The 285,181-nt window shown below is 40.8% G+C and overlaps 14 protein-coding genes across 20 annotated transcripts in view; 6 read left to right on the forward strand and 8 right to left on the reverse strand.

Annotated features, from left to right (window-relative positions):
* Positions 1-12,056, forward strand: part of olfm3a (olfactomedin 3a) — a 19,542-nt gene extending 7,486 nt beyond the window's left edge. The window contains exons 1-6 of one of the 2 annotated variants that reach the window (XM_053412703.1): positions 8,116-8,126; positions 8,782-8,917; positions 9,273-9,428; positions 10,019-10,238; positions 11,057-11,163; positions 11,379-12,056. In XM_053412703.1, the coding sequence (XP_053268678.1) occupies positions 9,282-9,428; positions 10,019-10,238; positions 11,057-11,163; positions 11,379-12,056 (1,152 nt within the window). In that variant the 5' untranslated portion in view covers positions 8,116-8,126; positions 8,782-8,917; positions 9,273-9,281. Of the gene's footprint in view, positions 1-8,115; positions 8,127-8,773; positions 8,918-9,272; positions 9,429-10,018; positions 10,239-11,056; positions 11,164-11,378 lie in introns of those variants that run through there. The other variant, XM_053412702.1, reaches the window with a different exon arrangement.
* A 36,410-nt stretch (positions 12,057-48,466) lies between these two features.
* On the forward strand, positions 48,467-57,292 carry tecrl2a (trans-2,3-enoyl-CoA reductase-like 2a). Its single transcript, XM_053412114.1, is given in 13 exon segments — positions 48,467-48,490; positions 51,606-51,656; positions 51,903-51,954; positions 52,414-52,458; positions 54,366-54,499; positions 54,783-54,970; positions 55,665-55,770; positions 55,959-56,031; positions 56,118-56,161; positions 56,255-56,312; positions 56,482-56,570; positions 56,662-56,707; positions 56,879-57,292. Coding segments are annotated over 13 exon segments (1,038 nt in total). The 3' UTR covers positions 57,007-57,292.
* Positions 57,293-57,575: 283 nt separating this feature from the next.
* LOC128425502 (retinal-specific phospholipid-transporting ATPase ABCA4) lies at positions 57,576-90,275 on the reverse strand. The gene is made up of 51 exons (XM_053412115.1): positions 90,152-90,275; positions 89,607-89,718; positions 88,958-89,051; positions 88,703-88,844; positions 88,267-88,406; positions 85,354-85,481; positions 84,735-84,932; positions 82,143-82,232; positions 80,305-80,539; positions 80,011-80,150; positions 75,872-75,988; positions 75,006-75,203; positions 72,564-72,769; positions 72,302-72,478; positions 71,908-72,130; positions 70,696-70,917; positions 70,368-70,572; positions 70,141-70,218; positions 69,838-70,032; positions 69,079-69,256; positions 68,830-68,961; positions 68,557-68,696; positions 68,307-68,444; positions 67,871-68,049; positions 67,294-67,396; positions 66,621-66,826; positions 66,327-66,381; positions 66,124-66,204; positions 65,530-65,705; positions 65,229-65,353; positions 65,000-65,098; positions 64,713-64,902; positions 64,475-64,569; positions 64,279-64,311; positions 63,985-64,090; positions 63,797-63,871; positions 63,503-63,672; positions 63,098-63,275; positions 62,877-62,992; positions 62,302-62,449; positions 62,080-62,203; positions 61,388-61,517; positions 60,940-61,060; positions 60,779-60,841; positions 60,581-60,687; positions 60,258-60,399; positions 60,008-60,142; positions 59,742-59,845; positions 59,240-59,332; positions 58,880-59,129; positions 57,576-58,477 (listed from the first exon to the last, which is right to left on the reverse strand). Exons 2-51 carry the CDS (start codon positions 89,670-89,672, stop codon positions 58,358-58,360), a joined length of 6,966 nt encoding a protein of 2,321 aa, XP_053268090.1. The 5' UTR covers positions 89,673-89,718; positions 90,152-90,275; the 3' UTR covers positions 57,576-58,357.
* A 1,134-nt stretch (positions 90,276-91,409) lies between these two features.
* arhgap29a (Rho GTPase activating protein 29a) lies at positions 91,410-124,147 on the reverse strand. Of its 5 annotated transcripts, XM_053412116.1 has the most exons (23): positions 123,925-124,147; positions 122,373-122,755; positions 108,222-108,365; positions 105,360-105,456; positions 104,654-104,726; positions 104,128-104,188; positions 103,507-103,653; positions 102,154-102,218; positions 101,967-102,077; positions 101,756-101,836; positions 100,881-101,063; positions 100,079-100,216; positions 99,791-99,981; positions 98,386-98,555; positions 98,082-98,210; positions 96,673-96,771; positions 96,277-96,440; positions 95,270-95,458; positions 94,586-94,723; positions 94,053-94,288; positions 93,649-93,937; positions 93,443-93,551; positions 91,410-93,274 (listed from the first exon to the last, which is right to left on the reverse strand). In XM_053412116.1, the coding sequence occupies exons 2-23, from the start codon at positions 122,653-122,655 to the stop codon at positions 92,328-92,330; spliced, it is 4,044 nt and encodes a 1,347-aa protein (XP_053268091.1). In that variant the 5' UTR covers positions 122,656-122,755; positions 123,925-124,147; the 3' UTR covers positions 91,410-92,327. The 5 variants fall into 5 exon arrangements, with proteins under 5 accessions (XP_053268091.1, XP_053268092.1, XP_053268093.1 ...); XM_053412117.1 differs by lacking the exons at positions 122,373-122,755; positions 123,925-124,147 and adding an exon at positions 119,845-119,989; XM_053412118.1 differs by lacking the exons at positions 122,373-122,755; positions 123,925-124,147 and adding an exon at positions 119,536-119,763.
* Positions 124,148-127,788: 3,641 nt separating this feature from the next.
* Positions 127,789-162,068, forward strand: prkdc (protein kinase, DNA-activated, catalytic subunit). Its single transcript, XM_053412776.1, has 86 exons — positions 127,789-127,996; positions 128,851-128,927; positions 129,012-129,116; positions 129,245-129,319; positions 129,481-129,589; positions 129,680-129,792; positions 130,230-130,329; positions 130,574-130,629; positions 130,942-130,972; positions 131,057-131,214; positions 132,007-132,153; positions 132,380-132,544; positions 132,674-132,842; positions 133,186-133,235; positions 133,349-133,471; positions 133,661-133,810; positions 134,027-134,136; positions 134,553-134,712; positions 134,840-134,926; positions 135,038-135,157; positions 135,258-135,417; positions 135,502-135,611; positions 136,020-136,107; positions 136,241-136,404; positions 136,513-136,665; positions 136,955-137,062; positions 137,700-137,926; positions 138,117-138,211; positions 138,500-138,602; positions 138,798-138,931; positions 139,067-139,297; positions 139,746-139,972; positions 140,053-140,261; positions 140,447-140,579; positions 140,787-140,945; positions 141,363-141,566; positions 141,647-141,835; positions 141,999-142,103; positions 142,224-142,391; positions 142,566-142,693; positions 142,890-143,097; positions 143,289-143,467; positions 143,559-143,727; positions 143,878-143,943; positions 144,024-144,087; positions 144,308-144,456; positions 144,637-144,777; positions 144,943-145,062; positions 145,157-145,300; positions 145,499-145,650; positions 146,231-146,362; positions 146,612-146,723; positions 146,964-147,085; positions 147,188-147,337; positions 147,585-147,758; positions 147,982-148,080; positions 148,218-148,428; positions 148,531-148,705; positions 148,885-149,088; positions 149,712-149,827; positions 149,944-150,075; positions 150,174-150,350; positions 150,758-150,966; positions 151,399-151,537; positions 151,634-151,822; positions 152,412-152,636; positions 152,770-152,878; positions 153,028-153,130; positions 153,228-153,390; positions 153,482-153,656; positions 154,088-154,281; positions 154,472-154,655; positions 155,376-155,536; positions 155,906-156,117; positions 156,207-156,294; positions 156,375-156,518; positions 157,093-157,300; positions 157,402-157,469; positions 157,563-157,783; positions 159,087-159,179; positions 159,547-159,627; positions 159,793-159,864; positions 159,954-160,155; positions 160,550-160,738; positions 160,939-161,078; positions 161,624-162,068. The coding sequence occupies exons 1-86, from the start codon at positions 127,834-127,836 to the stop codon at positions 161,826-161,828; spliced, it is 12,333 nt and encodes a 4,110-aa protein (XP_053268751.1). The 5' UTR covers positions 127,789-127,833; the 3' UTR covers positions 161,829-162,068.
* A 393-nt stretch (positions 162,069-162,461) lies between these two features.
* Positions 162,462-171,017, reverse strand: garem (GRB2 associated, regulator of MAPK1). The gene is made up of 6 exons (XM_053412777.1): positions 170,466-171,017; positions 169,155-169,295; positions 168,768-168,898; positions 167,426-168,619; positions 166,006-166,160; positions 162,462-165,722 (listed from the first exon to the last, which is right to left on the reverse strand). Exons 1-6 carry the CDS (start codon positions 170,584-170,586, stop codon positions 164,861-164,863), a joined length of 2,604 nt encoding a protein of 867 aa, XP_053268752.1. The 5' UTR covers positions 170,587-171,017; the 3' UTR covers positions 162,462-164,860.
* Positions 171,018-171,867: 850 nt separating this feature from the next.
* On the forward strand, positions 171,868-177,202 carry ncf2 (neutrophil cytosolic factor 2). Its single transcript, XM_053412778.1, has 15 exons — positions 171,868-172,096; positions 172,317-172,399; positions 172,565-172,673; positions 173,300-173,434; positions 173,743-173,850; positions 174,044-174,103; positions 174,424-174,467; positions 174,880-175,021; positions 175,138-175,203; positions 175,612-175,666; positions 175,843-175,886; positions 176,024-176,172; positions 176,263-176,374; positions 176,616-176,739; positions 176,841-177,202. Exons 1-15 carry the CDS (start codon positions 171,923-171,925, stop codon positions 176,930-176,932), a joined length of 1,497 nt encoding a protein of 498 aa, XP_053268753.1. The 5' UTR covers positions 171,868-171,922; the 3' UTR covers positions 176,933-177,202.
* On the reverse strand, positions 177,007-182,386 carry dph2 (diphthamide biosynthesis 2). Its single transcript, XM_053412779.1, has 7 exons — positions 182,195-182,386; positions 181,354-181,530; positions 180,201-180,313; positions 179,464-179,684; positions 178,690-179,376; positions 177,845-178,027; positions 177,007-177,691 (listed from the first exon to the last, which is right to left on the reverse strand). The coding sequence occupies exons 2-7, from the start codon at positions 181,501-181,503 to the stop codon at positions 177,564-177,566; spliced, it is 1,482 nt and encodes a 493-aa protein (XP_053268754.1). The 5' UTR covers positions 181,504-181,530; positions 182,195-182,386; the 3' UTR covers positions 177,007-177,563.
* Positions 182,387-182,673: 287 nt separating this feature from the next.
* Positions 182,674-187,486, reverse strand: mcur1 (mitochondrial calcium uniporter regulator 1). Its single transcript, XM_053412362.1, has 9 exons — positions 187,150-187,486; positions 185,555-185,671; positions 185,357-185,460; positions 184,845-184,946; positions 184,432-184,473; positions 184,268-184,339; positions 184,035-184,088; positions 183,765-183,879; positions 182,674-183,459 (listed from the first exon to the last, which is right to left on the reverse strand). Exons 1-9 carry the CDS (start codon positions 187,418-187,420, stop codon positions 183,404-183,406), a joined length of 933 nt encoding a protein of 310 aa, XP_053268337.1. The 5' UTR covers positions 187,421-187,486; the 3' UTR covers positions 182,674-183,403.
* Positions 187,487-188,629: 1,143 nt separating this feature from the next.
* rgs9bp (regulator of G protein signaling 9 binding protein) lies at positions 188,630-192,027 on the reverse strand. Its single transcript, XM_053412982.1, has 3 exons — positions 191,932-192,027; positions 190,503-190,809; positions 188,630-189,006 (listed from the first exon to the last, which is right to left on the reverse strand). The coding sequence occupies exons 1-3, from the start codon at positions 192,025-192,027 to the stop codon at positions 188,630-188,632; spliced, it is 780 nt and encodes a 259-aa protein (XP_053268957.1).
* Positions 192,028-193,172: 1,145 nt separating this feature from the next.
* zgc:56231 (uncharacterized protein LOC406257 homolog) lies at positions 193,173-199,617 on the reverse strand. The gene is made up of 18 exons (XM_053412789.1): positions 199,528-199,617; positions 199,280-199,375; positions 198,420-198,539; positions 197,754-197,892; positions 197,476-197,660; positions 197,259-197,352; positions 196,941-197,096; positions 196,735-196,846; positions 196,585-196,647; positions 195,940-196,086; positions 195,535-195,700; positions 195,237-195,428; positions 194,968-195,107; positions 194,651-194,816; positions 194,341-194,446; positions 193,874-193,971; positions 193,651-193,770; positions 193,173-193,449 (listed from the first exon to the last, which is right to left on the reverse strand). Exons 1-18 carry the CDS (start codon positions 199,615-199,617, stop codon positions 193,234-193,236), a joined length of 2,406 nt encoding a protein of 801 aa, XP_053268764.1. The 3' UTR covers positions 193,173-193,233.
* A 1,537-nt stretch (positions 199,618-201,154) lies between these two features.
* On the reverse strand, positions 201,155-203,341 carry rps20 (ribosomal protein S20). Its single transcript, XM_053412292.1, has 4 exons — positions 203,182-203,341; positions 202,201-202,300; positions 201,951-202,024; positions 201,155-201,379 (listed from the first exon to the last, which is right to left on the reverse strand). Exons 1-4 carry the CDS (start codon positions 203,182-203,184, stop codon positions 201,197-201,199), a joined length of 360 nt encoding a protein of 119 aa, XP_053268267.1. The 5' UTR covers positions 203,185-203,341; the 3' UTR covers positions 201,155-201,196.
* Positions 203,342-203,790: 449 nt separating this feature from the next.
* On the forward strand, positions 203,791-214,443 carry LOC128426025 (ankyrin repeat and SAM domain-containing protein 6). Of its 2 annotated transcripts, none has more exons than XM_053412882.1 (18): positions 203,791-204,425; positions 205,059-205,277; positions 205,383-205,584; positions 205,805-205,955; positions 206,784-206,828; positions 207,393-207,597; positions 207,777-207,883; positions 208,580-208,731; positions 208,860-209,097; positions 209,252-209,301; positions 209,947-210,141; positions 210,239-210,401; positions 210,511-210,731; positions 210,839-211,031; positions 212,039-212,106; positions 212,358-212,474; positions 212,755-212,851; positions 212,979-214,443. In XM_053412882.1, exons 1-18 carry the CDS (start codon positions 204,094-204,096, stop codon positions 213,026-213,028), a joined length of 2,805 nt encoding a protein of 934 aa, XP_053268857.1. In that variant the 5' UTR covers positions 203,791-204,093; the 3' UTR covers positions 213,029-214,443. The 2 variants fall into 2 exon arrangements, with proteins under 2 accessions (XP_053268857.1, XP_053268858.1); XM_053412883.1 differs by having other exon boundaries at positions 212,755-212,839.
* Positions 214,444-221,731: 7,288 nt separating this feature from the next.
* LOC128426182 (uncharacterized) lies at positions 221,732-284,478 on the forward strand. The gene is made up of 9 exons (XM_053413052.1): positions 221,732-222,037; positions 222,361-222,453; positions 224,232-224,413; positions 267,414-267,529; positions 273,324-273,413; positions 276,211-276,352; positions 276,716-276,849; positions 278,369-278,580; positions 280,805-284,478. The coding sequence occupies exons 2-9, from the start codon at positions 222,386-222,388 to the stop codon at positions 281,949-281,951; spliced, it is 2,091 nt and encodes a 696-aa protein (XP_053269027.1). The 5' UTR covers positions 221,732-222,037; positions 222,361-222,385; the 3' UTR covers positions 281,952-284,478.
* The last annotated feature ends 703 nt before the right edge of the window (positions 284,479-285,181 follow it).

The raw sequence follows: 285,181 nt of genomic DNA on the forward strand, positions 1-285,181 counted from the left end.
TAATCAAATTTTTCTTGCTTTAGTCTCAGCAGTGGGTTCTCGTTGCTGCAGTTTTAATATCAGAGCATGCTGACAACACTGCTGAGCATAATTAAAAGGACAAAATTCAAAGGTTACTAAAGAGCAAGAAATAATCAGGAGAACTGCACCTGCTGCAGCAGTTTGTAACACGTGACCTCGTCCATGTCTGTGGATCCTGTGACGTTAATGTGGCAGCCTGTCCTTTTTAAACATTTTAGTGTCTTTTGCCGCTACTAATGATCATGCTCCAAATTTAAAAACGCATACCCTGAAAAGAGGACATGTGCACGTTGATTCACAGATTTGTGAGCATCGATTAAAAGAAGGGTGCTCATCCCAGGAGGCTGCTCAACTAATTACAATAATAGGTAAAGATTAAAAGTAAAGGGCCTCGTCTGGTTAAATGTATAAAATGAAGGTGGTTGCATTTTTTGAAAATACATTAATATGTTGTAATATTGTTTGTTATTTTTGGTTACACCGATTAACCCCACATTCTCGCAAAAGTCCTTTTTATCACAATCATGATTCATGTTCTGAATTGTGATCTCTCTTCAAATACTTTAGGTAACAAAATTTCTACCTTCAGATGCTTCCTTTTACGGTAGTTGAATAGATTTGTGGTAGTCTTGGCTGTCATCTTACAAAGCTTACAGAACTTTGCTTTGAGAAATATCTGACTGTTCAGAGCCAAACCACTGACACGCTCCTGACACCGCATCCTTCTTTGGCACCTCCTCCTGATCTGAGCTGCTGCTAGTTCCTGTTGCACAAATAGGCTTCATCATGCTTGATGTGTCCATTATTGGATGGACACATGATATAATCGATCTAATAATTCCACATATCTCTGTCTGTCTTTAGCAAGTTGTCTTCAACCTAAAAGCACAACACACATTTTGTTGTTGGAATGCTTTATATCGAGCTGAATTAGAGCTTTAATTAAAAAAAGTTGTGAAAATGGGTCTGAAAATTGGGTTGCTTGCCAAACAGGCCTTTCAAAATGTTGACACAAAAGCTGACGTGTTATATCGATGAACACAACAGTGCATTTGCGCCAACGACAACTGAACCGTGGCTTCAGATAGAAAGCTGCAACCACCTCACCACAGGCCAAACAAACAGCCCATTCCAAACAGGCAGGAGCAGAACAGACACTAGGCACTAGCTTGTCTAGCTGGACATATTGTTTTTGAATGTTCTGTGGATCCAGGTTATCAGGGTAGACAGAGAATGTCATGAAATGTCACAAATGTTTCTGCAACTTGCTTGAAACATAGATTGTTGACAAAGAGCATCAGTAGTAAATATAATCAGTGAAGCTTTAGAAATAGTTGAACCTGGCTTTATCTTCAGTATAAACACATGTCACAGCTGCTTAGTATTCTGCCTGTGTATGCATGTCCATCCACTCAGTTTGGCCTGTGGAGCCCTCCACTGATTTTACTCCACCGATAATGTTCGATGGCTGTTTCATTATCATCCTCCATGATGCCTGTGACTGACGTGTTGTGTAGTCTCGAGGCCCATCGGAGCACACCCCCCAGAGAATAAGCACAAGGGTGTGAACAAGATAATGCCGGAGCTCATTCAGAGACAGTCTGGGGCAGAATGTGCCGAGCTCCTGCGCAATTATCTATTCAATCTTTTCTTCGCCAGGGTCAAAGAAGGCAGGAAGGTGGCACGCCTCCTGGAAATTAATCTCCCTGCAATTCTTTCATCACAGTCACATCTGAGAGAAAAGATGGCCCTCTCTTTTTCTACCTCTTCTCGGGCTCAGTATTAGTGCTGCCCGGATTGCTACTGCTGAGTTAAGGGGTGTTATTTGTCATTGTTGTCCTAGACGTCTGCATCAGTCTGGTTGCAGAGCTGGCTGCACATGCAAGTTCATCTTCCTCTGCCATTACAGCTAAAATGTTAACTCATTTAAGCCGTATGATCATCAGTTACAGGACTGACATGCGCATTCCACTTCACTTGCCTCCAATACCCTGGTGGCTTTTTGTTTGGACAGGTTGATAGATTACTGGATAGATACCATCTGCTTAGGTCTTTGTCAGTGGCAGGCAGGTCAGATGTATTATTGTGATATGAGATTTAGCTTCATTGGCACTTGGATTTGCCTTCTTAAGGACTTTTTTTCACATTAAAACATGGCAAAATTCAATTTTGACCTGCAGATCCAGGATAAAGAGCAGATTAACACAGATACAAGACTAATTAACAGATTCCCAAGCATTTCTGAAATTGTTCAACGTAAACAAACAGAGCAGATTCTAAACAACAGAAACAGCATAATGAAATAGACTTTGCCAGTTCTGGTGCAGTATAATGTAATGGACAGGTAGCGAAAGAAGGTGTGACTTTTGAGAGTCACTACCATGCAGTGTTGCAATAAAGCTCAGCATTTCCTATAGATGATTTCAATCTATGGTAGTAACGGGCTGCACATGCAAAAGGTCCCTCTCACAACACACAGATTCCGAGGGAAAGGTACACAGACTAAATAGAGAAATGTAAGTTTTCCTGTGCGAAAGAACTGCAGTGATTTAACAAGTGCAGCTGAAACTATAAAGTCCGTCTTTCTGTGTGGACGGTAAAAATATTCTAAAGAACACGTGGTAGGTTGGTAGATGTTCATTTGTGGCTTTCTCGCTGCAGCTCCGGATGATGCTGTTGAGGGTGCTGACTGTCTTTCATGCTATTCATCTAGGCCTTATTTATAAAATATTGATTTTTAACACTTTTATTTTTATTCATTTCCTAAACTCTAGCTTCTCACCTGTGGTTTCCCTCCAGGGAGTTGCTTATACTGCCAGACTCATACTGCTGCAGTGTAGCTAATGGAATCAGACATTATGAGACTGGCAAAATAAATTAGATCAGAAGACCAAGGCTACACACAGCAGGGAGGAGAATGGTGAATCCTGGCAGTGCATAAAACAGATCCATTAGCACTTAAAATAATGATTTCCTATGCCAGACACCAACAAGTTTGAGAGAAGAAAAATCCTCTATCGAGTCATAAGTGCTGTGATTTCACAGACATGCTATTCAAGTTTAGTAAAAGCTACCTAGAACATCCTCAGAATGAATCTTACTGAATTATCTAAAACTGGAAACAAAAGTGAAAGAAAGACCAAACCTGTTTTTTTAACCGGAACCAAATGAATGCCTCATAATAACACCCCAACCAACAACCCCTCCATCATAGTCAACTGTTCTTGTCGATGGCAAAGAACAAGTTTTGCAGATGGACGACGCCAAACAAACATTTTCAGGTCAGATTGTGTTAATACCTCAATGACTTCCTGTCATCTTGTTGCTTCTCATTGGTCCAGTCAAAATGTACAGTACTGTAAATGTCAGGGTTAGGGTTAAGGCTGGACAGAGTAGGGAAGGCCACACATGATTTTAAACAAAATAAGTTTATTTCAAGAAATGAAAAGGACATTAAAAGGAAATCCAAAATAACTGATCTGATCCCAGACAAGGCCCCAATTGCCACAACCCATCTGGACAACGTAGGGAGGGACACAAACATATGTTTAAACCAAAAATCAGTTTATTTAATGAAATAAAACATTTCAATTAAATTACAACAGACACCAAATTTTACCCCTTTAATCTGGTTGCCTTGTATAAGTCCATTATTATAGGGACTAGAAGTCTTGTCTGTCAATTAATGACAAAGTGGGTGAGGTCACGTCATTTGTCCCTTCAGTTCAGAACCCACACGTTATAGAACTTTGCTTGTAAATCTTTCAACCACATCACCTCAGTTTACAGCTTTCAGAAACAGACAGAAGTTTGGGTTTGACATTATATTTGTCTACAGTCCACATGCATCCGAATTAAATAGTTGAGTTAATTTTAGTTACTGTTGGTTGGTTCAGTTTTGAATTAGTTATTGATCCTTTGTTACTCACCTGTCCAACCATGTGTTGCAGGATCTAATGGAGTAAATGGCTGAAAACTTCCTGTATTTATACCTTTAGTGACCTCAGCAGTGATGTCACTGGAAGCAACCATGTGTGAGGGGAGGTGTGGTAAATGTTTATAATAAATATTTGTCTTGTTTCTGTTTGTTCTGTTCCTGAAGTGGCAGGATCTAAGCTGGGGGACAACTGTTAGAACAGATATTTTCAACATTTGATTTAAATGGATAACTTTCACCAGCCTGTTTTCAGAAGAGACGTGGCCTCCGTGATTGGTTTGGTCTGGTTCTGTTCCTGTTGATAGGAGGAGCTACAAAAGCAGTTGGTGTTTGACTTTCAGAATCAACAATGTGACAGTGTAACCATGTCTGCACAATGTTAATCCTCTGTAATTTAGTATGAGTCAAGTTTTTTTTTGTTTGATATTTTGTTTGTTCATATTTTTATTTTGCACTTGTCCCTTCAAACCACTCTTGCATAATAAACTCACTTTGGTTACCTGGAAACTGTTTCTGAATCTGCCTCCTACCAGTTTTAAAGGCTGCTCTGATCCGCTCCTCACACTGACCTTGTGCTGCAATAAATGTAACAAAGTCACGATCATACATTACTGGTGGCCTCTGGACTGTTCTTAGTCTGTGACTTAGGTCATTGTGGAGTTTCTAGATTATATAATAGTATTTTCAATTAATGGCCTATTGTAGATAACTGTGTTCGATATTGGGAATATGAAAAACCATCACAGGTTTGGTCAGTGCTTATTTATTACTCCATTCTCTCAAAAGACGCTGAAGTGCACCTAGTCTAGATATATCTAGAAGCATTAATTTTTCTATGCAATTAAAAATGTCTCTAAACTACTCTCTAAACTGCTCTTTATAATGACCTCATGAATCAAAGTCTTTTTTGTTTTCCTGGACACGCAGCTGTTGCTTCTTCTGCAACAATTAACTTAAAAGGGCAATCAGCATGTGTGACGACCTGCAGTGAAGGGCTTCTCTCCTGCCTCAGTGAGTGTGTGTGTGTGCTCATCTGTTGCTCTCTGCTCAGACACTCAGATCTATTTTCTTAGTATTGGAAGGTGGCAGGATGCTGCTCTAGATTGTTGTGGCCCGCTTTAACTTCTGCTTGCATCCACGGACAGATTGGAAATGAATGAGAGGGAAGGGGGCAGAGGGTGTCAGTAGCAGAGAGACAAGAAACACTGCAATATGGATCTTTTTTATAAACTACCTCAAGTCAATATCTTCTGTGTGTGTCAACCACCTCCAGAGATAATGGGGGTCACACGCCTCTGACATCATTTATTCAGGGGTTGGATGGTGGCTGGAACATTTGAGAAACCCTATTGGAGATAGAAAGAGGACAGAGTAGAACATGTTTCATTTACAATATAAGATAGAGCCTTTGTATCCGTCTCAGTTTGTTAAAGGAGGGTAAAAGGCCCTTTTGTTTACCAGAAGAAACTTTGTAAAACTCCCCAGGAGGTGAGTTTTGATATTGCAGGGCTCACTTATTAAACTGCCCTAAACTTTATCTGGCAAGTCTTTGCTTTGTTGTGCAGCCATCTGAATCCTTCTTCCTTAAAAGAAACAGAAGTAAGAGCTGGGGGTGCAAACTAATACAGATATATTATATACGTTCCCCACTGGCCACATGTGGGTGGTCTTGTGTTTCCTCCCTCAAGCTCGGCTCTTCTATAGAGACCTCAAAGCCTGAGGGTTCTGTGAAGTAGCTGTTCTTAGGACTGAGCTCTTCTGGACATAGATCTCAGATGGTGTTTCTGGAACCTGCTCAGTTTGGGGGTTATAGCCTCAAGCGCTGCGATTACCACCAACATCACGTTTTCCTTCACTTTATCCATTTACTCTAGCTCCTCTAAAAGCCCTTGGTATTTTTCAAGCTTCTCATGTCCCTTCATATTGACGTTGCTGTCGCTTGGGATGGACATCATCATTCACAACTGCCTTCTTCTGCCGATTATCAACTACTACTATTCAAAAACAAGAATATATACAAAATAAAAACGTGACAGCAGGGCGTTTGATTGTGGTTGTAGAACATTTTTCAATGTAGTGACTGTAAAGCAAAGGGATATTTCTACTACTATCTACTATCAGCTATGGTAACACATCTCAGTGCTGATTTGGCAGTTATTTTGTTTCATTCATGTGAAGCGTGAAGAAAACGCAGCCTCAGCACCACAGGGTCCCGTTTGTGATGAAACGTTTAGCTGCTCCTTTCTGGTTTTGACTGTAAACATATTGAGCAGGGGCTCAAAAAAAAAAAAATTGTTGGCACCTTCACTCCAACGAAATATTGATGAGTGCTGTATATCAGCCCTCAAAAAGCCATGAGTCAAACCTTGGCAAAGAGAGACTGGGAGATCAAGAATGAGCATCTTGGCAACTAGTTTGTGTTTGTGTGTTTGTGCGTACTGTATGTAACCACTCGAGCGTGTTTGTGCGTGTGTGTGATGCGTGTGCAGAGAGCAGAACCCTGCTGGGTGGCTGGGGAGAGCTTTGAGCTGCTAGATGCTGTTTTGTGGGGATGATTAATGACCAGACGTTGGCGCGCAGCTCTGTGAAACCATTGTAGCCTTGGAGCCCGATCGTTCTTCTATCTAACAGAGATAGAATAAATGGAAAAAGAAGTCCTCACCTCATCAACAAACCCAGACTTACAAACAAAATACTCTGTACGAGATCAGTTAAACACTACAGTACAAGGCTATCACAGGAAAAGGTATGAACCAGTCTTTACATTAATCAGATCAGAGCATGGCTGCCAGTGCTTGTATAGAACTGGTTATGCTATTTTATGTCTGTGCTTTTGTGCATTACTAAGGCAAGGACATTTTATTTATAAAGCAATATTCAGACACAAAGCAATTCAAAGTGCTTTACAATGGCCTTGAATTGCATACAAATACTTCCAGAAGACATTAAAATTGCACTTAAAGAGAGGCCTTTACAGAAGTGCAGAATAATTAAAGTCATTTAAATATAAAAAAGTATATTAATATAACTGAGATGGACTTTACTGCTAATGCTTTTTCTCTAGTACATGCTGCTTGTGGTTATATATGCTGTCTCTGTACTTCTCTGCAGTGGTATATCTGCCTGCATGCAGACGCTCATAGCTCTGTTTCCCTTTCAGTCACATCCTCTTTCTTTGTCTTTGTCCTCTCCTAGTGTTTCTTGTTTTATCAGCTTCTGTTTACTGTATCCACATCACAACCTCTTCAACTCATCTGTCTGTTCATTAAATCCTCCCTCCTTTACATTGACCTACTATCCTTCTGATACGCCACTCGGATTATTACAGTGGATGACAAGGTTTACCAGCAGAGTGCTGCAGTGGCAAAGAACATAAATATTTATATGAATACAAAGCGTCCCAGTGCTTGTTTGTCTCTTTTTACTTGATTGAAGTGTCAGTCAAATCTCTCTATTGCTGGGAAAAGTGCGTGGCCACATGTCCTATGAATAATTGAGCAAAAGCACTTGAAGTCACTTAAAGTTACTCAAAGTTCACTTCTTTAGTTTTCAAAGTTCACAAGACTTGTTTTGAAGCACAGTCTGTGGTAAAGGAGAACATTGATTCTGACTGGACAGAACCTGAATATCGTTTAAAGAGAACCTATAATTATAAAAGTCTGTAGGGTGGTGTCTCCTTCTTTGCTTGTCCATATATGTGTTTCCATATATGTGTATTCCCATTTGTATATGTGTGTGTGTGTGTGTGTGTGTGTGTGTGTGTGTGTGTGTGTGTTTGTCTACTCTTACAGTGCAAATATTTGTATGTCCAGCTAATTGTAGTAACCTGATCCAGTTTTAGCATTAACAACAAGGCCATGCAGTGTTTCATACTTATCTTTGATAAAAGTCAGGTAGTATCTGGAGCCTTTAGGTGTTTTATTTGCAACAAATGACAAGATAGATGTTCATGGTATATGAGCCAATCCTGAGATCAAAAAATAACCTCGGCCTCTCGAGGAAGTGAGAGGGCTATTTTCAATGAGACGTGCAATAGCTTCCTGTTACAATTCAAGCAGAGGGGCAGGCGGCCTCCAGGTGTTTCAGAATGGAGGCAGCCACTTCTTTATGAATTATGCCCACAATCCAGAGCTGAGCTTGGCTTGACTCATCGTACTGTTTTCCAAAAAAAATATTCTTTCTGTATGTTACAGCAAGTTTTCCCTGCAACTTTTTGTCAAGTGTATTCCCTGTGTGCTTTGAGAGAGAACTTGCCAGAAATCCAGGTGCCTAAATGTTTGTAATAAGGGTAAAGCAATAACTAAAGTATCCATCTGAGGATAAGACTTATTAGTGTTTTTAGCCACAGTGAGAAACTCTGTTTATCTGTGTTTATCTTATCAGATAAAAAACAAAAGCAATTTAACATGGTTTTAATAACCAAATCATTATATGCATTACAGATCAATTTACTGTATGATTGATAGCTCAACTGTTACTAAAATACAATGTGGACCCAATACTGAAGCATGGGGACACACTTTTGTCTATGCAAAGGTTTCTATAGTAGTAACTCCTAACATTTTACAAACAAGCTATTATTGTTATATATATTATCAACCTTGAAATTATGATAATTTAATGCAGTGTGTGTATCTGCAAACCACTGATGGATTCAAAGGATGAACCTGAACCAGCGTGTCTGTGCTGCTGTGCTTAAAATAACTTGAGATTCACAGCCTCCAAAAGAGCACTACCATCACATTAATATGAAATCAATGAGATATAAAGTCATACATAGGTCCAACCTAATTGTGTGTTTGATTGTACTTGCAGACTATCGGCCCAAAGGAGGGCTGGCAGGTGTACAGCTCTGCCCAAGATGCTGACGGGCGCTGTATCTGCACAGTGGTGGCACCAGAACAGAGCCTGTGCTCCAGAGATGCCAAGAGCAGACAGCTCCGCCAGCTATTGGAGAAGGTAAAGTGGATTTCGCAGCACTTGCACATACTGTATAAGTACACACACTCTCCTTTTACATATGGGAATAACAGCAAAACAAAGATTCATCGTTCTTTTCAGGTGTCAGATTCACTCTAGTAACGTTTTTTTTAACATGAACATTTAACATAGGTAAGCTGCTGCAAGGCTTTGTGATGTTTGTTCTTTTTAACAATAGCCTAGTGCACATTCAAGCACACACACACACACAAACAGGTTCACCAGGGAGAAGCCATCTCAAGTGCCTTCATCATCTACTCACCTGCAGACTGAACTATTAATCATCTAATTTGTGTGTTACTATTTTTTTTTAACATGGCTTGTTTCATTCTAGGTGCAGAATATGTCTCAGTCCATTGAGGTGCTGAACCTGCGGACTCAGAGGGATTTCCAATATGTAATGAAGATGGAGAACCAGATGAAGGGCCTGAGGACCAAGTTCAGACAGATTGAGGACGACAGGAAATCCATCATAGCCAGGAACTTTCAGGTACTGTACAGCCATGGTTTATCATAGCCTGCTTTACTCAAAAGCTCAGTGGACCTTTTCTATTTAGTTTCTAAATGTTTCATCACCAGAATCTGAATGATATTTGGTATATATATTATTATTATTTCTTTTCTTGTTGAGTATTGTTGAGAAATGAAAAAAACATATATAATTGCACCATGGGAAAACGTTAAATTAATAAAGTTAGAGAACAACTCTGAAGTTAAATTCAATAATTACCATTTTATAGTTGCTTGAGTCGATGATGAAGGATTACATCATAGACTGCATATGATGGATGGCAAGTCTTGATTGCCCTATGGTGTTTTGCTGCAGTTTAGCCCTAACACTGCTTTTAACTTTCAGCATGTGCCACTTTACAATTTGTGCCCCATACTGATGTGGCAAAATGATTGACCAGGGAGACACATTAGCATGGCAGGGGCAATCAAAGCCATGGTTATACACCAACAAATCTGAATATTGCATTAACAGTATAGCATTGTATGACAGTTCACCACCACACCTCTCTGCTTTTCTTTCACCTCTCTCTGTTTTCCATCTCTGCCGCTGTCATCGCCGCTTGGCAGGAGCTTAAGGACAAGATGGACGAGCTGAAGCCTTTGATCCCCGTGCTGGAGCAGTACAAGATGGATGCTGCGCTCATCACCCAGTTCAAGGAGGAGATCAGGAACCTGTCGGCCGTGCTGACAGCCATCCAGGAGGAGCTAGGGGCCTATGACTATGACGAGCTCTATCAGCGAGTCCTGCGATTGGACAGCAGGCTCCGCAGCTGCATGGGCAAACTGAGTGAGTAAAGTGAACATCACAGGCAGCTATTAACATGAGTGACAAATGAATTTACTGTTATCTGAGTTAACTGATGTATTCTAGTAGTCTATTAATCAAGGCGCATTATGTCACACTCTTATTATTTCACTAGGCCACAATATTGGCATGATATCATGAATTGTTACAGTCATATTGTTGCCATAGTAACAGTATTTTTTATCCATATGATATACTGTTGTTTTTCAGCCACAGAGAAAGAGAACCATAGAGGAAATGTAAATATAAAGGATTGTATTGTAGAGCTTGACAGTTACTTTCTCTTAGTTTGAAGCATGAGGGCAAAAAAACGTCTCTGTGAATTCTTAGGCACCATCAAGGTGCCCCTTCAAATCCTATTGCTTTTCTTTGTTACATTGCCTTTACATCGCACTGCAAAATAAATGTTTAATAGAAGTATTTTTTCACATTTACTGAAAAGTCTCTGTTCTCGTGGAAGGCATTTGGTGCATTGACAACCTTTCGCTGTTCAAACAGGACAGCGTGCCTGAATCTTAAAGAAAAGAAAGCTGCTGAAAGTAACAGGCTTTACCTCAACACCTCAAGGAGGCTGTTTGTCAAGGCTTAAGGGATTTACATGTAGGAAAGCTGAGTTATGCCACAAGCAGCAGTGGCACTATTTTGCTTCAAGCTAAATAAAGCCGCTTGCTGCCAGAACTATGTTAGTATGCACAAAGGACAGACTCTCTGGTGGCACATGCATGAAATTGGCTTGAGAAATCTAGTTAGAGACAAAAACCAGCACAGCACATCTTATCGCTGCATTTCTTTATCAACAGCATGTGGGAAATTAATGAAAATCACTGGACCTGTAACAATGAAGACATCTGGAACCCGGTTTGGGGCATGGATGACTGATCCTCTAGCATCGACCAGAAACAACAGGGTGAGTTATTAAAAAGCAGCGGCTGTGCACTGTGCACAATGTCTCCGTTGTGTTTACAGAGGAGGCAGAATATCACCATAGCTGAAGATAGGGCAGTTATCATTTGATGGCTTATTGTAAAGAGTCATTGTCCTGTTGATCATTTTTGGTGACTGTAAGATTAGTTTTGACAAGTAGCACATCTGAGCTTTGTTCTTTTATCCTCTCTGCTGCAGATTTGGTACATGGACAGTTTCGCCAACAGCAAGATCGTGCGCGAGTTTAAGACAATGGAAGACTTTGTAGCGGGCGTCGTTTCTCGTACCTACAGTCTTCCATTTAAATGGGAGGGAACCAATCACATTGTGTACAATGGATCGCTTTACTACAACAAGTACCAGAGCAACATTATTGTCAAGTACAGCTTCGAGACGGGCAGCGTGCTGGCCCAGCGAGCTCTGGAGTTCGCCGGCTTCCACAACATGTACCCTTACACGTGGGGCGGGTACTCCGACATTGATGTCATGGCGGACGAACTGGGAATGTGGGTCGTGTACGCGACCAATCAGAACGCAGGAAATGTCGTGGTCTCTCAGATCGACCCTGACACCCTGCATGTCCTGAAGACTTGGAACACTGGGTACTCCAAAAGGAACGCGGGTGAGTCATTCATGATCTGTGGGACACTGTATATCACCAACTCCCACCTGTCAGGAGCGAAGGTTTACTACGCTTACTCTACCAAGACTTCATCGTACGAGTACATAGACATTCCCTTCCACAACCAGTACTTTCATATCTCCATGCTTGACTACAACCCAAGAGAGAGAGCACTGTACGCCTGGAATAACGGACACCAGGTTATATTTAATGTCACCCTCTTTCATGTCATAAAAACTGACGATGACTCATAGACATTGCTTTATAGCCAAAACACCACCGTGCGTGTTACAAGGATCTCCATGTTTCCTTAAATAACCACGTTTTCTTTTCTCAAACTGGACTAAGGTATCAACATTACTTGAACTTGTCTAATTTGTGGCTCTGGATTCTTGGCTGAATTGAGCATGAACACCAATGACTTGATACCTTTCTGAAAAACATACTTCTTCATTGCTGCTGTTCGGACTGGTATGCCTTATTTGCTGTGTGGGGTCTGTCAGCCAAAGACTCTTGTTGGCTTTTGCATGTTCACATTTTATCTGCAGTGATTTCCTGTAGTATAGATGTGTTTTCGTTGCAGATCTGTTTTGCATTTTTGTCTATTTAAAGCCTATTTAAAAGTATTTAAACCTCAAAGGCATTTGCTACCATGTAAAGATAGCTGATTATAAGATGTTGTATGCAGTATTTTAAAGATGGGCCTGTACAATATTTCTGTTATGTTAGTCTCTGTGGAAGAAGAACATTTGTATTTTTTATAAAACTAAACCATAGAATATCTGTGCATTTTCATTAAAATAAAAAAAAATACATTCATTAAAATGGTCTTGTCTGGTAAAGTTAATATCTGATCTTTTGCGGTGATGTAATGTTACTAACATGTTGATCATTCTTTTTTTTGGTTAAGAGTTGATGCATGGTCTAGAAAAGATATTTTGCTGCGTGGAAAGGCCCGCAGCAGAATGTGACATACATATCCATTTATTCACATTCCTATGAACTATGGGTAATTTCTTTAATTGAACTGGTGTTTGTAAGAGTGAATTGTGAACTGTGAGGGGGACATAAATGATCACGTCTTCTACTACTGAAGAATGGTAGAACAGATGTTAAAGTGGCCTCAAAAGGACGTATTTTACTGAGTTAGTTGAGAGTTTACTAGAATAACTTATACAGAGGCTGCACTCATTAATTTAATGCCTGGGTATAACTGTGTGGGACGTAAACTGAAACTGAAAAATATAAGTTATAACTGAGTCAACAATACTGTCTCTGGCCTCCACCATATCAGTGACGTCAGACTGTTACCATCAAGGCACAGATATACTGTATGGTTCTAACATGCAGCAAGCTCTTGACCATAAATCAGACCTCAAATTAACCAGAATAATAGTAGAGTGCATAACTCCGCCAATTATTTGGATCTGCCGCAAAGTGCACACATACATAGATATTTGTCTCCCAAATATAGATTTTCCATCAAGATCCATGAATTAATCTTTGACCAATCATTAAAAATGTGAAAAAAAACACACATCTTTTGGGTACTTCCCTGACTCATATTGCATCCTTCCACCAATTTTTTTGCATGATATGCAAACAAAAAACATATTCTACCAAATACACATGAAATAAGATGAATTGTTATCTTAATGTTAAGTCAGATGGTCATATCTTTGTGTCTCATCAGATGTGGCATTACAAATGGTGCTGTGTTGGAATACATCCTCATCACCATCATCATTATCATCACCACCACTGTCATTAATACATCAAAAGAAAGTAAGTCCAAAAGAACTTAGCTCTCTTGCTGCTTTTAGAAAGTCTGGTCCCAACACCTTAAACAAATTGTATTACTATGGAAATAAGCCTCAGAGCACTGGAATAAAGTAGCTACACATGCCCCCCTGTTATTCAAAGCAACTTAGTCAGGTCATACTCTCTTTGGTTGTAGAAGGCAGAGGAGATCGCATTACTCCACTTAAGGCATGACAGGTTGTGTTACCACATTAATAATTTTAGGGTAAAAAAAACAACCTCTTATGAACCAGCAGGCATTGCAAGGCAGCACCGATAATTCTCACAGGGCTAACAACAACATGGACATACATAATAAAAAGCCTCATCCTGATGATGATGGAGAAAGGAAGGCATTTGTGATGCTTGAGAGACATCCTTTGGCTTTTCAATCAGCATGAAGGGCCATATAACAGCTGGAATGATTCACTGTAATTTCCATCCTGTCTCTACCCTCAGCATCAAGGTGACATTCACCTTATGGCACCTGATGGTTGGTTCCGAACTTGTCACAGTGTGGCATCTCTCTTTCATGGGTAAACAAACAGTTACTCTCATGCGACACACAACGAACATGCCTGAGGCTAACAACATTTGTGTGTTGCCTCATAAACAAACACAGACAAACAGCAGGAGGTGGACTGTAATCTGTTAATTGAATTAGCCCCCATCAGACATCACAGGATACTACTGGAGCCTCTGTCATGACCTGCAGGGGCTTTTGGTTCAAATTAGAGTTACATGATCACTAACTAAAGCCGAAAGTAAACTAATAAGGGAAAAGAGATACTTCCAATAAAAAAAGCTTTGTAATTAACTTGATGGGATGATAATGAAACTTTTTAGCTAGTGAGACACTAAAGCATCACACCTGATCCACACAGGTGTCTGTTGTTCACACAGGGAGGGTGTGGCTGCTACATAAATACTGTAAGTATCTACTCAACTAAATGCCAGGAATCTACAAAACCTTGTTTCAAAAATAGAATGGATTCCGTCAACAAAAAAACCACAGTGCTTTTACTTTGAAGCAGGTAAAGGAGGTACTTCAAATACTTAAATATATGACATATTTGACAGATATAAACACTGAAGCTGTGGTGAAATATAATTTTCACTTGGTAAGTAAAACATTCGAAATCCCTTATAAGAGTTATTTTATATCACGGCCCAAAACTAAATCCAAGGGTAGATTTATTACCAAATACTATTAAAGGTACAAAGAAAATAAGAACCCTTCGATACAGACTATAATTCGGTCATGTTTTAAGATGAAAAAGCATTAAAACCTGTTATTTCACAAAACATGGGAAACACTCTGGGACTTGATTGATCCCAGCTGTACCTTACTCTGGTGAGGGTGTAAAATGATAATAATTTTATACTTTAACTTGAGTCATTTTTAACATAGATATATGTGTTTACATATATATACTGACTATGTGATGTATACTGACTATGTGATTTGGTTCTATATTAGCACTCAGTGCTGTCTTCCCTTATTGATTCGGCATCTAGGGATCCCCACAGTAACTCACAGGCCTCCCCACAATACCTTTACCGCTAACAACAACATTTAAAAAAAGAAAACAAACCGAAAACTTCCCGTCAGCGGATCTTAATTGAATCAAGAAATGGCTCATGAAGAGAACTCAATTAGGATTGATCAGCCCACTCCTCCTCCTCCTTCGTGTACACAGCACATAGCTGATTGGATGGTTGGCTGCTTGTTCATACAGTCAGAGCATTGGATCGAATTGTGCAGGTTTCGCCACATACATCTTCATCTGTGTTCACCCACTGGATACATGGCGAGGGCTGGGTATGCTCCAGCGGCCGCCCTATCAGACTCTATCTGAAAATGGCCGCCATGGGCTGTTGGACTCACCTGTGATGTGTTTTTAATTGCAAGCATTTGGATTCTTTTAGGGTCAGAGCTTGAAATAAAGGTGCTGTGCAAAGTGTGTCCAGGCCAAAGCTCTGGCATGTCTGCAGCCGTCTGAGCCACAAGACTTAAAATAGTGACAGGATTAGTTGATGTTGGCGCCGTTTAGGGAAAAGATTTTAGCAGAAGACAACTATAGGAAAGCAATGGGAGATAATTTATTGCTTCCTAAAAGCAAAATATGGTAGACAGTCCTTTTGTGGTGAAACAATAGACGGCAGGTATATAAAGATGGCCAAAATGGCTGCTGCTCAAAAGTGAATTTGAAGAGTCTCGATCGCCACATAATAGCTGGCTGAGGTGTTTGTTCTAAATCTCACCTCCTCCATGTTAATTTTAGTTGAAGCGTTTTTTTCTGGTAAGTTTGTTTTTAAGTAGTTATTTGATAACGTGTAAATCAAGGTTCACTGAAACCCGCGATTGGTGCATGTACCAACGTGGCCTGGTCGCTAATGTGCAGACTCCAAATTAACAAGATGGCCGTGCAAATTCCCAAGATATTTTAGCTAAATTTCTGGGTTAGGAGGACGTGGAGATATGTTGTCCCACCTATATATGCAATATATAGATGAGACTGTCAGTGTATATTATATGCCAACTGTCATGCGTTTGCGCTTATGATTTAAATGGTGGGAAACTTGTGACCTTCGTTTGAGAGGTGTTATCCATAAAACACAAGTAATAACATCATCATGTTGTAAATTTTAACGGTATGTCAAGTACTCTATTTGAGGACTGTGTTAAAATTAACTGCCTCCACATTTAAAATGACCAAGTGTAATGTCACTTGTTGTAATTTTAGCTCCTTTAGAAATTCCTATTAAATTAGAGAGGGGAGAGATGATTTTTACTGCTCATTACAACACTACATACAAACTTCATGCACAGTAGATAATGCACATTTCTTCATAAGAGGTTTGCTTTGTTCCAGAAATGCTAGATATTGACATTAATGTTATTCACATGGGTTCTCTGTCGCTCTCTCACAGTCGTTAATCCTTATCGAGCACGTTTTTTACCGTGACACTGCCTTCTTGTTTATTTTATCCCAGGGGATCAGTTGGGACTTCTCTGTGGTTCCTTTTCATTGATCCTGCGCAGCCTTGCAGGGCTGCTGCACTGTTCCATTTCAGATCATTTAATGGAAGTTCCCAAGAAAAGTCATTTTCCTCGGATACTGTAATGCCTCGGTGGTATCTGTCAATAATCCTGCTGAACTCATAATTAATTTCTCATTCACCTGATTGTGGATTAGGCCCATAAACAATCCTGGGTGCCTTGAAACTTCTCCCTCAAATCCACAGTAAAACTTTTACTCTGATGGGCTTCGACTCTCAAGCTTTGGTTTTCACTTCGCTGTGAGATCTGCCCAGATTTGAGAGCCCGGGGCCCTGTGATGTTTGCCAGTGCCCTCTGAAACTAGGAAGCTATAGCTATACTGTCTGCTGTATCTCTGTGAGACTGTAATTTCCTTATAGGAAAGAGTGCAGGAAAGAAGCTGCCAGAACCAGTTTACGTTCACGTAACAAAACACAACTTCTATCTCGGTTGACACGTCGACAGACGATACTAAACTTTCCTTGATATATTCTTATTGTATTGTGAAATCTCACCCCTCATCTCCCCAAAGCCCTAACGTAATATCCGTTTTATGAGAGACATCCACAACCACTCAGAGTTTCTGTGCCATAGTAGGAAGGCTATCAAATGAATGCTAATTTCTTTTGCCTTTTGGATAGCTCTCTCTCTCTCTCTCTCTCTCTCTCTCTCTCTCTCTCTCTCTCTCTCTCTCTCTCTCTCTCTCTCTCTCTCTGTCTGTCGTTTAAGTGTCATCGCTCTGAAATAACACTGGAAAATTAACCTCCAGACGAGAATAGGCCTCTAAGCCTCTCTGGTTGGTTGCTGCAGTATATAATCATCATATCACCCAAGTAAAGTTGCATCTCTTAACATGAGTTAGAATATGATCAGTCTTTAGGAGGGGGCTGAGAGGTTCAATAAAAAAACAAAGAAATTATCATATTAAGCTTACATTACTCTGCCTATTAATAGACTGTCAGCTTGGAAATGGTTTCCAAAGCTTTTTAAATCACAATCACTTCTTCTCAGTACACAACTGTATAAGTCCTCGGTCCATAATTATTACATGAACACACTCTTTACTTTCTTTGGCTTCTCTTTGATGCTCACATTTATTGTTACAGTTTACAGTTATATTGCCAGTAATCAAGGTGTGATTAACCTTGTAGAATTCATGTGGAGCATCAACTAATTTATGATTCAGTAAGGAGTTTGAGCTCTGGGTACAAATAAGTAAAGTGATGAACAAAAGTCTATTGAGAACCAGTTCATAAATATACACAGGTGTTAATTCAGGATCAACTTAAAGTGCAAAAACTTCCTATCAATGATTCAGTATGATGTCCACTTCTAGTAATGGTCTGCGTTCGTGTAGCACTTTTCTAGTCTTGAACACATAAAGTGTTTCAAAGTACAATTTTGCCACACACAAATTACTCACACATTCATACAGCGCATCTACGTATAGCACTTTCTTTATCATGCATTAATCACACACTTCCAGCACAGCCTTGGCCAAGGACACGAGAAGGGGAGACTGGGATTTAACTGTCGACCTTCTGGTTAGAGGACGACCAGCATCACCACAGCCGCCCAATTGTTCATATTAAGATCCGGGGATATAAAAGATCGCACTGACTCAAATTCAAACCTGAATAAATAAATGTAACTTCATTCTTTCGAAAAAAGGTATCAGCCAGTGATTCATAGTGGACATAGTCAAAGGGCCATGCCCTAACCTCATCCTGATTAATGTTTGAATTTTCTTTTTGGGGTTTTGCACGTTTATTTGTGTGTGAATCATTGTTCCATGTCCATATGTACATTATCCAAGTTATTGCATCAATCTGCAGGATGGTTGTAACATGACCTTAGCTGACTCAATATTTCATCCAGAATCCTAAAGTCCCATAAACATCCTTGCAGCAAGCATTTATTTAAATCCCTTAATGATCTAATGAGTTGAGTCTTGTGGGAACGATGCATTATGTCTGGAAGGGTTCACCATGGCCTTGAAAGTAGTACCACAAGGTTAAGATGATTCGTTTCACTCTTATTTTATTATCTTTTGCTCTGAAGATTAAATGAATGAGCTTGTTTTGAACACACCACGTCCAAGTGGAGCTGAATACCATTAATCTCTTTTTATTAAATATTTTTACAGAAAGGCAGCTTTACAATTTAGATGAAAATGAATGAAAACAGTAACGTGTGCTTGAAAAGTAATGTCTCTATTAGGGATTCTTGCAATACAAAGCAGAACAAAAAAGAAACCAAGTGAGACGTTGTTTTTACCTTTTATCATTTTCTTCTGTCTGCTCAGGGGAAGAGAGAAGGTATCCATTTGTGATTGAACCTGACTAAACTAAAACAAAAGTCATTGAAACCTCCTATTGGCACCAAGGTTCCATTTTCATTTCATGTCCACATCTTGTGCTGATTTCCATATAAATCACAACAATCTAGGTTATTTTGCTGTTGTGGGTGTCCTTTACGAAACAGTTGGCAATGGTATTTGTATTTCCCCCTGGCACACCCCGAGTGTGTTAAGAGTTGAAGCACCATGTGGAAATAACTTGGATGAAGTCTGTCCCCCAGGGGAGGAATTTGATCACTGTCATAGAAGCTGATTTTAGGAAGTCTATGGAAAACAATGCCATCTTGTTACATTACTTTACTTTTTTCAAAGCATCCTAAGTAGTAAACAGTTGCCAGTTGAAAGGAAAGGAAGAAGACAGAAAAGAACACAGTCACTGAACATAGAACTGCAGGTCAGAAAATTCAGAAAATACAACTATTGACCCTTATTTAAAATAATACTTTATTTTTAATTTGGTATTTACATAAGTCGCTAATAGAATATTCCATCCATGTGACCTAGCATAGTTTGATTAAGACCTATGTCTTTACGTCCAGTACTCCATTACTTCCATCATAATTCCATCAGTAAAGTTTAGCTGGTCACCCATTCTCTCTCTCTCAAGCACAAGCTCACACACACACATTGGTACATGTTGTTTACAATACTGTTCCGTATTCATATAATTGTCTTTATGATGTTAATTTTAAAATATATCGTTTTCCATTTCAGTTCAAGATTCATATGTTCATGGTGTGCCGATATTCTTTCTTCCTCTATGTTAGACACATTCATATTCTCCTGCCAGAGTCGCCATCAAGAAAGCCACAGAGCAGCCCAGCGAGGGGAATGAGTGTTTACCTGGCTCCTTGTCACTTCTGCCGACAGAAGACAAGAGATGATATTGAGCAAACACAACAGGTATTACATCTTCAATTACATCTCATCACAGCAAACAAAGGCTGCGCCTGAGCTGATTGGATGGTGCAGACAATAAACAGAGTCATATTAGCTTTGTTTCGCAATAGCATTTTAATGTGGCCATTAAAATGACACATATTGTGCTGCTTTGGTGAAAAACTGCTGTGGACACTGGTTCTAGCATCGCAGCCATTGATAATCAGGTATTACAGGTGACATGCATTTGTGAAGGAGAACCGGCTAATCCCTGAACTGACAAAAACACTGTGAGGTGCAGTGAATGAGACATTTAAAGATCTTAGACCTCCAGACATGAGAGGAATGAAAATAGCATGATCGCGTGGGATTATGGGAGATGCTGCTATTTTTTGCAGCCTCCTTGTTTGGATTCCTTCACTTTTCCTGTTTTGAGAGGTTTTTACCATCTGAATGATGTCTCCTCTCCTTCAAAACAATGGACCCGGACCTGAAGTTTACTGATAACTCAGTTTAAGAAATAAGATCTGAAAATGATTATATACATGTGATAAAAACTGAAGGAAGAAAGAGGGTATGAAGCCAATGAAACAATGTTATGTTAATAAAATAAATTACACACAACTCATCAACATGTGCAATGTTTGAGACATTTTAAGTTGGAAAGTAAATAACATTTGAATAACCTTGTTAAAATCACATCTAAGAATATGAAAATTGTGTATTTCTATGTCTCCTACTTGACAAAGTGCACAGAAGGGTTCGAGTCACCACATCACACTTACATTATATAGCTTGCATATGGATTAACAAACAAACCAACTCATGATGTCACACAATCTGGCTTTCCCCAGACAGCGTCAACTCAGATAAGGTGAGCGCAGAGAAAAAGCCATCTGCACAGACATTTAACAACAAAGTGAAGGTCAAACATCCGAGGCAACAATAGGATGACATTAAAAAAAGCATGTATTAAATCAAAACAACACCACAAAGAGAGGCTCTAACAGGAAGTCGCCCAATTCATCATAAATGAAAAACATGCGGTAGATTCATTTTGTTTGCTGAAATGAATCCAGGACAAAGACTCAGAATAATTCAGAAAACGGAACCAAAGACAAAATATCAAAGCCCTTGAGTAAAATTAAGCATCATTCCTGAAGCTTACACATTCTCTCAAAACACAGTAATAAATCTTTCAGGGATGCTGTCATCATTTGTGGAGCTCAGTTTGCATTTATTCTCAGAAATGTCATCATTTATTCCTCTTTGCATCACCAGAAATTTCACCTTCATTTCATCACTTTTTTGATCGCTGTTCTTCGGCTTCCCCTCTGGAATAAAGATTGACAAACACTATTTCTTACAATCCAAACCAAAAACACATTCAGAACTGCTCCGATGTTGTCTGTGGCGTTACACACAAAGCACATCGCTAATGTGCCGCTTCTTGAGCTGTCGTGACCTCACCTGTTGTTGTTGTTGTTGATCAGACGATGAAGGACTTTTAAATCAGGTTAGTGGTGTGACAGTGATACGCAGCAGGTGATAGGATGTACATCATAGCAGAGTGGAAGTTCACAGAAGAGGGCGTGTCTCTAGAGCCGATTTCCTGTTTCATCTGCTGCTCTTTCCTCTTCAAACTAAAATATTGTTACTTTCATGGCAAATCAAAGCAGTCAGTAAAAAAAAGGACTCCCTCAGAACACTTGGTGTAAGTCGCTGAACCATTTAGTGCCCGGCTTTTTGAAATTTGAAAGATGAGCGATCACCGTATGATTTCCCAACACTTCAATCCCATAACAAATGAGCAGCTGTCATTGCCAGCATTGATTTATTCCCACAGGTGTGCATTAGTTTCAAACCTTCTTCATGGACAGCTGCCAAAGATGAACTAAGACGCATCAATATGTTTCCGAACGGGGAGATCCTCATTAAATTGCTCTTACTTGGCTGTCTCGGCTACAGCTCTGCTTTATTACATTCTCTTAATTCCATTCATGGGCTTTGAGGAAGGGTAAGCCTGCAGTCAGCATCCCTGTCACTTTCTGTGGATAACTTTTCTTCAACAGAGTTCAAACTTTATCTGTAGATCTATTTCCAGTAGAAAATACAGGCCATTATGGGTAATAAAGAGCTGGATGATTTTTGTCTTGTTTTATTGTTGTTTGTGTCACTGGTATGTAGGTTTTCAATCGGCGCATGTTTTTCTATGAGCACAGGTGTGTTTAACAGGTTTGCTGTAGTGTAGTCACTGTCATGGACTAAAATTAAATAAAAAACAAAACAAATGTGTGTGTTATGAGTTTATTGGCCTTTTGAAATGGTTTTGCAGAGTCGATCTCGCAGCCCATTAGCTATTGTCTTACTATGAATTAAAGAACAGGTGATGGTCAATATTTTGGGGCTTCGCCTTCCGTTCGCTGTACACTGTTCACAGTATGACCGGTTTGTTTTATCACACAAGATAATGTCTGTTCAGAGCAGACTGGAGTTAAATTTCACTCACCGGCTAAAATGAGGAGCTGCAACAATTGACACTATGAGAACATTAGAGCATTTCAACATTTTCAAGTAATAACCAAAAGTAAAATTACCGGTATTTGAGCATAATGCTTTAAATAAAAAATAAACGACTCTATATTAGAACCTATAATTGAAATAGTAAGGGATTTGTGTGAATAAATGAATTCAGTAGATTCAATTTAAAGAGTAATGACGTGATGTTTGATAAGTTAAGCCAGAAAAGAATTATCCCTCAACAGAGACACTACTGGTGACAGTGAGTGTCTTAAAGGTAAGTCTTGCCATGTTGTCAAACCTTGTCATTATGTCCTCATCGATGCATTTTATAGAATCCTAATCTGCTGAAGGACTTTAATTCCTCCTTGACTTTATTGGGTCCTGCTTTACTTTAAGCAGCACGGTATAGAATGGTATAGAGATACTTTAATGTCAAACCCAGACCTTTCTCAAATCCAAAGTGTTCTCTGGAAATCAGGGTGATTGACACTCAAATCATGTGTAAATGAAATATAACCCAGAGGATGGACTCTTCAAGGATGCATACAAACAACAGGGATTTTAGGCTGAGATCAATACTAGTGCTGAGAGAGAAAAGGTGCCAACACCGTTGTTGTGGAAGGAATTAATTCAACAGAATGCTCAATAATAATTTCACTGACACTAATGCTGAAGAAATACATCTTTTGGAATGGGCCCCAGTCTTTTGGTGGAGGGTTTGGTGGGATGCAGGATCTAAACTCTGATGACTTGCACTAAATTGGGCTGTGTTTTCTTGATGAATTGAACTGTTCAATTATACCCAAATAACACCTACATTAATTGACAAAGAAGCTTTATTTATAACAACGATAAGAGTAACAGCCTCAGCTTTTGTGTTAAAATATTTCACTCGAAAATCGCCGCATTGCTTTTAAGGTACCAGACTACTTATAATTGTAAACCCTCTTTCCAGACTTAGCTTAATGTGTTCATCTCAAACAACATTGTAATTCTAACATTAGACTTTAACACTTTTAACTATGAGCTATCTAGGAGCTTGTCTTCTGTCCTTGTGCGCATTTTACTGCACTTACTCCAAACTTCAATAAGTATGCACTCATTGGATTGTAATTGGTGAGCTATATCTACAGCTGTAAAATTCTGTATATAGTCCTCTACCTTAATCCCCTGACTTTGTTCTGTAGTTTGGTCACTTACAGTTTAATAATTTAATAACCTCAAACCATTCAAAGAATAAAAAGGGTATAACAATTTTTTTTCAAAGGATGATAGATTGAAAAATATAGAAGCATGATTGGGACCTGGATAACACACTATATAATTTACTAATAACTGGTGGAAATGGTCGAAACCATAAGAAATTTGACAAGAAAATATTAACTGAAAGTACATAGACAAAGAAAATACACCTGCACATGGAGTTACTCAAAGAAAATAATAAGAGTGATGATTAAAGAGTCCTTTGGCTATTGTTTTACAGTGGGACAATGGTGATTGTCCATATATTGGAAAGCAGGGTAAGAGTCAGAGCAGGAAACTGTGACATGGAAAATGTTGAGATGCAAGTGTGAAATTATGACTTTACACTGCTTAGCAGATAAACCTTTGCTGGATAAAATATCAGAAGATTTATAATTTGTACAAAAGCTACAAACAGTTTAAAGAAGTCCTCATTTGCTACCGTTTGCAATGTTATTCTCAGATATATTAAACAGTGCAAATACTCTAATGTAATTTAGCCATCTGATTGCAAAGTATGGCAGAGCAGAAGAGCGGTGGATAAGTTCAGCAACCTCGCGGCTGGTCTTTATCGTACTCGTAAAAACAGAGGAGAGAGTAATTCCACTGATAATGAAATGTGACTCCACATATCCACCGGCCTACTTGTCATTCCGCACACACTCGGCTCAGCGTGTCACTTTTTGGGGTAAATGAATCATTCCAGCTGTTATTTACATCCAGTGTGTCCACAGTTGTATCAGCCAAACGACTGTCATAAATCTCACTGAGGCTGGACACGCTCTCGGGTTTGGACATGTGACGGAGCTGCAGGAGCTTGTCTGCATCAAAACTTTGAGTCTCCAGATGTTTTCTCCTCTTGTTTGCAGTGATAACAAGTCAACTGTACTGATACCAGACTTCACAAGGGCTTAATGAACCTCCTCTTTACAAAATATCCCTGATGATTAAACACAGCTAAACAAGCTCAGTGAAACACTATAAATGCAAATGTGGGTGGCTGAAATGCAAATGGGGCCCAATTTGCATGGGAAAAAGTCACATCCAGTCTCATTTATTTTCTTTATTGAAAGGTCTCGCATTGTTTCTCTGCTAACTGGGTGAAGTGGTGAACATAACAGAGCATCGCTAACAATGCCACTCTTCTCGTGGGCGTCTCATGAGGCTTTGCACATGATCGCAGACATGTTGCTGCAGATCCTGCACCAGACCAGGGCTTACAGTCCAGCGTGTCTGCTCCTGAACCGATCATAGTGTTTTACAGTTATATTATGAATATTCAGCACCAGATTAAAATGCATTCAAATTTACTCCTGCAACCTGTGTGAGTAATTAGCTCCAGATTTACTGAGGCAGCAGCCAACTTTGCAGTCTGTGTCTAGGACTGCCCTCCGGCCACACTCTGAGAGTGAAATCAAGTTTAAAAAGTGCAGATTAGCACTGGGATTTACCTGAGTTCAAGAATGTCAGACAGGTAATATTGCTTCACAGAGATACTGATTAATGAAGTAATGAGATTTCAAAAACATTCACAAAAAGCCACCTGAGAAAACTTATCTCTGTGTCGTGTTCATAGGAAAAAGGAGTCAATAAGCCACCGACTATGAGCCAGGATTGGAATACAATGGAATACAAACTAAATTACATGATAAGGCTCATAAATATGAAAACATACACAAACATTTTCAAGTGCATGCAGCAGGTTGTGAAAGGGTTGGTAAACGTTTTAAGACTGGAGAGGTTGGATGATTCCAGCTATGCCAGTGGCTAAGTTGGCTTTAACACAACTGTTCTCTTACATCCCCACTTTTCTAGAAGTATCTGAATTGTACAATGTGTGGTGTTTCAATCTAAAATTTAAGCATGTAACATGTAACAATTTATATTTTTGAAAGTTCTGACTCCTAAATTAAATCTAAATGTTTGACTGATTTAACAGCTGAACACACTCTATAACTGAAAACACGCAAAAGTTCACATTACTGTGTCGCACACTTGTTCGCTTTGTCTCTGTCTTGTGTCAAACCAGGTCCATGTCTGGAGAATCTGATCCTCTTCATCATGTGAAGCCTACATCTGGTACTATTCTAATGATGTGGCTCATTATGTTGCTGCAGGAGGATTGAACCTCTGACCAGTCTGTCTTCATCTGTTGGCGCTCTTATTCTCACCATTCTGCCAGAAAACACAGTTCGGCTTCCTGCAGTATTGTTCTTATAATGCATCAAAGTCTGTAGTAACACAGTTTGTGATCTGAAATGAATACATTTCAATAAAAATGGGGGTACTCCAAAACAGGCACTGTGTTTAGTAACAGCTGTACTAGCTGATATCTAGAACATACTTACAATGAAAATGCCACCATATTGATTTACAGCAGCTAAATGTTGATCATATTTACCATTGTAAATCTCTCTAATGAAAGTTTAACTGAGGCTGATGGTGGTTACCTTGTGATTACAATCATCCAGAGGTGAACTTGAATTTACTAAATTAAATAAAAATGCTTGGTTTTATGTTTCATGGGAATCAGTCCAACAGTTGAGACGTTTCATTGGATTAGTGAAAACTTTTAACTGCTGGAGCTGCAAAAGGAAAAGCCAGAGACTCACTAATGCCAAAAAAGTTCATCCTTTGGGGACCAAGAATATTGTAACCAAATTACAGTTCATCCAGTTACTGTCAATTCAGCTATCTAATAATTCCACAAATCTCTGTTGGAGTGTCTGTGGCTCGCAAATCTCGAGAACCATCTTAATATTTTCACATGTGACATGTGTATAGTGTGCTGGGTACAAGGAAGCACAGTGTTGTATTTGGTGACTTGCAATACATTTAATATTAACAAAATTATTAGTAATTTATTAATTTATTATTATTTGAATAAACAGTCGACCAGCGCTCTGGAGCAGCAGCGTCTGGGACTCATTTACATAGGCGACAACAACAGCCTGTTTCTGACGACTGATTCTCCACTTCCAGGTGTTGTGTTCTGAGTCGAGTATCAACACACTGTATGTAAACTGGTGAACAGCTCTTTGTGCAGCAGTGGTGGCTGCAGGTCCCCAAGGACTGAGTCCTGCAGCAGGTCTTTACTTGCTGCAGTCACATTTCATATTTTCAGAAAGAAACTGCGAAAAGCATTACCACAGGCCAAGCAGAGAGCCCAAGCCAAACAGACACTTAAGTACTGGCTTTTTACCAGTTTCACTAAAAAACAGGAATGTTAAACTCAAAGGGTCAGTGGGATTCATCCTTTCAGTAATATTGATGTATTTTCAAATTACATCAATTAGCTGTGACATTTCAGTCAGGACCAAAAGCAAGGACAAACTGACTGACTGACACTGCATGGTTGCTGAAATGATCTTTTCATGAATTGACATATTTAACATAACAAATTCATTACAGTAAAGCTCTGGTTAGCAGTAACTGGCAGTAATGTTGGAACACTGTCAGCGGTGTGTGTCCAGTCCACATCAAGCATGAGCTCATCTATTAAACTGGATGTGTGGGTATAGCTCGGGATTGAATACAGCCTGACGGCATCCTGTGCTAATTCTTTGAGGCATCTATATCCCCAGAATGTTAAGGTGCTTTGACTTCCAGGAAAAATGTGTCAATCACCTGAAAATCCTGTTGAACCCACTCCTCTCCCCCAGCTCTTTAAGCTGTCAGGAGCGCGTAAGAAAACACTTGATCTTTTTGTGTCCTCTGTCTCCCACAGAAAGCACTTGTCCACACTTTTAATTTCCATTTGAACAAGTTTAGCAAAGTGCATATTAAGGCTGTTTGAGTCGTTCTCCTATGTCTCAACCGCTATCCATGATATATATCCCTGTTTGGAATTCAGGACATGACTGAATTGCATTCCAGTGAATCCTCTTGATCAAGAACTCTATCAATTCACGCTGCCAACACTAACCATCAGCTGGAGCTGAGTGATAACAATTTGAGTGGACAGGCTCTGATGTGAAGAATCCCGCAGGTATTCCAATAACACAGAATAACACACACAAGGCACGTACAGCATGAAGTTCAAGAGACAACTCATTTCATTGGACAACAAATAGAATAAACATGATGCTGCCATCAACAACTGATGATGCTACCAGTGGAAAAAAGTTCAAAGAAGATTCTTGTCCCGGGTTTGGTGTCATAAATGAAAAGCCCTGTGGTGAGATTTCACAGTAATCTCACAGTACATTTAACCTCAGGCAAACAGAGGGCGATATAAATTTAATGATAGGACGTTGAGAAAATATTTCTATAAGCTCTAAAAAAAATTATACTTATGATCGTTTATACATGATCAACTCTTTTTTTCCTCTAAATATGTACACCGTCTTCCCAAAGCTAAAATATGTTTTAGTATATCTGCCAAATACTAATAATAAGAGATGTGGTCAAATTTTTCACAAATACATTCCATTTTCTGTGAAATTGTGAACAGTATTGATTCCTGTGAGATTAATCAGGCGATACCTATTAAACTATTTCATAATAATGGCGTGTCATAGTTGTATCATCAAGATGCCATTCATACCATACGATGATCAATTATTGGTTAGTCTAAATGAACTTCAAATTGTGTCTCTAATCATATTTGTTATGAATAATATGAATAATGTCATTATATCATATATCATAATAAGTTGTGTCTATAGTCCTTTAGGATGGAGAGATATCTAGAAAAAATGCATGTTCTAACTTCATTTTATTACTGATTTGTGACTACACATGTAAAAATTGAACCTTATCATTCTCCTTGTAAATGTAAGATGTGTGCCGTCTTCAGCCTGCTCCCCCCACACACACACATAGAGGACCCTTCAAAGAACAGTTTGTTGGGTGAATGTTGCCCAAAGCCAGCCCCCTTCCGAGAGGCCGAAATGCAGTATACAATTACTTGCCTTGAGGTGTGTAACTCATCGCAGAACCCGACACAGAGCTTGGAAACTCCTCTGGTTTCATAGAGCTGATTTGCATTCAAGTGTGCAACAGCAACACACCTTTGAGGGAGCTCACAAGGCAGAAAATAGAGAGAGGAATACAGAGCAGCGAACGGCAGCTTAACAAGGAAATAAGATGAGGATATGTTGGACTCGTTCACGGGGTCTACCCACACGCCTTGGGAGCCATGTTGTTCAGGTTGGTCTCCCCATCCATGTTACAGCATGTATGGTCAACGTTCCTAAATGTTACTGCCACAGTAACATTGCATTACGCTCTCTGGGCTTGGATACACTGAAAGATTATCATGCATATTGCATCTCACATAAAAACTATGTCACAGATTGTTAGTGTCGTTTTTTGTCATCCACTCCCTAGATGACTGGGCAAGGACAGGGTTTCATTATCACATCATTATCACTCATCACATACCTCATTTCTGAGGCTCTGCCTCTCAAGAACTCACAAGATCCAAATTAGAGAAATCCTTTTTGATAAGAAACTGTAGGATGCCTCTGTCTCCATCGTCTTTTTCGCTCTTTCTTACACTTGTAGCTTCCTTTGCAAAATATATCTTCCAATCAAATTAAATTCTTATCCATTCAACTAATCAATTACTCACAGTGCAAAGAGCAGTCAAATGCATGGCACAGGCTCCCAGGTACTCGCAACTAACTTTGTATAATGTTTTAGTCAGGGGGCTGCAGTGCCGCTGTGGTACAGGTGAAAACATGTCCTTGATTTGGAGAGATACTCAGTATTTTCAGCGGACTCAGCGATGGCATCCAACACAACCAATCAATAGCTATAAAAGTTCTGCACACCAGGCCACAGGATTCAAGGGATTTTGTAAGGAGACTGGTGACCTTGTGTAGAAGTGAGTGAATGTAGCACAGAGGGGAGAACACATTACTTTTACTGTGTTACTTTGCTACTACATGGGAAACTACAAGTAGAGCGAATACCTCCACCAAGGCCAAGCAGTCCCCTTATATTATCCCTGGGAAAACGTTGAACAACAGCCTGTCTCACTAAGATAAAAAAGTGTAAAGAAAATCCACACCAAATTGTTAAGGCTTCTTTGGTAACACATACTGCATGCTTCTACTAAGTGTTGTGGTAATCCGTTCTGTTTTTTTATCTGTTATGTTGCTGACAAACCAACAAACAAACAGACAGGGCAGAAAACATAACCTCCTTGGTGGAGATAACTTTTTCTGCAATTGGGCAGCTTCTGACCTGTGTCTCCAGAGATCCACTGTGAGCTTCATACTTTCTGACTTGTCTGTAGAACAAGTCAAGATCAAAAGGAGAAGAGATGCTGTTTAAAATTGGTTGAAATCACCCAACATTTCGATTAATTCCAAGGACTTCCTGTGTCCTAAGATGAATGCTGATGCTAAATTTCCATTGCATACCATCGGTAGCCATCACACCCATGTACCAGGGGCTTAACATCATTTCAACATATGGATACATTTCCCTCTCGCTGCCTGTCCATACAATGCTGCATCACTTCTTTAGCCCACATTCATTTCCCCTTATTTGTATACCACAAAACAACCTGCTGGGTCAGAAGAAGGAACAAACCAGAGCTGAATCCAACCCAACCAAAACTGCTCAATGAACCTCGACATTTACAAAGAACAACATATTGTGTTTATTGACATTCACAGCCAAAAGAAGAGGAGCAGAGGTGGGGGGAAAAAAGTCCAGTCAGGCCTTAATACCTCTCGGCTTAACCAAATCCAGGTTCCTGGCATTGTTCAAGATTAGTCACTGACCTGCTTTACATGGACACATAAAAAGCCACAAAATGTGTCCCTTTACTTTCTGCTAAAGCAAGTCAAAGAAATCTGCTGTGAAAAAAAAGTGTTACTTGGTTTTCAAAATAAATCCTTGACCACATCCCATCGACTTCGCGACATCTATGGAGAAAGTGCATCCTAGGTAATAGCAGAGAACAGTGGAGGCATCTACCACAGATAAATAGTGCGGGCAACATCATGACTTCTCATAGAGGAAAAAAAATCCCCCCTGTATCTGTTGTATATCTCACCAATCTGGGATCTTCAGTGGCCTCACTGACTTATTTTGTGATGAAGCGTTGTAATTTACTTTCCTGGTGCCTCATCCTCTCCTATTTCAGATCCTGATTTTCTATATTCTCTCAAAATTACCTCTTGGGTCTGTGTGATGGAGAGTGATGGCAAGTTTTTGTCTGTGCTGAGAAAAAAGTGAGGGAAAAGAGAGGAAAATTGCACAGTGTTTTTTCAAATCACATGAACGCTGTCAAAAACAATCTTGTTTCCCACATGCTACTGATAACAGATCCTCAAAGCTGCAGCTCTGGCTGCACAGTTTATTCAAAGGGTTAGGGTTATATCTTCATCCTCGTTGAAAAAACAAAAAAAGGTTCTTAAATTATTTACTTTGTGAGTGTGATGTGCAACAAACATAAAATATGAAATAATAAAGTGTATCTTTATTCCAGAACTTTTAAGAAGTTGCTCTAAAAGATAACTTTTCTTCTTTTAAATTTGTCTCTCACCAAAACCTGACCTTTTACTGTTTATGTTTAGGACCCACTGCAGGGTTGCTGCTGAAATCCAGTTGCTGTCAGACACAGAAACAAAACAAGAACACCAGTCTGCAGGCTTACTGTTTACAATGTCCTCTATCTAAGTTTTGTAAGTCATGCTGGACCATTTGCTGTTAAGACTTAATCGAAGCAGATGGGGATCACAAGTACCAAATAACTTTTTTGGCTTGATCACGGGGTAAGATAAAAAAGTAAATTTCACTCAAGATGTATACAATGATTCACTTTTGTGTGTGTGTGTGTGTGTTTCAAATGTACTACACTTTCATCATTCAGTGCCATTCCTGACTGCACATATTGTCCGCACTACACTGAATCAGAGCCCTCTCATGTTTAAGTGTCCTCCAGTGTGTCGGCATTCAACACCAATTAACCACGTTTATTTGCCCGTGTGCCCATTTAGTTCGGTGATTAAATGTGTTACAGTTGTTGAAAAATTAGCTGTATCATGAAACATCACTGTGTGAAATGACTGCTGTGACTTCTCACTCTCTGTGATGAAGGGAAATGGTTGCAGGTTGCATCCACACTATGATGTGTTTGTTTGAAAATGCATCAACTCTGCTAAAGATTAAACACTTTGATTTGATTCACCTGGTATTCACAACACTCCAGTGTTATAGAGCTGCTAAAACCGAGAAAACGTTAAAATGTTGCTGGCTTCATTTTAGTTTGAACTCCGGGGCTGCGTTTTAGTCCGGAATAGCAATAAATTGAGATGTTTGGAAATGATGATGGAGACATTCACAACTACTTGCTGATTGGGTCTTTTGGGTCACATGCCTGCCTTCTGGAAGACAACAACCACCACTAGACTCAGCTACCAGTGTAAACCACAACATAGATAATCAATTACAAGAGTTGCTAACCAAGCATTTGTGCACTACATGTGTAGGAGACAAGCTATTGTTCAACAATCTACAACAAACAACGGAATGCTTCCTGTGAACACAAGCATGTGGATGCCCAGTGTACGGGCAAATCAAATTCTAAAATATATATGCAGTTGTGTGGAGAGAGATCATTTAAATCAAAATGTATGGATGTAGTGTTGGTGTCCCTTGCTGTTACAGATTGTTATAGTATGTTTATTACATAGTAAAATTAAGTCTCTATGACGTCTGTCTTTATAATACAATAAGGAGTACACAAGGTAAATATTCAGTAACTACGAAAGTATTATGTTAGCCTCTATAGCAGCAACCTCACTGTTTTACCCCCTAGATGTGGGCTGTGTTACAATAACAATTAATTTAAAAAAAAGTGTTCCAACCAAACCCCTCTTTTCCGCAATTTGAATATGTAATCATCGGATAACTCTACTGCTACAACCTGACATTAAAATTATTTTGGTGATTTTACTAAACTGTTAATTTACTAAGATTTTCTTCATAATACTACATAATTAACAGTCAGTAAATGAATGGGTCACCAATGTTTTCATACAACAGTAAAACAGGTAATTGGTTTAACTTTTGTGGCAGAGTGAGGACAGGGCAGGGTGCTGCTGAAATGCAGCATCCCTGTCACAGTTGAGCCTTGGCTCAAGACCAAAGTTGATGAAGTCTCGTAAGTCCCAGGACTGTGAAACACCCTCTTTTATCATTTTTAGGTGAAGTAATCCTTTCTACAATAAATCATATCAAAGCCCACTTTGATAAAATGCTTCTATAATCTCCTTTTTTCCATTAACCCCTGCCACCCTATTCTCTACTGCTAGGACCACACCAGTCACCTTGTGGACACAAAGTATTTTCTGTCTCCTGAAGGGTCCAGGTTTAATGTTCCAACAATCAGGGTGCATTACAGACCTGTCCTGAGGAAAAGCAACAGACCCCCTGCCTGATCTCACATTGTGAACCACCAGAGTGCAGCCAAAGTTTAAGTTTACAGTACCTCACAAAAAAAAACAGTTCCTCTCTGCAACAGTCGAAGATGAAACAGCAACGGAGACATAATTTTATATAATGTAATTCTCTTAAACGATCAACTAGAGGGAATTTCTGCCTTTGGCACGACACAAGAGAAATGGGAGTTCTGTGCCGCCTTCCACCCAGCACATGGTATGCTCCTTGCATTAACTCGGACACCATTTTCTATTGAAAGTGCAGTAACAAACAAAAAAAGTGAGCCCAAACACCCCAGGCCATTTATGAAGGAGTAATATATGTGAACATTACATTATCTCTCCATCTCTGTATTTCTCTGCCTTTCGTCTGCTCAGTCCCGTCTCCTTTCGCTGTCCATTAGTCTCCCTTTGTAAGCTTGCATTCGGCATTAAGAGAAATACACAATGTGACGTTTGTATAGTACACTCTGAACATTAACGAGAAAGGTCACTCTGAGCAAAAAGGGTCAGGGACGATTGTGGCTGTAGGCAGGGAACAAGGTGACAGTAGCCAGTTTAAGTCAGCACATACGTTATCTGAAAGCAACACCCGCTTCCTTCAATGGAGATCCACCTTCCCTGATCGTTACGGAGCGGGATGAGGGAGTAAGACGTTTCCCCATAAGAAAAATCCATATTCTGTGGACTGAAATGACTGAGCGTTTCTTGGGCTGCAGTGACATTTTTAAGGGTTAACCATAAAAGACGAGAAACATGAGATGGAAGAAAAATCATTACTCTCCCAGTCTGCACTTTCTTATCATGCACCAACAGCCTATGCTCGGGAAAAGAGAAAGAAACATATTCTTGTGCAGATGAGGTGTCGAGGCTGCAACTCAAATTTCATCTCACTATTCCCCCTATGCAAATATAAATTAACTACTCATACCAAAAACTAAGATGCTGCCACTAGTGGAGAGATAAATATGATATGTCTGATGCATCTGGCAGGTTGGGAATAGATCACACCACTGGACTGTTACATTTTTAACTGCTCTTAATAAATCAACTCAATATAGCGCTGAAGAGATTATTCAAATGATCTGATGATAAGTGTATATCATCTACATCGAGGCCTAGCAATAGAGCGTAACAGTCACAAAACTGAAAAATAGCTTCAAGACTGTGTATGTAATTATATTTGTATATTATTGTTATTAAATAGTGAAGAAACTACGTATCCCATTAACCATTGCAAATTATCCCTTTCCAACAGTTATTTTCCTCATCTCTAAAAACAGCTGCATGTTAAAAAGGGAAATAACGGTTGCTCTGTTGTAAACATAATGTGATGCTGAATGATCTGATCGCAGCCAACACAATTGTCATGGTTGGGATGAACATTTCCATGGTAACAGCGAACACCGCTCATCACAGATATCGCTATTACACCTGAGGATTGTGGGTAATGAGATACTTCTCGGAGACATTTCGAATATCATTGTTTTTCTTAAAATACAGTTGATAGCATACATACTTATGGCTTCTAGGAGAATATAACATTATTTCACAGTCTAGTGTGACCAAAAGTTGTCAAAATCTCCTTTTTTCCTGAACCACTCTGCTGTGCTGTGTGTTGGTCACATCTCATTCAAGACACATATTTACTATAGGTTCATGCCCATCAAAGGCCTAAGGAGTCGTGGTCTTCAAAGAACCAACCAGCTTGCCTTCCGAGCTGATAAATCACCCATACCATGCTCAGCACATTCACACCATACATGCTCATGCTACCAAGCTGGAAGCATGAGAAAAATAAGGATGAGCCTTTTCCATCCCTCTTTACTGAGGCAGGCTTGGCTTTGCCTCTAGGCTACGCTTTGTCTTTGCCTCCTGCTCCCCCACATCTGATGCTCCCCTGGGGTTGGTGTGCATGAAAAAGTAAAGGACTGATTGAACTTATGGCATACTGCTATATGCTTAGTTTCACTGACAGACACTAGCATGCAACAACTGTGTGAGAACAGCAGATTACTTCTCTTTGGCGAAAACATGAAAAAGGACGCATATATAATGGTACACCGCAACGGAGTGCTGTATATTATGGATTCAGTCGACTCCTTTCCCTATCGTCAGCAGCTCTAAGAAGAATGTCAGATTGTTTGTGGCAGCTTAGGCAAAGGTTTTCTCACCGTTCTCACCGTTCTCATTAGCTATGGTAGTGCAGGGCTTTTAGCTCAAATACACCAGGGAAGAGTTTTCATCAGTTTACCTGCTGCACCTCTTAGTGGCTCGGTTTGGAAATTCGTGTGAAATATTGTTTTTTATACGTCGCACACTGACCCTGTGGGATAACAGTCCATTTGGAGAGGCACACAGATCACTTAGCCTCAGGCTAGGTCACCTCCATCCTATATACATAGAGCTTTAATCTGACTTCACTGAGAGAACAATAGCCTTCGGGTCACCTTTACTGTCAAGACTCTCCTCCTTGCTGAAAAAGTGACAAGGAGTTCGGTTTGATGAGACTTCAAAGCACACAAAGTTTAAATAATTGAGGTATTTCATAATCATATTTAAAACTTGAGAGCAGACTTAAAAGTGTGTGCTGAAGCCTGTACTGTTTTGGGCCTCCAAGGATGTTAGATGAGCAAGGCTTACATTTTTAATGACACCCTACAGGTTCGCCATTATCTAAGGCAGGAATTGCAGAGACACTTTTCTGTGGATTTCGGGAAGAAACTCAGCTCAGGCTCTGACTGGCAGTGTGCAGCAAATTAGAGGTGGTATCACAAATCACTTCCCTGATCGGAATTGGTTCAAATGAGCAAAAAAAAAAAAAATGATTTGAAATCGCTGACTGTGTGGTGCTGTGCTTCTATTGAAAAAAAAAAAGTTACGCTCCGAGACTGGGCTCTGTACTGAAAACCTCCACATAAATCCAAAAAAATAAGATATAATAGTACAGCACTGTTTTAAAGGAAGCAAAGTGCTCTACACTAAGAACCAATGGAATAAAAGAACAGCAATCAATAAAGACAGATAATCAGGTTGGATCTATTCACTGTATGATGTAGGGATCAAGAGCACTTTATATTACTGCTACTTGTTCTTTTTTGTGTTTGCATGTATGGTATACAATGTGTATGACATGTGTTATATCTTGTCTTTTTATTTATATGACGTGTTCCTATGCACAAGCGGATGGTGCTCTAGAGTCCCTTGTTTCATAATTAAATGACAATCAAGGCTTTCTATTCTATTCTGGTTAACCATAAGTTAATAAGGGGGCCTCAAAGAGACAAGAGCTCAAATCAAGCATTTTAGATGGAGGCTGAAAAGAGGATCTGCAGCAATAGACAGTATGAAGAAAGTGATGTGCTTTATGTACATAATAACATGTAAACCTTGTGAAATAATAACCAAAATTATAATTATGAATGAGCATAATACATTTCCTATAGATCATGTCGACTGTTGTAGCATGAGATCCTACAGAGGCACTGAGCCATCGCTGCAGCTGTCTGCAGGGTTTAATATTCAAATCCATATCCTGACCGGAAGACGAGTGTCAAACACCGTGAGAGTGTATCAAGTACAAGAATCTAGCGTGATGAAAACACTCATCCCACAGAGATATCATTGTCGTTTCAAGAAAGAGAAGAAAAAGAAAGAGAACAGGTTTCTTCAGCTGTGAGGTATGAGTTTAAATGTGTGGACGATTTTTGTTTAATGCCTATAAGACAAACGTTTTGATTTAATCCCTCCAAGGCATGGAATAGCCTCTGGCTATATCGAGCAGTAGCAGGAAGAGGAGTATCAATGCTGACAACAAGCAACCAGATCAGCCTTTAAACTTGCATGTGTACGGTTATCGTCAGCTAAGCTGTTCATGCAGAGAGAAGAGCTAACAATTAGCATGCTAATCAGCGCTGTCCGGCTGAGCCCCACTCTCTAAATACTCACCTTGGCAGTCTCATAGCTCAGCACAAATCAGAAAGCACCTCAAGCATTTTCCGTAGCTACAGTGCAGTTAAAACAAACCCCAAGAAAGAGACATGGATTTTCCAAATGCATAATAATGCCACAACTGCATGTTGACTTTTTAGGGAAAGTCTGATGAAATCTACAGCAAGCGTAAGAGCAGTCTTTGCATGTTCCTAAAGTGTTGTGGATACTTCATCTGCTTTTTTTTCACTGAAAAGTAATTATGAAGCATATAATGAGGGCACCAGGGAAACAATTTCAGTGCATCAATAGAGATCATGAGTGTCACTGCAGGACTCGCTGAAGAGGCTCCGTCACAGAAAGAGCAACTAACTTTTAACAGACAATTCAAGTCTTTGAACCAAATCCAACTTTCCCCATTGAAAAGACAATGGGGAAAGTTGGATAGAGACCATGAATTGTTTACTGTGATGGATTGACTAGCTTTATTTAAAGGACTCATCGTATGCCCATTTAACAACAAGTTGATATGGTTCCTTGGGGTCTTAATGAAATGTCTGTAACATACTTTTTTCAAAATACCACAAGGATAATTTAAAACAGCACCTTTTTACCCTGTCTAAAACAGACCTCCTCAGATTGACCTGTTGTGAGTGCCCCGCCCCCCTCTCCCCCTCCCCCCCCCCCCCCTCTCCCCTCCTCCCTCCTTCAAGAGATTCAAGCGCCCAGATTTTTAACTATCCGTTACCTCTGTAGAAATATGGCTACTGGAGACGAAGACACAATCTTGCAACCATATCATTTTGAACCAGAGTTAGGTGGGCCAGAGCCTGCCTGCGACAGCCCCAGCCCCCCAGTGCAGCCCCTCAGTGGCAGCAGTGGGAGCTGGAGCTGGCGCAGCAGCAAGCATCCTTCCACACTGTTGAGTCAACGTTTGGAGGTGTCCCGGGGTCTCCGCCTCGACGATCGGCATGTTTATGCGGCTACTTAGATGTGTGACGGGTAGCAGCAGCGAGCTAACGCTAGCTTGCAGCAACTTAGATCGAAATCTACGCGAGGGCAGCTCACTGGGAGCATTGGAGACTTCCCTGCGGTATAGCCGGGGAAGCGGCGGTGACACGGTGCGATGCAGGGACGTCCGAGGCAAGCGTGTTAACTCGCTGCTTACCTTGAGCCGGCGTTAAGGATATTGATGGCAGCTGAGTTTCTTAAGCAGATAAAGTCGCTGTGAAAAGCTCTTGAAAATATACTCTGTATTTTCAGAGAACATCACTTAAGATATTTAACATTTTCCAGTCTTAATGCCAATCTAAGCTAAGCGACTGCTGGCTTAGTAGAGACATTATCGATTTTTCAACTCCCTGCAAGAAACGGCATAAGCCCGATTTCCCAAAACATCTTCCCAACACATTAATGCACCCCAGCACAATATTACAAGTCATTGCACACACACAGACACACACCATCCTGCATGTTGTTACACATTATTATTGGCGATACATGAGTAAAGAAGAGGAAAACCTGAACTTACTGTTCTGCGGCCAACAGATCAGATGGACAAGGAGGTGATAGACTAAATGTTGTAAGTTGTGTCAAAGCGCTCAGCTCACCCCTGTTGAGGAGGCTACTGGGCATGTGTTGTCCTGCTAATAGAATACACAGGAAAATGTGGCCGTTACATGCTGTGAACCACATAAAATATTTATTTCATGACAGTAAAATCACGACGGCAAAGATTCAACGCAGCAGCAGAGAAGTTTAGGACTGAATAGACCACTGCGGTGAGGTCATGGGGAGCCATCTGTTCACACAGCATCAATACGTGGTCCTTTTTGTTGTATTTTTGGTCGCTTTAGGATAACAATACAAATAAGAGGAAGATCATAATAGTAACAAGCACTATTATTATTAGTAGTAGTAGTAGTGGTAGTGGATGTAGTTCTAGTAGTAGTATTAGTAATAATTTATTTCCACCATTTTTTCTAAAACAAATTTTATTTCTGGGAGGCTTACACAAAAAATTTAATTTATGATCATTATATATAAAATATATATCAAGTAATACAGATGAAAAAGACATGAGAAATTAAAAACATTTCACCTTCAACATTTTCTTATTTTTAATTCAAAAACATTATGCCCCAGTTGTCTCTTTCCAGTTTTATACCCCTCACTTTAATCTCCTCTGCACACTTAATGATTTTTATCTGTAATTTGTCTTTTTGTTCAAATACTCTGTCCTTGTTCCGTCTCGTGATTGTCTTCCTCCTCTAATAGAATTCTGAGACTATCCATTAAGGTGCTCTTGTCTCTCTGCCTCTTATCTGATGTCTCTCGCTGCAGTTTTCACTTCACATCTGCTTCGGTCTTTTTCTTTTAAATCTGCTTCCATTGGTGGCTTGTCATCTTCTCTCACTGTTTTCGGCTTCTGCTTTCTACTTGTGCCCAAACATCCTGTGTCAGTGGCTTTCACTTTTCTTTGTCTGCTGTTCCACTTTCCTGCTCTTCTGACTCTGACCTTTAACATACTCTGCTGGCTATTGCCCAGAAGGTCAATTCTATTTCATTGTTACGCGAGGCTCTTTTCCTGCAGTTTAACACCTAGATTTCTGCCTCAGGTGGATCTTAGTCAACAAGGCTGTCAGAGGAGTGCAACATCTCGTTTCCTGTAAACATTCACAATAAGCCCAAGGATTTGATGTTATCTCCAAGGCCTGCTTAGTATTCTGAGGTTTCCAGTTATTTAACTAGAGACGATATATGACATGTCATATAGACTATGTAGTGCTCTTATATAAATACAGTAATATATGGTGTTACGATTTTATTTTATTCTATTTCACTTTTTGTATGTGCGTAACGGGGTTGGGGAGTGCTCCATTAGGTTGTCTTAATAACAATATTAATAATAGCACAGTAGTAATAATAATGATCTAAAAGACCAATAATAGCCTTGCACTCCATGTAAATTCCAGAATATTCCTTCTGGAAAAAAAAAGAATGTTTTAAGAAGACACATCTGACACAACTTTTTTCCTCAGGCAATTCATTCCAGAATCTTGGTTCTAATCATGCATCCTTGCAGAATTCACTAATTCATAACATGTCAAACATTATTACGGCAAAATGTTGTTGATACTACAGAATATAATGGTAATGTGACTGCTTTATTGTTTACAATGGGAGCATCCATCCCTGCCATCTGTGTCGTCCCCTTCATGGATGAGTGTGAGTGTTGTTCTTTGGCAGTAGTCTTGGGCGTGCCTGTTTATGCATATTATGTTGTTGGCTGTGGGTACAAAACAATAGCCTTTCATTTTTAATTGAGTGTTATACATTTACAACCGCTAAATACTTTGTTGTCTTGCTTCATCAAAAAGTATCCTATTAAGTTATAAATAAACTAGTATGTCCATAGCTCATGGTCGTCAGCACATTAACCCAGAGAGAGAGCTGAGGCTCAGATCTGTACCAGAAGTGCTGCTCCACAGTTCCCTCGTCCTGCTACGGTCAGCAGTGACCTGAGAGAGGACATGTTTGTCCATGTCATGCTGAGACTCATCTCCTGGAACATGCATCATATATAATTCAATTCAAAGGTGCTTTATCTGCATTAAAGTTTTCAAAACGGTTCCCCAAGTGGTTATGGTTAAAGTTAGAGTAAGTCTACAGGAAATGAATGTGAGTCAATGTTCTGTCCTCTGGAGTCATGGAGGACAAACAGAACACAAGTGATATTAATGGATTTTGGTTAGAGGTGTAGGACAGGACGTTGTGTGTGTGTGTGTGTGTGTGTCTATGTGTGTGTGTGTGTGTGTGTTTGTCTGTGTGTCTCTGTGTGTTCCTGTGTGTGTTGTTCCTCTTACTGTACATTAGGATGAGCCCAGCACATATGGACCCTCTCTCCAGACGTTGCCTCTGGAATTCCATTATGACTGTTATTAAGGACAGACAAGCAGTGGTCCTCACCTCACAAAGATAGTGGTTGTTGTGTGTGTGTGTGTGTGTGTGTGTGTAATACATAATACAGCTTTGTCCTTTACCTTCTTTTGGGCTTGAAACGCTAAATAAAACAAATGCATTACTGCAGAACACTGTTGCACCAGATGAAAATGTTTAAAGTGGGGGTGCAAAATTCCACCTTTTTCAACCCAACTGAAGGAAGGTCACAAAGTGAGTTTTAAAAGTCAGAAAAGCCCTTGGCCAGGTAATCACTGACTCACTGGTATTGATCGACAACTCTATCAAACCTACACAGATATAATATGATCAGTTTGTACTTTGGTGCGTAGGAATCTTTACTTCACTTTTTCTGAAATGCGACTTTTGGGAATTTGAAGGATAATGTGTAGATTGTAGCTTCTGTTTGATGTGAAGTGCTTGCACTGATGCAGTCCCATTACTGGCTGTCACTCGAGATTTTAGTCTCCTGGGTACCGACTCATTTCCTCAGTATTTTTTAAAACCCTGACTATGGCCCTGCATGTAGCCATTCTGGAGGTCATGAGGCTCCATTTTTTCCGAGTTCAGAACTCCGTTAAAGAGACATCAAGGTAGGAATCAATAAACTGAGAAGTTGCTTTCGAAATTTAAAATCATGGTCGTGGGGTAAAATGAGGATAAGAGGCTGTCTGCGACTTTGTCCCAAATCTTCAGCGATGACCCAATCAACAAATACAGAGACGTTCGCTGACAACATGGGACGTCAGAAAACGTGAGGGGCCAAAAACCCTGAGAGATATTAGTCAAAAGAAATTGTCATTGGTGCTTGTATCGAACTAAACCCTTATACACAAGTTAGTTACAGTTACACTTTACTTTCTGAAAAACCAGGAATCATTCATGAAACCTGGAGAGAAGACTTAGACTTAACTTTACTATTTACTATAAAATGGTTTCGTAACTTTTTGAGAAATCTACCTACTAATTCCCCAAATATCTGTCTGTCTCTAAGTGAGACGTATATATCACAAACAGTTCAAGTAACTCACTTCACACTTGGCATGTGTATTCTTATAAATACAGGAAAGTGCAGTTTACAATTTGGTGCGATCTAGACACGTGATGCACTCTATTAATACACAGATATGTGCATATGTGAATAAAGCAAATTAAGTTTTATTTTATGAAGAATAACAACCATAAAATCAGAGAGAAGTTTAAATCATCAAAGGACAAAAACACAAAAAATGTAATGGATGAAAAGGACCCTGATGGACAGGATTCATGATGGGGGGTTTAAGCTTGTGGTTGTTTCCACTGTCTGGAGGCTGGAATAAAACTTTCCTAATTGCCTCCACTGCAACTGATTGCTTTACCATCTGTCTATACAATGACAATAGCATTACACAAGTAAAACTCATGAAAACAATGATGTGTGAGGCTGCGGTGACATTTTGTTATATGTTGACTGATTACCCGGCATCTCTACCGCAGTGGTTAATTTCTTCTCCCCATAGCACTGACGGAAAGGCGCAGCAAAGCAGGAGCGGCATCCCTCCTTATGACTGCCTCGTATCTGCAGTTAATGTGCCGAAAACTTTTACTTCATCTATGCTGTGATGCAGAACTCCGTGTTGTTAGCCACAGACATTGTTGTCATGGTCTCAATTGCTTACATGCTGCAAACTCCTTGATGGGGCCAGCTGATGATCGTGTTCATCGGAGTAAAACTTTTTACTTTGTGTACTTGTTACTTTTAAACTTGGTAATAAATAGAATGAATAAAGACGCCGCCGTAAACACGTTTTTTATTTTAATGTTGCATTGAGGGTTTGTTTATTTGTATCAGTAGAAATACTATTAGTGGCTAGAGTTGCAAAATACCAGTGGTGGCTCTAGGATTTTTGTAAATCAGGGGCCATAAAGGGGCCACAATTTACACAGAGGGGCCAATTATATGTCCAACACAATTCCTGATTCAGTAAGAAGGACATTTAAGTCATTCATTGTTTACTGTTAGCTTTATAGCTTTGAGAAAAGCCACACATCATTGAAAATATTTGAAAAAAAATTGTACGCAATGTAAAAATTCATGACAACATATCATATTTATGGTTAGTATTGTTGGTAAGTGTCTAGTTTATTTTTTTTTAAAAAAGCCTACTGACACGACACTTCAGGTGCCCCTGTGGCCCCACCACTGGAACCACCCCGGCAATACCTGTATCATCCTACAGAGTCATTATTTGATAAGGTACATTATTCATGTTCATATTTTACCAGGTTTTATTGTATACCCCATATTGACTAATTTTGAATTGATTTAGATGGTGTCAAATCACTTCAATCATGTTTGTCAGCAATTCTGAAGCCAGAGCAAAAATCAATCCATCTGACATTGAATGCTAGAGAAGGAGATACTTGAATGTCTTGAGTCTGGTACTTTTCCTCCCCGCTAATGGATTTTGATTAAGGTCATTTTAGCGATATTTTCTCAAATTTAAGTGAAAGGTTGTTCTTACCTTGAAAGCTACATTAGTGCTTTTCTTCCGTCAATTTATTGGTTCTTCACTGATAAGGAAGTATTTGAGGAAAATTCCAAGTAGGATTATTACACTATTCTGTGGAACAAATAGGGGGAAATTAACTCACCGATGTATGGCTTTGCTCAAAGATCCAGTTAGAAATTACAAAAAGGATGCTTCTTACTGAATCAGGAATTGTGTATCGATGTTGGACATTGTGACCCTGAATTTAAAGAATCCTAAATCTGCCAGTGTCATTAATTATCCTTAAGCAAAACAGCACCAGATCTAATTTACCTCCACCCGCAGCAGACAGGTAAGTATCAGTTCACTAGTCTCCTTCCTGAGCTACAGACCTGAAGACAAGCCGACTCTGTGAAAGATCAAATGGAAAACTTGAAAAAAAGCAGTTTAAGAATGTAAGAGATCCCTTGTCTTGTCTGTCCAGTAACAGATTCTGCTGGATCCCCAGTGCCAGGTCACTATCTCCCCCTACTGGAGACGTAACAATTGTACTGGTGGACCGTCCAATCAAATAATGTGCAGCAGACCATATTAGCCTGTTATATATTACTCAATAGATTGGAATTTGTAGCAGGTGGACTGCAGAGCATAAAAAGGCTGGTACAAAAGTGTAAGACTCTAATGGTAAGTTTAATGTAAAGCAGACTGTTGTACATCAGGCATAACTGCCAGGATTGTTTGTATTCCTGTCCATAACCCTTCAAGAGGCCCACAAGGGGCACCAGGTGGAAGAACTGGTGCAGGGTGACTAGCTTTCTATGTCACAGAATTTGTGGACAGCAGTTTAGATCAGAAATTAGCTTTATATTTTTATTGGTGAATGTTTTCTCAGAATTATTACAATTTATCATAGGATAATGTGAACATTCGGAAAAGACGGACCAGCACGTTAAACAAGTTAAAGATAACAACTTTAAAAACAGGTAAAGACCCAGTAGGTTAAATACCTGAAACCTTCCGTCAAGATAAGGGCTTAATATAGTACATTGGGAGGCCCTTTCGAAATAATAATAGTAGTGTGCCGATTGGATTCTGCTACAGCTTCCAGCCCCTTTTATCTAAACTTCACATGTCGACACCACACTGCAGTTTGAAGCAACAAACAGCAAATACAAGAAAAGAAAAGAAAAGCCCCCAAGCTACGGTGAGCTGGTACTCTCAGAGATTAAATGGTAATGCAGACTGATGGAGAAGTCAGTGATTGGCCTTCTAGTATATAACCAGCAGGCAACAGACTCTGACTTTTGATAATTGAAAGCAAATGCCAAGAACTGCTTGAACAGAACAACATTGTAGCTGAGTTCCTCAAACCTTTATTTTTACATATTTCAAGATGATCTTTGTTAGAAATAAAAATAGACCAAACAAATGAAAAGGCTCAATCTTGGGTACTTACGGGTCACAATGATCCAGGGCTGGGCCAGAAAAAGCCTGGGTCCTGCTCCAACCCTATGTCCAAGTTCACTGGAGTCAGAAAAGCACTTAAAGAAAAGTCACTCGAGCTGTTCAAAGAATGTTGCAGTAAAGTTTAAGAGTTTCTATAAGACAGCACCAAAAATAAACCTGAGCATGTCCTCTTTTTTTGTCGTGAGATTCTCTAACCACCTTTTTCTTAAGTTGCGTCGAACTGGTTCTTTTGTAATGGTGTAACATCACATTGAAAAAGAGAGTTTTTTTGAGGCTCTTCCAGATTAAAAGCTAAATACGCTTCCTCCCAGAGCTGAATGGATGTAAAGGATGTATTTGTCTTGAAAACAATCAAAGAGCTTGGCATTGTGGTGTAAATGCAGTACAGTATAGAAACAAATATAGAGCAGTCGACAATAATCAGCACTAATCTCACCAAAAGGTGCTGGCCACACTGACCAGTAGAGGACAGTGTTGTCCCTCATGGAGAGTGACTGAACAATTGATAACTTTAGATCCCAGCATGACTGACTCACCTCGCTCAACAACACTAAGACACCATTTAGAACTTCAATTATACATTCTAACCACAGCATTAATGGTTGAGAAATAGTTTGCTTTTGCTTTACACTTAACATTTAGAACTTTAAACTTTTGTAACTGAACCAAACAGCTTAGAAGAAAGTGTGAAACCCATGAGCTGTTATGAATGTTTATCCAACATCTATAATTGTATTAGTACCACATATAAAGGGGACACCTGGCACCAAGACATTGATCTTCTAAATGACTCATGACTGATCTATAAAACATTTAGTAAAAGATTCATTAAACATTTATTTATTAAACACTAAAAGAAAATACCTATACCTATCTCCATTACAAATACAACTGTCACTCTTCTGCATCTTTCTTTTCTGTGCATGTGTCAGACCTGTGTATCTCTTGCAGCAATGCAATGCTTCCTCATTGGCTTGATGGTGACGCAAGAGGAAAGATCATGGTTCATCTATACATGGAAGTCTTTCTAACAAATTAATTTCAGCAGCAACTTTGGTGGTAATCTGGTGGTAGGGATCCACATATCGAAACTTGACATTGAAAAAGTCGTATGTGTTCATCTTGACAGTGGTTGAGGAAATACTCAAACATTTTACTGAAGTAAAAGAAGAAATAAATGGACACCAAATGAATAATAATAATAATAATACATTTTATTTATAAGGCGCCTTTCAGGATACTCAAGGTCGCCGTACAACAGTCAACAATACATTTAATTAAAAATTTAAAAAATGCACAAAGCAGAGCAGCAGCAGAACAACAGCTTCAGCAGACAGGAACATTAAAAGTTATATGCCTGCCTAAACAGGTGGGTTTTAATGCAAGATTTAAAAAGAGTGAGTGAATTTGGGTCAATGTTCCTGATGTCAGGGGGGAGGGAGTTCCAGAGGTGAGGGGCAGAGTGGCCGAAGGCTCTAGATCCCATGGTAGACAGATGGACTCGGGGGACGGTTAGGCTGATGGAGGAAGCAGACCTGAGCGACCGGGTAGGGGCATTGATATGGAGGAGGGCCGAAAGGTATGGAGGAGCGAGGTTATGGATGGCCTTAAATGTATGGAGGAGGATTTTATAGTCAATGCGGTGTTTAATAGGAAGCCAGTGAAGTTGATGTAGAACGGGGGTGATGTGACTGATGGATGGTGTTCTAGTGACGATACGGGCAGCAGCATTCTGTACCAGTTGAAGTTTATGGAGGAGTTTGTGTGGGAGACCAAAGAGAAGGGAATTGCAGTAATCCAGGCGGGAAGTGACAAGGGAGTGAACCAGGATTGCGGCGGTGTTGGGAGTGAGTGAGGGGCGGAGGCGGTTGATATTGCGGATGTGGAAGTAGGCAGACCGGATAGTGTTGTTGACGTGGGTATGGAATGATAGGGTGCTATCGAGGACGACACCCAGGCTCTTAACCTGAGGAGAGTGGGAAACCAAGGAGTTGTCTATGGTGAATACCTCACCTTTACCTTTTGTAGTGCTTATAATGTAGCTAACATAAAAACATAAAAACCCTATTAGATTTGTCTATCCTGGGCTACTGTAGAAACATGACGGTGCAACCTGGCCAACTCCATGGAAGAGGTACCACATTGATTCTTCATGTTAGGTGATTATACACGAATGAAAACAACACTATACATATATGTTAGATTTCTGCAAATGGATCCAGATACCTCCAAGATTCTTTAAGTACAGCAATGAAGTAAATGTACTTTAGTAGATTCCATCACTGCATGATGAACAACCATCTAATGTTCAGCTGTAGACGATAGTTCTCACCTCATCTTTCATTCAGTACGAGATAAAAACTTAAGTATGGGATCAAGCAGAACCTGCCGTCCTCAAACATCATCATTATTCTGTAAAAGATGCTTAAAAAACAAGAGAGTTCAGGCACAGAAATAAAATCAATCCAGAGGACATCACTAGAAAGTATATGAGATGAGTTTTAGATGATAAGGAAACCATGGAGTAGGAGCCTTAGAAATCTATTGTTGTGCTCGAGGGAGTTGGTTCAAAGCACTAAAGCAAGGACACAAGGTATAAGGTCGACGGATGTATCTCTAAGAGAATCCCTTTAATGTTTTTTACCTTCTTCTTCATTACTACATATTGTCCCTTAAAAAGCAGGCACCATCGAATAAATTGTATGTTAAACCTTTATGCATGTGATGTACACTTTGTCCCAAAAGATATTTTGGTACTCAGCCCAGCCCTGGTGGGTTCAACTTCTGCTGACACGGCTAAGAACCACAGCTGAAGACGGAGTTGGTCAGAGTCATAAACTTTCTTGCTGGCATTTGGTGAAACACATCCCATAGAGAGGTGTTTTGTTACATCTTTAATGGGTATCCGTATTTTTGTACTTTTCAGGGGTGAATATAAGTTGGCTGCTTGTTGTCTCAGCACTTTTTCTTTATTTTTCGGTTGGTATTATTTTTGTCTTCTGCTGCTCCTATTACTTGGAGCACCTTTGCTGGGCCACTATCTCCACAGAGGGTTTCCAAGTTTTCTGTCATCTTGTATATTTTATCATCCCCCATACTCTCCTGTGTTCTTCTGTTTTTAACATGTTTCAGTCTCAGGTGGACTCCACCAAAGACACCACAGCAAACAGATGCAAGGAGATAGAAGGGAAGGGGGAAAAGAGAAACAGGAGGGTGAGCATGTGCAGGGTTTCTGGAGTGCCTCAGGAGATTCTGTGTCCCCGCACTATCTCAGTTGAAGACAGAAAGCAAGAGAGTGACAACGTGTGTGTGTGTGTGTGTGTGTGTGTGTGTGTGTGTGTGTGTGTGTGTGTGTGTGTGTGTGTGTGTGTGTGTGTATTAGAGAGACAGAGAGAGAGAGAGAGAGAGAGAGAGAGAGAGAGAGAGAGAGAGAGAGAGAGAGAGAGAGAGAGAGAAAAGAAGGCAGGGAAGATTAAGGGGTCAGTGCAGGGATTGTCCTGGAAAGGAGAGGAACTATCTGCTGGGAGGAATGATTGTGCTTCATCGTCCACACAGAGGATATAATAATAAAAATAAGCTACCCACAGCAATGAGCCGGACCACCTTCTTTGAGGTAAGTCCACTGTATATAGCCGATAGAATGAAAAGGTCAGCTGACACTTTTGAGTTCTGATAGATTGATGTAATCATATACTTTCTTTCACAAGGTCCACTTGAGCCACACACTCATTCAAGTAACATTCAGTAAAGGTCAAGCAGAAATACGGAAATCAACAATAAGTTGACATTAATAAACAAAAAATCTCCTCATTTCATTCATTCATTCATTTAAATTCTTGGAAACATCCTCAGAAACTGGTATTATTTGCCAAAACTCTTAATTGTAAAAGTCGGAGCATCTATATAAACAAAAAGCAGGATGAACTAATGGACAAGTTTATAAGAGAATATCTGTCAAGCTACCAAAACACATGGAGGGATACTCCAAGAGCTTAAGTTCAACTTTTAGAAAGTGTCAGTCTGACGTTGAGGTAACCTTTCTGCTTTGCAGCCTAATGGTGAGTTACAGAGACAAAATTATTTCTGGCTGATACAGAAGTTTTCAGGTAAACAAATTTAATTTAAGCCGCAGCTCCTTTCATGATGTGTCTCTTGCATCCAGTCTCTCAGGGCCCATTGAGCACTGAGGTAATTGTCTCTAAGTGCAGCAGGCCTGTGGGGCATGTAGGGTCAGACTGAAACAATCATTCAGTTCTGTTAACACAAACCAGCAGACCAACAACTTCTTAAACTAACTTTGTTAACGTATAACAACAATTTAATTCAGGATGGTTAAACATAACCATCCAAAAATACAGTTTTTAAAGTACAGTTTTTTAAATACTGTTGGTGAACATTCAAAAAACTTGTTGGAAAACTGCCTTTGACAGCACAAACACGTGCCAAACACACACAGATAAATGAGCCTTCACTTTATGAGGAGAATGAGAATCAAAATGATTCACACACACATAACTGAACCTGAACAGAAAGAACAGTTTAGTGTTTTTGACTGATCTGGTGAATAATTTGCCAGATTTTGCAGCATTTAGCTCCATCTGTATCAGAGGCCTTTCTCTTTTCTTAATTCTCTGGCTCCACCTTTCCTCTTCTCTGAGCACAACACATGTTCAAAAAACAAAGAAAATGTTATCGAGGGGAATTGAGAAGCAGGATGGTAGCTATGATTCTCAATGAGAGATGTGACCATGTGATTTTTGTCATGAGTGGATTCTACTTCCTGCTTGTTCCTGTTCATCGCACAAATGCTCAAAATGACATTTTGAACATTTGTGGATCTAACTATTTGGTGAATGTCCTCCAATTGACACCAGGAAATGTCCGGTGTCAATTGGAGGACATTCACCAAATAGTTAGATCCATGGTCCCTGAGAACGCCCAAGGTCTCATGGGAAACTTGCATCCTATTTATATAGATATGTCTTTTATAATGAAAACTAGTTAAGATTTTTCCATTTGTTTTGACAATCAACCCTACAATTATAGATTTACATTTTAGGAAATACCCTTTTTCATATTCTTGCTGAGATTTAGATAACATTCACACCATTCTAGTGTTTGTAAACTTAATCAAGTTACTTGGAAATGTATCTATTTATCTTTAAGGCTACACACTTGTATAGCCCGGTGAAAGTGACACTGATGGAAACCAAGGTTAAGACCATTTGTGAGCTCTACAGTCGCTGAGGGTATAATCTTTTTCTTAAGAGTGTGCTGGAACAGATGCTTGTGGAGAATTTAGGGCCAGCTGTCAATTGGCAGCGTGCAGAGAGACGGCTGAGTGCTTAGTTGATTACTTTCCTTGATTGAAAGAGAAATTCTGTCCAGTTTGAGCGAGTGTGAAGGCAAAGAGGACGATGGTAAACAGTGGCCAGTCGTATGCAGCTAATCAGCTTCGATGGTATAATGCTCAGAGTGTGAAGTAGTGAGTCTGTGGTTCAAGATCAGCCATTACACTTGTCAGTGACCGCATTAAAGAGGAGCTGCTATGGCTACCCATCTTAATTATAGGGTTAGGGTTAGGGTTAGATAAACGTGCTTAAAAAAACCTGCATACAAAGAATTTGTATGTTTGAAAAATACACTTTATTCCCTTCACTGACACACAGCCCTCACGAGCACGCTCTGTACATGCTCTGTTTGACCTGTGTTGTCAGCAGGGCTCCGTATACCCAGGAGAGGACTGGAGCGCCTGATAATCACATTTACAAGGGCACAGCACAACTGAGGGCAAAGCGCTTTACAACACACAGTCGTAATGACACCCTTGATGCTCCTCGCTAACACAACATGTGCCCCGAGAACGCAGCTGCAAAGGTTGGCAGATGGAGAGCAAAACAACCACATCTCCCTGGATGCCCTCCACTGGAAGCATGAACACACACTGCAGAGAGTGACAAGAAGAAATTGCCACATTTTAAATCTAGAACTGGGACGTTGCTGGATTCCATAATATTAACTTCAGGGGGAAAGATATATAGATATTTCTTTTAAAGAAATGCTTATTATTTGTTTAATAGTGTCGATGATCTGATGAAAATGAAAGCACTACAAACACAAATCAAGAATGAACATAGTCTGGACACAAATTAAATGACATATGTGTATTTTCTGCACTGCAAACAGCTGATGTTATGTGTGTATAGCTCTCTGTCTCTCTCTTTCTCTCTCTCAGCTGCGCACTCAGCAAATCTTTAGTTATCCATTAGCAGGTTATTACACTGTCCAGTAAGGGAGCCAATTTAGCCGGGTCAGCTCTGCTGAGCAGCACAGTGTGGAGGGCTTTCAGGGCAAATTGTGGGCCACCGCCCACCAGCCTCCATGCATACGCTGTCCATCACTATTGACACGGTCTAATTGAGATGAAAAAGATCTGTGCAAGCAGGTCTGCAGGACAACATGGTTCCTGTTTCTGTCTACAGATGAGGTGATTGTACTGGAGACAGCAGAGAACTGAAGAGAATGTCAGCTGTTCTTTATCACATCTGTAGATTTTTATTGTTTTATTTATATGGATGACATCATTCTGAAAATGGGTTTAATGTGTGTGTGTTTGTGTGTGTGTGTGTGTGTGTGTGTGTGTGTGTGTGTGTGTGTGTGTGTGTGTGTGTGTGTGTGTGTGTGTTTGTGTGTCTTATTCTTTCTAAACGTGATATGTGTTTCTTCAGGTGGAGGTCCTGGATGCCAAGACAAGAGAGCAGCTTTGTTTTTTAGATAAGGTACGCTAACAACTCTGAGGCCTAAATGACAGTTTTAAGGGTACATGTTCCATGTTTTCTTGCTGCACAATTACACAGAAAGGACAGCATTGTGCCGCATTTTATGCACATGGTACCTTTGATATTTCCATCTGGAATTGGAAATTACAATGCTTGGGTTCACAGCATGTAGTACACACTCATTGTAATGACAGTGAATTTCAATTGGTTTCAACACACACCATCAACTGCTTCTATTGTTTGCAGGTGGAGCCCCACTCAACAATAGGGGACATCAAGAGCCTTTTTCACAAATCATGTGAGTTTGGTGAGCCTGTGTAATTTTTATTTTATTTTATATTGTGCCCTTTATATTTTGACATTTGAAAAATTGTGTGTAATATAACTCTCATTCTCTTAAAGCTATATATTAAGCTCATTTGTTGAGATATCTGTTTGCTCAGATAAAGCCAAATTTTACTATTATTATTATGTTGAATCTTTTATTACAGATCTACCACAAACTAAACATGGCATTTGTATGATTTTAGCTATAAATGATAATGCTCAGTGGATCCTCTGACAGTACACTGTGCACTTTTAATAGAAGCATTTTCATGTTCAGTCTTAGGTCTGCAGTGGTTCTGCCATGAGTAGGTGTCTGGTCAGAAACGTTACTGAATGTTTGCAAAGCCTCAGGCAAGTTTTCCTTTGTGATCAATTATCATTGGGGCCTGAAGACAAACCCGGTGTGTGTGTGTTGTGTGTTTCTACACAGATCCTCACTTGTATCCAGCAAGGCAGGCTCTGAAGCTTGATCCTAGTAAGTAGCCATGTTGTGATTATGTAGTGGTTTATTTATTAACACTACACCTGTACAAGTCAGGTTGGCTCCAAAAAAAACTGGACACCATTACTCACAAATACTGTGAGGGGGTACCGGTAAACTGTAAACAGAATTCTGATGTTTCCATCCAAAATGAAAGAGACGTGCAGAGGTTTGGGCTGACTGGTCTCTGAGCTGTCGATGATCTGACCAATGAGAGCAGCCTGTGTGAGAATGTGATGCTGTTACAGCCTCAGTATGAGGTGAAGGCTGAAGAGGAGGAATCATCATCAGAAGGGGAACATGAGGTCAATTTAGGCATGAAGCTGTTTACATTTGTTAGGAATTTAATAGGGATGTGACTAGTGGGAATGGTTATATGTTCTAATATCTTTATTCAAGAGCATGGCCTTTCAGTTTGTGGTCGGGACTTGATTTATTTTACTTTTCCGATTTGTAATGTTTTTACTAAAAGTGAAATAGAACCTGCTTGTGCTAGGATTTGCTCTGGCTTTGCCGTCCTTATTGTTGGTATATGAGCTTTACTTCTTAGAGAGTACCGTGTGGACGATAACCTTAACTGGGTTCATGCAGTTCCACCCTCTGCAGCTTTATTATTACACTGACTTCCCGTTGCTGCGCTTGATGACAAAACGATGACACCTTCATGGAGCAGGTGTCCAGCACATCCCTGGTCAACATGGATTGGCAAAATCAAGAGACTTTTATGTCATGGGAATAGTGTGCTGGCATAAAACTAAATAGATGCCCCCCTGTTTCTTTTTCCACAGTATTTTATGGGAGCAGTACAACAGCAAAAGTTCATAATGAGGGTGGCACAATTGAACTTGTCAACACTACACAGCTGGCATTCTATTCTTTTGTTGGGAAATTTGACAGATTGGTGGCACAAATAGAGTCCAATCGCAGAGGAAAGAATCCAATCACGGAGGAGAAATCCGAGAGCCGACTGAAGGCTGAAGCTGGAACATAGGAAATATGTCTAAGCACGATTTGAATGCAAGCAGAGCAAATCCAAGTACAAGAAGGGACTATTTCTAAAAATCAACGTGTTCTGCTCTCAAACTGAAAATCACGCTCTTGAATGAAGAGGGAATAAACCTCCATACAGTCAGCCATAGTTTTGGATATATGTGCATAAACAGTCCACTCCGTAGCAGGTGTTATTTCAGTCCATGTCCCTCAAGGCTGCTGGTATAATTTGACATTGAAGCAAATTGGAGTATTGCTCATATTTAAAAAATATGTGCAATATCCTTTCAAACCAAGATCTAATCAATGGATACATTTAAAAGAGGATTTTGTAATTAAATCACATTGAAACCCACTTTCCTTAACATTTACATTGACCTTCACTGTGAATGTGAATGGGCCATACACCGCACTCACCTCTTCACAGAGCGGCTTCACTGTGGAAACCATTGTGTGTTTCGTCTTTGTTTTCACCATAGATGAGAAACTATTTAACTTGCATCGCATTTACATTTATTTGATCTTAAATTAAAACAGGCAATTGCAATCTCTAAAAAGAGAAAATGTCATGAGGCTTTGTTCTGAATTAGGTCTATCTTGTTACTGAAAAGCACAGAGAAGAGTTTTGGGTAAAAGCTATCTGGGCCAGTTTCCCCCTAGGATGCTCTAAAAATGTCATCCAATTAGTACGGCCTATTATCTGTGGCTGTGTCCCCATGAGCGCTGTCACGTACAGAGAACGTGTGCTGAAAATCTGATCAGGAATTCATTAAAAAAACATTCTGAAACAGTTTCAACCACTGTGCAGAGCTGCCAACAAGCTTGATATTCTATAGAAACCATTAGGATCATTATTTTATAGCAGTATGTCAGATGGATGTATCTGAATACATTTTCTTTTACATTTTCAGAGGGAAAATTATTGAGGGAGGAGGAAATCTTACAGAATCTACCTGTTGGGACCACTGCCACCATGTACTTCAGAGATCTGGGTCCACAGTTAGGATGGACAATGGTGAGGAACACAACAGAATCAATGAACAGTGTTCTGCTTTGCTTTGACATATAATTAATGTTACCTGACACGATTTTGGAGTTGGATTCTCAATTAGTTTCAGGCAGGGGCCGATCCAGGGGTTAGGGTCAACCATGGAAGGCAGCGACCCTAGCGGAAATCTGAGTGAATACTTATTTTCTGAATTCCTGAATCAGGAATTGGGCATAGATCTTGGGCTTATAATTGGCCCCTCTTTGTAAATTGTGGCCTCTTTATGGACCCTGGATAACAAAAATGTGCCCTCTAGTTTGGCTATCACTTTTTACATCAGAGATGTCCATATAAAATACAGTAATATAGTAATGGAATGAACACTCTGCTTCTCCTCTTCTTTTGTTCTCAGGTGTTTCTGGCAGAATACATCGGGCCTCTTCTCACCTACCTCCTCTTCTACTTCCGAGTACCTTACATTTACTCACACAGTTATGCCTTCACCTCCAGTCCCCACACAGTTGTCACGTAAGTGGGCAAAAAAAGTGAACTACAGCGCAGATTATGGCCATAACAAACTCTGAGGCTTAACCTTGCTTGCTGTATAAATAGATTTACAGGCAGAGGATTGATTAATCATCAACAAGAATATCCCAGTAAAATGTTTGGAGTATTTATTAAAGTCCAATCTTTCCTTCTGGCGTAAAGTGCCTCACAACAAATTACCTCTATTATTGAAAATGAAGTCTCAGGAAAATGAAATCAGGAAACATGTAATCTAATGTCAGTGTACATGCTTCTATAACGAGTTGGGTTGGTTACAACCATCACTCTGTTGATGCAACACCAAAGGCTTTATCGAATCCTACATATTTTTAAGTAAACTTTACTGTACTTTTTTCATTATCATAATTTAATAACATTAACACTTAATCTATGTAATTAATCTTGATAATCTGGTCTTGCATTTATCTATTTATCATTGGTTTGTTCTGTTATTTACTGCACTTTCTATCTATCTATCTATCTATCTATCTATCTATCCATCTATCCATCTATCCATCTATCCATCTATCTATCTATCTATCTACTTTATTTCCTGCATCCCAGACCCTTTGTTGCTGCAGTGACAAATTGGACCAACAGCAATCGTTTAAATCTCCTTTTTTAAATCTGCTGTGAAAGTTGTGAGATGAAGTCTCTCCTTCCCTCTGTCTCTCAGACGAGCCTGTGCCTGTCACACCTTCCACTACATGAAGAGGTTGATAGAGACTATCTTTGTCCACCGCTTCTCTCATGGGACCATGCCCCTCAGGATAATAGTCAGGGTGAGGACAGGAATACCCTTGAAGAAAAGAGCATCGCTTGTGCTTCCCTAATTTAAAATGTGTGGCCTTGTTTTCTCCCTCTCTGATAATGACGTTAGCCCAAGCTGCTCATATCAACTGTATAGGCTATATGTTTCATTTATAAATATTCATTGTTTGCATACTATACTGTTTGTGCCTTCTCTCAGAATTGTGCCTATTACTGGGGTTTCTCAGCCTGGTTGGCCTATCATATCAACCACCCTCTTTATACACCCCCATGTAAGTTCCCTCATGCAGAGATACACAATGTTGTTTCTCTAGATTCTGCTGGACATTAATTCTAGACTAACCAACTATCTCTACAGCATACGGTGAACTGCAGGTCAACTATGCACTTGTCATATTTGTGGTGCGTATATTTTGAAATTATGAATTCATGTGATGATACTGCAAATGACACATGGTGACTGTAAAAAGTGAAATGCATATATTTCTCCTCTAGATGTGTGAACTGGGAAACTTCTCTATTCACGTGACTCTGAATAATCTCAGGGGAGATGGTGAGTTGAGCCTGTTTCTGTAGTTACCGCTAATCCATGCATTTAGTACTCAACACTATACTGATCTTGCATAGAAGCGTGGAGGATAAGGGTGTCTATATTTACAGCATTATGAGAAATGCAACATAAAATCCAATTTAAATCAGTGAAAATCAAAAACCTTTCTCAGGACACAGGAGCAGAAGGTACCCGAGTCCAACTAAGAACCCCTTCACTTGGCTATTTTTCTTTGTATCCTGTCCCAATTACACATATGAGGTAATACAAAGTATTTACAGTGATTTAGTGAATGTCACAAAGGTTGTGTATTTATCTCCTTGTCTGCCTGCATATCTGAAACATGCTGCAGGTTGGAGCATGGCTGAGCTTTTCCATCATGACGCAGTGTCTACCAGGTATGTACACTGCACTATCTTCACACCTCGGCACCAGTGTAACATGTGCATACTGTTCAAACTTTGGATTGCAGGACCAAAAACAGTGATGAGAAATACTGTTACAAGCCACTGTCAGTTTTGATATTGTTAACATACATCTATATGTTATACTCTCCTCTGTTCTTCCAGTGGCTTTTTACACATTACTGGGCTTCATTCAGATGACCATCTGGGCCAAATGGAAGCACAAAGCCTACAGCAGGGAGTTCAAGGACTACCCCAGCCTCCGGATGGCCATTATCCCCCTGATCTTCTGACAGTGGCTGAAACATCATAGCATATAAGAGCTACATATTCTCTCCATACAGGTGCCACTTACACCGAATCTGCTGCTGCTAAATCCAGCACTTTGCAATTATTATTTTTTTTACTAATGAATGAAGTGAGAGGGGTGGGAATGGGAGCAACAGTATGGCAATAGTAAAGCAATATAGTGGAGCATTTAAAGCAGGTTACACATAACATTAGTTTTTTGATTCTTTGAATGCTCAAAGTGATCAGGTGAAGTAAGTTAATTGAAATTATCTCTCATAATAAAGTGCCTGTAGCAGAAAACTATTAGACTTGAAATGTCATGGCATTCATTTAAGAGTGCAACTTTTGAGCTCTCCGGAGGAATACAGATGACATTTCATTGTGCTCATAGTGAGCTTCTCCACTGTATATGCACAATAGTTTTCTTCAGAGAAAATGCTATGGTATTGTCCTTTATCAGGTAGACAGTGATAACGACTGAGGCTCTCTTGCTCTTTCTGTCTAATCTCAGGTTTTGAATTCAACTGTTTTCTACGTGAATGGTTACTGTGTCTGAATAAAGCTTTACATCTTAAGGAAAAATCAAATTTTATTTGACAGGATGCTTCCTTTGACAACATTCATGACATTGGGTCTAATGACACCAGTAACTGATGAGTAATAAAGCACAAAGATAGAGCAAGACATTAGCAGCAGAAAAATATGAAATGGTAACGAAATGAATTTCATAGCAGCAAGAGGAATTTGTAGAAATGATTATCTATACAACACTAGCAGATGGCCAAACATCATTCAGTCCAAGCTGCATTAATAAAGTGCTAAGGGTGCTATGCTTCTCTTGAGTGCTTCTTTCACTCATCTAACGAAGGCAAAACCATTTAATCTTGCTTGGCATCTGAAGCAAAAAGAAAAACAGGACCTATACTTTCTTTACAATTCACGTCCAAATCTTGAACCAAAAATCATGTCAAGGTCCACGGTCCTCGTTGTAAACCTAGTGCTATGTTATGTTACGTTTGAAAGGCCTACAAGGTGAGCAGGAAGTGGAACATGCATCAGGCACATAAATGCTCCACACTCTCCAGATTCAAAGCCCGTTAACCCTGTGTACTGGCAGAGCAAGAGACATGTGCACTCTTGTCACATGTCAAATCCTCAGTCTAACCTGACATTTGTCCTATTTGTCCCTCCCTTGAGGGAAACATAAAATTTACCCTCAATGACCTTAACTAGTCCAACCTGGTTATATGCACCTGGTGCTTGTCTCTATGAGGCAGGTTTCGGGGCTTTGTGACGACACTCCAATGAAAAGAAAACCAACGACTCTTCCGGGTTGAGCTTGTTGAGGTGCGTTCACTTCCCTAAAGACTTGATGGGTTTGGCGTCGACGTAGCGCTGTGCACCAGCAGCTTTTGGATGCAGCACTATGGTGTCATCCTCTCCTGACTGTTTCTTGGCGAAATTTACAAACACCTAGAGGGATGTCAAAACATTAAAACAAATTAAATGTCAGCTTGAAGCAGACAGAACACTCAAGGACATAATGAAGAACAAGATTCACAGGTTAGCTGATGATGTGATTTTTGTATAAGAACATTAATAATGTTATTATTTGGTGATGGTACTATTGCTGCTGCTATTATTAATTATTACTATTATTATATAGTCAATGTACTTATAATACAACTATAATATTAAAAGGTCCCAAGCTTATGATGTAAAATTTCTCAAATTTCCCCACTGTGGGACTATTAAAGGATTCTATCTATCTAAAGGGTCTCAAGATGCACTTTGTAATTGTCTCCATGGAAATAAAATTGAACAGAAAGAAATTCCCGTTTCATGGTGTTTTATGTTGTGTTTTTCTCTGTGTACCTGATCGAGAGTGGTCTGTGATACTGTGTAGTCCTCTATGTTCAGATTGTCTTTGTTGGCCAGGACCATCTGAAAGATGCGAGCCAGAGAGGAGGAGGAGATCTTGTACTGCAGCGTGTTGTGGTGTTTCTCACTCTGGATGCAGCCGGGGAACGTGCTCTCCATGAAAGCTTCAGCGGGATTCAGGTCCGGGGTGAGGCTGGGTTCTGCTGCCCTGATCTTCATGGTCAAAACGTAGCCATCGCCAAATCTATTTTAAAATCAATGCACGTTAAAGTAAAAGCAACTCTCAGATATGGCGATATATTGCAATCAATATATTTAAGGTAGAAGGAAAAAGTAGGAAGTAGGAAGACTAACTTGTATTTAAGATGCTGAATGGTTCCCAAACACTTGAAAGACCCATTGACCATAATGGCCAAACGGGTACAGAGTGCCTCACATTCCTCCATGCTGTAAATATGAAATCAAATCATTATAATCAATTAGCAAGATCACATCAAGGTAAAAATCCTTTATAAGTAAAATGTCCTGCATCAAAAAATAACACTCACGTTTAAGTATAGTAGTAGTATTTGCAGCTAAATACTAAAACTACGCATTCTACATTAAAATGTCCCCTGTAACAAATTTTTGATATAAACGTTTTTGAGACATCATATGTTCAGAGACAATAGTTAAATGTTCAAAATCGCTTCTCCAATGTTTTCATGAATAATGTTAAATTGAATTGAATTACAGTAACCAGTAACTAAATCAGTTAAATGCAAGTGGAGTAGGGTAGCAAAACACATAAATACTCAAGTAAAGCACACACAGCCCTATACAATAAAGTACATTATTTTGCTAACACACAATTTACCTGTGTGAGGTGAGAACCACAGCTCGTTTGTCCTGAATAACGCTCATAATGGAGTTCCAGAGGAAGCGTCTGGAAAGAGGGTCCATACCTGTGGTGGGCTCATCCTGATTGATTGAGAGTTACAATGCATGCATTAACAAAAACACCCACACACACGTCTTGTCTCCTCACGTCAAAATAAAAATGCATAGTCAATGTTCAGCAACTCTGGTCCTTGTCCGAAACTTCTAACTCAAACCCATGACTATCACTTGTGTTGGCCTCACCAGCAGCACCAGAGCAGGGCAGCCGATCATGGCAATGGCTGTGGAGAGTTTCCGCCTGTTACCGCCGCTGTAAGCCCCAGCACTTTGACCTGCACACTCTGAGAGACCCAGCTTGTGGATGGCCCACTCTGCAACCTGAGTGCGAGGAGGAGAAATGCCTTTCGGTATAATGCAGTAAATCTTCGCTGCCGAAATAACATTTCTCTAATAAAAATTCAATAAGTTGAATGTGTGGATTGTGTTTTATTACCCTGCTGATCTCACACTCTGGCACTCCACGCAGGCGGGCGTAAAGGTGCAGATGTTCTCGACCCGTCAGAAGCTCATCTATGGCGTCAAACTGTGGACAGTATCCCATGTTCTGGTGAACGTCTAGGATGTTGGTTAAAATGCTGCCGGGACAACATAAACAACTTAAAACAGTTCACTCTGAGATGAATTTTTTATATATTTATTTATATTTATTACTGGAAGCTAATGATCTGGACTGAGTGAATTCCTTCTTTGATATAAGCTTTCATCTAAATCAAGCACAGTGTTGCTTCTTATTCCTAAGAACATTGTTTTACTAACCTGTGACCAGCAACAGAGGCTTCTCCTGAGCTAACATCAATGTCTCCTGTCAGCATCTTAAACGTGGTGGTCTTGCCTGCTCCGTTTACTCCGAGGAGACCAAAGCACTTCCAGAAAAACAAGCATGATAAAATGAATATAATGTGACCAGGAGGACTCCCTCCATGCTGTGAATCATATCGATTTCACCTCACTAACCTCTCCTGGAGATACTCCAACACAGATTCGGTCCACCGCAGGGATGATGGTTCCTGGGTACGTCTGATAAGGCAGGAGAAACATCAGGAGAAAAAAAATATGTTTAAGTAGTTGTCAATTGTACGTGATTGATCGTATTTTGACAAAGAAAAATGTCTCACCTTGGACAGTTCTCTTGTTCGTAAAATATCATTTGTATTTCCGTTCTGGCAGACTCGCCCTCTCTCCTCTGCCACATCTACATCTTCGTCCAGAATTTGAGGCTTTGGGGAATCTGATATCCTGTCGATGGCAAACCAAAGAGCAAATCAACCTTTTATAACAACAATTACTTTAATAACTTTCATTTTCTGTGTATTAATAATATATATATATATATATTAATATATATCAAAATAGCACCCTTGTGAATCCTTGACATACTGAGAAAAAAAAGTCTGTATGTGTTTTTCATCCCTGTGTACATCTGATGATCTTATTCTATATATTTATTTATTTTATTTTTATACTAATAACGACCTATGTCTGACATAAAGCTTAACTAACTATCTAACTAAAAGACCAGAACATGAACTACAAACAGTGAAATCCTAATTCAAGCCCACTCACCAGTGATCCAGGAAGAAGCGATACTGGAAGAGAATGTTAAGGATGAAATAGACAAATCCTTCAACAGCCATACAGAACAGGTTCTTCCCGATAAAGTCCCATTGATATGGATCAGGACTGTAGTCCTCACCTGAGGAAACATAACATAAACACAACACATCTGTGACCTTGTGAAAACATTTACATTTTCAAGATCTTTCCCCATTTTTAAGAAGTAAGTCACCAATTTTTTGTTTGTTTCTTAATCTTAAGAGATAAATAGAACAAATGCTAAAGAACATTAAAAAAGTTTACATATATTTCATTTTTTGTCATGTGTCAGGTGCACAAATATTTAGACAAGTCAGGAGAATTGGACACAGAGTTTACCCGCAGTTTGCTTTTAACACATGCACAACAAATTGGGAGGTTTTCTGCAGAGACACGTTTACAACAGTATCAAATCCTCCACAGTGTGTTGCAGTGAATTGTGCGTGGATCCCCCGCTGTGTTCTCACATCGAATTCTCCTGAATTTCTATAGACTCTATACTTGAGTGACAGGCAGATAAAGTCTGCCGATAATCCGGAACCTCTCAGTCGACATCTGCATTCACATATGCACGTCCTCTGGAGAAAATATGGAGGATCTATGGAGTTCAGTGCAAGTCCGAGTGTTTGTGGGGGATGTGAGTCTGTTTGCTGTGCTGTTACCAAAGCGAGTGTAGATATCTGTAATGGCCTGGTTCATAGCCATGTCTATGAGACCTCGTCCGAGGCAATAATGCGGCAAGATGAGCAGCATGGCCTTCAGCAGCTGATTTAACTTGTACAGAGCCTAGAAAAAAATAAAACAATCTGACGTTAATGAATGAGGATGACATGGAAGAAAGATAGATAAATGGGCATTTAGAGATAGAAGAGGCCTGGTCTTACAGTGGTTCCCTCAAAAAGGTCCAGGATGAAGGTGATGGCACTGCTATTGATGCCAATGAAGAGGTTTATACATGACAGAGACACATAGGCTGTGCTGGGTATGTTAAACATGTAGGACATGGGGTACATCATGGGTGTCACAGACCAGCTGAAAGAGAGATATCAGAGCAAGAATCAGTAAAGCACAATGAATGACACAATCTGATGCAAGACACTGAATATGAATATATATATATATAATTACAAGAGACATGAAGTTGGAGTTATACCTGCCAACTGCTAATCAACAAATTAAATCCACCTAACATAAGAGGGGGAGATTTTATTTAGAATTTAGTGTTTTGAAAGTGTTAATCGGGCGGATCCAGAAAGTGTGAGCTGTAGAGTAAACTCAACCCTTAATATTGACCTGGAGATGACAATGGGTAACATTTAGGCATCTGACTTTCTACCACTTTTTCTTAATTTAATTGTTTTCATTTGTTCAGATTCAGTGAAACTTACAGAGGAAAATTCTATGTTAATTCATGTCCTCCTGCTACTTTAGTTTTCCGCAGTTTTCCCCATTTTCTTACCCATAAAGCAAAAGCAAGGCGACAAGCGGCTGGAGGTTGGTTGGTGAGGTGAAGCACTTCTTATCAAAAAAAAGGAAAACTTCCACCACGATCGCTGCACTGATGGAGTAATTCACCTGGAGGAAGACCAGAGTCACAGTCCTTTTCATTCATTACATCCCACTGATACAGCTAACAGAAACCATTGGTGCACATCTGTGCAGGTAAAAGGGTCACTGTACCATGTCCCAGAAGAAGTTGGCCATCCAGTAAACCAGTGGACTGACACCGCTGACAAACTGCAGGTGTTTGGCCTGGGTGACCCTTTCCTGGATGAGATAGAGGACAAAGCTGGCCGGGACAAAGGACATGGCGAAGATGACGCAGATGGCCACCACTGCATCAACTGAGGTGGTCAGGCTGCAGAGAAAAGGACAAAGAAGGACAGAGTTTCCAAGAGCTAGTGTAACTGAAGTAATCATGCTTTTCCAGTGCTAACCACTGTGAGCAATGTTTTTGAGAAAATTACTTGAATACAATAAAACTGTTTCTGCACAAGTGTGACACCAGGGTCCTTCTCCTCAGGGATTTTCCTGCTAAACACCAGGGGCAGTTGGTTGAGGACTATGAGGCTGCTGGTCACTCACACAGTGATCTCAGAGAGTTGCTCTTTGGTGAGGTTCAGTGGGTGGTTGATAGCTGTGATTCCATATTCGTCCAGGTTCGCTCCTTTGGCCAGGTTTGCACGGAGGATGGCGTTGTTGGCTACGTTCATGAAAGATACCATGGCGTGCCAGCCCTTATTGTTATACCACACCTGTGGAAAGACAATAGATGATAGAATTTGACAACTGGAGATTTTAATCTTTTTTCTACTTACTTACACTACCTGTATAAAGTCTATTATATTATGTCATACAATTAAATTTTAGTGGACGTACCTTGACATTGTTAGGAGTCTCCATGTACCTAAGGAACGTCCCGATGTCCTTCAGTGTTTGTTTAGAGTGTTTGCCCTATGACCAGCAATCCATTACAAATTACACCACAGAAGAAGGTGGTGAACATACACAAAAACAAAGTGCACATAAACATAAGCCACACATAATGTTGACTTTTACAGCCATACCCCGGTAACATTGAGCAGTTGTCCCAATTGTGCGGCCACATCTTGTAGGGTCTTTGGCTGCAGCTCTAAAGCAGGAAGCTGCCCTCCGACTGATATACCACCATACCTGGAAACCCCAGAGAAAAGCAGCCTCAAGATAGATGTACGTGTCACTCTTTAAACTTTGGGTTGTAGTACATCATAACAACCACTGGAGGGAGAACTGCACCACTACATAAAAACATCCGTACAGGTACGTAAGGTACTGTATATCCCTACATGGACAGTTGGCATTTTGGTACAAATTGAAATTACCTTTGTTCATTCACCCAATATTTGCTCTTCAAGCTGTTAAGAGATCAAGGACAGAGATGGAATCATAATCCTTTCTCAGTTTGAAATACATTTCAATTAAAAACATATATACAAACATACATTATATCTTTTACTAAAATGTCAAAATTTGTTAACAATTTCTATATTTTTTCAACTGGTGCCAATGAACAAATACCTGGTTCTGATGAGGCTGGGATAGGTCTTCACCAGATAGTCAGAGATGTTCCTGCCTGTGAGGTCCAGGAGAACGTCTCCTGTTGACTGGATCCTCTAGTGCACAAAATGAGCACTAATCAGATACTCGTGGGCAGCGGGTGACCTATGATTGTATATATCTGAATACATGGGAATGGAAGGAATCTACAGATTAAAATATTGTGATCATTTTTAGTAACAGTGACCCAAACGCCTACCTGTGGAGGTGGCAGGCCTCCAGCTCCCTCGGGGCAAACAGGCAGCATGGTGAGTTTCTTGGGTGTGCTGCACTGACAGTCTGGTGACGGGGTGAGGGAGTTCCATTCTGGACCATCCAGCATTTCTATCAGGGCAGGGTTCACCAGGGTCATCTCCCACTCTGTGGTGATGTTGTTACATGGGAAATCTCTGCCAGGTGGAGAAAGCGAGCCATGTCGTCAAACAAAACACACAGGAGACGGTTGACGAAAAATAAAATACATCTGAAGCTGTGGAGGTTACTTACTCCAGTGGTTCATCCACCATGCAGCGAGTCCCAAAGCCAGGCTTGTCCAGCAGCACCTTACCGAAGTACCTCATCTGAGCATCCATAGGTTGCTCATTACTGCATTGAATGGGATTAAGAAAATACAAGATTATCAAAATCAGATAAATCTTACAAAGATTTTTTAGCTAAATTCAATTAAAAGTAAAGTACTGATTTTATTAAACCACTGAAACTCCTTTATGCTCACCTGAAGAAGGTGTACTGTCGTCCATACATCCAGGGACTGAGCGTCAGACTTGGATATTCTCCAAAAGGTGGAACGATCAGAGTGAATGTCAATGCCAGGAAAACAAAACTGGCTGGCAGCACAATCTACCACAAATAGAGAACAGGGTTAAAAATTTGATTTAATGAAAAAAGTATTACTTCAGGCAACTTAAGACAACTTTGCGGTCAAAATCAAAACTTTAGGCCGTGACTAATAAATGGAAAAACATATCAACACTTAAAACATCAAATGCAGGTGTAACAGATTCTACATAGGATACCTGGGCAAAGAAGTCTTTAAAGGAGCGGGTGGTGTGATGCAGCCTCTTTATCAGCAGAGCGAAGAACTGTTTGATGGTTAGACACAGGCCTCTGACTTGATCCGACCCCCTGCCTGCACCACCGTCTGAGACATCACACGGGCCCTGGCCATTGGCATGCGAAGCTCCATCCGCCTCTGCAATACAGAGTTAGGGTCAGGTTCCACAGCCTGACTTTCACTGACAAAGTCAGCAAGTGTGAAGAGGCCAGCTAGGGAGCCAAGCATGTTCGGCATATGCATTTTAAGCATTGCTCTACCTGCCTATGTGCATATAATTAGGCATCTGTTGTGTGTTACTACTGCCGAGTGACAGCTCCAGATCGGAACATTTGTTTAAGATAATCCATTTAAGCTGAAGCTCTCTGCATTACACTTTTGCCAAAATGTGCTGTCAGGAATAAAAAATAAAAAGATTTAGTCTACAAAAGGAGGTTTTTTATCTTTCTTTCTTTTTTAACATGTCAAACCCCTATAAGTTCCAGAAAACCATTGTATTTTCACAACAGCAGCATCTCTCCCAAGCTCTAAGCTCTAGGCTGCACGCCACTGTCACCTTGTCGTGGCTCCATATCAACAGTCACTCTGTTTAATCCATAGAGACTAGTTCGACAAATCTGCTGCAATGTTCTCTTGTCTGGGGGAGTTAGAGAGTGGAACACAAAGGATGTAATTCACAGGTGGAGAACACAGGGGTAGTAGACATGCAACTACAAAACAAATCAACGTGTTGTGACGCCATTTGTCTTTCCTTTTTACCTTGTAAACATTTCCTGTTGGTTGCCTTCCCATCAGCAGTGACCTTTAGGAAGATCTAACAGAAAAACAGATGCTCTTCTTAACAAAGCTTGATGAAAGAGTGCGCAGTAACAGTGAAGGTGAAAGTGAGGCAGTGATGTATGACAGAATGCCACACTCCTATTGTTTTCTTTTTAAATTGCTGTAGCAATGATAATAAAAATATATATTTGTACTCTTGCATCCCTTTTTCTAGTGCTATGACCAAAAATGTTCATTTGTAAATGTTAATATTGTTGATTTATCTTCATGCACCTCCTCCAACGATGTGTCCGACACACCAAAGCTGCTGAGGCCGATGTCCCCCAGAGTTTCCTCCAGCTCCCTGAAGAGACTGGCGTATGCCCGGGGCTGGAAGTTGCGGTTCGGGAGCAGGTAGGTCAGCTCCTGGCCGATGGCCTCGATCAGACGAGCCTGCGGCACGTGATGGTGGATCAGGGCTGTGATGCTTTCCATGTTACCTGGAGATGAGTGGAATTTGTTGATTATTCATACATTTTCATATGTTCCTACTTGATATGGCATCTGTGAAATTTGACGTTAACTCTACTTTCTTTGCTGCATCTTATTATTATATTTGTTGGTGTTGAAACATCTCAAGGTTCTTCTTGTAACGTCTTTCTTGCCTTGCCTTCAAGGCCTTATTGTTACACTTAAAAGCCCAATAGTGGTGTTTGGCTTTCAATAGAAACATAGAGAGCACACATGTGACAGAGTACAGTGTGTGCTGGGTGTTGCTAGGTGTGTGAAGTTGAACAGCAGGTAGAGAAAGTTGACTGACTGCAATCCAATGCAAACGCACTAGTCATTAACACGACAACATGATATTGTCTCATTGTCTCACTTCCTTTACAAAAGAATAGACTTTGAAAGAAAGGGTGACGAAGAACTTGGCATGATAAACTGATATTTGAGGCGTCGATCTTACCGTCCATCTGTCTGCCTGCAGACTGCATCTCCTCTGTGTTCATTTTGAACTTAGAGCATTTGGAGCATTTACAGTCGCACTCCTCTGTGCAGTCGCAGTTAACCTGGGGGAGAACAGGTGACTTTTTAGTATCATCATAGCTCATTCATCATTTTAATATCCCCTTATCACAAGGACTCATTTGCAAACAAACTACATTGTTAAAACCATAGTGTTAGTCTGATGTTAAATGTCTTTAATTAAATAATTAGATGTTATGTCCTCTGCCATGTGGATACACCCACTTCAGTAGGGATACATAAGAGTTAATTGTTTTCTTTGGTAATTTACTTATTATTCTTAACAAGGATTTATGGTCAGAATTTGCACGTACTGGTGAATGTGAGTGTGAAAGGTTTGTCTCTATAAATTAGCCCAGTGAAAGACTGGTGACCTGACCATTGTGTACCGAACTTCTCCCAATGTAAACTGGCTTGGCTTTTCAAGAACTTTGTCTTAAATTCCTTCCTACCCGGATTTTAATATAATTCACCAATTTCTTGTCATTTTAACCCAAATACACACCAACATTGCTCACCTTTAGAGCGTCACGTTTCATTCGCCGTACAAGAGTGAGGTAGAAACCGGCGCCGAAGCAGTTCTTGAGGAAGATTGGGGAACCACAACAGAAGAGGCGACCCTGTGAGATGATGGCCACCCGGTCACTCAGCAGGTCGGCCTCGTCCATGTGGTGGGTGGACATTATCACAGTGCGCCCTGTAACTCAGGAGACAGAGCGGCCCAATGAAGAAGTGAGGAAGAGAGAGACGTTACATAAAGAAAGATGTTTGATGATTCTGTAATGTACATACTAAAGAAATAACAAAAACTAAAATAAAAACATGGAACAATATATATGGTTCCCAAATCTCCCATTATTGTAAATGGAGGGCAGTGTCTAGTTATTTTTTTTATATGCAGATGACAGATATTTTTAACATGAGGACCTCCACTAGTCAGCAGGTGTCAGTTACCTGCACGGTATTTCAGCAGCAAATCCCAAATGGAGCGTCTGGAGTAGGGGTCCACCCCTGAAGTGGGCTCATCCAGGATCACCACTTTAGCCCCGCCGACAAACGCCAGGGCGACTGACAGCTTCCTCTGCATGCCTCCTGAATCAGAACATGATACAGTACTGATGGTGTGTGTGTGTGTGTGTGTTTGTGTAAGTGTGTTAAAATAATTTGCACAATACATTCTTGTGTACACCTGATCTAGACAGACCTGAGAGGTTCTGGGTCAGTTCGTCTCTCTTGTGAGGGAGACCCAGATCCTGCAGCATGTTCTCCACTTCCTCCTCTGCCTCCGCTATTGGACGGCCTTTCAACAGTGAGTAGAACAGGATATGCTCTGCTACTGTCATACTGGCAGACAACAAGAGAACAAGGTGGAAGCAATGACCGGGTTATGACCACATTTGATGTGCAACGTTGAGGCTTTTAACTTGTTTTGGGTTTTTTATACATGTTTTGACGAAATGTGAGGCAAGTCACTTACTGTTGAAAAAGGATGTTGTGTTGGGGACACATTCCCAGAGACAGGCGAATTGTATCCATGTCGGTGCGGATGTCCTTGCCATAGATGGTGGCCGTCCCAGAGGTAGGAGGGAACATGCCAGTCAAAATTGACCTGGGAAAGAGAGGGAGACACAAAGGGAGACAGGCAGAGAGAAGGAGAGAGACATTATAGAAAATGTTCTAAACATGGCCATTATTTAGTGTTTAGTATAGTGTCTGTGTGACATACATGGTGGTGGTCTTCCCAGCCCCATTGTGGCCCAGAAAGGCAGTAATTTGGCTCTCGTAAAAACTGATGCTGAGGCCATCCACTGCCGGTATGGAGCTACTGCCAAACACCTTGACCAGGTTCTCGATGCAAACCCCCTTCACCAGGTTGGCCGGCTCTGCCTCAAAGAACAGCTGCCCTGCACACACCAAAGAAAAAAGCATATACTGCATCTTAGTACTTTATCTGGACTGGGATTGAATACCGCTTCTGGAGAAAAGCACATTTAAAAACATCACAGCAGATATACTGTACCGGTCAAGCAGACAAACGAATCAAAATGCATGTATATAGCACCTTTCAAACTAATCAATTGCAGTTTAAAGTGCTTTACAAGTAATTGACAAAGTATATATGCATATATCTCACAAGTGTGAGGCTCAGGGATGAAAAGGTTTGAAAAATCTCAAACAAATAATCAAACTATCAACATCTCATATTTCTTCATACTGTTCTTTTCAGAATATAACACAGGTGTCATTTTATGTCCTGAACATTTTTGCAAGAGCAGGACAGATATGAGGTTGAGGTATTGGAATGCAAAGAAAGCAGCTTCCATCACTTATTAACTAAGCAAACTGAGAAGCTAGTGCTTTGTGTATTCACATATGCCAGCAAGTGCAAATACACACAAGGGCATTGAGTTCCCACACAACGAAAATTGCAAAGTTCCCAGAAACAAAAGTTACAACGATTTTTCAAACATAAAAGCTATTCTACCATCTTTCTCTTGGTTCTCCTCGCCCTCAGACTGGTTCTCCTTCCCAGGCCTCTCCCGCTGGTGTTCACATGAGTTGGCCTCCTCGTTTGGTTTCTCCTGTTCCTGGCTTTCCACCTCTTTTTTCTGCTGCTCTTCTTGCTTCTTGCTCACTAAGTTATCAAAGCCTTTTTTATCCAACTCCCGCTTGTTGTTGCCTAAGAGAAAAATGGAAACCAATTTAAATGGACATGCAGTCGTGGAGCTATGTATTTTACAAATGTATTACACATTGATTTCATGATGAACCTGAGGGTTGCACTAACTTGAAGCTGGAGACACAGTGTTGAGCCAGTAACATGGCAGGAAAGGGAAGTAATATGGACGGCCAATTCCATACTGTCCTGTGAAGGAAAGAGAAAAAGATTTAATCCCCGAGCTACTTTAAACATGTAAATAACTCATGCATCTTGTATCCTAGAAATGATCTGTAATAATTACAAATATCAGCAAAAGTTGCAACCATCCCTTCATCTGTCTCTAATCCACTGACCGGGGAAGACATTGTCCAGGTACCAGGCCAGCACAGCGTACAGGACAGCGTCCAGGCCCATCATGCAGATGGAGGTGAGGAAGGAGAACTCATCCCCCTCCAGGGGACTGGTCTGGATGTTGTCCCACTGCAGACCCAGACCCTGTTCTTCGTAGCGTGACAGGTACTCCGTCCCAAAGCCAAACGCCACTTGGGACAGCAGACTCTGAGGAAGAGGGCATGATAGGGTTTGAGACAGATACGGTAATAATGGACTACACTCACTTTGATTATTCAATTCAATATCTAGTTTTTATGCCTTTTACTCTGTTTTTTATTTCACACCCACCACCAGGATCTTCATGTCTTTGGTGATGCGGTCTTGCCAGGTGAAGAAGAAGATGTGCGGGAGGTAAAGGGCGAAGTAAACAATGCCGCAGCAGGCCGCTGCCAGGTTGGCGTGATTGAAGAATACGCTGAGGAGGAAGCACTGCATGATGGTCGCAATAGTGAAGGTGAGCAGAAAGAGGAAGAGGAGGATGGGATTGGTGTAATTCAGCACCCTCCCTCCCTGTAGGCCAGACAGAAACCGACAAAGTGATGTTTTTAATTACGGGAGAAACAAAACAGAAGTGAACTTCATAAATGATTTTGTATATCATTAAATAACTCAAAGTTGATTGCTTTTGGGCAAGTTGTTGATAAAGCAGCTAAGCTTGTTAACACCAATTTTCTCTGTGAAACAGTGCCTTAAGTCCTAAAACTAAGAAATTGCATGTTGATCTACACTATATGCAAATGTAATATTTATGGTATTTGATTAAATGTATTAAACGCATTTTGCACCTAACTAATTCCCATAAACCACTTTGAACAGAATAAAAAAAATATTCTTTCTTAACCCGTTCCCGTTCATATAAAGAGTTTGTTCTCATATGTATATGATTTTATCCACACATTGTGTCATATACGTGACATATAAAGATTATAATTATGTTAGCCTGACATTTTTTTAAATACACCAAATACACCACTAGAGGTCAGAGGGGCCCACTTTACTATAATGACAGGAGTTGGGACTTTAACAAGGTAGAAGTGTTCTAAGTTGACAAGCTCAGTCCTGCAAGGTCACCAACAGACTTCCCATGATGTCATGGTATTCCCAGTTCTTTCATTAATGATTCATAGGGTAAGAATGAAGTCAGTGAGTCACCATCATTAATCATGTCATTCAAGATAAAAGATAGATTTGCAAGAAAACTGGTTGATTTCTTGACATTTATAGCCAGACTATCGACTGTAAACTGTTGTTCACATCAACAGAGATACGCAGAATAAAGGATTAAGGGGCCTTAGCATTGCAGGTGGATTAAGTTTATAATTTGAAAATGGCAACTAAATTCCATTACATTGAAACATTTTTAAATTAAGTTATTTTGAAATGTGCTGGAAAATTGGGGAGCAACATCTACACACATTATAGGAGCTGATATACATATACATCACATCATCAGTACATTTTCACAAATGTAATATTTCAATTTTTGTAAATGTTCCTCACCATGATGATGGCAGTAAGGAGAGCAGTGCTGGTACCCATCATGATGAAGCTGTCAATAAACCAGGTGGACCAGATGACACCGTTGGTGACCCCTGTGGCCTTCAGGGTCTCCTTCAGGCGCAGTTCCTTCTCGAGAACGATACTCTTGACTATCATGGACACCGAGTAGATCCAGGCCAGTACCATGAAGATGGGGAAGCAGCGGTTTAGAGTCAGCATGAAACTGGTTGGACGAGTTGGAGAGGAGATAAAACCCATGAGAATAACACAGAAACCAGAATGCATGTAATGACAACCAACAGCTTCATTACCGTAAAATTCAGTTGTCATTAATTCTGCTATGGTTGTTAAATGTTCTCGAACTGTGTAACCAGCGATCAAGTATTCCACTCACAGATCATCCACATAACATGGGTATGGCATCTGCTGAAGGTAAACACCCAGCGGCCACTCCTTCCCCGTCTGAGTCTGGATGATTCCATGCTCTATTATGTCCTGGAGGTAAGCGAAGCCGCCCCACACATAGCGGAGGTCATCCATAGGATCAGCTCTGGGGCCAGGGTCCCAATACCTGAGCACATACACATTCATGTTTAGTGTCAAAGTCTATCATCATTGTGCTAAACCCATTATTTCCCCTTGACTTTGATTCTAACCTGTCTTTGACCTTGTTGGTGCGCTCCACTGCATCGATGTCCATACGGATCTTGAACTTGACATGAGGCGGGACACTGGTGGTCCAAGGGTACATATTTACAAAGACGAGGCCTGCCCAGAACTTTCTGTCCTCCAACAGGTCCAAGGCCCGATGGGTGACGCTGTCCTCATCACGCAGAGCCACAAACTTATCCAGGATCACACACTGGATGAGGGAGGTGGAACAAGTCAGAGACTGGTGTGTTAAATGAACTGATCTCAGACCAGGGTCAATCCAGAGAGTCAGGGGAGGCTCAGCAAAACAGCATTTTGCATGTCGTGGTGGGGTTAAAAAAAAATGTATACAGTACAGCAAAGAATTTTGATTTCTAAACAAATTTCTATAATTGGGGAGTCAAGTATAATGGCACTTAATGCAACAATAATGAGTCCCCAGGGAAATACTAGTGGGAATGTGAGGCTGCAGAACAGAGCTCAAATGCAATTAGTGATAACACTATGCTTAAATATAGCTGATAAAGTTTTCACTGTATTCACAATCTCAGTTTAGCTTGTACCATATTGTACCAAATAAGTGGGTAAAACAGACATTTGGACTTGATGGTGGTGCTAGATGTACAATTCACATTGGGATTCATCCCCTGGGAACCAGGAACGTAGCAGCTATGGTGCCGTGGCTAATATCGTATTAACTAAAATCGTATTTTATTCTATAAAAAGGGTGTCAAATCCCTATGGGCCACACTCTACTTGCACATTTGCAGTGACATTTTAGCAGTGGTTGTCTATCCCCTGTAAAGCATGTCTGGTCCAGCCATTCACTGTAGGCTAATGCAAATAGGGAGGGCTTTGATCCAAAGGGAAACAGTCCAAAAACAACAATTTAACAGTGAGATCCCACGCACAGATACCCACCAAAACCCAAAGCACACACACAACTTACCGTGCAAACAGGGACATGCATTCAAAATACTGCATTTTACAGACATGGTATAGTCTAAACAAACACAACAAATGATTCAAATCTTAAAGGGCCGTCCTGTATTTACCCAAGGCATTCACTTCTGCCCCACTCCGCATGCATGCCACCAACATGCAGCCAACCAGCCGTCAAGCCCACGGTCATTGTTGTTGCTCTATAAAGGATGGTGGATGGAGTGGCAGCTGTATCTAATCGGCCTCAATCGTTCCCACTCTCCCTGTCACACTCAAGTGCTGTAAGCTTCAACATGGACAAAAACAAAGAGCACCAGCCATCCACCCAGCCATGCCCCCAGGTGCCCCCAGTGTCACCCCCCAGAGCGACAGGCCTCTCATTCTGATTAGTCCCCGTTGTGAAACGGGTGATTTAACCTTGTTGTTTCAAATGAACTGGCCCACTCTAAATGTGGAGGGTCTTCACGGGAGAAGGTATGTGATTTGTTTTTCAGTTGTTTTTTTTAAACCCTCCACTCCATCAGCAGTAAACAAAAGCGACTCGACAGCTAGTGTGTTTCTGTGGCTCTCGCCCACCTGGTTGGATTTCCATGTCTCTGGACAGGGAGACAAATTGCAGAGCGCAAAGCTGACATCAAGAGTGCTATTGCGCACTTGGTATTGAAATCAACAAGTGACAATACCTGTGCCTAACTGGATTATTCCGTGAATAGACCTGCCCTAGAGCTTGACATTTAATGTCGCGTGAAATGGGCAAAAACAGTTCACATTCTTTCTGTCCAACCTTATCCTGACACCTTATATACACCTGGATATTTAGAGCCCTCTTTGACAATTCAACAAAATTTGGTACGCTGGTACATACACTCAGCCATTATACTACCATCACAAGGCAGGTTGGGTCCATGAATTCTTGCTGCTGACACTAAAGTCTAAACCAACCATCAACAGCCCCGACGGGTATCCAGACTCATCAGACCAGGCAGCGTGTTTCTATTCTCTAACTGTCCTGGCATGTTCTTCTACCACGGCAGACCATCCACTCAGATGCTTTTCACATTGCCACAGTTGTAGAGTGGTTATCTGAGCTACTGAATATTTGTGTCCTCACCGACCTGCTTCACACTAGGTGTAATTTTTAGTTTTTGACTCCAATCAACATTAAAAAATTGAGAGATCCCAGGAGATCTGCAGTGTCTGAAATACTCAAACCAGCTCATCTGACACTAGTAATCCTGTCACAGTCAAAGCCACCTATTTTTTATCATTCTGATGTTGAACTTTAACAGAAGCTGCTGACCATTTGCATTATTTTATTTATTACACTGCTCTGCTGCCACACATTACTGGCTAATTCCCATATTGCCTGAATAATCAGGTTAATAGATATTACTAATAATGTATACAATGACTGTATTTCCCAAATTCCAGCCTGTATTTACGAAACACAAAATGGCCTGTCCAGCACACACAAAGTCTCTGTGTTTCTAGTAATGTCCACTCACATCCCCATATTGGTTGAGCATCCGAATGACACGGTCAGTGAGATTGAAGATGTGTCTCCAGTCAAAATCAGGCAGGTCCTCTGGGCGGTCCTCTGGTGGGCCGTTGTACAGGAAGTTGAGTATGTGCTTGGAGGAGAAGGGCGCCTCCTCAAGACTTCTGTCAATGAAATCCATTACTGATGGATTACAGATGGAATCCTGAAACAAAAAGAAGCAGGAGAATCACCTTTATAAAGGAAAAGTTCCGTGTTGATGAGACACATGGAAGATCACAGTAACTTTTAATACAAAGTAATCCAAGTAGTAAAAAACATGACAGAAAGAAATAGTGATTAATTAAATTAAAAAAGTAATCAAAGGGATGATAATGCTACTAGGTTTCTTTAAGGATGAGTGGTTCTTCAAGTATTGATATGTCCTATATTTATTTATTCTATCAGATAAAAAAATTTAAAGGGCTGATAGCAAAGTTTAATTAAAGATAAATGAGAGTGTTACAAACAGGGTGATGAATAAAAAGATAAAAAGATGGCATATTTTGCAATGATAAGGAAAAATTGACCAAAATGATCGGTGAGTAAAATGTCAGGAGAGTTGTTGAATGGCAACATGGAGTATAGAGCCTGATCATAGCTGCTGTATTTGGCACAGTAAGGCTGGTATGTAGGGGTCATTTAAAACCACAATTTAAGTTAAAGTGATTTAAATGCTGTGATTTTGCATGAACTCTTGTGTTTATTTTCACAAACTATTCCAATATTGAACAGAAAGTTTCTACAATTCAGGCAACTGGATAGATAAACCGTCCCTTTCCCCTCTGGAGTACTGTTTAATTCTACGATGACAGACTACAAAGATTGTCATACCCGAATCATCTTGACTTGGATTCCATCTTGGAAAAAAGCCCAAATCTGAGGAGCGACTTCCTCCCACGCCTTCCCCATTGTCCTGAGCCTCTCCAGCTCCTCAAATGTAGTGTTAGCCTGCAGGAGAGATTCCATGTGTGCATGTGTGCGTGTGTGCGTGTGCGTGTGCGTGTGCGTGCGTGCGTGCGTGTGTGTGTGTGTGTGTGTTTTTGTGTGTGAAAGGATAGAACGGGAAAGTATTATCAAAAACAAACATTAACCCACAACTGTTCTCACAAGTGTCCTCGCTTGGGTGCACAACAGTTGCAAATACACACGATTTGGTCACATAGATAAAATGAACATCAAACTCACACATGTATACACGTGCACATGTGTACACAACACTCTCGAACTCAAACACACACACACACTGTCACTGTTCCTCTAATCTCCCGCTACATACCATTCCCACATTAAAGTCTCTGTGAAAACAGGCTTTTGAAAAGACAACACACACATTCTCACACAAAGAATTCCCGCGGGCCTGTTCAGATAACCAGCAACAGTGCAACAAATGCAACCTGTGCCAAATCGTCAAATATTTACTCCACGCTTATCGTTAAAACCCTGGATGTATGCGGGTACAGTGCTTTGTGTGGCAAATACCAATCACTGGCTGGTTCAGTATTCAGTCATGTGCAGTGGGGGATGAAAGCGCTCAAGAGTACACCCAATTAAACGCCTCTTGTGTGTGTCTGATTTTGGGTGACAATGGGGACAATGGAGCCGGAGTGATAATGGAGGCCGTTGGTGACAACTGGCCGAACGCATTCAGCCTGTCCAGTGAATCTCAGTAAGGTTCCCACAAGTGAGCACTTCCTCATTCCCCCGGGGCAGTTTAAAATAGCAGGGGAAAAAAGAAGAAGGAGGAGGGCTGGGCAGGGTGGAGGGAGGGCCGTCGGAAGATCTTGTGGCTTTAGCCAAGATGTAGGATGTTCTTTGCATATGCACACATACACTTAAGTAAAAAATTGCATTGAAACAAAGTGAGTCACTTCAACAACATGGGCCACACTCTACTTGCACATTTGCAGGGACATTTTAGCAGTGGTTGTCTATCCCCTGTAAAGCATGTCTGGTCCAGCTATTCACTGTAGGCTAATGCAAATAGGGAGGGCTTTGATCCAAAGGGAAACAGTCCAAAAACAACAATTTAACACTGAGATCCCACGCACAGATACCCATCCAAAGCACAAACACAACTTGCCGTGCAAACAGAGACATGCATTCAAAATACTGCATTTTACACACATGGTATAGTCTAAACAAACACAACAAATGATTCAAAACTTAAAGGGCCGTCCTGTAATTTACCCAAGGCATTGCCCCACTCCGCATGCATGCCACCAACATGCAATGATGCAATGATGCTGGACTTGTGTGCTATACTAATGTGTCATACCATGTGAGTATTGTAACAGTACAACAACACAGTGAAGCCCAGATACTCTACATGAACACAATGCAACTTCATTAAAAACCAGAATGGTACTCAGTAGAGCGCATGCCTCATGCCAAGGCCCCACAGTCCCCTAATGAAAACTCATATAATATCACTGGATAACAGATAGACAGACACAGACAAACACAGACGCATAACCTCTCTTGTAGAGCAAATAATCTGTGTGACAACTTGGTCATGAAAAGTGACTAGGTCTTGATTACCAGGTCACTCCTTAGTTATCACAGAGGACTTTCATATTTCCATATTCGATAAAGTGCTGGACAACAGCACAAATAAGGATGTTCAGTTAAAGCAATAAAAGCTACTGAATCTTACAGTAAAATTACCTCAAAATGTACTCTGGTTTCCCTTATGAAAATCTTAAAATTTAAAACTCAAATATCAAGCTTGATGATTTATGCAGAACTAAATGTCCTGTAGTAACTTCCTTGTCCTACCAGTGTTTGTGAATAGTAAGGAAATACAGCAAACAGCTGTATAGCGGAAGGATGCAGATAAGATACTACTTTACTTTACACAAGAGTGGCCACATAAGGCATAACAACATATGTTTAAAGCCTCATTGAGGTTCTCATGAAATACACTATGCATGAAAGTGTCAAGAGGAAGACGACAAATGACCCGTTTAGGTTATATTTTTGTTCTTGTAATGCAAAGTAATCCTGACCGACAGGAAGCAGCGCGTGAGGCTGGGGAAGCTTGTCTCTGACACCCGGACCATCAGCACTGGAGCCCCTCAAGGTTGTGTGCTCTCTCCTCTCCTCTTCTCCCTCTACACCAACAACTGCACCTCCAGCCATCCCTCTGTCAAACTCCTGAAGTTTGCCGACGACACCACCCTTATTGGATTAATTTCCAATGGGGACGAGGCCGCCTACAGAGAGGAAGTTAACAGCCTGGCTTCCTGGTGCAGCCAGAACCACCTGGAGCTGAACGCTTCAAAAACTGTAGAGATGGTGGCAGACTTCAGGAGGAGCCCAGCCCAAACCGCCCCCCTCACCATGTGCGACTCCCCAGTTAAAACAGTGGAGTCATTCAGATTCCTGGGGACGATCATAGCACAGGACCTGAGGTGGACGGAGAACATCACCTCCATCACCAAGAAGGCCCAGCAGAGGATGTTCTTCCTGCGGCAACTGAGGAAATTCAGCATGCCGCGGAAAGTGATGGTTGAGTTCTACACAGCCATCATTGAGTCCATCCTCACCTCATCCATCACCGTTTGGTTCGCTGCCTCCACTGCCAAGGACAAGGGCAGACTGCAGCGGATCATTCGGTCAGCTGAGAAGGTCATCGGCTGTGACCTGCCGGCTCTCCTAGACCTGTTCCACTCCAGGACCAGAAAGAGAGCAGGCAAGATCATCGCTGATCCTTCCCATCCCGGTCACCACCTGTTCCAGAGACTTCCATCTGGGAAAAGGTTCCGGGCCGTCAGGACTAAAACCTCGCGTCACCTGAACAGCTTTTTCCCCATGGCAGTGGGGCTCACAAACAAGCCCCCCCCATCACACTGACTCTGCTGACCCCCCCCCCCCACCCTCGCACATAATTTATAACACTACATTATTGGCACTACCACCAATCTTTGCACCTTAAAACCGCACAAAACACATTTACTGTATATATTATTTTTTCGATATTGTTGTTTTTTATATTGATGTTTATATTGCTCTATATTGTTGTTTTTATATTGTTGTTTGTAAAGTGCACCAACCACACCAAGGCAATTTCCTGTATGTGAAAATATACAAGGCAATAAAAAGAATTCTGATTCTGATTCTGATTCTGATTAACCCCCTCGTTCATTACTTTCTTAGTGCAATTAAGATCCCAATCTATGGGAAGAGGAAAACAAAGAGGGCATTAAAGGTCAGGAAGGAGGAAGTACAAGTATGTGTGTCCCTTTGTGTGCGTGATCACACGTCTATAAGGACAGACCCTTGCTGCTTACATAACACTGAAAAAGCCATGGCGCCACTGGACTGTGTGGTAGTCACCACAGTGGATCGGCTTGTGCTCTTCCATTGCAACCAAGCCATCCATGACTGCTGCCCCCCTGAAGGCTTTGACTGACTCGTATCTACATCTAGATACAAAGGGCTGGACATGACACGAGGAAAGCTGATCCTCTTTTGAGGGGAAATGCTTTGTTCCCTGCAGTATGGCTTGCATGTTCTAACGATAGGGATGTCATGGAGTTGTAGGGAAGTGGTGATCTCTATAATCTTATTTATTTATTTTCTTAAACAGATTTCGTTATCTCTCCATTTTTAGATGGTGATTTTGACCTGATAATCCACATTCTTATAACCCGCTTATATTCCTTATATTCACTTAAGCTGCAAAAGCAAAAAAAAACGGTAATGCACAACACCTGTCTCAAGACATTCCCCCAGAGAGTCATACAGGACCCAGCAAGTTCTTCCACTTGCTGGATAAAACCCCTCTTTGTTATAGTTCAATCAACAATAGGCAGAGTCCTGGCCAAGTGGTTCAACCTTTGTTGCTCTGCGGAACGTGGTATTAGCAGGGTTATGTTATTTTGATTTCCACTATATCAAATATTCATTAAACCATGCTACCATACTTCATAGGTTGCAGGTAAATGCTTTTAACAATGTGTGCTGCTTACATTTTGTATGATCTGTCTGACAGCGGGCGAGTCAGGGGCATACAGTATCTGTCCCATCAGCATGGGCTTCACAGAGTTCCACACAATCCTGGTGGCAGGATTGGACTCAAGTTCTTTCATCAGATCATTGCAGAAAGGAGCTAAAGGGAGAGATTGAACATTAAAAAACATATACAAATACTACAAATACTACTATCCGAAAATGCTAAATGCCAGATAAGACTGGATGAAATGTGTTGGAGATGAAACGAATCCAGGAAAATCTCCTTTGTCCTCTCTATGGTCTTTACTCACTGGTGCTGTTGTCATATGTGTAGTGGCCCTGTGCCCTACTGCTGCTGATACCCAGGAAGGCCTTGTAGTTATTGTCTTCATACCAGTTAAAGGAGGTCACTCTGGAGAAAGCCCCCTCGGTGTAGCCACATACCAGGCGGGAGGCAGCGGCCATCACCTCCCTGAAGGACAGATTGTTCTGGAAGAGGGGAGACATGACCTGGAAAAGCTCCCTGGTGCTGCTCCTCTGGAACAACTGTGGAGAGGAAAACAGCGCTCGTGAACATAGCGGGGAACTTTTAGATGAGAGGCCACAGTTCTGTTATGTAAGAGACATGTTCTTGGTGTGGATTTACACTTCCAGAACCTGCGACCCTGCTAGCCTCCGTCACTACACGATGAGAAAAACCTTTCGACATATCGGACATTAGATATTTACAAATGAGAAAAATAGGATGATACACAGGAAATGTGGATTTACATGTTTAAGAAAACTTTTATATTTATAAACCTTTGTCTTATTTTCACCTGTTTTGGGGTAGAGATATGATGAGAAATAGTGTAAATAATATTTTCCAATCCGTCCATTACAGAGCAGCAACAATATACCCAAACAACCATGAGATATCTACTGCATGTGTAAAATGGGGCAATGGTCCATATCAAAGTACAATCACTTAAGTGTTTGTTTTTGCCAGGTTCAGGTTATTATATGAGTCTGACAATGTCATTCTAGATTCCTTTTTGTTAAGGGGTAAGATCCTTTTTGTTTAACCAGAAACCACTTATATTTTGCCACCAGACAACATACACATTTAACGTTGCATAAGACATAACTTACTGGTTCACTGTTGCCCTGACTGGTTAGTAAGTTTGTTGCGCTTGTATTTGCATAAAGGATCAAAGGATAATTCTCCATTGAAAGTCATGAAATTTAAGAAAAACTGAAGTTAAAGAGTTTTAACTTTATCAATCATTTACAACTAAAAATGAAATAACATGTATAACAGCCATATAATTTAGAGCTATCAGAATTCTCAGAATCTATATTGTTCAGGTAAACTAAAGGATCCCATTTTAAGAGTTGAGAAATTCCTTAAGCCAAACAAACCACATAAAACTATATCTAAAAAAGGACCAAGCTTTTTTCCAAGACAACAATGCTCTGCTAGCAACCAGTCATACATTTTGTTCTTGTCATCTTCCAAAAGTCACATCTGATTTTATACTGTATAACGTGAGGTATGACCGGGTGGCTCACGTCATCTGTCCCGACGACAGAGACAAGTGTCTCGCCAACAGGATGTCAGACTGCCAGCGACATTAAATGTCCCATGGAAACATCCACAACAAACAAAGCAGAATTACTACTCATCCACCCGGTGTTAAAAATGAAGGTAAGCCACAAATTGCACAGGTAACTGCACAAATACAAACCTACACTGTAAATCCCTTCACATAAGTGAGCACATGGTCGCACTGATGTTTGTTATCCAAAATAAATAATGGGCAAAGCTTTAATGTCAGTGAGAGACATATAGACAGTTAAACAGATCATTCAGTCACCGCTGGTGTTTTTTTCATTAACCTCAATGTGTGGAGGCTTCACCTGTTCGTGTGGTCTCCTGTTTATTTCCATTGGGATGGTCCCACAATAACGATGTATCTGTTTTTGAGGCTAAATTGGCCTGTGCTGGATTTAGCCTTCCTCATACGCAGTGAATGATATCCCCCCACTGTCTGTGTTTGCCTAAAAACTCTCGAGCGAGAGGAAGCAACTGTTTCCTGATAGCTAAAATTAGTCGGGTAGTGAACTTTTCAATGGAGCAGCACTGGGGCCGGTACGGGCCGCGTCTTACCTCGTGTAGTTTGTCAGAAACAGCAGAGATGACCCCCATCCAGAAGTGAATGTCAATGCCTTCAGAGTGGTTGTCCAGAACAAGAGGAAGCTAAAGAGAGACATTTATAATTTTAATGTGAATACTATCACTCATATTCACATTTTCCTTTAGATAGTGACCCTTTCTAAACTTTCTTCCTGACACAAAGCTGTTATTAAAGCCTCAACTCACTGGGTTCACTTTGTTTTGACCAGAGACAAGGAGCTGATATAGGCCCTTCATAACACCCAATATGCAACATGGAGAGGTAACATGATAAAACTGAAGGTATTTTTGATGAGTAGTATTCTCAAATTTAGGTTTGCTATTGTTTTGGAATAAAGCATCATCTACAGTTTGTTCTGAAGGCGACTTTGCTCTGGTAAATCCCTGTCTGTCCCCTGTAGTATAACAATCTAAGTCATGGTCTTGTTTTCTTTGTTTGTTGCTATTGAAACATTAAATTGTTATCATTGTCAAAGCAATTTTATTATAATCACAAAAATGGCACTCAGTAGAGTTCATACATCTCACAGTCCCCTTGTGAAACAAAATTCACTAGATCCAGATTTTTTCTTTGCAACTACACCACATGGCACACACTCAAAACATCGGTCCCTTAATTTAATGCCTGATTTAATTATTGTTATTATGCTGAATAACGACATCTCACAAAGCTGAGAAAGTGAAAAAAAATCCTGGATTGGCCTCCTGATCCAGATCGGCATAAAAAATACTGACTGACAGACAAATGTTGATGGAAACATAACCTCTTCTGCTATGGTAAAAAATATGGAGAATTTAATGATAAAGTATGGAGTGCCCTATGAGGCATGTTTTGGTATATTCAATTTGTTTCCATGATATCTGCTGAGCACTGCTTTCTCTTGAGGATCTGCTAAGGGATCTTCCAGCCTGCTCACAACACAATAGGCACAATAAGCAGGAAGCAGCACACGGCCAAGACACAGAGCTGCCAGAGAAGACATCCTTCCTGTTTGACGTGTCTCCTTATCCCTGTGTGTGAGAGATCTACAGAGGGACAATGTGTGTGTGTGTGGTTTTCTTGTTACTTCACAGATAGACAGACTAAGAAACAGAAAACTAAATACACTTGGCCTGGGATTGTGCCTGGACAGAGATGAGGCAAAGGGCAGCCATTGTTGCCGGCTGTCTCGCTGTGGCCCGTGTTTACTCTCGGTGCCCAGTGATTACTGGTGAGAGGTGTCTCCTTGCTAATCGAATTACATAAAGAGGCCAAGTCTGTCTGCCCGACTAATACTTGCTGGCTGCCTCAAGTTCTTGCTACTATTTGAAGAAGCACGTAGACAGCCTCGGAGCGCAGTCTTAATATAGTTATATAAACTGTAAATGAGGCCTTGTTTTTATATTATGAAGAAGAGCATTTCCACAACTTAAAGATGTAAAAAGAAAAATTACTCTGAAACTGCACAAAAGTTTAAAATCGTATATGTATTTTCTTATTTGTAGTTACAGATAATGGATGCATATTGCTATTACAATTGACTTATATTCTCTATACTCCACAATGTGATTTTTATAAATTAATTATCTCATCCCTTTTTTAATAATTGCGCCTATAACTTCTCTTTCATGCTAATCTGTCAAACACACCTTTCCGTTTCTCACAATGTTTGTGAGTTTCTTTGACAGATAATGATGTAGTCGTATTATTAGTTCACCGGAAGTTCATGAATTTATTTACTTGAAAAGACAACTACCATTTCCCAGAGACATATTTGTTCCAACCTATGAGTCAAGGCTCATATAACAGCTGTTATCCATTGTATCTCCTGACTTTAAAGAGGCTGCATGTCACCCAACAGGCCTGTGTCAACTTGCTGTGGTCTGAGGCCAAACATGATACTGTGTGTAAAGAAATGAAAGGGCATCTTCATTTTGTTTCCCTATGGAACAGTTACATCATTAATGAACTTGACAACTAGATTAATGACTTTCATCAGACACACGCTGTCCTTCAAAAGTTTAACACTTAAACAAAACTGCGGAAAAAGGCAACCATCCTGCCAAATCCCATAAAGCCTCATGCCAGCATATCCTTAATGCATTCACCCAGCACTTGGATCGGACTAATGTAACTGACCATTCAGAAATAAAATAAATTAATAAACAAGGCAACATCCAAAATTGGACCTGATACAGCCCTACAGGCCTCCCCTGTTCATAAACTCATTGGATAACTCTATCTAAGTCATATGTATGCATATCACAGATGTATGAGCTTTGTATTGTCAGTGAATAGCTTCCGCGTGCCAAGGGAAAGATTCTTGGCATGAGCAGTGTGTAATTATAAAGATGTGACTACAAGTCTTATTATGGCAGAGTTTTGATAGATTAGTTAGGGGTTATGTTAATAAAAAAAAAAAACATTATTTGAAAAGGAATTATTTAAGATGAAAGTCATCTGAGGAAGTCTATCAAAAACAGCATTTTGTCCATAGCTGTGTACCTTTGACAAGATCAACAGATTTAATCCTATACAACTAATGTTATTCAGCAGTTTAAATCCCAGGACAAACAAGCACTGACCAGCCGGAAGAGCTTGAAAAAGTCCACATTTCCGTAGAACTTGTCCTCGATGATCTGCAGCCGCTGCGGGGTCAGGATGCACATGGCGTTGCGAACAGCGGTGAGTCCCCGATGACTGGGGAAAATAAGGAAGCGCTCCAGCAGGTTCAAGTTGCAGGCGATATCTTTTAAATGCAAGTCTGGGACACCAGAGGCAAACTGAAAAAAGGGTGGAAATGTAGGTTACAGGAAAGTATTTTATGAAGGCTTCCAATTGAGGGTAAAGTTCCTCTTTCATCGAGCGAAACCCAAAGCACTTAAACTCCTGTCAATCTAATCCCAGTCCCAGGATGTCAATAAAGTCTTGCATTCCATCTAAACTGAATGTCAATTGCTTCTTCTTAATTTTACATTTTAAATTTGCCAAAAGCTCTTAAGGCCTTCGATTGACAACAAAGGGGAAACGCCCTGAAGCAGCTGCAGGATTCAACCTATTGCCATGCAACACTGACAGACGTTGAAACTGTTTGTGTTTCCAGCACAGGCTGTTATTAAAATGTTGCAACATGTACCTCGGTGATTCATCCCCATCATGTAGGTGTGTGTTTGTGCAAGTGTGTGTGTGTGTGTGTGTGTGTACCTGTTCAGGCCTGATTTGAGCATTGACTAACTGATAGACAACAGATTCCGTCAGAGGAATGTCTCTCAGCAGAAACGCTGTCAGAGTTTCATCGTCCTTCAGGATCAACTCCACTCTAACTCCTCGGCCTGTACAGAGAGACACAGGCAGATTGTGGGATGACTGGTTTTTAATTGCCGTACATTCTGCTCTTTCTTCAACGACTGTCTGGAATCAAATGTCCTTTTGATTTATGAAGTAGATAAACTGGATACAGTGGACGAATCTAGAGACTTAGTGGCACATATTTAGAGCAAGTCGTGACATATCTGCAGCATTAAAAAAGATACACACACACACAGGATGAAGAGACTCCACCTCTGCACTGTGTCATTGTTTCCTGTGGCCTGTCTGTGCATGAATAAAGTTTGCTTGGCTACATGAAGAGTTGAACTGCACTCAGTAGAGCGCATACCTCTGCCAATGCCAAACAGTCCCCATACTGGATCAGTATGAAATTGCAATACTAAACCCATAAATGTGCCTGGGTGTTTCCATCAAGATTCACGCCTAGTTTCCTGAGAAATCAACAAAATTGTGGAAAAAAGGAAAAATTTGATTTCAGAAACTCAGAAGAAAGAATGTAAAATCACATCGAGCAACATAACATATCACTGAGTGTCTAGGCATATTTCTCATCAGCCGCGACATCTGATAAGTGGCTTCAACCTACAGTTATTTCCCATCCATCCTTTATCTATTCCTCTGTCAACCCCAGCTGACACCGGGCGAGAGGTGGGGTACACTCTGAACAGATGGCAGTCCATCCAAACGATCCGCCAATGCGCTGAGGCAACGGTGCCATTCCCCGCACCACCTTAATGACCCTGAAATCTTTTTTCACAAAGTTTAACTCAATAAACTTTTGAAAATGTCCAAAGGTCTTGTGTGACAAGTGGTGAGAAATAAATGTCATATGTGTGGATTACCATGTTCTTAAATGTGCATCCCATTGTAACCTGTGAAATTAAAGATATCCTAACATGCAGACTTCTTGGTTACAAAACCCCTTTTTGCACTTGTGCCTAATAACCGGTTATAAAATGTGAACATAAAGTCCACTCAAGTATTTCCTGTTTAATATGACCTGTCATGAAGAGGCAAATCTATCAGTTACATAACTTGATGCTCAACAGGGTTCATTTTTTCACAGGGCTCCTGGGAACTTGTGCGGAATGTGGATGCGTATCCCTCTCAACTCTGTTGGTCCGTTTACGTATTTCTCCATGAGAGTGGCCGCACACAATCATTCACAGGCGGGAATTCAGTTGGCCTCCTTCCACTCCCATCATGAAGATTTTCCTCGTCAGCAGGGAAATGTGAGGCACATTCAGTACAGATGTACTTACATGGCTCATAACAGGAGGCAGCTAACTCTGAAAGGTATATGATTGACAGGGGTTATGTCAAGTTACCTGCATTTTTACACCATGTAACCTCTCGCATAAAAAACAGCAACCTGCACTCGTCCAGACTAGTTAGACCGAGGCTGCTATGAAAACCAAGAATTCCTCAACAACATTAAATAATTGGGTGGAGCAGGACAGGAAATAATTCTTAGAACCTGAAATCATATTCATAGAAATATTCTGCAACATGAAATGGTAGCGTGTTTTATCTTCAAACAACGATAAACTATTCCTATGGACAAAGTCCCAGCACATCACATGAATTGAATAATTAAACCTGGTTATGCAACTGATTGCCTTGTGAATATTTTTCAACCATTTAACCTTCCTGATCTCAAATCAGTGACTATTTCAATGCACAGCTCCATTTTGAAATATTTTATTAGGAATTGTTGTATTTTTCTCGATTAAGTCGATAAACAAAGTCATTAACTTATGGTACTGTCATTGTCAGCATTGATTGTCAGGGCACTTATGCGTGATGATGATTTGATTTCAAACTTTGTAATAGCAGTTTTACCAGACCTGTGAATCAAGCAAAGATGAGCACAAGTATATATATATATGACTCTTGTAAATAAAAAATAAAATCATTTATTTTCTGTTCTACCCTAATATACTGTGACCCTTACAAAATCTGCGCTGTCTGCTTAACAGGGTTATCAGCTGTGAATTTATTTCTCACTGTTTTAAGGATTGCTGTAATGTCAAATTTTGCTGTAGTTTGGCTGTAGTCAACGGATGAAACAGGATCAGTCAAAATATTAAATAAAAATAAAACAAAAAAAGATAAAAAACTCAACTGCGATCCCACTAATTGAATTAGGAAAATGCTCTTGCTCCAATTGCTATTAAGCTAAGGCGCCTGTCACTACATGTATGGGTCATGCATGTATTATGGCATAAGTACACTTGGACAGAGGGTTGTAAGCATGGTGTAGTCTCTTCTGTATGTTCTGTCATGGGGGAGGGGGAAATGTGAACTAGGCGCACGTGAATTTGCTCTCCCACCAAACAAACAGCACACTGGTGGCTGAAGTAATCAGCTTATGTTACGGGCCTTTCTTAAGTCCATGTGATGTAATCCTGTTACACTGCACAGGCACACGGACTGACGGGGGAAAGGTGTGAGGTGTGATGTAGACTGACATGGTTCTCCAGATGACAGTTCCAAGCTTTCCTCTATTAGCACGCGTTCGAAACCAAAAGTGTAGCTTTTTGCTCAGTTTGTTTCCTTGCTGCTCGTGCATCCACTTTCTACTAAATGTGCAGCCGTTTTTTACAAAAAGTAATTACTCTAATGTGCATTCGCCTGCAAAAGTGTGTTATTTAGGTTTATCTGAATAAAATACAACCACAATACATTCAGAAACCAAACTTTTCCCCTCGAGCTGCGCAAGTGACCTGGAATATGTGGTCAAGCTGTATGGTTGGCAGCATGTTGACAAAAGCCCAGAGCTCTGACCTGAGATCTGTTCAGGATGTGAGCGCAGAGTATCCATGAAGTTACTCATGGTATTCAGTTCCCTCCAGAGGCGCCCGAGCTTCAGGAACTGTGGATCGCTGACAAGAAGCTCCTGGGCATCTGAGTAGAAGCGAGCCAATCTGCAAGAGTGAAGGTTATTAACAGATCACACACATTTAGTTCTGTTTAACAACACACACACACACACACACACACACACACACATACACTTCTGGCAATTGCATTCATTTCTGAGTGTGTGCACACATAGACTGAGGCTTAAGAACAAGTGAGGCATAATCCAGAGACATTTGAAAAAATTCTCTTTGAGTCCATTACATAAGTCTACCTTTTCATCCCAGATCAATGTTTCATAAGGAATTCATCATCTCTGGCTTAAATTCACTTCCCTGTATAAGCCCAGTGTGATGCTCACATGGAGTTGTTGTAGTTGGACACCAGACCAGGAGATTCACCACGGGTGGGGTACTGGAAACAAGGGTTGTTAGCATTGCAGAAGATTCCCTGGATCCAGGGCAGGACCCCCGCGGAGGGCATGGCCTTGTTGGGAAAGTGGCCTGAGGGGAGAGGACACGCTTGTTGGCTTTCAGTGCTTTGCATAAGTCACAATCAATATGATGATATATGGACCACAGAGGATTTACTCTTGTGGACAGAACTGTCCACTTACATTCATGTTGACGGTAAAGTGGATTCACCCTCCTTAGCCACACCAGTCCCATGAACAGCATTACAGGCCACATGATCTCCATGAAGAATCGCACCTGGTTGAGCAGCAGCACATTCATTTTATAAAATTAACTATATGGACTTTGGCAGAAGTGAGTAAGTCATTTAATTAACGTGTCAACACATATTAACCAATGTGTATAAAAATCAAAAGGTCCATAAAATATTATACTGAGAAAGTATCACAAACTGTTGTAATGGTTTACTAACTTATATGATGAATACACTATATTGAGTAATAGACAAATATAATCAGACACAGACGTGTATATTAATTGGAGTCATGACTGACTCCCCTGATACATTTTCCTAAAACATGCTAGAGGCTTGTAAGATATTTTTTTGAAATCAGAAATTTGACTGTCATATTTTTAATAATCAAATATCAACTTTGCAAATTCTGCAAACTTGGAATCACTGATGATGCTTTAAAAATCATGTTACTTCTTCTGTTCGGTAATATGTTGTACAGACTCCGGAGAACCCTAATGTAAATGTGAGGATTCGTTGTTTTTTTATCTGTAGGAATTGTAACTAACTGAGATGCTGATAGGGGATAAATCCAGTGTGTAGTTGATAAATGATTTTACCCTCTGCCTCCTGCGGATGGTCCAGTTCTTCCACAGCAGGAGTCTGACCTGTCCCCCTGCCCCCATGGTTCCTCCGTTTCAGCCCCGTAGGGGCTGGCACCAGCCAACAAACCTGCATTTAACAAGCCTACTATTTTACCATGATCTATATGAAGCCAACGTATGTACTATATTACAAAATGAAATGCAACTAGGGTAATTATTTAATTTTTTTTAATTTGTCTTAATAAACTGTGCTGTCACACATTCATCCAAAGAGTATACTCCATATAAAAAATAGCTCTATAATGAGGCTGTTAAGCTTCACATTTCACATGGTTACCATAACAATAACAGAACGTTCCGCAGTATACAAACAGACTCTGGTTAGTGTTAATGGACATTGTCACTGTCTGAACACATTGAATATTCCACATTCCTGGTGCATATAACACAGCAAGCTTTAATCTAGGTCAGTCGCAGGTGTTGTTTAATCTGTTTGGCTACATTGCTAATACCATACTGCGACTTTATTCTAAAAGCATAAGGCATATCATATCACTTACCTCAGAAGAACACTTGCACTGCAGACAGAGATCCAGTAAATAAAGCATAACACCACATACTCTACTGAGTTGCTCCTTGAGGTTGCACACACAGCTTGTTTCCAGACCTCGTGAATAGTTAAGCAGATTGATTTAATCTTCTTTCAGTGCTGGGAGACTGAAAACGCCTCTCATCCATTTGTAAATGCCTACCTGACCTAACCACCTGGCCCTCATTATACTGCGTAATCCTGCCACTGTTATAATCTCCTCATTGTTACAGAGGAATTCTTCTGTTTTCATGATCTGTTCACATGCTCAACACTGCATAAACACTGGTTATCATGGAAATGTTTAGTATTATTATAAATAAAGTTTTTTTCAATGTTTTAAAATGCTAGTACAGGGCCCACTCTTAACAGGTCAATGCTCTGGAGCTACTCCAGAATTATTCCTTGTCGTTAGTGAGTCTTCCTCAAACAGTTCTACTCTACAATATACTGTCACTTGTTTGGTGTCTGTGACGTTGTGTGCAGTTTTCTTGCAAACACTCTATGATACAGAGTGAAGTTAGAAAACTTTCTTTTCATCCTACCAGGTTTGTATGCAATAAATAGCATTGAAATAGCCTTATAACTGTTTGTGTGTGACTTATGTATGTATATATATATATAAGTTTGAATGATTTATTTGACTTCCATACATTGCATGTCAGTTATTTCAAGGGTTTGTTGATAGAATCTTTAGAGCCAACTTCACAGCTCTTCATAATGAAAGCCCTGTAATACAGCTATATAAATATAAAGCGTTGCGGCAAACAAACAAACTCTGGGCTGTAACTCTAAAGATAATTTGACAAACAGGAAGTGATTCTGTCAATGTTGTTATAATGGTGGAGACCAGTGTCAGTGACTACTGGCGTCAGTCAGATATGGTGAAATAAAATAATCAGATCCTCAAAATGATCTGGTGAGACAGATTATTGGCTGCAGGCTGCCATTTTCCAACCACTGCTGTAGTTTATCTGAGGACGTAAAAGACTGAAGGTGCACTGCCCCCGCCCCCACTGACTGCTAAGGAGCGCTGGTCGCCTGTTTATTTAAATTGTATTATTAGTGAACATATCGCATGTCCAAACAGAATCAAACTCGGCACTGCACTTTATCCAGCAATTTACAATAGACATGCGAAGTGTGAGGTCGGTTAAAAGAACTGTTCATGTGTTCCACAGACAGACAGACATCCAGACAGATAGATAGGTAGATACAAACCATCCCAGTTGGAAGTTGTCAGATATATTTTAATAAGTTACAAAAGGGTGTTTGCTTTCATGTACCTGCTTTTTTTTTCCTTTTTTACATTGACCTTTTAAACATTCTGTCAACCTTGTACATTACCATGAAAAACAGATAACATTTAAATAAATGATGCATTTACAGAACCTGTACGATTTAGCTGACTGATAAAACTACTTCAGTTTAAAAATAGAAAAAATTAAAAAAACTTTGGCTATTAAAAAATGTAGATGTTATATTTCAAAAAAGGCAAGATAATGCCTAGGCATTTCTAAATGCTTTGCAGGACAATTAGAGTTGATACCATACAAGTCTAGCAGTATAAAATGGATGCAACCCCTTTTCCAACTGGTGCTTCTTAGCAAATGTCAATACAGATATTCAGTAGAGCAAAGGGGTCATCACACAGTGTTGCAAAGTCATTAGCATAATTAATTATACCCTAAATGTAACGCTTTAAAATATTCTGACTCACAGAGGATAGAAACATGTTGAAAAGTTTTGATGTCAGGTCAGTGCACCAAACTTCTTTCGCAATATAGTAATAAATCAAAAAGTGTTTTTGGTCTATAAACATACAGAGATAGGGAGCGTGTAAGAACTTTATACAAAATGGTCAAATAAAATGTAATTGCACAGTTTAAAAAATATATATAAATATTCTGACCAAGTGCCAGAGTGTACAGAGCAAGTGATTGGTATATGAAATATTGGTGAATCTTATTAAAAATATACAGCATCTTAAGTGCATCCTGTTTGTCGTCTGAGGACCAATGGGTAAATTTAATTCTCCACACGTTGCCCGCAGTCTTAGTACACTTGGAAATTGTCTTTGCAGAGATTTTTCTTATTCTTTCTCCAAAAGAATATGACACACACTGTTCACAATCGAGCACCTTCTCTCAGACAAAATGAGCCTCTCGATGCTCGACCTCCTGGAGGCGTCGTGGCCGTAGTCTCTGGTAAACAGGTTTGCCCTGGTTTTGGCCCAGTTCCTCTGGGCTAGAGCTGGGAGACTGAGACATGGCCGCCTGCTCGGCCTCAATGTCCTCCTCAAGAGGCTCATCCACAGACACTTCTATCTCAATCCCAAGCTCCTCATCATCGTCATCCTCTTCCTCCTCCTCGTCCTCCTCCTCATCATCTTCTTCCTCTGCGCTGTTGGCTGATGAACAATTCGGCAGTGCTTTAGCTTTGTTCCCCGATGGGGGCTTGTAGAAGGTTCCTGGGGGAGGCTGGAGAGTCCTGGGAGCTCTGAAAGCTGTTGCAATGGGGCTGTACTTGGTTACATTGTCCTCTCTTCTTAAAGTCCTGCTGGGTCGCACTGCGACTGTGTAAGGTCTATTGGGGAACAGGGTGCTGATAGTGCTCCCAGAAGTTCCCAGGGAGAGGGTTGATGGCACAGAAGCTGAAAAGTTGCTGATATCTTCTGAAGTGCTCTCTGTGGACGAACTGGCCACGATTCTGACAGTCCGAGAAACAGCATCCTGTTTGTACTGTTTGTCCCAAGTTCTGCGTAATGTCTGGGTGTCAATAAATTTACTCCGGTAATGTGTGGCCACACGCAGTTTTGCATTTTCGGTTTCATCCACTTCTTCAATGGACTCGTCAAAACTGCTGCCTTTCCTGACCTCTTGGTCGGCGCTGTTCCGAGTGTTGTTCTCGTCGACTCGGCCTCGGCTGAGAATCCGTTCTACCGGCATGCTGACCGGCCGGGAGGAGAGTTTGTTGCGAGGGTGTCGCAGCTGGACCCTGGCGACAGTGATAGGCTGGGGGCGACAGAGACCTCTCTCTCCAGGTTTTGGGACCTCAGGGACCCCATTGAAGGTCTCTGAATCCACCTCATCCGCTTTAAACAGAGAAATAAAAAAGAGTTTATACATTAACATAGGAAGTAAATTGAAGTAGATTTCATAGACAATATCCTGCAGATTGCTTTACGAAAAAAAATAATTATGAAGTAATATTGGCCTCATTATATTGCTCTTTAAGGAATATCTATCTTTGTAACACTGACCAGGTTCAAAGTCACTTCCATCGAGGCTTGGTGTGATCTCCTGAACCTCAACCAGTAAGTGGGAAGAAGGATTAGCTGAGGAATGCCTCTTATACACCTTTGAGGATTGCTGTGATAGGAAAAAAAAGGGAGGAACACACTGTGTATGATTTTTACATTAAAAAATATTACATGCCATCCTAATTTTTTGCATTAAAGCTAATTACCTCCTTAATGTCTCCCAGCGACTTGGAGTGCCTGCTCAGTTGGGTGTCATGGCGGGGGTGGGTAACAACCTCTGTGGGCGAGGTGCCGCTCAGGGGACCGAGGAGGGTGTCAAAGACCATCTCATAGTGTCTGATCAGCAGCTCCACAATGAGAGCCTGATAGGGGTAATCCACCAGAGAGGAGAGGGAGACTTCAGCGTCCGCTTGCCTCGGCTTGATCAGTGTCGGGCCGAAGATGATACCCAGGTTGCTGGCTGTCATCTTATTTTCCTCTGACCACTCTGTCACCCTGGAGAGGAAAGTTAATTAAATAACTGCTTATCACATCCCTCTTTGTTAAATTAACATGTTCACTGTTTGCACTTAGCAGAAATGGGATTATGGATTATGTGACTGAGGCCTACCTGTGCAGATGCTCGATCAGGAACTGCAATGTCTTGTAATGAGTTGGCGGCAGTTGCTTCAGCAGGTCCTTGATCTTGAAGAGGACCCGGTTGAGCTCCACGCTGACCTGTGCCGGGGTCACTGGGTTGGGACTGAGCCGCAGAGCCTCAAGTTCCTCCACTATGATACTCTGGCTTTCCTTGGCCAGACCGATAAAGTCGTTATAGAAGCGGAACAGGATGAGCGGCTCTGGAAGCTGCCACGGAAAGCATGGATTACAAGAAGAGCAAGTAAAACAAATGAAAGAAGGAAGTTAATAATAAAAAGTAACAACCAAAATATATTAGAAAAACAGCAGGAGAATCAGGGATGAGAAGTGGGAAATAAGTTCTGGGCAAAAAATAAACAAAGACAAATATACACAACTGCAGTGACTGTGTTCTGCAGCACTCACTTTATACCAGCTCGTCTCCTTATTTGGGCGACAATAAATGTAAATGTAAAACCCCTCAATATGGTTTATATTGAGGATAATGTTTCGTAAGCAGCCCACCTGTCTCAAGTAGAGTTTGAGTACGTTGCTAATGTCGTGGGGATAAAGCTCGGAGAGCTCCACCAGGTCCTTTCCATTCTCAAATGCCTGGCACAATTTTTCAACCCGAGACTTGGCACCATTCACCCGGTAGATACCCTTCAGGGCACAAAAACAAAAATGCATTTAGCACAAGAAAGATTATGCAATTTTCTGGCTCACCCTGGTGACACTGTGTAATCACAGTTACTGAATATTAACAGGATACTCCAAAGAAATATAAATGACTTGAATTATATTATATTTTAACTCAGAGCATTTCCTTTTTCTCCATTTTTAAATGGTCATTAATATTACTTTGTTACTAACATCCATATCTAGCCGGGTAACGAATATATCATAATTGTTTCTCAGAAATTAAGTTCAATTTGAGACTTTAGAATAATTAAAGTCAGTTAAAGTTTATGCTGACAACACCAGCAGCCTAATAGTCACATTTGTATATTCTAAGTCACTGTAACCAAAGTCTTTGAAGTGAATCCAAATAAAAAACTTGGAGAAGCAACATCCTCTGTTCAAATGGAGCCAACTGTTTTTTTAAAGTAATATTGTCATGAAAAAACAAATGGTATGAGTAAGTATTTGCACTAAATTAATTCAGTTAATTGAAAGTAAGTTGAGTTCAAAATAATAAAATAAAATTACCTTAATGTTGAGCGCTCTATTCTCGATTTCTGACGTGCACTTCTGTATGATGAATGGGATGCAGTCCCGGCTGTTCTTAGCCGCCTGCGTGAAGTCGATGCCGAAGAGGTGGAGCTTCCCCTGGAGCTTCTTGTGGCCACACTGGATGGCCAAGGTTTCCAGACACTTCTTGTGACAGGCCAGCGAACACTGCACACAAGTTGACAAGTATCTCAGTAACACAAAAAGGCTACATTTCCCCTATAACAAGTAAAACAATCTAAGCATGTGATCCTAAAAGACACAATTACTGGGACTATTGGGACATCCCATGATCCCCTTCTGAAGTTAAGTTGAAATTGCATTATGATGAGGACCAATAGACTCCCTGTCTCTATCTCTCTCAAGCCATTAAATCCAGAGGGTACTTGGTTTGAAATGTGGACACACAGATATGTTCAAAGTAAACCACCATTTGAATTACTTCATGGAATGATTTCAACACACTACAAACTTATTTTTTTATGTCAGCTTCTCGTCTGTGTTTCCCATAATTACATAACCAAATCTTTCAAAGTATTTTTTTCCAGTAGACCCTTTTGTTATTGTCTTGTTCATTGTATCTTATAAATATGGAAATACTCTGGATCTAAAATGAACAGGGCTGGGGGGTACAGGGTTGATGGAAGGGATTCCTCGGAAGACAAACAAAAGGTCTTTGGTTTCCATTGCCTGTTCCCCAACTGAGACCAGTTGGTGGATTTGGTCCCGGGGGAGAGCTTGTGGCCATATTCAACTTTCTCCTTTATTTGCTGAGGTGGTCTCTCTCTCTTCTGTCTAAGTTAGATTTTTTTTTCTTGCATGCCATGATTGATAAAGAAGCTGTTGTGAAACTTTGGCAATGTTCAACCCTGTTCGCTGTGGGCTCACCACGTTTTCTGACAGGTCCAAACAGAGGATCTTGGACGGGTTGGAATTTAATTCAATTGATTCTGAAAAATAAAGGAAAAAAAAGAAACCAAGGTTACCTCCTCGCACTCTGCTCCATGAAACACCACCAGGCCGTCACACTCTCGACACTTGGAGGGCGCTCTGAGCTTCCTCAGCTTGTGGGTTTGAGATGCCTTGGACATCTGGGTGTTTCTGAAGGGCCCTGGAGAGCTGGCTGTCTCGATGACCATCTCGCTTGAACCTGCAGAGTTAGAGGGGAAACAGCCTTTAAAACCATGATCTTCCTCTCACTAATGTATTTTAAGAAGGCACTTGAGAATAGGGCATACAGAAATAAAGAGATAACACACAGTAACAGAGTAACTACAGTTCTATTACTGAAGGAAGTTATATATATATATGCGAAGTAAATAGAAGGAAACCTTAGGAACTAATTAAAAGTTAAAACATTGTCAGTGTTAAGTCTGTATCACCGTTATCAGACGGCGACGGAGGCTCTCTCTCATCCAGGTCATCAGCAGAAGACATGGTGCCAGTGGATGGAGTTCTGGGTAATCTCCTCTTGAAGTCTCCTGAACAGTAAGGCAACACACACCAGTAAGTCCACATCTCCACAGCTGTTCCTCCCTAGTCTGTTCCCTGTGTGCCACTTACATTGTAAAGCACTGAGACAACTTCCAGTGCAATGCACCAGGTGAAAGGGTGTGGTCCACCTGCATGGTTTTGACCCCCGATTGTCAGGTGATTCGCACACCCATTGACTGATTAATGGGTTCCTATGGACCTCAGTTAAATAAGGTTTTTGAGTTATTGATGAGCTGATCAGGAGGCTCATTATGAGGGATAAACTCCTGCAACGTTAACATTCTGGGGGTCGGTGGGTGGAGGTGTCAGCATCACACACTCCACCATTTGCTAAAAGTTGACTAACCTATAGGTGACACATACCTTAAGTTCTTACATAAACTGGCACAAGTTTTAATAAATGTTTTTATCTACCAAACACTTGTTGTTGGTTTAACACGTCCTGATTTACAATCACATTACATTGTGACACGTATAATAATAAACCTAAGGCAGTTGCACAGCAACTGAGGAAACACAGAGAAACCTGGTCACCAAACCTGCTATTTTATGTGTGTGTGTACGTATTCGACTAATACAGTTGCATAATGTTAAACAAAGAGGCACCAGTGTCAGTGGTTGCTAAGGTCCTGGATTCCCAGATAACATGCCAACAAAGTTGGATGAACATCAAGTTCATAGGAAAAAAAATGTGCGGGCCCCAGGGGAGTTTAAGACAGTCAGTCCTGAGAAATGCACCTCCTGCTGCTGCTTTTTTATCAATGACATGAAACAGACCAAGCTGATATTTAAATATGGGTGTGGGGGAAACCTGGTTGATTTGGCAGTAAACATGATAGCCTCACAGGAAGAAATGCTTTTGAAAATGCAAATATGAAAGTATGCGAAGATTTACGCAGAATTCAAATGATTACATCAAGCTGTTGGATACTTATTATAATGTTAATTAGCAGATACCTTTTTGATGTAGATGGAACCTATTACAGCTTAGTTAATGCAGACAGATGTGCTAAAAGAAAGTGGTGATCTGGTGGGGAAAGCTGTTCATGGGTTTATTAGCAACCTGACTATTAAAGCAATCTAAAAAAAACACTATGAAGACATATTGTTTTAGTTTTTATCTTTTCTTTGAGAACGCCCACACATCAGGGTGCAGACCAGAGTGAGCTAAACCACAGTACACCATGCTCAAACTTGTACAGTGTGCGGAATTTAATTTAGCTAGCAAATAGAAATGAATTTAGGCCCACTTGGAGGTAATGGTTGTTAAATGAAGTGTGTGTCTTTGTGGCCCTACCTGGGCTTGCAGTGGGCGAGTCCATGGACCGAGACTCACTGCTGCCTCCAGCACTTTCTGAATCACTGCACATCCCTCCACCCTGGCTGGCTGAGGCCCAGGGACGAAATGGGGCCTGAATCCGAAGTGCTGGATACAATAAAAACACAGTTGATTATTAAAAGACTAGGATGATTGAACTTTTACATTTCTATTCTTTTTAGATTGCACAAAGAGTATCACTCTAACTGGAATACTTGTGAAGATATCATGAGACATTTGATATAAAAGAAGCTGCTCATATGCTAACTTTAAACCTGGGCACCTTGGATGTCTGTGCTATTGTTGGAGCGCCTTTCTGCAATCTTGGCGTGCTGGGCATTGATGGGACTGTCCACCTCCTCAGCACTCAGGATGTCGGAGGTCACTGACGCCTGTGACAGGTTACTGTGGGACGAGTGGCAGCCACTTAGCGAGCGCTTGTTGAAAGGCATCCTGGGAAGGGAAAATTATGACATATTGTTTATGACAACCCTACAAACCCTACAAACCCTGCAAAGCCCTTTCATTTAATTAAATCAAAATGTCTCGTTTTTGGTCCATGATAAACTGTGAAAATGCAATCTAAAGATTTTTTTGTGCCACGAGTTTCATATTTGTTTAAATCGAATCAATAACTGTAATTCTTAAAGCGTTGGATCCAATTATCAAGTTAATGTGTTAATAGTCCGTAATGAGAAGTTACCTGAATGATCATGAGATCAGCCCCAATTCCCCATCAGACAGCAATTAATTACATTGTAACAATGATTAACTGACTCAGATGGGTGAACCATGCCGACAATTGTTAATGAAAGTATCCCACTTTAATTCTCAATATACAGTATGTAGGTCAATGGCCTATATTTAAGCCTTTGAAGACCGGTGTTGAGGATGCATATGAGCATTTGTCTGCATTTCATTTCCTCTCAACCAAGTTGAATTCTTTTGATCAGGCCGGGATCAGAGTTGAGGGGAAAAAAATAAGTGAGAACAAAGCATTCTAATATTTCCATCTCTCTCTCTATGTGTGTGTTACCTGTGTCAACAAAACTCCCTTAAAAAGGAAACTATCTTTAATTAAGTGATTGGTGCTAATAATCAACTCCTAAATATAGAACAATCTGTGTTTTTTTCCTTTTCAGATGGAGACGAGGTGCATCTACTTCCAAAGCTATTTAAAAACGTTCAAAGAGGTTCAGCGAAACCGCCTGTGAGCCCACTGCCGCAGCTCCTCTCTCCCGTGACCACAGTCATTTCCGCAGGAAGCCCCGACCTAGCCAATTGTTTTATGGTTTCCAAAACAAGCTCCATCCACTTCAGAGGTCTACAACCACCTGATTACCATAAATAAAAGTTCTTTCCTCCCACAGAATCCTGTGGCGCAACATTTAAGCTTCTGATGCTGTATTAAAATAAAATATTTTTTAAATACAAGGTAAGACTTAACATTTCAAATAAAATACATGAGAACTTTGTGTGTGACTGTTAACCCCTCCGAGAGCTCGTTATCTGTTAGTGATAAAATCTGAGTAAACAAATAATGATAACAGAACATTTAGCCTCAGATTTCCTTTAAATTCAAAAGGGAATATTCCATTCGGGTGTGTGAACTGTACATCTATAAAAAGACATGTGCAGAGGGTGTGATCAGATCAGAGGGTGATAACAGCACTATCTTGATGTCTCACCCTATGCTTAGTGTGACAGGAGAATCAAGCGAGAGCGACTCCAGACGAGGCCCGTCCGTCGGCAGACTCCTGACAAAGTCGATGTAGCGCTGGCCGGGCTCGTACAGCTTGGCATTTTCACACAGAGTCTGGTGGTTGACGGGGAGAGAGACAACCTGAGCCTGTTGGAGCTGGAACCAATTGACCGTCACCTAAGAAAAAAAGGAAACAAACATTATCATCATTCTTCTGCACATTTCTGACACCGAAATAAATTGTGGTTTTGTTTCTGTTATAGTCTAAACTCACAGCTTTGAGGGTGAGGTCGCACTGAGAGACCATCTCTCTGAGCTGAGTGATGATCAAACTCTTGGTTTTGGCGAGATCCACTCTCTTCACTGCAACATCGATCTGACAAGCTTTGCAGTGCTCCCTGGCCTCCTCCGCCTGCCCAACAGAAGGATGATCAATCATTACAGCTCTCTGCTCTCTGTACTGAATCAGTGTTGATAAGTACATCGGATTTCAGGCAAGTATGAGTTTGGATTCAACTGCTGTGTGTGCCTTCAGACGTGCACTGAACTCCAGATAATCTCCTGAAATTATCTAGATGGGCAGTATGTGAGAACCCAAATGTTTCAGTCAGAGGCTACAGATAATGCTCGCTAGCCAGTGGGCACGTTGATTATGTTTCAGACACGAAAAGGACACAAAAACAATAACAAAATATCTCAGGTTGGAAAAGATGTGTCACACACATAGATGATGCAGACGAAGATGTCAAATTAAAGGTAAGAAGGATTTTGATGATAAAGACTGTATTATTCATATGAAAAAGGCGAGCTATGGAGAAAGTCTGGACCTCATATATTATTTTCTGGAATTCATGCCTGAAAAGATTCTCATGGGGTAATTTTGTTTTCACATTTGTCTTCCCACAATTCATTTTATCTTTGGCACTTAAAAAAGATTAACTGAGAGCTGCCAACGGCCAGTGAGGTCATATTCATAAGCTGTTGTATACAAATAAGGCTAAATTAAACCATATGAAGTGTGCCACATTTGTGCACTTTTGTGCCGAGCCATCAACCCAACAGAGGAGCTGGTGTACCTTCTGCAGGGCTTCCTCTTCCAGCCTGCGCCTCTTCTCTAGCTGTTTAACTGCCGCTGCTCCTCCACCTCCTCCGATCAGCTCCTCCTCCAGGCGGCTAGTAGACACCTTGGCCTTCTCATATTCCTCCTGCCGCTGAACCTGCAGCAGCCGGGCCTTCCTTAGTGCACTGTCTGCCTCATGCTGGAGATGTACAATTATTAAGTAAATACACAAAGATAAACAATATTACCTCATAAACAGCACAATTTCAACATTTTCTCCCTTATCCTCCTTCCACTGAAATGACAATCTGATTTAAAAACACATAACATAGAACAGATCAAACCAAAAGTAGGCGAAGTTTATAACTCCAACAATGATAACCAAACAAACATTTGGCTTGTGATGTTAGGGCTTTACATAATTATTATATAATGTAATTTATAGAATATTACATAAATAATATATTTTTTCATAATATTACAAGACAGTTCATTTTCCATCGACCAATCAAGACCAATTGTAACAAAGTGTTATTAACTACATTAATTTATTTCTGAGAAATCAGTGCAAATGTTGAAAATAGCCCTATCTAACAATATTTGAAAAAAGACCTAGATCCACCCTCTGATCTGAATCTGCCATAACATTTTATGGGTTCCCACTTGGTACATGAACCACCCCTCAACAAAATGTCATGGAAATCAGGTAAGTCATTTTTTCGCGAACTAAGGTGCAAAAAAACAAACGTAGACGAAAGCATATTTCATGGTGGAGACAAGGCACTAGTATGGGTGCTTTCGATAATATTATATCATTAGGCAATCTCAGACCAAGTTGATTTCTATATATATTGTGAGGTCAGTATGCAACCTCTGTAACAATTGACTCACCATCTTCTTTTGCTCTCTCTGCCACTGATCCTTGACCTCTTTTCGCAGTTTGTCCAGCTCATTCTTTCTGGTCAGGAGAGGCTGGAAAGAAACAAAATAACACCCCCAAACAGACACACACACACAGTAAGTTTTCTAGTTTCTATTAAACAAGCCAAGGCAAAGTCGCGTTTCTGTTTTGCATCGGGAATTAGTCGCTTTGCTGGATTACCTGCATGAATTTGTTGCTCTGGAGCACAGCTGCAGTGTGAAGCACCAGCTGGCTGTATTCAATGTCATGTTTGAAAGCAGTCGTGTAGATCTCACGGAAAGGCATGAATTCCTTAAATGAAGAGGAGAAAGTCTTATGGCGGATCCTTAAGAGCATATAAAAAAAAATCAGCAGTAGATCTACTCACCTGCTGACTCGCAAGCGTCTTGGCAGACTCTGCCATTTTGGAGTAACTCTTCGCGCACTCGATATCTAAAAATACGTACAATTACTTGAATTTAACATCATAAACAGAGTTTCCTGCTGGACTGTACATTGTCATTTATGTGTGTGCAAATATTTGTTTTGTCTGAAGGAGCTATTTCTATTCACTGTTAGATCTAAAATAAATACACATAAATGACTGAAAAACATTTAAGCAATATCTAATTGAATCACATATTGTCCTTGAGTTATCAGACAAATTGACATACAGCATTAGTAAAAGTGTATGTGTTAAACAAACACGCCGTCTGTTTGCCTGATAACACTCGACTCAGTGCTCTGTCACTCTGTTGACCGAGTATCATTCCATACCCAACAAAAGCTCTCTCACTGCAACCTTGAGTCTGGATAAGACTCCCATTCTTTAAAGTTTACTTCAGGTGATCGAGTAAAATTGTATCAGAAATTGGCCCCGAATTAATTGTCACATTTAACCTGAGCATGTGTCTAGTACATACACATGTAGACGAGTTAAACACATTTTTATCCACCCTGCGCTTCCTGGAGCTTCTGTATGTTTAAGATCAACTGAATGTATGAACACATAAATAATTTATGATCGGTTAAACAGCTAATGAAACAACTTGTAAAAAGTACATTAGCATTCAAACAACACCAGTTTGATAATAAGGAGTATCCCCAATGGAGTTTTTCTAGATAAAAGTGGATGAGCCCGAATGTAGAGTGAGTTTAATTGTGCCATTCTGATTTCATGTTGTGTCTTGATGTCTCTCTGTGTTTGCTTGTCTGTCTCTCTGTTATTTAGCAGGATGTGGTACGGGTCAGGGAAGAACGCATTACATTTTGGCTATGATCATTTTTTTGACGTTTCCATTTATTTCCATGGGCATCATTCATGAGAAAAAACAGGCATACTTAGAGTACTGATATTTGAACTGATATCAACGAATGTGCAACACTCTCCTCAGTGCTATTCTAGTGACTTTTATGTTCAAATTCTGTTTAAATTGAATTATCAGTTGATTTGTTTTTCTTATAGCATTATCACCTGGCAGACCATAACCATGCAGAGTGATGACGACTGTTTAACACAGGAAGAAAAGCTAAAATGTTATCTGTCCACCCTTTAAGTCTGAGTTTACCAGGGCTGAATAGTAGCATGATTCTATGACACCACATCTAGTCTTGAAGCTAGTTGAGCTCCACTTTGCATCTGACTTTTGTTCTCGAGCTTGATAAATGCTACTTTACTTCACTGCTGCCTCCCTACATGTCATACTCTTGTATTTATGCCTCCACCTGTGTCCTGACTCACCCATATTGAGACGCTTTTCCACCCATGCCAGCAGCTCTTTGGTGTACTTGGACCAGGCCTTGGCGTAGAGCAGCGCCGACTCCACCCCGTTGTCCTGCCGCTGCAGCGTGGCGTCCACCTCTTCGGGCCGAACCGGCGGACACGGCCCTGTGACAACGGCAGGAATCCCATGGTGGAGATTGATAAAGTTGGACTTACAAATGACCGGTGGCAACCAGCCCCCACCTAACATGCCTCCCACCACTGCTGGATGTGTCGCATGTGTGCTGAGCCAACAACATCTGTTACTGAGTGAGTCAGTGAGAAAAGCGCACAGTGACCTTGCCTTAGTGCGATATGGGTTAATTCCACTTGAAGGAAAGTAATGCTGACATAGGACTGACTGCTGGATGTATTAATAAGTGGTTGACTGCTCATCATGACTTTGCCATAACCACGGTTAACCCGACAGACACTGCTCTAATGGCCGTGAAGCAACACAGACAAGGCCAAAAGCAGCAACAGTAGCTCAGCTCAAGACAGATGTTTCCCCCCAATAAATTAGAAGGATTAGTTACCCCACACACTTGCAAAGAGCAGCACCAGAGTAAAGTAGCAGTGTGTTACAGAGATCTGTCTTACCTGGCGGATCATCTTTCTCGGGACCGGATCCTCCAGATTCCACAGAGAGATTCTCAGAAGACTGAAAAAACAACAGATGAAAAAGAAGAATAAAAATACCAAGGGTATGAATGAATTTCCTACTCAGAGAACGACACGTTATGCAAACATCAAAAGCTTATCAGAACCTAGACTTCCTCTAGATAAAGTGCTTATAAAACCTGCAGCAGGAAAACAACAATACGTAGAATTAATTTATCATTTGCAGAGATCCTTTCAGGAACGTGTGTCAACCTGAGTGATTTATATGAATGTTTTGCTTGACAACTCAGGCAGTAGACATTATCCTGGCGGTAACAGGACAGTGAATGAACTAATGATGAATGTGTGTTTAAAAATAATGAATAAACCAATATCAGCCTTTTCAGTTTGATTCCAAGTGAAACTATTAGGGGATTGATTTGATATCTAATTTGCACAGGATTAAAATAATGTGTTTTATTGTTATGGATGTTAGAATGGAAAATAAATATTGGACTTTTCTTACCCTGCTTCTCTTAGTCAGGGGGAGCCCCAACACTGATCCATTCTCTACATCTCCCATAAGGAAGTCAGACACTCTGGAGGAAAACACAAGCCAATACACTGGGTTAGGTAAGGGTGAAACACATCATATACAACATTTGCAAAAACATAACTGGAATTATGATTGTGTTTTAAAACGGATACTCCAGCACTAACATTAAGTTGGGACACTCACAAGAAATGGTTAAACCAGATTATCAGAAACTACAGTTCCCATAATGCAACACAGTAGTGACTCTCCTTTTGTCTCTTAAATGCCCACTTTCTTTCAAATTCCAGTGTAAAATGCCAGATTTCCATGTCAAAATTATAAGTTTAAAGATAAACCTGATGATATAATTGGAATTTTTTGTTTGGTTTTGTTCTTTATAAACCTTGCCAAGCTAAATTAAAGTTGAGATAAAATGTGTACTATTTTTTTGTATTATTTGTATTATTATTATTTCCATCTGGACTTATTATTCCTTTTAATTCCTTTACTTTACTGAAGGAAAAATGGTATCTTTTCCCTAATTATCCCATTTGCTTTTGTGATGATAGCCAAATGTTGATTTGTGCTTTCAGGTTAACAGATTTAGTGATTTACATTAATGATGTGCTCTTAAGAATGGTCCTTGATCAACAATAAAAATACAATCAACTCAAAAGCAATTTGACATGATACTTACACATTGCCAAACGTGAATGCCAATGTGTCGATAGCACTGTAGATATCCCTGAAAAGCTTCTGCTTGTTCTCTTCGTTCACCTCCTTAAAGTTCACCCCTGTCAAATTGTGATGAAGAGGGATAGAGTCAAGCTTTGGTAGCAAACCACTGAAGGCTTCCTGTGATTGAGGCACGAATCCTACGGCATGATTCATCATCCTGTGCATGACGTCAAATGCAGAGTCCAAGAAAAGTCTCCTCTGAGTCAGCTTTACTCCTCAAATCACATCGAGAGCAAAGGAACTGTTCATATCACAAAAGTGCAGACATTTTCAGAATTTAAAAGTCTCTCAGAGGCGTCGAAAAACAACTGTGTACATTAAATCAGAAGAGATAAGCAAAGACTGCAAGTGTGTATATTTGGCTGTAATCTGGAAAAGCAGTAGTTTCCTGCTGTGAGTCTAAACACAGTGATGACTGAGGACAGAGCAGGGGGAAAAACACCAGTGTAAATACGGCTGTAATCAGTCTTCACAATAAACTTCCTGTCCTGACTGAGCAGAGAGAAATAAACGGGAAGAGAGAAATGCTCATGAAAAATTTAGACCAAACACTGAGCAATCAAATCCAATAGGTCCAAATGGTGTTGAGCTAATTGTAAATTAGAGTTTTCAAATTTTAAAGGAAGGTTTAAATAGCATCCTCACTTACACTCCAGGCCACATAATGAAAATCAGAGAGCACACTCCCACCGGTGCCAACCAAATACCAAGATATTTCTTTGTTAGCTATTACACAATGTCAGAGAAATATATGTAAAAAAAAAAAATACCCACCTCAATAAAGCTTTTCTTTTCCTCCTGTTAAATTGAAATAAGACTTCCCGATCATAAGGTCATCATTCAGGTAAATTTTCTGTCAAAACACCAGATATTCACCACCGAAAAAGTTACCTCTTTTTAGGGGCTGTGGCAATTTGTATGTCTATCCATCAAAAGAAAAGACAAAAAAAAAACATAAAGAAAAATCCAATCCCCAATAAATCTGCTTACTGTGTTAAGGTTTCGTTGGAATTGTTAAAATAAAGTATACTTGTAAATTGTATTATGTCAGAGTCCACGGGGCCCCCTGAGCCTCTTGTAAACTCCAGACCAGCTACTGTGGCTTCCACCATTTAAAACACGCAAATCTCTTGTGCTGTTACATCTCCTCTACTGTCCAGCCCCCTACCCCCCAACAGGACATCCTGAGGCTTGCTGGAATACAATGCCAGTACTAGCTCAGGCCCCAACCAGTGGTCCAAACATGGAAGTTACATCATCGGGGAAAAATGGTATTGTTTCACTGGAAAAGCACAACACACTCGAGACCCTTGTCGGCTGTAAAAGTCCTACCCAGAATTTAAATCATGGAGGAAATTTTATCCTAATAATAAGAAATATGGAGGTGTAGCAACGGATGTGATTGGATATGAAGCATCACAAAACAGGGATAAAGTCTGTATTAACAACTATTTCATCTAGGATTGGTATCTACAGCAGCTCAGAGTGTGATGAAGTAGAGATGATACACAAACTCCACAACGAAAAAATAGGTCTTCTCTCATTCTTGCAGTGAAACGCTAAAATAATGTTATTACTGAACAATTAAGACCAGAACACAATACAACTTCACATGACTTACCACAATTGTGATATTGTGATATAACCACAATAAATGTTTCCAATGTATCGTTGCATGACGATAAAGTTTTCAAATTTAGTTTCTGCACAGCTGAAAACTTGTTGCTGTCCGGGGGTCATGAAGCGAGCAATTCTGGCCACCTAGTGGCAGATAGGCGTTATAGCATGCTTCACTGCATATGCTTAAAAAAGGCAACACAAATACAGCTACAGATCTCAAATCTGTTACATTTACTTTCAACATAGGCACTAGCTGAGAGGTACAACTAACAATGATTTCCTTAGACCAGTCACTCTTAATGATACAGTCTTTAAAAAACTGCTCCAATTATTTGACTGCATCCAAAAGGAAACTTGATGCTTCAAAACCTCTATAGAATGCCCTTTAAGCTGTCAAATCAAAGTTTCTCCTATGTAGGTCCCTTCAGCATGTTTGAACGCTACCACAATAGTCAAGTTTCTCCATGAAAGAGGGAACCTGCATGCAGCTTATAATTCTTTATGACACATACGCCCAAGTGTGTGGACTCCTTCTAAATATTTCAGTGAAGCTAAGCTACATTCATATGCACACACTCCTCAGACTTTGCTCAGCTGCCTGTGTCACTATCCCTTATTAAATAAAAGCCCTTTTCAAAAAGCTTTGCAGCCCCTCGATGCCCCTCTTTGCAATGCAAATGGAGACGAGGTATACTCCGGGGATTCTTGTGTGGCGGCCAAGTTAAGAATTGATCTGCATGCCAGATCATAATCTCACAGAATGAGAGATTGAAAAGGATTCCTCGGTGTAGTTCCCTCTGGACTGGCAGACGAAGCACAAAGGACACCCGCTTCCCTCTGTCCCCTTGAATCAGGTATCTGACTCCTGAATATTATTTTCTTGCTCTCTGTATGGGGTCTGAAACACATGCTGATGCATTTTAAGCACTTGAGTGACTTCTGAAGGGCTGCATTGCTTTGAAGCTGAAGAAAACCTCCTCAGAAACCTTCCCAGGGGAAGTACTTTTTGAGACAGTGTGAGAGGGAAATAGCGAATGTCCAGGAGAGAATACTGTCAAAGGAGAGGGGCGGGGGGGTAGATAAGCAGAGACAGAAAACAGACCAAAAGAAGATTGGAAGAGTAGCTGGTATGTTTTGCAGGATAGCCGTGAGGTATGTGTGTAGATGTGTGTGTGCGGGAGAGCTAGTCATCACAGCTCACCTTTGACCGTGGCGATGACGGTTCCAGCTGTACTGAGGATGTCAACAGAGTTGAGGCTCTGGTGTTTGCTGATTATGGCCTTTAGGACTCGCAGCAGCTCCCCGAGTCGCTCATGGACCGCCTGATGGAGACAGTCCTGGTGCTCTGGAAAGGGATACAGGTTGTTGGATTATGACACATGATGTATGCTCATCATCCCACATACAAAAATCAACATAATTTAGATTACATTCAGTTCACCTTGTAATAAACTGGTAGGGCTGCACAATTAAACGTATAAACATCTTGATCTTGAGACACAACTACCCTGTCCCTACCTTCTCCCCAAAAATCTAGAGCACCCCCGAAATGCTGCATTATCTTTGCTTTCCCCTCAGCCAGTGACAACACAGCCTTACACAACAGAATGCTTTGTTCTTAAATTTTTTTCCTGACTTACCATGTTGTATTTATTCAGTGTTAACAGCATACAGCTGTCAGTTGCAACATTAATATGGCATTGGAATTGCAATTATTATTTTATTATATTGTTAGTTCTTCTAAATTTATTGATGTTACATCATCACTTGATATCGGCAGATGTGCAAAGTTCCACTTATTGTGACTGGTATTGGGAAGGGAGTTTTAAAAGCTCCAGGTCTGATCCATAATGTAATATTGGTAATTTAGAAATGTTGAATCCCCATCAACAGATGATCATCATTTTAAACATTGATAAAAGACTGACATCATAATCAAACATCTTGTAAGCAAAATCTCAGGGCTGATTCAACAGTGTGCTGTGTTCCTATCTGCATGTCATTACATAATATATCACTCTTTGTTGACAGTTTCAGTTTGCTATCAAGCCCTGAGATCTCATTGACAGCTTCTACGTCATCTATTAGCCTTGTTAACCTTTGACCAATAAGATGATAATAATCAGTATCATCTGCCACAATGACAACAAGTCACTGCACAAATGAGCTTTAATGTGGGCTTCAGAGATACTACACACAAGGAAGATTTTACGAGTCATGTCGTCACTTTTATAATTCATTAACTACAAAACATGTTATTTTAAGGTATTTTAACACTGAGGCTGAATGTTAAACAATACATCGTGTGATATAAATCCTGAACAGACTAGAGAGCAGCAATTTAAAAATCTCCCATCTTTAGATGAATGGTGCAACTTCACTGGCAACAGAATTACTACATGACATTCCAGTTTTGTTGGTTGAAAGGGTGACCATGGCAGCCATGTCAGACTGCTGCCATCCATTCACGGCAGCTCTAGTCAACACTGTGGCCGCTAATGGTCTGCCCGGACAACTGGACCATACAGCAAAGATAGCAGAGGCATCATTGCACACAACTCAGCAAACCTACACAGAGAACTGAAACAGTGCTGACCACCGAGCGAATAAACAAACATGACCTACTCTGCTCTTTCTGCAATTAGCAGTTAGCTAGTCAGTTAACAGAGGAGAATATGGCATCTCAGGTATGTGGCTCTGTGTACTCGATAGGCCTTTTACAAACAGTGAGTCATCGCCATTTGCCAAGCACAAAATGCACTTTGCTATCAATTACCTTGGGTAATGTGCTTTTGGCATGGTCAAGGAGTGAGGTCATGTGTGAGTAAATGAGTACAAGAACTAAGTTTTACCCTAAGTATTTTTACGACTTATAGGAAAACGTACAGAGTGACACAGAGAAGTGTGACTACCTTCTGACACAGCTGGCCCAGGTGGCTTCACAAGGATAAAAGATACGAGAGGGAAATTATGAAACAAAGGATCTTGCATCTCTGTACCCCCTCTCTACACACACAAACACATGCACACGCACACGCACGCATAATTGCCATTGTGGCTAAATGTTCCAGTCCTGTAATCACACAAAATACACTGTGAGCTGACTGGCAGGTTGTTACTCATTCTGTTTTAAATGTGTCACAGGTGTTGTCACATGTATAGACAAATTAATTGCAATAGTCTTGTCTATTTCTATTGTCATATTTTTTGCTTGCAAAGTCTCTCTTAAAAGTGAAATAAAAAATACACACACATATGCATAGACACACAACACAAGACACACGACACACACACACAGACACACACACACACACACACACAAATACTGACAAACATAATGGATACAGGCAGTCAAAGCCACATTTTGTGCTGACGATCACCCCTGGATTACCCCTTCATGGAAGAGGGGATCAGAAAGACTTTAGCTGTCTCCCATTTTTTCTTTTATTCGTCAGCCCTCTTTTTGGAGTGGGACAAATAGTGCCGCCAGTGAGACTAATAATGCTGGGTCTGTGTTGCCACTTTGACAATGCTAGCTGAGGCCTGACCCGGAAATCCAGCCAACTGACTAGCAGGTGACAAGTTCACATTGGCCAGCAGGTCACAACAACACCACAATAATCCAACATTATGAAGCGTGATATATTAAAGTGACTTAATATGCAGCCCAATTCATTAACTGTCAAAAAAGTAGAGATAGCATTTGTGTGTTACCTGTACATGTATAATTCAAGCTTTCCTGCAGGACTCTGGCAGACCCCCATTTTCCCCCTGAATAAATGAGACACAGCTAATTGTGCCAAATGGCCAACCATGTTGCTGCTTTACTGACAACTTCATATCAGTAATGGCCCACTTAAAAGAAACCGAAAGACCTGGAGTGTTCGGGTGATGTGCGGTAATTACAGGAAATAACAGCACAAGGAGGTCGAGAGACAATTCCAGGAGACAGACGAGGCAAAAATGATTAGAGAAGACAAGCACACATTTCAGATTGTTCCCCAAATGCTTTAAGTACTCTTTGCCAACATGCCCTGCTGCTTCTAGCTTGCCAAAAGTTTCTCCACAGGACCTGCAGAGTCCTACCCCTCTCCGTAGTAACCATCTTCATCCATCTTAATCAGATGTCATGTGCAGCTCTTTCCAGAGCCGAGGACCCTGTGGTGTTTTGATGATGAAAGCCTCTCGTGCTTTTGTGTCAGCTGCCCAACTACCCACAAGGCAGGAAAAGGGCCGGCTGCTTTGCTACTGGCACAACCACACATCAAACTCAGTACTTCTATACAATCCATGCACATGGGTGAAAACATACCAAGTATGTTCCCATCGATTGTAGCCTGAAATATTTTGCCGTTTGAAAAGTGACTAAAAAGAGTAAAAGGGAAAAGCTGTGATTTGTGATTTTGTAGTGGTGTTTCACATTCTCACAGTTCCCACCAGAAATCACTGAACTTTTTCAATATTTCCACAAACTGCGTAAAAACTCTCAACTGTGGCTGAGAGGTAGAGCGATTGTCCTTCAACCACGTGGATGGCGGCCCAAATCCTAGTCCATGCCAAAGTGTCCTTGGGCAAGATGCTGAACCCCAAATGGCCCCTCACAGATGTTGAATGCACTAATTTGAAGTTGCTTTGGATAAAAGCGTCAGCTAAATGACATGTTATCAAGCAAAACACTGTAAGGGGGGTCTGCATTAAAAATAACACATGTTCTTTTTAATAATGCAATAAATACAACATTGGATATCAATCTCATATCTTTTTTAATATCCTTTACTGTTCATTGAACGCAGTTTTCCCAAAGACCTTATCTCTCATGGGGACCCCAACCCACAATGATTTGATAAGGGTCAAAGTTAACAACGAGCTGCTTCACCCCTTAAGCCCTTAATTGGTCCTGGTCAGTTTAGATCCCATTTATGTGCATTATGTGTTGAATGACAAAATACACACAATAGCCTAAATCATCCCCACACAGACTATACACTCCATTCAGTGCCCGAGTAACTGAATCCTGAGTCCTGGAGGCATCAAGCCTGCACAAGCTAGAGGTTTATTAAGGACAAGCCCAAATCATGAATGCCCAAGAGACAGAGGGTCTTCCTTTGCAAAAGCTCCATAGGCTTCATTCTTCAATGGCGGCTGTGTGGCCTATTGGACCATCCTAAATGGAGGCTAATTAGCAAGACATTATAATGCGTCCACCAGCCCAGCAGGACACAGGATAATGTACAGAGACTGATTATTTAACCCCTAAACTGCCATTCTGGGCGAGAACTGGGAGAGAAGAAGACTTGTTCCCACCAGAGAGAGCTGGTTAAAGGAACATCCAAGTATATCACATTAGTTTCAGCAGGTACAATGTCCTTTTAAAGGTGGGAAAGTTCTAAGAGGTCTTATTTTTTCCAAAAAGCGGCTTTGACAGAGCATGTTTGGGTGTGAAAATATTAGTTGAGGCCATCTGAAAACTGACAAAAACAAGCAAGTTGCGGGTAAGATCATAGTGTTTTCCCTAGGGAAGACCTCAGAGGTTTAATTGAGGACTGCCGAGAACTCGCCGTTGTCCCTGGGGCCACTAGCAAACATTGGGACTGGTCGCCTCATGTGCCTGCCACATGAAGCATTTATTGAACAATAAATCACATCGGCAGCTTTTCACTTTTCACGGGAAAGGATTGTGTGTGTGTGTGTGTGTGTGTCTTTGTCAATGTGAGATGGCTAGAGGTGGGAGGATTGTAAGCAGTGACAGGGGAGGAGGAAGGGGGTGGTGTGTGATTTGGGGTAGTACTCTCCCTTGGGATTTGTCCCAAATTTACCCCTGCACCCCACATCCCTGCCTCAGAGCGGGTTATGAGAGAAGGAGAGTGAGAGACATTCCTGGGCATAATAAGCCCTGGTGAATGAGGGCTACAGGGGGATCAGACTCTGATCCTGATGAGGAGGAGGCCGCGGATCAGGAGCTGCTCAGAGGCTGCCAGCAACACATTGCCAGGTTTTTACTTCATTAGCGTCATGGAAACCCAACATTCCAGCCTCTTGTTTGGGAGCGGGGACGGGAGTTGAAGGAGTGAGGGGTGGAGGGGGATCCATAATGAAAACATTGTCAGATCATTCACCATCGTGATGACACCTCAATACCAAAGCATTCTGATGCAGCTCTGGAGCAGAGACTCTCCAACACTGGCATGTCACAGACCTCCTGACATTAGATACTAACACTTTTTCCAGAAGAAATCATACAGTTTGAACATGTTGATTTGTTGCTGATTTACACAGTCTGCACAATTGTTTAGTAAAATGATTTCTGCACCAGAGTTCAAGACCCTTTGCAGCTCCAGTGCAGAGCTGACTAAATGGTTAAGACTGCCTGGTTTAAATCAGATAGTACAGTAGAGTTAGATTTACTGTCATACAACAGATTAAAAAAGAGGGGGCTCTGATTTGAGCTGCAATATTCACAATTACCAAATATAATAAAAGGAAAGTGTAGCACAGTTAATAAAAAGTGCAACATCTGGAACCTACAGACACTTAGTACCAATGGGAAGCTATTCTCATCCATGCTGTATTTTTAGGGTTTTGCATTGGATCTGTATATTCTTGGTTAGCTTACTTGATGGGTCATAGTTAGTTGCTACGTATTTGCGAGGAGACGATTTTAGGCATGAAAAGTTTGGTTATACTCAGACAACATTTGCTCAAGTTGTACACCAGAAGAGAACATCCCTCAGTTTGACTCTCTGATGGTCAAACCTTCCACTAGCGCCTGACACAATATGACTTGGCAACATTCCTTTTGCTGTGACCCTAGCTCTGCTCAGTCATGCATTGCAAATAATGTGAGCAATGTGTTATTTATGCTTCAAAACATTTGAGAGAACGGAGGGCTGCTTATGCCACAAAGCAAGTGTGAAATCACTAAACATGTCACAACTGGGTGCGCAGAGGTCTGATCAAATGGAAGCAGCTCACGGCAGAGGGGGCTAAATAGGATGTTGGACAGGCTAGCCATGACTAATGTCAATCAAAATCTCTCCATGTGTCCTATTGAGTCAGACCACAGCTGGACATTCCAGCCACTCAACCCTGAAATAACCAACCAGGAGTCTCTTGTTGTTTCAAAGAAATTGGGCATTCATCAAAAGCTATGGTATGGGTAAGTTTCAAGGGGCTCCTTTGAGACTTGCCCCCTCTTCAAAAGACCAGTAACCAAATGCTGGTCTAATAATCAATCACTGTGTGACTCAGTAACCTTTGTTTTGTTCAAATGAATTCTTCTTTAATTGGCTAGGGTGAAATGCCAAATTCGTTTACATTGCCTTTACTTAGTAGTATGACATCTCACATCTTAAAGTGACCCTAAGGTTTCAATCCAAAATTCAACTATTTGCCCAAATATAAGGGGGTCTTGCAAAATGGCTCCACTTAACCTTTAACTCTTGGGCAGGGTCACTGCAATGGGTGGCCCAAATGGCCTTTGATATCTCCCTCCTAAACATACTTCCTGTGGTCAGTGGCACTGGTACACCTCTGTCGACAGACCACCGGCGATGCACTCCACGGATAAACAGATTACACACAGCTGGTAAAAGGCAATGGAACTTTGCCTTCCCAGAATCCTGTGCTTATACCGAGGCATTCCCTGTTGATTCACCTTTAAAGTATTTTTCCCATGACTGCCCGAACAAAGACCTTCCGTTTAAAAAACAGCCCTAGGCTAGACAAGCAGCACCTTCCATCTAGGTGGGGGGCTTTTATGTTCTCACTCTGCAGCCTATTGCCTTTGTCAGGCTTGTTAGCTGTTAGCTCAGTAAAACAAAAAGCCAATGAAAAATAATGCTCAATGAAGGCTTAAGACCGGAAATGCAGAACATTAAGGTATGACATGATAGAAAGGAATGCATGATATAGTCTCATATTCAAAATGTTAATCATAAACCAGTTGCCTTAAATATTAAAGATTTCATGCAAAAACATTGAAAATAACCCTGAAATCTAGGGGTGAACGGATCCAACATCTCTTTCTAGTCAACAGATCAGTCTACCCTTGAATATTTCTCTCTTTAGTAATTTGCATATAAATGAGATACCCAGTGGAGAATGAAGAATTTCCCCCTTCTTTCATTTCTCTTTGGAACTGTCTGTCACAGTGAGGAAAGACAGGCAACCTTTCCCTCCTGATATCGCCACACATCACCACCACAACCGCCTACTGTTGATGCAAAGTTATGAAAGCTGGCATTTCAACTATGCTTTCTTTAAGAGAAACTGCAAATCCTCCCACAGTGCAAACTCTAGTTGGCATCCAAACTGCTCAGGCATTATCCTGTAGAGACTATAGTCGCTCCACAAACTGTGTAATGCAGGCAGAGAAACTTCAGCAGGCCAGAGAGTTGGGGAGATCTGTCCAAAAAGCTCGAAGAAGGGCCCCTTTAGTACACCTGTCAAGGAGCAGTACTGGGATTTGAGGGGGCAGAGATTGGGGAGCAAACATAGCATTGAGAACAAGAGGACACTGTTCAGCTTTACTAGCACCCGAATCCTGAGAAAAAGGGCTTTGTGTGCATTAGAGCTTGCAAGGATACCTTCAAAACGATATTCTCATAACTCTCTGTAAGAAAAACACCAAAACAATTCAGGGCTGTAGAGGCAATGCTGATTAACACAAAAATACTTAATATACTACTGCTAGGGAGCCTCCTACATTAAAGGAACCCCATGCAAAATATGCAGATTCAGAGGCTATTGGCTTCTGTTCTAACAATTGGTGAGATGTAAATACAAAAATTGGTTCTAGGACACCATAATCAGATCCAAGAGATAGATTTTAAACAGACATACATGCATTGTTGCTGTTGTGCCATATTCTCTGGCAGGTTCAATCCCACCTCAGTAACTAGTTCTCTGTCACCATTTCTACACCTCAATTGGAAATAATTTGAGTCTCACAAGACAGGACAGACCCCAGTTGGTTCAGGCTATGCTTCACGCTTAGTCTGTTTACCTCAACATCAAACAGGGGCTCTCTTCCTTTCACTGAGCCCAGCAACTGAGTTCCTAAACTTTCAGGGTGTTTCAAACAAAGACAATGGCTGGTTATCCTCCTCTCTCCGCCATCAGCTCCTTTGGTCTCTAACAAGTTATGAGCTTTACCCAGCAAGAGGCTGACCCGGTCACATGCAAGGCTGCCCCAAGGTTGTATCCGGCAGAAGAACAAGGCCAATTACAGCAAATTTAGCTCTTTTTACAACAAAGAGCTTTACAACTAAAAATAATGGAGACAAATTGCAGGTGTGAGTAAAGAACATTTTAAACCTGTTTCCCCAAAAGATAAATGAACAATGAGGCTGGGATACCTGCGGTGTGTCATGAGTAGCCTCAATCAATTATTGTGATAGGAGAACTTGCCAAGTGAGCTTTTCTCTGAAACAAGAACAGCATTGAAAAAGTCATCAATGACCTTGATGCCATGCTGTAACTGAATAAGCACCTGTCACCTGCAGTTAAGATTTGCTCATAAATGCAAAGCAAAAAAATCTGGATTTTAAATCCCCCCACAATTACATTTAGTTTTTTTTTTTGAATTATTGATAATAATTAACTGAAGCTTTTTTGCAGCTCTACTTGTATATTCACATCTTAACATCGTATTGGTGGATTTATAATTTGCAACAAGTATTTGTTTAAAAGGAAAAGACTTCAAATAATTGCAGCCTTGCCTAATCCTACATTATTTTAATCCAATGCAGGAATAGACGCCACAGATTCAAGGGCCACTTAAGCTTATACAGGGGATAAATTTACCATTATTGCTGCAAAGCTTTAATCCAAGAATGGCAAGGGGAGGCCGTCTGATCACTCAAAAGGGGGGCACTGGCTAAACAGTCAGACATTGGTATTGTCTGCAAAGACAATACCAATTGTTCCACACACAGAAACCAATTGTTTCTGTTTGTGGAAAGACAGTGCAATATTGAGTATGCCAATTGCTTATAGTTGGATAAAAAAAACTGAGCTGTGTATTTAGGTAGCCTCCAGCTCTGAGTTTCCAGCTCCTGCCCACAGTCCTTAGCTTTTCATGTGTATTGTGGGAATCCTGGAGTTCCATCCTAGTGTGTGGCAGACATCGGCAGCCTCCTGTAACAAAGCTGGCCCGGCAAAAAAAAGCAGTGCCCATAACCATAAATCTCTGCAGGGGGAAGCAAGGAGAGACACACAGAGAGATAGCTCCAACTTGAAAACAACTTACAAATCTTCTAGTGGATTTAGGCCATTAAACTTGACATGTCAGCATCGGTTTGCCACCTGTATACAACGTGCACTCATTGCACACACTGTGGTTCGCCAAAGGGCAGATTTTCAGCTGACAATGGTCGGTACAATATAGCATTTCATCTTTTGTTTCCTCAGGCAGATGGATATAAATGGACCTTCCATACGTCACAATACTCTGCACTTTAATCGTGCTGGGTAACAATCCAAAGATCTAACCCTAGCATGTCAGCTAATCCTAAGACAATGTCTGTGCGATTAAACAAGGATCCCCCCCAAAACAATTAAGGTAATGTAATAAATCCTGTGAGACAGCTTAGTTGGTAAGATAAGTAAACAGCATTAAATCAAGATCTTTGGGAAATTTAATTTGGGACCACTTGTGTAATTTGATCTTCAAGAGATGACTTTAAAGAAGGGTAGTTGTCTCGCTCTTGGGATAACTTACAGTGGCTTTAGATATGGGCACAGCAAAAGAACCATAAAAGGAATTTTTTGGAGGCAAGAAGAAGCTCACAGTGCTTTACAGTGGATCCCAGACCCTGCGGGACAGACTGTCTAAACAGAGCACAGTTACAGCTATTAAGAAAGTCTGAAATGGTTAGTGAGAAGCCCAAGTAGGGCTAAATTTAGGCTGCTATTTCACAAGGGGTGATTTAGAATGCAAATCACTAAAATAGCATTTAGGCTTTTTCTCTGAGGACCCAGAGCAAAATCACTTTCCCACAAAGCTTAAGCATCATATTCAGACGTCCAGACAGAGACGGAAAAAATACACGTCTTTTCCCACATTTTACAGCAAAGGCACAAAAACAGAAGGACAAAAAAACAAAGTCAAGCTTAACACCAATATAAGAACTGCACTATTTTGTATAAGAAGAGGGACTCACTTTTTGGATAACATTTTTGGTTCCCTGCTACTCAACTCTTACTCACTCAGTGGTCAGCTACATTACAGTGCATCATTGTACATTACACAACACCTGTGGAACATTTTTAGCAGCTACCTGTTAATCGTTAAAACTCCAGACCCGCACGTTAAGTGTGACAAGAGAGGCATCCGAAACCCACACTTATTAACTGAGGACACTTATGACTCAAAGCAAAACACACAGTTGACGTAGAGAGCTGAGTGCACACACGAGTCACACATTAACACTGTAAAATGTAAGCGGTGAGTAAAGAAGATGGTGCTGTAACCTTGCTTCCCCCCCAGTAATCCTTCATAGAAAGACTGACTGAATTATGCAATATATGAGAGTTAGTCAGGCAGAATGACAGAGAGGTTAAAGGTAGTAATTTATGTGTTGGAGGAGGCTGCAAAGCAACAGGTCGATGTTCTGCAGGAACCAAACCCAGAATCACAGGGAAAGGAATCACTATTTATAGAACATGAGCCTTTCACAGACATATTGGTGTCTATGTATATGTTTGCACGGATATGAAACTTTTACTTTTCAGATGCAGAAAAGATTAGTGCTTTCATTTTACGTAAAATTGCTGTTATAATAAAGTTAATTGTTAAACTGTAAAATATCAAGACTCAATTACATGTTTTTTTCATGCAACGTCATCTTTTTAATATATGGGCCAACATAAAGGTATCATTATAATAAACATTATTACCCAATATCAGTACCACCCCCAAAAACGGCATAATGGTCGGCCGGCCTCTAGTGACAATATGTCAGCACCACAGCGATCAACACACACAACAAAAACACACTGACTGGCAAGTGCAAATTAATAAGGAGCTGATACATGAACAGGTAAGCAGGTTCATGTCTCTAAAAGAAACAGCATTAAGTTATTACAGTCTTTTAAAAAAGCCTAAATGAATGCCATACATCTGTCCTCCTTAAAAACCACATCAGTGTTTAGCAATTATAGATTTTGATTTTGATTACTGTTCATTGTACACATGCAGTGCAGCATTCAAATTAAAAAGATTTCTTGTGGTGTTCAGCTTCAGTGAGTCACCTGCTTGCCGGTGCAGATTTCTTTCTTAAGCAGCTGACACACAAAAACTGGCCATCATTCTGCTTGGCAGAACCGCAGCACGACACAACCCATGACACACCTGTCCTCCCTAGACAGCCAGCCGCGGTAAAACACACTCGCTCTTCAAATAGACGAGGAGACGCACAACAATCCACTGCAGAGCCTGTTGAGTAAATGGCTAGCCGGGGCCAAATGTTTGTTACGCTAATCTTATGATGGAGAGCTTCTGAGGCTCCGCTCACCATAACACATAAAAGCCGCCTCCATAGCTCAGCTGCTCTCCAGACGTCCACAGTGACCCTCAGGTAAGGACCAACCTTCCAAGAAAATAATCCCCTCCAATTATTCTCGCGAGCAGACACTGGACAAGGTTGCGACCTCAGTGTGCATATCTATCCCGCGGTGAAGATGCTGTGACAGGTCGTCAACATTGACAAGAAGACGATAACGGCACATAAAGAGCTTCTTCTCAGACATGAGTAAAAAAAGAAAAGAAAAAACTCAGTCATGCGTCACTGACCAAAGCTGAAGAGACATGTCGTAATAATTACCATGTAAGGCAACCCTTGAGAAATACACTTCTTCTGTTAAAAATAGAGAAAGGCATTGGTTAAGAACCCCCCCATCCATACCCCACCGGGACTAATCCCGCAGACCGCAGCTATCCTCAACTTGGGAAAGTAAAAAACTCTGTAAAAGCTGCCAGTTAGCAGCAGCATGCGAATCCAGAGATGCCTCCTGGGACAATGGGTGTCAGACAGACCCACATCGTTGACTTTGAATACAGGCCATCCTGAGAGGGGCGCAGGGTCCTGAGCTGAATATTGCACCTGATTATTGACCCTGTGTCGTAAAAAAAAAAAAAAAAAAAGGGCCGGGGTAGTGAGAGGTCTGAACTATTGTGTAGAGGCACTGCAGAGACAATAGGGCCATAAATTATCGGGGGACTCAAATTCCATCCAATCAGAGCACAAGCCAGCGCCTCCCAACAATCTGTTAGCATGCTCAGCTGAAGAGGGCTAAACCTCAACACTGACACTTTGAAGATTTTCACTGACGAGGTGCGACCGACATATAAATAATTTAAAACTAAGCGTCCGTATTGGCTGAAAAGTAGGGTCTTGGGTGCTTGTAACAGAGGGACAAGCGGGGATCTAATTTCTTTAGTTATTCCCACATCAATGCATAATTAAGAGTGAAAAAACAGTCAGACATTTTCCTGCAGTTCGGAGTCACTTGGAGACACAATGGCCTCTTTGCTACTTGAACAGCTCTACTTTGTATTTATCCTCATTTTCCCCCAGATCGCCCCTTTCCGGGATTTAGCCAAAATAAGACGTCTAATGGAAATAGTCTGTGACGGCATTTTCAAAATTGAACCTGTGCTTACTGGACCTATAAATGATGCGCAATAACACAAGTTTGTTTTTAATGCAATTATGACGTAACCTCAACACAAACAATCTGTGCAGGTATATTGAGTCGACAAGGCAAATTATAAACTGGTTTCTTAATGACGAGGAACAAGGGCAGAATTTCTAGTATGACAGCTATGCAACAGCAGAAACCTGTATATGCACGCTGTGTGTCGCCATTAAAGACGCAAACATCACTGATTGAATTTGGATGATCACACACCAAGTCCGATTATGAAAACGCAGAACTACACAAAAGTATATTTCTTAACGAAAACACGTCTTTTCAATGAAACAAAAGCACAGGCATTGACGTCTTGCACATGATGATTGTCCACCTTGCTCGTGGCGTGTTGACAGGTCACAGCGAGTCCTGCTTTCCACACTGCCAGCCAGTCCAGCCAGGTCAAGCACCTTTATTGACCTCTCCAGAGCAAGAAAGAAAAAAAGAAAGCCTGGGATTCCTTCCTCCTAGACTTGGGTGATATGACGCGGTACTAATGGAGGGGGGTAAGGGCACAGCCACCCACAGAAATAAACAAGTTTGCACAGAGAAGCAGTTTTTCTGAGCCTGTGTCTTCGTTGGGACTATCCATGTCATCACTGACAAAATGAGGCCTATTAATTCTTGATTAGAGAGTATTTTATTATCTCTAAAAGGTAAAATGTTACTGTTGGAATGCTTCAGCAGCAGTGACACACCCGAATGTTTTGTTTGGACCAGATTATTACCTCTGCCAAGCAGGTTATGTTTTCATAATGTTTGTTTGTATGTCAATTATCAGCGTAACACAAAAACTACATGACAGATTTCCAAGAAACTTGGTGGAAGGATGCAGTGTTGGTCTGAAGAGAAACCATGACATGTTGGTGCAGTTCTAGGATATCTTTCTATCTCTCTTTCTTTAATATGGGGAGATAGTGTGTTTGATTTCTCAGGATATTCCAAGTAGGTTTTTGTTTATTTCTCAAAAACCTAAAAAAATATAACTAAAGACAAATGAATGCATATTATTTTCCTGCTACACAGACAGAAACAGAGGGTTCAAGAACCAAACTAGAGATAGAGAGATAAGGTTGGGTGAGTGACCGACCAGCCAAGGCCACAGCAGGACAAAACAGATAGACAGGTCTGCCACTGTGTACACTGTGGTGAAAGCAACAGTATGTGCACAACACCTGACTGACAGCTACATTATAAATGCATCTGTCCGTGCTTACAGCATTCCATGTGATGGTTTTCCTGCCAGAGGTTCAGACTTTAAATTAACTATGTATCTTTTGAGGCGCCAAAAAATTAAAGTAGGAAAAGAAAAGTTTAACCACAAAGCTCATTCAGGTCAGCGAGGGAAACGGGGAAACCAGATGATGTTCCTAATATGTGGAAGCACTCATGTGTGTAACTTATTGATAAGCCCACATGCACAACGGTTGATTGTTGTGTCCAGAAATCATTAACAGGTTCCACAAACAAAAAGCGCTCAACTAATAATTGAATCTTTTTCGTGTGAATGAATGTAACTGACAGGATTCATCAAGTACGAGACATCAGAGCCACACACACGTTCTGTTTAAAGATCACTGAACGCCACTTTACACCATCAACAGAAACTCACACAGCAGAAATTCACAAAAGAGAGAGTGCTCACTCTTTCCACTCTTACCTTTGGAGTTGAACACTTCTTTGAGTTGTAGAAGCACATCGGCAAACTTGCGCACGTCGCTGACCAGCTGCATGATGTAGTGTGGGTCCGAGGCAGGGATGTCTGAGCTGTCGGAGCTCTCCAAGCTGCCTTTGGACACCCTGGCGGAGCCTGATGAACCCTGGCTGGAGCCGGAGAGGCGGGAGATTCCTAGAGGGAGTTTGGTTCCACCGCCACTGCCACCTCCATCCGATCCTACACCCGATCCCCCACCAGTGCCCTGGCGCAGCATGGCTGCCAGCATGTCTTATCGGTCTCTTGGTCCTCAGACCTGGTGACTGTTCTTGCTGCTGTTCGGCTCCGTTCTCAGGGCTGGCACTGCACCACGGAGGAGATGATGGACGCTTTGAAGGAAAGAGAAGACTTTTAGTGCTGAGAGGATGCAGCCACAAACACATGACATAACTGAGTGTAACTGGATGTTATGTTATGTTTGTTTGTTTCTATGTAAGCAAGATAACCAGAAAAAAAACTATAAGGATTTCAGTGAAACTTGCTGGAAGGATGCTATCTGGGTCAGAGAAGAACCCTTTCAATTTTGAGGCGGATCCAGATTTCTTTCCCCACGTATTTTATCTATTTCTCAGTTAATGAATCATGGATCTAGATAAAACATATCCTGCACACTTATGGGACTGATATCTATAAGTGTGTGTAGGTTCGGTGAAGCTTGAATGAATTTAAGGGAACTGTGGGCCTTGGCTCAAGTATGTGCTCTTCTAAGTGTCATATTAGTTTCATATGTATGACAGGTGTATAACACACGCAGTCTCTCTATAGATGTTTGGACGCTCCCTTAACCCCTCAAACAGCCCATTGAATCTGTGAGGATCAGCCAAAATGTCCCCACAATGATTGTATTGAACCACAATTGGCCCTCATAACTATAGATAGACACACACAGCAGCGGACCTGGGCTATTCTTGATCATGGATCAATTTTCCCTATAAAGTGATTCAAAGTTTGGTGTGTAGTTGTGTCAGTCAGATCCTGAAGAGTGTTGATGTCTGTGTTTGTGTTTGAGAGACCATTTAAAAACTCAGGGATGAAACACAACTCAAAGCATAAAGTTCAACACACAACACTCCTCATTAAAAGCACCTTCACGGGATGATTTCGTGCCATTGCTGAAAATAATAAGATTAGTTAAACCCCCTTTAATCCCTCAGATCATTAAAGTCGGTTTGTTAATTCGGCTTCAATCAAATCTACAAGGCTTCAAGCTTTCATTTAAAATCTCTACTTTAAGGACGAGGTTGTCCCAGCGAGCGTTTCGACTTGACCTCGAATAAAAATGTGAAATCGCACACGAGCCGAATGACTGTGATCAGAGGCAGGAACAGACCGGAGGTGAAAACAACACAAATCTACGGCTGAACAAAGCGGCAGCACCGGAGCGAACTTTAATGTGAGCAGAGTTCAGGCGGAGTTAGTTCTCTGAGAAACTGGTCGGTAAAGTTGGGGTCTGGTAAAGTCTGGTTTTAACGAAACAAAATGTCAGACTCTCGCTCACCTGCCGCGGAGTCCTGGAACATCGCAGCCGAAGAAGAACGAGATCCAGAAGAAGAAGAAGAAGAAGAAAATGAATCCACGAAACTCGGAGCTGGCTCCTGCTCCTGAGCCGATGATGTCCGCTCCTCCGGAGAGTTCCCTCACTCACCTCCGCTGTGCGTGTGGAACTCAGTGTGAGAGAGTGAGAGAGTGTGTGTGTGTGTGTGTGTGTGTGTGTGTGTGTATGTGTGTGTATGAGAGATAGAGAGCTCGGTGTGTGTGTGTGTGTGTGTGTGTGTGTGTGTGTGTGAGAGAGAGAGAGAGAGAGAGAGAGAGAGAGAGAGAGAGAGAGAGAGAGAGAGAGAGAGAGAGAGAGAGCTCAATGTGTGTGAGAAAGAGAGCTCAGGGCTGTGCGTGCGTCTGTGTCCGCCCGCGTGTGTATGTGTGTGTGTGAGAGAGTTTAGTGTGTGTGAGTGTGTGAGAGAGAGTTCTGTGTGTGTGCGTGTGAGAAAGAGAGATAATGTGTGTACGTGTCCGTGTCTGTGAGAGAGTACTCAAGAGTGTTTGTGTGTGTGTCTGAGAGTATGTGTGTGAGCGTGCCTGTGTTTGTGAGTTCCCAACAGGTGTCTGGAGTTTTTAAGTTTCACTATTTCCATAATTAAACGATTAACTGCCTGTTGTAACCCTTTCAAATTAATATTATTATTATAACTATAAATATTGAGACATGATTAAAACATAAAATAAGCCATTAAACTATAAAATACTCAAAAAATCTAAACAAACTGATTTGAGTGTATATCTTCAAACGATAACAGATCAAAAAATAGTAATAATAATAATAATGAGACATAAAACAATATATTAACAAATAAAAACATTATTTATGCCTGGTTAAGCAAACCTTATGTGTGTGTTCTTATCAATATCATTTATTGTATTTGTCTTTTTGGTAAAATTGTTTCTATTTATCGTATTTTCATTTATGTCTTAATACTAAATGATTAAAGCATTCTACAAATTTTTCCTGAAGCAGTACGTTATTGTTTCAACTGAAAAAGGAAAAACTACTGTGCGGCAGTAGAAAAGTCAAAGTAAAAATATAATAAAAATATATAGTTGTTATTTTCTATTATTATTTTAATTACAGATTAATTTAAATTATCACATAGGCTACTGTGTCTCAGACAGGTGGGTAATATTGCAAAGTAACATGGGGGAATTTGTTAAGATGGAAAAATAACAGTGAAGCTGATTGTTATTGTCAGATGTTTAAATCTATGAAAGGAAACGGAGTCATACTTTATTTTCACTTGGACATTCACAGGTCTGTGTCTTTAACACTTGTTTTACCCTCATCGGATTAGGAGCAGAGCTATAGCTGAATGTCAACAAGTACAAATGTTAACTTCATGCACCAGATATTATCATTTCCTCTGACGCTGTGAAAGTTTCATACCTGTCATTAAAATACTGACTTTCCATATCTGACCTTTTATTTTAGTACATGAACATAACTCTGCCCTAGCTGATGTTTGGAGAAGCTCTGAAAATGGATCCAGTGGTAGAGTCCTCAGATGACACAGTGGATATAACTGCCATCTACTGGTAGAATTAATGTAGTACAGCCAAATAAATCAGACTCACACAGCTTCTGAATAAATGAATAAATATTGTAAATGCCATAAGATTTTACTGCCATTGTGCTTTTTTACATTTTCAGATTTTACGCCCAAATATTCTCTGTGCAAATGTGTGAGTGTGTTTGTATGTTTGTCCGCGTGCCAAAGAGCGTGTGTATGTGTCCCTAAGTGAGAGAGTGTATGTGAGTGAGTGAGTGAGTGAGTGAGTGAGTGTGTGTGTGTGTGTATGTGTATGTGTATGTGTATGTACTGAAATATTTGGTGAGCCACAAACAGCTTCACATGTTGCATCAACGTATGAAAATATATTTTACTGTGTAAAACTGTGTCGTTCCCATGAGCGGGAGTGATTGATAAAAAAAAGAGAAGTCGTCCACTTATGTGAGTTTAATTGTTTTCGATAAAAATTAGATGATTTCTTTCTAAAACTTTCGAATTTGTTTGTTTTATTTTGAGAGACTGGCCGGAAGCCTTAGTGTGTGTGTGTGTGATATCTGCCTTGACAAAAATGAGCATGCACTGCCATCAAGTGGCCACTTAGTGTAATTACAGGTTTGCTTCGTTTAAATTGTTTATTTTGAAGGTCTTTACAGGATGTATCACTATGCTATTATGTCTAGCTTAGCGTGTGGTTGTAGTTCACTACTGTTACCACGAGAAGGCGGTAAAGATTCGAGATTTTTTCCGAATTTCTGGATTAAGAGTTTTAAGGCTGTAAAATCACCAGACGGGACTCCCCCCAGTGGTCAAAGTGGAAACGCAATATGTCCAATTTAATCAAACTAACATTATTGCAGACATAATAGTAGAGTAACGCTTCCGGTGTGTGTGAGAGACAAAGATAGTGTGTGTATGTGTCCGCGTGTGGGAGAGAGAGTTTAGGGTGTGTGCGTGTGTGAGTCTGAGAATGTATGAATGTGTATGTGTGTGTCAGTGTGCGTGTTACTGAGTTCAAAATACGTGTCTGGATTTTGTTTCAAGCCTTCCATTATTAAACGATTAACTTCCAGTCATACCCTTTCAAATTGTTATTATTATTATTTGTATTATTTTTGAGACATGATAAAACATATCATGACTGAGGTGAATACAATTATAAAGTAAATTTGAATCAAAAATTATAATGGCGAATAGTAATATGTATGCCTGATGGTGTTTTGCACACATAATAAAATAAGGCATTAAAAGTGCTATGTATAAATACAAAACCATTTACAATTACAATAAAATACTCAAAAGGTAATAGGCCATAAAATTCCGTACTGAAATAGATTTTTTAAATATTTATAAAACTTATATATACGATATATATATATAATATATATATAATTATATATATATATATTTATATACAAGTTTTATTTATGTTTGTGAGAATAATTTTGATTTGTTGAGATTTGTTGAGACTGACCGGAAGCCTTAGTGTGTGTGATATCTGCCTTGACAGAAATGATTATGCACTGCCATCAAGTGGCCACTTAGTGGAATTACATGTTCACTTAGTTTAAAGAGTTTATTTAGAAGGTCTTTACCGGATGAATCATTATGCTATTATGTCTAGCTTATCGTTTGGTTGAAGTTCACAACTGTTACCACGAGAGGGCGGTAAAGACTAGTGATTTTTTTGAATTTCTGAATTAAGAGTTTTAAGGCAGTCAAATCAAGAGACTGGACTTCCCCCAGTGGCCAAACTGGAACTGCAATATGTCCAATTTAATCAAACTAACATTATTGAAGATATAATAGTAGTAAAACTGCCTCCGCATCCTGACACATCGCAACCTAAGAAAAAGTGAAGGTTGCGTGGGTGTGTGTGTGAGAGAGGAAGATAGTGTTTCTTTGTGTGCGTGTGTGTGTGTGTGTGTGTGTGTGTTCGTGTGTGTGTGTGTGCGAGGTACAATATTTTAATCATCATTGTTGTTGTTGTTATTAGTGTCCCAATCAAAATGTAGACATTCTAGCAGAGTAGCACTTCCGTAGTAAAATCTAACAAAATAATATTTACTTATTTGAACTTCATATATAGACTGAATCATTCACAGATTTTTATGATTATACAAAAACAATATTCAGTTATGGTGTTTATAGTCCTGTACAACTATCACTACATGCTACGATTGCTGTGTAAAGAAAAATAATGCATTGAATCTGTATACGAATCATATTTTGACTTAACTTTAGAGGAGTTTTACTTTGAAACTTCCTCTGTTCCTGCTCATGAACAGCACTTCCTGATGTATTGACGGAGGAACCGTCTCCTCAGTGTTGTCTCTGGCCGCTGTGTGGTGATGGCTTCCCACGGTGGAGCCTCCGGGAGGATCCATGCCCTCCTGCTCAAACTTCATGAGGGTCTTTCAGAGGAGGACAGCCGAGCAGCGGCTCTGACATGTCACGACACAGTGAGGGACCTTGGGCAGGAATGCATGTTCACAACAGCCCAGAATGAGCTCGGTAAGACGGTGAAGTTCATCACACGCTCCGCTCCTCACTGGGACATTGAACCCGCGCCAAACTCCATTGACAATCTGTCGGTTTTAAGGTGAACCGCGCCTCTGTAGCTGATGAGTGATGAACACGGTGCAGGATGTGAGGCTGGAACAAGTTTTATGAGCCGTGCATTAGTTCGTCTTATAGAAAGTAGATAATTAAGTTAGGTGATTTCAGTTTGGTGAGTTTCCACCAGGTTCTTCCGCCAAAACCATCAGTTGGTGGGCGGGGACGCTCAATCAGAACGTGTTATCACAACCACGTGACTCTGACAAATAAACCACAGTTCACAGCAGAAGACTGTCATGGCTCCTCTGCAGGTTTGCACTCTGCAACCATAGACCGTATACAAACTACTCTGCAACTCTAGACTGTTGATAGAAACTAATTTGCACTCTTATTACAACTACAAAGTTTGTCCCAGTGTTTTAACAAGCGAGTCTTTAAAACGGCACACCCACTTTTCCATGTGAAACAGCCCACAATGTTAATTCAATGTATTCCTTCCTGACCCATGATGCATCATACAAATGAACAAACAAGGGAACAGGATGCTGGATGTTAACAAAAATTATGATGTCTTTAATTTTTGTGCTTGTTTTTAGTTTGTGTTTTGACTTTCTAAAACACTTCACATGTGACAAAGAAAACAAGCAGGTGCTCACATATGAGAAATTGAAACCGGAAAATATTTGGCTTCTCTGTTTTTGTCAAATGACGGAAACGATACATTTTCTGAGGATGGACTTATTGTTGCTGTGCTGTTACTGTGATGAAGAAGCAACATATTAACATTTCCACATGATTCCGTCTGGCAGTTTTACAGATGTCCCTGTTGTTCTCCAAAGACTATGGACTGCTCAGTTTCCTCAGAAAGTCGCTGTCGTCAGATGAGGTCGGTATCGAGGAACATCTTGACACAAATAATGCAAAGAAAATCAAAAGTCCTTGTGTTTGACACAAACCTTCCGTTTTCCAGTTCAGGGACACCAGAGAGAAGATCCTGTGTTTTCTGGGGACGTTCTTAGACAAGGTTTCAACCAGAGTCAAAGGTTGGGAGAAGACCTACGCCACTGACATCAAAGTAAGTTCTCTGGTTCTACAAGTCGACTTCTCACTATAACACACCACAAGTCAGCAGCACCACACACTGACTGTACAAACTTTTGCATGTGCACACACACTCTAATATTTGTATTATCTATCATGCAGGAAACGTGCATGGTCGTGTATATAAAGGATAAAGTGGCCAAATGTAGGACTCTGGTGCTGGAACTCCTCATCAAGGTTGGTGTTTACTATAACATGGGAATCATGATATAAGCAGACTTTATAAATAGGTTTAACTATAATCTCCACAAGAGAGTTTCCTATATCTGATGCTGCGTTTTAGATGATAATGTTAACAGCGAGTGTTTGGAGCTTATCTTGTTCAATCCCCTCTGCAGGTTCTCCAAACTTCGAAGTCTTCCAGCGTCGCTGCCAACTTCAAAATCTGTGAAATGTTCAACAAGTTCTACAGCGAGCTTTGTCAGAAGAGCAGACTGCCAGATTCAGGTGAGAGCTGGCTTTATATTACACGAGGAGAATAACATATGTTCTGTTTCTGAATCATAATTTTGTAATGTTTTTTAAACTTTTGGAAAGTACTTGGAAAAATCTACGAGTTGCTGGGAGTTCTCGCAGAGGTTCACCCCAGTGAGATGGTAAACAACTCCGACAAACTCTACAAAGCCTACCTGGGGGAGCTGAAGGAGCAGGTCGGTAGCACAGACGATAAAACAGTCAATCAAAGATCAAATGAAATAGAAAGAGCTGGTGGCAAAATCAAGTGTTTTGTGTTTTTTTAATAATTAACTAATACAGCCAGAGGAATCGACTGCTGTGTTTTTTTTGGGGAATGTTCATCAGCACTGATAAGAGCTGCTCAATTCTCTAAAGGCTGAGGAAAGGAGCATTTATCCTTTTTTTCTTATCTCCTTTAACGTAAGAATCACGGATCGATCCTTTATGAAAGGAAAAGAGATAATGTCGTTCCACAATTCCTTACAGTAGCAACATTTATAGACCCCAGTCATGCATCTGCATTGTAAGTGCAGTCTGATTCTCTTTTCATGGGTCCTCATGAGCTCTCTCTCCTTCACGAATTCCATTCAGGTTTTGTAAAAATTATGACCTCTTCTCTTTCTTTTTTTAGATGACGTCTTCAACAAAGGAACCAAAACTTTTTGTTGTTGCTGGATGTTTGATAGGAATCACCGCTCTGATGGTCAACTTCACTAAAACCATGGAAGAAGGTGTGTCTCTCTCTCTCGCCCGAGTCTGTGCCTTGTCTTCCCTTTACATATGCAAACAAATGTGAATGTTTTGGATCTTATGGTGCTGATAACTGATGTTGTCTAAACGCTCTAAACATTTGCCTGCGCTGCTGTCGCATCGAAGGAAGACATCCGATGGACTGCAGTGCAACTTGTTCCTCTATCCAACTGGTACAATGAAAATTAAACGATTATTGTGTATCTAAGGTTGTGTCTCTTGCAGATCCAGCAACGTCGAAAGAGATTTTTCAGTTTGCCCAGAAGGCAATCAGCCCACAGGTAAATGTCTCCCAGTCGTTAATAAAGGTGGAATACTGGCTAGTATTCTCCTCCTGTGGCTATGCAGGTTATGTTTACGTCTGCATTTTTGCTTGTTTGTCTGCTCGCTAGAAGAATTTAGTTTGAGATAATTAATAACTTCAAAGGACTGAAATGTGGCGTCCTAGTTGAAATCTTGGAGCATGTGACTCATCCTATTGACTCATATTAAAGCTGTTTCGTGACTACTTAAACATTTTCCATGTAATGTTATGTTGTGTAATGTGACTGTTACTCCTTGTTTATCAATTTTTTTTTCAATTTCTGTTGTAGACGGAAATGACTCGTTATGCTGTCACGTTTGGTAAGACACGTTGTTTCCATAGCAACTTATAGACAAAAACCTCCTTAAGATCTGTTAACATGGAACACTCTGTGTCTTCAACAGCTGGGCTGAGGTTATTTGCCAGACACGCCTCCCAGTTCAGCAGCTGCCTGATGGATCACTACAGGTCTCTGTTCGAGGTCATGTCTAAGCTCTGTGGACACATCAACGCTGAAATGAAGAAGACCAGTTACTTTGCACTCGAGGCCTTCCTCAAACAGGTAAACACTCAGAGGCTTGTTCACAACCGGCTCAGACACAGTAGACAATCAGACTGACCAGTTCATACCAGGAGTTTGGTAAAACTTATCAACCTGTACGCCGCTGTTGCAATAGACAGATTTTTACCAAACGCTCACCATAATATTACTTCGGTCAATATATCCAGATGAATAACTGTTTGAGCTCATAGGTCAAAGCTCAAGGTCAACTAAAATATGGTAATTTTCAACTCAACAAATTATTTAAAAAAAGTATCATTACATAATAATACATTTTTATGATCAGAAAATGATTCCCCATCATATCAACAATTGTTCTACTAATTCTGCATATCTCACAAACCTTTCATCTTATCAGCCTCACACATAGCATTTGTATTGTAAAGGGAACAAGGAAATATAATGTCCAATGTGGTGCAGTGTTTACTTTGGTATGTTGAATTTTAATATAAATTGAATAAACATTCAACCAGCATTGTGTAGCAGCAGCGGCTGGGACATATGTGACGTCGATCAAGAAAACACACTTTCATAACAACGACAACTGATTCTCCAGGTCGGGGTTCTATGTACTGAGTCGAGCTTCACTGAACTTTGAATGAACAGGTTAACAACCCTTTGTTCAGCAGCAGTGGAGCAGCTTCAGGGTTCTGCATCCGGTCTTTATTCACCAGGGTTGTATGCAGGTCACTTTTACAAACTGCATTACCACAGGTCATGAAGCCAACTGAGTAAAAGTATTCCTGAATTCAGTTTCCTCTGCTAGACACTTCTTCTACAATCATTTTTCAGGTTGCACTGCTGGTGGCCGAAAACACAGAGGAGCACAAAAGTAAGCTGAAGTTCTTCATGCTGAAGTTCTGTGGCATCATCAAGACAATGGACTCGACACACAAAGAGCTGTCCATTGCCATTCGAGGATATGGATTCTTTGCAGCTGTAGGTTCTCTGCTTCCTTTGCTCTGACTGCTGCAGTAACATAAATGTATCGTTGTAATCTACAATTCCCTTGGTTGTTTGCATATAATGTCATGTATCTGCATTGTTTCACATTTAGTTTCCTGTACAAGCCATTGAACAAACTAAAGTTTTGTCTTTGAACTTCTTCTCCTGTTCAGTTTCAGTCTAGATATCTGATATGAAATGTAACTTTCTTTCTTTGAAGCCATGTAAGAAAGTTTGCCCACAAGATGTGGACCTGATGTACACCGAGCTGATTCAGCGCTGTAAGCAGATGTACCTGACGGAGTCTGACGGGGAGGAAGACAGCTTCTACCAGCTGCCCAGCTTCCTGGACTCTATTGCCAGTGTCCTGATCCACCTGGAAAAGGTAACAAGCACGCAGGCTGTCAGCACTTTGACCAACTGTCGGACAGCATCAGTACCCCAGAGGAAGAAAGACACACTGCACCCTAATGATTGTCTCATTTGCTCCCCTTCTTTGTGTCCCCCGCCTCAGGTCCCAGAGGTGTACACACCCCTGCTGGAGCGTCTCCTCGTGGTGCAGATTGACAGCTTCCCCCAGTTCAGTGAGAGAATGCAGACGACTTGCTGCAGATCCATTCTGAAAGTGCTGGTAGCCATCGCCTCTAAAGGACCTGTGCTGTTGAGTTTCATCGGCTCAGTGGGTACGGTGATCTTGATGACAACATTATACCTGAATCACATGGCCAAAGGTTTTTTTACGCCGAAACATTTGGAATAGCGGCTTGCAACATCGTTTATTGTTGCGAACAACAAGCAGCAGTTGCAGCATTTGTAGAGAATCCATTGTGCTCAATGAATTTCTAAAAACGGCAGGTTTCATATACACACTGCTCCTGGTTGGGCAACATGTCTGACCCACCAACCAAATTAGAGAAAACACAATAGAAACAGTTGTTTTCAAAGTTAATTTCAAATCTGACTCAAAGTCCTCCAGTATGCGGTTTTTGTCATGGTACTTAACATCTGCTTTTGCTTCTTTGTCAGTTCACCAGGGCTTAATACGAGTCTGTTCGAAGCCCATCATGGTCTCTGAGGTCAGAAGCATCTTCTCACATAAAGGAATCAATGCACACATCTGTTTTTTATTATCATGGAAATTAATTTTTGATCGATAGAAGAAATATGACCTTTGTCCTTGTTTTCCCAGAACAATGAAGGTGGAAATGATTTGTCTCAGTCTTCCCAAGTTCGAGTCGGAAAGTGGAAAGTTCCATCTAGTGACAACTACCTTGGTCTGTTTAAAGGACTTTTAGACTGTGATCGTTTGAAGGTAAAGTTTGTAAAACCTTGGAGCATAGAGGATTTGTTTGTCATTGTCTCTTGTATGATACTGTTCATTTAGCCATCTAGGATTGTTTTACATGGATCACCTCCTGTAACTATACTTAGAAATCCAGGTGCTTTCAATTTTGCTGCTTCTGATTCTCGTATCTTTTCTTCTTTGTGTCTCCCTGGGCAGGATTCAGGATATTTTGACGGAGCTTTTCAAGCCCAGAACGCTTCTCTTGTGTCATTGAGCCGCCTCATTTACGACGAGTTGGTGAAGTCGATTCTCAGAATTGTGGAGAAACTGGACCTTTCTGTGCAGAAAGTAACAACAGGCGATGAGGTGAAATAGGAAAAAATATTTTATTCCCATAATGAAGTTTAAGCATATAAAAAAAGCTGATAATAACAATTAGATCACTAAGCCAGCGGGTGGCAGGAATGCACTGTATTGTTTTAACACAAAATACATTTTAAAAGATTTTGTGTCAATTCTATCGGCAGTTTCCTCAAATTCTCACAATCCTTTCTGTCTGTTTCTTGCCTCCTTGTCTGTCAGGCCCTTGATGACACAACACACATCCTTCCTTCTTCTGACCCCACAGCTCATTTGTTGCCCAATAAAATCAAGGACTTCACAGCCTTTATCAACCTGGTTGAGTTCTGCAGGTGATGGACACACAGCATGACACAATACTCTCCTAGCTGTGAAGGATACACCTCACATCTGTGACACTCTTTATCCTCCTGTTCCTGCCAATCTGTGTGAGCGAGGAGGTCAAGAAAACATTTGTTGTGAAGCAAAATGCATCAGAGTTCAGCTTTAGAGAACTTTAACCTGCGATATTCGCTTCGCATTCATGTATGTGTGACCATTAGTTAGGGATCCCTCTCCCAACATGGACAGACTTGCAACACATGATGTGTATAACAGAGCAAATCAAGAAAATAACAATATTTTTAAAATTCTCGAGAAAGACTGAACCTTGCAGTTCTATTTGCATACCCATTGTTATTGTGCCGGAACTCTCCTGTATTCTTCCAAATATGAATCATTAACAATATCTCTTTTCTTGTCTCTGCAGTGAGCTGTTGCTGAACAAACACGTGGAGTATTTTCACTCCTGGATGTATCCCCTGAGCTACGAACTTATCCTCCATTCCATAAGGAATCCACTCGTCAGTGGCTTTTACAAGCTGCTCTCCGTCACCATGAAAATCGCCAAGAGAATAAATTACTACCAGGTAATATCAGTGCAAAGCTTTTTCTGTGTCGTCCACTTAGCAGGGATATCAAATGGTGTATCCATAAGTTATAATATCTTGCAGTGCACACAGCCAAATTAAATTACAAAATGTTACCTTTGAACAGGGAGTTGGCCTAGGAAGCTCTACTTCCCCCCAGAGCGACGTAGAGAAAAGTGCTTGTTTCGCACTCTTCTCCAAATTTGGAAAAGAGGTATGAAGCTTATCTCTCCTATTTCATGTTGACGTAGAAACTTAAGAGAGAATAGACATACCAGGGAAACTTATGTGAAGAAGATGTGAGTGACATGTGGTGTCCTACTAGGTGTGTGTGAGAATGAAGCAGTACAAAGATGAGCTGCTGTCATCCTGCTTGACATTCGTCCTCTCGTTGCACCACAACATCGTAGCTCTGGACATCAAGGCCTACTGTCCTGCTCTTGAGGTGTGACTCTCCTGTTTTTTTTATCGTGTGTTTACAAGCCAAGCTTCATATGGTTGAATGCAGACTCAAACATAAATATGTGTGTAAATCTTTCATCTAGGCGGCTCTGAAACTGGGTCTGAGCCATCCTCCTCTGGCCAACGCAGCCCTAGATGCTCTTGAGGACTGGTCCTCCCACATTCCTCTAGAGACTCTGCAGCCCTGCTATGTCAACATCCTCCCTCTTCTGGACGGATACCTGAAAACCACCACCAGTGACAGTAAGCCATTCCAATGTCACAGACACTCAAGCGCTTTGATAGGGTGATGGGTCTAATGTCTGATTTGTGTGTTGTTGACTTCAGACAATGACGACAGCAACTGGGAGGTGATGTCTTCTTTGTCTTCAAGAAGTGACATAGGATACAGCAAAGTGATGACGAGGCTTCTCAAGCAATCCAATCAGATCTCTACGGTAACAGAAAACATAACACAGTATTTTGGAAACTAGTTTTTGGTTCACTTTTATTTTTTTTATTTGAAATGATCCGTCTTGTTTTTAGCTTCAGCTTATCCAACATGAAATAAAATGAAGGTAAAGATAAATAAATAAATAAAACACTAAGTCAAAGTAAATCTTACAGAAATGATTCATTGATCATTTTGGTTGCAGATACTGCAACAAGGATAATGTACTGTATTCACATAGGTCCATCAAGCACAGTAGAAACACCCATTTTTCGAATGACTGCATGGATTTACACAAAGCAGAAATGACTGGATGGTTCCTGCAGTAGTCATTTCTTCAGGATTTGATCTTAGTGTAGTAGCCTTATGTTTGTGAGCACACTGTATTTTACTTGTTACTTGTATCTGACTGCAGGAAGATGCTCCTATTGTCATGGTGAGGCTGAGGGTGGTGAAATTGCTCGGCCACCTGGGAGGAGAGCTGAACAGGAACCTTGTGACCGGTGAGAACTAACACAGCCATCCTCCTCATTACTTTGTACAATGACGTTTTGTCTGTTTGGTCCATGATGTTCCAACAACACTTTGAAATGCTGGCTGTTTTTGCTGACCCGATGTCTCTGCTTTGGCATTCAGTGGTCTCATCAGAGGAAATGATGAAGAAATTTGTGGCCTGGGACACGGAGAAAAGGCTGAGTTTTGCGGTGCCATTCACTGATATGAAGCCGCTCATCTACCTTGACCCATTTCTGCCTCGCATCAGTGAACTGGCTCTGTCCACGAGTGACAGACAAACCAAAGTATGTCATCTAAAATCAGACAGTTTCCACAGTCAGGCAGTTCACAAAATATATTTCATGCTATAGAAGCAAGTGAATATTGTAATCCAGTCGGTCTGGTCTTTGCAGGTAGCGGCTTGTGAGCTGCTCCACAGCTTGGTGGTCTACATGGTTGGGAAGAGTGCTCAGATGGTGGAGGGAAAGAATAGTTTGTCGCCAATGTACAAGCTCCACAAGAGGCTTTTTCCTGTGTTGCTGCGTCTGGCCTGTGATGTTGATCAGGTAGGTACCTTCATAGATATCTTTTTCAGTTCACACAGGTCAGAACATGTCTTTCAATGTCATTGGCCTTTATTTCTAATACCTAAAGTAATTTTTGTGATGTTCGGATCTTACCATTTTCAATTTTGATGCAGTACTTTTACTTCTGTGTAAATAGTTGGTGCCCGTCCTTTACAGTGCTAGTTAGTGCTCTTCTTAGTTCCACACAAGCAAATGAATAAACACACAAGGGAAGATTCTGATGTGCCCAGCCTGAAGTAATGTCTGCATCTTTGTAAATTTCTTCCAGGTAACCAGGCAGCTCTTTGAACCTCTGGTCATGCAGCTGATTCACTGGTTCACTAACAACAAGAAGTTTGAAAGCCAAGACACAGTAGCTGTTCTGGAGTCCATACTGGTAAGGCTCGTTTGAATAATTTAGGATCAACTTTCAAACATGAATGAAAGGTAAAATCTGTAACTTTCTCATCACATTGTCTAAATACGTCCGACCAGTGTTGATCATTTTTAATCAAGGTAAGGTCCACTTCCTAAGGTTGTGTTTGTCTGCCAGAAGAATGAAAATACTTTTTTAATCCAATTATAATTCCCATTTTTTACAATATATTTTACATTCTGTGATTTTTAACTACATATGTTAACTAAATTAAGGATTTTAGTTCTCGAACATATGCATCAGAGCAGAGCTCGCAGCCTAACAGCATCGGCGAATCACTGACTTTTAACACGAAGCTGCTTAATTCAGAGTATTTACTGGATTTATTTAGTGGGTTTATTTGGAGAGGAGGAGACTTCTGTGGCTAACTCGCCTCCCGATAAAAACCTTAATAATGAGAACTGAAGGAATCCTAACTGTGACGGCAATGACTGCAATAACTCATTATCTCACGCTCCTTCAGGACACCACCAAACTGTCTTTTGTTATTGTTTTGACTGAGAGACCCCTACTTTCATTTCCACCATCTGAAGTATACATGTTGTTGGTTGTTTAATTGACCTTTTCTGCTTCACCTGTTTGTTTGTCTTCTGCGCAGGATGGTGTGGTTGACCCCATGGACAGCACCCTGCGAGACTTCTGTGGCTGCTGCATTGAGGAGTTTGTCAAATGGTCAATCAAACAAACCACCCCCAGGCAGCAGGAGAAGAGCCCCACTAATATGAAGTCCCTGTTTAAGCGGATCTACAGCCTAGCACTCCACCCCAACGGGTTCAAAAGACTCGGTGCTGCCTTAGCATTCAACAGCATCTACAGACTTTTCAGGTACAATCCTTTTTGTTACTTTGGATACTTAGTTTCCATCCAACCCAGACTTATTTGCCATTAATTCAATTCCTGCTGATATTTAGTGATTGGCTGATTTAGCTCAGGATCTTTAGAGAAATGGCTCCATATTACAAAGATGTGGTGTTCTAATGTATTCTTCAGAGCTGCTGTCTCTCTGTCTCTGCAGGGAGGAAAAATCCTTAGTGGAGCAGTTTGTCTTCGAAGTTCTGGTCATATTCATCGAAAGTCTGGCTCTTGCACACTCAGATGAGCGCTCTATGGGTAACCGTTTTTCCACTTCAGGTTTATAGAGAAGTAGATTCAAAATCTTTGACAAATGGATTGATGTGATATGTCTGAATTGTTTCTATCAAGGTTTTACCTTCAAAAGAAGCTCTTTCTTTGACAATGATATGTGCATTTCAAATCTGGTTTATTACATTTATAAATTTTCCTGAAGCTTTAATTGAGCTTTCATTGCAGTTAAAGGAAAGTTATGCAGTAATTTCCTACTCATTTTAAATTAACAAATGTATTATAAAGCTGCTTCTGCCGCTCCTCCATCCTCAGGTACACTGCAGCAGTGTAGAAGTGCCATCGACCATATCAAAAGAATCATCAAACAAAAGGCCCTCAGTCTAAATCAGCACAACGCTAAGAGACGTGTCCCAAGGTTGGTCCTCTGTGTACATGTATAACCAGTTTATCTGTTAACTTACATTATAACTTAGGCTATATTACAAGATAGAATAGCTTAAAATTCAATCAAGTAGTCAGCACTACCTTTCATGTAGCAATGTTAATGATGTTAAGACAAATAGATGTAAGATTTTCCCATCATATTTCTCTTATTTCTCTTGTTTGCCAGGGGCTTCCCTCCTGAAGAAAAGCTTCTTCTGTCAGATGTGGTTTTATGGCTTTTGGAACAGTGCGGCCGCCCTCAGGCCGAGTGTCGCCACAAATGCATGGAGCTTTTCTATGAGTTTGTTCCTCTCCTCCCAGGTGAGCAACCCTGCACAGTGCTACAGCATGAAAAGATAACCAATATCACCATAGATGGGATTATAGGATAAAGAACACTGTCATCGATCCCGCTATTCTGAATTTACATTTGACTTTGTTAATGTCTGATTACAGCAAAGCCGTCTCCATCTCAGTGGCTGGATGGCATGTTAAAGGATCATGGCGTAAGCTTCCTGATCTCGCGGTTCGAGGGTGGAGGGCTCCTCTCCCAGCCCACCCTCAGGGACCTGACGGGCCCTTTCAGCGTCAGAGCCACGCTACAGTGGATGGACCTGCTGCTAGCTTCCCTGGACTGCTACAACACATTCATCAACTTACACATCATCAAGCTTCAACACATGCTTAGTAAGTACTGTTTGTGCAAGACGTCATATTTTATACTCTTAACTAACTATTAGCTACTTTTAAATTGAATCAGGCTGAACCAAATTGCATACACTCGTAAATATGCCAGATATTTTTCCGCAAGATCTTGAAATATATTTTAAAAAGAACCCAAATTGAATTGGGTTTTTTTCTGACACATACCACATCCTTTCACAAAATTTCGTAGAAAGCCATCCAGCTTTGATATTTGCTGTTGCTAACAATAAAATACATACTGTTAATCGTTAACTTATTATTTTCTTGCTTCTCTTGTAAATGTTAGTGTATTCTTTAATTGTGTTGTTTTGAATGTATTTCTGTGCATTTATTCGAATTGCCTTGCCTTACTAACATGAAAGTTCTTTTGATGCCATGTTGGCCCGTGCTGTGATCTCTATAGATGTTTCTTTTTCACTTCATTTCCAAGGCTCCAAAGACGAGTCAAGTTTTCTGAAAGCGACAAATTTCTTTTTGAGTGAGCTGGCAACCCATGAACTGGCGGCAGCAGAGAGCTGTTTCCCTCTTGGCAGGAGGAGCGCTCATTTCAGCCCGAGAGAGGTTGACCAGTACAATTACAGCAAGGGCACCATCATTGTTCGCCTGCTGGAGTTTGCCACAATGATTCTTGTAAAAGGAGACCAAGAGTTTTGGAAGGTATTTGTTCAAGATGCTCAGACTTGCTCAGACCCCCCAAAAAATGTATTTGGTCACTATTTCCTTTTTTACATTCACAGTTTCTGGAGCAAGATTTCTTTTGTGAAGTATTTTTTGAGTTGACTGCGCTGGTGGTGTGTGAGCCATCCGCTGTTGGCTTTAACATGGCCGATGTGGAAGTAATGAAGAACCTACCAGAAGTGTGTGTTCCTCTGCTTAATGCCCTGCTGAACTCAACGTACCGTGCTCGTCTTGAGAGCAGCTTGCGGACAAAGATCTCACGTACAAGGTCTGTAAATCGCCTTTTATTGCTCTCACTTTGAGTGAATAAAACCCCTCATTTGTTGTCTTCTACTGAGACACTACACTCAATACAATTCTCTGAAACCTCCATCATCATGGATACTTCTGCCATTATTGACAGCACTTATCAGTTTTTCCTCTCCTTCAAACTTTCTTTAATGATCTCCATAGTGTGGAGGAGTTGTGCGCCGTGGACCTCTACCATTTAGGCTCTCGGAGCCTCCATAGCCAGATTGAAATGCTTCTGTCTTCCTGTAAGCAAATCCACAAAGCCGGCTTCCTCAGCTCCATCCTGCACAGTGAGGTATTTATCCTTAAGTAACCCCACAATAAGCTGAATATTTGTCTTATATTTTCTGCTGTCCAAACGTATCATGTCATTCAGTTCTCGTAGCCATTGAAATTATTAACCTAAAGCTATGTTTTTTGACTTGTGTACTGGTTGAATATATTAGTATTTGTTCTGTTCACGTAGCAGCCATACGTTTATGTCTGTTTGTCATTCTTAAAGGATCCAGCCTATGCCAAGTCTCTTGGGTCCCGTCTTCTGATGACGGTGTATAAAGGCATAGCCCCAGCTGAGGAGAGGAAGGCCCTTCCATCCATGGACATAAACACCAGGAGGGTAGCAGATGGTCTGCTTCAGCTCTCCTTCTCTCTCAGTGAACAGGTCAGTGCTTCACTCTTTGCTAAGGTTTGATAAAAATCTATTGTTGACTGACTATTGACATATTACTAATATAGGAGAGGTTTAGGGCCATATGAAAAAATATGAGATTTTATAATGTAATTTAGTTTTCAAAAGTCATATTATAAGATTAAATATTTAATTAAATGAGGGAAAAATAAATAATATTAGAATAAAATATAAGTCAATACGCAGCAAGGAGAACTCATGCTCACCATTGTTTCTCATTCTTGATAAATTACGAAACCTCTTTGAATATCACACATATCTAATCAACGATAACCTCACAGTCGACCACTACACCATATGTGACAAAAGTAACACCTTCCTCCAAGTCTGAGTGGTTCTTTCTCTGGAGTTTTGCTGACTTATGTTATGTACATTATTCATTCCCTGCAGAGTGAGCAGCTGGTGGACTTGCTGTTGAACACCATCATGCTCTCAGTTCCAATATCTGGAGGCCACAGCAGTAGCTTCCTGAGCTTCTCACATGGCGAGTACTTCTACAGCCTCTTCCAAATGACCATCAACGCCGAGCTGCTGAGAAGCCGCGATGCCACAGTTCCACGCCTCATGAGAGCTTCCTCCCAAAATCCCAGCATGGTAGTTCTTCCTCATCTTATCTCACACGTTTAAATCGGTTTCAGACGGTGTTTGATGGATGGTTTTCTGTATTTCATCAGGTGAGTGTGTTGCTGAATGGAATGCTGGACCACAGCTTTGGAGAGCGCTCTGTGAGGAAAACTCTGGGAAAGCAGCTGGTGGAAGAGGTGCTGAGAAGCTGGAGCAGTCTGCAGCCGTGGTGGGAAGGACAGTCTTCCACTCCAGAAAGCAAAACCGCTACTCTCTTACTGCTCTCCAAGCTCCTACAGGTATGATGAAGATGAAGTTACTCCTGGATGACATCCAGTAAACCAAAGCCTCCTTGTAAAGAAATGACTTAACACACTTGAGTCATAAACATAAGAATCAACATTATTTTTAAAAAAAATTTAAAAAAATCCAAGCTTTGTCGTAATTTCTTTTTTACATCAGATTGACTCGTCGGTCTGCTCCAATATAAACCATGAAGCGTTCAGACCGGTGTTTTCCACTTTCACTGTGCTGCTGGTTGACATGAATCTGCAACTGAACCTCAAGGTAACTGAGAGGGTGCAGTAGGGTAAAGTATATTAAATCACTTCAATTAGCTGAACAATTTTAAGAAAGTAGAAATATGAAACTATACGCTTTTTTATTTGGATGTCTGTGTTTGTTCAGAGTCAGGCCCTGTTGGTGTTGCCCTTCTTCATAACCCTCCCGGAGGAGCCGTTGGCTGAACTGCAGCGAGCCCTTGACGTCCTTGTGGTGTCGCACTTCCCCATGCAGTCCGATGAGTTTGCTAAAGGCTCGCTTCACCGCAACAACTACATGGACTGTATTCGAAAGGTGAAGTGTGATACAGTTTTACCACAGCCAGACACCATTCAATTTTAGTAAAGTGTAGTCACTATTAGAGATAATATGTAAAGACCGGTGAAGACCAAACTCTCTTTCAGTCAACATGATTTGGTGTTTATAATTTTGCATGGAGATAACAAACTTAAAATGTCTGCCTTGTAGTTGCTGGATGCCCTGGAGCTTTCTCAGAGTCCACTCCTGCTCAAACTGATGTCAGGGATTCTGTGTCGAGACAGAAAACACATCATGGAGGAGCAATTCCAAACCTGTTTCCAGAGACTTGCAAAGCGGTAAGTGAAGCCTTCACATCACAGCTATTTTTCATTCATGCGAGTTTAGGTGTTGCATTTAGGAATTGATGGGTTGACCATGATAAAGTTATCATGGTTATCAAGTGCAGTTGTAGATGTCCATATACAATATAGAGTGTGTATAAAGATGGAAGACACTGACAATTTAGCTTGGTGTATTTCGATGTTTGATTAGATCGAGCAGTGAGCGACAGCTGCAGCTGCTCTGTGCAGTGTATGGGGTGGTCCAGCAGGGGGATGTCCCGGTGAGCTCCATGCTGCAGGCCATGATGGAGAGGGTTGTGCTGCCTCTGGCCTCTGACTGCAGCACCAAAGCCCTGACCGACTTCTTTGTGGCAAATATCAGTGACATGATTGCTTTTCTGCTCAGTCGCTTCACCAAGGTTTGCTACCACATTTAAGGATTTATTTGAAGAGATAAAGATAATTAATAATAACATATTAAATAGATAATCCATATTAATCCTTTACCTTCACATTTGTAACTATGAAATCATTGCTTTCCTTGTCCTACATTTCTGCTAATAATCTGTTCTTGTTTTCATTAATAAGCTAATTTATGTATTCATTTCAGTTAACTGAATCAACATTTGAGATCCAGTTGCTGAAAAAGATCGGCTATTACAAGCTGATGGAGCTACTGTATTGTCGGCTTCCCAAAGAAGAGGTTTACTCCAAGGAATCCCGCATCAATCAAGCGTACTGTGGCTCGGACAAAACCGAGGGGAATGAGTTGTCCAAGACACTGATCAAGTACGACTCCTGGCTACTTGAAATATTAGAAGCGACACGACAGTGATTTAAAATGAATAATGGCTCTTGTATTTTATAAATTTCCCAATAGGTCATGTTTTGAAGCTTTCACTGAGAACATGGCCGGTGAGACTCAGCTCCTTGAACTCAGGCGACAGCATCACTGTGCTGCTTACAACTGTGCCATCGCCGTCATCAGCTGCAGCTTCAGTGAGGCCAAGTTCTACCAGGGCTTCCTCTTCAGTGAGAAACTGGAGAAGGTACGGACTATTGTTTCCAACCCACTTCAATCTGAATCTATCCAATCAATCTTATCCTTCATCTTAGAATGACTTTCATGTTTTCTCACCAGTGGAAACAGATCGATGGATTAATGCCTAACCATTTTTTTTTTTTTTTGTCTTGCACAGAATCAGTTCATCCTTGAAAATATCATTGACGTTGAAAGGACCTATAACTTTCCAGTTGAAATTGAGGTACGTTTTATGGGTGTTTGTAACAGTTGTCTTTGAGTTCCAGACGTGGTTTATTCATTTGCTGTTTTTTATCAATGTAGGTCCCACTTGAGAGAAAAAAGAAATACATCATGATTCGAAAAGAAGTGAGCGAGGAGAATGGAGGTATGAACTATGAGTTTGGTGGTCTTTGGCACACAGCATGTAACATTTTAACTTTACAGCATGCTCTGACTCAACCCCACATAGTGCAGAGTGAAGGAAATAAGATGTGATCGGTCTGACTTAGATGTAGGACACAAAGATCGAACTGCAGTGACTCACACCAGCGTTTTTTTCAAGTTGGTGACCTGCTCTTGTGTTTTTTATGTTGTTGTTTCCTTAGAAGCACCAGTTTACCTGTCCTCCCAGTCTTACATGGCCGACAGCAGCTTGAGTGAGGAGATGAGTCAGTTTGATTTCTCCACCGGTGTCCAAAGCTTTTCCTTCAGCTCTCAAAACCCAGAAGGACAAAGAAGAACCGCGGCGAAAACAGTTAGTCTAACGTTTTGAATGCACATTTACACCCACACTTAATACCTGCAGTTACTTACTCTATGTGCTGTATATGATGTATATATCTTAGTGTGTTAATTTCAATTTGTCGTATTCATATATACTCCCCACTGTGCAACGACAAAGAAGCTGAAGCTATAATCTAATCCAAAAATGTAGGAGACAGAGGAAACAAATTCTTCCCAGGATGCAATGGTGGATCTAGAAATGGATGAGCTGAATCAGCATGAATGCATGGCGAACATGACTGCTCTTATTGGACACATGCAAAGGAACAACATCACTCCCAAAGTTGAACAGGTCAGTTGTACTGAAAAAGGGCAAAGCAGGTTTTTGAACTTTCTTTTTGTTAAACAGAAATAAAGAAGATCACATGAGTATTTTCTGTCATCAAAATGATCATCTACAAATATTAATGGTGACTGTTCTGTGTTCACAAGATTTTTATCTTTGTTTATGAAACAGGGAAACATGTTGAGTGAACTTCCTCCATGGATGAAATTTCTACATGGAAAACTTGCAAATCCAGCAACACCTCTAAATATCAGACTCTTCATCTCAAAGCTGATCATCAACACAGAGGAGGTGAATGATTTAATATGCTCTCTGAGACTATACAGTTTAAAAAAAAAAAAAATGATGATACCATGTTCACTTTTTGGACTTTGTGTCTCCTCAGGTGTTTCGACCATATGCCAAGCACTGGCTTGGACCGCTCCTGCAGCTCGTTGTCTCTGGAAATAATGGAGGACAGGGGATCCATTTCATGGTGGTGGATATCGTGGTCACAGTGCTCTCTTGGACAAGTCTGACAAGTCCCAAGGTTGTAAAAGTTTTTCCCTTACCTACACCAACATATGCAATCAAATCCCCTGGACTTTAGTTAATTCTGATTGAAAAATCTATCTGTGGCACATTTTTAGGAAAATAACCAATTTCCTTTTTCATTCTTACATTGTATTACCGTATGAAATTACCAATTATCACTAGTGGACGATCATAACAGTACTGTGTGTCTCAGGGTAATCCCAGAGATGAGGTGCTTGCAAACCGACTGTTAGAGTTCCTGATGAAGCACAGCTTTCACACCAAGAGGGCGGTTTTCCGACACAACCTGGAGATCATTCGCACTCTGGTAGAGTGCTGGAAGGACTGTCTGCATGTGCCATACAGGTAATACTCTCAATGACACATGTATTGTATTGTGGCCGTAGTTCATTAGAGAGGAGGCAAACGAGTGGTAGTGGTTCACTTTAATGTCATTGTGTGTTTTCATTGTGTAACTCTGGAAGAGAAAATAGACAAGATTGGATGCATCTTTTCTGGTCCACAGGCTACTCACTACTTCTGCTGTGTTACCATGTGCCTAGTCCAGTGTTGCCAACTATTTTCAATGAAAATTATTTAAAACATGGATAGATAATAAATACATATAAATGCATGTTTAAAAAGTATTTTAATAAAAAATATAAGGCATTCTGATCGAACCCCAAGACAATCTGATGGAGGAAGTAGAATTCAACCTGCTTCTATTTGCAGTTTTAATTGTATGTCATCCGTTAGGAAAAACCAGAAAAAATAGTCCTGTCTTTAAATGTTTTTGGACATTTCAGGCTCCACCTTTAAATCAATCTAAGGAAGGGGCAGAGTTGAAAATTATGATGATTTTTCATTTGGTATCATTCATAATTAAATATTTTTCTTTACAAAGTGGAAATGAACCAATCCATGGCTCTCTCTCTCTTCTTTCTAGTCTGATTTTCGAGCGATTTTGCGGCACCGACTCAAACAGCAAAGACAACTCGGTTGGACTTCAGCTGCTGGGAATCATCCTTGCCAACAACCTCCCTGCTTACGATGCCTCGTGTGGAATTGAGTTTGAGAGGTAAAATACACAGGGCAGCTAAATGGCAGCATGTAGTCCACTGTGAATCCCTCATTACCCTCTTTATTACACATTATTTTGTCACTTTTTAAAGTTGCAAGCTGCAGCTTCAGGTCACGGCCATCAATCGAAATGGAGAGTGGCAGTATATCCACACATTTATGGTTTCTTTACAAATGTGGGTTTGTTGTAGTTGTTGCCATCTTGTTGAGCGTGCTAAATCATTTATGGTTGGTGTTTTTCCTACAGGTACATCCAGTCTCTCACCAACAACTTGTCCTTTGTACGGTACAAAGATGTCTACTCAGCTGCTGCTGAAATTATCGGCCTTATCCTGAAGAATACAACCGAAATGGACAATGTATGAGCTTAGTTTCTTTTTCTTTTTCTTTTTCTATCTGATGATGACTAAAAGCAACCTGTACTAGAAAAGATCTAACTTGGAAAATAATTTTTAAACATAAGTTGAGCTTGAATATATTCAGCTGATGTGTATGTTGGTGATAAAATTCTCTGCAAGTGTTATCTTCTTATATCAGTTTTTTTCAATTCATTGCATTTAATGAATGTCACATTCTCTTTGTTTTGATTCTCATTTCAGAAACATCAAATCATCAGTCTTGCTGCAAGTAAGATAACAAATCTGAGAAGAACGGACAGGGACGACAAGTTCATTATTTGTTTGAACAAAGTGTCAAAGCATTTCCCCCCATTTATGGATGGGTGAGTTTGTATTTCGACTGTATAATATGAATCATGTTTGAAATTTAATGTATATATAATTTTTTCCCTGCCAGAGGCTTAAACAGAGGCTTTACCTTTCAGGTTTGTCAGTCATGTGTTCTTCCTGCTGCCCAAGTTGCACGGCATCTTAAAGACAGACTGTTTGGAGTGTGTGCTGAGCCGAGCTGACGTGATCCCAGACATCTTTCTGCAGCTAAAAACCACAGGCTTCATTCAGATGATGGGTCACAGGTAGGTTCTGACTCCTGATCACACTCATTTACATTTTCAGCAGGTTTTTTTAGTCTATGAACTGATGAAACCTGTCAGGCTAAACAATGCATTGCCCTTGTTTTACATCGACATGTTTGATGAGCACAGACCCCTTAGGGTTTAATCTTCCCTCCTTAGCCTTAGAACAACAAATGCAAATTTATAATTCAATATGAATGTTTATCGTGCTAAATCATGTTTCTGCGTGTTGCTGTTGTTCTCTCAGGGATGAACCAAGACAGAGAATATGTCTGGATATCATCCACAAGATTATTGGCCTGCTGACTCCAGTTCAGCTTCAGGAGTTCCTGGGAGCTGTGATGGCTTTTGTCTCTCATCCATCTCCAGTGTGCAGAGAGAGGATGTACGATATCCTCATGTGGATCCAGGACAACTACAGGTCGGGACTTCCTATCCCACATCCTGCTGTTATGAACATCATCTATACGTTCACGTAAAAGTGTAAACTAGCAAGCAAGACTAGGAAATGGTGCAAATTCTCCTGCAAAATGGCATCACGATTTGGCTTCAGCTTTTTATTATATTGCTTTTTATGTGTTGTAATAGACGTAGTGTTGCCGAAAGTCAACATTTAATGTTGCACTGTATCTTCATTCTAACAGTGATGCAGAGAGCATGGCAGACAACATCTCAGTCGAGGTTTTGAATGCAGCCAAAGAAACACTACTTCAGGGACTGTCTGATGAAAACCAAGGCCTTCAGTAAGAACCCACTTCACCTTCTGTTATGCTTTTTTCACTGTCACTGTCTTCATCTTATGTCATCCTTTCTTATATTGTGCAGGGAAGTGTGATCCCCATGAATCACAATATAATGTCGCTGACTGTTTTGTTTTCAGGCTTTATGTTCGGAACTTCTGGAGTCAGGAGAAGCGCCTTCCCACTGCGACCCTTGAACGAATGTTGACGGTCCTTCGCTCCCTGTACTCGTGTCAAATAGAGAGGTGTTTCTTAAGCTTGGTGACCAATCTGCTGCTGGAAATGACTAGCCAGAGTCCTGACTTCCAACGAAACATGTTTGAGTATCCTCTGTCAGAGTGCACCTTCCAGGTAGGCAGCATTTATTCCTCCCTTCCTCTCTGGGTCAGTTTGAATGATCAAAATGATGAACTTGATGTGTTGATTGTATTTTACATTTTTTTTTCTTTCTAGGACTATGTGATTGATTCCAACTGGCGCTTCAGGAGCACGGTGATGACTCCTATGTTTGTCGCAACCCAAAGCACTCAAAGCACACAGAGTGTGGCAGCGTCGCAGGCCATAGCCATGAAGGGGAAGCTCAGAGCCACTCAGACGACACTGGAGTTCAGCCAAACCCAAACAGCAGGTGCCACTCTAATTACATATCCCAATATTAGAGCAGCAGGTTAAAAAATGTAGTAAGAACTCCACATGACATTTCTGTACATACACCTTTTTTCTTGTATCATGTATAAACCTATTCCATTTGAAAGAGTATGCTATTTGATTTTAACTGCTAAATCTTGTTGTCTTTTTCTCCTCCAGGTCGACGCACAGCATATAACTGGCTGACAGGCAGCAGTGTGGATACTATGGCAGAGTACACATCCGGCTCTGAGTCTCTGTCGTCACTGATGGTGTTTGATAAGAAAGCAGAGAGGCAAACCTCTGCAAGACGACCAGTAGGGGAAGGATTCGGGCTGAAGCGCCTTGCTGCACCAAGCGATGAGGTGGACAGTCGCACTAGAGGTTAGTCTCTGAGAAACTGCACACACATATAATAATATTATTCACTTCACAGTCCTTCACAGAAATATTTGACGTGACCTTTCTGGTAACTAGTCTACTGTTTAATAGTGAAATATATTTGTGAAACTATCTAATTTAACAGGTTACCCAACAAAGCATATAAGCTGCTTTTGCACATTCACTGAACTCCGTTGAATTCCCTGAAATTTACTGGAGAGGCTGTTGGACAGGGGATGTCAGTTGCTCTGGACATTTTCTGGAAATATTCCTGCCAACACCCTATTAAACTGGCAGGCTGACGAAGATGTCAACTTTTTAAGACATTTGAGAGCTTTTCACATCATGTCCTGCTTCCTGCATGCAAAACCCTGGCATCCCCCCTAGCCTGAATGTTTTTCTGTTGTTGTGAACATGTTCAACCCGCACAATCTCTTGTTGCATTCTTCATATGTGAGAGACAAACTCAGAATATATCCTCACCCAACTTTCCAGACATTTTCCAGAGTTCATGTCTTATAATAGCTTTACAGTATTGATCTGTGTTGGAGACTTAATTTCTGTGGACTACCACTGATGCTTTGTTAATGCCTTTGTTAATACCTTCTTTGTCTTCATGTCAACAGCCAACAATGAGCAACGCAATAACATCCTAAGATTGAGACGCAGATTTCTAAAGGATCAGGAGAAAGTCAGCTTGAGTTACGCGCATAAAGAGATCAGACAACAGAGGCAGAAAAAGGTATCACACAGACAAACAATGTACAGTACCAATCCTGTTGGAGGGCATCTTAAAACCCGTGTCTTGATTGAATTGTCCAATCCAGTGCTTCAACAATCAGTGTTGTGTTTCCCCAGGAACAAAAGGCTGACCAAAGGCTGAGGAAAGAGGCTCAGGTGACTCTCTATCGTAACTACAGAGTGGGGGACTTCCCAGACATCCAGATCCCGTACAGCAGCCTCATCACCCCCTTACAAGCACTCGCCCAGGTAAGACCACCGCCTCTGCTTTCTGCATCCTACCATTCTAGGGCCGATGTTGTACAAATACATATGATTTATGCTTTCTCTCTGCATTTTCCCCTTAGAGAGACCCAATTTTAGCCAAACAGCTCTTCAGCTCCCTGTTTGCTGGTGTCCTCCAAGAAATGGACAAGGACAAACCAGGGGAGAGTGGTAGGATTAAAGAAGAGCTGCGGTGCAACATGAACACTTTCTTGAGCAAGAGTACGCTCTGCTTCCCTCCGTTTATAGCATGTGTGCAGGTACAAACCCAAAGCATTGATTGATTATGCTACAAAAGTCATGGATCTGAATTTACCATAGCATTTATTGATGGTGTCAAAATGAGAGTATTTAATTATGCCAATGTTTTCTGATATTTACATTTATGACGCCTACTCCATAATAGCTTATTCTCTATTCTGTATATGTATTTTCTATATCATACCATTAGTAGTTAAATTTGTCATTTTGCATTTATAGAAGAACAAATGGCCTTGCAAACTCATAATGACAATATTTTGTCCAGCTATATTGTAGTTTACCTCTACAGGTACTTTCCATTTAAATGATCCATATCCTGTAGAGCCTGGGTTATTTATTATAGCTTGATTATTAAAGTCAACCTCAAAACTATAAATATATAATAATCTGAGCATTGTTTATTTAGGAAATGTGCTATCAGCATAAGGAGCTGCAGCAGCTCGACCCAGCATGCATCAGCTCCACGTGCCTGGTGAGCCTCCAGCAGCCGTCGGGCATCCTGCTGCTGGAGGACAGCCTGCTGCACGCCGGCTTCCAGGATGAACCTCCCGCCAAACGGTCACGAGGACGCAGGGAAATCCCCCCAGACACAAACAAATGGATCCACCTTGCAAAGTATGACAGTGCTACTTCTTCTGTTGGCTTGTAGATGAATGTTAGAAACGATATGCTATTGGTCGGGTGCAATATAAAAGAAAACACAATGTAAAATACAAAAAAATAATAAAATACCAAACTAGCATGAAATAATATGCTATGATGTAGATCCTGTCCTTGGACAGTTCATCATACCTGTGTTGAAGGTTTCCCTAATAACTGATTAGAGATATAATATACATAATTGATTTTATGAAATCATTCATTTCTTCTGATTTCTTTTAATACTGATTCATCTCGGCAGCTTTCTTTTTCTTGTGGTGACGGTTACATTAACACTCTCATGCACGTTGCCTCTGGCCCATCAAGTTTCTGTAAATAGCTCCATTACAAATACATGCCAGTCACTTGTGGATAATTGTAATTGCTTTTGTCAAATGTGATATTTAGGCTTTACAGGTCGTTGGAGGATTACGATGTTGTGCGCAGCATCTTCGGTGGTAAAGTTGGGACCAAGTCAATCACCTGTGCTGCGCTTCAAGCTGAAGCCAACACTGACTTTGCAGAAGCTGTGAAGCTTTACAATGAGGTACACAAATCATCGCTAGCTGTGTGTAAAGCTATGCAGTGTTAAGTTTCAGTCATTCAAGCTGGATAGAATGAAAACTGTCCTCTACACTGACAGGCCCTCAACACTGAGGATTGGAGCGACGGTGAGCCCACCGACTCGGAGAAGGACTTCTGGGACGTGGCAGCAATGGAGGCCTACAGTCATTTGACTGAGTGGAAGTCTCTGCAGTACTGCTCCACAGTGTCCATAGATGAAAGCTCCCCACCCGACCTCGAAAAGATGTGGTCAGAGCCCCTTTACCAGGTGACAGTTCTCAGTCATGTAGCAGGGTGGGCAGAAAACCTGTGGGTTGCACAGGTTTTAATTCTGGTTTTACCACAACTGCATTCTTCCTCATGCTGAAAGTGCAGTGATGGCTTGAAATGAAAACATACATTTTGTTATCTCAGCCGTCCTTTGTATTGCAACTTTAGAGATGTGTGGTATTTGAGCTTAAACTTAGGATTGTAAGTAAAGAAGTCCTATAACTTCTTTAATGTTAGTATCAAGGACCTGCAGGTGATTTTTCACTCACTTCTGTTTGTTTTTTTTATTGTTCATTTGGTATTTAGCAGGATTTCACAAAACTACTGTACTCTGAAATGTTGGCACAGAGCTAGATCACGGAGGCGTTTTGTGTTTTCCCTTTCTTTGATATTGCAAGATTTGTTTTTCAACAGTTACATTTATTTCCCAGAGAATAATTTATGGATCTTGACCAAAACCAGCCTTTGCGGAGAAATGCATGCTACTGAGCAACTTATCTTATTTTTTTAATATATCTGCTTGTGTCAGGTATGTGCACGTGAGTTGTGACGCATCGCTCACACTGATCTATTTGCAATTGTGCCAGGACATGTACCTGCAGCACATGATCCGCAGCATGCTCAAGCAGCTGCAGAAGGGCGATAGCGACCAAACACTTCTCAGCTTCGTGGACAAAGCCATGAGGGTGGAGGAGCGTAAGAAGCTCCTGGAGAGTCATTACAGCCAGGAGCTCAGCTTGCTCTACATCCTTCAGGAGGACTTTGACCGCGCCAAATACTACACCAACTACGCCATGCAGCTCTTCATCGAGGTCAGCTGTTAGATATTATTTTTGGCAATCACCTGCTAAAATCATTATATATTCATTCTTACTTTAAAAGCTAAAAGTTGATTGGGTCAGAAACTGGGCTAAAGTGTGTATTCATTCTCTTTGCCTCACTCAGAGTTACTCCAGTGTGGACTCACTAATGACTCAGAGTCGACTGACCATCCTGCAGTCAGTGCAGGCCTTAACTGAGATCCAGGACTTCCTTTTCTTCATCTCAGGGCAGGGTGCGTGTGTGCATTCTTAAAAACTCGATCAACAATCAATATCTAAATAAAATGAACAGTTGATTATTTTTCTGCAACTATCTTAGTTATACTTTGAATGAAACATTTTTTGTCCCACTCTCAATCCATTATTGTATTTCATTCATTAGTGTCAGTAAGCGGCCTCAAACGGCTCATCAGATTATGGACTGAGCGGTATCCTGACCCTAAAGTAGATCCAGTGAACGTATGGGACGATATCATAACATCTCGGTAAGAGAAACAGGTTTTTAACATTTTGCCTACAAATCTTTTAATTTGAGGAATTACAAAACGTGACACAGACTTATGTTTAATGTCCACGATTCAGATGCTTCTTCTTGGACAAGATCAGGGAAAAGTTGAGGGGCAACGCCCCCAGCGACAGCATGGAGGTGGATGGTTCAGAGGACCCATCGGGGGACATCGACACGTTAGTAAATGACTGCAAGTTCAACATGAAGCTACACATGGCCAATAGTGCACGGAAACAGGTGAATATGTTTTTGTTTTTTTTTACTTTTAAACTATCAAGCATTACTTGTTTAACCTCAAGCTTGTTTTGGATCACTTATGTTGTTTCAGAATAACTTCCCCGTCGCTACCAAGCTGTTGAAGGAACTTCACAGAGAAGCCAAAACTAAGAGAAGCTTGTTGATACCGTGGGTCCACAGTTTTAGCCAGTACAGCCATAAACGCAGCCAGACTCAGGGTCCCGTTGAGCAAATCATCACCGTGCTGAAGACTATCCCACTACTGGGTAAGAAGGGAAAAATAACCCCTGTACTTGATTAATTAACAGAGAAGTTCAGATGTCAACAAACACGATTTAAGTATATTTGTAACTCTGATCAAATTTGACATCCGACTCACATGATTTCATGAAATGTAATAAAGTAAAAGCTACCCTTTCAGTTTTAGTCAACAATACACATTGTGAGTATACCTGTGCATTTAAGACATTTCTGAATATATTTTTTGATTTAAAATTCTATATCCAAGATTGCTGATGCAGGCTGATCAGAGGTTTAACAGTGGTTTATATCTTGTGGTGAATCATCAAGTTTACTCTTGATTATTGATGGTTCTAAACCTCTCGGTTTTTCTTCATCATGCAAATCATTTTCTGCTCCTCCACAACACTTCAGAAGGTGTCTTTAGCTCAGTCTTGTTTCCATGTCAACTTTGCAGAGGACCTTCGGCCTGACTGTGAGAACACCACAGCTAAAGTATTCCGAAATCAAAAGATGCTCCAGGGTACCTCCTTCCACATCCTGGCTACAGCTGTAAACAAGAGTCCCTCGGTCCTGGAAACTACTGAACCTGACAAAGCAGAGAAAGTTGTCAGGCTTTCTGGAGCTGCTTGGCCAGTTGAAGATCCAAAGGTATTCTATATTATACTTTTATATTTACGAGAGCTTAACTAGGATTCATTTATATGAATTAGAATCAGACAATCACAGCCAATTATGTCCTGCTAACCCTGCTTTGGAGTTTTTAAGTGATGTAACCAGACAATGTGCAAAAGAGAACGAGATGAGGTATTTTAGTAGCTGAAGACTATTTGTCCTGCAGAGAGTGGAAGAGGGGCTGCAGTTACGAGCGCTGAAGCTGCTTTGTGATGCCACCAGAAAGGCTGATGAAGAGCTTCAGTCTTATAGTCAGGACTTTGTGGAAAGCAGCAGCATCACCGAGACATACATGGCTTTGGCCAACTTCAGTGACAAACTACTACGAGAGGAAGAGCAGAGGGACACCGGTGAGAATTAATGATGTGCTTTTGTTGAACAGTTTTATCAATATCCACATTCTGGAGAATTGTATTTTCCACATTAGTAACAGAACACTGCCTGTAGAGGGCACTCCTTCTTAACTGTCACATTGTATCCCTGTCTGTCTTACTGCATTTATGTGGTGACAGAATATTCTGAAAAATTACTTTGCGAATGGTAAAATTCACATAAACGCCACCTCAAGTCATAACAGTGACTCGGAAAGTCTGTGAAAAAGTTTTTCTGCTATTTGCCTACGTCATTACTTATGAAGCAATTGATATAATTTTGCAAACAGTCAAACATTAGCTTCTAATGTGAACTTGTCTATGTTTATCTCTCACAAGCACCTAACACCACTTTAACTATTACAGACATTTTTATGATTGATTTTAAATTATGAATATGTCTGACACAACGAATCCTTTTTCATTGCTTTTCATTGCTATGCAAATATTAGAAAAAGCTGTCAAGATGTTAATACATCACAGTTGGATTCAGCGTGGATTCCCGTTTTTCCCATAAAGCCCATTAACAGAACAAGTGTGGAAGGACTCTGCAACTCAAGTAATGGGACCTTTCAAGGAGCAGTCAAACAAAGGAAAAAATTCCCCAAAACGCTTAAGAAGAAAATTGGGTGTCATGTCAACTTTATTGCACTGGTTATTGTATGTATGTAAATATATGTGTGTTCTGTTTTGTCACAGAGAGTCAGTTTCCAGACTTTCTGACACTGCCTGTTCATGTAGTGGACAGCATGTTGAAAGCACTGAAGATGAACTCAGAGGAAGCTCGTCTCAAATTCCCACGTCTGCTGCAGATCATCGAGCTGTACCCCTCGGAGACACTGGACCTCATGACAAAAGAGGTGAGTGTGTTTAGACCAGGTATGTACAGCAGGACAAACAACCCACACTTCTATCTACATATGCACAGTTTTAACCCAAACATGTTGTGTGCTTTTTCCGCTATGTGGTAGGTCTTTAAGCAGGAAGCATATCAGTTATATATGGATTTCAAGGCGGTAACTGTAGACAGACAATCTGAAACACTCTGTAAATGACATATTTCTTATCTGCAGTGGAAACCAGGCCAATAAATCAGAAAATAATGATGAGCATTTTAAAGCCTTCTCAGTTAAATTCTACATAACTGCTGTCATGAGGACCCTTAATTTCAACTTGATAGTATTCTTTGATGTACGTGTGCTCCAGTTGACACCACTGTCTGTATTTAGATGACATCAATTCCCTGCTGGATGCTGATTAGCTGGATCAGTCAAATGGTCGCCCTGTTGGACAAGCCACAAGCTGTGGCAGTGCAACACTGCATCAGGCAGATAGCAGAGTGCTACCCTCAAGCCCTGGTTTACGCTCTCATGATCAGCAGCGAGAGTTTTCAGTTTGAGGACTCAGCAACAGGACACCATCAGCAGGAATTTGTCAACAGGTAAACTTTATAATATTCTGCCTGAGGAGCAGAGAAAAACTACATTGCAGCAAGTGTTATTTTTATGAATATTGTTTCTGTGTCTGCAGGCTCAGGAGCATTCTGGATAAGGGAGGAGCTGTGAAGAAATTTGTGGACGCGCTGCAGCAGCTCACAAATCCTGAGATGATTTTTAAGGTAACAAGTTCAACTGTGAGTTAATCAAGCTGCAAGCAATTCATTCATGGGACTTGATTATTTTCATGTGGTCCCAACAGGATTGGTGGGATTGTGTGAGAAACGAACTGGACAAACCGAGCTTTGACAAAAAGCAAATGTGTGACCTGTATGACGAGATGCGCTCTTCGCTTGGGCATCAGGACGCAGAGGGTCATGGGACGTTTCGCAAGAAATTTATCAAGGTTTGTTGTTAACTTTGATGGTTCGACTTGGTATGGATAGCGTATATGACAATAGATACAATGACAAGTAATCATAAATATGCAAGTTTTCTATCTTTTGCTAATCACCAAATAGTATAACATGAAGGAGTATTAGAGCATGTTGAAGAAAAGAGATGATAAAGCTGTAATTAACCAGACACTTATTATATTCTTAGAATTAAGTCATAATATTATAACACTCAGGTCTAAATATAAGAAGAAAAAAGTTGCAAAAATATACAGTCACAACTTTACAAGAGTAAAGGGAGTGCTCCCTGGAGTTTCACTCCTTCTGGATCCAAAATCTTGAAACAGCCTCATTGTTTAACTATTAAAGCTCTATGAACATCACTCAGATGTTGTCAAAGAGACAGTCCACCAATAGTTTCTTCTCCACAAAAGAGTCATTTCATTCAAGCCTGTGTGGTCCTTTTTTTTTAAATAGTTTGAATACACTAATACACAAAAGCTATAACTGCAAATATGCGAACAAGACATCACGTTATTTGTTTCTGTGTTTTTCATTGCAGTCTTTTTGTCTTTGATTTCACAGAGATTTGCCAAAGATGTGGAGAAGCTGCTGGGAGCTAAAGGCAGCAAGCTGTTTGAGAAGAGGAAAAACGATTCGTTATTGCGGCAAGTGGATGAGCTGGCAGCATCCATGCGTGGATTTCAGACAGAACCTGGGAACTTAAAAGAGTACTCACCTTGGCTCAGTGGGTTTAAAGCGGACCTGTTCAGCAATGAGCTGGAGATCCCAGGTCAGTAGTTCAATTTAAAAGAACAACACTGATATCAGGGTCTGGAAATATGGTGAATTGTTAGTGTTTTGGTCAGCCACAATGTTTTCCTCTTTTTATAGGACAGTATGACGGCCGATCAAAGCCTTTGCCAGAGTACCATGCAAAAATAACAGGCTTTGATGAAAGGGTATGCTTTTATTCTTGTTCACTTTAAACCAATTCAGTTTAAATGTTTTAATAGTCCAATAGCATGTGATTGCGTGAAAATTTTATCCTGCAGATTAAGGTGATGTCCTCCATCCGTCGCCCCAAACGTCTGATCATCCGTGGGGATGACGAGCGGGACCACCCCTTTCTGGTGAAGGGTGGGGAGGACCTCCGCCAGGACCAACGCATCGAGCAGCTTTTTGGCGTCATGAACATTTTATTGAGTTACGACGCTGCCTGCACACGCAGAGGCTTGCGGCTCCGCACCTATCAAGTCATTCCCATATCCAGAAGGTAGTGAGCTTTTTTGTCCACCAATTTCCCTATGGTTACGATTGCAATCAACGAACGCATTATCTTTTCCATCTTAATCATGAGCATCGTCGTTCACTTTGAGAGCAGGATTTATTTTCACTTCAGGTTTTGTATTTCCTTCACTCAAAACCCTAGCCTGACATTAACATACTCATAATTCTATTAAGAATATGAGTCTGATACTGCTCCATTGGGCTGTGATTATGGGGCGTGTTTCAACCGAACCAGGAAAAAAAAAAGCCTCTTCGCTCAATTGGATAGACCTACAACCAATCAGAGCAACGTAGTATGTGACGTATGTTAAGCGAACCATAGTTGTTGTCAACAGAACTCAACTGCACGCACGCTACAATGACACTAACGTTATGATTGTACTAAGTCTGAGTTAGCGAACTTACATTGAAACCTATGATACTGTGTTCACAACATTTGATTCATATCACGACATTGTGAGTTAGTTAAGTCAGACAGTCAAGACTTTCTTTTACCCTTTGTAAGTTAGATGAATATCATCCATGACAATACCTATTAAGTTGGCTTGAAAAACTGCCTAGCATGTTCCTCCACTTCTTGTTCAGTCGCCAGGATTCCGGGCTTCCGAAAAGGAGCTGGCAACGACCGCTGGTAATGTCCATCTCGTCGTGCACGCCGAGTTGCATCGCCGTGATGCCCATTTCGGTTGCCTCTTTCACTTGGTCCTCCATTCCCGACCTCAAATGTTGTGGGCGGGGCTAAGTTCGTCTGGCATCCAGGCTATCAAAACCCTGTGCTCACACTCAAATAGTCCCTGCTTGTGCTCTGATTTGCTCTGTTCGTGCTCAACATGGGCACTTGCACTCAGATATTTTATTGCTTGGATGGATTTCCCGTCGCTCCAGCTTAAGCTCTTCTTCTCACGCTCACCCTGCTTCTGTGCACATTTGTAACGTCTGCACTCAGTATTTCCGTCTGCTCTTGGATTTTATTTTTTTCTGTTCTATGTCGGGTTTTTTTAACTAGTCTTTTAAAATTCCCCAACCAATAGTATGTCAGGTGTAGTGTTACCCGCCCTTGTTGTAGGTGTGTAAATGAAGCAAGGGAAGTACTTGCTGTGGAAGTGAAAGCAATAAGACCTGCTCTCAAACTGAAATAACACACTCTTGAATAAACAGAGGGGGAAAAAAACATTTATTTATTCTTTAACTATATCTCTTTTATTTTTGCCAGTCATTGCAACCACGCTCTGACACTGACCCCCTATTCTTATTGTATAAGATACAACAGGAATGTTATTTGTTCACAGAATTGGTCTGATTGAATGGATGGACAATACTTGTACTCTGAAAGAGTTCCTGGTCAGCACAATGACTGAGGAGGAACAGCAAACATCACAGAGGTACGGTATTGACGTTACACTCTAATAACTTTCTCTTTGAACACTTAAAAATGTGTTATTCATATTATATATTAAACAACAATTTCTAAATAAAGGTCTCCAAGCCTCAACAAAAACATCATCTTTATTTAACTTTTTCACAACAACGATCTAATGAAATTAATCAGTGTGATCTATGTTCATTTATAGAAAAATTTATTTATATTTAATTAATCATAAATATATATATTCTGTAATCATAAAATACATTTATCAGTGGCATTTAAAAAGAGACCCTATAAAGACTTTTCCAGTGTTATCCATTATTCTAATAATTGATTATTGGAACTTTTCTCTTCTAATGTGATGATGATTTCCTCTTCTTAAGGGCTCCTGAAGTCTACAATAAATGGCTCTCAACCTTTGCTCCGAAAGTGAGTGGTATCAAGCTGTATGGTCACGCTTACAAGTAAGTCTATTCGTGATGAGTTTTGTTCATAAAGCACTGGGTACAGACAGTAATTAACAGATTTATTTAAATTTTGTTGTTTATAATTTACTATGTCCAGCTCTTACAATCTGACCTACTTTTTTACCATATGTCCTGAGCATGAACATATTTATTCTTTCCCAGGAATGCAAAGCGTGCCGATGCAGTGAGCAACTTTTTGAAAGTGTTGCAGCATGTGCCCAGTGATCTGCTGAAGTACGTCAAAAACTCTCTGGATAATAAAAGTGCTCATTACGGTTGACACTTGACAGGCAGAAAACCAATTTCTCTTTTGCACATTTTAGGAGAGCTTTTCTGAAGATGTGCAACAGTCCAGAGGCCTTTCTCTCCCTGAGATCTCACTTTATCAGCTCTCATGCTTTGCTGTGTGTGAGCCACTGGATTCTGGGCATTGGAGACCGACATCTCTCCAACTTCATGATCAACATGGAGACAGGGGGCATGATCGGCATCGACTTTGGTCACGCATTTGGTTCAGCCACACAGGTCATTCAAACAAATACAGTACTTTAACTAAGAACAGATTTTTTAAAGCAATTTAAAACAAATGGAAGATAATCAATAGAATATGACTAGACCCATGTGATCAGTTATGAGTCTGGGTTAATGCACACAGGGCATGGAGCAGCAATAAACCTTTTTTAATAATTATAAATGAAGAGACAGTGACGAAACACAGAAACCATGAATATAGCGTAATATGTAATATGCATCGATTAAAAGGAGGAAAAACGCTGTAAGATTAAATGCATGAAGATTTCCAGACTCTACCCAACACACAATTAGATCAGTCTAACAGTCAAAAAGTGTGTTTTTATTTTTTCTGTCAAGCTGTGTAAATGGGAATTGACACTGTATATAAATATATCTGTCCTCACAGTTCCTCCCTGTGCCGGAGCTCATGCCTTTCCGCCTGACCAGACAGTTTGTCAATCTGATGCAACCCTTGAAGGAGTCTGGTTTGATCCAGAACGTCATGATTCACTCGCTGCGAGCCTTCAGGGCTGACCCGGACCTTCTGCTCAACACCATGGATGTGTTCGTTAAGGAACCATCGCTGGATTGGAAGGTAAGTCTTGCGTCAGAGATCCCACTAAATGTTGAGTGTTTGACACGTGAGTAGGAAAGATAAAAGGTCAAAGTCTCAGTAGGAAACGTTAATAATGTGTTGGATTTCATGTATTTTATATGATTTCTGTTTTTAACCTTTCCTTCCCTCATACAGTAAAAATTGTGTTACCAGTGACGTTTCTCATCGCTTTTACACAGAACTTTGAGCTGAAACAGCTGAAGAAAGGAGGCTCTTGGACAAAGGACATAAACACCAAAGAAATCAACTGGTATCCATTACAGAAGGTGAAATTCGCAAGAGAAAAACTAGAAGGAGCAAATCCAGCTGCTATAACCAGGTAGGTCCTCAAATCATGCCGTTAATTAATCATTAATGTTGTTGTTTTTTTTCAGTTTAAGATGAGTTACAATTAAAGCACTGTTGGTTTCCAATATTGTGGATTGACTGACTCAGCTTTATAACTTCCAGTATTAAACAAATGCACAAGATTCATATTGTTATATAATTTTATAATAGTGAATTTATAACACTTTTTATGTCCATGTGTCGGTTTCTTCAAATTCTGCACAAACATTCACTTTTACTCAAATTAACTGATTAGACTTTGGTGGTCAGAGGTCAAGGTGACGCTGACATTACAAAACATGAACCAAATCAAATAGTTAAAGTGCACGCAATAAATCTTTCTTAAAGATGGTTTCTGTTATGAAAGTGTTACAACTCTCAACTCTGATTAAAAAAAATTATACATATATTGTGTCCATTCCTTTGTCATCGGGCTTTTCACCATGATCTAAATTCTGCCTAAGATGACCTCTTACACCAATAACAAAGCTTGTCTTAACTAAGACATTTCACTTGTGTGTTGTTTTATTTTGTCAGTGAGGAGCTGAAGCTGGGCTTTGAGAAGGACCCGGCCTTTCCAGGCATGCAGTCTGTGGCTCTGGGATCTCAAGAGCACAACATCCGTGCTAAACTTCCGCCTTCGGGCCTGTCAGCAGAGAAGCAGGTGGAATGTCTGCTCGACCAAGCCATGGACCAGAATGTGCTCGGCAGGGTTTGGGCAGGCTGGGAGCCATGGTTCTGATTGTTTGATCTGGGTCGTACAAATATCTAGAATGAAGGAAAGGAAATCTGTGATGTTTAAAGATTCTTGTAATCTCAAATGATTCTCCCTTTGATTTCATGTATTCTGTCATGGCAGAGTTTGTCAGAGAGGATCAACATATTATCTCATACTGAACAAATAAAAGCTTGAAAGAAAGATGGGATTTAGTAATTGTAATAGATGATCTTTTTTTACTTAAAATAAATCGGAATAATTGTTGGTGTAGACTTCTTCATTTTTCACATATCAGAGGGTAGCGATGTGGTTTCACCTTGTTTTTAGTTAAGTTTTTCAGTTTAAACCAGTTGAAGGGAAAAAGCAGAATTGTTGTTACTTCAAACTGTGAGTTTCAGGTTAGTGTCTCAGAGTTTTAAGGTAACCACAGCTCTGCTTATTTTGTAAGGCAGGAAATGGTGGCTGTGTTTCTACACTAAAGCAGAAGTGATGAAGCACCTACTGGTTCCAGGGAAGCTTCTGACCTGAACTGCAATCCGTTGCTACAAACCAGCAAACTGCTAAAGTTGCAAAGAAAGCAGAAAAATAACCTGGACATATGGCTTATCAACATAATTTTTTGGTCACTGTCCATGTAATGAGATTGAGAAAGGCAGGTTTTCTTTCTTCATGAATGTTATTTTAATGCGAGTAGAACCCAAGTTTTTTTTTTTTTTTTCAGAATAAAAAAAAAAGTACAGAAATTTGAACATTAGCTTTTTCCGTAACAAAAATAATTAACATTAGTAATCACTTAAAAGAATTTACAATAACTTTGCATTTACATACAAAAAGAAAATATCAAGAAAACTATGTAACACCCCACTGCAGATAGTGACCGGGGGAAAAACAACAGCTGTTGGTTGCTGAGGCACCTTCATATATCACCAACACAAATGGTCGAAGAATAACTGTTCTGCATATTTCATGTATGTCAAATAACTGCATAAATAAATCGACTCTGAATCAAGGCTATAAGGAAAAAAAAGTACCGCATATAAAAACCATTATTTGTCAATATCGCACACATCAATTTTAATCTTAGCTCACATGTCTCTGAAGGTTGTGATACACACTTGACAACATTCCCTCAGTTCACGATGAGATGTTAGAGCATATTCTCATGACGAGAGACTGGTAAAATGAAAACCTTTTAGCTAAAGTGAAATATCACATATATATTTTAAGGTCTCTGGGTTAAGGCGCGGAAAAGCTTTTACTTGTTTCTTGCATTAGGACACTTGTAATACAGACAATGAGGACACTGGAGACGTACCATTTTAGTTATGAAAAAGTATGTAGTGCATTCACTCTCCTGCAACACAGACATTATTCTTTTATAGGTTTATATTTTATGACCTTAACTGCATGTAATTAATCAACCAAAGTGCATGATGCATGTTAGTTTTTAGAGTAAAGAGACAATTTCTTTTTTGTGATAAATAACCTCAACTTTGAGATGTTTTTTTAGGTAAAAATAAGTAGTTATGTAGATTAATTCAATTTCATATTAAAAAGGCATCAAAGAGAAATAAGACCTTGCATGAGAAGAGTTGACAGATACAACATCTCTTCAGAAACCATCATTTGATTTGGCTCACTCTTAACTACCATGTTCTGTAGTGGACAATGTTACACACAGAATAGAGATGTAATTTCTTATAACAACCCCCTGTTGGTTTAAACGCATGCAACAAAGAAGAAAGAAAACAACAGTTAACCAACACTGTAGGCCGCCCTCAGATCCCACTTTTCCCAATTAACTGCCAAGGAACTGTACATCAATCAGATACAATAGGGTTACAGCACTGTCTAATTCTTGCCATGTAGAAAAGTTAAACAAGAGTTTTCTAATTCAGATGAAACTGTAAAAAGCATGTTAGAGGGGTTGATTTTTAAAAGAGCACAAATAGATTTTTTTTAGAGCCCGACCGATGTATTAGTGAAAAATATCAGCCAATATGAGCCATTCACTGATATCAATGTCTGCATTTATGTTTGCTGATATAACCTTTTTTATAGAATAAAACGTTATTACACATTTTTAAGGACAATGTGAACATGTTTATTTTCTAAATTTAAGTTCTACACATTTGATTCTATTCGATTTTTCTTCTTATCGGTAGTTATTTAAACTAATGTTTATGGTTAAACTGCAAATATCAATTCAATCCTTTTCATAGGTTACATTTTGTTGTCTTAAGGGAGATCTTTGGAACGAGTGCCCATTACTCTCAAATATATATATCAGTCGATATTTATCGGAAGAACTCCCTAATATCAGTATCGGCATTAACTCACAAAATAATCCATATCGGTCAAGCCCTAATTTTATTACATGTTAGCAGCATATAGGCTAAATCAACTGTTGATGACTGATTTATGATGCAATTTCAGTAACTTTAAATAACGTTGTGAAAACTGTGGTAATATATCCCATACATAAAACTAATACAGTGCATACATCACTTATTGTAACTATGTAGTTACATGCTCGAGACGCAAGTTTATAATTAGATTTTTTTTATAAAACAAATGTGATAATTTTGTAGGAGTTGTTATTTCCAGCAAAATTTGCTACTTTTTATCTATAACTGTTTTTAACAGTTTTCAGTGTGTTAAATAAACATATACTACAGTCCAATGTGTACTCTTTTAAAAATCATTAAATTCGCAATTTACCTTGAAGAACATAATTACCCATATCCTAATCAAGCAGATTCTTAATTATGTTGTTTCCTGTCCTCTCCTCATCTGTTTGGATTTAAAGTTTATATACTGACTTAAAAACATTTCTGTGGGTGAAAAACATAAAAATGTCTTCATCAAAGTGCCACATGACTTCATACAGTAAGTAAATAGCAGTCACAGATTTTTTTGTGGGTTTACAGGAACCCAACAAGTAAATAAATTCATATTATACGAAAGAAAATCTTTGTGGCTTGGTGTGCATAGCATATATACTGAAGGCATGTCTTGCTCTGCTTTACAGCAGGCGTTAGTGTCACATACTATAGTTATATCTTGGGTCTCCATCCGTTTATGAACTGCATTAGTTTCTTCACTTGCAGTTTGCTTAGCTTGAAGTCCTCTGACAAAATCTCCTCTGTAAGCTGCAGGAGTAAATTGCCATCTATCTTCTCAGACACAAAAAGAGGAACAATGTCATCTGGCAGGCCAATGAATCTCAGAGATTTGGACATCTCTTCAATGGAGAGGCCAGCAAGGCTGGACGGAGGCTGCCACTGTGCACTGGCCGACACGGATGAACAGTTGGGAGTCAATGAATCACAGATGGAATATATCTCTTTGGTACTCTGCTCCTGTTGAGTAAGCGAACAATCTGAAGTTTCCTGCGTTGCGTCACAAGCTGACACTGGCATGAAGTCTGTGCAGTTCTTTATGGCATTTGATTTGGGCGTTCTCGGGGGTAAAATGGGACAAGAGAGGCTCTGCTTGGTGTTAGATTCTTCTATTGGCTTGTCTCTGTACACCTCTGAATTGTAACTCGAAGATTTTGTGCAGACCTGATTCAGAGAAGCATTCTGCAACATGAAGTCCTTACTGCTTTGTGCGTGATCTCGGCTTTCAAAGTCGACAAGGCTTGACGTACAGGTTTTTGGGGTGCTTGGGGATCTCTTCCTAGGGTAACTGTAGTAACTCCGACAGCTAGCTGGTAGAAATTCCTCCATGCAGTGTGATTCTCCTACACTGAAATTGTTTGGCCAAGACAACCTGGAGGACATCCCATCTAGTGACAGGCTACCAGTGGGCAAAGAGTCATTTGGCTCAGTGCTGTTTGATTTAACCCAGTTACAGGGGTAGCACACGTGGCTTTGCTCTTGTGGGTCGGCTGCTTCTTCTTCACATGCTCCACTTCTGATGGGAAAACATAGTATTTAGTAGTAGAAGAGGAAACTTCCTGTTGGTCTCATAATGACAAATTATTCTTTCTCACTGAAATGTCTCATTAAAATACTATCAACGAATCAACACAGCTAACCACACAGAATATAATTCAAAAGCATGTAGGTGGATTTGGAAAGCTGAACAGAGAACATGGTTGTCTTTGAATTTGAAATGTCCTCATATATAAACTTCACTTTAGTCAAATAAAATATAGAGAAGTCAGAGAGTGTTATTAAACGCTTCCAGTTCTTACATGTTGTGGAGACCAGAGGAATAATAGGAGAGAGTTGGACTCGGAGAACGAGTCTCTTGCTGCCGAGGCTTTGACAGCATGGGCACCAATGGCATCTGTTTCAAAATTCGTGGAGGGATTGGTGGGGCGTTCAACAGACGACATTCTTCCTTCACCTGCAAAGGAAATGACCTGACTGTGAAACTGACAGCAAAACTAACATGTTCACTTTTTAGGGTTAGACACAGCTTTCATTTATAATCCATAAGGCTTTTATTTTAACTAGTGCTGTCAGTTAAACGCGTTATTAACGGCGTTAACGCAAACCCATTTTAACGCCGTTAATTTTTTTATCGCGAGATTAACGCAGAGCTGCCAACTCTTACACGTGTGTGTGTGTGTGTGTGTCCTCCCAGATAGCGCACCGGTCCAGTGGCTCCGCCCACCGCTTATTTCATACATTTTCCACAAATATGGGGAGGACTCAAATAGCCCTACAAAGTTCTGTGTTTAATTTATTTCAAAGGCCAGCACTTGCCTGTGTATTTTGTTTGTTTGTTTTTTGTTGCTTGTCTGTTTGAGTAGCTGACTGAAAGCAAAGAAGTAGTAGGCTTACCTTTTATTGGTAACCTATGTTACGGTTCATTGTTTCTGAAATAAGAGGCCTGAATGCTATGTTCACAGCAAACTTGAAAAAAAGAAAATATTAAGCCATGGTTTAACTGCACTATAGGGTTAGGGTTCTTGGGTTACCTGAAATGTGCACTTTATAATTTTATTTTGTATCACCCTGTTTGGCAATGTTGTTTTTCAATAAAATAAAACATTTGCATAAAGCAAGCCAATTCATTTTTCCATGTTCATAAGAGCATTAAAACGGAAACAAAATTATGGGAAAAAAATAAATGAAGGGACATTTAGAATAGATACAAATTTGCGATTAATTGTGATTAATCGCCAGTTAACTATGAAATAAATGCGATTAATTGCGATTAAATATTTTAATCGTTTGACAGCACTAATTTTAACAAAATCTGTTTTAGGTACTATTTAGGGTCAGCATTTTACCTGCAAGAGCCAAATCAACCTATATACTTTCTCTTTATAGAAATTATATTGGAGGGGTAGTCTGGCATTCATGTTTTTTTTGGGGGACTACTTTTGCGTTCACTTGCAAAAGTTTTTTCTTCTATTCGTTCTGAGCCACATGTAGTACAATGCAGCTCTGGCCACATATTTTGTCTGAGCCTGTCTGTGTCTGCGAGAAAACTACCTAAGCCTGACCAGAACCCGACAGGGACTCTTTTTTTTGTGTCCAAACCCGACCCAAGGCCAATGTTAAAACAAAACATAACAGTTGCTGCGTTTGCTGTAACCACTGTAACCACAGATGCAAACAAATAAACCAGGAATTAAACTTTACTTTGAGAGTTTTACTCACAGCTTCAGATTTGGGTGGGACCGGTGGTGGAGTAAGAGCGACATCCGAACTGGTTATTGCTCCAAGAGAACAAGTGACTGGGTATGACAGGGTTGCTGTTGTGCCGCAGCCATTGTTGATGCCTCGGATTCCCTCACTTGAAGAGGGTTTTGGGTTCTGACCTCTCAAGTGATCTAACCACAGCTCCTCATACGGAACATCCGACTTGTTGAAGGGCGGTTGTTGGCTTGTGCTGTCCAGCAGCTCAGGGAAAAAAATGTCATTTTCTCCAGAGTCTGAAGGAATGCTATCGGAGGGCAGAAGAGCCCAATCCCCACACAGTGTCATACAGCCCTGTAAGTTGACCTCGCTGTTTCCATGCAGGTTGCTGCCATATACGCACACAGAGAGTCTGTGGAAGGACTGGGTGAGCTCATCCCGGGCATAAGTTAAAGAGCTGGGAATCTGCATGTGACCGGGACACCCATTGGAGCTGCTGCTGCCTCCGCTGCAACTACCATTCCCACTGCTTTTCTTAGGACTCTTACCATCGTCGTTCCAGTCTGTCCGCACATTCCGCACGGCGCGGGAATAGTAGTCTATGTCAAACTGCTCCTGGCAGAAGGAGTACCAGCGATGCACCATGGTTTCTAGCCACAACTCTCCCTGCAACAGTTCCTCTGGAATAATAAATCTAGGCATGGCCATATGAAAGGGAAAATGGATGGGGATTATTTTGTTGCTTCGCAGAATGCAGCACACAACCACCGTCTTTGTCTGAATGTTGACCAGTTTATAGCGATGGCCCTCGCGGATGAGGTGGAGGTCATGCTGGTTGCGTGGTGGACTGCTGGGTACCGTGACATTGACTGGGAGACGAGTTTTCTCTACAATGTTCCTGATGATGTGCTCGCCGTCCTGCATCTGAAGCTCCAGAGGACTACAAGTGCTGAATCTGCCTTTACACTGGAAAGGCAGGCTGATGCTCTCGTTGGTGCGATGGTTCATGCAGATCAAACACGGCATCTTGCCTCGACCAATCTTACTTATTGAGTTCAGCTTCCCAATCTTCTTGAAAATGGTGTTGAATCTCGATTTTTCTTTGAAGCACTTGGCGTAGAGGATCTCAGCTTGGCCCATTAATGTCAGTTCATCGCCAGTGCTCAGTGTGATGTTGTAAACTTCTGTGTCTTCATTACATTCCCCTGAAGCCATCTGTGCAAAAATGACATGGAAAAGAATAAACCATGAGGCTGGTAAATCAAAATTTGAAGAGTGAAAAGAAGTTCAAACTAAAAACCAATCCCAACAAAGAAAAATTAATTTTAATAAAAAATGAAAAACTTTTACACATCAAATGTACCTTAACATTGAAAGTGATATCCTCCATGACATACACTCTCTCAGGAAATGCTTTGGCCACCTCCTCCACACTGTTGAAGTACTGCACAGGCTCCTTGACATCTCTGTCCTGCTCCAGTAGCTTAAACTGGCCTTAAGGAACGAAGGAAAATACATATTATTGCAACTGACTGGGTCAAGCAAGCATTGAAGCATCATTAACTGGACTGTAGTGCAATGCAACCTACACCCTCCATTGCATTGTCAGAGTTTGAGAGTTTGAGGGCTTTGCTGTGAGTGTTTAGCAAGTTTTCAAAAGGGATAGTAATGGGTAGTTCATTAACAGATAAATGTTAACAAAAGACAATACTGGGCTAAACTAGAAAGATTCTGTCTAGATGTGTCTCACCTTCATAGTGTACTGGGATCTCTATTTTGGGCCCAATGACATAGTGGCCCTCTTCAAGACTGTGAGCGGTGATCGTCGTCCACTGACGGCAGGAATGAATCAAGAGGTAGTCATTGTCTCTGAGCCCTTCCACCAACTGACCTGCAGGAATGAAAACAGGGAATCATTTGTGCATCTCAAATAAATTAAATATACTCTGCTGAGTCCCATTCTAAATCTACCTCTGCCATTACCATGTATATATCAAGACATTATTCTGAAACTTAGGTATATGTAGTGGGAATTGTATATGCTTTTGACACTTTTTCCTGGTGTTCCTTGCAGTATTACAGCCTTTCCTGGGTTTAATCTGGATAAGGAACCCACTGTAGATCCCTTCCATGCAGTTTAAATGGGTGCTTTGCTTTCCCGATCCATACCGCATCCTTCCACCAAGTTTCGAGAAAGTCTGTTCCGTTGTTTTTGTGAAATGTTTCTTACAAAGTAACAAACGGACAAAGGTGAAAATGTAAGTTCCCTGGCAGAGGTGTTGAACCATAATGATAATGGTGATTGCTCCCAACATTTAAACATCACGTATGAGGAAGACCATGGCGACTGTTTTCTTTTCTTAGTGTCACTTGAAGCACCACTCAGATCATTGGCATTGGACTACACGGCACTCAATTCACTTTCCTCATCAGACAGTGACTAATGCCCTAATCCATACCTCTCTGAAACACAAGCACTACAATTTAAAAGCACAATGCATCAGCACAGTTCTGCTCAGGAGTGGGATAGAGGACTGGATCATGAAGACCAACATGATAACCCCCTGCTGGTGTCACAATGGCTCCATTGCTGTACTAAACATGCTCCCCATGTTACATTACATTTCTTTTAGCTGACTTACACTGGTCTGTTTCCTTGCAGGGTCATTGTCATGTTAAACTTCTTAATGAGCTGAGTTTTAAGCCCCTTCTATCGACAAATCAGATAAGGGCTGAAACTCAACCTGCAAAAAATGTTATATTGCACTGGACATTTATCTTCACAGCTGTAATTACAGTCATCTGATGCTTTTATATGCTGTCCCCTAACATGTACCTCTTCTTCTTCTTTTACTCTAATGAATCGGTTTAGTTCCACAACTAAAGCACATGTGTACAACGCATCTACACAATCACACCATCTTTATCCAACACAAACTAGACCATGTTGTTGGACAAACATCAAGAAAATCGGCTGAGTTTACCCTGGCTGCTAACCAGCTGCTAGCCACCGCTGCTAGCTGTAGCACAGAAACTTGGCCATTGTCAGAAAGTTACTAACCGTTGTCCAGCTTGGCAATTTGTGGCAGCCTGTATGCGCTGACGAGTTGATCTAATGGCAGGGACGTCGTGCTCCACGTTACTTCTTTTAAATTGTTGTACAACATTGTTCCAAGGTCCATTTTGGCTAGCTGGCATTAGCCAACCGGGGGAGCTACTGGCCTCACTGCGCGTCAACACGGTCGCAAAACGCTACGCTTCACTAACCAGCTTCACAACACACCGAGTCTCCATCTAGGGCGTCGCGTTTGGCATGTGTCTCGTTTACCGACGCATTACCGTCTGCCTAGTTAAGACGCGTTGTCCGAAAGCGTAGCACAGCCATGTTTGTTTAGCTAGCGACGGGTGCATCGAGGAAAGTTAGCCACACGAACAGCGGAAACACGTAATTTGTTCTTCTAAAGTAAAATCATTGTTTACTTTGAGAGTTAAACAACACGAGAAAACACAGTGCGGCTCAGTGTGTGCGTGGTATATTTGCAAAGGGAAGAAAATTGCTTCCATTAAGTGGAGATTTTGCTCTCTGAGGTTTAGCAGTGATGCTGAAGACTGTCAAAATACATAACAACAGTCTCTTCCAAAATAAAACACCACCTGTTGATCAGTTATAAGGCTTCAGAGTGATTATAGAAGAATACCCACCTAATCCGTATCTCTGTGTACTTACGTTGTTATTATCATTTCTATATTTTTACTCAAAAGGATATGTTTTCACGGGGAGGTTAAGGGTTTGAGAAACACTTTAGGAGTTTCAGGGGTAAACAGCTTTGCAGCCAAATACAATACAATTGAAGGAAATGGTGACCACTTATTCTAAAGTATGAAAACAATATAATAAAATCATAAAAATGGCTCCATACTGCTCCCGTGGTGTCATCCAGGTGTCCCTAAGCCCCAGCACTTAATTTGACACCACAAGGTCATTTACACCAAGTTTTTAGCATAAATGACCTCTGATCTGAGCCACGGGACATTGAGGCCTAAAACATGATGTAAATGGCACCGTTTCGAGTCGAATTTAAATGGCTGGGCTTCAAGACACATTTTGTATTTTCATTATGCTGTTTTTATATATTAAAAGAAGAGGTCACCATTTACTTCAATTGTATTGGATAAGTCCGCACAATATTTGTTTTTACCTGGACACCACACACACACACACACACACACACAAATACATTTATACATCTATCTTAGTGAGGACAATCATTGGCATATTGCATTCCCTTGCACCTGACCTAACCCTAACCATCCTAACTAAATGTCTAACCCTAACCCTTACCCTACCCCTAAAAACATACACACACACACATGCGCACGCACAGATACATACAAACACATTGCATGGGTGGTGGGTTTGGCATAATTTACATCACCAGACTTCCTCATCTCACTGCTATAAATCTGTGGAGGTTCCTTAATCTGCTCTGAAGCACTGTGCACCCTGAGCCAGCCACTATGTCTTTTGTCGACACTCTGCGTCAATGGGATGAGGCCGTCACCTGTGTTGAAAGAGAGGATTTGTCTGGAGCATTCAGGATTTTCCTGTCAATCGAAGAGCCCAACTCAAAAATTTATTTTGACATAGGCTGTCTTCATCTTCTTAACCAAGATCTGGATGCTGCTGAAAAGGTATGTCGGACCTATTGTTGGTAAAATGCTGGCTAAAACACGAAATTCTTCTTTTAATATTCCTCATTAAAAAGTAAAATCTTATCTGCATGTAGGTGTTAATGGTAGAGAAGTATTTTACTGTTGAAAAGTGCAAGTCATTGAGAAAGCAGAAGTGGAATTTTGCAGTTTCCCTTCTCTTCAGGAGGAAGTCACAGTGTTTTATCATTTTTCTTCTCAGGCCTTTGATTGCAGCATACGCAGGGATGAGCATATGGCAGTTGCCTTCTTTCAAAGAGGAATCACCTTTTACAAAAAGCAGAGGTATGTAACACCACTCATCTCAACAAACTTTTCATACTTAACAGTGATTTTATAACAGCTTAGTTTCATTATTAGAAGAAATGATTCCTATCACTTATTTTTCTTTTACAATTTTGTTGGTTAATTAAATGCAAAAGTAATAAACTGGATTCTTCCTGCTGAAAGGTATGAGGAGAGCTTGGGTGATTTCCAGCATGCCTTCAAAGCACTGAGAGGAAACCAGCTGATAGATTACAAAGCACTTGGACTCAGATACAAACTATTTGCATGTGATGTAAGTATTTAAAAGCTTGCAAATTATTATATATTATTGTTATGCCTCATTATTATGTAACAAATCATTATTTTTCATACATTCTGTCTACCAGTGTTAAATAGTTCAGACACATGGAATTTGTTTCATGGTTTGCATGTTTTTATTTTGGTCTAGTTCAGTCAGAAAACTCACGTTCGATTATTTATTACAACAGATTTAGTGTTTGGCGTCTAGGCTCCAACTTAATCACTCCCCCATATGATTACAAAGGAATGATGGGAGTGATGAGCAAATATTTGTAACCCCCCGTTGGAGCCTACAGGTGTATGCTGGGGTGGTGGAGGGTTTGAAGCAACAGGTAGCAATACTGCAGCAGCAGTGCGAGCAAGAGGGGTTGATGGGAAATGTCTCTCTGGTTAAATAGACCACCTGATAAGGTGGGTGTGTATTATAGATGGTTGTGGAGATTGAGGTATGTCACATGATGTATGTAATATGATTGGCGCAGCGCAGCTCGAGTTGTCTGCCAGAACTAGCTGGCAGGCGTTGCCATATTTGTTCTTAGTCAGTCTCAGTTCTGTGTTCTGCATGAGATCAAAAATAGTGGCAAGCTACTTATTCAATATCAATGTTTCCTGTCACAGGTTCTCCACAATATGGCCCTGGCTGAGGCTCAGCTGGGCAACTGGGAAAAGGCCCAGGAAAACCTTGTGAAGGCTCTCGATAACAAAACAGATGCCAAGCTCAATGCCATTGACAGAGCTCTTCAGTCAACACTGGTCAGTCACCATGTGGCCAATATTATTAAGATATCATCCTAGTACCAATTGAAATTTGTGTTTGTTTGTCAATATCTTTAAATCTGATTAGATTCAAGAAATTTTATTTCATATATTGGAATGGAAAAGGGGTCAATTGACCGAGAGCATTTGCTAATTAATACATGCAGTATAAACATCAACCGAACGGTACTCTAAAACAGGTGGTCAAGGATAAGCAAAGTACAGTGCCGCTGGTAAACCACTCAAAGTGACCTTCTTTTGATCGCTGCATTTGAATTTGACATGTGAAGCCATTTCACCAACAGAAACAGAAACTTTTCAAACTGGTCGAGTTCCCATCAAAAGCTCTGTTCAAACCAAATAAGCACTATGTCGCTGAACTGGAGAAGAAGGACTATCTGGGCAAAGCAAAGGTAATACTTGATGTTCAGAAAGGCTTTACACAGATGTTACTACATGAATGGTATTAAACTGTCATCCAGTTCTATGGAGTGTCAATCACACAGCCACTAATGTTATCTTTATATAAGACTTTTTTACTTAACTTTTTTACTTAATGAATGTTTTGTGATAGATTGTAATGAAACAAATATACATTGTTTTTAGGTTCTTGCCTCTGTGGTTCCTCAGGATGACTTCTCTGGGTTTGCTCCATTACAGCCTCAGGTGACATGGGTCTATGTAAACAGCATAATGATATTTCTGCCTTTCCGCAGCATGTTAATAAATACATCAGAAAATACAATACTTATTTTCAAAATCTTCTAAGGCATTTAATAATGCTCAACCTGTTTCGGTAACTTAAATTATGTTAGCATGTAAAATGTAAAAAAAATTGCCATGTCAGATACAGTAGTTGAAATCTTTTTTAGAAAATAAGAAACTATCACGTGTTGCGTTGTTATACCACACTGGGGAAAAATGCTTTTCAAACTGTCTAGATTAATATTGACTGGATGCTTTGTGTTTGTGTTTAAATTTGATAGGTTGAAGATGGACCAACTTGTCCAAAGGAGCCCGAGGTTCTCAGGTAGAACCACAGTTAGCAGTCCCCATCTCACAGGATTCACCATACAGACTAGAAGATGCTCACTAAATATGCATCAAATTTACAGTAGTCGTTAGTTGTAATTTAGCCTTTCTGCATCAGTTTACAATGACAGCTAATACTTTTTACATATGGCAAGATTTGTGAGGGGGCAGTATAGTGTAAAGAACTTACCCCTTATCCACTGTACATGAAGGATGTCCAAAATGTGTTTAAAATCAGATAATAACAGAAAGTGAAACTATTAAAATATAAGAGCAGGCAATTTAAATAATAAAGTACTTTCCTCAGAGGAAAATGCTGAATTATTGAATAAATGTAAGGAAGAGAACAAAAAACAGTTTGGTTTGCATACTGTCTCCCAACAGTGAGTGGACATCTCCTATCTTCACAGGGCTCTGGAAGGAGACCCCCACACTGTCCTGTTTGAGTTTGTTCCTGAGACCAGTGATGAGTTGGCTGTTGTGCCAGGCAATATTGTGTTTGTGCTGCACAAAGGTGCTGACAACTGGGCATCTGTGATCTTCAATGAAAGAGTAAGACCACCACATCTGCAACCTATTGATGTTTTTCTTTTATAGAAAAAGTGCATTAAACCCATTATTCATTTTATAATAAAGTTCCAACACATCTCAATTTCTGTCAATTCTAGAGGGGACTTGTTCCGTACAACTACCTGGAACGTTTGGAGATCTCATTGGCTTCTAAACAGAAGGAGGTGAGGAAGTAACTTATTTTCCACTTTTTGTGGTGTCGTTGTCTGCTAAAGTAATGTTTCAACCTTTTTTACAGCCAGTAGAGAAGGATGAATCATATTATGTTCTAAAGGTATCTTGATAGTATCTTTAGAATCAATTGAATCTTCCAACATTTAGCTCAGAGACTTTTAAATGTATGTTAAATAAATAATCAGTGGTCTTTGTCTTCCTAATTTGTATAACATAATCTGCTGATTTCTAAAATGGCAAATGGCGTGTGAGGACATGTGGTATTTGTTCAAGTTTTGTATTATGGTGCAGGTCACCAGCTCATGTCTGTATGAACTCAATGGATACCTCATGCATAAAGCATCTTTATTACTTTGTAATTTGAATGGCATTGTTTGGACGGGATTAACCATGGACAGGAAATGCGTAAAGCTCCAAGTCGAGAACCTCCAACCAGACCTGAAAGGAAACAAGGTAGACAAGGCTTTTCTTTCTTAGATATGATACATAACTTCTACAATAGCTTCTGTAATTGATGAAACATGACATCAATATCGTTATCATCTTGTTGCACAAGACACATTCACAAATTATATTTTGACCCAATACAAAGACCAAAACTCTTTTCCTTTCCCTTTTCTGTATTCAAGGTCTCACTCCAAGTCACAACAGCACAGGAGACATAAAATGCAAGGTATGTTGAGTCAAATCCCGCATTTGTCCAGTCCGACCTATGAGCCACAAAACTGTCAAACAAGTATGACAGCAATTAAGATGGATTTTCCTATTGATTATAAACCATCTGACAATTTTTCTGTTCATGTTTTCCAGGATGCTCAGTCTCCTGATGATTCCTATATTGTCAAAGTCCATTTTACATTCAACTTCGCAGTCTCTGTACCACCTGGGTCTCACTATGACACACTGATAAAGAAAATCAGTAAGAAACTGAATCTCCCCTCTACTGCAGTCACCTTGAGGTACACTACACATACAAAAAACATCTTCAAGTTTAACCAATGTATTGTGTTACTGCCAAGTTCAAAATTCAATCCTTTCATTTGACATAGTGTGACCTCCAATGCCGATGAACTAAGTCTGATTAGTTCCGACACAGAAATGGAAAGTGTGTGGAGTCGTGCTAATGGTAGGCGCATCACCTTGTGGTGTCACAACAAGGAGGTAAGAAATGGTAAGGTACAGTTATTCTGAGTGATACTTCAGTTTTCTACAAAGGGGATTAAGATGATATCAATATTTATGAATCAAACCTGCTTATGACTTTTACTGATAGTCTTCAAGGTTTACCTGAGAATTTGCCTTTTTGTCATGGAAAACCAACATTTGTGCTATTGAAATCTTTATTCTGCATTGACACCGGAGCAGTTTCACACGTTTCATCCTATGCGTGTGTGTGTTTCAGTTCCAGCAAACTGATGGAGAACCAAACAATGACATCCACTTGGTGGCACTTCATACCTATGATTCATCAAATCCAGAGGATCTCAATTTCCATCAAGGGGATACAATCACATTGCTCTCAAAAGGTGATAATGTGTTATTTTGACAATGTACCTACAGAATATTGAGAAATCATTCAGGTTTGATCAGGACTTATGATTCTTAACCATGTCTTCTTTTTCTTCAGTTAACCAGGATTGGTTTGAAGGACAATGTAATGGGAACACTGGTATATTCCCTGCATCTTTTGTTGAAGAAGTTCCTGTGAATGCCCAGTAGCTGGTGTAAACAAACTGATTAAGGACAGTTGTACAGCCTCTCCCTTCAAAATATTAATAAAATTATAAATTCGGTTTCAGTTCATTAATCCATTTATTCACATGTATAAAGTGCAATAAAAACTGTTCTTTTGCAACACTGCTTGTTCACATGGAAATAACTTGCTTCAGCTTCCATTAATATATTCATAATCTAAAGTTATAAATTATGGTTTGGGTTATTACGACTATCTGTGCAATACTCATGTGAAATAAATTATTACATATCCAGTGTCTTTTTTTGATCCCCTTCACTCCAAAATTATGAACTAATTTTAGAAAGTCACTCCAACAGATTCATTCAAACAAACATGTTTTGAAGATTCAGAGTAGAGATGAAACCGAGTAAATATTTCATATCACGATTATAGTGACAAAATTATCTCGGTGGTCTGTATTATCACGGTAATAAGCCGAAAATGTTCAAAAACAACTGACACACAAAAAAATTAAATAACAAAGGGTGATCCCTGTATTGGTTTATTAATTACTTACATATTTCTATGAGTACAAGTCATATACTGCACACTTTTAGCTGCAGGTAGTGATGATTAAATAATCTATCGATGAGCTTGTGGATTAAAGTTTAATTATCATGAAGACGTTCCTTCCTCTTCATAAGCAATAGCTATGCCTCTCCTGCCCTCTACTGCCTTCACCACAGGGGTCTCTCCCAACTGCTGCTCTAAGCCACGCCAGCTTCGTCCTGCCAGAAATGATGCTGAAAAGACCAAGCAAAAATGTGAAATTATACATCATGCATTAAGTTGCTAAGTGTAAGAGAACGTGCACAATTCTGCAATAAACGTATGGGTGTATAGAAATGAAAGCAAACACTGCATGAATTTAAAGGTACTTTCTGACTGTCCCATACCAGCAGAGTCTGTGTTGGCTACGATTAGCGCCTGGTTCCTGAGGACCACCGAGGATCCATGTGAGGACTCTGCAGGCTCACTGCTCAATACGCAGCGACTCCGCATAGCTCCAGTGATTAAAGACACGTCCGTCTCATCGCCTTCCTCTTGCTGATCAGCCAGAGGCACATGACTCTGTCCACCTAGATCACGTTGGAGATAAAATATCTGACATCATTTCAAATGGCTACTGCATAAATGTGTAGAACTCTTATCTGGGACTGTGTTTAAAAAAAAAATCCAGCTTAATTAACATTTTTGATCACTGAATTAATGGACACCCTCCCATAACAACAATTTAAGGAAAATCCAATTCAAAAGAATGAGCCTATATTAATGGGATGATATTAACCCCAGTAGCCACCAGTGCAAACTACATTATTCATGAAATAAACTATTTCCAATTTATAGCAAACTGATTATATTCCTATGTAGTTATTCTACTTTAAAAAAATAACATAAACGTTTAACTTTAATAATAATATTGGCCACATTTATATCATACATTTTACTTTATATTGTATCTGTTAGATCACTGTTCATGACCCACTGCACAAAATAAAGCAATAATCTCAAACTGTTTGACCTTTTCAGTAATTTTAGCCTGAACATGGAAAGACTGAAATTGAAATTTGGTCTGGACATGACCTAGCTCACAGCTTAATTCTCCCAAAACGACACCAATCAAAATTCTCAAGCAAAAATAAATACCCATAACTCAATTAATAATTGCATACAGTCCCTAAATATAAAGTCCAAAAGAGATTATTTGGAGTTTTGTGACATCAATCAATCCCAAACTAACCTGGTATGAGATGTCGAAAGTCCGTGACATATTCCTCTGACCACTCCCTGTTCTTGTTGCACGCCACCTCCATCTCAAACGGTGTCACTACAGGTTTATAGAACTCACCTGAGTCCAACAGTGAGTTCTCCGGACAAGCAATTAACACAAAAATGTCAATTTCCAAAAAGTTTGCAAGTTTGGGCACGTTCAGTTTCCCCATGGCAAACATGTAGCTTTTCTTGCCAGCCCTGACGATGGTCTGCTTCAGCTGCTGGATGATGGTGAGGTAGTCGGCCACCCCCAGTGTTCCAACCAGGATACCGACCACACTGGCATCTTTGGCCCTTTCTATAGCGTAATAGCGCTTCATTAGCGCACGGTTGATGCTAACTGACTCCTTCCTACCCATCATAGTTACTGGGTCAAAAGAACAAAATGAGCAGCGATTCCAAGTCATCATGAAGTTACGCAGCGTTGCTCCTTCCTGGCCAACGTAGAACATACTGTGATCTGTTATGTTTGAACCACCGCTCAAGGTGAATTGTCTCCCAAACTGACAAATCACTTGGCTGTTGTCTTGTTCCGACAGACAATTGTCATGTTTTCTTTTAATCTGGCTGTGACTGAAACACTGCTCCCCTTCGACAACGAGATCTGATGCAACGAGGTTTGGATACTCCGGAGACAGAATTTCCAGAAGGTCACCTGGAAAAAATAAGTGGTGTTGAGTTACTGAGAGGGGAATAATGATTATATATTTTTACAGGAGAGATCTTTTATGTGAGATCTTACCAATCACATGAACATAGTTCACATCAAACAGGATAATGATGTGACTCTGTGTGTCAGGGTAGAGTTCCCTGAAGGCAGAGGCGCACTTCTCCACGTCGAGCTGTCTTCTCTCAAACACGTACATCAGGGGCAGCCTTTTGGAGGCGCTCAGGCAGGCTCTGCCATAGTGCACAATGCAGTCTGCTCCAACGTGCTCTGCAGCCACCTCATCCACACAGCAGCTGCTCAAAAGAGTTCAATGAAGTTTAGCAACATCTCCATTAAACAGGCAACAAACCCACAGACACATTTCAACTCACAATAAGGTTAAGGCTCATTTATGCTCAACGTTAGATATAAACAGTCGAAATAGAGCAGTACCACAGAAATTATGTAGGGGAAGTGAATCCAATAGATTAAGACATTAGGAAAAAAACGTCAACAATAAAATATATTTATTGACTTTGTAAGAAACGACAGGCATCAATATGATGTTACTTCGCCTGAGCACAGACACATTAACAAATCCTCCTCTGCCGTCAATATAACGTCAAGGAAACATGGAAGTAGAGAACAGCAGTGACAGCTCAATCATTTGAAATTAATGTATCTCTTTTCATACGTAAAGGGAGCATAAATGAGCCTTTAATTAAAACCTTGAAGACAAATCTATGTGCCTAACCTTCAAAATAAAATTCATGGTGTGTTGGCAATGGCTAGTTCTTTACGAATGTATGAAACCAAGCATGGTGTGTTACCTGCCATAGGATGTATCTCCTAAAATGAACGTCTTGGCATTAGTGTGGTTCTCAATCTCTGCTGCAACTGTAACGGAGTCCACCAACAGCTCATCAGGAAACTGCAGAGCAACCTGAAGACATTTAGGCAAATTAACTTCTCTCACAGGTATCCAACTCAACTTTAGCTGTTTCACTGATGAGCAGCTTATCAAATGGGCTGCAGTCCGATGCTCGACTGGTCGGTCGAAATCCACTGAGTGGTCAGACAATCACCTACTTACATTGATAAGGAGAACCACATTATTGGGTGGAAGAAGGGACGGATTGACCCAACCTAACACAGACTGTTTTATGAAACGTTTACTGAATGTTCACTCTGAGTTTACCACTGACTAAATTACACTATGTCAATGTGGTCTGTGTGGGAGCATATTGTTAAAACAAATGTGACCATAACGTTGAGTGTAAACTTGCAAACAGTAGTTTCCACATCACAGCTCAACAACAGTTGGTTAATATGCAAGGGTTACGAAGCTGTGTAAACTTAGTGTTTAACTTCCATTGCTTTGAGTGTGAACGGTTTAAATTTGGCAATTTACAATGTGTCTGGTCTAATTATGAAAAATCCACGTTCAAAAACCAGTTGTTTATGTTTATTATGAAAAGATTCTCTCCCTGCTGGTGCTGGCAATGATCCTCTATAATCCCCTTCATATTTCATTGCTTATCATATTCACATTTCTTGTACAATTTAATGTTGATTTTCTTTTCAATTTAATGTTTTATTGAAAAGATTAACCATGTTTTCCAAGGCTTATCTTTTACCACTGCCACAGTCATCATGTGGGAGTTATACGTTCTGTTCTGTTCAATAGAGGGCACACAAACTTTAGGCTTCCTATAAACATTTGCAATGACCAGCAGATAATAGCTCCCTTTGCAAATATTTGTTAAGCTTAGGTATTGATATTACCTGCTGATGCCCATTTTGAAATCATACCAGCAACAGTACACCTTTCAGGAGACTGACACAATTTTATATTTGTAGAATAAGTCACTGAGCCGTGAAACATTAGTTGTGTGTTTCTATCCCGCTCTCTTTTGTACAGCGTTGTATAAGATGAATATAAAAACATTTGAATTGCATTGATTTTTTTTTTTACATCCTCACCTTTTGAAATTGATGCTGACTGATAAAGTCACAGGTTGTCTTTATCTGATACAACTCCTCAAGTTTCTCTGGAGGAGTATTTGTCTTCACTGTGACGTCCACCACTCGCTGGAGCACCGTTTCCGAGTTGCTGCTGAACGCGTCAGCCATTATTGCATCGGGAACACTAAACAGTGTCTGTAAAAAATACAAACATACATGAAACCCATGTTCACATTCAATAATCAAACCTGGACTGTATTAGTACAGTAGTGAGGAAACAATTGTCTGTTTTTTTCTGACAATCATCATTTAGTCTTCTCAGAGCATTGAAGCAAACATGCCCAATCCAATTCTTTATATTTTGGGTTTGAGCCATTGGGAAATGCTTGTGTGTTTAAGTAATAAACAGTGGATGGCATTGCTATTAGTTTTTCTGCCTTGCAATTGCATCCTCTGTACTTTGGGATTGTTCAGGTGGAAAGCACCAGGATTTGGAGCTATCTAAATAAAACTTTTTTCTCATGAAAACTTTCCCCAAATTCTGAGAATAAAATGTCATTGATGTAGAAAAAGCAAGAGGAAGTGAATGCAATACTCTTGTGTAGCTTAAATAGACTCCAGGCAATGGTTAAAACACAGTTGGATGTGGGAATAAATATGATATGATGGATGATCTTGACCTGATGTGATCTGATGCGAGTCTGTGGTAAACTGCTCTGCTGTGGTCTGGAGGGGGAACACTCAGATTTTGATAGTAGTAAACGAATCCAACTGTATTACACCTAGAGTTCCCATCAGCCTTGAACCCGCAGGCAGGTGGAGCTGCACCACTTTCTAACAAGACAAGATAAACACCTACCTGAGCTCGATCTGTTAGCTTAGCCGCTAGCTGTCATGACTCCTCGGTTTGAGTCAACACAACCTATAAAATTAACTCATGGCGCTTTTTACACACACATGTTCCCTCACACTCCACTGAGAGTGCGTGTGTGTGTATTTACTGATTGCTGAACTCTGCTCTGACACATACACACGTGCTAGTACACGAGAGGAGGACAAACACTTCCGGGTCAATGGGTTTTTCAAAATAATAGTCAAGGAACGGTTCATATGAGGCGTGGATGTTCACTGAATCAGGTCATCTGATGTGTCTCATATACCCATCCATGGAAGCCACAATTACTCGTCAACAGCACAGTTGTGATCGCCAATACAACATTTCCATGTTATTAAATAGAAACACACATACTGTAAATTACATTTTCTGTCACCATATCGTTATCAGTCTTTTTCAATTCAGTAAATCCGGTCTTGTGCAATGAATAGTCTTCAACGCAATCATGTTAGCTCAGTGCATATTTATTTATTAATTTCATTCAAACAACATAAGTCCAAAAATCCAGTTAAAACAGCTAGAATGATCAATTAAAGTAAAATATATGTGATAATATAGTGGTTGCATAAATTACATTAATCCCTTTTGAGTTCCAGACCGACAGCTTATTTTACAGCATATTATGCCCATAAATAAAATATTTACATACCCCTTAAAAAGTTTAACTTCAGCTGCAAACACTATTATATATCATTCATAAAGGTAGACTTGACTGGCACTTCTTTATCACTGTGCACTGTTGAGAAATTATAAATCAACAAAGTAACAGCAGATGAAATATCTCTAGGCAGCTAAAACATCAAGTATTTGCTATTTATTAAGAGATTGTATGTCTGTAAAAAACTGGTGTAATTATGTTCCTTCCTTTGCTTCTTCTTCTCAGTTTATCATATCAGAAAATGATGATAGAATAAGGTATTAAGGAGCACAAACAAAAATTCTGATCAATGAAATGCAACAAAATAAGGTCAGACGTGAGAAGGAATTGGTCTCTGAATGCTGACAGATTCAGAGGAGATGCTGAAAGTTCATGTTTTACTGCAGGTAAACAGTTGCTTGTGTGGTTCTCCTCTGATGGCCCACCCTGATATCCAGTGCAGGGCCTGGTGACTGGTTGAAATGAAATACTGGGCTTCCAGAGGAATGCTGGAGTTTCTGTGTCCTGATAACAGTTTACATCCAAATACGATAGAAACCCAGGACTACAGTGAGACATGTGAACACAGAACCTAAAGGAGAAAATAGCATAGATCATTCATTTTGTCAAAATTTGCTTTTTCTAACGACTTATGCTTTAATTTCTAAACTCGTTGCTACATGAATACGATATGCAATATCACATACATGTATTTCATTTGTATGTAGGAAAAACAAACAGCCTCTGTGGCATCGAGGGTTAAAGGTCCCGGACTATAAGACCCCACTTAAATCTCCACTTCTTTACTCTCTACAATAAAATCACTCAACAATAACCATTAAAACTAATCAGTAGATTACATTGTTTAGTAAACAGTGCACAAGTGCCAAGTCCCACCTGCAAGGTATTTTATTGTATCCAGTTTGTGTGACTCCAACATGGTTTTCAAACCGGCTGCTTCAGTGTCTATTTTCATGTTGGTCTGAGTCAAATGACGATCTTGCTCAGCAGTCTGTAAAAAAACACAAGGGAAACACGGATAAGCGTCAGTAAACACCAACCAGATGTTTATAACACCTGCTTCTGTCCATGGATGCACCTACTGTACACTACAGAATAACATGTGATAATTTAGGAAACATATAGGTGCAATGCATATGTACAAACCATTTCCATGATTTCAGTTCGCATTTCCAGAAGCATCTTCTCGTGCTGGGATTTCTGGAAATTATTAAAAAAATATTGATTTAGAGGAGGAACACAAGAACTGGACCTGTCAGCTTGACATTGTCAGTTTAGGTATTGGTTATCATAAATTACTACGAGACAGCTAAAAAAGTGAAATCAACAGATTTTCAAACATCAACTTAATCCAATACATGATTTCTTCAAACACTTACCAGTTCCTTTACACGGCTTTTCTCTAAATTCATGTCCAAAATAGTGTCTGAGCGAACTTTATTCATGATATCCTGCAAGGTGAAGACACAAAGGAAATTCATAAGAAATGTTTGTACTATAAAATATAAAACATAATCTGATGTGAGTAAGTCTAACCACTTACAGACAGTCCGACTTTCAGCTGCAGTATTTGGATCTTGAGTTTCTGGGAGGAATATTGGAAAAAAAATAAACAAATGAATCAAGATGTTTAAACAAACATACTGCACAGTACACAGTCATTCATGTTCCCACTTTAGGCAAACACGTCAAACATAAAGCAACTAAATTATAACAATCTTCTGCTTCCACTATTATCTGGCATGGCTGATTTTTATTCATATTAATTTGCAGTAATTGTGCATTTTGCTTTTAAACTAATGGTCAAAAGACATAGCATACAACATTTGGATAAGCCCTCAATTAAATATGAACTTAAACATGTTTACGCTTCAACTTTACAGTAGATAGATGGATGAATATACATTGATGGGAATTCAGTGAGCATCATCAGCACCGCAGCGACATAAAACATACCTCGTTCTCTGCCAGCAAAGTGGAGAACTCGCTCTTCTCAAGAATGATCATGTCCTTCTTCACAGATGCAATCTGAGACATCACACGCTGCAGCATAATCTCCTGCCAAAAATCACGTAACGCATACTCGAGTTAAAAACAAACACTAGATACTGTAAATAAGTTAATCTGGTGAATCACTGAATGTATTGCTAGTGAAGGTGGCCATAAAAACCTTTCATATTACAATACAAATAATATATACTTCTTTTATTGCAGTGAAATGGATAACGAGCGCCATATCCGGGTGTTATTTATTTAATATTATATCAATTCCTACTTCTGATAAAACGAAATGAAGATGATGAAGTTATGAAATGTCAGCTTAAATTTGAATTACTTTCATAAACAAATACTGTTCCACATAATTACTAAACATGTGCTTGACTAAAAAGTTAACCATGTGTTTCCTAAGATATAGTGTGGAGTGGTAGAAACATGATGATCATGGTTCAAATGTACAATATACAAACCTGCTGCACTTTGGTGACCATGTCGTAATAGATGACGTCCATGTTGGAGGCGGTCATCCTCACCAGCACTTTCACCATCACCTCAGCTTGCTGAGTTGTGAAACCTGTTAATGTTTAAAAAAATACATATTGATGAGAGAAATCACCGGATGTTATCAACTCAGAACAAGTAAAATGAGGCAACAGAAGAAGCCAAACCATTGTCTTCAAAGAGTCGTACCACCGCATGCGTGTCAAAAAACAGCTTCCTGCCTTCAGAGTTAGGTACTTCTGGTTTCAGATCGTACTGGAAGGTTCTGACAGAGGTGCTCAACTCTGAAATCCACACAGAAGAGATGGTGGTTACAAAAAAAAGTTATTACAAAACTTTTAGCATCAGTCATTAACCGCTTTGTCTCATTTTTGCGTTTCGAGTTTTTAAATGGTTGTCACAGATTTTACACTTTATTAATACTTAATTATATCAAACTAGACATAGAGTTTTTATTCGAATTTGCTGACTGAATTATACAAAAACGACTAAACCGGTATTTATCCGATCTCAATACATCAATATATTTGACATTTAAATATAATAATTACTAGTTGTGCATGAGCACTCCACTGCTGTGCATTTTTGTTGCTGTTGCTACAAACCAGAACATTGACATTAGTAACAAAATGTTATATTGATTTAAAAAATCTGAAACTTCACATAATGCCCATTAGAATCAGAGAAAACATGAGCAGTGATCAGGTAAGGGTTGGACAGGTTGAACTAAATTAAAAATGTAAACAGTTCATGTGCACACGAACAAGCACACACACACACTTGGTGCATATTGCATAAACACTGTGTATGCGGGTAAGGGTTTCTAATGAAAACATTCAGTGTCAGGGTCCGGCTTTACACTCACTTGTATATAAGAGCTGTAACCATAAGAGTGTGTAGTTTGTAATTTGTGGACGTAATACTTTGTTTGTTGGTCTATAATTGTATGTCTTTACTGTGTCAATATTCCCCATACAAATTAGGGGATCTGTAGAATAATAAAATATATTTATACTGAATGTCAGGTGTGGTGTGTTCATAGTGTATCACTGATAGTGAATGAGAATTAATACTAGTAAAAAGTGTAATGAGCAGAGGAGACCAGGCCTTTTCTGTCAGGACTCCCACATCTAACAAACTCTTGAGTCTATTAAAAATACATTTTATGTGCGTGCTTTCTCCTCATTTTATATCTAACTTTCTATTATAATATTTATATCATGTTTCATTTTATCTTGTTTCTACTCTTTTCTCATTTGTAACACTTTTGTTTATTTCTGTATCTGTGCACAAATGCTGTGTGATCTATAACATTTTTTTTAATTGTTTCTTATTCTCTTATTGTTTGCTTGGTTTGACTTAAATTTTAAAGGTGATATATAAATAAAGTAGTTTTTTGTCCAATATTATTATAATGATTAGATTGATGGTTCTCCAACAAGAAGGTTGCCGGTTCAAAACCCACTCTCTCCAATCTGCATTCTGAAGTGTCCTTGACAAGATACTGGACCCCTAAATGGCCCTTCATGAATGTTGAGTGTACTAATTGTAAGTCGCTTTGGACAAAAGCGTCAGCTAAATGACATGTAATGTAATGTAATGACCAGTATAATGAGGTGTGGTTATGGTGTGCTGCATTTGACCTCTCTGACCTGTAGAGGACTTTTATTTTGCCATTCATTCGACAGAGCTGATTTGATGATACAAGTTATTTGTTTTACAGCAGTGTCTATTTGTTCAGTGTTGATCATCCTTCAGTTACCTCTGACAGACATGTGGGCCCCGGCAGAAACCTGTGAGATCCTCCGTCCAGCAGCTCGCCTCTCTCCCCGCGGCTGCTCCTCACAGCCGCACCGAGCTGCCGCAGCAAAACCCCGGAGACTCCGTGATGTGTTCCCGGCCGTCACAGTCGAGACGGTGGCGGAGGACCTGCCCGCTCTGTTCCGGTTAAAAGCAGGAGGCTCAGACAACTTCTTCTCTGGTCGGTTCAAGACAAAGAGCTTGAGTCGCGGATGACACTGTTTCACCACCATGGTCACGACCTGCAGCCGGCGCCGACAGTCGACTTCACTGGAGCACTTCCGCCTGAGAACTTGTCACAGCGGCTATCAAACTTTTTGTCACACAGGCTGCCACAAATCCCCAGTGTCCGGTCACACCTTTCAAAGTAAAACGTTTTTCAACCGCTAAACAAGAGTGGAGCATATATAACTAAGTAGAAACTATATGTTGTTGTTGAGGGAGAGAAATTGTTTCCTTACTGATAGAATCTTGTAAATGTATCTGAAAAATTTGCAATTACTCAAATATATATAATGTGGACCACTGAGATTGACTCGCCATTGGTTGAGTCCATGTATCCATTATTTTGGCAACCTTTGTTGATAGTATAAAGAAGAGGAGGTACGTCGTCCATCTTTATATAAGTAGAGTCAATAGTTCTACATGCTTGGAAGGGAAGGGTACTTGGTTAATCTGCAGCTTTACCACTAGATGTATAGCATTTATCAGAACAAGGTTACAAGGTTAGATGTCTCTTATTCCTACCAACTGAGCCTTTAATGTAACAATTTTGCACTAAAGCAAATTAAAACTGTAATGTCCACAGCAAAATCTTTGTTATACACCATCTCAAATACACACCCAACGTTGCTCATCAATAAATATAAATAAAAAGCAACAGTTTTATCAAAGGGGAAACTTTTATAAAGCTTACTACGGCACAGATTATACACACACAAAACACTTAATCCCAAAAATGTCATTAGAAATGAATATTTAGCTTATACAGTAAATCAACTACAAGCGTCAGCACCTATATATCATCTTGATGGCAACAAGGAATTAAATGTGTGGTCTTTGTGACATTTCACAAATTGTTCCTTCCTGTATCACAAAGAGAACATACTGCATGGGAACAAAGCTAATATCAAGCTCCATCTTTTTACAGTTAGGTAAGTAAAATAAACATTCGCCCTATTATAATTTAAGAAAATATGTATCACTTCTAATTGGCAGCATCATGTTTTTATGGTTACTTTGTTCAACAAAGTAAATGTAAAGTATGTTGCAGCTTTGCATTCATTGCAACAAATGGCAAAAGTTTGCTTCCAGATTTATTTCAGTGTGTTTCTGTGGCCAAATATATTATGGACTAGTAAATCCTTTCATTTCCATTACAAATTGCAACACTTGCCATTTTTTTACAATGTTACTGAAGTGGTGGAGTATAGACATTTTGCTCATGAGAAGAAGACAACACAGACAGATAAAGTTGCTGCCAACAGAGCAACTGCCATCAGCAGTGAGAGCACAAAGATGTGGCTTCGCTGGCAGAGGGGCTGGTGTCCAGGCTGCTCCTCATCCACGGAGAGCAGAGCCAGGGAGGCGCTGTCGGTGCTGCTGAGCGGGTCTGCGTACTGCTGCCCTCGAGGCTCCACCATCCAGCGCAGCACGTTGACCTTCATCTCCATGTCGCTGATCATGTGGTCGATGTTGCTGATCTCCTGCTCCATGGCGCCACGCTCCTGGATCTCCATGCCGGCATCTGGACCTGCAGTCTGGGCCTGGTTCAGGTCTGGCAGACTGAGAGCCCGAGCTGCAACCTCACTGCCTCCTCCTGAAATAGCCAAAATGAAATCTGGTGCTTTAGTCTGTACAGTGCTGAGTTCAACTGTTGCAAAAACCTCACAGAACAAATAGCAACATGCTGTTTACAATGACTAATCATTTCCCCACTGCTTTCACATTGTATACAATGATCATAGAGTTATATATCTACAGCAAGAATGAATAGGATTGAAGAGGCATATTTCTGTGCTTCACGCAGGGAAATGCAGCTACACCTGATATGCATAATTGCACTGAACATTAACATTATTTACATTACACAGATCGCACAGATAAACATGTTCATGCCGACAGATTATTTTTGGTTTCAAACTCGTATTCAAAAGGTTTATGTCAGCTGCTACATAATTTATCTCTTGCTTTTTATATTGAAACATTTAGGCAATCAAACCACTGAATAACCAAAACATGATACTGATAATCCAGCCTGGTAGATTTAATTGTAGGTGTTTTCATGTACTACAGGTGGTTACATACATTGCTGAAACCGGTTCAAATTTGTTTCTATGCATGTTCTTCTATGTTTTTACTTTGTATGTTTTTAATCTGTTGGCTGTGTTTAAGATTTTTTTTTTTTATTTGTGTGTGAGTGTAATATGGTGAATGGTGAATAAATAAATAAATGACAAATACACTACTATGGACAGCAATACTCAGATGAGTGGCACTAGAAAATCCCACATGATACGTGCACAGAGAAAAAAAAACATCTCCACTGATGCAGTCCTGATGCCTGATTGAGAACTTGTTCCAGGCATTTTCACAGAAATAAATCAAGTGAGATCTACTGATGTGAGCAGCTTTGGGAGAAGCCAGCCAGCTTTCTAAGAAAACATGGACGAAATCAGCATCAAGACACTTTTGGTAAATCATTCTAATGATGTGAAGACTTTAAAAGTAAATTAAATTTGTATCTACAGTTGTGCTCTGTTAGCCGTGATTTCTTTCTAATGGAAATCATGTGCCACTACAGAATGTCCTACTTTTTTTCTTCTGGTGGTTTGCTAACAATGAATTGGATGTAAATAAAGAAATGTTGTGTTGCCCCTCAGGGTAATCAGTGTCATTCATACAATGCTAAAAAGCAGAGAGAGTGCAGGAGAGAGGCAGCATCTCCACAAAACAATTCCCCACCAGTGGTGTCTGAGCAATGAACAGAGACACGACTCGATTTAAGGACAGGAGAGAAATTGACTGGAAGTCAGTGCTCAACATATAGAATATTTGATGAACAGTTTAGCTCAATCATCATCAATGTCCATTGTGTTATTTGATTATTTTAAAGAAACAGGCAAATAAATCACAACCCAAATAATCTTTGAAAATACTGTGTGCAATTATTTTGTTGGTTATAGTTTATTCTATCAGCCATCAGATTAGAGTTGTTAAAATCTTTTTTACATTATTTTATTTATTTCTTTGGCTAAATGACCTCTTAAATTTTCAATTTGCATTTGCAATAAAATGTACAGGATTTGCATTCACCTTGAAGGCCAGTTTGCACCAGTGTAGCAGTGTTTGCCAGACAGAAGACATGGCCCATGCTGAAGACTTTGCACATGTCAACATGGAGGAGCTCCAGGCTGGAGGAGAAGGCCACCCAGAGGAGCTCCATCTCCTTGCGCTGCTCCTCGGGCAGGCTCTTGTCCCGCAGGTGTGAGGTCAGGTGGTGGCAGATAGACACGGCCAACTTTTGGGCCTTTTCTCTGGTTTGCCGCAGCTCGTCCCTGAGCTGCAAGCTGTCTGTGCATCCACCGACGCATGATGCCAAATGCCGGTAACATGCCACTACCTGTATGAAGAAAAAATAAATAAATATTTTATTCTATTGTAATCAATATGTGGAGCTTCTGAGGAGATATCCATGACCGTACACATCTCCAAGACAAATGTATTCACGCCCAATCAGTGCACATTGACAAAAATAAACACTGTGTTTTTTTAATGGCTGTCATGCATCCACCTCAGTCTTAAGCCGCATGATCCAAGAACTTGAAAATGGGGGGAGAGGAACAGTTAGTTTCATGATGTCAATCATACGGTAAAAGTGTTTTATTAACTTGTAGCATCATTTTACAGCTGCAGGATTAGCAGCGCTGGTTTCAATGAAAAATATTATGAATAATCTCATTATCGTTGATCTATTTCTAGATAAGCCAAAGCAACCTTGTGTGCTCAGAGTACCAGCGGCTCATTTCAAGACGTGGACGGTGGAGGAGGAAAGAAAACAATGACAACTACAATGTTTTCAAAATTGTATTTTCATAAGACTTATGTTTGATACTAGTAAAAAAAGAACAATACCTTTTACCTACTCAACAATAGCTTACATTATCAGTTTGTCATTTACTTGTTTACTGCTGCAAAGAAGTTCATTCAAGAGGAGAAATACAATAATATAACAATAGTTTTCACTGCAAACAGCAATGCTCTATTGTACCAAGAAAAACTTGAACCATGATTGTTACAGTAAAGGAGTACTCTACAAAGACAGTATAGTACATTTTAGCAACTTAAAATATTTGCTTGTAACGGGGGGGGAAGCTTGCCGTGATCCTGACATTATCTAACACAGACGCTCGAATGAACACAAAGACGCAGTGGACCAAAATGTCTTTTCATTCAGAGTGCCTTTTTAGCCACAGGGAGACGAAACCTGCTACAATGTCTTTAGTTTGAGAAAGACTAATGCAAGAGTTACAAAAAGGAAAAATAGTGAAAATGGTTTAATTAACAATGCTGAACATAACGACTTTTAATACCCTTTTCTTCAATCTCAGGCAATTTTAAACAGTCTCTCTATAGCTCACTAAATATTGTATGTAAAAGCATTGATGGTAACCTGCCAGAAACGACAGTAATGAATGTAAGAAAGGAAAACACCGAAGCATAAACTGTTGAAATATGGATTTACCTTTATTAAAGTCCCCACCAGAGCCTCTCCATCAGCCAAAGCCTTGTCCGAGCCGACTGTGCAATCATCTCCCACTTTGTTATTCACAAGTGGCATGAGGATGACTCGTCCAGAGTCTCGGACCAGACTCTGCCACAGCAGGCGAGATGCTGCCCCAGTTGCCCCTTCACTTCTCTGGCGGCCCCTGCTCTGGTCCTCCTTCCCCTGGAAGATGCTACATTCAGTGGCAGAGGGTCAAGACGCACTCAGTCCTGAGGCCTCATGATGCGTTGCAGTATATCCACTCACCTTCAACTGAGCTAAACATACTCTGGAGGCTGGAAGGAAAAAAAATGACCCACAAAGAGCAAGAAGTGGGAAAGTCAAAGTAAGGATGTAAAAATAAATAAAAAATAGTGTAATAAAGTGATGCAACGCTTTGAGCAAGGTGCTAATCCTGTGACTGACCCCTTTGCACTGAGGCAGACTAAGACGTACAGCTAATCTCATTAACGAACACTGAGAGCAGAGAGACAGCGCAGCAGCTGGCTGTCCCCCACAATGGCCCTTTCACTCACTGAAGTGAGGCTGCGCTGCATTACCTCGGCACACCACACTGGATACACTTCATTCACTTAAGGATGCAATATGCAATATATTTCATTAACGTGGTGTATATATTATCCTACGATTTTTCTATGTTATATTGGCAAAGATCTAAATATTTTCCACAGACTGAGTTCAAAGAGATTAATAAATCAAAGTTGTACATGGCGTCTTTGTTCCTGTCAGGGTCTTCTGTGGTTCACTTCCCCTCAGGCCCCACAGATAATGGACAACCTCGTTTGACCAGGCGGATGAAAGTTCAGCGTGTACCAAGCGAGAATTCCCTCGCGTGATGTTTCTATAGCACAATATGTATGCATGCGTGCATGCATGCATGGATGCAATCCCCTCCCATGATGTTTCTATAGCAGAGTATGTAGGCATGTAATTCCCTCGCGTGATGTTTCTATAGAAGAGTATATATGCATGTACAACAAGCTTTTATCTGCAGAAAGCACACCTCAAAAGAGAGAAACCATACATTAGTGCGCTGTGGCCATGAGATAACATCCTGCATGCACTGGGGCTTGACACATCAAATAATGTGATTAAATTAATCACGATGGACGCTTTCAGGCCTCTAATAAATTTTTTATTACAAATTTAAAATAACATACATTCTACTTTAATAAAAACCAATAAATGAGAACCTCTCTTGTCGTTTCTCTGGGGTTGTTCCGGTTTCTTTCCCTTGTACCTTAAAAAAACCTAACCCCCTCAGAGTTGTGCAGTCCGAGTAGTTTTCCTGAGCGTTCGGCCAGATGCACCCTTCCGTGGAGAGGTCACTGCCTCCCTGAAGTTGGCAAGTAGGCCTCGCTTCACCTTTGGCTGCATAGGAGACTTCTGGGAGAACTTGGCAACTTCTACCTTCAGGGAGGCAATCTCCCGGTCCTTCTCAGCGTTCTGCCGGAGGAAGTCCTCCACTGATTTTGTCTACAAATATTCAACAAACATAAAAAATGATTTCCATTCTGGGGACATGTCAAACAGCTGAAATTATATAATTCTTGAGGCCATTTTAAGTGCAATAAAAATTCTTGATGGATTTTCATACATTTTATGTTTTCCTGATTCACTTGCTGCCCTCAAACCCTTGCCCCACTTTGCACATGCCTACTTTTAAAGGATTTTTACCTGATCATCATAGTTCTTCTGTAGAACCTCCAGATCCAGTGATTTCTCCAGGAAACCATCCCTGACCTTCTGGAGCGTTTGACTTAGCTCCATCAGTCTTTTCTCTAGAGACAAAATCAACTGAAGACCAAATATTTTCTGTTGAATCAAAGTGACTACATATGTAGATCGAGCACAATATTGACCAGGAGTCATTAAGTTCTTCAGATTTTGTGATTGTTACCTCTTGTTTATCCTCACAAATCCTCTCGATGGCACACTTTTCTTTGAAAAGCCTTTTGTGTCTATCGTCTCCTGTGTGGATATAAAGAGAGATATCTACTATTATGGCGAGGCACCACGGGTGAATAGGGTAAAAGTGTTTACTGATAGATATCCCCATGAAAGTTTTCAGAAATGTTGTATTTATAGACAAATAAATTAAAATGTGATTAAGGAACATTTCCAGAACAAATCTAAATGTTGAATAAACCCAGATTCAAATGTTTTTTTTCATGTTATATTCACAAATTAAGTGTTAAGAGGGGATTTTAATCTATAGATGCAAAGGAGTAAAATAAAGAGTTAGAAGATTTCTCTCTACTCATCTGAAAAACTCGTCCTATAAATCGAAAAAACATATCCACAAATAAACATAGATAGCAGAGACAAAGTTATATTTAGAGGACATTTCCTCAAAGAGCAGCACACACTCACCTGCAGCTTCCGGCAATTGGCAAGTCTGACACGACTGGTGTACTGATGGAACTGAACACACTCTTCTGCTGTCCATCTCTGACACTTTACATCTAAGGGCCTACACACACACACGGTAAGATCCAATTCTGATGCTTAAACAACTCCAAAAACTTGGTTTGATAACACAACACTGGACATTACCAGGCTGCTATAAATCCAGTCTATTATTTGACAATTCAGCATCACATTCGTTTATGCTTACCATAACCTGGTGATTTGAATGTGCACATCTGATATTAAGGCTGACCTGTTAACAACATACCTCTACTTTCTCCTCTTCGGCAATGAACTCATCCAGAGGTACGTAGTCATCTTGCAGATTGTTCATGGCGCTCTGGTAAGCATGCTCTTTGATGGCATCCTTGTACATCTCAAACGTGTTCTCCAGCTTTTCTTGGTAGCTCTCCTTCAGCTCATCAATTCGTCGACTAAACATTTAAAAAGTCTCTGGCTTTACATTAAACAATAAATGACAATAAATAAATGCATGCATTGAAGGCTTATGTATTCTACACCAATCAGATAAATTAGCCAAACAGACTGAAACCACACTTGCCAGAATAAATAAATTTGACATACCTGCGGAGTTCTTCACTCTCCATGAGCTGCTGTATCATTGCATCTCCCATTTCCTTGCGAATCTCCATTTCCAGCACCAGGTTTCTTCTCCTTTCAGCCAGGAGTTTTGTTCGGAGGCTTTCAATCGCATTCACTAGCTCCTGAGAACGGATGAAAATAAAACGTTTACTCAAGAAATGGGCACTCTACAATCCCCAATAAAACAGTATTGGATAACTTCTAATACGTCTGATATGTGTATGCAACTGTGTTTGAATGTGATGTGGAGCAGTAGTTTTTACATTCTGTGGCAGCAAAGACATGTCGGCCTCATCCTCCTCATCAAGCAGCTCCTCTTCAGACAGGTAGCTCTCCAGGGCCTGGTTGTCAAGCATCCCGTTCCTAATCAGAGGTTTGCCATCGCGGCCGACCAGACAAGGAGCCAGAGATCCCAGAGGTTTGTCGGGGATCACCTGCAACACCTTCAGCCAGAAGAGCAGAAGTTATTGGTGCACTGCCTCATCCTACAGCCCAATCAGATTCGTTCATGGTCTGATTCCTCTCACACCAACATGTCATCAGACGGACCTGTTTGGCCACGGCAGAGAATTTCATTACGTGGAGAGTCTCATCATAGGTGGAAGCACACTGGTTGATGTTGACGATCATAGACGATCTTCCTTTGCCACAGAAAACGGCCTGGAAGAGCTTGGTGAGTTTGCTCTCTCGGAAGGGAATTTTGCTGCTCTTCATTCTGAAGAAAGCAACAGTACAAACCATTGACTGAATATGAAAAATGGACGACATGACTGCTCCCCATATTTTGTACAACAGGAGGAAGTGGAAAAGTGCCTTCCATCTCTCTATGCAGTCTATAATGCAAACCTACCAAACTATTCCCAGGCCATGCATAGTTCAACAATCAGCATCTCCAGTAATCTGCTATAGTAGAGCACAGTTTAAACATCGGGCATATTTATAAATTGACTGTACCGGTCCGTCTGATTGTTGCGCAGAGCAGTGATGCACTTCCCCAGAATGAGCAGGGAGTTGTTTATGTTTCCCGCCTCTTTCAGCCTCTCTCCGAACGTTTTGGTTTTGTTGCATCTTTCGGAGCCAGCCAGGTCACACAGAGAAAACCTGAGATACAAACATATTTTTATTGATTCCCTGTATTAAATCTCTGATCCTGCACGAGTATAGCAACACCCATGCTCGTGCATGATTAATTCTCTGATCATGCACGAGTATAGTAACACCCATAGCCTCATGTAGGCCAACTAACATTTAAGATGATTCTCATTTAATGTTGATTCAGATATGTTAATAAAGTGGCAGCAATTTTATTAGATAAACTATGAGGAAAATGTATGCAATAGTATTTCAGTATGTAAAAGTGAGTATGCTGTGGTTCAGGAGATGGTGCAGTTCGTCCACTAAACAGGAAGTTAGTGTTACGATCCAATGACGGCTGTACTGGTGTGAGGGATGCAGGATAGGAAAAAGCATTACATATACATGCACTGTTTGAATGTGTAAAGCACTTTAAGTGGGCATAAAGACTGGAAAAGTTAAAATTTTACAGTATGAAGGATGCAAACGAAAAAAGTTCAAATGACAACTTCACAAAGTACTTACTCTGACATCCTTTTAACTTCATCGTTGTCAATCTGGAGTAGCTTCATGGTAAAAATGCTATGGCTGTATTGAAAATTGGTATGGATTTAGAAAACAAAGGATGAAAGCATTTATGGAAAAGATAAGGTGGAATCAAAAAAGAGAGATTGCCTTCGGCTTGAGGACTGGTTCATCTTGGTGGCTGCAGCGCTTCTGTTTTTATTCCCAAACTGCAGTAGTTTGTCTGCTTCGCCCAGGTTCTGGATGTTGATCCATCTCAGATCTTTAAAAAATGTTAGGTCATTTTAGCAACTCTATTAGCAATATAATATAATAAAACACACACAAGCACACACACACAGCCTTCTCCAACCTACCTTTAACGTAAGCATTTCCTGCACCGTCGTCGCAGACGCGAAGAGAAGCACGTTTCTTGGACTTGGAGCACAGGGAGAGTTGAAGCAGATCATACACGCACTCGTTGTAGATTTCAAAGAATGCCACCCATAAAGCAAACTGGCTTCTGCCTGCTTCTGCTGGTTTAATGGCCAACGATAAAGAAGTAAGAACATAGAGAGCACAGAGGACAACACCAACACCAAGAGTCCTGCAGTGGCACCTTTATAGATTCGCTGTGGACAACTGAAATTGTACGATAACTCACATGTTCACTGTGTTGATTTAATGAAGGCTACCTGTTTGTTTGTAGGACAAAGAGGAGGATGAATGTGAGGTGGAAGGAAAGGGTAAACACGCTGACCCAGCACTGGCTCTGAGGGGATCACACTCCTAAGATGGAGGCGAGTACAGAAACATGTTATGACGTTCTTGCAGAAAGCACTGTGGTTGCTGTGGCTCATTCCCCAGCAATGTTTTCTGTTTTGCAGATCTGAGGAAGCATGAAGTCCTTACATCTTTGACTGAAGCAAAAATGGCAGCTTTAGCGCTCCTCTCCCTCTTGACTTGGTCAGAATCCAGGTATTGTGCGTCATTCCTTAGGTAGGGTTTCAGGTCCATGTCTTCGTACTGATCGGCTCCGATGTGCTGGAAGGTGGCGTCCAGCACTCGAGGGAGTATCCCTGGATCTTTAGGGGTCCCTGAAACATCAAAACACACTTAAGCCTTTCACCAGAACTTTACAGGACTTCTACAGCTCATAATCATGTTCTTGTGTTCCGGTTTTGTTTAACCTTGAATTGTGAAGGTTTTCCCAGCGTTGGTGACACCGTAGCTGAATATCAGTGCATTCTTTCCATCCAGGAAATCAGACATTTGGCTTTTGACAGTGTCCTCAAAGAGCTCAGTCTGTGTCGTCTCTGGTCCGAAAATCTAAAATTCCACAAGTTAAATATTTGTACTTTGTAGCCCATTACATTTCTTGTATTAATATATTGCATTAGAAGCTCAATAACTAGAAGGGAATTGATCCAATCAGAGCAGGCAGATAACATTAGACTTTGCCTCATGCAGCAGCATCACTGGTTAAGAAAATCTCACAGTTTGGGGTCAATAAAGGAAATCCATCCAAAATGGATTTAGGAAGTCCACCGCTAGGACTCAGCCATTATGATGTGGTATACTGTTGCATTAGGGAAAAGGCTAAACGCATCATGTACTTTTACTTTACCGACTAAGTAAGTAGTTAAATATACTTAATCAACTAGAAAAGTTGAAATGGTTCTTTTATTGAGTACATTTGTCTATTTATTTTTACTTTAACTTAAGTAAATTGTTTTAGCAATTCGTTCATCACTGCTTGAATATTTATGGCTGCTCAGTCACCAGTAATGATTGGACGGCATCCTTTTGTGTTTAGGAAAATTGACAGCAGTTCTCAGGTTTGCGGTGCTGCTGACCTGTGTGAAGGAGAACTTGTGGATTGACAAGCCGATGCCCTTCTCGCTGCTCTTCATGGTAGCGGAACCCTTCGGTGCATTCAGAGTCACCGTCTGGATGTTTTCAATCACCACACAATCCTGAGAGAAGAACATCATTACTCAGGCCTCAATGAGGAAAAAGCAAGTCACACAATGCCAGTGAAACTATGAGAAGCGGTAGACGCTTTGTCTGCACGTACGGACTGTTCACAAATTATTAAGAGGGATAAGAGAAGGTTGATGTACTTTAATAAGTCAAGTTTTAAAGTTTATTCATCTTAGATCAATTGGTGTCAAAATTATTGTTAATGAAAATAAATAAAAGCAAACGCTTTCATCATATGAATGGCTGTTGTGTGCACCATGTGGTTTAGCCCTGTATCTTTTGTAGTTATCAGTGACAGAGCAGCATTTGTTCTTTATCGAACAAATGAAATCAAAGTAAAGTAGAATGTTTTGTATAAAAAAAAAAAATTGTTAATCCAGGTATAGTTCCTTAAATTCTACTAACTCTGATGTCATGAAATCAGCTTCATTGAAAAAGACACTCAGGTGTTTGATCTCTAACACATTAGGCTACGTATACTATTTCTATTAGTTCTTCAAATTATAAATTGAACTAAACAGTTAAATCCGACAGCAAAAAATTAAAAACTGCACCGCCTACAAAAAAGGAAAACTTTTCAATATGAAAGTAGCTTTCAGGGGCTTTGCTCCTACTTTATACAACAATAAATCAAATTGATTGAAGTAAATCCCATTGCTAAAGTTGTGTTGTATTATATGACCAGTAGTTATTATACTGAACACAACATGGGCTTGATGATCAGATGGTTTACCTGGTCTTCGTTGTCGGACAGCTCCACTTTAGAGAAGGGCCTGACTCTGAGGTAAACTCTCATCGTCTGTTGCTCGGCACCACCTGACGTTTCAGTCTGTGAACAAAGAAGAACAGAGTCAGACTGGAAACTCACCTCAGAGCACAACAGATGAGGTTTAATGCTTTACTCTGGACTTGTTGGATCAGTGAATCACATGGTATCAGTTAAAATGATCAGTGAGTGAAGCGTGGTACAAAAAACTTTACCTGTAAGGGTGAAGTGCTGACAGTAGGAAGGTTACAAGTCATATCCATGTCTTCAGACTGATGAATGGTCAGATCCATAAATGTACTCATCTTGAAACTGTTTGATAATTGATGTCATTCACTGACTTCAGCCTCTATAAACTGCACAAATAAAAGCCGCGACAACCTCTTACTCCAAAAGAGACAATTCACAAGATTTTAAGGTCTTAGAATGTAGGGTTAAAGCGTGATGGACTCTACTGCTCCGCTCATGTTCTCACATTGAAGATCAGGCGCAGCTCCTCATCACTTTTAATTGAAGGCAGGTGGGAAGGGAAGGACTGAGATCTGCTCGACTCAGTTCAGTTATTCACTGTTTAAGGCTGGTCACCTACTCCACGGAGGTTCTGAAGGATTCTGCAGCAACATATCCGCAGCTTGAACTATTTGCAAGCTTGAGGTATGAATCCAAAGATGGGAGAAAAATGATCATGTGAATGTTTTACAAGATTATCATTGATATAAATCACCTGGATACACTTTTGACTCATTCTGTCAAAGAAGATTCAAGTTCATCCATCGTCCAGCATTATCTTTTTAAACAGGGGGATTTGGTCCTGTAAAAGTTCCAAAAAGGAAGGTGACATTGCTGCATTTGAATTAAGATAAGATAAGATGCATTTATTAGTCCCAAACACATGCACAGTCATGCAAAGGCACACTCATGCAGGTAGGGAAATTTAATCTCTGCTTTTGACCCATCTGGTGGACACAATGAGCAGTGAGCAGCCATGTACGACGCTCGGGGAGCTAATGTTGGGGGAGTAAGTTGCCTTGCTCAGGGGCACTAGACAGGGTAGGGAGACTCTTGGATTTTTGGAAAGGTCAATCCAAGTTCGTCTTTTGTTGTCTCTCCGTGGAGTCGAACCAGAGACCTTCTCTGCCCATAGTCCAAGTTTCTGCCACTAGACCACCGCCTCTCCATAACGGAAAATTGAAAGCCAGCTTTGTCCAATTATGTGAAACCATTTGAACATAAAGGAAAGCCAGAGTGTGAGGATCAGTGTATTTTATTTGCACAAAAAGAAACCGTATCAGTTCAAATTAAATAAGCAGCTTGCAATAATGATTTAGGTGAGAAATTCACAGTATAGAGAATTGGAAAATATTCCAATATACAATTTGTCTGCTGTGGCTAAGGGGGTGGAGGTTGTCCAACATCCAGGTTGATGGTTCAGTTCTTCCCCTCTGCATCCTGATGTGCCCATGGAAAAGACAGTGAACCCAAACACTGGCAATATACAAAAGCGATGTATGAATGAGTTTGCAAATGTAATTTGTAGTTCATAGTGCTTAGGCCATCGTGAGGCTAGAATAGCACAATAAGCTTAGCATCTGTCCTTTTATTCAATCATCACTGTAGATGTATAAATGTTTGGCATTTTAGATTTCAGAACCAAAGATTTAGTCTGTTGCAATTCATAACTGAATCTATATGTCAACAATTCACCACTTATCAAATACCAGTGAAGTTAAGCACAGCCGTTATGGTTCATGATTGAATTAATTGTGGCATAAAACCATCAGATTACCGTTTAATATCAGTCACTCATACACATCGAAATGTTAAGAGGCCAAAAACACCACATCAGTTTTCTTATTTGTTTCTTTAATGAATCATCAGCATTGTTTATGCGTCTGCGATGGTAACTTCAACCTCTACACCAGGTTCAATGCTGATGGAGGTGATCTGCTTGACGATTTCAGATGGGCTATGCAGATCGATCAGGCGCTTGTGGATCCTCATCTGGAAGCGATCCCATGTTTTGGATCCCTCACCACAGGGGGTCTTCCTGGTGGTGATACGCAGAGTCTGGGGCAAGGGAGAGAGACAAGAATTTAGCTTGATCCAAATGAAGACTCTTAATAAACAGGTAGTATACCTCAATCTGACTGTACCGTTCCTGTGTGGCACAGAGGTCATATTAAAACTGTTTTAAATTAAGAGCATGTACTGTGTTACTTGCATGTTTTAGTAGGAAGTGTAAATTGTACACAGTTCAGACTCTGCTGTTTATGCCTGAGCTATAACAAATACAGTGAGTCTTCAAATACACAAGTGTGTAGAATACATTTTTAGCATTGTACACTTGATTTGACATACAAGAGAGACCAGTTGTTTATAATTATCAACAAAGGATTTTAAGACAGATGTGAAAAGCAGGAAGAGCAGATACAAAACTTTAAACATAAAAAAAAGGCAGAGATTGAAGAGCTTATTTATTTCATTTTTATATTAGTTCAAACAGCATACATATCTTGATTCAACACTGCACAAGTGTCCAGTGGTCATCTTGTGTTGCATGCAGAACTCTTAAATTAGTTTGAAAAATTGTGTTGTAGCCTTGCATTAGAGTAAATGTCTGGCCAGTGTCCTTCAGTACCTTGGTTGGCATACGGACAGGTCCCTTCACCTTCAGGCTCTTTTCCTTAGCACCACGGATCAAGTCTGCGCAGACTGAGTGACAAAACAAATTCAAAGTTGAGGTGGCAGAAAACATCAAATCACTACATGATCTTTATAAGCATAGCTCAGAATAGCGTATTACTCGTCACAAATTATACGATGGCATTTTTATCCTCATTGCTCTGGTCCATTATTCAGTCTCTATTTAATATTTTAAGCTTAATTACCCTTCTCGAGAGACTTGACGTTGCGGCTGGTGAGGGTGATGCGGATGCGATGGATGGCAACCTCAGCCTCCACAGGTGCTTTACCAGTGTCCTTGAAAGCCTGTTTGTGCAGAAAAAAAGAGTTATCAAAACTGTATCACTCAGAACACCCAGTGAGAGGAGTAATGGTATCTTGTGTACATATAGATGCTGATTAGCAAAGCAGTTTTACAATTAAAAATATTGATTCTGTTCATTAAATCATAAGACATTAGAGAGCTGTGAAGTTGCTGAATGAATTTCTTAACCTCAATTTGCTCCAGATGCATTACGACTTTCAAACCCACTTGATATTTACGTAGTGACATGAACGCAGCACCGGCTAAACAGCACGTGGTGCCAACATTTTTTAAATAAACTATTAAAGATACTTTGTAGGTCAAGTTGTCCATTAACAATTGGGTTTATAATAAGAGATTCTCAAGATTTCTGAGAGCTAGCGTTTCTCTCGTCGCTCGTTTAAAGTCGTGGTCTAAGTAGGATGAGTTGCCTTGTCAATGACAACTTCCTACAGACCTTAACGTCTAACATTTCACTAATATGAGTATTATAGTCCGTTGTATACGCCTCGAGTCTACCGTTTTGATGATCCATTAGCATGAGAACAAGACACTTCATTTTTTAAGTATTACCTTCAATAATATACATCTCGTGCATTGTTAAGTTTGCCGATCAGTAGAGTTCAATCTAAAGACTCACATGAGACAGTTTAGTTTGTGGACTGGATCTACAACAGTAACATTACACATAACATCACTAAAGAGTCGGCTTTGTGAACGGGTTGTGGCGGGACGTATAATTCCCGCGACTGTAGCTACCGGTGCTAACGTTAGCTTCGACACTCCGTGGAATTCTTAGTAGAAAATTCGCATATAAGACGATAATATCTACATTTAAAGGTTTTACAGGACACAGCCATGTCCTTGTATGAAAACCACGTACCATTGTGATCACTCCTGACCGACTTATTCGGAAGAAATCGAAACGAACAGCGGTGAGCCAGGAACGTGCACTACAGCGTGGGCAACTCTTCAGCAAAAGAACGAGTAGAGGCCGGAGCCTGCCTTTGTACGGTCCATCCGGGTTCCTGTGTCTTCTTCTTTAGTTTAACTTGAACTGTGAACCACAGCGACACTTATCGGTGGTCACACAATGCTGCAGGTTCTCACTGCCCTCAACTCCAATGATACTGACACATCCGTTTCGTGCGATCAAAATAAAAATGTAAGAAAAGTGAAAACAGGAAAAGGGAATTGATTAATTTTCATGTTTTGATGACCAGTTCTGTCATTTAATCACAGACATAGTTCGAATAGTACTGACCATACTATGCACTACATACTCCCTCACTGCAAGGGAAAGCTAGCCACTCAACAAAATCTAAACTGTTTGCTGTGCCGGCTCTTAAATGGTGGAACGGGCTGTATTGTGTTTTAAAACAGACACATGACTTGTACTTCAGCATCTAGCGTTTAGAAGTCAAAGCTAAAAAACACTGAGGCTTTTGTTTTGAAGGGTGATAACGGAAGTTGAGTGCTTTGCTGTGATTTGCGAACGAGTAACGGAACCGGGGCTGTGCCGGTACGACAGGTCGCCACTGTTTGTTTTGTCGGAGCAAGTTTTTGCAGAGAGTTTAGTGAAGTGTGTCAGGGAAGAAGAAACGGACGGAAAGGAAGAAGAAGAGCAAGAATAAGGATAAAGAGAAGATGAAGGACGGTCATGCTCCCGGAGACTAAACTTTATTTCACCGTGCGTCATGATTTCTAAACACAGGCCGCCGAAGACTGACAGCAGAAACTTTACTGAAACCCAAATAACTTTTAATGGAGACGGAATAACGCCGCAGATGAAGAGATGAATTTTGTTGTGGCCGCCGATTCCCTGCTGCTTTTCCGTGCCTGCGATGAGGGTGACTACGAGACGGCCCGGGGCATCCTGGAGCCCGGAGCGCCGAAAGACTCCGGTCGGCAGAGCAGGCTGCGGTCCGAAGCGGGCTCGGAATGCTGCGCTGCCGCGGACATGTTGTCTCTGGTGCCGGTGGACTGCACGGACGAGGAGGGCAACACCGCCCTGCAGTTTGCCGCGGCCAGCGGACACGAGAACCTGGTCCGGTTCTTGCTGCGAAAGGGAGCCTCGGTAGACAGCCGCAACAACTACGGCTGGACCCCGCTGATGCAGGCTGCCAGGTAGGTGGAACTCTACATTGTGTTCTGAAGTGATGGTAAAACCAGTCACACCAAAGTCCATTCAAAATCTGCTAAATTTAGTTGTTGGTGTAATGATGAATTACAATGAGTATAACATGGCGGAACTTATCAGATGACACTCTTTAATTCGTCCAGTAGAAAACACTTTCAATAAAGAAGACTCTCCCAACACCCAGATATGTTTATTTTCTATTTTCTTATGTCGAGTTCTATATATTTGGGTTTAGATATGTATTTTTGTTTTTTTTGTCTATAGCAATTTACAATAAGGTTCATGGTTAAACTCTAAAATATCAAGCAATATGTTATAATATGCCCTGTTCTTGATATATTGATTTGTGTTAATCAACCAACTAAGAGTCATTGCATTTCAATACCCTAGAATAAGAACTTAGCATTCACATCAGGAGCCAATACTCTTCTAGAGTCCATCATGAGTCAATCAAATTTTTTTCAACAGCCAGATTCTTAACCCTCTCAGAGTTGATTCAGCTCAAAGAGGAGAACCAAACTAAAAATCTAATGCATGACGAAACATCTTAATCTGGGGGAAACTAAATATTTTAGATCCCCTCCCTCTTTTATTCTCCTGTGTCTCCTTTCTCCTGCCAGATTTGGTCACTTGACTGTTGCACACATCCTGCTGGAGAACGGAGCTGAGATCAACGGACGGAACAGACTGGGAGCGAGTGTCCTGACTATGGCTGCCCGTGGGGGACACACTCATGTAATCAAACTGCTCCTGGAGAGTGGGGCCTATGTGGACGACTATGATCATCTGGCTGTCACTGCAGAGGCGGTTTCTAATGGCAACAACAACAACAGCTGCAGGTTTGGGGCTGTTTTTTAGGCAAACACTTAGAATAAAGCAGAATTCAGTTTAGAGATTAGAATTAAATGTTCAGTCTCTTACTGGTCTGAATCTTTTTCCCACAGTGCGGCTGGTTTTGGAGGTGGAGAGGGCTGTCCTGAAGGAGGAAGTTGCAGAGAATTCATGGACATCACAGCCTTGATGGTGGCGTGTCAGTTTGGCCACGAGGCCACGGTGCGCCTGCTGCTAGAGTGGGGCTCTGATGTCAACTTCTCCCAGAAGACCACTGGCTGGGGACCACTCATGGTGGGAACCATCAGTGGGAAGGTGAGACTAATGACAAATGGTTGGTTGGAGGAAGCAAAAGAGGAAATGGACAACACGTTTAATTTTTAATTGCATGTGCCACTTACAATAGGATCGGCGTACGTTTTGACTTTACTCATAACAAAGTAACAGCTAAAGTCTAGATGGAGGAATATCTTGGCACTGTTTATGAATCTAACTTCTGTAGAAGGAAAACAATAAAGTTGGGTCTGTTTTGAAGGTGGTTGTAGCTCAGCAGTTGGTGGAACGTGGAGCTGACCCAGATCGAATCAATGTTCTGTCTAAAACGGCATTTGAACTGGCCATGCAGCTGAAACAGAGAGACATCAAGGCCTATCTGGACTCCATCACCACTGTCCGACCACAGACAGGTAGGAACCCACTCCCAAGCATGTTTAAACACAGTAATGTCAAAGCGTGCTACTGTACTTGGTTTACAGTGTATGTAAAAAATATATAGAGTGTATGAAAAAGGCAGCATTGTGTTGACTACTATAAAATCATTGGTGAATTATTATACTACATGGTAGTATTTATGATCATACAAATGAATAATTAAAAGAAAAAAAACTGAATACAATTTAAGAACATAAATACAATAAAATAATTTATCAAAACCAGGCTAAAGAGAGAGGATTAAAGCTTGAGTTTGAAGATCTCAACACTTCCAGCTGTCATCAGGTCGTCAGGTAGAGTTTTCCAGTGACTTAGAGCATAAAATCTGCCTCACCAGCACTCATACCAGAGGACCTGGGGAGCAGTACTGGTTCACTGTTAACAGACATAAATGCTGGTGCAAGACCGTTTAACAAGAAGTGTTGGTCTGTCTCTACCTCTTATGTGTGTGCTGCCACAGTTAGAGTTTAGGAGTCTTGCATTGCAGTTAACACTGAAGTGAGAGAAAAACCAACTGTCTACCTGTCTTTGATGATCAAAAGCTCTTCTGAGCAGAGGATTTAGGACAGTTTAGTTGCAATGTCACGTGCAGGGATCTTTCTCTGTTTTAAAGTAGTGATTATTGTTTCTGTACTTAACCCCCCCATTCACACACACACACACACACACACACACACACACACACACACACACACACACACATTGATGGTGCTGAGCCATGTGGAGTCTTGGCCAGTAGAACTGTTGTTTAAAATGATGTCAGACCTCTTTTCTCCTCTCAGTCTTCGCTCATTTCTTCACAGATGACGAGAGACGAAGACCAGATGTGTTCAGCGCCCTGAAGTTGGGTAATTTAAATTACAGTCATGTCCTATTTAGCAATGTTAAAGAAAGTGATTATAAAAAATTCCTTGACTCGCCCATTTATTTGGATCAGCACCAAATGTACAAGGGCTGAAAAAAGACTACCCCTATGAAACCACATTTATTTTAGCTGGATCTGAATTTTTATTATGATCTGCACCAAACTGCAAACACATAGATATCACTCCCCTAAATATGGGACAAGATCCATAAACTACTCCCTGGGGAATCTGTGAAAATGGCAGAAAACACTAAATCTTACAATGTTAAAAAAAAGTATGTAAAATAAGGCCTGGATCTGCCTTTTTTTCCAAATCTGTGCCAAAATTGAATTAGTTCCTCTCTGTCCCACCCTTCTATCAAGTTTTGTGGAAATCTGTTCTGGAGTTTTTGCGTAATCCTGCTGAGTGAACATAGCCTCCTTGGCAGAGATAAAAAACAAAATCCCAAGTAAACAGCATTTTGGCTGAGGACATTGACAAGAAAACACAGTAAAGACCATATATTTGTATAGAAACTAACTATATGTATGTTCTATGCTGACTCAGGGAATTCCCAGCTAGTCAAAGAGATCTTGGAGGAGGATCCTACTCAGGTGAATTCATCCAGCCAGGAGGGAGCGTCACCTCTGATGATGGCAGCGGTGAGCGGCCAGTTAGAAGTAGTCCAGCTGATGGTGGAGAAAAATGCTGACATAGACAAACAAGACGGTGTCCATGGGTGGACTGCACTAATGCAGGCCACCTATCACGGGTAAGACAAGGCAAATGAGGGATAATGGTGATAACCTGTTACCAACATTTTAATTAAAATAATAAATTGATCATTTAATGGATCACTCTATTTAGTAAAAACAGGGAATTTGATTGGATATGTAAATTGATTATGTACTTGCGTACATGCTCTCCTCTCTTCTTCCTTCCTTCCTACAGTAACAAAGACATAGTCAAGTACCTGCTGAGTCAAGGCGCTGACGTCAACCTTCGAGCTAAGAATGGATACACAGCCTTTGATTTGGTTATGCTGTTGAATGACCCAGGTACCCACACTCATTGCTCTGTTCTTCGGTCCTTCATGAAAATGTTTAACTAAACAAAAATAAATATTTCTGAATTTAATATGTGATATTTGATTTTGAATCTGAGACATTTTTTAAATGAAAATAACAAATATGTTTTAAAATGTGATTATTTGTTTTAGTAAAATAATTTTAACTAAGGGCCATTTGTTAACTTTCTCCAAAGCTTTCAACCACATCATGATCTTCCATTGTCTTGAATATTAGTATTTATATTAGTGTTTCTTAATAGTACCGTAAATGATTATCTGTGACTGATAATTTCAGCTTGGGCTATGAAAGTTGTGATGGAGGTTTTTCACACCAAATTATTAAAACATTAATTTGTGAAAATATATCATAATGATAAGAATCATTAGCTACAGCCGAAATAATTTGTCCCAAATTTCACTCAACTAACTCAATCATCACTGTTGTAGGGTTTTGATTGAAAAGCTGTTGTTTAAATGGGGACTTCAACACAATTCATCCATAAAAAAAGACAACAACAAAGCTGAAATAATTTTCTAATGAGATTATGACGGACTTGTCTTTATTGTTACAAACATGGAAGGAAACACTTGACCAAATCTCTGCTGTGTAGTTTCAATGATATTTGATTATCACACTCTAAATCCTCACTTTTCTTTTTTCTGTGTCGATGCTGGATTTTCTCAGACACGGAGCTGGTGCGTCTGTTAGCATCAGTGTGTATGCAAGTCGATAAAGACAAGTCAAAACACCGTGGCAGAGCCTTAGTGACACGCTCAAAAAGTCGTCAGTCCCTCAACAACGTCCCTGTGCCACCCGATGACAAGGGAGGCCTTAAGGTAAAAGACACACCCTGCTATTTAAATATTCTGTGTATTTGTTAACGCTGTAAATAAAAAATCATCATTAAAAGGTATATAAAGCATATATACATGATCCTTAAATGTTTGATTGCACCCTCTTACAGTCCTGGTGGAGTAGGATGTCAAATAGGTTCCGGCGGCTGAAGTTGACTCACACCCTGAGGCACGGCCTATCGTCCAATCGCCTGGCTCCATTCCCAGACGATGCTGAAAGTTCACTGGATGCAACAATGAAGGCGAGTAGAAAATCTGGTGCCGTGACTAACGGGGCGCAGGTGCCAACTCCAGCCCTGGGAGGAAACGACGTCAGCACGGCCTGGGCTGTCAAGAGCAAAGATACTGGTGAGCCATTGTGGTAACGTCGATCGGTTCGACATTAATGACGCCATATGTTTAGTGTAAATGTAAATGTTTCATATGTACATGAGCCATGTGGTGTACATAATATGACAGGCAAGAGAGAATGTGTAAATGTGCTGTATGATCCCTTTTCCAGGTCTTTGCAGGTCATCTTCAGAGAAGGAGGACTTCCTTATAACCACACTGGTAGGAACATTTATTTTTAATTGTGTTTCATTGTAGATTTCATCAAACTTCTTTGACAAAATAAATTACATTATAGAACCTCAGAAAGTTAAAGAGCTTAGCTGGACTTGTTTCAAACACATTTTATGGCGTTTTGTGTCGTAGAATACATTTGAAATTAAGTAACTAAGTCTGACGTAGACTTAGCCTGAGACAAATATTAGCTAAGCCGGACCCTGAATCTTTTTTTGTGTCCGTACCCACGTCTTCTCCTGATTACAGCCAGGTTAGGTGAAACAAATCAAGTAGATAGCCTAGCCAATGTGACAGAACCTGACCAAAACCTGAATATCAACAAAAACAAACGGATCTGTATCTTTCAGCATTTATCCTTCCATAAGGTCTGACCAGGGACCCTGCCTGGCCCACCTCTGGCCTGTTTACAGGTTTACTGGACGGATAGTTTAAGGAAGAATGTAGCCAAATTATTGGGTGTAGATTGCTTTGCAAAAATGCTGTCTAAATACTTCCTGAAGCATCTGTATATGTAGATATGGATGGGGTTTAGTGTTAGGATTTGCACTTTTTTACAATACGCATATTATTATTAACGGTTGTTGTATAAATAAAATTATTCTTGTATAATGTGTTTTCTATCTCCTGTAGTTGAGAAGTGGTGCGCCTTTGACCCGTCTGCCCAATGACAAGCTGAAAGCTGTGATCCCTCCCTTCCTGCCTCCATCTAACTTCGAGCCGTGGAACTCGGACCGTTCACGTCTCCTCAGGGAGGGAAAGACTGAAGCGCCACGGCTACCCATGCCGCCCCAAAGGAAACTAAACAGTAGTGGAAACTCAGATATCGTGAGTGTTTGTATGTGATGGAGTGGAGCTTGTGAAACCCCTCTCTGCATTTCGGCATAATTTGCTATCATCTCCTCCTCTTTCCTTTATTTATCAGACGTCTATCAGTCGTGTGGTTAGCAGGTCCATGAAGTTCCCCATCATCACAAAGGGGCCCTCATCCTCCTCTCCTTCTAACTCTGGTCACTACCACTCCCCCCACTCCTCCGGTGGCTCCAATGGAGTGGCAGGGCTCAACCGGGACTCTCACAACCGTTCAGGTTCAAACAAACACAAATCAACTGCAAAACACAGCCATAATCTACAAGCATTAAATCTAAGTATGGTACGTTAACTATTATCCTTTCTCTGACTCCCTCCATCCACCAGGGGGCAGTGCAGACAGCGTTCTCTCCCAGATAGCAGCCCAAAGGAAGAGAGCAGCTGGCCTTATAGATGTGAAGGTCCAAGCTCCAGAGAAGCAGCACAGCCAGTCACAGAGCCAACCCACACTGCCAGCCCCAGCACCTGGCCTGCCGCTGCCTGATATCAGCCTCCCTGACATCCAAACTCACACAAGCCTGGTCGCCTCCGACATCCACTCAAGAAGGGTTTGTGTTGTGTTTCCTTACTGATATCACTGTGACAAGTGTGTAGGAAAGGCCAAAGTTGACATGTCAATCAAGGGGTGTTACTGTCCTTCTTTGTTACTTTGTAGAAGATGGAGTTGAAGAAGAGACCTCAGTCAGGGAATTCCTCCACCTCCAAGAGCACGTCCCCCACCTTGACACCGTCTCCTTCCCCAACGCCAAAGGCTCCTACTGGGCAGGGAGACTCTCTGTCCTCAGCCTCTTCCCATCCTCGCTCCAAGAGCAGTGGAGGCTCCAGCAGTGGGACCATCACTGATGAAGGTAACAACACAGTGAACTCAGGGTTACTCAGGAATTATTGTGTCATAGTAGGGAGACGAATAGATGTTGATAATCCACTAGGGGTGGACGTAACACCTGTGTCATAGTCATCACCATCGTGTCAGTGCACCATGACATGGATTGTACAATATTTTCATCACTGTCACACATCGATAGCCTAATCATAAAAAATAAAGCATTTTATTTCCCCCAAATGTTCAATTGTGGTTTTAATATTGTCCTTTTACAGTAAAAACAAAATGTTCGTACGCATCTTACCTTGTCACAATGTACTGGAGTCAGGTATCCACACTCTATTATGCAAGCTTTGTCACTGTATCATCAAAGCAAAAGATGGCAACCTGTTCCACTTAAAAAAAACTCATGACCATGAATTTGAGGAAGCGACCCGCACCAGATCTAAAAACCAATGTGTCAGCAACCTACCAGCACCAGTGGAGCCTGTCCCAAAACCACACTGTGTCACTTTTGGCATTGTGAACCACTTCCACAATTTAACGACAAAACCAGTTACAGAAAGAAAAATATAAAAAGGTGAAAAATTCTGTTATTAATTCTAGATCGTATCACTCACCCCCTCAAAATAGGGGTCAATAAAGAACAAACATAATGTATTGGAAATAGAAAAAACAATTTTCTTGTGCTGTATGTGCTAAATTATTTCTGCGAGTCTTTGTGATTGACAACTTTATGATTCCAAAGTTGCTTGTTTATAAGTTACATCAATGTAAAACACAGTCAAACTTAGTTGGTTAGACTTTTAATGCAACTTTATTTTCTTATTATAAGAACGCCTAAAACATATCTCTTTACATCTAAACTTCTATCTATAGATAAAAGACAAAATACTGAGATGCATTTTTTTTAGCCATATGGCCCAGTTCGACCAGACACACAAAAAAAATCCACCGGCCACATGTGCCAAGTTTTTAGCACTTACATCACATCATAGATTAATTTTGTCTTTGTTTTTTTGGGAAAAACAGATGAGCTGTCAAGTATCTTGAAGAAACTGTCCCTGGAGAAATACCAACCCATATTTGAGGAACAGGAGGTATTCTTTATTTTGCGTCCAAAACATTTTCCTTCATCTATAAAGTCTGTTTTCCTCCTTTGTTATAGTAGAGTTTGAGTTTTTAGTTGTCAGTGTGAAGCGAAGTGTTTTCCCCTGACTGCATCACTGAACAGTGTCCATCGGTACTGCATGGAACGCAGTATTACAGAGTTATACTTGTGTTAAATGTTTAATTCATAGCATGTTTCATATAATCTTTTGACCCTTGTTCTTCTTTTCCCTTCTTCTAGGTGGACATGGAGGCGTTCTTGACTCTGACAGATGGCGACCTGAAGGAGCTGGGCATTAAAACAGACGGACCCAGACAACAGATCTTGGCAGCCATATCAGAGCTCAATGCTGGAAAGGTTCATTTAGTTCAAAATAAAATATACTACTATGCTATGTGTTTTACTTGCAGTGGTGTTTACAGTGCTCTCCAGTCCTCTCTAATCTGAATGTATGGTCTTTCCACTTCAGTTTTCTCTTTCATCATTGTCTTTTAGCAAACTGTTTAGCCAGCAGAGACAGATCGAGTTATTTTAAGCAAACAACTTACATGGATACTTTAAAAACAGACACTTTTTTCCCTTCAAGAATGTCATATTTTCCTACAAAAAGCTGTGTATATTTGTTGGCTGTCACCAGGGTCGAGAGAGGCAGATTCTTCAGGAGACCATCCATAACTTCCAGTCGTCCTTCGGCAGCAGCGCCAGTAACCCGAGACAACCAGGTGAACCACGCTGTGAGTGTCAAATGTTAACACTACGTTTTGCACTCTGTTGCACTGAAGCGAGTACATGCAAAGACAAAATCATAATCTCTCCCTCTACCGCTTTATCTTCTTCTCTCTCTCCGCTTGTCTTTATCAGCTCCAACAGGTTGGATGAGGCACCAAGTTCGTTCCTCCAGCAAGAGGTAGCCAGCAGCCTGATACTCGGGAATTCACCGAAGGTACTTAAAAATAAGAGTGACGTTGCTGCTGACGCATAACCAAGGGGGAAATAAAATGGAGTTTCCTGGACAACGTTGTCTCAGACCACTAGAGGACAATACAACAAAACGAACCAAGCAGGCCCTGATACCCTGCTTTTAGGGGACCAAACTACCTTTGTTTTCCTTTTGGATCTTAAAGCAGGAGCGGTGTGATGCAGGGCTGGCTGAGTCCAGCAACCTGCCTCGGTTGGACAAAGTACGCCATGTGTGGCAAACTGCTTGCCATATTGAGTCGGTTGTCTCATCGAGTGCTAATGCAGCACACAATTTATATGGAGAGGTTACAGAGCAGTAAGTGTGAGCCTGGAGAGTTTGTTTTTATCTTATCTGAGAAACTTTGAGAGATTCAGCATATGTATTATGTAAGTGGTCAATCAGGTGAAAGATAGATTATGCGTTTTATATATATTATTACCTAGTAATAATGTGACTGTCGACCAATGTAAATGACTGAAAAGCTGCAGAATGAGGAAAACTAATGAAGAAAGTTAAAGTGATAAAGCCAAACTATATTTTTAGTCATCCAGTCTTTTCGACAGCTTTCTTTGTTGTTGTCTTGAATGTCTTGATTTCACGGACCATTGAGTAAATATAGGATTTTCTGTCAGGAATGTGCTGTTATGATGTAATAAGTAAATGTTTGTTTTTTTACTGTTTGAGATCCTGTTGGACTTGAGGTGAGAAGATATTGGCAAACACATTTTTCGGAGCATTTTACAAGCAGTTACATTTTTTTTTTTTTTTGGAAGAGGTACATTACGCAAAAGTTTCCACTGAGCTTGTTCTATGTTTGTGCATCTGGCTCCAGCATTTATAAGACGTTGGATCGATATTCAGACAGATGGAGCCGCTATATCAGGTACTTATGATCCATGTCTTAAATCCAAATGATGGGCTGTGATGAAGGTCAGGATGGGTCGGTTAAATATCAGATGACAGCATATCCTGTTTAGTCATCTAGTGTGTCGAGAAAACATGAATAAGTACACTGTGCTCTTTTTAAAGGGACTCTGCATGATGACTTGAAACAGAAATCAAATGTGTGTCCAAAGTTAAAACTGCAAAAATGAAACAAATCGAAATGAAACAGAATTTATTGTTGCTTGGTTTGAAGAGGTTGGTCCAGCTCTGCTTGTAGTAAAATTATACTGAATGTAAAAACAAAAACAATAATGTAAAACCATCTGTATGCCACAAGATGGCAGCGACCTTCTTTGTTGCAATAAAAGACCACAGTGAAACTGACGAGATGTAGTGACCGCTTTAAGACCCTTCTCTGCATATGTTCAGACTAAGGGCTCTTCTTCAGTCTGGCGACACATTAAAGTGAAGAAATAAGAATTTGTTCTCTGATTAATGATTTACTTTTATCTTTTGCAGTAAAACTCACCCTGAATTATGTATATACACTCATGAGTTTTGCTGCTAAAGCCTCAATTGTTCTGGTGCGATCAGTAGATTACGAATGCAATTTTAATATGGCTCTATCTGAGCAACTAAGCCGGTTAGTTGACTCGGCGCTACTTCATTTTTGCATTACCATCATGAATTGCCACATGTAGCCACAATGTAAATATGCTCAAAATAATACAACAAGGCTGTAGTCTCCATGTCAATTGGTCAGCTGGATATTGGATACTGACTTTCCTGCCACAAAGTCCTACTCATACCAACACGTATAAAACTTGGATTTCAGCAGATGAAGGGGAGAAGGGCCTCTTTGTGGCAGACTGTCTATGTTCGCTGAGAAAAACCTACACACAGTTTGAACCTGGACCTGATTAATGCTTTTAAGGATTCTCAGTAGCAAATTACGTTTCAAACATTTTTGTTTTTGTTTGTTGAAGCTACTGTCACCATGTGAGCAAGAGCAGCTGAAAAATGTTTTGGTTTGCAATGACTGCGATTGCCTCAAACCACTTTGACCAACATTCAGAAAAGCAGATCAACCGCAAACACGACCAAATCGCAACACACTGCCGTTGCTGAAATGATTATTGATGACCTGGTTACAGACTGGCCCGACAGGCAGGCGACAGGGTTCCTGCAGAGTTTAATGAAAAGCATCACTCAGTGCAGGGAAGCTTTCCTCTCCAGGACTGTGGCAGATTGAGTGCTCAGACGTACAGTACCATGTGTGAGCAGTAACAAACTGGACGAGAGAGAAATACATTTGGTATCTATTAGCATCACTGTGGCATGTGGGCAGCAAATGGCGTGACTCATTCAGTTTCCCCTCATATTGTTTTCACTCACATAAGGTTTTGGTTGGATTGAATAATATTTAATCGCTTTGACTGTAAGTGTCAATACGGTAGTCATGTTGTTGTCGGAAACCATGGACACAGATGCATGGAGGTCACAGAGTCAGTGATGTTTGTAATAACTCAGAGAGAAGACAGTCACTTCATTAGGGAAAAAAGACATAGAAACCATTATGTCGTCCTTTTTGAGGAATTTGAACCACCTCTGCTACTAGGTAAGGTGTCTGCCTCATAGGTTTCAACTGGTCTTGTCTGTGGTAAAACCGGCTGATAAAAGGAACTTGATTCTGTCTGAATCCAAACTCTAAATTCAGGAGAGCTCACGGAGCATACAGTAAGTATCGATTGGAGCTGTTAATCATGATGTAATGATCGTGAGAAAATGTGTCTCACTTCGCTTCTCTCAGGACTCCTATCATTGTTTCAAAAGAAATATACAATTTAAATCTTTATGAATTGTGATGATGCTTTGCTCCATCGCGGTTGTGTGTGTAAACCTTTAGGCTAAGATGAAAGGCAACGAAAGTTTCTCCCAGTGGTGCCACATTTTTGCCAACCCAATTCTGTCGGATATAGAATACTGCCGGCGACAGCTGCGGCCGGAGGTAGTATGTTTTCAGGTTGTCTGTCAGTCCCATACCTGTGAACATGTTGTCTCTGGAACACCTTGAGGGAATTTCACCAAATTTAGCACAAACATTTGCTTGGACTGTTATAAGATTTTGAAAGTCCATTTCACTGTGACCTCACTAGGCACATTGTTGGAGTTAACTTGAGAATTCATACTTATTATGAAGCTAAATCACACATGTCTCATTCATTAAATAAGTCTTTCTTTTCAAAAGGTCAAAAATCAACTTCACTGTGATGTCATAATGTAAAAAATATTTTACTAATTCTAGTGTTTCCCAGTCTGTCAGTCTTCTCCAGAAGCTGGGCTGCCACTACCGTGAGATGCACTTTGTGGCAATTGGCCTCTGGCTGTACAAGCCAGCGCGGTTTTCAGATGTGCATCACCTAGGGCTATACTGTGTGTGTGTGTATGTGTGCGTTTCTATCTGTGAATGTTGGTGGTAGGGAACATGAATGTGAACCAGCTAAACTGAGGATAACTGGGTGATTTAATAGGGTGCAGGGATTGGAGGACTCAGCTGAACCCTCTGGAGCTTCCACTCTGAGGACACTGGACCTCATAATTGTCTCTCTCCCCATCTGCTTTACCTTCTTTCTGTCTGAGGACCTGACAGTGCTTTCACACATCCATCAAACTGCTAACATTTGAAACTGCTGTTGATGACATCTGCAGCATATCCAATATTCAGCATGCTCAACTATCTTAGCCTGGGACTTGTTGGTGCAAACTGTGTCCAAACAAAGAGTTGCTGCCTGAGTTCACATTTGCCTTCCGCTGTCAACATTCATTTGTGACTCATTTGCTTGCAGGGTTTCCCAGCTTCCTTGGTGTTACATAACACTGAAAATCTTTTATGTCTTTCTCCTTGTGCCCCTCTTTTTTTCTGTTGACTTCGCACATGAAAACAGAACAACACATATGGTATGGAGCAGGTGGAGGGGAGCAGAAGAAAAAGACAACCTCCATCTGACCCCGGTACAGACCATGAAACACCCATTGAAGATTCCAAATCCAAATGTCAACAAAAGATTATCCCCACAGAGGCCCGACGTAAGATTTTCTCTCTTAAAGCGACTGACACAGCTCTTGATACAGGGACTGTCAGAACCGTGACAGCAAAGCACAAGTGTGAGATATATGTTGGAATATTTGGCTCCACTGGGTGATACAGCTACGTGCAAGGTAACAAGCATAACACTAAATACTCATTTGGAGCTCAGATCTGAAATTGAACTGCACAAACTAAAGGACTTAAACATACAACTTTGTAACCGATAAAAAAATGGATTACTGCTTTGTTAATTATTATCCTACCAGCTTCACAAAAAAATGGCATCTGTTATCTATTAATAACAAATTTTTTGATGTACAATTTTGTACAGTTTTCTTTGTCTTTGCTCATTTTTCTGACAAATTATTACAACATAATGGTGGAAATGTTATTTGCAGGAACAAAGACTATAGTTCTGATGATACATGGTGTTGGTATTTTATACTTGCACAAGAGAAGAACACACTCAGATATAATGTCCTGTTCATGGGCTACAATTATACTACTGAATCTCAAAGCCTTACAGATCAGTAACGGAGGAATAGTCACGTATCATTTTGTAGTTTTTATATGATGTCAGCCCCCCTATTTTGCTGAGTGCCTCTTTATGTAAATTTGTCCTGGATTAAAGGTTTGTGTCCTATGTAGTCAAAGCTGATCTAATTCTTGCACCCTGAAAAACTTTAGTCTACTCAGCTGTGATATCAAACACTAAAGGCCCAGTTTCTCGGTGGACGAACAAGAACAGCTGAAACAGCACTATTGTTTATTGTATTCATGAAAGCATGCATGCATACACGTGTCGTATGTCTGTACCGTATTCCCTGCAGGTCTCGGGGGACCTGACCTCACAGTACCACTTGAGCTGGTCTCGTCCATTAACAACTCAATGCTGACATGGATTACACTGCAGCTCAACAAATCCTGACCATGGCATTTGTGCTCTGCAACAGCACAAGTCTATGAACAATTCTTTACCACTCAGAGTTCAGGGTTCTCTGTGACTGAGGTCAGCCCCTCTAATGGCCCCACCTCGACATGGATAATGATGCACATGGGCTTAATTATGAATATGGTCTAGATATAAAAGTGTATGCGTGAGATTGACTGTTTAGTCTCACTGAGCAATCTTATATCGATCAATGGCACAAAGGACTTGCCCTAAATGACAGTGACAGAGATGTAATTAGTGTATATTTGGTGCTTTCCGGCGTTGACCCTCCCATTAATAATGAATGTCCATTAGAATCAGACTTGTCACGTCATGGGCCCTGCACGTCTCCTGAAATCCCATGGTGATACTAACGGAGACATCTTAATCAATGAGAGACACACTATTGCACCTGGCAGATTGCCTTCACTGAGTGCTGTTTTGCTCTGCGCTCATTATTCTGAAATGCGTATTTAGCCACATACTCAAACTCGTACTGCATGCCCACATGCGCGCGGGCACAGTGGAAACAGCCGTGCGCCCACACACACACATGTGGTTTGCGTGCAAAGGTCTGTCCCAGCCGCGTTAGTGGAGCTTTAAGCCTGGGCTAATCTGGAGGGCAGCTTGGATAGTGTTGCCAGTGGATTTACATTGATACCAAAGCCCCCCTGTAACTTTAATGGAAGCCATTGACAGTGTTAACATGACCTCAGGACCTCCACAGATCCCCTACCCCACCTGTCACAACAAATGAAACATCACACAGCACCAGGACTGACAGCCATCTGTTCTGTCAAAGGTGCAATCCCACTGTTGCGTAACAAAACATTCTACGTTTTGAAGAAGAGCCGGGAGAGAAGGAGAATGAGGTTTGAATTTTAGATGAGTCAGGTTTCATTGTCACATCAATGTCAGGGACAAGGGGTTGAGTCCTGCTCCTCTCATACACTGACTGCATTAGTTCTGACATTGATGAGGACCAGTGGTGATTAAGCAGTGATTTATTCTGAATCCCTCTGGCTTCTGTGGGTCTGCCGAGGTCTCCTCATTTCACAGATTAAAGCTTTAGTTAGACAAACATTTCTCAGAGCTCTCCCAAAATAATCTTGGTAGGTGGAGCCACATCACATGGCCACATAGTGGTCATGTGACCACAGATGTCCTGCTGTCTTTGAGTGCAGATCATTGAGTCAGGGATATCACAGGGCTACACAGAATGTGATCCAATTCGGTCAATTTGTTTTCAATATTTGTTTGTCAGGGAGGGCATGTCGTGCAATGGTATGTTTAAATACTGAATAGAAGTGAGCGATCATAATTTGCCTTGATTATAGTAATTGATCGATGTGCTTATAAGTCGCTGTGTTGTTTTCACTGGCTTCTGTTTTCTCTTTGTTCTCCGCTTTGTTTTTGTCTTTCAAAGCATCTCAACACACACTGTTCTCCACCGCCTATGTGTGTGTGTGTGTGCGTGTGTGTGTGTGTGAGTGAAGTTGAAATCATATGTGGCACATCATCAACGAGGGGATTTTCCTGTACTATGTCATCTTTATTTAAAGACAAAAAGTGTATCTCTGCCATCGTATTGCATGATTTACTGCACATAAATATACAATAAGGTGTGTGCGCTAAAGGGTATACTTGGCTGTTAGTGCATAGATTTGTCCACTAGGGCGCAGCACAGTGGACTGTCGTGCAGCCTATCCACAGGCATGTGCAGTGCTGATAATCCATGTTTATCCATGACAACGCACAAGAGATCCAATATATCGTATGCCACTTGGCATTGAGTTAAAGTCGAAGGCTAATGTTTATTTCTTTATAAAATAAAAGATCAAAAACATGTTGGAATTATAATAGCCGAGCTAACTGTTTCTTTTATCAGTAAAGCATATGATTTAATATGTGTGTCCTTTATTTACAACTCCATACATCCAGTCCAGAATCATATGCGTCACAAACGGATATCAGAGCTCGGTGTATTTGCAGCTACAGTGTCGATGTATTGTCCATTTATCTCTGCAGGCATCTGCTAAGCAGCAGCACCGAAAAGAAACAAGGAAGTTCTCCAGCAGAAGAAAAAACACATATGCCTCGAGATCAAATGTACAATTGATGCTTTTTTTTCTACTGTGTCTTTGTTTCCTATGTGTCTTTAATTATAAACTTAAATTGGCATTCCTTTGTTGGAAATCTGCTTAAACTGTCCTGCAGTTTTTTCAGGGCACATAACTCCACCTTTTATAAACACTGAGCATCGTCTGTCGCTTGGCAATTAATCGAACGATAATTCAAACTGAGCCCAGTCAGTTCATCCTGACGATCAAAACACTTGTAATAACAAAATAAAATGGTATAGATTTTGCACTTTAATTATTAAGAAACTCAAAACCATCAAATATTATTTCTGCACATGAGTATCGATCATATAAGATGCTCAGTTATTCCTGTCACACTCACGGCGGAATCACATTTTGTCCAGCGCCTCGATTTAGATCCGCGCCACATTAATGCTTTTGTTTTGGTTTTAAACATAAAAACATGTGCTGCGCTGTCTGATCGCTTCGTCCGCTACGGTCCCGTCCACCCTCCGTCCTTCCTCCTCCTTTACCGGGCGCCTGCAGCTCCAGGCTACGCTCCTCGAGCCGCTTCCACCGCGGGCAGCCTCGCTGTGAGTCCCGCAGGTCGGTGTCTGATCCGCGCGCTGCCCCTCGCGTGTGATCCCTCCGCTCGCGCTGCTCACTCTGTGTGTATTCACCGCGCGCGGCTGTGCTCTGAGGTCTCCCGCTGCGTTCAACGACTCCTCGGAAATATGCAAACGTAAAGGGAGCTCAATAGAGAAACACACATTTGAACGCAAATGGCACATAAATACAGTTGAAAGTAGCAATACAAACTTTGAATGGAAATACTTGGGTGGCCCGAGCAACTGCCTGATTGCCCTCTTTTGACTCTGGAGAAAGTTAAATTATTATTGCGGCTGTATAAGTAGGAGTAGGCCAATAGTTTGCTAAAGTTGAAGTGCATTAAAGTCTGAATTCATGCAAAGCAATGCCATTTATCAATTGACGCTTGTGAACATCCTATTTTCGAAGTTTGAAGAATATAGTTTGCAAATCAGACAGGTGACAGTGTTAAAGGTTCAGTGTGTAAAATAAGTGACATCTAATAGTGAAGTTTCATGTTGCGGCTGAATAGCCCTCATGCACCTCAACTTCCACTTTCAAACATATAAGAGAACCTGTTACCATAAAAACTCAAAAGGTTTTTAGTATGTCCAGTTTAGACAACTGTACAAAACATGGCAGCCTCCGTAGAGAGGACCCACTACTGATGTTATTATAAGGTATGTAAACATAGGCTAAAGAAAACAACAATTTGTACAATTTAGAAGATCACACACTAGGAAAAACATCACTAGGATTAATTTATATTCAATTTCTGCCAATAGATCACCTTCATCAAAAACTTACACACTGAACGTTTAAGATCAAGACGCAATATCAGATCTCTGCTTAAACTCGCGCTTAGAAATCTGAAGCCTGCGTGAATGTGTAATTTCACACGAGCAATGGTGTGTGCCTTTTTCTCAGGTCAGAGCAAGCTCCCCTCAAAATGTCCCTGTCTCCCATTTACAGGGGGCTCATGAATGCAGCATAAGCCTCGTGTGTATGTGTGTGTGTGTGTGTGTGTGTGTGTGTCGCTGTTGTGTTTGTGAGGCAGAGAGTTGCGTGCGAAGGGCTCGACATGTCATTCAGTGGAATCCGCCACCTGAAACGCGAGGAAGTGAAGGCGACTCAATTGGGTATAAAGCATCAGCCAACATCTGCCCCGAGCAGAGCGCAGCTGATGAAAACATCAGCTCGGAGCGGAGCACACAGGACAACTGCGCTTTTATTTGATTTCCTTGGACTTATCATCATTTGGCGTTACCGAGCCGGTGCACCCTGTGGGAGACGCGTCTCTCCCTTTTTTTTCTGCACTTAAAGTGAATGTGGCTCAGCGGCCAACAACACTATACTGGAATTAACTGACACCCACACTGATATTGGGTTAGTGGACTTTATTTCTTTATTTTTGGTGTGATTTGATTTTTTAATTGCAAATAATATTTCATTGCTTTTTCATTAAGGGTCCAGCATGTCTTTGCATTGTTATAGATGTTAAATAGATGTTGCACCGGTGTGTTATTCTTTAATCTAAATGTGTGATTTAAACAAATTAATTAAGGTGATTTAAAGTTCATTTTAAAGATGAGCTAACTGCATATTTAACCTCAATGTGTGACTTGCAATGTTCAGCAACGTGTGGGGACGTGTTTCAGTGCTCATGGCTTTTACATGTGAACCTAACGTCCCCTCTGTCTCCTCCGCAGCGCACCTGTTACCTCCGCGGAGCGCATGACCATGATCCCTCCGGGAGACTGCATGTACGCGGGCAGAAAGAGGAGGAAGCCCGTCCAAAAACAGTTAAGGAGCTGATGCTTTAATGGGTTTTTATATTTGTCACATCAGTGTTGTGTGGTTTATAGGGATGCACATTTTGTTGTTGCTTTTTTTTCTAATCGTTTAACCTGAATGGAAAACACAAGTGTCGACCTTATGAATTGCTTTTTTAAAGAGAAGATGACCAAGGCGTGAGCTCCAGTTGGAATTGAATGAAATGTTGTGCTGAATAACAGGTTTACAGATGTAATACTAATGATCACAGCATTTGATTGCATATATATGTAACATTATAAATTCCCACTTATTTAAAGTTGATTAATTATAAGCATCTTACGAGTCACCTTGGCAATATTTATATCCAAATAGGTAGAAATGGGGGTGACTTATGGGTAAATTGAGGTCCTCTTTTTTTGGACTAACTTGTCAGCTGATGCCATGAATAGTGAATGTAGGTTATATAAGATTTTGAAGAGGGAAGTGGTAATTTAACAAGGCCTGTGGCATTTATAAAGTTTTCATGTTTTGCACCGCCTTCGCTGCCGATCTGAAAGGAAATGTTTGCCACATCAAATCACTATTGTATGTGGACTGAAAAAATGCATTTGGAGTTCTAGTTTGCCTCTAATGCCACTGGATGTTGTAGGACTGTGACTTATAATTAGGTGCCATTCACTGATGTTTACTTGTGTAATTATGGATTCAAGATTTGATGGGTTCTCTATGCATACTTTTTGAACATACAAGTGAAGCAAACTCTTGCCGAATGCTCTGATTAAAACTTGACATTCACATTTATTCCTTTCGATATTTTTCAATAGTAACAAGTGTAAAAATAGGATTATTAGTTGGGCCATCGCAATGAAACAAAGTCCATGCATTCACGTAAAAGTTTTCCGTCTCTGTTGAGATGGACAGAAATGTTCAGCTGCGGAAATCGGAGCTGACCATTACATATGCGGATCATGTTGAGTTCGGCTGGTAAAGCTGTGTACTCCATATTAAAATACACACAACTCTGTGTCCAAGCTAACTTGGACATCCTCTGCGGCACTGAGAGGGACAGTGCCGTGTATCCGAAACACCTTATTACCAATACCAATATCAGGGATCACTGAGAAGATTGAGATAGCCGGAGTGGGTAAGATTAAACATAGATATTTTACATAGAAACAAAGATTTAAATGCGTCTGATGAAAAAAAAGAAAAGATATTTGGAGGAAGCACAGTGTGGTGCATGATGTATCGGGGAAAGCTGAGTCAAAAGGAAATGTGGTTTATTTGGTCACGTGTCTCCGGTTGTCAAGGTAGCTTACCCTACCTCATCAGTTGTTGTTTCCCAATAATGACGAACAACTATTACATTAAAGAATAAAATTTCCTTAGAATAATCAAAAAATCATATAGGAACACAGTGAACACTGTATAAAGTACACAAAGAGAATTTTTGGAAGTTTCTATGTTAAGACCCATTAATACAGGGTCTTGGCCACAGTTTCTAGATCACTGCTCATAGCAAGGAGACTGTACGCTTTATGAAAAGGCCTCTGTCAAACACGAATGTTCCCATTAACAGAAAAAGGACTCCAACAAGTGAAGTAAAACATCTTTTCTGTGTCTTACTTCTTGTTGATATATATATATAGCTAAAACTGCAAAAGTTTGCAGCCTATTTTAATGTGTGACTAATGATTAACACACACACACACACACACACACACACACACACACACACACATTCCCCGGTGCCCTCTGAACCCCTCTCTTTCTCTCTCTCCCTTCCTGTCTGTGTCATCCTCAGGAAGCCGTCCTCGAGCAGCGAGAAAACCAACCCGTCCAAGCGGCACCGGGACAGGCTGAACGCCGAGCTGGACCGGCTGGCCAGCCTGCTGCCGTTTCCCCCGGATGTCATCTCCAAGCTGGACAAGCTGTCTGTGCTGCGCCTCGCAGTTTCCTACCTCCGCGTCAAAAGTTTCTTCCAAGGTAGGGGGGTAAAAAAGTTGATATTTGTTGTGGAATGGGCTTGAGTGTCTGGTTCATGTATGCATGTGAAAGTGTTTGGCCTTGAGTTGATACCAGTTTGACTGATATTTTGTTGATAATAGAAAATCCGTGTCTGAAAATTGGCATAGAGTAAAATGGTTTATCTTTGATAAATATATGGTAGATATGTTACAGGGAATTTGAATATGCTGCCTGGCCATGAAAACCCATTAACCTATGTAAATTTATGTTAGGAAACACTGATTACATTAGATATTTAAGTTACGATACGATTAATATATTTACAAACTTATAGGGAGTTTTATCCTTGTTTCAGGTTAAGAAAACAACCTGCATTTTGTATCATATTGCCACAGAAATAGTCACTTCCCACCACACACTGTGATTCAAACCCTTGTTCATAACATGTGACCTCTAGATCCATTTAAAATGCATCTAACGATAAGAAGAAGAGGACAGATAATAGTTGCCCGTTACGTTCTGGTCATCTCTTAGAATGAATGGGAATAACCTGTGATTTTATTCTGTCTGTATCATGAGTAAAAAAGGCATGTTAGGAACTTCACTGCCTTCAGGAAGAAATTCCTCATGTAAAGCTGTTTTCTTTTTTCTGAGGGTCTGACCAGCTGAGAAAGTTTTGCATCATCATCTCCATGGCTTTCCTCTTCTACCTTCTTTACCCGTGATCCTTACAGTACCGTTAATCTCCATCATCCGCTACCCTCAGTTTGGCATGGCACCCAACCACTGGCATCCTGTTTGGCTAGAGTCATGCAACTTTAGGATCACAAATACACAAACACACACACACACACACACACACACACACACAACACTCAGTTATTGTATCCACAAATGCTCATTTACCTTAGCCATCACGCAAAGATGCAGTACATGTGCTAATCTGACTTATTAAAGGTGCCTTTCCTGGATAATGGCTCACGCAGAGAGAGAAAGAGAGTAAGAGAGAGAGAGAGAGAGAGAGACAGAGAGAGAAAGCGAAAGACCTCACATCACGCCTCAGGGAAGAGTGATGATGGGTGTCAGAGCAGAAAAGTGAAGAGCTGGAAAATGAAAACGGTTTAGGCGTGTGTGTGTATGTGTTTGGAACTGATAAAAATGTTGCAAGGTGTGTAGAACCTGTTGAGAGAGAGAGAGAGATGATATTGCTTGTGTATTGTCTGGCGGTGTTCATGGGTCACCTCAAAGTTGCAGTCAGAACAGCAAAGGTGGCAGTTGTCTGTAAATATTTCAGGATGATCCACTCTGAACTGTGCGAACATGCATTAATGCCAAAGCTTGTAGCTGATCGCTCGGCCTCTGCTGGATGCCTTGTTATCAGTGGCAGAAGTGACCAGCTTAGCTGTCTTTTGATGCTACACTAATGGGATTAATTAGAGTGGAACATAGGGGGGATTTGGTTCTGTAAGCATCTTGCTTCGGTCCACTCACTTGACTCTCCCAATTACAGTTTCCCCCACTGATATTTAAACCTTTGAAAGTGTAAAAATAGATTATTCTAAGATGAGCAACACGTACACATGCACATCCTTCCTGTGGTTTGTAGCAACAGTCACAATCATCTTTCTTTTTCCTCTTTTTTTTTTTTTAGGGGGCTATTCAGTGACTAATGCCCTGACAGCATGACATGAAACCATGAAAACCTGAAACTTGAGGTGTCATTTGGTGTCAGTTTTTCACAGGGAGAATGAAGATTTCTCTGCTTGTATGTGATGGAGTTCTCCTGTTTGTCCACTGGGGGGGACTGTGTGGAGTTGTTACTGAGTCAAGACTGATGTCCAGTTCGGTTAGTTGTGATTAAGTGAGTACAGGATTTGGCTTCAGGTTGGGTTGTATCACCTGCCTTGCCCTTTTAAGACTCTGGTTTATTGACTTATCGGTATCTCGTGTACAGTGTGGGAGAGGGTTTCAAGAGTGGCAGGTGGTTTTGGAAGCACCTGAGACTCCCCCTCTCTGTGTTGCGTGACTACTCATGGGTGGAGCACAGTAAACGATGTGCACCTATATTCAATACATGCAAATATATTCAGCTTTTTGTGTGCATGTGTTGACAAAAAGCAAACATACAGAGATTCACTTAATCATCATACAACATCATACTCCTCATGCCTACCTAGCAGAACACTCAGCATTAGTGCCCAATTATGCACAAAATATAAACATTTTGATAAATTCATAAACACATGCAGACTTAAAACTTAAAAGCACAAGAAACTGCTTCCTCTTTCTTTCAGTGCGTATGCTGCAATAATTATTTGGAAACAATAGAAATACATATAATCACATTTAAGTAATTCAAGGCACAGGTGAAGCCTGCAGAACGGAATACACGTCCAGAAGGGGAACAGTCCTACAAACAACAATCCTAATAATACAAAGCCAAAATCATAATTTCATAGCTTACAGGCTGTGTGGAACTTTAAGTCCAATCTTTTTGATTACATTTTTTTTATTTTAGGTCAGCGAATCGATATTTTTAGCATTTCTAGTCAGATACCCAAGCCCTATAGGTCCATGAGGACATGTGTGTTGACAGTCAGCAGGCTGTAATTCTCTTCCCCTCCATGTTAGTTCTCTGCCCTCACTGTAATTGCTGAGCTTGTTAAATATTTACCCTGAGGATTAACTATCCCTCCTTTGTCTTTCTGCCCCCGTTGCCTTTATTTTTCCTCCGGTGATGTACGTGCTTTTAAAGTCTGATTTGCTTGATCGTGTTTCACTGCATTAAAAAAATCTCATTATTAAAACTAGAATTTTGCTTTGTTGAGAACCTTTAATTAGGTTACAACCATATTTTTAGAGAGGATTTCTTTATTAAAAGCCCATTTTATTAATTCATTTTTATTAATTGTGTTATTGCTGAGATGCTGACAGGATGTTGTATCATAAAACACCTGCAAAAGACAAAATAGATAGAGGTCTTAATCCTTTCTAAGTTTCCTTTCTTTCTGTCCTCCTTTCCCCCTCATCCGCTGTAGCTCTGAGGCCTGTTGGACTAATATAAATTGAAATAGGCTGTAACAAGATGAGAATTCAGCAGAGCTTGTGATGAGAATCAGATGGGAGTTTTAAGAGCGAGATCCTGGGGACCACGTAATAAAGGACGGAACGTCCTTCCTAATGTGCGGCCTGTCATCCTATAAATAAGGCTCTTGTATTGCTCTGCCATGGGCTTGATAACAGTTGATGTAATTTGGGGTAATGCATTAAAAGTAGCTGCTGGCATGATTTGTATGTCAATATAGTTAGTTTATTTTTGTTTGTCTGTAAGGTTGAAACCCATTTTTCCTAATAAAAGTTGTAAAACATGTAAACTTTTGACCACCACTGGTCCAAATCTGGCGATTCTTTTCCTTAAAAAATACTACTTACGTCGTGCCCCTGAGCAAGGTAGCTTTTAGATTTGAATGTTGGCACCTGCGTTTTTGCGAGAGTGTGTGTTTTGCAGTCTACATGCCATGGTGGCTATTTTGACAGCATGCGCTCTGGTTCTTTGATGAGGTGGGACAGAAGCTTAGTTTGACGACATCTGTCACAGTCTCAGGTCTTGACCCGCGTGGTGCTGAGATCAGATTCACATAACACCCCATTAATCCATATGTATTTCTCATTGCACCATGTCTGTCTCTCTCCCCTCTCTCACCGTACTCATCTTCACTCTTGGGATCAGATATTAGAAGTCTTTCCTTCACCTCCTCTAGCATACCAGCTGCACACTGACTTGGTTTTGTCTATCTTTTAACCACTTCTTTGCATGTTTTTATTAAGTATTCATGCATTTAATTCATATAGTTTTCTATCTTCTTCTGCTCTATCTTTTCGAAGCATCTGCCCAAAGTACAGGGACATGCCTGAGGAAACTTCATTTAAAGTTGATTGGTGGATTTCAGGCAAGTTTAACAACCAGAGCAACACTGGAAAAAAGCTTACAGAGGCTTGTTTTTATGATCTGTGACCAGCATCAACCTTCAGTGGTATTTAACACCTCAATCGATTAAAATCATCCATAGGTGTCACATTTTACAAGAAGCCCACTTTTTTTCCATTTTCTTGTTCTCACAGCTGTTTGAACACTTCTTTCCTTACTGTTGCTCATTTCAAGGGATTGTAAAATTACTTATTCATGTATTTATTAGTTTTACCCGCTATCATACTTCATAAAAATATATTTATGTTTAATTATGCAGAAGCTGAGTTGCAAATTACCACCAAAACAAATCTCATGCCCAAATATAAATGCCTGTGGTGTAAGTGTATCCACATCACAGCGGGGTGCATTTATAAGTGTGTGTGTGTGTGTGTGTGTGTGTCTACAAGTCCTCAATTATGGCCCCACCTTCCCTCATAGCTGTCAGACCAGTCGGTGTGTTGACAGGGAATGGGAACACACATACAGACACACACAGATGTGATGAGAGATTCAAGTGCAAGTGTACCAATCTCTGCCAAGTTTGATAAACTATATAAATAAATACAAAATCCATACAGCAACCATATCTCTGAATGTGTTCGCACCACTTTCAGGATGTTTACTGTCTGTCTATTTCTAAATACTGGGTGAGCTGTAGCAAAAGAGGAAGAGAAAGGCCACAGGAAGACCCGCACCACGCAAATGCCACTTGTGACGTCAGCCGACAGACAGGAGGTGATTTTGTAACCAAGAGAGGAAGGGGAGAACAAGAGAGAACCATCAGTCTAGGTCCTAATTCTCACATCTACAAATTTAAGATAATTTCATGGATGTAAGCCCCCTTTCACCACTATTTGTGGGTTAATCTTTTTCATGTCAAATCTGTATCCAATCGAGTCAACACAAGTGCAGACCATTTAATTTCCCAAAGAGGGAAGTGCTGCAGTGGGATAGCTGTTCCTGAATGGAGTCTTTGCGCAGGGTGAAAATGTGCTCAGGTCAGATTATAGATGGTCTTTGTGTTTACTAAACTCTTGTTGACCCTGGACTTTTTCCTCACCCTAAACTCTACAACCCAAATGCAGACGAGACACTCGGGCAGAGGCCAAGACAAATCAGCGGGCTGCACAGACTATAAATGAAGTGACAAGGCATAGCAACAGAATGGTCAAGACATGGTCACTTGAAGTAAAATATCTGAGCTATTGAAATTGAAGGTGAACCATACACTACGACCCCCACATTATTCACATTCTTATTCAAAGTGTGATTGAATTAGCAGCTTGTTTACTTTGTCCATGACTCAATGAAGCCTTTGCTAGTACACATGTATGTTTGTCATCTTCCTAAACTCATCAATCTTTCTTTGTTAGCTCAGTGTTAGCATGCTGACATAAGCAGTTACCTCAAAGCACAGCTGTGCTCAGGTACAGCTTCAATCAGACTTCTGAGAATCAGGATAATTTGGGTTGGTGGAGGAACCTAGTGGTCAGCATGGTTGCACGGTGGTTAGTACCGTCACCTAATAGTAAGAACGTTCAAGGTTTGAATCCCATATTTTTGTGTGGAGTTTGCATGATCTTCCCATGACAGCATGGGATTTCTCCAAGTACTCTAGCCTCCTCCCATAGTGTCACAAAGACACGCAGAAGAGGATTAGGTTAATTGGAGACTCCAAATTGTGTGAATGAGAGTGTGAATGATTGTTTGTCTCTGTATGTCAGCCCAGCGATACGCTGGTGACCAGTCGAGGGTGTAGCCCTTCTCTTGCCCATTGTCAGTGAGGATCAGTCCAGTTCCCCTGCAACCCTCAAAGGATAAGTATAGATAAGGGATGGATGAAGGATTCTACTATTATAGGCTCCCATAATAGGTACTTGGCTGCACAGCTCATTAACCCATTTGTCACATCTGTCGTAAGCTTTTTTGAAGTGAACACTCAAACAAAGCGAAGGTCAAACCCTTAGACCTTTTCTTGCGCCCCTGTTGTTTGACCCTGTCACAGAGGGGGCTAGGAATCACTTGGAATCAGTTAAACTTCATGGGTAATTTGTATCAACTCGACGAGCTGTGAATCAATGCTCACACGCTGATTTCTTGATGCTTCATTCACACCTGACGATTGCACATCTGAGGCCTCACAGCACACAGTGCATGCAAGCTCGAAGGGATGCAAGGAATTCCACCCTTCAGCCCATCATATCAGTTAAATGTCATATGTCACAACAAGCCTGAAGATAGATATAAGCTGACTGGCCAGAGCTGCACTTCTGTTGGTGGCACGAAATCCCGTGTTTACCCTGAGCTGTTACCAGACTTTTGAAGAGCAATAAAAAGGTAATGGTTAGCGTCAAAAACTGAACAGACTGAGTGACATTAGTAATTTTCATGTATCGTCTCATCAATTTTGGTGATGCAACACACATCACTTATTATTTTAGTATTTCTTTGTCCTCTCCATCCTTTGAACATAACGCATGGATGATCTGCTTCCATATGGACCCATCCTGGACTTCGTGTTGGGCTTCTCCCCGTGTCAGACCTTTCTCACTCAGCTCTACCATCACAGTTCGCCGACATGCTGCTTTGGGCTTGTGTTTTCTCTGTGTTGTTTTAGGGCAGTCCTTGGTTTGCAGTTCTGCAGTCCATTCTGAGGACATCCCACTGTATCTACTCTGGTTCTTAGTATTCTTGTACGGTTCTTCATATGAGACCCGTCATATTACCCTTGTAAAACAGTTACAAGTGTTAGTTTTAACTTTTGTGTTTTGATTAAAAGCATCATCCCAATTTGCTTTTATGAGTCTTATTGTGAAATGGACTCACAGACAACCCTGTCACACCATTTCTGTCACCTCTCTTGATAACTCTCTGTTTATTCTTTATTCTAAAACACAGTTTGACCATGTTATTTATGTCCCTGTCTCCTCGTCCTTCTCGTCCTCCTCCTCTTCTCCTTCTTCCTCTCGATGGGGCTCTGCCCTTCTGTTTGTTTCGCTGACCTCTTTGAAAGAAAATCACCTCTCGTCTCCATGTGTTACATGGAGAGTGCGTGACCAGGCTAAATGCCACTGCTCAGGCTTTTCTCCTTCCTCTTTTCCTCCACATGCAATGTCTGTGATTTTGTGCTACAAGCTCTACACATAGAGGTAGATGTATGGCCGATTTATATGTTTCTAGGGCAAATGGTGATGTGTTCTCACTGCTATGACAAACTTAATGCCAGGGCTCAGGGTTTAATCATTCCTTTCCTTTGGGTTTGGGTGAAAAAACATTTTGATAATTTTGGCAAAAGTTCAACCCAGACACCGGTAAAATGGTTGGATAAGGTTTGATGAGTCGGTTTCTGCTGAATGTGAAGCTATTGATTTGTACTCTAGTGTTAGCTCCATGCATATTTGCAGTTCAAATGGTAATATATTTACTTGGTTGCAGCAAACACAACTATTACCATCCCTATGATTTCATGCCAAAAACGGCATTAGTTGCATGTCGGCTCACTCTCCCACCCTCTTGCATGTGTGTTTGCCCCCTCTGCAATAATCATCAACACAATAGCTGTTAACTAGCGCGACAGGCCAGCCATGCTAATCCCTTGTATGTGTCGAGTACTGTGAATGGAGAAGCCGCCTTATGCATTTAGGATCCTCACAGCTAACTCATTAGTTGCTTGAATCAAAGGCATGACACTGGCTTTGTCCCCGCCTGGCCTCTCGTGCCACAGACACTGAACTCGCTTGAGTGGAGTTGGACTCTGTTGGCCTGGGGGACCAGTGGAGCCCCCTGGGATCACAAAAGGCCATAAGTGAATTACTCAAATCAGTGCCGAGGGGGGCCCCCTTCGACGCTAACTGTAACAGCTAGTGGCGGCTGCGCGGCAATGGGAGGTGTGTTTATCTGCAAGTGTGTGTGTGTGAACAGACGGGTAGAGTGTGTGTTTGAGTTTGAGTGAGTGTGAATAGACAGCCAGGACTCATGCAGAGGGAGCAGAAGCCTTTGTTGGCCCAACACTATTGTTGGAAGCTGTCTTGTGTAATTATTGTCACAGCTACCGCCTAGCACGCTGCTCTGCCTGAGCAGGAGAAGCACAGTGGGACGAGGAAAGAAGCAACAAGCACTAAGTCCCCTGGAGATTAAGATGATGATTATATTATGGAAGCAGTTAAAGCACGCAGTGATGCTACAAACATGCTGACAAATCCCAGCTGTTGTTTTACATATTTTGTAATATCAATTAGAAATTGTACATCCCCTCTCTGATCTCGAGTCTGTTTTAACCTACAGTTATTGAACGATGATGTTCTTGGCAGTCATATTTCTTATTACAAACATTTGTTCTGCTCGTGGTTTTCAGTGTGCTATTTTACAAGAACGTCACTCTAACCACGCTGAACCCCAAACTACACCCCTTTTGGCTGAGATTAAATAATTTCACATTGCCAATTTATATTCACCCCCTCCCTACCCACATACACATACACACAACAAACAAATAGACTTTGTTTATCTCCATTTAAACATGCAATATAGCTTACAGATTTATTCCTGCCCAAAGCCACATGTTGAAAACCCATTTGATAACTCATTAGGGCTCGGAACAGTAATTTCTTCATTTGTTTTGGTGTGCTGGAGGCTCTTCTGCGCAGGAACAGCGTCCTGAGTTTTGTTTTAGAACAATTGTTGTGGGATCAGTGATTTTGAGAAAACTGAATTCATTTAGCAACAGTGCAGGAATGCAACAAAGAAAATGTCTTATAAATTGTTTGGAAATTGTAAGACAATGTAAATAAAAAATAAGTGGAATCAAAGAATAATATTTATTGTTGGCAAGCTTGCCCTGTTTGTGTACCTCTATTGTCCTTTTGCATAGCTTAGACACAAATCACAATCAGCTGACTGATGGTATGACATAGATTCACTCCCGAGAACCGTCATCCTGGCTCAAATGGTGACCAGTTTCCTCTCGGTGAACACCCAGGCCCTATTAGCTACTGCACAACCAATTTAACATGGCCACCAGCATAAAAAGCTCAGCGGTGTCAGTAATGCGATCTGTTGATGGCTAAACCAAGCGAATGGAGCCGCTATTCATAGCGGCTGGTGAATGAACTCCGTGACACTGTTTCTCTGGCACGATACTGGCCAACATCTTACCAAGACAAACCACTAACCAGTGAAGTGGGTGTGAGGGGAAGAAACCACCTTAATCTAAAAAACTGTCACAGCTGTCTCTCCACATTTTGTCTGACTTTATTTCCATTTAGGAACCTCAGCCGAATGCATCATGATTCTGGACACTTACACTAACATTGCAACAGAGAGGTGCTCTAAATGTACAGATACCTGAGTGATGGAATGAAGGGTAACTGGTAACAATTCTGACCATGTTCTTTTTCTCAACAAGGTTACTGTCATGGCATGATCACCACCAGCACATGTCATTAGGTCGTGTCTGAATACAATACAATACAATACAATACACTGTGCTTCAGACCGTTTGTTTTGCCTGTCACCTCAATTTAACTTAATTGAAGCATGCTTGGGTGTACTACAGTGGCTGGACCCGGACCCTGCTGTTGTTCTCTAATGTAAATCGATATGTTTCCAGGCGGTTGGAAAGATCACTAACCAAAGGTGGCATCTGACCCGATACAGCTCGATACACTAACTACCGTCAGCCAGATGAGGTCCCCTTTCATCAGCATTTGATATGGGAAAACAGGAGCACGTTACCCGCCTGAGTAAAAATAGTTCATGAGATCATGTCATATGAAGTTAGGGTTATTTGAAGAAGCTTTGGGCTCCGTTTTTTTCAATTTCAGATGAGGTTTGCCAAAAAGTAAATTCACCGTACATAAGTTCTCCCATATTAAAACCAATTACTGCTGCTGTAAAAAGCGTTTGTTTCAGTCAGAACGGGCCAATTAATAACAAGAACTAATTAAAGACAACAAAAACTGTAATACAAGGGGGTGTTTAAAAAGGTTTTTTGCGTGGCTTTTATTTTTTTATTGGCTGGCAGGCCTTTGCTGCGCTCGGTGCATCAGGAGCAGCCTGAACTCTGAGTGAACTCCTGCTCTCTGCTGAATTATACTCGAATGAGTGAGCCTGACAAAATATTTTTAGGGTGGGGAGAGACGTAAGCAGAGGGTACAGCTAGCGGTAAGGACAAATGTTCCTCTCGCACACACACTAACACACACACACACACACACACACACACAAATGACACACGAAGCACACACAAAGCACACACGAAGCACGCTCACTCGGGCGCTGCAATGAGAGACAAGGTGAAGGTGAACATCAGTAAACAGCTGCGCAATAGTCTTTGACTTGACAGCGTCCAGGCACATTGTTTAAGAGGGAAAGCTCTGCAGGGCCAAATGTCTCAAGCCAGGCAGTCAGGTATGAAGGCTGGAAAGTGTGTGTGTGTGTGTGTGGGGGGGGGACAAGGGCCATGCAGGGAGAGGGAAAGAGAGAGAGCGAGAGGAAGTTGCGTGACTTGTGCTTGGCTCATACCTTCAGTCCCCCAGGCGTTAGTTGTTAGCCAGGAGAAAGGAAGGTATATCTTAAGTGTTCAACAGTAAACAGAGCCACGACGGAGCCCCAGTGCTTACTGGGATTTATTCTGGATGTGTGTGTTTGTGTGCATGTGTGTGTGTTTGTATGCACTGTAAAACAAAATGATGAGCAGGGGCTAGGTATTTCATGTTGAATCCCTGTTGTGTCAACCTGGCTTCAGATTTCATCACATTGTTAAAGTCAATCAGAAAACCTCCAATGGGTTCGATGATTTTGCACCACCAACCACACACACAAAAATGCCGGGTGAAACACGGTTGACGCAAGACACTCATTTTACAGTGTTTCCTTTATTTAGGCCTTGATACCATTTAATTCTACTGGAGGCATGTGTGTGTGCGGACATGAGTGCATGTGTGTGACTCCATACTGGATCATTTGCCCTCACTGGAGGTTTTCACGGACACCATCAGCATTAAAGGCCCACTGGGGGGAGTTCATGGTAAAAGCTCTCTGAGGCTTTTTGAGTTGCAAAAAAAAGAAAACACTAAAACATGTAGTGAATGAATAATAAAGGAGAAGAAAGCTATTTTTAAAAGTTACAGTCCTTTCTTGAGTTTAGCTGTTGTTTTGCCTGCTAAAGATATTCTTCCTTTTATACACCACACAAGCTTGTTCAAGGCGGGAATGTTGTGCCTTTATTCTCGCTGATCTGTATAAGGTACGAACATGGAATGTAGGAGGGTGTTTTTCTGCCTTAAAGTTGGTAGTGGTGGTCATTGAGCTAATTCGATCTTGTTTAAAAGGGGCTGCTTTATTTAAAAGGTTCAGTGTGAATAATTTAGTGATATCTACTTGTCATGAAAACCAAAAGGTGTTCAGTTTGTCCAGTCAGGACTACTATAAAAAACATGGCAGCCTCCATAAAGCGTTTAAATATAAAGGGCCCATTCTAGGGCTAAAGAATACAACAATTACTACAATTTAGATGAAACACTCTTGTGAAAACATTCCTAGGATTATTTTATATTCAATTTCTGCCAATAGATCCCTTTCACCTAAATCTTACACACTGGACCTTTAAAGGCTGTTAATTACACTAATGTGGGTTTTAAATACGTTCGTGACTCAACTGCAATGAATCCCGGAATAGGTTGGGCTGGAAAGCGTCCAACCACAGCCTTTGTTTCTAGTGGATGGAAGTATCCATTTGTCGGCCGCATTTGAAGGAGGCTTCTAAAGGTGTTAGCCTAGCCACGCCGCTGAAACACAATATGTCTTCAAATACATCCTTTGAAGGATGCACCCCCTGAATTGGGACACAGCTATTGTTTATCTGATTTAACCACCATTGCTTTCTACTCTACCACAGTCCTTACTTAAAATGTCACTGTAGTCTATTTCAGATATTTCAAATTGCAAATAAGACAACATTTTCTAGTTAAATATGAACTTTAAAGAGGTTCCTTTGCGTTTTTCAGTTTGTTAAAATTTAAGCCAAAGGCATCATCAAACCTTACAGCGACCTAGCAGCTGATGACTTATTCATGAGGCACAATGTCGTGACCTCTTAAAGATGATACGTGACAGGAGCAAAGAGATAGAGTCAGATCATCATATCGGGTACTACTGCCACGTCGCTGCCAGATAAGTGAGCTATATGGCTTATATCATGGGCTTGACTTCACATTTAATGTCAGCTCATAAGCAACACATGAGATATTCCTATATATGAACAAAAGGAAACAGGGTAAGGAAGAGGGAAAACAAGGACATGTGGAGAAAATGACAGAAAGAGGTGGTGAAGAGAAGTGTCAGACTCTGTGTCTGTCCCTGAGGAACGTGTTTAAATTGGCATGTTGCAGAGAGAGCACTGTTAGACCGAATTTAAACAGCTGCCGGCTTCACCCACAGCAACACACACACACACACACACACACACTGGGGCCCTCCCCTGCTCTAAGTTTGCGTGCGGAGCCGGGGAATTCTCCATGCTAATGTGCCAGGGTTTGTTTTCATCATCAAATTGCAAATGTTTTAAATATGCATCACACACACTCGCGCACACACACACACTCACACATATACCCACATTTATCCAGTCACAGTGCTAATCCTTGTTTTCTTACAGTGTCATCTGTCACTTCCAACCATGCTTATTTTTCATACACCCCTCCCATAATTTGTAATCACATTTGATTTTCCGATGCAGCGGTTCTTGACCTATAAGGGCCCCGCTGCTTTGCCTGGCTTTGTCTCCAGATTCACATGTGCACAGGCTTTTTACAGTGCGGGTCCGGGATAACAATTAGCTCGAGTACAGGGCGATTAAAGGGAGTGCTGGCATGTTTTTGCAGTGACTGTACAACAAGGAATACAAAACTTTCCAAGATTAAGCCCTTGAACTGTAAAGCACATACTTCAAACAGAATCACAGTTTACGTAACTGTTGTGCAGTTTTAATACAAAAACGATAGTATTTTCACATATTAAATTTTGTGTGAAAAAATTTGTCTTTCCTAAATGTGACCAAGTTTCTCAGTTTGAAAAGTTAGCCCAGCCCTGCAGGTTTCTCACACGGAGAAGATGTAGACCTGACAGTTTTCACCAACGTTGAAAGCTTGTGTAAATATAGCTCCAAAATCAAAGCTGAGTCACATCCACTCCGTCGTCCGTTGCTGCCTGCCACCTGCGTCATTTTATCTGTTTGATACCATTTCAAAAGGAGCTGTTTACCCATATATTCTTTCTCTGCCATTCCATCACATTGTGGAAACTTTGGGTTTGCTTAAAATGATGTTGAACTTTGTTACCTCTCACACATTATTGCCTGTCAAATGTTTGCCAGGAGGCCTTATTTGATTTTCTGCAGAAAAGAACCTGCAAATCTTGGCTTAAAGATATGGATAACCCAGTTCAGACTCAGGGAGTGAGAAGTGCATTTTTTGCTCAGAGTGAAAAGCCGAGTCAGTGTAGGGTTATCATTTCAAAAGTTATATTAGTCCATTGCTTATTGCTTCATGGACTTTTGGTTGGGCCCATTACACCCCACAAAATGATCCTCTTTTACTTAAAAACCTCCCCCAGGTATTTCCTCATTGTCCCCCAAAACCACCCAATTTCCCTGCTCACCAAATTAAAGGGATGTTGAAAAAGCACTTTCTGCAAGAAAAGGCAACAAATAAACCTTCAATTATAGCTTTTGGATAATTCATCATCAATCTGTTTTAAAGGCGACAATAACAAAATAAAACGTCTCAGCCAATTTAAAGTGAAATTCAAGCAGTGATTGGTCAAAGCCCTACCATGACTCAAATTAAGGGTAAACAACAGATCACTAGAGACTCCTTCCTTGTGACTCATGAGCAACGAGTTCTCAGAAAGAAGAGAGAGAGAAAGAAAGAAAGAGAGAGAGAGGGAGAGAGAGAGAAACAGGCTTGGGGGAGGATGAGGAGGAGGAGGGGGAGCACCATAATAACATCATTGTGGCTGTTTGAAGTCGCATCAGGCCTATTTCCCAGATACAGTAAGTACAGGCTGTCTGGCTGTCTACTGGCCTCTCGCCACTCAAAGGCCACATTCATGGAGGCGCTACCGCCCTCACAGAGGGCAATTGGATCCACCGGATACCCTTCCCTTCTCACGCAATGTTGTGTAAACCCGGGGAAAATGACCTCAATATGTCCTAAGCAAGTTAAGGATGAAGATGCCGCACCCGCTCACATGTCTCAGGCATGATAATGTGGTGATAGCTTTATAAATACCCACTCTCATGCACACACAGAAGCAGCAAATACTGATTGTTTCCCTGCATCTGTCAGTGTGTCTCGCTTGAGCTGATGCTGCTGTTGGATCCCTTTAAAGGCTAACAGCTCATCTATACCATCTGTTCATATTTGAATCCTTTGTCTTTCATGTCGGCATAAACCAAAGAGTTATTTGTAGCTTCTTGTGGAAAACAACTTAAGAGAATTAGCCACAAAAAACACTGAACCAAATAAATGCAAAAGGGCGTACTCCCTTGAGTTAAATTATGATTTTGTTGTGAATCAATACAGATTATTCAGGAGGAATTCAGCGAATCAATTCTCTACAGTAAAATCATGTTGTTACTGCGGCGATCGCCACGAATAAATCAAAGTATGGGAAACACTGACAACTGTGAAAATGCTTTCAGTTCATTATGAAACAGAAGCAGGTCAGAGGAGGTCAGATGAGCTGATGTGTCCTTCAGTAAGTGTGGTCCATGCATTTGTCAAAACAGCTGAGAGAATGTGGGCACATGCATCCTAGACCACCTCCAAATGTGGGCTAAGTCAAGTATAACACTTTTTTAGGAGAGGAAAAACAATACAATTTCACCAACTGCTCATCTCAATCACTTTCACTGGGTTTCCTGGGGCTCATTCTAACATCTGACACATAAATCTGGTCCATTATCATTGCTTACGTCAAATGGTTCTTTTATGCACAATGGCATCCCTTCTCCTCCGACAATTCTGCCTGTACATCTATAGAAAAAGACTCATGTAGAAGTAATATCAAGTTAATATAAGTAATCAGACCTAAAGCCTGACGAATCTGAGGGGCAAGACAGACCATAAATCTTCTCAATTCATCTGCATCAAACTCTTAAGGTTTACAATCATTTTATGGCTGTTATGGTGTCAAGTTCTTCTGGGGTCTCTTGACCTTACAAGGGTGGTGTTTCTACTCGCTGTGTCCTCTTGCCTCCTATCATTGTCTTACCTTTCCTCTGTGCAGGGCTGGGTACAGGAATATCAATATAAATGGCATCAGTTTGAGTGGTGGATGCAGTTGAGTCGGTGAGATGTGTGGATGTTGTGACTGTATGAGTTTTGTTGTTCATTTTTCCCCAGCTCCTGGATTTGTGGGAGCAGCTGTCAAATTGCCTGTGATTCCCTTTTTCCACTCGCACAGAGGCCACCTTTTCTCTCATGGTTTTAAAATTCTTCTTACATTATTCATGCTATGCTTTTACCATTCAGCCACGTCTTTCATTATCCATCACGTCTTTTCATTGTATTCATTGTGGGTTTTTTTTCTGACTTTGTTTTGCCATCTCTGAGCCGTTTAATCTTCGATTTAATCCTTCCTCTCGAGTGGTGGCACCACTCCTTGGCCTTGAGGCCTGGACAGCCTCAACTCGACTCCATGCTGACATGGGTTTAGCCTGCATATACTCTCTCTCTCACACTCACTTTTCATTCTGTAACCTTTGTACTGATTCTTTATTTTTCTTACTTTGCTTTACTAACCGGGCTCATTTATGTGTCCCTGCCCTGAATGATTTTTAACATGAAGTGGATGTTGCCTGCAGGGCAGAAAGGAGACATTAAATAGAAAGAGAAAAGGCTTGTTGCATAATTCATACCGCCATCACAATGCCAAGTCTGCATTCATCCATCATTGGAGAAGCATCTTTATTAAAATGTCAGATGGGCCAACTCATGTAGAAAACTCAGAGGCTTGACCTAATTGGCAGAGCCACGTGGTCTCTGATGAGACTAAAGCTGCTGTGGTGGACAATTAACTATGATTCAGATTTTCCAGAAATATGATCTCAGTCATTTTGTTGAAATACTGCAAATGTTTGACTCTTTTTCTTTTTGTTCAGTCTTCAGTCAAATGTTTCAGGGCTTTTGCACAGTGCTTAACTCTAAATGGAAATATTACTACTGTTCAAACTGTTCATTAAGTTGTTTGAAGATTTGTTTCGGGTCGGCGCTATCTATGGCAAAGACTCTCAGGCTGAAATTGCACCTAACTCTAGGGTCCCAAAGTGACACAGACAAAAGATCCTGTCCAGCTTTCTCTAATAAGTCTTACTTACCAAAAAAACAAGTTGCTGTCATTCTGTGAAAATTTGTAGAAGCAGAAGATTACAGAGGTTACAGCCTGTCGGTACAGCTGATAGATCCTCATGTAACACTTCCCATGTTTTTAGTCAGCAGCTGGATGGATAGCAGAAACAAAACACCTGCCAAAAGCCTTCAGGCCTGATCCTTTTCTCTTGGCAGGCCGCTCCTCCCCGCTACTTCAAGTCCTTCTCCTTCTCATGCAACCTTTCCCCGGCCAAACTCTCAGTCAATTTCCAGGCCATATTGAGGCTGTTTTGTGGCCTCCCCTCCCCTGCTGGTGATGTCATGACAAAATACACAAACTGAGATTTGATGAGCTGGAAAATCTCATTCCTGCGTATAAAGAATTATTGTCCACTCTGTGCAGAGTACATGTCCAAACGTCAACTGTGATTAAACAGCTTGGGCACAGGTTACAATGTATGAAATCGATCAGGTTTGTGTGTCCAGGCATATAGTAAATCTACACATTTGGACTTCGTGGTACCCTTCTGTGCAACAAATGAACCTTTAAAAGTGGAGTTGAGTGATTTTCCAGACATAAGAACAGATGCAAGCTTTCGATTTCTCAAACTGGTTTTGAATTGTGTGCGAGGCTACAGTAAGAGAGATAAGACTCCGTGTATAAAGTGTTAAACTCTTGGTTTCTTTTAAAACCTTCTCTAAAACTAAAAATAGATGAGCATACATTTAAGGAAATGTAAGAAACAGTGCACAAATGGACTAAAAAACACCTAAAACATCCCTTTGCAGGATTTCTTGGAGGATCCGAATTTATTGGTTTAACTCCAGCAACCTCAATCCACCATATTATTTGATATAGTGTGTCCTTATTAGTCAATCTAAAAGCCAGTCACCCACTGTTTTTGAATTGTTATAAAATTAGGCTAAACCTGCCACAGTTATGATTGTATATCAATAAGTCAGTCACTGTTTATCGCAACAACATGTGATCCAATAACAGGCAAGGCTGACTGCCATAGACAAGCAGACCTTGGCAATGAAGATGATGAATACTGTTTGGGTAAATTCAACTGACATGATTGGCATTAATCTTCAGGCTTGAAAAAACAAGCGCATTCATCTTAATGAACTCTTGGGGAAACACCTCAATCTAGTCGTAGTTCGAAGGTGTGTACTGAAACCTGAAATATGTTGAAACAAGCAGCCAGAATGCAGGTAATGCTTTTTTTTTTATTTCTGTTGGCATCTTTTCAACACTAGTCATTTTATACTGGTGTCAGATTTCAGACACATCTGTCATATGTTACACACGGTACACACTAGAGCTTTGTTGGAATTGGAAAGTATTTTACAGGACCAGCAACATGAATGGTCTTTTTGTGTCTCTGTCCTTAGACCACTGGCATCCTACTTTCTCTCTGCCCACTGCCTCTTCCTCTTAGCTCCCTGTCATCTTCAGTTACTTCATTTTCCTCCTCGGGCTATCCTGGTGGTAGAAGGGTGCTGAGAGGATAGAGAGGTGTTGGGAGAAGGAAACAAGACAGGAACAAGAGGACAAGAGGACGGCGAGAGCGGGGGGGGGGGGCACGGTCAGGAGAGGACAATGTGATGCTCTGTGTTCCGGACACTGGAAGAATTCAACTACTCTACGTTGCCATCACCATTTTACAAACACACACACACACGCACAAACACACAGGCATCATAAGACCATTAAGGATCAGGAGAAAATGTAAATTCTTCCTCCTATGTAATAACACTGGATGTGTTTTTGCTCACATTAAAACATCCTTGAAAAAAGAATAACATTTCTAAAAGTGATAAGGAATCAGCTTGAGCTGGTGCTGCGCTCCCACTCTGCGGCCACAAGTTGCACGTGTGTTGCCAGCAGCGTTGGAATGCTTTCAGCGTGGAGAGCCAAAAATAGACATGCTGACCCTTTCAAAGCGGAGTCTGTAGCATGTTGTGGCTGCTGGGAAAAGAGTCGCACACTGTCTCTTTAAGACCGGGTTTTGTGTGGTGTAGTATTGCTGTGGTATGAGTGAGTGCTTGTGTGTGTGCTTGTGTGTATTTGTGCATATGTGCATGTAAAGCTGACTGAGCAGGCGAGGGGTTGCGTGACTACTGCAGACGAGGCTGTGACCTCAGAAAAGTGGTTATGAAAACGATCTGTCGAACCGAGGGGAGAGACAGTGAGTGAGAGAGTGGGTGAATGAAAACGAAACGATGGAGCGAGCAATGTAGAGAGAGAGAGAGAGAGAGAGAGAGATAGAGAGAGAGAGGCCTGAAGAAATTAATTAATTTGCAGCTTACAGTACGCTACACTGTCACTGAATGACACTGGAGATCTGCCACACACACACACACACACACACACACACATACATGCATTCTTTAAGGTATTCAGTGCATATGCACATACACTATCACACAGAAACACATACACACCTTCAGGTCGTCTCCATACTTTAGAAGCAGCTTCTCTCTGCACAGAGACTATTTTAACGTGGAGTGACCGACAGTGGAGGCCACTTCACACAGGGGAGTAGATTGCGTGCTTTGACGGAGGCGATGCAAAAAGTCAGAGATATAAAAAAAGAAAGAGAGGAAGGGAATATTTTCGTTACCGAGACTCAGAGGGGAAAAAAAACAGGAGGGAGATGGAGAAAGAAAGTCAGCTATCATATTCCTACTGTGGAAGTGGCATGCTCTGAATATCCAGGAGAGATTCCTGAGGCAGACCACATGGAACAATTGGAGACGGATAGAGGACAGGAAGGACTGCTTAATGTTGAAATTCATATAATTTACATTATACTGGATAAATACATCCGACTAATTCCTGTAAGATAAAATACATGAAAGGTTCAGCCTTTTTTGTTTCTGCTGAAGTAATGAAAGAAGAAGTTGGCTTCTATGTGATTGTGGTAAGACCGGCAGGCTGTTGACCAGCAATGTGTAATCAAATAAAATGTTCTCTTCATAATCTTTATCACAACAGATACTGCACATTTTTTTAACCAACTTTCAGGAGAGAATAGAGTAAATGGGCATCTGTGAATAGTGTTCAATTCCTTTATTACCACAAAGCCATTTAGTCACTTAATACAAAAAAGTGTACCATGAGGGTGGATGTAATTTCAAAGGATTTCCTTTTTATTTTTGTCGATGTAAAAGATGCACATGGTGAGAAATTTAAACAGGACTGAAAGTAGAGCAGTTCTGTCTTGATATTTTTTTTTTGAAAGCTGGAGGAAAGGGAAAAAAATGGGAAGGAGAGAAGGGGGGGTGCATATCGCTGCTCAGTGCGGATCGCGTGTGAACAGTAATGCTAGATTTCAGAGAGCACAGTGGAGCACATTGTATCCATGCATGAGTCGCTCCACAGGGACAGTGGCATGACGGAGAGAGGGAGGGCATACCAGGACAAGGGGCTGAGAGAGAGATGGAGAGGACAGGGAAGACGGGTGAACGAGGCTGTGTCATGACAATTGTGATCTTTGTAAGTGGTATTGCTAGCTCTCACGCTTTATTGCTCAGTCCCACACTCTCGTGGTCCACGACTTGCACCGGGGTGAGTGTTATCACAAAAACAAAGCTGGTATAAAACATATATTTTACATTGCATAGTTACTTTGTCATAGTAGCAAACTAAGTATTTTGTTGAATACGGGGAAATAAACAGCGACAACATCGGCTCTTAACTGTGATACATCTCAATCTGTATTGGCATGATTTGCTCCATGGGTCCAAAATACTATAATATTATAATGATCTAAGGATTACATTATAATATGTAAACATTACAGTGGAAATTTAAAAACATCTTAATTGACATAATATCAAATATAAATATGCATAAATAAAAACAGATATACCCAGAATGTCACTCTTGCACCCAGTCACACTCCAACAAGTTCACTGAAATTGGAAACTCTGTTTTTGAACCCTCTCATTAAACACTAATAGTGTAGAAATTGCTCAATAATGAGGTGAGAGCAGAAGAAAAGCAGCTTAGCACTTGTTAAATCCTGGGCAGCTGTGAGTACCTTGGCAAAATAAAAAAGTTTAATCCCACAAAACTTAGTGCTAAAGAATAGTTGTTCCAGCTGATGTAATAATAATGATAACAATAATCCTGAATTGTGTTTTTTACACATTTTTATTTAAAAGGGAAAATAGACAACAGCCGTTGAAAACATGTAAGGTCCAATATGATGATGAGGCAACCGCAGGAACATTTAAAAAGTGGTACTCTTAACTATAAGATTCTGAGGCGTGTTTATTGTGTGATGATCGTCGAGGGTAGGGAAGTGCATTCCAGAGCTGGGGGATGAGCTGAGCCGAAGGCCCGGTCTGTCAAAGTGTTCGGATTATTCATGGGGCCCAAAAGGTCAAGGAGTCATCTGATTTGAGCCACGTGGTGTCTGGGAGCTCTGGCTGTGAGCTTCTGTTTTTTTTCTGTAAATAGTGGATATTAAAGTGTCAGGGGATTTTTTTTTTAAATAAATAATAATGAAATATTGGAGCTTATGGAGATTCCTGGTCAAGATCCAAACAGGAGTACACAATCGGGCCACAGCCTTGTAACGAATAGCATCACTTTTTTAAAAGACAGAGGGAGTGGGAAATAGAGATGAGTCTACAGATAATCTATATGTTGAGAAACATTCCAGAGCAGTTGTAATGACAAACCAAAAAACAGAACAGCAACTTAAGCCGTTTTCAAACATGAAATCCGAAGGGTGTCCGCACAATGGGGTCTGGACTTTCTCCAAATGAACAGTGCAGCAGGACATTCTCCACTTCACAACATTAAATCTCCAGAGCACTAAGGTGAGAGATGGCATAGGGAGGAGATAACATTTCAATTCAGCCGCAGAGATCACGAGTAAACGTGTTGTTTACAGCACATCAACACCGGCGTCGGCTCTTATTACCGAAAGTTCTCTGGACATCTTCGCTGGTGTCTTCTAAGTGTATGGCTTTCTCATCTTGAGATAGTTGTATCCTTTATGTGTGGTCATTCTGCTGTTTTCTCCCACGAGCTCATTAAGAATTTCATCGGAAACTCCGAAGAAAGTCCGGCCCTCTTGCTCGTGCATTTGCATTATCACATACAGCCCCTCTGGAAAATGTATGGAGATCCCAGGTTCAGTGCATGACTGAAAGCAGCCTTGTAGTCCAGACAATTGAGGGCTTTTATGACACTATTCTCCTGTGTGTTGTAAAGGTTCAGAGAAAAATCTTCAGATGATTCTAACACCATTTTTATTTCGTTTCAGTAAGATTCAGAGCTACTATAACAGATGCATGAAGAACTTTAAGTGTGTGTGTGTGTGTGTGCGCGATATAATTTCCCCACTGGTGCAGCATGACTGTTTTGCTCTCCTCTGCAGGGTCAATATTTACAGTTCATCCTCTCCTGCAAAATCACTCTGTCACACTACCTTACCATCTCTCTCTCCCTCCCGTACTCCTCCCCCCTCCCCCCTCTCTCCCTCTCTCACCACTGCTTGTCACATTTACTGTATGTCTCAATGGCTGAGCGTGATCAAGGCCAATTACAGCTTGTTTTGAGCATGCAGGGCATCCTGTGGAAGCAATACATCACTGGCAAATCGTGCCAATCCATCCCTCCCTCCATATGTGTATATCCTCCCATCCATCTTGTGCTATAGTACTACATGTAGTAATTCATTCTTCACACAGCTGCTCCATCCAGTAGGAATGTGGGTAAATGTGAATTTAATGGTTTGTCATATAAGCGTTTTCTCTCTTGTCCCGGGGCACACCATGAAGATGTTGGATACCCTCACTTTTGCAATGCCAACGAGGATTCCAGTCGCTCTGTGTCTTGCACGTTATCATGTCGATCTGGTGACCACACCCCAAAAAACGGGACCTTTTGTAGATTTACTCCTTGGATGCTGCAAAAAAAACACACATTGAAATCAAAGGAAGGAGGAGATCCAGTGTCTAATATTCCCGATTTAACATGAGAACCACCTGGCTTTAGATCCCTGCACTGTTGTGAAAGAGTTGCAGCTTGCAGTTTTATGAGGCTGTGTGGTGTAAAACCGAGATTTCCCACGACAAAAAGGAATATGTCGGCAACACCACATATTATTGATTTCATCTAAATGAGAGTGGTGTTTCCCCGCAGCCACGACGGATGAAGTGAAGTGCCTCGTCATTGTTATTTCAACAGATTTTACTTGCTGATCTAATTTAACAAGAGTTGATGTTTTTGCATTATTCTTTAACTTACTTTTCACTATATTTCTATATACATTTTCAACTGTTAATGGAAATAAAGACGACGCCCCCCCCCCTCCCTGAATGTTTGCCAAAAGGAATCAGGTTATTTTTGTGTCCCTGTAGTTTTTTGGGTGAAACAGTAACACAAAATTAGAAGCACAACAAAGCGCAGACCTTCAAAAGAAAACACTTTCTATTGTTGTGTGTCCGTTTCACTCGAAGCATTGGTTAGGCAGGAGGTAGGAAGGATACTTTATGTGGACACGTACTCACCAACACAATGCTATGGTTTCCCTGTGCTTCTCCACAGGATGCTGCCTGCTTACACACACACACAGAAACACATGCACGCACCTGCATGCAAACTAAGAACAATGGACCCAGACATGTTGCTTTTATTTAATCTGATGCTGCTCGCTCTTCTCTCGTTAAAAACCCTCACATTTAGTTCATAGATTCATCTCACCTGCTGAAATCGGTTCTCAGGTTTCCCATCAAATGCCTCTTAAAAGACAGAAGAGGATGTGGAGAAGAAACGGGGAATTTCACATTTTTAGTGTGCCTTCACTCCACTTGATTCACAGTTCTGTTGAATATTTTATATACAATAGTATTAACAATGTCATTGACAAAGATTGACACTTTTCATTATCCCTGCAGTTAATATACCAGTTGGAGTTTTATATTTCCTTTATTTAGCAAATCTTGTATTTTACGCAATGAAGATTTAGGTCAGTCCATGAAGGGGACCAAACTCTGTATAAACGCTTTTAGTTGTGTTTCCCCTCTACTTCCTCATTAGTCCCAAATGTCGAGTGTGATTTCTTTTGGTTACCCTCTTTGGGTATTTTAGTATGTATTTTAGTATTCAGTGCTGCCAAATTCTAAACGCAACACTCTAAAATTTAAATTGCATTATAATGCTGTGCTCCTGACATTAGTATAATCAAATAATGAGAACACACTTCCACTATAAACAGCTCTTTGTGCCAGGTTCCCCACACACACAAGCTGAGCGCTGCTTAAATGAGCTGAAGTTTGGCAACGTATTGCTCAGTTATGCCACATTATGCCACATATAACGCAATGTTGTGAAGATTAATTTTTTGAACAAGGAGAAAGTGATGTGTAGTAAATTGGTTATGAATCTGCAAGTCAACCCTTGTGTCTGGCCTCCTGCCCCTCCAGTGTGGATGTGATTCTATGAAAGTTACACAGCATACCTCAAAGAAGCTGTCACATGTTTCCTATCAACCGTTAAGTACATGCTTTCATTCAGCTCAGGTGTCTCCCATGGTTCCAGATCATCCCTTCATTATTCTGATCGGAGCCATCTCATTATGTTGCATTGTCATTATCGTTTGTCCCCTCCCCATTCAGTCCAACTTTCTGAAGATTTCCTCCTATTTTCATCAATGGCTCTAAAAGTAGAAAACATTGCGTGTCCCCGCTGCAGCGCTAAGTCTATTCAAGGCGTGGACTTATGTCAGGAAAAAAAACTCGGTGGCATGTTACTGACCTAATAATGTCTGACCGCTTTCCCTGTGAGCTGCTCAAGTGCTCCTCTGGGGAATAAGAGGGAAAGAGAGAAGGTAGAGAGAGATTCAGGGAGAGAGAGCGGAGAGAGTGGAGCCGTTTGGAATGACCTCTCTGCCGTTGCGTGCCACGGTTTGTTTTCAATACTGGCCACATGTTTGAGGATTGCATAACTTCTCAGATGTGGTTTGTAAATCATGAAGTGTTTTGGGGTATAGAGGTGTGTGTGTTTGTGTGTGTGACTGTGTGTGTGTGTGTGTATGTGTATGTGCGTGGAAGTGTGTGTGTGACAGCCAACTTACCTAACAGCTTTAATGTATTTATCTTCATGGAAATATTTTTTCATTATTTTTCGCAGGTAATTCTCATAAATGCGGATCAAACCATTTTAAACACTATTTACTGACTGGTTCATGTAAGGAATTGTAATTTTCCAGTCATTCAGATGGTTAATCTCTCTCCTCTCCGGTCTCACTGTCCTCACTGTGGGAGCTGTGGCTCAATTAAAGGCTAATTAAAGGGCTAGTCCGTTGAAAACAGGGATGTCTTTGTAGTGCTGTTGACACAGGTGGCGTGCATCACATGTTGCGGCGGTGTCAGATTTACACATCAAGGCTGCGCACATGGACACGCATTAGTGCTCATGCACTGTACACTTGTAATGAAATGAGGTGGGATGCATTCTTTCACTGGCATCATTTATTATGCCTCAATTAAATTAATTTACACGAACGACCCGTATACACAAAGTATTTAAGAAATGACTCAGCCTGGTAATTGAACAGTTCTGAGATGGGGGCTGTACAATTATCAGGTTTTATCTACACTACCTGTAACTCAGTAGTTTAAAAGGTAAATAGGTTGTCACACAATTGATTATCAAACTGTCCCAGTCCTGTACATTTTACATTCATGACATTAAGACCGAACCAGCATAAATAGAACATGTGGAAACTACCTTGCAATAATCTGCCTCAACTAAATCTCAACTTGGATTCAGATTTCAACACTTTCAAAGTGAGAATCAATTTTTGCCAAAAAAAAACAACAATCCAAGCACAAATCTTTCTTTGCCCGTGCCTTTACGGTATGCAGTTCAACATGAAAAGCATTTCACTAAAAATAGCTTGGAGGTGGAGAACCAACCATTTCTCAGCAATGACATGTTTTGGTGTAGTCGACCATAATAGGCTGGACTCTCACCCCCAAACACACATCCAGCACCACGACACAATCTCACACACACACACACACCCAAACAGTTGGACTGGTATTTTCTTGTCAGTGCTCTGATCTATTGTGGACTGACCACCCACATTGAAACCAAAAAACCTCCCCAGCATATGAGATCCATCAACCTGCTCTTTAACTCCTAAACCACATTTGGCTTAAGGTGTCTCACCCCTGGCAAAATTACAACAGGCCGAGGAAAAATTCAGAGGCATTTCTTGCTAAAGGCAGGTTCACTGAATCAGTGCCTTTACGTTTACATGCGATACAGGTAAGTGTTGTTCTGTGTTTCGCGGAATGCCGCCGCAAGCTTACAGGGTATATGCATTTCCACTGACACACAGCGTGGAGAGAGAGCAGGGTTGAGGTTAACCAGACGAGGGCTGTTATGGAGATAAGAGGTCGCGTTTGGTCACGGAAGGACCAGCTATGGATTTAATGGGGATGACAGGTGAATAAATGGTTGGAATCCATTAACCCTCCCACGACACCAGCTTAAACCTTGCACCTAGCTATCACTTGCCTCTATTACAAGCTGTTGTCTACTGTATATGTGTGCGTATGCGTGTGCGTGTGTTTGTTTTGGTATGTGTGTGTGTGTAGGCGTGGTTTAGCTAAGGATTCCCACCCTGCTGCACGCGATGCCTAGGAATCCGTGCTGGTTGAGGATTTACTGAACACGCTTTAGGGAATCCCAGCTCTTCCCCTCCTACACACACACGCACACTCACACGCACACACCTTTTGGATCTAGGCCTGACATAGTTAACACTGATCAGGTGGAATCACACGCAAAGATGGCACCCGTATACAAACACACCTCTCGGATACGAAACCCTGATGTGGCGAAGTCTCACATGCTGCACTTGTGCACACTCGCTCAGTCCCAAGCGCCTTTGGCTGTCATACCTTACACCGATCAGATGAGATCACACATAAAAACACAGTCATCACACACACACTGATGATGCAGTGGGATTGTGTATGAGATGAAAAATGGACACTCGGCTCAGATGTCATTAAAAAAAATGTCGTTCCAGTTGGCGGCATGTCAACCAACTTGTTTGGCTTAGATTCAAGAGGCAAGGGCAACTATGGTATCTTAACTATAGGAGAGTTTCCATCCAGCTGTCAAGCTCTTCTAAGCAAACATTCGACACAATAGAGAAAAAAGCTCCTATTTCGTACTGGGAAAGATATTATGTTTTTTCCAAATTTTGGGCACGCTGTAGAAAGATGGAAATAAATGCACATTCCGTGACAGGACTCTGTCTTTAATTTAAATCCAAAACAATGTTTAAATTCTTCAGCATCATTGTATTTTCTGCCTTCATGTGGGTTACATTTTTACCAGAGCAATGAGGGAAAGAATGTGCTGAAATTAAACTCAACATTTATTTCTAAGCTTATTTAGATTTAAATCACTTTGTCGTTCTCTCTTAGCTCGGTGGTTCACCATTGGCGATGGAGGTGAATTTCACTACAGTGAAATATAATGAGGCTAAATGTTTAGACAGGTAGACACTGAGTGAAGAGGACAGAGGGAAGGTAAAAGTGGAGGTGATGTCAGGTGCTGACTTTGACATCAGAGAAGTGTTGACATGAGAGAGGCAAAGCAAGGCAGTTGTATTTAAAAAGTATAAAAGTAGATAAAACTCTATTTAAGAAAAGCACAATAAAACAGTAGAGCTGTGTCTTTCCTAAAAAGCACAGGTCATTTGAAAGGCAGATACATCATCCAGCCCATAAAAGTGAGCACATGTAAGTGCTAAATGAAGCTCACACGAATAGCACAAAATGCATGTTATTACTAACTTTAAATTAGCAGTAGTGATGAGGACTCAGAGCGTCTGAAGTTGCAGATGGATCAGTCTAGACAGGGATAGTGGTTCAATGTAATAAATGGGTTCGTCATCTTGTTGGTGGCTGTGTAATGAATCAAAACGACCAATTCATTTGGCTGGTGGTGTGTCCAATTACCCTTAAAAAGATAACTGTGCAATTAGGGTAAAAAAGAAAGATGATCGCTCTCTATCTCTCACATATGAACCATCTGGTTCTGTGTGAACGTGTGAACGTGGGCCAGACTGGATTGGGTTTAACACAAACCCTGGGTCTGCCTCTCTAAGACTTACTAAGTAGCACAATGAAACTCGAAGCATGTTTGAGACACATCTGGAGCTCTCCTTCATAGTGCAGTGGAGCCACGGAGGATTTCTACTTCACCTCTAACACATACTTCTTCACGTTTTATTGTCTGGTGGGGAAAAGAATTTGAATCTCATTCAGTGTTCTTTTTTATGACAGTTCCCACCCTAGATTCTTTTTATCTTTTCCTCTTTCCATTCTTCCCTTTTCCCCCTCTTCCCTCTTTTTTTGTGTTAGTCAGAGTTTTAGTCAGTAGCATGGGAATGGATGCCTGAATCGCCACATCATATCGAGCCACCCCTTTGAGTTCATTTTCAATTGTTCTTCCATAAACAAGTTTGTGATGATTAATAACACACGCCCAAGCGGTTTGTTCAATCATTATCTCAGTATCCTCGATTGCACACATTTTTGGTTTGGTGCTTAAAACAGGAAGCCATCAGGCAGTTTTCCTTTATCATTACTTTGTGATCATTGCCAATCAATCAATCAAATTTTACCTGTATAGCCAACATTCTCAAATCACTATTTGCCTCTTCAAGCTTAAGAGATCACATCAACAAAATAACAATATTTACATATTGTTACAATAACATTATTTACAAAAAAGAGAATTACTGACTGAGATGAACGGTGCAGTAATGACAATTGTAATGATAGAGGTATTGCTCTGTGACAATCTAGTTGTATTAATCCATAATCCACTGCCACCACCATCCAAGATCATGATCCACGATAATCCACTATGCAGCGATCCTGGATCTGCAACGATTAGGCCAACATGCATTGATGAGACAATAATGTGATGAAGAGCGGGAGGAGGAGCGTTGTGATAGATCTTTTAGGGAAACACCATTTAAAATTACAAAAACATATAAATGACTTTCACTCTCAAAAATCTAACTTTAAACTCATTTAAACGTTTTCCAGGAGTGTGCACCTTTTCCACTGATGTTGAGTGTCCGTCATCGTGTGTGTCAGCCCGGAGAAAAGATCTGGTCTCACATCTTTTGGGATTTCAAAGTGCACAGGGCGTTAGACCATTTGGTCTGAAACTGGATGTGTCTGTGCTTGAATGCACAGATTATAGCAGGCTATTTAAGGATGAGAGGCCACGTTGGAGACAAAGCTTGAATGACAAGACCACACACTGCTCTGGGAAGGGAATGGTAGAGCGATGTCTCTATGTGTGTGTGATAGTGTGTGTGTGAGAGAGAGAGAAGCAAAAACCTATTTTGCAATGGTCGGTCTAGTGCTGTTTGTATTCGTGTAAATGTCAGCATGAGTATAAAGGATTCTTCACTGATAATTTGGGGCCACTTGTTGATATTTATTTCTTATCTTGACCTTTATCTCTCCAGACACAATGATATCATCAAACATCCCTACTGTTAGCACATTAGGAAGCGCTCCATCTAGAGTTACACACCAGGTGTCCTCTCGTCTCATTCTAACTGCTCCGGACAGACACAAAGGTGTTTTACCAGCCTTGAATGTCTTTGTGGTGCTGGTTATAATCACTGGTGTCAGTGGGGAAATCAGCTGGAGTTCGGGCGGCCGCAGGGCTGAGCACTTCCCGCTCGACTGAAATGCATCTTAGGGGGTTGGAGGGTGGGGGCAGGCAGAGCTTGACCCCAGAGCGACTGTTGCATTTAATCTATTCCTACTAATTTTCCATGAAATGCTTTTATGTCAGGAACCAGCACTCTGTTATTTACTACATTCATCCTATTGAACTCCACTCTAATTTGACTGGCTTTGTAGTCTGCAAACTTCTCTTCTCTTCTCTTCTCTCCTCTTCTCTTCTCTTCTCTTCTCTTTCTCTTCTCTTCTCTTCGGAGGGAGCAGGGTAGAAAAAAAAAGGGAAAAGAGCGATGTAACAGGTTTCGCTCTTTTTCCCTTTTGACATGTAAAGCGTGAAAACTTGGCAGGGCCAAATTTGTTGATTGCAGGCCACTGATGTGACCCATCTGGGGCTGAAACATTGCATTAGGTCTTCGCACGCTATTCGCCGTCACTCCCTTGGCTCAACAGCTCGCCCTTCGTCTGTCATATGAGGAACAGTTGCAGCACTGTTATTGGGTGAGGAGGATGTGGGTATTCGGTGTGTTTATATTGTGTGTGTGTTACGGGAGACTAGCCCCTAACGCTATGTTTCAAACCCTGTAGCAGCTGTTCAACAGGTGAGCAAGACACCACATCACTAAAATGTCCATGTGTGTGTCTGTGTGTGTGAGCGTGTGATGTGTGCCAGTGACATTTCAAATATGTGACAATGTGATAACTTTCTCCTTCTCACTTTGTCTCCTCTGTGCTTCCTGTGTGAAAGGGATAAAAAGCAGAGGAAATCAAGAATTGTCTTTTCCAGAAACAGCTTTTTCAATCTTCTCGTCACTTTGTTAAAATAAGTAACTTGATCTGTATGCAGCCTTTCAGCTATTAATTTATTCATTTAAACTCCATTACTTTGTGCCAACTATCAACCATTGTCTCAACTCCGCCCCTGACAAAGTGAGTCAGCATGTCTAAAGTGTAAAGTATAGAAGTGCTGTATAGTTGTGTGCGTGAATGGAATTGGTAGTATAGAAAAGCTCTATCAGTGCATGAGTGACTGAGTTTCCCCATTGGTCCTTGCCCTTTCAAAATAAGTTGATATAATCAGACTCTTTATATCATGTGCCCCCTTAGCAACTGTAGAATAAGACATGATATTGTAACTGTAATTTGTAGCTTCGTAAGAAAGTATAAAAGCATTGAGAACACAGGACACTAAACCTTTAGTTCAGAACTGTACATCAGAATCAGTAAATATCTCTCAATTCCTGGTCCTTGTCCAGTTTACTCAGCTGACACTGGAGGATATCATTCCAATCAGATGTCCTCATGAAAACAATGAGTTAAAGAACAGAAGAAAAATCACATTGGCACTGTACTGCATCGCGTGAGTCGCTCATAGTGACACCACAGTGTTTTGAACTGCTAATACTTTCCCAAAATCAGAGATAGTGCTCTCGCTCCGGAGACATCCTGAAGCTATTGTAGAGGAATTTCTTGCGGTCCCGCTCATAAATCAGACTTCAGCCGGCAGGGGGAAAACACTGGAGGACTGGCCCGCAGTGTGACGGTGCATGGTACAGTCCAGCACAGCAGCTACGGAGAAACTGCATGGTCGTCACTTTTACCTCAGACTTATGTGGTTAGAGGTGTCGTACAGAAGCAAAGGAAATGTTTCGATCCGCAGACATTTTGTCCAAATGAAATTGGTCATGTTTAATTTCAGTCCTGCAAGGGCCACACGCGCCGGTTTTTAAAAACATGCATTGATAGGTAGAGAGGATTTCAAATAAGATAAAAAGTGTTTAAGTACCAATTTTAAACATGTTTCAAGAGTCTTGCACACGTTGCCGCCTTACAGCTCACTTAGTGCCACAAATAGATTTGGCTAGATGATAATGATGTAGTATCCTGAACTCAACAAAACTGGGTTTCTGAAACATTGAAGTAAAGAGGAGATGAGAAAACAAGAGAAATTTCAAGATAAGACTTGATGAGGTGCAACTACCATGAAAGAAATTTGGATTATGTCAATGAAAGAAAAAAAGTATGTAGATGACTAGATGGGATTGAGTAGCACTGTTAAATACACATATATAACAGAATCTTACCATATCAGGAGCAGAAAGCTCGGTTTTAGTCTAACAGCCCAGGAGGTTCAAGAGAATTCCTCAAACCCATAGAGGCAGAGAGACTGATGAACAACCACCAGCATGAAAAGAGCCAAACTGCAGTTACAGATAAGTGGATGCAGGCGCTGGTCCAGCGGCGTTGCCCACAGGTTTCAGCTGCGGGGCGACACCAAAGATTCGGAGCGGAGGTTTACCAGCTGCCGAGGCCAAGTGGTGGTTTACTGACACAGAGAGAGATCTGAGCATCATTAGTGTGGAGGCGATAATTGCAGGGGCTGTTTGAGAAGTGTGTCGCGCATTAAGATTGTGATGTTCCACATTCAGTATATGTGATGATTTTTGCTCAAATGTTCAAGCTTTCCCAATCTGAACCTTTGGATCCGTGGCACTAACTATTTTTAGAAAAATACAACACTTCCAGAAGTCATGTAAGGACTCACCAGTTGTGGTTTTGAAGACTCGTGCATCCATTTCTGTTTGATTACATTTCTATCTCCATCTTGAAAACAAATATCAGATGCACATAATCTCATTTTGCATTTCATCCAGCCGCTGCCTTCATAAGTAACATAAATCTCCACAAATCTAATTATGTAATGACTGGATGTTACCTACTTTTTACATAAATCAAATCAGCTTGCAATATTTTTTTTCTCTAACTTTTTCCATATTTTTCCTCTGCCTCTGCAATACAGTGCTTCTCTTTACCATCTCGAGATGCCTACGTCGTACACAGCACGTTTTAGCAACTGCATATTTTAGATCTACAGTTTTCTTTTCAAAAGGAAAATAAAAACAAAATTTCTCTGATTAATCTGTTTACTAAATGAAAATGCTAGAAATAGAATTAGCCAATATCTGGCTTGGCTCTGTGAAAAGAGCTGGAAGATGTTTGTTTGTCACCTGCCATCATTCTACAGCAATCAACCTTTAAAAGAAGCATGGAAACAAACGTGATCGCCCCAGTTCCAGTGGTCAATCTTGTTTTCCTTTAGTGCAAACAATTTTCTTCAGCGGCTTTCCTTCCACAAAGAACCAGCTCAACGTAGAGCTCAGGGTTTGTGTTTGTGTCTGTGTGTGCGCTTCATGGGAACAAAGGCTTTTGGGTCAATGGATAGAGACACTCAGTTGTGTCTGCTGACCCTGCTGTGCCCCGCTGCAGTCGACCTCGCTGTCCAAAACAACCCCTGCCCTTCTCTGATTCAAATACGCAATAAATATACACAAATATTTACACTCAGATAACATTTTTGATGAATTAAAAACTCACAATAAATATATTTAAAGAAAAAAACTGGTGTAGCAGAGTTAATTAATCTATCATCAGTCAAACTTTATTTCACTTTGTTATCTTCCAGGGCCACAGAAAACAATATCGACAATAATGTTTGTCTAGCAAAGTTTAGTATACTGATGTCAACGATTTCTATCTTAAATCTGTCATCTTCCTTGTGCACATCCGGCTCGACGCCACTCAAACTTCCCTACAAGCAGTAAATTTCCTCGAGAGGGATCAAGGTAGAGTGCGCCACAGTTGGTGGCTTTGCATGTTCAGTGAGGAAAAATAGTCTTCCTGTTCGGAACGACAGCCTGTTTGGGGCGGGCTGACAAGTCGGTGTTTGTTTACACTCTGAAAATCTCCTGAGTTGGTTGGGAATTAAACACACACATACATATATACACCCGTAGCATCACGCTAACACCAGATGCCAGGAAGTCGAGTGGCAACTGAGTGGCATCTACAGCAAAGCCCTACCATGCGTGACTCTCCCCTGACTTTGCCTCTTTTAGCAGGCTCGCGTGATCCCGCCATCACTCCCCATCAAGCCCATCCGCCCGCCCTATATCCTTCACTCACACACAAACACACACACTCACACACAGGCACCACACACCCGTATACAAATATCGCCTGCCGGGCGATAGCACAGGGGGTACATGTCCTCCCTCCCTGTGCCAAATGAAGTGATCGGTGCAAATACTGTTAGTATAAACAGGCTTGGATTAGAGCGCTGTGATGACATGCACTGGGCACAGACGGGAGAATGTGAAGTGGTCAGTCACGATACGTCCAGAATTGACAGAAGATATCAGGCTGCACTCACCTCGCTAATTTTCACCTGCCCACGGAGCAAATACCAGCTTGAGCTATTGTCGCTGGATTGATGCTGCCGGCTGACTACCTTTTCTACTACTTCTACTAGTTTTAATGTTATTAGGGTGGAGAAGCTTTAAGAACACTGATTAGATCATCCTAGGGCAGAAAAAAGTTCTTGATAAGATTCATTTGAATGAGGTTTTACCAAATATCCATCAAAATCCGAAGTTAAAAAGGCAATATTAAAGCCAAGCCCTTTTTTCAGAAATTGTATTTCTGCCATACATGGTTGTGTATTAGTTTTTCTAACAAGTGTTAGAATTCCTGATGTCAAGGCAGTGGAGATGCCTGTGTGATGTTTCTGCGAACATCCACCGCCCCCGGGGACTAATACCATGCAGCACAGGGCGGAGGTGTTTAAAGCAAGATAATCAGATTATTGTTGGGTTAGCGTGTCGCTTAATGAATTAGCTCTGTCAGAGGCCAAATTGTTGTGTCATATCGCTGGTGAGGAGCACGGGAGACGAGTCACTCATGTTAAAGTGAAGCTGGCAGGCAACGTTCAGTAAAATCAAATCAGGTTGGAGCTGTTTGGCTGCACACACCGAAAAAACTGTCATTCACATCTTTGTTCAATGCAGAGATCCTGCTTTTTGATAAACCTGTATGGAATCAGACCAAATTATTTTACTTATCCACACTTAACCGTGATGTAGTTAATTATTTTAGAATATGAGATCATAAACGGATAGATGTGACAAAAATATGCTTTTATTCTGAAGGCCTATAGAGACTGCATTGTGCTATTGCTCTAGGTTACCTGATTCACGGGTTGCTCTTGGGCACAAACTAGTACAATAGATACATAACACCTCTCACAGTGTGTTCTGACTGACAAGTTAATAGCGTTCATGCATAAAGCATGAGCAGCATCATTGATATCACTTGATCCTGCTCAACCCTGGACACATTAACCACCTCACACCCATTTAATTACACATTGGTGGGGCCTTCTTGTGTCCGTGTGTATGTGTGTGTGAGAATGTACAGTTAACAGACTTTAATTAAAAAGTTAAGGTTTAAGTGTGGTTTCCTTCTTTTTAGGCTAAATAAAGCATTTTAATTCCATTCAGAAGAAATATACTGTCACAAGGTTGAATACTGGTTTTCACAGACTTCAGAGCAACATTAGTGTATTATAAAAGTATTTCTGTGCTTTTTCCACCCCTTTGCTTTTATGCTCTGATCTTTTCACTCCAGTACAACTTAACTCATTAGAGCATTAAGTCCTCTTCCTCCACAAATAGGATGCTTTCCAGAGTAAAAGTACAGCAAACAGTCACACTTGTTGAACTTGTAAAGCACTCTTTCCATAGTCGTCTCAGTGGTAAGCATTTGTTTAGCATTGCGTGCTACAGCGGCATTAGTGTAGTTACCCTCCCATATGGATTCAGCCTGAGGGACCATCTGCCCATTATTATTTGCCTCAATGGGCCGAAACGGCACCATAATCTTTTTAACAGATTACCTCCTTGTTATGGAGAGGCTTTACGCATGACGATAAATGTTTGAAATTAAATTGTTTTCCTTTCATTAATAGGTGTGGTTCTTTTCCAGAAAAACCTTTGCAGTGTTCTGTTTACAGTGACCACAAAACAAGTGACGGTTGGTTGTGACAGGGGAGGAGGATGTTAGAGGGATAATCTGAGGCTTGATGTACTTCTCTCTCTCTCCCTGTTATTTTGAATAATTAGAGCGACACTAGTTGTCACGCAACATGTGGGACGGTATAACCTCTCCTCTCTGTGTTTCTCCCACTCTCTAGCAGCACTGCCGCAGGTCTGAAGGGAGAGAAAAACAAATAATTAGTTACCTGAGTTGTTTCACTTCTTTCTTTTATCAGTGGGAATGAGCACTGGAATGAAAAGTACTGTATAGCTGGTACTTTTTTGATGAAAAACCTGCTTCGATCTTCATGTTAAAAGACTTGTACATTGTCTGAGGCCCTTTGGTCCTTTTCATCTGTCTATTTCCCCATGAAATAGAATATTTCATAAATAATTTACCCAAATCATACACCTCTCATAACCCTGCCTGTGTCCAAGCCTGCTGTCGGTTTTCGAATCATGACACAAATGAATCTCTAATTAAACCGTAGATCAGCGTGATGAGCTTTTACAGCAACTGGCCGATGTGCACATAAAGTTTGCTATTTTTAAGTTCAAGCGTCTAAATCTCAGACTGCTTGTGTAAAAAGAGATTGTGCAAGTGCAGAAATAGCAGCCTTGTGCTTTATTGTGGCCAGGTGGGGATCCTGAAGGGACTTTTATTAACCACCAGCTCCTCAAGAAAGCAACAAGCCACAGTCATCCTCATCAAAACAAGGATTCTAGGAAAAGTTATTTATGGCATTATCAAGCAAATACACTCACGGAAGTACACACATGCAGGAGCAAATGCTTCTTTAAATGAAGCAGTGGATCTTAGATATGAACCTCTGCATTTATTCTCTTATTGATCAAGTTGTACTATTGATTAGATTTTCCCCCACAACTCATCTGGACACTGAGGTTCCAATGCACAGATCATGTTACTATTTGAACGATACAAGTGGAGAACTCCCACAAATCACACTCCCACCATATATGTTTGTTTCTGCACCAGTGTGTGTACATGTGTGTTGTTCTTTTGACTACAGGCAGCGTTATATGTTGATATATCTGAGTCATGAGGGAGTTTCTAGCTCAGAGCCCCCCCCAGCTGAGCTGACCGAGGACCAACGTCGATGTTTGTCTGGTGAAACATTACGGATTCCCGGCAACTAAACAAAACTGTAGCGTCTTCAGTTAGAAAGTGCACTATTGCATTCATTTGTGTACAGTTAAATAAAAAAGCTTCCCGTCATAGCTGGCTCTTGTCACGCAACACAAGCCTGAATGCTGCCTGTATATGTGAGAGTGTGTGTGTGTTGTTTGTGTGCATGTGTGGAGCACACTCTCCTTGGGCCGCCATCCATTTGCATTCTGGTAGTTTTTGTAATTGTCTGTGTAAATATTGCACCACGTTTGCCTTATGTTGTGGTTAATTCTCCCAAGGCTTGACAAGCTGAATTTAGGAGTGTTTAGACAGCTCTTTAGCTCGCTCCGCATGTGCGTCGCTCCTTTGCTGGGGTTCATCCGAAAAGCTCATTTTCCCAGAAGACAAAACATCACGCTGCACATAAAACATGTGCTCCGCAGTCAGTCATCATGTCTATTTATAGTAGCATCTAAATTATGTTCACATTATGATTGCTATAATGGCACACAATACACATTAACAGTGTGTGTGTGCATGTGTATGTGTGTGGAGAGTGCATGGCGCCGGTTTTATGATGCACCGTGTAGTTGAGCCACATACAGTAGCAGTGAGATGTTGCCATACAAGCCTGTTTTGCCCAGGGCCTCGTGTGAAGACACGTTACTCCTGCACAACATGGTGACGAGTGCGTCTGTCTGCCAACCAAAACAGAGAAGTGGAAACAATCGAGTTTACATCCCGACCTCCAGCCTGTGTAATCCCACTTGCTTTGTCATAATATCACTTCCCCTTCTCACTGGGGTTGAGGTGCACGAACGAGGCTTTTGTTTATGCTCTCCTCGGGCATCAGTGTTATTTTCATGTTTCCCTTCGCAACTCCACATGCACAAAAAACACGCACTCACTCACATTATAATCTCCTCTGAAAGATGAATATTTGTGATTCCAAGAAAAGTCCTTTTTTGTTTGTTAACAGACAAAGGGAATTGCTCTAAATCCTGGCAGTCCATCCCCTCAAAAGTAATCTTATATGTCAAAGTGGAAACGAAAACATTTGCAAGCAAAAACAATATCAGAAAGATTATAATCCTCAATCCTACGTTAATAATGTGATCAAGGATGATGGATGATCGAATCAATGTGGTGGGGAAAAAAACTCCTGCGACTGTTTGTCTTCAGAAAAAGTTGAAAAAAAACAAAAACTTTCTCTCAGGGACTCGTTCTGTTTGCCACATTTCAAAAACAAGAGAAAAAGTAGAAATAGTGAGGCGTAGATTTGGACGGGGCGAGATCCGGACATTTTTGATCGGTGGCATAATGAAGTATTAGCTTCCATTACAGTGCAGGCTTAACCTTTTTGCGGAGCACCATTGAGCTCTTGCCAGCAGTCATCAATATTTAACAGCTGTTGCTATTATGAAATTCTTTATGGGCTAATGTGGCTCGCCGGCTTGCACGCAAGGCCTTGGCCGTCAGCCAGCAGCATGTCAGGAGGAAGGGGGGGAGGATTGACAGACGGCTCGCTCGCGTGACAACCAGCCCTTGATCAGCCAGCTTCTCTCTCTCCCTCCCTCTCTCTCTGTTGGTGTTGCTCTCTCTCCACTGTGGATTTCCTGTGCCTGCGGAGAGAGAGAGAAGAGGAGCGCTGAGGGAAGGGGGCGGGAATAGGCAAAGGAGGTGGCTATAAGCCAACCCAACCTCAAACACACACATATGCACACACACACAGTTTTCTCTACTCACGCAAGCCTTGTGGGAGAGGTGGGGAGGGGGGGGGGGACTGCTGTGCTGCACAGTGCTGCCGTGTTCAGGTCTGCAGCTCCTCTATAAAAAAACTCACAACAGAGGATCAGCTGCCAAGAGATGGCACCAACGCTGCTGAAGTCAGGTGAAATCAGATATTATGGATGTGAATTTGAACAACATAACTCAGGGCTTTTTTGATGGTAGAAATATAATGCTTAAATAAATTAGTATTACAAGTTAAAGTCCTGCATTAAAAAAGTCACTAAAGTAAAACATCTGAAACTAAATGCACTTTAAGTATGAGAAGCAAAACCACTCATAAGGCAGAACAATGACCCCATCCATTATCCATTATCTTTACTGCTTGTAAAAGGGGGGCCTGGAGCCAGTCCCAGCTGACCATGGATGAGAGGTGGGGGGGGGGGGGGGGGGGGTCATTAACTGATCTATACTGTAGTATTGGATTATCATTACTCATCCATCGATGTATATGTAGCATATGTTGACTGTTGTAGTTGGTCAGAGTATATTTTATATAGCGTTTTGGAGTTTAATCTACATCTGTGTATCATGGTCATTGATTTGTAGGACAAATTAAACGACCTCAGATAGATAAGGAATTAGTATAGTATAGTATAGAAAGTATAGAGCTTTCGACAGTGACCACCTGTTTGTGTGCAGGCCTGCTTTAAACCATGCAGCAGTTCATGCTGTGTCTATGCGCCTCCTCCATGTATGAACACTTAACCTGCTCCTCAGTGCACATTTATGCTGGACATGCTCAAGGAAGGACCTGGAGTATTATCCGCTCCTTCAGCTCAGTATGCATGCTATACTCTTGTACTCGCAGTTTTTAAAATGGTTATAGTCATGTGACTCTCCTCAGAAGCACGCTTCGACATAATGTCATGCCATACCATCATGCAATCTAATGCTCTAATGTACAGGATGGCATTGAAATATTCATCCCTGCTTCTTCCATCATTTTGCGAGACATTTCTTTGTGTTTTATACCCATTATACCCAGAATAAAAGCATGTCAGTGATACTACAGGCCCGCAGGGACAGTCTCCCCCTTACTCCCTCTTTCAGCAGCCTCTCTCTCTTCTTACGGAGGGTTTCTGTTTTCTCCTTGTATATTGTCTCTTTTTCGGGGCTGTTATTGATAGTTTGTGAGGAAGTGGAATCAAGAGAGGGTCTTGAAAACAAACACGCCCTGACTGTGCTGTACACATCCTTACGCTTCATGCAAGTATTCACTTCACCCCCTAGAGGCCGTAGAAATGAATGAGTCATTAATAAGGACTGTGTACCCAACTCAATGACACACACACACACACACACACACACACAAACACACACACACACACACAGGTCTCTGGAAACAAACTGGGATGAAATATTTGCGAACAACTTCCCCTGTTTTTAACCTGAAGAGGAGCAGCACAGATCATCTTGTAGAACGCAGCAGTCGAATGCAATCACTCACAAATCTCTTCACATTTTATAACCAGTCCTTAGGGGCCAGATAAGGGGGCTGTAATACCTGGAAGAATTAGTGGTTATCAAGGTACTCTTTTCAATCACATCACAATGGTAACTTGCGCTGCACAACGAACCTGCCCCAGAGCAGGTTAAGTTCAAGATAACAGATCAAATCCCTGTCAGTGGCCCAAGTACTGACCAATCATATCACTGGATAACCAGATTCATGGACCACAGGATCCTGACAGGGAAGAAGTCCACATCTGTGATGATTATAAATAAACTTTTCAGTTGACAGACTGCATTACACATAAACTGCTTCTCTTCTCGCTGCTATGGCAACAGAAAACATCTGACATCTTAAACTTCCAACCAAAACAGTTTGTTTATCATCAGATAAAAGAGCAACAACTTTCACTCACTTATTTACAGTGTATCTAAAGATTACTTCAAATATCCAAATTTATTCTGAGTGTTTCCTTTCTATTGATCATCCCTCCATTACTGCTTTTATAGCCTTCAAGGGTCGTCGGGGAGCTGAAGTATTTTCTAGTTGACAGTGGGCAAGAGGCGGGGTGCTCCCTGGACAGGTCACCAGTGCAATGCACGGCCAACATACCTCACAGTCCACATTCACAACTACGGACAATGTAGAGTCTCTAATTGCATGCCTGTTTTTGGACTGTGGGGGGAATCCTGAGAACCCGAAGAAAACCCTTGCAGAGAAAAGGTCACTTGAGCAAATTTAGCATTACTTCTTATATCATTCTAAGAACTTTTTGATTTTGCTTGAAATTGCAGATTCAGCCTTTTCTAGTGAAGCATGATAATGAAGATATCCTGGATACATTGAACTCACATCATATTAGAGGACCCGGCCCTCACTCTTCATCTCTTTCCACCACACGAACAAATCAGACTCATCTCCTCCCTGATCCGAGGTGTTCTTTGAGCAGGATGAAGACCTGAGACACTTATGACTCAACCTGTTCAAATTTAGGCAAACTGAAGCTTAATATTTACTGGGTGGTCCCTAATATTCTGTATACTCAGTGGAAGTGGAAAGACAGACCTGGCCGACCAACGGAGCTAGACTCTTATGAGCCTCGCCCTTTGGCAGCATCCACATGCTTCTCCTTTTCACTTTTTACTTAACACCCCGTCCTCACACACAGCACATAAACGCCTCGCCATTACCTACTCTGTTTTCCTTGTTAGACCAAAGAGGGAGAAAATACACGCAAAGAAAAGCAAAGTGCTAGACGCGAGCAGTGATGAATAAAGCCTGCATTGTTGGCGGAGGAAGTGCCGGTGCCGATAATTAATCATGCCGTGTGTTTGTCTTTCCTGACGCCGCATCCTCTCCAAAATCTGCCGTAAGAGAGAAAACAAAAATACACGAGGCGTTGAAGAAGAAAAATAAAGAAGCTTATTAGATTCATTTCCCTCTGCAATGGTTTCCACTGGTGTGATGGTATTGCGGTGATTGAAGCAAATGGTTTTGTCTGTGTGTGTGTGTGTGTCTGTGTGAATGGCTGTCTGAGTGTGTTTGTTTGTGTGTGTTTTCACATAGCAGAGGTGATGACACAATACTTAACATTATTACTGGCATTTATGAGTTTATTAAGCTGCCTGTCAGTGTTTTCATCAGCCCCTAACCAGATTTATTATTGCAGCCTTTTTGTCCACATATAGCGTGATTAAACCTGCTGCTGTGGGGGAAATTAATGAATAAAGTTGAAAAAAAATGATTCAAACAAAATGTATGGATGAAAAGAGAAAAAAAAAGCGCATTAGCATCGCGTGCTTCGGAGTGGAGTTAAGAGTAGAGGAAACTCTTCCAGTATCACGAAATCGGTTTTCGATCGCCTGCAATGCCGAGTTGAACAAAGAAAGGGTGGAGGGATGAGGAGGAGGAGGGTAGAAGAAGGGTGGATGGGGGGAGGGAGGGATAGAGAACAGGGCATGGTAGAAGGTTAAAGGGGGAGGAAGGGAAGCCGTAATGGGGTTATTTGGTGGGGGTGGGGTCTATACGAAGCATCGGAAGATTCAAACATACATATACACTTAGATATTTTTTCATAATGAGGCTATGGTGTGTGAAAATATATGTGTGTGAGTGCATGTGCGTGTGTGTGCGTTGCGTGACTAATCTGTGCCTGCTACAATGAGTGACGGAGCGAAGGGCTGATCTCTTGGAGTGAGCCACATGCCCCCTGACAGCACACCCATAAGAGAAACACGCAAACATGCCTCCAACACGCAACGCACACATCACCGATGCACATGTGACAGTTCTGCACGCCACAGTTTTATAGGCTAATTGCATACACACACTGGCATGGTAGTAGGCAGGCCGTCTTCTCAGAAGGAGCGAGGGGGGGGGGGGGCAAACAACATATGGTTAGGTTGATGAATTACGAATTAAGTGGGATACAAGTTTTTCAGCTTTCTTTTTGTTTATTCTTACTTTGGCGAAGCAGGACAGGACAGAATTGGAGTCCAGCATTTAAATTGATCACATCGAGTGAAAATTTATAAACTGTATTTGTCAGATAGTAGAATTAGAGTCTTCTTCATTTAGCATTAGGCTAAATGAGGTTGTGTTCGGGGGGGGGGGGATCTCAGGATAAAGGCTGTCAAATACTTTACATTAAGTTTTATTAAACAATAACAATTATAATAATAATAATCAATAATAAAGTTTTAACAAATAGAGCAACAAAATAATTGACAAATAGTATTTTGTTGTAAAAACTGTTTTGCTTGTATGACGCCTCATTTTCACTATAGATACAAATGTTTTGTCTGCAAATTAAGTTGGATAGATTTAATTTTTGAAACTCGCGTTTCCACTCACTACTCAACTATCACAGAACACAGCACTCTTTGTTTACCTACCTTAGAAAAATGTACAATGACCAGTATACACTTTGTTCATGGAATAAGATTTTCTCATTTGTCTTAAACATTCAATTTGTTGATTATATTTGAATAAAAACAAAGATGTACCACTTTTCTAAGTGGTGTTTACGTTGTGTTAACTAACATGTGACAAAAAAACTTTAAACTTAATTGAAACACCCCAAAATACACTGGATGCTGTCCTCTACCTCTAACCCTGTGAACCTTAGAGCCGTCCATGTGGCCGTATCGTGTGAGAGCAATCCTGCAAAGTCGTGAAATCCTCCAATGTTTGGTCTTGTTAGACAGGCCCACCAAGCAGACTAATACCTGGAATTAGTGCTGAGCAAAAGGAGACTGATACAGTTAATGTGTCCGCCACATGTCTGAGTGTCGGTCCAGCTCTCTTGCTGCTGTATCGCTGTTTGAGGTTGTCGGGGGAACTGGGGAGCATGCTCTGGGAAAAAAAATCAGTATTGTTATCGTTCTCAATGTTTCCTGTGTTGACACTGATGTGTGCTCTGCATTGTGTGTGCAGCAGATGCAGCAATATATTATATTTGACCTGAATGAGGTGTGCACGGTTTTACTTCGCACTAAAAAAAATGCTCTAAACAGCAAATAAATGTACATATGCCAGCTGGTATAAAAAAATGTTTGATTTCCGCATGCACTTGTAGCCGTTATAATGCAAACTTTTGTCATCATTTTGTATCCTTAAGCCTACTGCTTACCATGAGTCCCTTTTGTCAGTCTATTTACGTTCTACTTCTTTCTTTTATAGCAAACCAAGAGAAGCCCTCCAGGAAGCACATCATCAGCCCAGTATCCTCTAACCCTGAACCCAGGAAAGAGAGTCTTCCACTGGGCAACATCAATGAAAGCAGCCTTCTCCTGGAAGTAAGAAACCACATGGCTGTATTATATGTGTTTGTTGTGGAATATTATCTGTGTGTGTGTGTGTTTGTGTATCATGTAAAACTATTGTCCAAAAGGTGCTTTAATTACACTTTTTTATAATCAACTCACTGTGAATGAAACAATAAAACGACGCAGGCTTGCAAACATGCCAGTCAGGGGGCCATTTGTGTTTGTGTGAGTGTGTGTGTGTGTGTCTGTGAGTCTGCCCTTTGCCCTCTGCCCTGACCCCCTTTGTGGAGCCGCGGTGTTGCGTGACATAGGGGTGAGACAGGAGTGTCAGAGCTGATGAAGGAGGTGGGGACTTTAAGCCTGTGAAGTGTGTATGTGTGCTTTGTGTATGTGCGTGTCTGAATCATTGTCTGAATGCATGCGGGCGTGTGTGAAAGTGAACAGAAGAGAGTGAGAAGAACACACCAAGCCTGTCAAAAGTAATCAGTGCAACTGCAGATTAATTATACGTGCATATATTTCACATCATTATGAAGCACATATTGCGTCTTGTTACTTTGACCTGACATCAGGACATGAACACACAACGGCGCATGACTAAATGTTTTTGAAAATATTTTACATAAAGCAGCGTAAAGTTGTGGTTAGATTCCCCGAGAGGCTTGTGTTTCTGCCGAAGGTATCTGAGCTAACAGGTTGTCATAATCAGGATACAGGGGGATTGCCCAAGGATCAGATCAATGTTGCACGCTCAATATCCCTAATGGCTGTCTGTCAAACAACAAATTATGACACTGACCATTGGCCAACGACTGTGAGTGCACACACACAGAGAAGAGAGCAGGCCAGCGCTGATGCACTGATGCTTCTCTTAACGTGTCAGGTTGTCTCAATGGGATGGTAAACAAAAGGCTAGATTGACCGTAGTGATGCGATGCCTCTCATTGCGTGACTCAACCTGCGCTGGGGCCTCATAGCAAACTGTGCATTATAGTTGTTATGGTGAAGGGATCCTAAGAGAGGGAAGAGACAGATAATCTGTGTGTGCGTGTGTATGGTCGCATTGCATATGTTTGTGCGTGTGCTTGGTATCCTGTCTGTCTGTGTGTGACAGGTGCTTCTGCTTGTGCATGTCTGAGTACATAGGTTTCAATAATACGTCTATGCAAAATATGTATATATTGAATGTTCTATTCTGTATGTAGTTTTATATACATATTTGAGCACCTCAAAGCACCGCTGTGCCTTTTTATTAAGATTTTTTTAATTTTTTAAAATCTTAAAAAATATTATTTAATATACAAATATTATTAACCTTAATATTAATATTACTATAATAGCAAAAAATGAATATGGGTACATTATATTTATATATAAACATATACATTCATTTATGTATACACAAATATATGCAGATATATTGCACATCATAGTATGATGATAAACATTGAATAAAATAATACAAATAAAATACAAATAAAATATATATTTTTAAATTTATAAAACCAACTGAGGGGCTCACAATGACAGTATGTCAATTCCAATGCACCTATTTTGCACATTTATTTTAAAGAAACAAGAGTAGAAACAAACCAAAGTCAAAACAATTATTAAGATATCACAAAAGGTGAAATGAGTGATTAGGACTGAAAAGGAGGCAAAAAATAATATATGACAGAAGTGTAAATACAGTTATTCCATCAGGTTTGACATATTAGTTTTGTACATTTTCCTTCATCTCCCATTTCATTATCTTTGTCAATTAGCTGGAAATTGGATGAAAACTTGGGTAGAGATAACGAGGCAATGTTAAGCATGGTGTTATCATTGTTGTCTATGAATATCTGCCCAAAAAGGCCACAGAAATATCCTGAGACTGTTAACTCAAAACAAAAACTGTGCATTCCATGGTAGCGCAAGAGGAAGGGTCAGGGATCAATGATATCATATAGGATTCATATTCTATTCAAGAACAAACATCAAATGTCAAGGCAGTGCCTCCAAAGGGTTAGAGATATTTCTGACTTTGCTTTTTCCTGAGCCACTAGAGCCGCGATGTAGCCTTGGCTCAGAACATAGCTGAAAATGTATAGAATTGTTTATTTATGTTCTGCAAAATTATTCACATTTAATACTGTGCTTTCATCGTAGTGGAAGCTGAAACTCACTGGCTGATATCCAACATGTGTTTGAAAAAACACCACCTCTCAATATAACAGAGTCCCATGCTGTTATAACCTACAAGTACATGTGTAGGATGTGGGTGTGTCTCTGGTGGTAGCCGGCCGTCGTGTTTGTCATGACCTCATCAACGCCACTTTCATCTCCCTCTGACAGCGAGACAGCAGGAAGACCAAAGAAACCCTGTCGAAAAACACGAGACAAGGCTGCCCCACCACCACCGCCATCACTCCTCCACGCCCCCACCCCCTCCCTCGCCCCCGCCCCCTCCCTCTCTACTGCTTCCAAATCTAGTGAACATATATTTTATTTTGGGCTCTGCGTGCAAAGCGCCTCTTAAGATTTGTAAGTCAAAGCTTTCAGTCTCCCAGGGGTGGTTATGGGAGCCGGGGGCGTTGTAGTTGCAGATATGTGGCAGAGCAGGCCAGCAGCAGGTGCCTGTTTCCATTACCTAAAGGCTTCAGTATGTGCAGAACTGAGGGAAATGTGAATGGAGAAAACATACAAAAACAGCATGCAGCGCAGTGCAGCCAGTATCAGTTGGTTTTCACTCGCCTTCTGTATGTCTGGAACTCGTTTCCTACTTTAAAAGAACAAGGGCTGTTCACATGGGCCTGCTTGTTATTTTAAATTAAAATAGAATAATGAGTATTAAGGCTGAATAGTCATTTTTTCAGCTGCTCTTTCCAGCTCTTAATCTGTGAAATAAATGGTCCTATTCCATATTTATCTGTAATGTAAAGTCGGTATTCCATATTTGGAAAAGCAAATACGAACTATACTGTTTTTGCCTGCACATACTCTTTCAGGTCAAAGGTACAGAGTCTATTTGTTCCAGGAGAATACAAATGTCAAAATCCCTTAAAAAGACTACGTGTTGCAGGGATTTTCGGTGGCATTTCACTGACTAGGAACTAGAATGGAGAAAGGTGAAGCGGTTAAATAAACCTACATGAACCCATCATGTAAATCGTGGCCTTTTTATGGCCCCGTAGGACCTCATAAAGGCAACGTCACACTCCAGTATATTCAGGACATTGTTATGCCTGGGGGTTTGGACTCCAAATGTCCCATCACTGAGTAATTGAATATTTGAATTACACAATGTGTCACTGTAGAAGCACGTATAGATACGAATGAATCACCAAAAATTTTGTCAGACGTTCAATGCCACAGCTTTGGATTGAATCACTCAGCAAAAAGCTGCAGTGCCTAAATACCTCATCCCAGTGTAGTCATATGATCATGAAGTATTGCATCTACATATAAAGTAAATGATTACATTTTTTGGAAAATTTGGCCTAGAAATGATTGACCAACATATCAATTGTGGTAATGTCCCCTTCCTCCAGAGGTTCAGAGTATGCCTTTAGTCATAACAGGCTCATAGTTATTTACGATATTTAAATCCTGCATGGTGCACAACAAAAGTCATCATTGTGTGTGTGTGTGTGTGTGTGTGTGTGTGTGTGTGTGTGTGTACATGCATGCGTTTGATGTGACTGTGTGTGTGCGTGTACTCGTTTTTGTTACTTGTGTAGGACCTTTTCCAGAAGTAGACCTCATGGGGACCAAACCTTGGTCAATATTATGGTTAAGATATGAATTTTAGTTAGGTTAATGTTAGGGTTAGGCATAACTTGGTCATGGTTAAGGTTAGGGATAAGGTTTTTGTCCAAGCTGTCCACAATGAATAAAAGTCCTAATAAGGACAACTATGCACAATTGTGTGTGTGTGTGGGCTTGCGTGTGCTAGTATGTGTCATGTGTGTGGTCCATGTATTACTCATACTGCAGGGACCTTAATCTGTTTACACAGTCACATTGTGGGGACTTGTCCTCCTTCATTACGTCTTAGGTGAAGACGTATTTTAAGGTTAGGTGTAGGTTTAGGTTCGGTTTAAGGGGTTAGACAAGTAGTGATGGGGTAGGGGTTAGGGTTAGGGTTAGTCGTTACCCCTTACGTCCTCTGAAGTCATGGAGATGACATTCTGTGTGGTTGGGTGTGTATGTGTGTGTGTGTGTGTGTGTGTGTGTGTATGTGTGGGAGTGTGCATGTTTTTTAATGGGTCTCACTCTCCCCCTGGACATCGCGAATATGTGCCAGTTAAACTTGTCAAACACGATCTGCTCCCATGCCACCCACAGCCCAATATGTGCCCCCCTCCCCCCTCCCCATCACGCTTTCTTATGTTATTTAGATGTTGTATTAAAGTTTCAACTTATTTCTGTCACAGTGTTGCATTGTCACAGTATGACTCAGATAACCTCCAGGTTTGGAATTTTAGGACAACACACGGCTGCAGATATCAGAGCGCATCATGTGGTCAGGGGGGAGGGTGTGCAGTGAGCAGAGCGCTGCACCGTTTGCTAGGGCAATCAGATCACTGCTCGGAGAAACTGAGAGAGGGAGACGGAGAAGAAAAGAGAATATGAGTGTGAATTTAGAGGCCGCAGGGGTATACACCACGTAAAAATACACACACAACACACACGCTCACCAGGGAAGACCTGCATAGTCTCGCAGTAAAGTAGAGGTGACAGACTCTGGCAGCCGCAGTCACGCAAGTCAAGTAGCCTTGCAGTTGTCACGCTATCGCAGCTGTGCACACACACACACAAACACACACTGGAAGACCTTTCTCCCTCTTCCACGTCTCCCTCCTCTGCTGTCTTTTTTTCCTCTCACCCTCTTCCTTCCTTCTCCATCTGTCCATCCCTTCTCATTTAACCGAAGCCAGTCATGTGTTTATTTAAAATTTTCTTTTTAATCAACACTTGTCTGCGTAAGCTGTGCTGGCTAAACACATTATTCCCACTTGTGTGCTGTGTCTGTCTGGAGTTTCTCTGCTTTTAATCAGTGTGTTTAGTGTCACAAATCAAAGCATGTTACCAGTCAAACAGACTTAATTATCAAAGTATCTAACTTATGAAATATATTCGTTTAAAGGGGAGCAAGTTGGCGTGTGTGTCATTTTTAAGTTAACCGCTTTCAAAATACCATGAATGTAAATTTTCCCAGAAAACACTCTTGAAAAGTCTTTCAAAGGCAATACTTCGGATTACAAATCAGAAAGTTTTATTTGGCCCAATCAGTCCCATAAACATCTGTCTTTCATTCCTTCTCCAGCGTTGTATTATTCCATCTTTTCTCTCTTTTTTATTGTTATTTTCTGATCTGAGAATTGTGGAAAGAATGATAGTAATTGAACATGGAGCTATAAAGACGTCCGGCTCTGGCTGCATATTGTCGGGGGCTTACAAAAAAGGAATTGTACAGTTGGGTCACAAATTCATCTGGACTCTGTTGCCCCTTGTTGCTGCTGGGTAACATATGGAGCATGCAATCTAAAATTAGTTTTGCAAAGATGGCTCAAGTAAAATTCCGTTGTTTGTGTTTGTCAATTATGTATTTGTTTTACTTGAGTTTATTTTTTGCAGGAGCTGCCCTGAGTCACAACTTATTTCTGTCCCTCTCTCTCCCTCTCTGTGTGCGTGCCTGCGTGTGTGTGTGTGTGTGTGTGTGTGTGTGTGTGTGTGTGTGTGTGTGTGTGTGTGTGTGTGTGTGTGTGTGTGTGTGTGTGTGTGTGTGTGTGTGTGTGTGTGTGTGTGTGTGTGTGTGTGTGTGTGTGTGTGTGTGTAGTCTCTGACAGGGTTTGCCTTGGTGGTGAGCAGTGAGGGGATGGTCTTTTACGCCTCCTCAACCATTGTGGATTATCTGGGATTTCATCAGGTAAGTTGATATGAGTTAGTATATATAAGATGTGCAATGCTGTAAATGATCCTCCCTGAGGTAACCTTAATCCATGAAATCCACCTGATAGCAAACACAGCCAATATGAAAGGAGACATTATTCAGTTTCCAGTGGCTTTCTTTGCTGTTGAGTTTTCACTATCTCTGTTCTGTTGATACACACTTTAAAGAATTAGTTAGACTTTTTGGAAAATATTCATTTTCGCTTTCTCACTGAGAGCAAGATAAGATTGGGTACTTAAATATGCAGTAGGCTACAGCTGGTTAGCGCAGTTTAGCATAAATACGGGAAACATTACGAAACTGCTAGAATGGGTCTTGCACTTGTACATTTTTGCAAACCCGCACCTGCAAAGCTCTGCACAATACCTAACCTGTTACCTGCTATTATCTCAAATTTAAAGTCCAAGTCTTCCACTTGGTCCCTTGTGGACACCCAGTATCAAATTATACCTTTAATGGCTTCACAAATGAAAACTTAGAGGTGAACGTCGGTATAGATGCCCCTTTTTTTTTTACATGTAAATTAGTAAATCCTCCCAAGCAGCTGCTCACATGTCCCCTCTCAAAGTTTTGACTCAACAAGTGTCAGAGATCTGAGCTCTGCTGTGATTCACCATCATCCTTTTTCTTGTGTATCCCACATCTAATGAGCTATAAAAAAGTCTCTCTAAGTTCACTTCCCAGCCGCCTGATAACTCTGTATAGAGGCCAGAGTGAGCCAAGAGGCCACAGAAAGGTGAAGGACTCCATTTCACCCTAAGATATAACTGTTTAGGCGTCTATACGTGTCTTTGTGTGTGTGTGTGTGTGTGTGTGTGTGTGTGTGTGTGTGTGTGTGTGTGTGTGTGTGTGTGTGTGTGTGTGTGTGTGTGTGTGTGTGTGTGTGGGCACTGATAAGTCACCAAAGATTTAGCTTCCTTCCTCTCCGGCAGCAAGGCCCAGCCAGTCATTAATTATGGATGATATCAACACGGACTCGCCTGTCCCGCAATGCTGAAATCGTCCCTCTCCTTCAAAACCATGTATAAAGTGCTTTTCGGTGTTAAAATCTCCTTTGCCCTCATGTTGGCTCAGACACACACACATGCTATGCATACAACACACACACATACAGCAGACCAACACTTTGAGGTAGAAATTCTTCTGCTTCAGCGCTCTCACTTGGCTTACAAGCAGACAGGGGCAGAAACCCAGCGCCATGAAATCGACATGAAAACCAAAGTGGTCTGAAAGATCCTGCCTGTGTGTGTGTGCAGGTTGGCATTGAGGGCAGTACATACAAACAAAGGAAATTAAAACTGTAAGGTGTGTTCTGGAAAATACGTGTAAATATATGATGCTCAATCAACACTTTATTTGTGTTTGTCTGATGTTTCCGCATGTTTCTAGTTAAAATAACTTTTTAAATGTTGCAAACTTCTGATATGAATTGAAGTAGAAAGGTCAAATCAGGTAGTTTATTTGTGCCAACCAGCCGGTGCACATAGATCTATGTTTAAATCCCATAGGATTAAATGTGTAGTTGATAGTAAACAGCAGCTGAGAATTAAAAAAAAGAATTTAAATAGCCACAGATCATCATGTTGAGTTTCAGAGACAACAGAGTCACCAAAACAATCTCAGACTTTCTCACATGTTCGGTTCCTGCGAAGCAGCTATTGGTTGTTTTTGAGTCGCATAGTTTGCCACTAAGGCCCTGACAACATGTCACATCATTTTAAACCCACAATTGTAGTCAGAAGGACACTTATCCCTAATATACCACAGGAAAAGAAAAGAGAAGAGAGAGCCTCACTAAGTAGCACCACAAGAAAGCCCCAGAGAAGAGCACAAAAACTCCACTGGTCTTTGATCCTGTTTGTTACTGGGGCAGTTTGCCTTTGAAGGCCATGAAAATATCACTTATTCTCCATTTTCTCCTCTTCTTTTCCTCCCTTGTGTTTTTTACGAGAAACATAAACAATAGTCACTCGATCCGTCTGTCTGCCTGACTGCCGGTAGGGAACCAAACCACAGGACGAAGCGCTCGGCGAAGACGGTGGGAACAGATTGTGTTTTCAGAGGCAGGCGATCAAAAACCCTCGCGTGCCACCAGTGTGGAAATTATGGAGAGAGCAGGGAGGGGGGAGAGGGGGAAGAGGAGAAGGTTAAACATTTTAGTGAGGAATCTGTCATGGAATGACAGAAAGCACAGCTAGAGCTGGAAAAGAGAGAGAGAGAGAGGCATGATGAGAGTGGGCTGTAACCCGACTCACTGTGTGTGAGTGTGTGTGTGTGGATAGGGAGGGTAAGCTGGGCTGGACTGCTGTTCGGGAGCCGGTGTCACGCGATGTTTGACAAACACAGCTGCCCTCACTGGCCTGTAGCTGTCCGTAGACTCTTACTTTACTGGCTAAACGTACTGCCTGTGTGCATGTGCAGCCATATGTATGCATGTACAGTAAGTGTGCATGTATGTGACTTCCAGTGACTTTGTATTTACAGTACGGTCCTTGTGTGTGCGCGGGGGAATCCTGAGGCAGACTGAGTGTTTCTGAGCCACACTGACAGGACTACCCCTCCCTCCAAACAGCAGCTACCAGCTGCACTGATGGCACTGAGCAGCAGAGCACTGTGGGCCAGAGTCACTGAGTCGATGGCGCTGTGAACACGCGATCTCATGTGTATAAAGACTTTGAGGAAATTACACGTCCGAGACTAAAAGTAGAGATGATGGTGATGTCGGCACATGTTTTAACAAACTACTCAAGTTCTGCTTTGCTTTCCTCCACAGACTGACGTGATGCACCAGAATGTGTTTGACTACATCCACATAGACGACCGTCAGGAGTTTAGACGCCAGCTCCACTGGGCCATGTGTCCTCCGCAGCACCGGGAGTCGGCACACCAGGACACCCAGCTGGGTGCAGGGACTGGTGGGTAGTTCACTACGAAGGGTTTAGCAAATTGTTGATGTTTTTTTGTCACTTCATTTTCATCGCTTCTTTTTAATGTTTTCTGCTCGTTATTTCTGAGCAACATCTGCAGCATATCAACAAAATAACGGTCACACAGAAATCCCTTCACTATATAGTGTAATGAAGGGATTTCATAGAAGTTATATACAGCACTTCCATCTCTAAAATACAGAGGTAGAATCAGTTTCATCATCTACAACCTGATATCGTTGGGTTACTTTGGTTATCCTGTTAAGATTATATTTGCATTCAATTGTCAGGCCATTGCAGTCTACTGCTTTACAAATTAACGTATTTATCTCCTCCTCTATTCATCTATAGGAGAGGACTTTGTGGTCAGCAGTCAGTTTAACTCTCTGGAGGCCGGGGGAATTCCTTCTGAGCTCTCCTGCTTCCTCAACAGATGCTTCATTGCCAGAGTCCGATGCCTCCTGGACAGCACCTCTGGATTCTTGGTGAGTGGTCTGGACCAAACTGAAACCTAAGCTAAACAGTGACTTGAATTTTCAGTCAGCTAACGTTATTAAACATTAATTGGAATACAGTGAAGAAAAAGCTGCTTGCCCTCTGGTAAAAGACCCAGGCCAATAAAGAGGATTTTGACCCCTGTGGTGCAGCAAAGCTTCATATTTAATCGGAATGTGTGGGGTTGTTCATAGTTGTGTTGCAAGACATTATAATATAATTGGTTGCCTGGACATAACAGTAGAATAGGGGCACGATTCGTCCCTCGTGGCTGTGACTAGGGCGGTTTGGAGAACTACAGCGGAAAAGCTTGAGGCCCTGATGACAGAGCAATGAGAATATGGGTTTGGACCATTTGGTTAGGGTGAGCGGAGTTCAATGTCACCAAGTCCACTTTTGTTGCACTCATGCTGGCTGTGCGACAGAAACTCTAGTTGGCAATTTCCTGACATACGTAAACTGGAAGCACTTTGTAGCCAAGCAGTGAGCAAATATTGGAAGCATGTTTTCCTCATCAGTCAACATAATTGCAGCAAACACGCACAAATTGTTGTGTAATGCACAGTCCACACCCTGCAAGCAAATAAAAAGACCAAAGGATCTTCATTTCCTGTTAGAAAACTAAGATAAAATACTTTAGATAGAATTGCAGCTGGCCTTGTGCATAGGAAAGGTCAGACGGTCCACCACTTGGTCCAGATCATCAACTTTATATAAAGATGGACGGCATGTCTCCACTTCCTCCCACTAACCAGGAAAGAAACAGAAATACCTCTATACGAATGCAGCCGTCTTGCACATTTGGAGCCAGTCTGTGCAGTAGTGATCAGGGATGGAGCTTTGGTAGTGAGGTCCCGCCGATGCACATGCTGGACCAATCAGGAGTCAGTCTCCGCTGTCAATCAAATTACTAATTAAAACCAAACGTACTGGAATATGAATCCATTAACATACAACAGTGGTATGAGAACTACATAAGCAGACATAAACCATCTTTGCGAAAAATTCATTTAACACATACTTTTTAGTTTTATTCATGTCCCATGGACTTACATGGAGGAGACATGATTTATGAACTATATTGCAGCCAGCCATCAGGTGGAGGCTGTGGCTTCTCTTTTGGAGCTTTGACATTAGCTGTTGTCTAATCTTGGCCAATGAGCTGTCAAATATGTTGTTTAATCTTGAAACATGGTCCCATGATCCTTTGGATTTTAACTATTCAACACCTCCTCAGTTGCTGTTCAGTTAATGAAAACAGATTCCCTGTGTTAATGTGATTTATAAGCCTGGATCACAGCTGAACAACATTATTCTGAGAGTGATGTCAGAGGAAAATGGCCTCCATGTGAATATGGTCCATTAAAGAAAAGTTGACACTCTCTTAAATTGAAGACCAGTTTGAATTAAAAGGAAAAAAAGGAATGAAGGAAGATGAAAAGACCAGTTTGGGAGTGAGAAACATTGGATGCTTCCAATCCAATAAATTCTTCCCCTCTTCTCTCCCAGACCATGCAGTTCCAGGGTCGACTGAAGTTTCTCCAAGGGCAGAAAAAGAAGTCGGGCTCTGGGGCCCTTATGCCTCCCCAGCTGGCTCTGTTCTGCATTGGTGTACCACTCCTACTGCCCTCCATCACTGAGATGAAAATGAAGAACATGTTAATGCGGGGAAAGATCAAGGGAGGAGGAGGTGGAGGAGGTATCTCTGCACTGGAGCAAGGGTAAGTGGGATACAAAAAACAAAACTGGAGGGATGATGTATAGTCACACTTTGTCCTATAGTGTAAAGCCGCTGATTTTGTTGTGATGGGGGTGCTATACTGTCATTAAAGGTCAAGCTTTTTAGCACAAACTTGATGTCTCAGGTCATGCTGGTCCAGAGTTGATGTGTTTGATGCATTTTGGCACCGTGTTATGGCCTGTAGAAAATTACATTTATTGGCCTATCGGGGGAGCTACAACTAAAGGTCAACATTTTAAACACTGAAAGGCCACTGCTCCTACATCATCAGTTTAAGTTTTGTTGAAGCTTAAACTTGTGATGCACTTTGTCACCAGTCAGCCTGGAGTTGCTTCGATAATATATACAGGATGACGTGTTTGCTTTGTGCATTGATGTGCATGTAAAATCACGCCTACTGTCAATATCAATTAGACAAAAGGTAAAGGACACACATTCCAAACAGTTTGAGACTTCTAAAAATGGGGTTACCAACAATTGTTTTTGTTTTTTTTCTTCATTATCCAGGGAAACATGGATAATGTCTGTGTATATATATTTATTTGGCAAAATACCAATTACATTTAAGTGGACAGCAGGTTGGCTGGTTAGAGGGGAGGCTATCAGGTTTCTTAGGGTAGTCTAAGCCCATACATGGCATTTGCTATTATAAAGACTATTATGGTGGCAATTGCTGCTGTATAAAGGGCAGAGTCAACAAAGGTCTTTCTGAAATTTGATTCGTCACCGACAGATGGACTCACATCACACACATGGGAGATATGAAAATGAGCAAGATAAGGAATAAGGAAGAGATAAATTACCTAAAGCTTAGAAATATTAGAATATATATTTCTATGGTGCACTTGTTCAATATTTCAATGTGTGATGTTGAAAAGACAGAAATGAACTCCCATGAGTCAGGATCACTGGAAAAATATTATTGCTTATTTTCTCCATCTTTGCCGGATAAAATTTGATATCATAAAAGCTCTTTAGATCATTTCAAAAATGTTGTTAGTGAGGATACACATACAGCAACACAACATACTCTACTTTACATAAACTCATTGGCACTACGACTCCATATTATCTTGTCATTACAATGTTTAATGATCCACTTTAATGCCTCTGTCTGATTACACTTCAAAATGACTTTGAATTATGGTGGGAATGTACGATGTGACAAGGCTTTAGGTACCATTACTAATGACAACAGGTAAACAAGTCATCCCGTCCAAACAGGAGAGTGAAACTGTCAGTCAAACAATTTGTCTCCACCCAGAGGTCAAATCTGAAAAGACCTGTGTGAATGAAATTTAGGTGTTCAGAGGCTTTAAAGTAAAAGTTGACTTTATAACCAAAAGTAAGAAATAGCACCTTAAATTATAATAAGAACTTGAAACAATGTAGCAGTTTGTAGTGATGAAATGCATTTGTGAATAGATAACACAGGGGAAGCTTGATTACTGCAGCAGAAGGTTCAGAAGATACATTTTAGAAAAATAATTGTCTTGAGGTTGTTGAATCTTTCTCTTAATAACAAAATATTAAATATTCTGCACATTTTAGTGAAAGTCAAATTATTGAATTCAAGCCAAATAGGGGAGAACGGACACACCTCTTTTTATTTGTATGTATCTTTTGAGTATATAACATTGTCTAGTTTCTTCTTTAATCATCGGGTTTTAGTCTTATAAAAAGCTTCCACTTACATATTAATCAGTCTGATTGGAAAATTTAGTTTGTAATTTGATCAATAAATCATTAAGTCAGTGCAGTTTTATTTTGACGCTCACACTGCAACAGCTTCAATGGGGGAGTTGATGTTTACAGTTTAAAAAGATTGTTACAGAGGCTAAACATATTTCCTGCTGCAGTGTTTTAAGAACACAGGAAGATCAGTCAGGAGATCCATTGATCTGATGTTGACTCTGTTCTCGGGAAAGATGAGACAGATCCTGGAAAAGATGACTCACTTTTGGAACAAATATTTCCTGAATTGAAGTGAACCAAACCGAGATAGTTATGCTTTGAGTCATTCATCAATCAGTAGAAAAAGGAGGAATTTTTTAAGAAACTGGCTTTACTTGGAATGAATGTGGTCAAAGAACAGATCAACTCTCAGATTTGTCCACAGGATCTGTGACTAATCCTTTCATTCTCTTTTTTACATCCCCTCCCTCCTCCCCACCTCTCTTTTTTCATGCTGTCCCTCATCACAGAGAGCGAGGGGAACACCTCCGCAGACACTCCTTCAGTGGAGGGATGGGCGACATTGCGGACCCTATGCTCCTCTCGTGTCCCACTCCTGGTGGCACCCAGAGAGCTCACCACGCTCCCTGGACCCCACTCTCCAAAGACAACGTCAAGTACCGCCCCGATGGCTACTACAACCAGGAGGAGCCCCTCAACTACTGCAAGTCCTCCATGGTGTCCCACAAAGGTCTCAGCCCGGGCCTGGGTGCCGGCTGGCCCCTGCGGTCAAACTCGGGCCCTATCAGAGCGGGCCAGGGCGTTGGCTACGTCCCATCTAACCGCATGAACAAGGCCGGTCAGTATGGGAAGCCATACCGTCTTTCCCCGAGTTTCCACAACAACAGAGGTGGCGAGGTTTTTGTGTCGAAGCTCTATGGTAACATCCAGATTCCCACAGACCCAGATGCTTACTGCGTGGACCTGGTGAAGAGTGAGAACGGCTACGGAGAATGCTACGACGGGCATCTGATGTCCGAGATGCCCCCCATCAAGGTGGAGCACGACTCTGACTCTGAAAATGGCTGCGACGCCTACGGCCGACCCTGGGCCTGCCGCGACACAGATGCCATAGATCGACGCTACGGTAACGGGATGTACGACCAGAGCTCTGGCCTGCCACTCAAATCAGAGGCCGATTATTATGATCCCCAGTTCTCGCCCTGTCAGCGAGGGAAGGCAGGAATCAGCCCGCCCTACAATAACGGCAACTATCACAGCTATGCAGTCAACAACGGCGGGAATACCAACGCACGTCTGCTGAAGTGCGACAAAGACTTGGAGAGCAACAATGACAACAACCAGTTTAGTCCTCAGAGACTCTCTCATTCAGGGTCTCTTTGCAGCAACCAGTCCATCAACCTCATGGACTCGCACGTCTACCCGCAGGACCCTCACAAGGCCTACATGCACCAAGACTACAACAAGCACGGCTCCTACGATTTCAAAGGTCACGGCCTGATCCACTCCATCAAGCGGGAGCCCATGGATTCCCCGCCGTGGTCTGAGGGCGGCCATGACATGAACCAGTCCATGATGGTCGGTCCAAGGAACGTTATGCCATGTGTGATGAGCGCAGGGCACCATAAGTCCAGTCCTTACATATACCTGCCGTAAGAGTGAATGCAGGGTGACCCATGCATACACCCAAGACAGACCCGCACACACACACACACACACAATCGCACACGCACACACTCACACACTCACACAAACAATCAGTGTGCGTTATAGTACTTTGTATTATTGTTGTTTTCATACACATGCACCAGCAGTACAAAAGGACAGTCTTTGGTTTTGAGGATTCCCAGGATGTCATGTACTTCTTCAGTTTGATGAAGAGGTCAGAAACAAGGCTCAGGTTTCTAGTGTTAGTGTCGTGACAATCAGAAGTATAAAAAAATTAATAAATGAATCCAGTATATGGATAGATGCTTTTTGTTTTTAAAGAATACATTTTGTAGTTGGTTCCAAGCACTTTTGGAGTTAATGACAATGAGACAGAATATGTCTGAAAACACCATTTTATTTTTTATGTGTTGTGCACACCTGAATTTTGTGGGAGGAAGAAACATTTTTTGCTGTAAAAATACTTTTTTTAAACTTTGAACACAGGCGATGATTTAACACCTGCCACTGGGCTTATGCAAGAGACAAGGCTGATCATGAGAACTCACATAAGAGTCAGTTCTAACAACGTGAAGCATCATCGGCATTGAAGATTTAAAGGAGCTTGCTGGTGGTTTTGCATGTTCTAGTGCTTTGACTATACATCACCTACTTTCAGCATTACGGGCAGAAACAACTTGTTTCTATGCATTTTACAAATTTTTGTTTTCAACATGCAAATACTTGAAACTTACTTGAAATCCACTGCAGTAAAATGTTTGGTTATTTTCTAAATAATTGCATCAGCATAATTCTGCTAATATACAAACAAAGACAGTCCCCTTATGAGACTGCATTTACACTCACTAGATCCATTTACATGTTTGGGGATCTGAACCAAAAAACAATTCCGGAAATATACATGAATTATTCTCTGAGAAATCAAGTAAAATATTGCATAACTTCCTATCTCGCAATCACACAAATGTTGACGAAAACATAAACTCATTGGCGGAGGTACCAATATATTTGCATCTAGGGTCTGTTTCCACCATCCATCAGATTATTGAGTGTCTGCTAAAAAGCATTTTTTTTAATGCATGACAACCAAATTCATATTGTATATTTAATAACTGTTAGTGTTCTGAACCCGATTTTCCAAGAGCATACTTTACAGAACAATGCTTTTATCCGAGAATCCTTGAATGCACTATTAAGTGTAGTTTTGAAACGGTTTGTAGCAGAATCCTCGACAGTGACGTTAAGTGCAGTATATGCAATTTATAGTTAGTGGACCAAAACATAGAAAATATTTACTACCGGGGCACAGTGAGTGTCCCGCTGAAGTGCTGTAGGGCAAGGCACTGAAATTCCCACAGGTAACCGACCGCTCTGTACTTGCTCCATGGCTCTGATCTCCTTGTGGAAGTTAATTTACGACAAAACTGATTTAAAGTCAGTCGCATTTAACGTTAAACATCAGTAAACTGACTTGAAACGAGAGAGCAAATTAAATCACGCTGTAATTGACCTTAAAATCCAACTTGGACCCAAGAAAATCTTCTGCACCAGTTCATTGACTTCATTAAATATCAATTGAAGGTTTGTTTGCACAAGTGTTAGACTGAATTGAAGGAAAAGAGTCTGTCATTACAAGGTTTGAATTTCTTTCAATGCGCACAATATTTCATTTCTTCATCATTTTTCAAACTCCGGTTGAATGTACAAAATAACATTAATTTATGTCATTTTTATTTCACTTGCTAACTTTGTACAGTGTGGAGCTGCATCTCGTCCCTGTACAAGCTGTCTCACTGCAGATGTGACATGTTTTCCTTTGAGATGAATATACACAGACGTCGTCTTCACAATCAGTGTTTTTTGCACAAATGAAATGAAAAGCACCAAATTGATTCAGTGTCGAGAGTCTCGCTCCTGTGACGCTACTGTAGTGGTTTCTAAATTGCACTACCCGTTAAGCTGAAGGTCAAGCCGACCCAGACAGGTTTTTGAGTCAACGCACACAGTAATACATGGTGTCACTGATTTGAATTTGTATTTTTTTTCTCTTCGTGTGTTCTTTTCAGTAAGTGTTTGATGATTCGTATATTTATTGTAAGAGGCAGATGTGTATAATTTTAAAAAGAAAACTACAGTTTTGAAGACTTTTTCTGTTTTCTTTAAGGTAAATGAATATGGATTTTTTTTCTCGCCCTCTTTTTGATAATTGTTAAAAAAACGTCTCATGGAGGAGGTAGCTGCAAGGTAGCGAACACAGTGTACATATGCAGTGTCTTCCAGTGTTTCTATGTGTTTTTGCAAATGGGACTTATCTATTAAAATACGTTTTCTTTGTATGGAAAATCTGGGTGAAGTGTTTTTCTTTTGCCATTAATCACACGAGTGAAGTGCCCGTTTTGAACCTCCCTGTTTGGAATGATCTACTATCTTGGACTCTGGTAATGCTCCTCAAACAATAATGTCACTTTTTATTGTTTGTGTGCTGGATGTTGTGTGCAAAGCTGTTTTTTAAACAGTCTATGGTGCAGAGTGAAGTTAAAAACTTTGTGTTCGTTAATCTGCAGTGAAGAGTTTTTAGTAAATGTTTTTCATAAAATGAAATAGAGTTTGCTTCATTACTTTCACGTGTGTGGTTTAAACTTAAGTTTGAATGATTCACTTAACTGCTGTTATTTTTCCATACTTTACATGTGGGCCATTCCCGAGGTCAACAGAATCTTCAGACCCAAGTTCACAACTTTTCAAAATAAAAGCCCTCATACAGCTTAATGTGTAGCATTGCAGCAATGAAACCAGTGTAGTGCTTTAACTTAATAGAAAACCTGCTGTGACAGAAATCAGAACCCACAACATCCGTGAATGTCTGTGTCTTAGTGTGATATGGTCAAACAAAAATAATCAAAATGATATGACGACGATTGTGACCATCGGTTTCACTTAGTTGTCGACCACTGCTGTAGTTTATTAGTGGATGTAGAAAAAGACATGTTTAACTCTGTCCAGAGCCAGTGTGAAGTGTGAAGCCGATATCATGAACCATTACAAGATATACGTTCCACATACACACCGACCGGCAGAGCAGCTTTGTGAAATTAGTATGTCATTGATGATATGCAAAGCGAGTAACATGTGAACATGTTCTGGACTATTGTAAACAACATATGTGAACAGATTACAGATGATGAGTTACTTAGAACATTAATATTACTCAGTTGTTT

The sequence above is a fragment of the Pleuronectes platessa genome, chromosome 20 (genome assembly GCF_947347685.1).
Source record: "Pleuronectes platessa chromosome 20, fPlePla1.1, whole genome shotgun sequence".
NCBI classification, from domain to species: Eukaryota; Metazoa; Chordata; class Actinopteri; order Pleuronectiformes; family Pleuronectidae; genus Pleuronectes; species Pleuronectes platessa.

Excerpts from the sequence above, each read along its gene's own strand:
- LOC128426025 (XM_053412882.1), top strand. The coding sequence starts at position 204,094 with ATGAATTTTGTTGTGGCCGCCGATTCCCTGCTGCTTTTCCGTGCCTGC. Across the intron at positions 205,278-205,382 it reads AACAACAACAACAGCTGCAG|TGCGGCTGGTTTTGGAGGTG; the intron begins GTTTGGGGCTGT and ends TTTTTCCCACAG. Across the intron at positions 205,956-206,783 it reads CACTGTCCGACCACAGACAG|ATGACGAGAGACGAAGACCA; the intron begins GTAGGAACCCAC and ends ATTTCTTCACAG.
- rgs9bp (XM_053412982.1), bottom strand. The coding sequence starts at position 192,027 with ATGCCACTTGTGAATAACAAAGTGGGAGATGATTGCACAGTCGGCTCG. Across the intron at positions 190,810-191,931 it reads TGGTGGGGACTTTAATAAAG|GTAGTGGCATGTTACCGGCA; the intron begins GTAAATCCATAT and ends TTCTTCATACAG. Across the intron at positions 189,007-190,502 it reads GGTGCAAACTGGCCTTCAAG|GAGGAGGCAGTGAGGTTGCA; the intron begins GTGAATGCAAAT and ends TGGCTATTTCAG.
- ncf2 (XM_053412778.1), top strand. The coding sequence starts at position 171,923 with ATGTCTTTTGTCGACACTCTGCGTCAATGGGATGAGGCCGTCACCTGT. Across the intron at positions 173,435-173,742 it reads GAGCTCTTCAGTCAACACTG|AAACAGAAACTTTTCAAACT; the intron begins GTCAGTCACCAT and ends TTTCACCAACAG. Across the intron at positions 175,887-176,023 it reads CAGGAGACATAAAATGCAAG|GATGCTCAGTCTCCTGATGA; the intron begins GTATGTTGAGTC and ends CATGTTTTCCAG.
- prkdc (XM_053412776.1), top strand. The coding sequence starts at position 127,834 with ATGGCTTCCCACGGTGGAGCCTCCGGGAGGATCCATGCCCTCCTGCTC. Across the intron at positions 138,212-138,499 it reads CTCAGATGAGCGCTCTATGG|GTACACTGCAGCAGTGTAGA; the intron begins GTAACCGTTTTT and ends CTCCATCCTCAG. Across the intron at positions 144,457-144,636 it reads GAAGAACCGCGGCGAAAACA|GAGACAGAGGAAACAAATTC; the intron begins GTTAGTCTAACG and ends CCAAAAATGTAG.
- mcur1 (XM_053412362.1), bottom strand. The coding sequence starts at position 187,420 with ATGGTGGTGAAACAGTGTCATCCGCGACTCAAGCTCTTTGTCTTGAAC. Across the intron at positions 183,880-184,034 it reads GAACTGAAATCATGGAAATG|ACTGCTGAGCAAGATCGTCA; the intron begins GTTTGTACATAT and ends GTTTTTTTACAG. Across the intron at positions 183,460-183,764 it reads TACAATAAAATACCTTGCAG|GTTCTGTGTTCACATGTCTC; the intron begins GTGGGACTTGGC and ends TTTCTCCTTTAG.
- rps20 (XM_053412292.1), bottom strand. Across the intron at positions 202,025-202,200 it reads CGTCAAGTCTCTCGAGAAGG|TCTGCGCAGACTTGATCCGT; the intron begins GTAATTAAGCTT and ends TTTGTCACTCAG. Across the intron at positions 201,380-201,950 it reads CTGTCCGTATGCCAACCAAG|ACTCTGCGTATCACCACCAG; the intron begins GTACTGAAGGAC and ends CCCTTGCCCCAG.
- LOC128425502 (XM_053412115.1), bottom strand. The coding sequence starts at position 89,672 with ATGGGGGCAGGGGGACAGGTCAGACTCCTGCTGTGGAAGAACTGGACC. Across the intron at positions 65,354-65,529 it reads TTAAAGACTTCTTTGCCCAG|ATTGTGCTGCCAGCCAGTTT; the intron begins GTATCCTATGTA and ends TATTTGTGGTAG. Across the intron at positions 58,478-58,879 it reads CACAGACCACTCTCGATCAG|GTGTTTGTAAATTTCGCCAA; the intron begins GTACACAGAGAA and ends ACATCCCTCTAG.
- zgc:56231 (XM_053412789.1), bottom strand. The coding sequence starts at position 199,617 with ATGAGTACATTTATGGATCTGACCATTCATCAGTCTGAAGACATGGAT. Across the intron at positions 197,353-197,475 it reads TTTTTGCTTCAGTCAAAGAT|GAGTGTGATCCCCTCAGAGC; the intron begins GTAAGGACTTCA and ends CCTCCATCTTAG. Across the intron at positions 196,087-196,584 it reads GAAGTTAAAAGGATGTCAGA|GTTTTCTCTGTGTGACCTGG; the intron begins GTAAGTACTTTG and ends TTTGTATCTCAG.
- LOC128426182 (XM_053413052.1), top strand. The coding sequence starts at position 222,386 with ATGACCATGATCCCTCCGGGAGACTGCATGTACGCGGGCAGAAAGAGG. Across the intron at positions 224,414-267,413 it reads CGTCAAAAGTTTCTTCCAAG|CAAACCAAGAGAAGCCCTCC; the intron begins GTAGGGGGGTAA and ends TTTCTTTTATAG. Across the intron at positions 273,414-276,210 it reads ATTATCTGGGATTTCATCAG|ACTGACGTGATGCACCAGAA; the intron begins GTAAGTTGATAT and ends TTTCCTCCACAG.
- dph2 (XM_053412779.1), bottom strand. The coding sequence starts at position 181,503 with ATGGCTGACGCGTTCAGCAGCAACTCGGAAACGGTGCTCCAGCGAGTG. Across the intron at positions 180,314-181,353 it reads GTCAGCATCAATTTCAAAAG|GTTGCTCTGCAGTTTCCTGA; the intron begins GTGAGGATGTAA and ends AAATGTCTTCAG. Across the intron at positions 179,685-180,200 it reads GGAGATACATCCTATGGCAG|CTGCTGTGTGGATGAGGTGG; the intron begins GTAACACACCAT and ends TCTTTTGAGCAG.
- arhgap29a (XM_053412116.1), bottom strand. The coding sequence starts at position 122,655 with ATGCTGGCAGCCATGCTGCGCCAGGGCACTGGTGGGGGATCGGGTGTA. Across the intron at positions 105,457-108,221 it reads CGTCATCGCCACGGTCAAAG|GGGTGAACTTTAAGGAGGTG; the intron begins GTGAGCTGTGAT and ends ACAATTTGACAG. Across the intron at positions 98,556-99,790 it reads CCTGTCACACTAAGCATAGG|GATGCCTTTCAACAAGCGCT; the intron begins GTGAGACATCAA and ends TTCCCTTCCCAG.
- garem (XM_053412777.1), bottom strand. The coding sequence starts at position 170,586 with ATGGACCTTGGAACAATGTTGTACAACAATTTAAAAGAAGTAACGTGG. Across the intron at positions 169,296-170,465 it reads AATTGCCAAGCTGGACAACG|GTCAGTTGGTGGAAGGGCTC; the intron begins GTTAGTAACTTT and ends TCATTCCTGCAG. Across the intron at positions 166,161-167,425 it reads TCCCACCCAAATCTGAAGCT|GTGAAGGAAGAATGTCGTCT; the intron begins GTGAGTAAAACT and ends TTTCCTTTGCAG.